This window comes from Anolis sagrei, chromosome 6 (assembly GCF_037176765.1).
Source record: "Anolis sagrei isolate rAnoSag1 chromosome 6, rAnoSag1.mat, whole genome shotgun sequence".
Lineage (NCBI taxonomy): Eukaryota > Metazoa > Chordata > Lepidosauria > Squamata > Dactyloidae > Anolis > Anolis sagrei.
In genome coordinates, this window is record NC_090026.1 from 130,346,316 (window position 1) to 130,564,751 (window position 218,436).

The window sequence follows — 218,436 nt, forward strand, 5'->3', positions numbered from 1 at the left end:
GGGATCGATAACAATGTGAGTCTTTTATCTCCCGAGTATTGAGCTTGACTGGTGCATCAGGCTGGGGTTAGTCTAGATAATCTTTGGAACCCCATGTACATTGCTATACCATACAGTTTGGAATGGCATTATGTGGTCAGAGTAGGCTCATATAGTGCAGTTTAACTGCATTGCATTCTATGAGTCCACACTGACCATATGATATGAAGGTGTAGATGGAGCCCAAGGGTCCGTGGTCCTATGGATGGAGCAAAGACAAACTCCAAAACAACTGCCACGTGAAGAGCAGTCCTCTTGCACCATCCAAACCTTTGGTCTTATGGAGAAAGAGGAAGTGACCAGAGTCATGACCATGACAATCCCGCAGACCATGGAGGGGCTTGACCACCTCCCCAATATAAAGGCATCTGAGCCAACTGGAGAAGGCATCTCCCATCAAAGTCGCATCTTCTTAGAGCATCCTGCAAAAGAAGTCTCTTCTGTTTGGAGCGTGAGTATGACCTCTGGGCTATGGGTTCTTTCTGAAATTGCTGTACTTTCTGTATGCAAGCTACACGAAAGAAAGTAATTAAAAAGCCATGATTGGAAGGCACTTCTCCTGGAGGAAGAGACTGACTTAAGGCCAAGGGAAGCTCTCCAAATGAGTCTCAAAGGGGGTTAATAACTCCAACTATTTACCTCAACTAGAGTAGTAGATCAAGGTATTTAGATCTACCCAAGTTCCCAAGTTGGGACTCACATTGGGATTCTGGCTGATAGCATCATAAAATCATAGATCATAGAATCATAAAACCAAAGAGTTGGAAGAGACCTCATGGGCCATCCAGTCCAACCCCATTCTGCCAAGAAGCAGGAATATTGCATTCAAATCACCCCTGACAGATGGCCATCCAGCCTCTGTTTAAAAGCTTCCAAAGAAGGAGCCTCCACCACACCCCGGGGCAGAGAGTTCCACTGCTGAACGGCTCTCACAGTCAGGAAGTTCTTCCTCATGTTCAGATGGAATCTCCTCTCTTGTAGTTTGAAGCCATTGTTCCGTGTCCTAGTCTCCAGGGAAGCAGAAAACAAGCTTGCTCCCTCCTCCTCCCTGTGGCTTCCTCTCACATATTTATACATGGCTATCATATCTCCTCTCAGCCTTCTCTTCTTCAGGCTAAACATGCCCAGCTCCTTAAGCCGCTCCTCATAGGGCTTGTTCTCCAGACCTTTTATCATTTTAGTCGCTCTCCTCTGGACACATTCCAGCTTGTCAATATCTCTCTTCAATTGTGGTGCCCAGAATTGGACACAATATTCCAGGTGTGGAATCACAGCCAGAGCTTGCAGACTACAACTCCCAGAATCCACCAATGGCCAGGTGGTCAAACATCACTGATCCACACTTCCTTCCTTGGCCTCTGAAATGCAATGGGCAACTTAGCAGCCCCTCCAGGGATCCACATTCAGTCCCAGCACCTTCTGCACTGCCCCCAAATCCCAAGCACAAATTATGTTCTCCACGTTGAAGTTGACCTGACTCTTGGAGACAGGATTGTAGGGATTGCTTTGACAAGACTCCTTCTGAGCTTTGTCACTGACTTCCTATTAGAGGGTTCCCATCTCTCAGTTGGCCATGACTTTTGGAAACACTATTCAGCTCCTTAAAGAGTCTTGTTGTAGCCATCAGGTTTTCGTGGAGTAGAACTAACTCACCATCAGAAGCACTCCTAAATGTAAACGATGAAGATGTAGGGAAAGGAAACGTAAACATAGCAACACTTAGGCTAAAGCATAAGTTGTATGCAAAATAATCACAGCGACTCTTCACAAAGCTAGAATGTGTAACTGGATAGCACATCAGAATTGGAAACCATGTATTGTCAAAGGCTTTCATTGCTGGAATCACTGGGTTGTTGTAGGTTTTTCAGGCTGTTCAGCCATGTTCCAGTAGCATTCTCTCCTGACGATTCGCCTGCATCTGTGTCAGGCATCCTCAGAGGTTGTGAGGTCACTTCTAGAGCATGGCCAGATAACCTGAAAAACCTACATCATCCCATTGGAAACCATGGTTTGAAAATGTGTGAAAACTACGGCTAGCTCAAACCACGTCTAGCTCAAACCACGGTGAGGTCAAACAATAATTTTCACATACTTTCAAACCATAGTTTGGCTTTGCTGTTTATTATTTGGTGTTAAGGTTTGGGTTTGTGAATAGTCACTGTGATTATTTTACACAATTGTCATGCTTTAGCATAAGTGTCATTATGTTTACATTTCATTTTCCTATATCTTCGTTGTTTACATTTAGGAGAACAATGAGTGATTCTGATGGTGAGTTAGTTCTACTCCAATCAACCTATTCTGGGGGCTTCAGGAATGATCACTGGACCCCTCTTTGGGTTGGAAATGGAGAGTTTCCTAGAAGTCTCAGAAGAGACCATGTGGTCGTTTCTCAGAAGATCTTGGCTGGCACGTTGGACTGGGGTTGGTCTAGATAACCTTTGGGGTCTCTTCCAGCTGTAGGTTTCTGTGCCACACACACAGAGAGAGAGAGAGAGAGCGCTTTTATTGGCATACAATAACAAAAGCACAACACAGGCTGTGTCGTCATGCCTGGGGGCTATAACTCTTCGTGAAAGAAGCATGGACGTGACATCTTTTCCCCAGGGGATTGCTTCTTGCCCTCCTTTAGGAAAACTGGAACTCCTAAGGACCAAAACACTGTAGATAACTCAAAATAGGTTTTATTGTTCACAAAGAGTTACCCCTTTAAGGCAATAAGCTGGAAGTTTCAAAGGGGTAAAGGAAATATACATTACAGTCTCTGGTTGTCTTGGGTCCAAGGGGTTTTGCAGCTGAGAAGCTTTTCCAGGTCCCTCTTTCTCAATGGCTGTGAATATCAGAATAATCACAACCCCAATTCCAATGGCCTATATTTTGAAGGCACAAAGCCTTCCTCTGGTGCCAAAGAACTTGTTTGAAGGCACGTGAGACTTCTCAACATCATCCAGGTTGATCTGAACATGAAGCATAAGTCTCAAGGGTAAGAACCTCAGAATTGGTGATGAGAGGTAACTTAATTAAGGGCTTTAGAGCCAAGTCTCTTTCTCACATCTATCTGATAGAAAGTTTGATGGTAGAATGGAAAAGGAAAAGCTCTGCCCTCCTCCAGGAAGAGGTGGAGCCAAGCAATTGAGCCGAGGAAGCAATATAACTGGTGCAAACAACATTGATTGACAGCTATAAATAACCAATCAGTCCAACTATACATTTACAGGGTAAAAAGGCAAAATCAGGCATGATACAACAGTTCAAATCCTGCAACTTACAGTTCTACATATAGGTAGGTGGCGCCACTCACGCCGCCACACATGTACATACAAAAAGAGGAAGGATTAGATCTGTTCAGTTTTGTGGCCCCTGATCTACCAAGACATGGGCTTCTACTTTTTGGCAGACATGAGAATTTTGGATTTCACATAGCTTATTTCCAGTCTATTTATTTCACCATAATTGGCAAAGCAATGAATTAAGCATTTAAGGCCGACCCTAGATAAGGACAATAGCACAGCATCGTCTGCATATGAGAATAAGGGAACGTAAGCAGAATGGAGCTTACGAACACGCAAGCCTGGGGTAAATCATACAGAGATATGTTGAACAAAGTGCTACTTGACCCCACATATAGCACTGATTCTAGAAGATGCTTTGAGTCTCCTTTGGGGAGATAAAGTGGGGTAATAATAATAATAACAATAGAAGTTAGCAGGTGTTCCTCCGTGCATCTAATTTGGCAAACACTATTGGTGTACTAGGTTCTTGTGGGTTTTTTCGGGCTATAGGGCCATGTTCTAGAGGCATTTCTCCTGACGTTTCGCCTGCATCTATGGCAAGCATTCTCAGAGGTAGTGAGGATACTCACTACCTCTGAGAATGCTTGCCATAGGTGCAGGTGAAACGTCAGGAGAAATGCCTCTAGAACATGGCCCTATAGCCCGAAAAAACCCACAAGAACCTAGTGATTCCAGCCATGAAAGCCTTCGACAATACTATTGGTGTACAGTTGTCTAATTAGAAACAAACTCTGAGATGAAGATATTCAGAGACCTCAATAGTCTGAGATCAAGGGGAGATGGAGCCCCAGGTCTCGGCGGTGACCAGGGGAGCATTTGCACAGCTCAGGCTCGTGCGCCAGCTGCGCCCGTATCTTGGGAAGTCTGACTTGGCCACGGTGGTACACACTCTTGTCACATCCAGCCTAGACTACTGCAACGCTCTCTACGTGGGGCTGCCCCTGAAGACGGCCCGGAAGCTGCAACTAGTCCAACGCGCGGCAGCCATGATTCTAACGGGAGCAGAGCGCAGGGAGCACACAACCCCCCTGTTGCACCAGCTCCACTGGCTGCCGATTTGCTACCGGGCCCAATTCAAGGTGTTGGTACTGGCCTATAAAGCCCTAAACGGTTCCGGCCCAAGATACCTATCTGACCGCATCTCGGCCTATGAACCCACCCGAACTTTGAGATCTTCCGGGGAGGCCCTGCTCTCTATCCCGCCAGCCTCTCAAGCACGGCTGGCGGGGACGAGAGATAGGGCCTTCTCGGTGGTGGCTCCTCGGCTGTGGAACGCCCTTCCTGTAGATGTTAGGCTGGCACCATCGCTTATGACATTCCGTAGAAAGTTAAAGACCTGGATGTTTGTGCAGGCATTTGAGTAATTTAGTGCAATCTCTGGTAAATTGAACATAGGAACGGAACAATGGACAACGAACTTGGACTACGTTTGGATGATGAGGCGACCCGGGGTGGGTTTTTTGTGATAATTGTGTATTGATGTTTGTTATTGCTAGAAATGGAATTGTGTAGTTTAACTGTTGATTTATTGATTACTGCTGTTTTTACTGTCTTTGTTGTTTGCTTTCTGGAAACCGCTGTGAGTCGCCCTCGGGCTTGAGATACAGCGGTATACAAGAATAGTAAATAAATAAATAAATAAATAAATAAATAAATAAATGGAGCGGTATATAAATAAAGTATTATTATTGTATTGTCGAAGGCTTTAATGGCCGGAATCACTGGGTTGTTGTAGGTTTTTTTGGGCTATATTGCCATGTTCTAGAGGCATTCTTTCCTGATGTTTCGCCTGCATCTATGGCAAGCATTCTCACAACCTCTGAGGATGCTTGCCATAGATGCAGGCAAAACGTCAGGAGAGATGCAGGCGAAACAGGTTTCTTGTTACAAAGTCAAAAGCTCCTTTCTGATCAATGAAAGCAGCAAATAGCTTGGAGGCTTTACACATGGAGTATTTGCCTGCCTAATGTGACAGTATTCAGCAGTGATCCAAGGTTGATTGATCCTTACGGAATCCAGCTTGCTCAGGGCTGAAGATTTTCTTATGGTCCACACCAGGTTTGCAACTTAATTAGTAGGAATTTTGCATGAAGCTTTCCAATTACTGACATAATTTCTGTGCTTCTGTGAAGGTGTTTGGGGGCCACAACAAGAGCTATGGAAGGCCACACTCTGCTCTGATTTATTGCTACTTCGAAAGCAGTTTTGCAGACGTTATAAGGGAACAAAATGGGCCATGTGTACAATATTTACTGGTCTACCCTGGATTTAGATCCCTGGTGTTGGCCAGGTAGACCTTATGTGCATCTGCCTGTCTCTTTCCCTTTCTTTAGATCCCTGTGTTGACCTCCACAATGAGGTTTTTTGAAGGGCCCGGCCTCCTTCTCTTGGTGTTCCTGGCTGCTTTGGTCGTGGTCACAGAAATCGATGCGTCCAAGCCATCTCCTGGGGTCCAGGAGAGGTACGAGACGTTCCTGAGACAGCATCGGCACAACACCAAGGACGTCAACAACAAGTACTGCAACAAAATGATGAGGGATCGAGGGATGACCAGTCCCAATTGCAAAGTCAAGAACAGCTTCATCCACGCCAGCACTGAGGACATCAAAGCCGTGTGCAAAGACAAAGGGGATCCCCTTGAGACCAAGCGCATGAGCTGTGCACAGTTCCGCGTCACGACCTGTAACTTGAAAGCAGGGTCGATCCGCCGTCCCTGTGAATACACACAAGACAAGCGGCCTCGCTATATCGTCATCGCTTGTGAGGAAGACCATCCCGTCCACTACGACGAAGGCAAGGTCATCATAAATCGGCCCAAGCCATGTAAGAAATAAACCGGGCAGCGTTCCTCTCCTGCTGGGTCCATTTCTCCTGCAGCTTCTTTTGCCATTGTAGCTTTCACAATACGTAGAAGACTAGCCATGCATTCTGTCCTCACCCTTCTCTAACCCTTCCCAACTCTGACTCCTCTATTAAAGTGTGCCGGCTTGTACGCCAGAGAAACAAATATATCTTGCTTTGAAGCATTGCAAACTCCCTTGTGGTCTGGTCTTTCTTTGAAATCTCTCTCTTATTTTGGGGGTCAAAGCGATGTTCAGGGCCTGGGTTGGGGCAAGAAGGGATTGGTTTTGATGGGTAGACTTGCCACCTCTTCACCCAAAAAGAAGCTTCCTGCATATCTTTGAAACAATTGGTTCAGGACATGGACTCATGCAAGCATTGAAGTGGGTTCTCCCGGGATTCATCTACACCAGTGGTTCTCAACCTTCCTAATGCCGCGACCCCTTAATGCAGTTTCTCATGTTGTGGTGACCCCCAACAATAAAATAATTTTGATACTGTTACGAATCATAATGTAAATATCTGGTATGCAGGATGTACAGGGTTAGTCAAAATGCATAGGCCAATAAGCCATTCAATTGAATGGCTTATTGGCCTATGCATTTTGACTAACCCTGTATTTTCATTCAAATACTCGATATGCCCAAATTTGAATACTGGTGGGGTTAGAGCAGGGGTCCTCAAACTAAGGCCCAGGGGCCGGATGTGGCCCTCCAAGGTCATTTACCCGGCCCTCACTCAGGGTCAACCTAAGTCTGAAACGACTTGAAAACACACAACAACAACAACAACAACAACAACAACAATCCTATCTCATCAGCCACAAGCAAGCCCACACTTCCCATTTATTTATTTAAAAGTTTTCTATACCGATCTTCTCACCTCCAGGAGGGACTCAGATCCGGTTCACAACATGTGTTCATATACAAAATACAAACCACACAATGCATTATCATTACACGTTAAAAACATATTACAATACAACATCGTCATCATCACAATTACACAGCCAGGTCATCAAAACATTCATAGAATCATAGAATCATAGAATCAAAGAGTTGGAAGAGACCTCATGGGCCATCCAGTCCAACCCCATTCTGCCAAGAAGCAGGAATATTGCATTCAAATCACCCCTGACAGATGGCCATCCAGCCTCTGCTTAAAAGCTTCCAAAGAAGGAGCCTCCACCACACTCCGGGGCAGAGAGTTCCACTGCTGAACGGCTCTCACAGTCAGGAAGTTCTTCCTCATGTTCAGATGGAATCTCCTCTCTTGTAGTTTGAAGCCATTGTTCCATTGCGTCCTAGTCTCCAGGGAAGCAGAAAGGAAGCTTGCTCCCTCCTCTCTGGTCATAATTCATGGTCATAATTCACAGTTATTCATTCTCCTTCCATGTGGACCAGAGTTGACTTGGTTGTCAAAGGCCGCATTCCATAGCCAAGTCTTTGTTAGCTTCCTGAACGTCAAGAGGGAGGAAGCCGTTCTAATCTCCTGTGGGAGGGAGTTCCACAGCCGGGAAGCCACCATCGAGAAGGCCCTGTCTTTCATCCCCACCAACCGCGATTGTGACAGTGGTGGGATCGAGAGCAGCCCCCCCCCCCCCCGGAAGATCTTAAAAACCTTGATGGTTCGTAGGGGAGAATCCGTTTGGACAGGTAAACAGGGCCAGAGTCGTTTAGGGCTTTGTAGGTCAAAACCAGCACTTTGAATTGTGCTCGGAAGCTAATCGGCAGCCAGTGGAGCTGGCGCAACAGAGGGGTTGTATGCTCCCTGTACCCTGCTCCTGTTAGTAATCTGGCTGCCGAGCGTTGGACTAGCTGCAGCTTCCGGGCAGTCTTCAGAGGCAGCCCCATGTAGAGAGCGTTGCAGTAATCTAAACGTGATGTAACCAGAGTGTGGACCACCATGGCCAAGTCAGACTTCCCAAGGTACGGGCGAGCTGGCGCACAAGTTTTAATTGTGCAAAAGCTCCCCTGACCACCGCCGAGACCTGGGGTTCCAGGCTCAGCGATGAGTCCAGGGTCACACCCAAGCTGCGAACCTGCGCCTTCAGGGGGAGTGGGACCCCGTCCAGCACAGGCTGTAACCCTATGCCCTGTTCGGCCTTTTGACTGACCAGGAGTACCTCTGTCTTGTCTGGATTTAGTTTCAATCTGTTAGCCCTCATCCAGTCCGTCACAGCGGCCAAGCACCGGTTCAGGACCTGGACAGCCTCCTTAGTAGCAGGTGGGAAGGAGTGACAGAGTTGGACATCATCTGCGTACAGGTGACACCGCACCCCGAAACTCCGGATGATCTCTCCCAATGGCTTCATGTATATGTTAAACAACATAGGGGACAGTACTGAACCCTGCGGGACTCCACAGTGCAATGGCCGAGGAGTCGAGCAGGAGTCCCCTAGTGACACCTTCTGGGAGCGACCCTCGAGGAAGGACCGGAGCCACTGCAAGGCAGGACCCCCGAGACCCATACCTGCGAGGCGTCTCAGGAGGATACGTGGTCGATGGTATCGAAGGCCGAAGAGAGGTCCAGCAGAACCAACAGGGACACACTCCCCCTGTCCAGTTCCCAGCGAAATACTAATAAGTTTATATTTGTTAAAATTACATTTTAACTATTGTATTGTTTTTAGGTGGTTTTTTTTTTTTGCACGACAAATAAGATATGTGCAGTGTGCATAGGAATTCATCCATGGTTTTCTTCAAATTATAACCTGGCCCTCCAACAGTTTGAGGGACTGTGACCTGGCCCTCTGTTTAAAAAGTTTGAGGAACCCTGGGATAGAGGGTGGTTTGATTTTGACATTTGAGAGTCATAGTTGCTGAGATTTCTAGTTCACCTACTATCAAAGAACACTCTGAACTCCACCAATGATGGGATTGAACCAAACTCAGCACACAGAACTCCGATGACCAATGGAAAATACTGGAAGAGTTTGGTAGGCATTCACCTTGAGTTTGGGAGTTGTAGTTCACCTGAATCCAGAGAGCATTGTGGACTCAAAAAATGATGGATCTGGACCAAACTTGGCACGTATACTCAATATGTCCAAGTGTGAACACTGGTGGAGTTTGGGGAGAATAGATCTTGGCATTTGAGAGTTGTAGTTGCTGGGATGTATACTTCACCTACAATCGAAGAGCATTCTGAACCCCACCAATGATAGAATTGGGTCAAACTTTTTCCCTTTTTTCTGTATTGTCATTTAACTTTTCGTCATTTATCTTTTTTGGGGCTTTTAAAGTCCCCTCTGTTGTGTTTTTCAGTGTTTTTATGAGTGATGGACATACATTGGGTTGTTAGGTGTTTTGTGTCCAAATTTGGTGTCAATTCGTCCAGTGGTTTTTGAGTCCTGTTAATCCCACAAATGAACATTACATATTTATTTATATAGATGTTATAGAAAATATACCCACTTATCCCTCCCACCAGAGTCCCATAGAAGTTCAAGAGAGCACATAAGTGTAAAGGGAGGGGGTTTCTCAGTAATAAATGTGCTACCTTCTGCTATATATGAAACATAGGACACAAAACCTTGATTAAATGTACACACTATCTAACATGGGAAGGGTCCTTGTTGTTGTTGTTAGTGCCTTGGCAAATTGACCAAGGCTTAACCCTTATTATCCAGTCTGGTGTCCTTGTCCTTAGCAAAACTATAAGTTACTGTCTTTTATATGGGGGGGGGGTCATGTTTTACAGAGTCCGGGGGGGGGGGGGTAACCTCTGATCACAGGGGTGGTGCTCATCTCCATTTCTAAGCCGAACAGCCGGCATTGTCCATAGACACCTCCAAGGTCATGTGACCGGCATGACTGCATACCTATTGATCTACTCACATTTGCATGTTTTCGAACTGCTAGGTTGGCAGAAGCTGGGGCTAACAGTAGGAGCTCACGAATAAACAGGAAACAACACTCTTAAACAAAGAACAATTTTGTTGCACAGTATTCTTGCTGTTATTATTTATTTAAAAAGGCTTCCCTTGACTCCACGGTGCTGAACAATTTCAGACCAATCTCCAACCTCCCTTTTTTGGGCAAGGTGCTGGAGTGGGTGGTTGCCTCCCAGCTCCAGGCTTTCTAGATGACATTAACTACCTAGATCAGTCACAGTCTGGTTTCAGACCTGGTCACGGCACCGAGATGACCTTGGTCGTCTTGGTGGATGACCTCCGTAGAGAGCTAGACAGGGGGAGTGTGACCTTGTTGGTTCTCTTGGACATCTCAGCGACTTTCGATACCATCGATCATGGTATCCTTCTGGGTTGACTCTCTGGGATGGGTCTTGGGGGCACGGTTTTGTCATAGCTCCAATCTTTCCTGGATTGGTGAAGCTGGGAGATGCCTGCTCGGACCCCTGGCCTTTGACCTGTGGGGTCCCGCAAGGCTCTATCCTGTCTCCCATGCTCTTTTAACATCTACATGAAACCGCTGGGAGAGGTCATCCGGAGTTTTGGAGCTAGGTGCCCATCTATACAGATGACACACAACTCTACTACTCATTTCCACCTAACTCCAAGGAGGCTCCTCGAGTGCTAAATGAGTGCCTGGCCTCTGTGTCTATCTGGATGAGGAGGAACAAGCTGAAGATCAATCCCGACAAGACAGAAGTCCTCCTGGTCCATCGTAAACCTGATCGGGGTATAGGGTGGCAACCTGTGCTGGACGGGGTTACACTCCCCCTGAAGTCACAGGTCCGCAGTTTGGGAGTCCTCTTGGATTCATCGCTTACGCTTGAGGCTCAGGCGTCGGTGGTGTCCGGGAGGGCTTTTGCACAATTGAGACTCGTGCACCAACTGTGACCATACCTCGCGAAGGCTGATCTGGCCGGGGTGGTCCATGCCTAGGTCACCTCTAGATTGGACTACTGTAATGCGCTCTACGTGGGGCTGCCCTTGAAAACGGCTCGGAAATTCCAACTGGTCCAACGGGCAGCGGCCAGGATGTTAACTGGCGTTCCCTACAGAGAGAGGTCAACCCTCCTGTTCAAGGAGCTCCATTGGCTGCCGTTTATTTTCCGAGCCCAATTTAAGGTGCAGGTGCTTACCTACAAAACCCTAAACGGTTTGGGACCATCCTACCTGCATGACCGCATCTCCGTTTATGAACCCACACGTTCGCTTCATTCATTGGAGAGGCTCTGCTCGCGATTCCGCCTGCTTTGCAGGCGCGTCTGGTGGGGACGAGGGACAGGGCCTTTTCTGTGGTGGCCCCCTAACTCTGGAACACCCTCCCAAAAGAGATTAGACAGGCCCCTACGTTGGCAGTCTTCAGGAAGAACTTGAAGACCTGGCTGTTCTGATGTACCTTTCCAGAATAGGAAAACTCCACCAAGTCCCAGAAGCACTTTAGTAGAACTTAAGATTGCTTGCACACTGCACTTACCCTGAAATCTGATACATCAGCACTTTTAATCTGTACCCATTACTTTGGCCCGGCCCCAGTTTTTATTGTGTTTTGGTGTATTGTTTCTATTGTTTTGCTGTTTTAATATTGCTTTAATTGTTTTTAATTTGCTTTAGGTGTTGTATTGTTGTGTTGTGTTTTGAGGCCTTGGCCTTTGTAAGCCGCATCAAGTCCTTCGGGAGATGCTCGCGGGGTACAAATAAAGTTAATCATAATAATCATAATAATCCCTGCTACCTTTGCAACGAGGGGCCAAAGCCGAGAGCCCGCAGAGGGGATGTCACAGCTGCCAAACATGAGACCACATCACCTGCATTCACTTCAACGTACCTTTGAGCAATGAATGAGCAGGAAGCGTGTGCAAATGCCACCTGAAAAGCACACTGTGCCCAAGAAAGGTGAGGAAATGTCTTGGCGAGGTGCCTGCCATTTCAACAGCCCTGCAGGAGATTCTAGAGGTCAAAAAACCACCTTGATTGGCGTGCTTTGTTTAAAGCTGTCATTTAAACAGACAAGGAACCATTCAAGAGGCACCACGCTTTGCATAAAACCATTGCACTACCAGTGAAAAGGTCAGGCAGAGATTTAAGTGACAGAGCAAAAGGGAAACGTTGGGTGATTTGGGGAAGATATGATGTTCCCATTTGGATCTGGAAGTTGTTATCCAAAAAAAGAGTGCAAAACTTAGGAAAGTTCTTTTGGGGAAACTACAAATCCCAGATTTCCCAGGCTCAATGGAGGATTCTGGGGCTTGTAGCCCAAGCGGGAAATTTTCCTGAACCTGAATCGCACCAGAACCATTACTTCGCTAAGGGCTGGTTCCCATGCATGTTGTATGTGTCTTAATAGTGTATTTACTTTTTTTAATGATGTTGTACTCCACCCCAAGTTGCACAGAGAGCTAGGTATTATTATTATTATTATTATTATTATTATTATTATTGACACAAAAGCAGAGTATGTCACAGCAAACGAGATCTAGATGCTGGATTTCGTATCACAAAATCACAAGTCGAACACTTCCGAAGCGTCTAGGACTGTGTGATGTATTTTCGAATGATGTGCACAGATCCAAGTCAGGTGACCTTTTGCAATTGACTGATCGTGATTTTGTCGATGTTTATTGTTTCCAAATGCCGGCTGCGATCTTTTGGCATGGCACCCAGTGCACCAATGACCAATGAATATTATTATTATATATTATTATATATTATTATATATTATTATAATTATTATTATTATTATTTGAAACACAAGATGAATCCACAGCAGACACTCTGCTGGATGTTGAATTGGATCACACGTCGGGCACTTCCCAAGTGTCTAGGACAGTGATACAGCTTAATGGTGTAACATTAGAAAATGTTGACCATTTCCGCTCCCTCTCCACCAAAGTCAACATCGACACCGAAATTCAACACCGCCTGAGCTCTGCGAGTGCAGCATTTTCCCAAATAAAGCAGAGAGTGTTTGAGGACCGGGACATCCATAGGGAGACCAAGGTGCTTGTCTATAAAGCTATTGTCCTCCCAACCCTGCTCTATGCCTGTGAGACGTGGACTGTCTACAGACATCACATGCAACTCCTGGAATGATTCCATCAGCGCTGCCTCCGGAAAATCCTGCAAATCTCTTGGGAAGACAGGCGGACAAACGTCAGCGTGCTGGAAGAAGCAAAGACCATCAGCATTGAAGCAATGCTCCTCCGCCATCAACTCCGCTGGACCAGCCACGTTGTCCGGATGCCCGACCACCGTCTTCCAAAGCAGTTGCTCTACTCCGAACTCAAGAACGGAAAAAGGAATGTTGGAGGACAGGAAAAGAGATTGAAAGATGGGATCAAAGCCAACCTTAAAAACTCTGGCATAGACACTGAAAACTGGGAAGCCCTGGCCCTTGAGTGCTCCAGCTGGAGGTCAGCTGTGACCAGCAGTGCTGCAGAATTTGAAGAGGCACGAATGGAGGGTGAAAGAGAGAAACGTGCCAAGAGGAAGGCGCATCAAGCCAACCCCGACCGGGACCACCTTCCACCTGGAAACCAATGCCCTCACTGTGGGAGAAGATGCAGGTCAAGAATAGGGCTCCACAGTCAACTATGGACCCACCCTGGAAGACTATCCTACTCGGACAACGAGGGATCGCCTAAGTAAGTAAGTAAGTAAGTAAGTAAGTAAGATAGACAGACAGACAGACAGGGATTAACAGCACCAAGAAGTAAAGACTGGTGCTTATATAGACCACGTCAACCAGATACTTAGATTTCAATATTTTTCTTTTATTACTCATATGTATATCCAACTCTCACCACAAAGGTGTGTAGGGTACGTTTACAACCAGACGTAGGAACAAAACCCCGATATAAAATATCTTTACCTAATACATTAAAAATATATATAGAAACAAACACATCTTGGAAAATGTGTTTTAGCCTGATCCTCTTTCAACCCCATCCACACAAACCCATCTCCCAGAGCTGGAGAGCAACCACCAGAATGCTTCATTGGTTGGGGACGATGGGAGTGAGAATCCAATACAATTGGAAGGTATCACATTGGGAAAGGCTGGGTTACAGCGATGGCATTGATTATCCTAAGGCTGGATCGACACTGCTCTATATCCAAGGATGTGACTCTGGATTGCCTGCTTTGAAGTGGATTATAGGAGTCTATACTGCCTGAAAAATGTTCTGTTCCTGGTTTGAAAGTGTTATTTCCTGTTTAATTGTGCAATCCTTGGGTTGTTGTAGGTTTTTTCGGGCTGTATGGCCATGGTCTAGAGGCATTCTCTCCTGACGTTTCGCCTGCACTTTGGCAAGCATCCTCGGAGTACCTCTGAGGATGCTTGCCAAAATGCAGGCGAAACGTCAGGAGAGAATGCCTCTAGACCATAGCCATACAGCCCGAAAAAACCTACAACAACCCAGTGATTCCGGCCATGAAAGCCTTCGACAATACATTGTGCAATCTTTATTTAGAAAATTGTTGTTATACTCCAGAAACTTTGTTTTTGCAACTGCCACAAACTAGGTTAAATTGGCTGAGACTCGATGATGAGATGGTCATTGGAAAACTAGAGCAAAATGTGCTAGGACAGGGGTTCTCAACCTTTCTAACACCGTGACCCCTAAATATGCTTCCTCATGTTATGGTGACCCCCAACCCTGGCCCTTGAGCGCTTCAGCTGGAGGTCAGCTGTGACCAGCAGTGCTGCAGAATTCGAGGAGGCACGAGTAGAGGGTAAGAGAGAGAAACGTGCCAGGAGGAAGGCGCATCAAGCCAACCCCGACCGGGACCGCCTTCCACCTGGAAACCAATGCCTTCACTGTGGGAGAAGATGCGGGTCAAGAATAGGGTTCCACAGCCACCTACGAACCCACAAGGAAACGCATAATGGAAGACCATCTTACTCGTCCAACGAGGGATCGCCTAAGGAAGGAAGGACCCCCAACCATAAAATTATTTTCGTTGCTCCTTTGTAATTTTGCCCTTGCGTGAAGGCCTTGCGCTAAGGGGTTCTCGCCTGCCCCATGCCCTTGCCGGCTGGCGGGAGCACGAGGGAGGTGAGGGAGGACTCGTGCAAGGCAATGCCTTGTGCAAATGGGCCCTCGCCGGCCTTGCACACTTGCCGGACAGCGAGAGCGTAAGGGAGGCTTCTGCTCGACCCACGCCCCTTCCAAGCTCAGCAGGGGACGAGGGACGAGCGCAAAGATTCCCTGGACAGCCAGACCGACCGGGAAGCCTTCGTGTGAAAAGTACGTGTGAAAAAGGTCTTTGAGTCCTCGTGGACAACAAGTTAAACATGAGCCAACAATGTGATGTGGCGGCAAAAAAAAGCCAATGGGATTTTGGCCTGCATCAAGAGGAGCCGAGTGTCTAGGTCAGAGGAAGTCATGCTCCCCATGCTCTGTTCCACTTTGGTTAGACCACACCTGGAATATTGTGTCCAATTCTGGGCACCACAATTCAAGAGAGATATTGACAAGCTGGAATGTGTCCAGAGGAGGGCGACTAAAATGATCAAGGGTCTGGAGAACAAGCCCTATGAGGAGCGGCTTAAGGAGCTGGGCATGTTTAGCCTGAAGCAGAGAAGGCTGAGAGGAGATATGATAGCCATGTATAATAAATATGTGAGAGGAAGCCACAGGGAGGAGGAGGGAGCAAGCTTGTTCTTTGCTTCCCTGGAGACTAGGACGTGGAACAATGGCTTCAAACTACAAGAAAGGAGATTCCATCTGAACATGAGGAAGAACTTCCTGTCTGTGAGAGCTGTTCAGCAGTGGAACTCTCTGCCCCGGAGTGTGGTGGAGGCTCCTTCTTTGGAAGATTTTAAACAAAGGCTGGATGGCCATCTGTCAGGGGTGATTTGAATGCAATATTCCTGCTTCTTGGCAGAATGGGGTTGGACTGGATGGCCCAGGAGGTCTCTTCCAACTCTTTGATTCTATGATTCCTTTAGACCCGCGTGCCCTGTGGGAACAGGAGGTGGAGGAGCTGACCTGGAAAGCCTGGCTGTTTCCCTGGCACAGGGGCTGGCAGCCATTTTGAGGAGGCAGAGGGTTCAAGACCAACTGAGGTGCCTTCACGACCCCCAGAAAATGGCCCAGCGACCCCCCTGGGGGTCGCGACCCTCAGGTTGAGAACCGCTGTCTAGGATATAAACAAGTAGATCCAGCCTAAGACACTCATTCCAAATCTACTGTAAGAACAGAGTGACTTCTTTCCGCTCTCCAAGACCCAACCACAGCGCAGCAGCATCATGGGTCGTGTTGTTTGCCACTCCCTGCATCGTGACACCCGCCGAGGCACCTTGGTCCTGACAACGAATCCGGCTCCCAATTTCCCGGTCCTTTAGAAACTCTGCTGTCCCTCTCGCTTAAGGAATTGCACGCCGTCGGTTGCCGCGAACCGTGGGGAGGACGAGAGCAGCAACAGGAGGGATGTCGAGGGGCGAAGCAGAGGTCGGGGGCCCACCGGGGTCTCCGAAAGGCCGAGAAGGGGACCCTGTGGCGCCGGGAGAACGAGGGGCAGGCATCCGGCACGAGGGTAAGCGGAGTCCCGGCGAAGCTAAGCGGCCGTGACCGCGTAGCTTGCAAGAGGGCCGCCTTGTCTGCGAAGCGCAGCAGCCGGAAGACCAGCGGTCGGGGTCTGGAGGTGGCGTGGACCCTTCGGGCACTCTCGATCTCCGGGGGTATCCCCAACACTGGCGGAAGGAGGGTCCGGCGCAAGAAGGAGACGGCGTCGCCACCCTCGGCGCCCTCCGGCAAGCCCAGCACTCGCAGGTTGTTGCGGCGGGAGCGGCTCTCCAGGGTGCGGCAGCGGGCTTCCGTCTGCCGAGCGTACTCGCAGAGGCTGCGATTCTCCATCCGGAGAGAGGCCAGCTCCAGCACCCAACCACGGGCGTCCTGCTCCAGCCGCTCCAGGTGGCTCTGCAGCCGGGAAACGTCCCGCGACACTGCGCTCATGTCCGCGGAGAGCCGGCCCAGCGTCTCGGACAAAACGGGGCCCAGCTCGGCCCGATGCACTTCGCCCCTGTTTTCCAAACTGTTTTGGGACGGAGACGAGTCGGGACACCTTTTCTTCGAAGGGTTTCCTGGCTCGGTTCGTGGTTCGAAACTGCAGGACGTTGCCACCGAAGCTGGGCTGTTGTCGACACTGTCTGTAAGGGGAGGACAAAGAAGATTTTACAATGTGAAGTGCCATTCTTTTGCCACCTGGGCAGATTCAAAGCAACCCCGCTTCTGTAAAAAGTTTCGCAAAATGTGCCCAACTTGGTTTGGGTTCGAAATAGCAGAAGAACAAAAGCAGCAAGCAAATAAAACGGTACAATTAATATAACTCACATATAAGCAAAAACACACACAATTTAAAGCCTTATGGCCGGGCCAGATGTAATAGATTAAAAATTTTAAAATAAACACTGGGCATGAACAGAGGTAGGATGTATCTAAGCAGGAGGTTTTCAAAAGATAATGTAGGGAGATCAACCCAATGGGTAGTTAAAGTGCTTCTGAGGACATATTGCAGGGAATTGGTCAGAGCAGGGCATTGTTTCCTTTATTCTGGGAAGGCACACTGGAACAGCCACGTTTTCAGGCTCCTCCTAAAGACTGCCAATGTGGGTACTGGCTGATACCCTTGGGGAGTGAGTTCCAGAGTCGGGGGGCCACCACCCAGAAGGCCCTCTCCCTCGTCCCTACCAATCACGCCTGCAAAGGAGGTGGGAGTGAGAGTCAGATCTGGCCACGGTGGTCCACGCTCTTGTCATATCCCAGTTGGATTACTGCAACGCACTCTACGTGGGGTTGCCTTTGAAGACTGCTCGGAAACTTCAACTAGTCCAGCGAGAAGCAGCTAGATTACTCACCGGAGCGTCATACAGGGAGCACACCACCCCCCTGCTGCGTCAGCTCCACTGGCTGCCGATCCAATTCCGAGTACAATTCAAAGTGCTGGTTTTGACCTACAAAACCCTATACGGTTCCGGCCCAGTGTATTTGTCCAAACGGATCTCCCTCTACATCCCACCTCGAAGTTTAAGATCATCTGGGGAGGCCCTGCTCTCGACCCCGCCACTCTCACAAGTGAGGTTGGCAGGGACGAGGAGCAGGGCCTTCTCAGTGGTGGCCCCCCACCTGTGGAACTCACTCCCCGGGGAGATTAGATCGGCGACTTCCCTTCTGGCGTTTAGGAAAAAACTGAAGACCTGGGTGTGGGACCAAGCCTTTGGTCATTCTGACAACTAATTTAAGGATCTGACGATAGATAAGGACAAATGGAATGGAATGAATATATGGACTCTGAACCCTGAGCATGAGATTGTTTTATTACTTTATTTTATTTTATTATGTATTGATGTTTTAAATTTAACTGTTGAATTGCTTTGTATTTTGTACTGCTTGTCAATGGATTTGGGCATCTAATTGTGCCTCCTCTGTAAGCCGCCCTGAGTCCCCCCCGGGGTGAGAAGGGTGGGGTATAAGTAAGTGAAATAAATAAATAAATAAATAAAATAGGGTCTCTCCAGGTGGGTTCGTAAACAGAAATGCGGTCTCGCAAGTAGGCAGGTCCCAAATTGTTCAGGGCTTTGTAGGTCAGAACCTGCACCTTGAATTGAGTCCGGAAAATGAACGGCAGCCAATGGAGCTCCTTAAACAGGGGTGTAGACTGCTCCCTGTAAGTTGCTCCTGTTAGTAACCTGGCTGTTGCCCGTTGGACCAATTAAAATTTCCGAACTATCTTCAAGGGCAGCCCCACATAGAGTGCATTACAGTAATCCAATCTGGAGGTGACTAAGGCGTGGACCACCCTGGCCAGATCCGACTTCATGAGGTACGGTCGCAGCTGGTGCACGAGTTTTAATTGTGTGAAGGCCCTCCTGGCCACCGCCGACACCTGAGCTTCAAGCGTTAGCGATGAGTCTAGGAGGACACCCAAGCTGCGGATCTGTGGCTTCGGGGGAGTGCAACCCCATCCAGCACAGGTTGCCACCCTATACCCCGATCCGGCTTACGATCGACCAGGAGGACCTCTGTCTTGTAGGGATTGATCCTCAGCTTATTCATCATCCAGACAGCCACAGAGGCCAGGCTGCAGTCCCTTCTCCTCACCTGTCACCAAGGGACTCTGCTGTCCAGTTTTGGTTGAGCTGGATCCACTCCATTCCGGCACACAAGGCTTCAGTGCAGGTGAAGTTCGACTCCTGGCGAACGGATGTTCATTTCCTTTGGGGCCACAGGTGGACCTCACGGTGGGGTTGGCACCTGACGGGGACATGAGACACAAAACTAGCAATAACTGGAGAGCATTGGGACTCTCGTGGAATACTTGGCTTGACCAATCCAAAGTCCAGCAGTGGCTGAACAAGATACCTCTCATTTCCCATTAAATCGCTATGTAACAAAATATGAAAAAAATGTTCTGTTCCTGGTTTGAAAGTGTTATTCCTGTTTAATTGTCCGGTCCTTGCTTTGGAAGTAGTTGTTCTGGAGTGATAACTGTAACATGCCTACTTCGCTACGCCTCTCTGCTCTTCCCCTGCTTCTTAAATCAAGCACACTGGAACTCTGTATCTCCCAAGAGCTCTTGGTGGCTCACTGTTTATTATTGTTCCAAATTATTTACAGTGTTGGGAATCAGCCTGTGTTTGTGTTTCAGGATCCTGATGTGGGAAATGATAGTGCCGAGGTTGAAGTACAAGATGGAGATGGTTTGGTCAATGATTTTCAGGCAGACAATGACAGAGAGGCCTCAGTGCAAAGGGCAGTTTCTCATGAGAATATCCCTGCTGGGCCTAGCAATGATAGTTCACTCCCTCTCTCTGTGCGCTCTCAAGATTTGGGTTTAGAAAACAATCTGACACCTGGGAATTTTAATGAGCAGCCAGATAGGGAGCTGAAGAATAGGTGGCTGGAGATTAGCCAGGATAGACAGGAAACTCAGTGTTTACGCCGCTCTGAAAGCTTCAAGGTTTTTCCAGTTTTTCCAGGTAGGCTTTAGTGTGTGAGGTAAGCCTTAGTATGAGAAGGCCTCATATGTGAAACTCCAGTGTGAAGGTTGAATTTTATGTGTGCCATGGAAACTTTGTTCTTGTAAATAGTGTATGTAACTCGAGATGTATGTAACTCAAGGACAGCCTGTACTGCAAAGGCCTGTTTCCAGCTGCAGTCCCATCTCCTCACCTGTTGTCAAGGGACTTGCGCTTTTGGGTGAGCTGGAACCGCTCCATTCTGGCACACAAGGCTTCGGTGCAGGCGAAGTCTGACTCCTGGCGCACGGATGTTCATTTCCTTTGGGGCCACAGGTGGACGTCACTGTGGGGTTGGCACCTGACAGAGACACGAGACACAAAACTGGCACTAACTGGAGAGCATTGGGACTCTCGTGGGATACTTGGCTTGACTAATCCAAAGGTCTAGCAGTGGCTAACAGTACACCTCTCATTTCCTGTTAAATTAGTCCTGTATTCTTCAGTGATTGACATTTATGACCCAGAAACAAGAATCGTGTAGCAGAGTGTAATAAGTTTTCCAATGAAACGGGGGAATTTACTGGCATTTATTTAAATTTAATTGGCTTAATTTGACTTACTTTTGTGGCTGCTGCCAACTTCAGGAGATGGCATCCTCTTTGAAGGGTTCTTTGGGAATAACGAGTCTGTGACAATTCTGGGATTTTCCTTCACATTCTCCGCTAGATCTGTAGGAAGCACAAAAAGGCAGTGATGGTAACCCAAGGAAACCTGTAACTGACTATCAACAACAACAACAACATCATCACATATTTCATCCATGTTCAACATTTATACAAATGACCAGCCATAGCCAGAAGGGACAGAGAGCTTAATTTATGCTGACGATCGTGCCATCACCACCCAAGTAAGGAGCTTTGAGATGGTTGATCAGAAGCTCTCCAAAGCTCTAGGTGCTCTTACTGCCTATTACAGGGAAAAACCAGCTGATCCCTAACCCATCTAAAACACAGACATGCGCCTTTCATCTCAAGAACAGACAAGCATCCCGAGCTCTGAGGATAACCTGGGAAGGAATCCCACTGGAGCATTGCAGTGCACCCAAATACCTGGGAGTCACTCTGGACCGTGCTCTGACCTACAAGAAGCACTGCCTGAATATCAAGCAAAAAGTGGGTGCTAGAAACAATATCATACGAAAGCTGACTGGCACAACCTGGGGATCACAACCAGACACAGTGAATTCATCTACCCTTGTGCTTTGGTACTCTGCTGCTGAGTATGCATGCCCAGTGTGGAACACATCTCACCACGCTAGTAAATGTGGCTCTGAATGAGACATGCCGCATTATCACGGGGTGTCTGCGCCCTACACCACTGGAGACATTACACTGCTTAGCCAGTATTGCACCACCTGACATCCGCTGGGAAGGAGCAACCAATAGTGAAAGGACCAAGGCAGTAATATCTCTAGCTCATCCCTTGTTTTGGGTATCAGCCAGCACGTCAACGACTTAAATCACGAAATAGTTTTCTAAGATCTACAGAGACACTCAGTGGAACACCTCAGCAAGTGAGAGTCCAAAAGTGGCAGGCTCAAACCCAGAACCTCAACCAATGGCTGATACCAAATGAGAGACTCCTCCTGGGCACACAGAAGACTGGGCGACTTGGAAGGCGCTGAACAGCCTGCGCTCTGGCACCACGAGATGCAGAGCCAACCTTAAGAAATGGGGCCACAAAGTGGAATCCATGACATACGAGTGTGGAGAAGAGCAAACCACGGACCACCTGCTGCAATGCATCCTGAGCCCTGCCACATGCACAAGAGAGGACCTCCTTGCGGCAACACCAGAGGCACTCCAAGTGGCCAGATACTGGTCAAAGGACATTTAATAGAATACCAAGCTTGCAAACTTTGTGCTTTGTTTGTTTGTTAAAAAATGCAACACAACTGTTTGGTTTGCTCCTGACACGATAAATAAATAAATAAATCATCACAGTGAGTTCACTTTCTTCCAGCTTGTCATGGATCCGTCTCTGGCATGTTGAATCTGAGATTTAAAGATTTTATTCGTAACTTTGCTGCACAGTAGTACAGCCTTGACACAATCAGAAGCTCACCTTTCCGGGCACGGAATTCTTCTCCTTCTTCTCCCAGCTCTTCCTCCTTCTCTCCTTCATCCACTTGTCCGTGCCTTGGCTCTCTTTGGGCCTTTCTGGCCGGAGAGCTGCTGACCGACCGGGATCCGGGGCTGGGGTCCCTTGTGATCTCCTTCAGGCATTGGATCAGGCCTTGGAGGGGGTTACTTTCAGTCGCCGATTCTGCAGAAAGACAAGAGGGACGTCGGCAGCCACGCTAAACATTAGGAAGGCCTTCTTGACGGTAAGAGATGTTGGACAATGGAAGCCATACTTACCTTGAGCGTGGAGTCCAAGATTCCGGCGCTCAGGGTCTCTTTCCACCAAGGAATTCTGGATCAATGTGGAGGAACTACTCAAAGGACCAGATACGGCCGGTGCAGTCTCTTTGGAGCATCTCTCTGGATCACATCCATTGCCTCTGAGGCCTTAAATATAAGCACAACACTCTCTTCAGGGTTTCATCCACACTACAGCACTGTACCACTTTGAACCACCTTCCAACCATTGTGGATTCATCACCCTAATTGCATCAGAGGATTTTAATTCTAATGAAATATCTCTATTTTCAAGGGAGACCTTTTCACAAGAAGTGAAAAGTTGGGAAGATGCCAGCCCAAGGTCTTTACAAATCTACAGTTCCCAGGATTCCAAAGCATAGAATTATGGCAATTCAAGTGGTACCAAACCATATTAATTTTGCAATGTAGATGCAAACAGGCACATGAGCTTTTGGGTACACCTGCGCTGTAGAAGGCATGAAGTTCAACACCACTTGAGCTGCCATGGCTCAATGCTAAGGAAACTTGGGAATTGTAGCTGGCATTCTTCACTATTTACAGTATTTACATTCCGCTCTTCTCACCCCGCAGGGGACTCAGGGCGGATCACAACGCACATATACATGACAAGCATTCAATGCCATAGGCACACAACATATATAGACACACAAACAGAGGCTATTTAACTTTCCAGCTTCATGAGGGTATGCTTTGAATTCCGGCCACTGCGGGAGCTGTCACTTCACCGTCCACTTATGACACAGATGGAGTACTTCCTCATTCTTTTGCACGCTGCTGGATAGTTTTATGGCATTGTAAATTAGTTAAATTAGCCTCCCTGCAAAAAGCGGTACCTGAATTTCCTACTTGACAGATGCAACTGTCTTTTGGGCTGCAAAGGTCGACAGCAAGCTAGACAAATGGTCGGGAGCTTACTCCCGACTTTGAACTCATGACCTTTTGGTCAGTAGTGATTTTAATGCAGCTGACTCCCCAACCAGCTGTGCCACAACCCGGTCCAAAGATTGAGACTTACAACTCCTATGTACCCATAGCATGGAGTTAAAATGCAGTGTGAATGCACCCAGGGTTGTCAAGGCCACCTTCTCCGGACTTACCTGCAGGACTTAATCCAGGCTGAGTTCCGGCAGATTTGGATGAATGGACTTTGCGATGAGGGGGTGGACCCCCAGTGAGGTCCTTCAAGCCATTCTGCAGGCTGCGGAGAGGGGATGCCGGAGGTGGGAGCTCCACTTCCTCCTCTGAAGGAAGTCCCACCCGTGGGCTCTTCCCTACTTTCCTGGGGTGTGTTTCCTTCTGTCTCCCAGACTCATCCACACCTGGCCCTTGATACAAATCTGGAGGAGGAAAGAAGTACACAAACTGGACACTTAAGGTGCATCTAACTATGGCCCTCCGTGTCCTTCCTCCAGATAGAATCCTAGAACCCTAGAGTTGGAAGAGACCTGGTGGGCCATCCAGTCCAACCCCATTCTGCCAAGAAGTAGGAAAATCGCATTCAAAGCACCCCCGACAGATGGCCATCCAGCCTCTGCTTAAAAACCTCCAAAGAAGGAGGCAACTTGATGCCACTATCCCAATGCTAGAGATGCCATTCCGAGACCTGCCTTGTCTGCCATCCCACCAAGGCCCCATTCCCGGACTCTGCCGGTCCCTCTCGGTTTCGCTGCAGCTGGAGGAGGAAGAGGAGGAAGAGGAAACGCTCGGCGTCTTGAGATAATTCGGCCTCTGGATGGGGATCTCCTTCAGGCAGTTCATCAGTCGATGGAGAGGAGAGATGTCCGGAACGGAGACGGAGGTGCTGTCTAGTGGAACACAAAACACAGGCCAACAGGAAGAGTCACCACAACATCACCGACTCCAGCAACCATCAGCTTTCTCTCCAATGATGAAGAACGCTGGCTGCTGCAATGCAACAAGATCTGGGGTTCATTTACATTCTAGAATTATTATTATTATTATTATTATTATTATTATTATTATTGAAAAAATAGTTGCATTATTATTATTGCTACTACTACTACTGTGGACCTCTTCCAGAAAATTGGAGGTAAATTTCAGACAAAAATTGGTATGATACGAAACAAATAGGGCAGGGACCTAACAGAAGCTGAAGAGATCAAGAGAAGGTGGCAAGACTATACAGAAGATCTGTATAGGAAGGATAATAATATCGAGGATAGTTTTGACAGTGTGGTGAATGAATTAGAACCAGACATCCTGAGGAGTGAGGCGGAATGGGCCTTAAGAAGCATTGCTAACAACAAGGCAGCAGGAGACGACGGGATCCCAGCGGAACTGTTTAAAATCTTGAAAGAGGATGCTGTCAAGGTGATGCATGCCATATGCCAGGAAAATATGGAAAACACAAGAATGGCCATCAGACTGGAAAAAATCAACTTATATCCCCATACCAAAAAAGGGAAATGCGAAAGACTGCTCAAACTTCCGTAGAGTGGCCCTTATTTCTCATCATGCCAAGAAGGTAATGCTCAAGATCCTGCAAGGAAGACTCCAGCAAGACATGGAGCGAGAGTGGCCAGATGTTCAAGCTGGGTTTAGAAAAGGCAGAGGAACCAGAGACCAGATTGCCAATATCCGCATGCTGGAGAATGGAGAAAGGCAGGGAGTTTCAGAAAAACATCTACTTCTGCTTCATTGACTATTCTAAAGCCTTTGACTGTGTGGATCATATTAAATGGTGGCAAGTTCTTGGTGGGATGGGCATCCCAAGCCCCCTTCCCTCTCTCCTGAGGAATCTGTACAAGGACCAAGTGGCAACAGTAAGAACTGACCACGGAACAGGAGACGGGTTCCAGATTGGGAAAGGCGTACGGCAAGGCTGCATCCTCTCACCCAACCTTTTTAACTTATATGCAGAACACATCATGCGAGGATGTGTGGGGCTTGAGGAATGCAAAGCTGGGGTGGAAATGGCTGGAAGAAACATCAACAACCTCAGATATGCAGATGACACCACTCTGATGGCCGAAAGCGAGGAGGAGCTGAGGAGCCTTCTCATCAAGGAGAAAGAAGAAAGCGCAAAAGCCGGGTTGCAGCTAAACATAAAAAAAACCAAGATTATGGCAACAAGAATGATTGACAACTGGAAAATAGAGGGAGAAAATGTGGAGGCCGTGACAGACTTTGTATTTCTAGACGCAAAGATGACTGCAGATGCAGACTGTGGCCAGGAAATCAGGAGACGCTTCCTTCTTGGGAGGAGAGCAATGTCCAATCTCGATAAAAGAGTGAAGAGTAGAGACATCAGACTGGCAACCAAGATCCATTGCCTAGTCAAAGCCATGGTCTTCCCTGTAGTCACCTACGGATGTGAGAGCTGGACCTTAGGGAAGGCTGAGCGAAAGAAGATCGATGCTTTTGAGCTGTGGTGTTGGAGGAAAGTTCTGAGAGTGCCTTGGTCTGCGAGAAGATCCAACCAGTCCATCCTCCAGGAAAGAAAGCCCGGCTGCTCACTGGAGGGAAGGAGACTAGAGGGAAAGCTGAAGTCCTTTGGCCACATCATGAGGAGACAGCAAAGCCTAGAGAAGGGAATGATGCTGGGGAAAGTGGAAGGCAAAAGGAAGAGGGGCCGACCAAGGGCAAGATGGATGGATGGCATCCTTGAAGTGACTGGACTGACCTTGAAGGAGCTGGGGGTGGTGACGGCCGACAGGGAGCTCTGGCGTGGGCTGGTCCATGAGGTCACGAAGAGTTGGAGACGACTGAACGAATGAACAACAACAACTACTACTACTGTTATTATTATTATTATTATTTCCAAGGACACCGCCTGCTCTCCGCCCCGTCTCTCACCTTCTTTGAACGGCTTCTGAGAAGTCAGTTCTGTCCTCCTTGGCTTTGGGACAGAGGCATTGGATGACACCGTGACGGGATTTTGGATTTTATTTTCACGGACGGGAATCTCCTTCAGGCAGTTCTCTAAGCCTTGAAGAGGCAGGATCCCAGCGGGACTGGAGCCTGTGTGAAAAAGGGGCGAAACAGCTGGAAATCCGTATTTCCGGACACAGACATAGAATCAGAAGGGATCCCCAAAGGCCATCCAGCCCAATTGCCTTTTGCCAGGGAGGAAGGCACTATTAAAGCCCTCCCAACAGATGGCCATCCAGACCCTGTTTTAAAAAATCGCATTGGCCTTTTTAGCTGCTGCATCACACTCTTGGCTGAAGTTCATCTTCTGGTCTACTAAGAATCTTGGCCCCCTTTCCCATGGACTGTTTACAAACCAGTGGGCACCTATCTGACATCCATGAATTTGATTTCTTCTGCTCATAAGGGCAACACCATATATTTCTCCCCAGGAAATTCATTTTGTAAGTTTTGGCCCAGTTCTCCAATGTGCAGAGATCATTTGAGGTCCTGATCCTGTCCTCTATTTACCATCCCTCCCAATTTGGGATAAAGATGATGAGAGATTTAAACTATCCAACTACTGATCATGGAATGGGAAGACAGGCATGCAAAGGGGGAGGAAGAAGGGAGAAAAGGAAGGAGGAGGAAAAGGGAGAGGGAGAGAGAGAAAGAGAAGGAAGGAAGGGGAGAGAGAAAGAGAAAGAAAGGAAGAAAGAAAGAAAGAAGAGAAGGAAGGAGAGAGAAAAGAAGAAAGAGAAAGAAAGGAAGGGACGGAGGAAAATAAGAAAGGAAGGAAGAGTGGCAGGTTGGAAAAGAGAAAGAAGTAGGGAGGGAGGGAGAAAAAAGAGAAGGAAGGAGGGAGACAAAGAAGAAAGAGGAAGGAAGGAAGGATGGAAGAAAAAAGGGAGGGAGAAAAAAAGAAAGGGAGGAAAGAAGGGAGGGAGGAAAAAGAGAAGGAAGAAGGGAGGGAGAAAAAGAAGAGAGAGAGAGAGAGAAAGGAACGGAGAGAGGGAGAAAAAAGAGAAGGAAAGAAGGGAGTGAAAGAGAAAAAGAAGGGAGGGAGGGAGGGAGGGAGGAAAAAGAGGAGGAAGGAAGAAGGGAGAGAAAGAAGAAAGGGAAGGAAGGAAAAAGAGAAGGGAGGAGGGAGGAAGAGAAAGAAGAAAGAGAATGGAATGGAGGGAGGGAGGGAGAAAAAGAAGAGAGAGAGAAAGGAAGGAAGGAAGGAAGGAAGGGAGGAAGGAAGGCAGGAAGGGAGAGAGGAAAAAGAGAAGGAGGGAGGGAGAGAAAGAAAGAGAAAGAGAAGGAGAAAGGAAGGAAGGAAGGAAGGAAGGAAGGAAGGAAGGAAGGAAGGAAGGTAGAAAAAAGAAGGAAGGAGGGAGGGAGAAAAAGGAGAGAGAGAGAGAAAAGAAAGGCAGGGAGGGAGGGAGAAGAAGGGAGAGAAAGAAGAAAGGGAAAGAAAGGAAGGAAGGAAGGAAGGAAGGAAGGAAGGAAGGAAAAAGAGAAGGAAGGAGGAAGGAAGAGAAAGGAGAAAGAGAAAGAGAAAGAAGGGGAGAAAGGAAAAAGAGAAGGAAGGAGGGAGGGAGAAAAAGGAGAGAGAGAGAGAGAAAGAGGAAGGAAGGAAGGAAGGAAGGAAGGAGGGAGGGAGGGAGGGAGGGAGAGAAAGAGAAAGAAGGGAGGGAGGGAGGGAGGGAGGGAGGGAGGGAGGGAGAGAGAAAAAAGAGAAGGAAGGAGGGATAAAAAGATGAGAGAGAAAGAAAAGAAAGGGAGGGAGGGAAGGCGAAAAAAGAGAAGGAAGGAGGGAGGGAAAGAGAAAAAGAAGAGGAAGGAAGGAAGAAGGGAGAAAAAGAAGAAAGGTAAAGGAAGGAAGGGAGGGAGGGAGAAAAAAGAGAGGGAAGGGTCGCACTGAGTGAGAAATGACTTGAAGGCACACAACAACAACAACAACAACAACAGCAGCAGCAGGAATCCTAGTTAATCATTGAGTATACCTGGCTGGGAATGTGAGGGGACAAAACCTATCTGCAGACCCAAGAGGTTTAGCTTTTTTAATTTCCACCCCTTATTACTGCAGAGCTGCAAAAGTTTGGTTTAAGGTCTCTCTGCTTGGCCCATTGGCTCCCTGGACATCCAAGGCTAGTGTATCTGGATGGGACCTAATGCAACAGCATCTAGTTTGACCCATTGTCGATGCAGAGATCCCCAAAGACACATGTCTTAAAAATCGAGTCATGGCATTACCTTCCTCCTTTGGAGAGCACTGCCTGCCGCCTTGCCTGGGATGACTATTGGATGAGCTTCCAATGGTGGAGCCCATGGCCGGCAAGAAGGGGCTCTTCGTAGTCCCGGGAAGCTCCTTCAGGAAGTTCTCCAGACCCTGCAGAGGAGTGCCTTTGTGACTGGGACCTATGGAGACAAGGCAAGGCAAAATAATTTCCCCCCTAAATTTTGGAATATTTTTTTGCCATTAAATATTTACTTTCTCCCGATGAGCTAGCCAATAGCCACCTGCGGCAGAAGGCAAGGGTGCCAAAGTTTTCATTAGTAACATTCAGCAAGCGTTTTGCTCCTGAAAGTCTTACTGGCATGTGTCCATCATCAAATGAGAATGAGAGCATTCCATGTCATCATAAACAACATCTTTTCCTGTGCTGCCAAATGTTTCTATAGCATTGTTGTAGCTCAGCAAGCGGCTGAGGGTTTCTCTGGCTTTTCTGACATGTTGGAAGATGAGGGGACTGATGCATTTCAAAGTGATGAGTCTGTCAGTGCTAGGAGAGATGAGGTTTTGCATTCATAGAATCTAAGAGTTGGAAGAGACCTCATGGGCCATCCAGTCCAACCCCATTCTGCCAAGAAGCAGGAATATTGCATTCAAATCACCCCTGACAGATGGCCATCCAGCCCCTGTTTAAAAGCTTCCAAAGAAGGAGCCTCCACCACACTGCGGGGCAGAGAGTTCCACTGCTGAACGTCTCTCACAGTCAGGAAGTTCTTCCTCATGTTCAGATGGAATCTCCTCTCTTGTAGTTTGAAGCCATTGTTCCGCGTCCTAGTCTCCAGGGAAGCAGAAAACAAGCTTGCTCCCTCCTCCTCCCTGTGGCTTCCTCTCACATATTTATACATGGCTATCATATCCCCTCTCAGCCTTCTCTTCTTCAGGCTAAACATGCCCAGCTCCTTAAGCCGTTCCTCATAGGGCTTGTTCTCCAGAACTTTTATCATTTTAGTCGCTGTCCTCTGGACACATTCCAGCTTGTCAATATCTCTCTTCAATTGTGGGGCCCAGGCAACCAGGGATAGTGAAAGCGGTTCTCTTAGGAAATGGCCTTTGGCCAATGGGGAGTTTTCCCGATAAACCAGATTAGGTTGGAGAATGGAGGGAGTGAAAAATAGACTAATTAGAGCAGCGTTTCTCAACATGGGGGTCGGGACTCCTGGAGGGGTCACGAGGGGGTGTCAGAGGGGTTGTCAAGGACCATCAGAAAGCACAGTATTTTTTGTTGGTCATGGAGGTTCCGTGTGGGAAGTTTGGCTCAATTCTATCATTGGTGGGGTTCAGAATGCTCTTTGATAGCAGGTGAACTGTAAATCCCAGCAACTATAGCTCCCAAATGTCAAGTCTATTTTCACCAAACTCCACCACTGTTCACATTTGGCCATATTGAGCATTCATGCCAAGTTTGGTCCAGATTGATCATTGTTTGAGTCCAGAGTGCTCTCTGGATGTAAGTGAACTACAACTCCAAAACTCAATGCCCATCAAATCCTTCCAGTATTTTCTATTAGTAATGGGAGTTCTGTATGCCAAGTTTAGTTCAATTTCATCATTAGTGGAGTTCAGAATGCTCTTTGATTGTAGGTGAACTATAAATCCCAGCAACTACAACTCCCAAATAACAAAAATCAATCCCCACAAACCCACCAGTATTCAAATTTGGGCGTATTGGATATTTGTGCCAAATTTGGTCCAGTGAATGAAAATACATCCTGCATATCAGATATTTATATTACGATTCATAACAGGAGCAAAATGACAGTTATGAAGTAGCGACAAAAATAGTATTATGGTTGGGGGTCACCACAACACGAGGAACTGAATTAAGGGGTCGCAGCATTAGTAAGATTGAGAAATGCTGAATTTTGAATTCGTGGGAAGACCTTGAAGCCCAGGTGCGTTCGGCATGATCTCATGGCTATTTAGTTGGGCTTAAATTAGCGGTGTTGGTCTTATGCTTCTCAGAGGAGACAACGTTGACAGTTAAAAAACCATTAAAACATAATCACTTAAAACATTCTATAAAATATGCACATTAAAAGAAATTTCTACAAAATACATATTAAAATACATGGACGTAAACATAAGATGAAAGGCCTTCTAGAAGAGATAGGTCATAAATATTATTGCATTATATTTATTATTGCATTATGTTGTTGTTCATTTGTTCAGTCGTCTCTGACTCGTGACCTTATGGACCAGCCCACGCCAGAGCTCCCTGTCGGCTGTCACCACCCCCAGCTCCTTCAAGGTCAGTCCAGTCACTTCAAGGATGCCATCCATCCATCTTGCCCTTGGTGGGCCCCTCTTCCTTTTGCCTTCCACCTTCCCCAGCATCATTCCCTTCTCTAGGCTTTGCTGTCTCCTCATGATGTGGCCAAAGGACTTCCACTTTGTCTCTCGTCTCCTTCCCTCCAGTGAGCAGTCGGGCTTTCTTTCCTGGAGGATGGACTGGTTGGATCTTCTCGCAGTCCAAGGCACTCTCAGCACTTTCCTCCAGCACCACAGCTCAAAAGCATCTCTCTTCCTTCACTCAGCCTTCCCGAAGGTCCAGCTCTCACATCCGTAGGTGACTACAGGGAAGACCATGGCTTTGACTAGGCAATGGATCTTTGTTGCCAGTCTGATGTCTCTGCTCTTTACTATTTTATCCGTCTCCTGATTTCTTGGCCACAGTCTGCATCTGCAGTCATCTTTGCACCTAGAAATACAAAGTCTATCACGGCCTCCACCTTTTCTCCCTCTGTTTTGCATTCCTGTGATGATTCCCAAGCAACCAGGGATATCATTCTTGTTGCCATAATCTTGGTTTTTTTTGACATTTAGCTGCAACCCGGCTTTTGCGCTTTCTTCTTTCACCTTGATTAGAAGGCTCCTCAGCTCCTCCTCGCTTTCGGCCATCAGAGTGGTGTCATCTGCATATCTGAGGTTGTTCATGTTTCTTCCAGCAATTTCCACCCCAGCCTTGCATTCATCAAGCCCCGCACATCGCATGATGTGTTCTGCATACACGTTAAAAAGGTTGGGTGAGAGGATGCAGCCTTGCCGTACGCCTTTCCCAGTCTTGAACCCGTCTCCTGTTCCGTGGTCAGTTCTGACTGTTGCTCCTTGGTCCTTGTACAGATTCCTCAGGAGAGAGGGAAGGGGGCTTGGGATGCCCATCCCACCAAGAACTTGCCACAATTTATGATGATCCACACAGTCAAAGGCTTTAGAGTAGTCAATGAAGCAGAAGTAGATGTTTTTCTGAAACTCCCTGCCTTTCTCCATTCTCCAGCATCCGGATATTGGCCGTCTGGTCTCTCGTTCCTCTGCCTTTTCTGAACCCAGCTTGAACATCTGGCAACTCTCGCTCCATGTATTGCATTATAATAAATTATATTTTACAATGTATATTTATATGGCAGGCATGGGCCAACTTCGGCCTCCTCTCCAGGTGTTTTGGACTTCAACTCCAACAATTCCAGCTGTTAGGAATTATGGAAGTCCAAAACACCTGGAGGGAGGGCAGAAGTTGGCCCATGCCTGATGTAAGTCCATGCTCAAAGTGACCGATCCTTGTTCCCACCTTCCTCCTTCTGGCTCCACCTGCAAGGCTCTGGTGTCCACCTTTGGGGTCCACCTGGGGATCCATGGATGGACGAACTGACGGCTGGTGAACCTGGTTGACCGCTTGGAGCCAGGTCTTTCAAACAACGCTCCAGGTCTTGCAAAGGGGTGCTGTTGCGGCTCATTCCTATGGGGAGACATGTTTTGCTTTTATTTATCCAAGCTGCAAGATCGATCATTGCTTGGGTGCATGCAACAACAACATTATGTCACAATATGTTCTATTCCTGGTTCGAAAGTGTTATTTCCTGCTAATTTGTGCAGTGAGGGAATTGTGGGAGTTGTAGTCCAAAACACCTGGAGGGAAACATCTCCCAGGGTGCATTTTGCCCCCCGATTCCCTCACCTTCCTCCTTCCGCGGCCACCTCCCGGCGTCTGGCGTCCAGCAATGGAGTCCGTCTGGGGATCCGCCGAAGGAGGAGGAACTGACCGCTGGGGACGAGGCCTGGCTTTGCGAACCGATGGGCAGCTCTCTCAGGCATCTCTCCATCTCTTGCAGAGGGGCGCTGCATCGACCAGGTCCTGCAAGAAGAAACGGATTGAAATACACATTTACCAATGGGATTCGGGGCTGCTTCCAGAGAGTATACAGCAGTGTTTCTCAACCTGGGGGTCGCGACCCCTGGAGGGGTTGCGAGGGGTGTCAGAGGGGTCGCCAAAGACCATCAGAAAACACATTTGTTTTCTGTTGGTCATGGGGGTTCCATGTGGGAAGTTTGCCCCAATTCTATCATTGGTGGGGTTCAGAATGATCTTTGATTGTAGGTGAACTATAAACCCCAGCAACTACAACTCCCAAATGTCAAGGTCTATTTTCCCCAAACTCGACCAGTGTTCACATTTGGGCCTATTGAGTATTCGTGCCAAGTTTGGTCCAGATCCATCATTGTTTGAGTCCATAGTGCTCTTCCTAGATGTAGGTAAACTACAACTCCAAAACTCAAGGTCAATGCCCAAGGTGAACTACAAATCCAAGCAACTACAACTCCCAAATGACAAAATCAATCTCCCTCAACCCCACCAATATGCAAATTTGGGCATATTAGGTATTTGCAAGGTTATGAAACATTGCCTTAGGGAGATAAAAAGCAGGATATAAACAAACATAATAATAATAATATTTGTGTGTTTAGAGCCAAAAGGAGAGGTAGATAAGAAATTATTATTATTATTATTACCAAATGAGATTGTGGTATAATAATAATAATGTTTGTGTGTGTTGACTGTACTGTGACCCATCTTGAGCCAAAAGGAGAGGTAGATAAGAAATTATTATTATTATTATTATTATTATTATTATTATTATTATTGCCAAATGACATTGCGGTATAGATTCCAATGAAAACAAGACTTTGCGGAATGCACCACATGGGGGAAAAGCTTGCCATGGGAAAGATGCTCAACACCATCCTTTCTCATACCTTTCGCTTTCTCCGGGATCTGTCTGGGAAGTCTGTCTGGGGAGCTGCCGATGGAGGAGCAGAGGGCTGGCGAACAGGGCTGGCTTGGGGTTGCGTGAAGAGGGAGATCCTTCAGGCCTTGCAAAGCGTTGCCCGATCCTAACAGGGGAAACGGTTGTGGATCAAAGTCAACAAAGTCCTCTCACCACTGCAGGAGTCTACTGCAGTGACTACTACTACCGTGAAGCTGTGGACAAGTTTACATAGGGACCACCCAACATAGCAATGCCCAGACATAAATCAAGGAACACGAAAAGCACTGCAGATTGATTCAACCCGAGAAGTCAGCCATAGCAGAGCACCTGATGAACCAACAGTTTTGCATTCCTGTGATGATTCCCAAGCAACCAGGGATAGTGAAATCGGTTCTCTTAGAAAATGGCCTTTGGCTGATGGGGAGTTTTCCCAAGAAGCCAGATTAGGTTGGAGAATGGAGGGAGTGAAAAATAGACTAATTAGACAATCTGAGAGAATTCGTGGAAAGACCTTGAAGTCCAGGTGCGTTCGGCATGATCTCATGGAGAGTTTTCCCGAGAAGCCAGATTAGGTTGGAGAATGAGGGAGTGAAAAAACATTCCGGGGTGGTCTTGGAATGTAACACCCGCGATAAGTGAGGGAACACTGTACATGACAAACATAAAATGCCATAGGTCCACAAGCTGTGTCAGCTGTATTAAGATCACTTCTGACCAAAAAGTCATGAGTTTGAAGCCAGCCCGGGACAGAGTGAGCTTTTGACCGATTGTGTAGCTTGTTGTCGACCTTTGCAACCCGAAAGACAGTTGAATCTGTCAAGTAGGAAAATTAGGTACTACCTATGTATGGGGAGGCTAATTTAACTAATTTACGACGCCATAAAGAAGACTCCAGCAAAAACATGCAGGGAATGCGGAAGTACTTCATCAGTGTCGCAGATGGACGATGAAAGCGACAGCTCTCCTGACGGCCAGAAAAAGTTAAATAGCCTCTGACTGTCTGTCTATATCTGTTGTGTGTCTTTGGCATTGAATGTTTGCCATGTATGTGTACATTGTAATCCGCCCTGAGTCCTCTGCGGGGTGAGAAGGGCGGAATATAAAATACTGTAAATAAATAAATAAATAAATATTATTTGAGAACACAGAAAATCTAGACAGTATTTTGTATTCCTGTGATGATTCCCAAGCAACCAGGGATAGTGAAACCGGTTCTCTAAGGAAATGGCCTTTGGCCAATGGGGAGTTTTCCTGAGAAGCCAGATTAGGTTGGAGAATGGAGGGAGTGAAAAAACATTCCAGGGTAGTCCTGGAATGTAACACCCGCAATAAGTGAGGGAACACTGTACATGGCAAGACAACACAGAGAAGCCCTTGAAATCCACAAGAAGCACATGGACAATTTCAACCGAAAGGAGGAAACTATGCAAATGAATAAAATCTGGTTACCAGTATGAAAAAAAACAAACATTAGAATCAAGACAGGACATAAGGAACACGTTTCAGTAACAGGAGAACTCCCGACAGCAAGCAATCAAGTGCTAGTTAACCCAAAAAGGGGGGCCTCCAGGCAACAGAGGCCAGGCTACTTCTATGCAGATACCCTCACTGATTGACATTGCAGCTACAATGTTATTCAATGCTATTCAAGCTTACTAATTGCTAATTAGGCCAGATATACAAAAATGTACCAAAAAAATGTTGGAAATGCCAAGACCATGATGGGAGTTTTTTCCACATGCGGTGGTCTTGCAAAGCAGCTTCTAAATATTGGAAAGAAATGCATGACGGATCTCAAAAAATACTTAAAATGAACTTCCAGGAAAAAAACAGAGTACTATTTTCTGGGCATTACAGACTCAGAACTGTCTCTGGATGAAAATAAGGGCAGATTATTTACATATATGACTACGGCAGCGAGAATCTCTTTTGCAAAACATTGGAAACTTGAAAAGGCACCTGATATTGAAAGCTGGATAATTAAATTGAGAGAAATAAAAAATATGGGCAAATTAACTTACTTTTAAAAGAAGAATTCAGGAAAGGTGACAAAATGGACAAATTGGAATTTGCTTGAGGAGTATGATAAGTCAAGAAGAATGTAAGAATAAGGCAAAATGAGGGGAATAGACTAATTAAGAAAGTTAAACTGAATCGCAAACCGTATGTAAATAAAACCTTTTTTTGTGCTTAATAAAAACTTATTTTTTTAAAAAAGCTTGCTAATTGCAACATCCACACTTGTTTCAAAATGACATTTCACCAGCATCTTCAGATGTTTGTTCAGAGGTCTGTCGGAAATCAGGCCAGTGGAGTGTATATACACCTGTGGAATAATGTCCAGGTCGGAGAAAGAACCTTTGTCTATTTGAAGCAAGTGTGAATGTTGCAATGTGTTTGGGCCCCTTACCACAGCTGGATGCCGCTGGCGATGTGGGGCAATGGGGCGTCTTCTCTGGGGTTGCCCATTCACTGCATTCTGGAGGGAAAGAGAAAGACAGGATGAGTCCAGCAGTGTTATATTTTTGAGCAGAATACCATCTACATTGACACACACAGAGCTACAATTCAGGGTGCATCTACACTGCAAAACAAATGCAATTTGACCGCACTTACTGACCCAATGCTACAGAACCATGGGAGTTTTGCAAAGACTTCAGCCTCCTCTGCTAAAGAATGCACATGACTCGCCAAACTATAGCTCCCAGGATTCCATAGCATGGAGCTAGGGAAACCATTCAACAGTGTTGTCGTGTCCCTCTATTCCCAAATGGAGCAAAAACCTCCAGGGTTTCTTTATCCAATCAAACACTGGAAGCAAGGAGAATTGAAGTTCAACAGGGACAAATGCAAGATACTCCACTTAGGCAGGAAAAACGAAATGCAAAGATACAGAATGGGGGACAATGCCTGGCTCGAGAGCAGTACGTGTGAAAAAGATCTGGGAGTCCTCGTGGACAACAAGTTAAACATGAGCCAGGAATGTGATGTGGCGGCAAAAAAAGCCAATGGGATTTTGGCCTGCATCAATAGGAGCATAGTGTCTAGGTCCAGGGAAGTAATGCTACCCCTCTATTCTGCTTTGGTTAGACCACATCTGGAATATTGTGTCCAATTCTGGGCACCACAATTCAAGAGAGATATTGACAAGCTGGAATGTGTCCAGAGGAGGGCAACTCAAATGATCAAGGGTCTGGAGAACAAGCCCTATGAGGAGCGGCTTGGGGAGCTGGGCATGTTTAGCCTGAAGAAGAGAAAGATGAGAGGAGATATGATAGCTATGTATAAATATGTGAGAGGAAGCCACAGGGAGGAGGGAGCAAGCTTGTTTTCTGCTTCCTTGGAGACCAGGACGCGGAACAATGGCTTTAAACTACAAGGAAGGAGATTCCATCTGAACATGAGGAAGAACTTCCTGACTGTGAGAGCTGTTGAGCAGTGGAACTCTCTACCCCGGAGCGTGGTGGAGGCTCCTTCTTTGGAAGCTTTTAAGCAGAGGCTGGATGGCCATCTGTCAGGGGTGATTTGAATGAGCATGCTGAACCCCACAAATGATAGAATTGGGGCAAGCTTCCCACACAGATTCCTGATGCCCAACAGAAAATATTGTGTTTTCTGATGGTCTTTGGCGACCCCTCTGACACCCCCTCACGACTCCCTCAGGGGTCCCGACTCCCAGGATGAGAAACACTGCTATAGACTCAAAAGTACAGATTATTCCCATTTCCCCTCTTCCCTAAAATAGAGCACAAACTGTGTTTGCTTACGGAAGCGCTTCCTCCAACGTTTTGCACCCGGTTCCTCCTCCCTTCATTGCCAACTTACCCAGCCTTGCCCTTCTTCCTCCTTTCCTCCTCTCTTTCCCTTCTCCTGCCCCTCTTTTCCCCAAGAACATCCCGGAAACGGGGGGCCGCGGGACGGGGATTCCCTTCAGGCATTTCAGGAGGCCGTGGAGAGGGCTGGTCGCCGGGCTCCACTCTGCAGAAAAGAGATGTCCAGAAACAATCTCAATCGCTTCCAAGTTCCCTTTAAAGCAGGCATTTTACATTATTATATTTATATTGACAGAGAGTTTCATCTATGCTGATGATCGTGCCATTACTGCTCAAGCAGGGAGCTTTGAGATGGTTGAGCAGAAGCTCTCCGAAGCTCTAGGTGCTCTCACTGCCTATTACAGGGAAAACCAGCTGATCCCTAATCCATCTAAAACACAGACATGTGCCTAGTTTCACCTAAAGAACAGACACGCATCCCGAGCTCTGAGGATTATTACCTGGGAAGGAATCCCACTGGAGCATTGCAGCGCACCCAAATACCTGGGAGTCACCCTGGACCGTGCTCTGACCTACAAGAAGCACTGCCTGAACATCAAGCAAAAAGTGGGTGCAAGAAACAATATCATACGAAAGCTGACTGGCACAACCTGGGGATCACAACCAGACACAGTGAAGACATCTGCCCTTGCGCTATGCTACTCTGCTGCTGAGTACGCATGGCCAGTGTGGAACACATCTCAACACGCTAAAACAGTGGATGTGGGTCTTAATGAGACATGCCGCATTATCACAGGGTGTCTGTGCCCCACACCACTGGAGAAATTACACTGCTTGGCCGATATTGCACCACCTGACATCCGCCGGGAAGTAGCAGCCAACAGTGAAAGGACTAAGGCAGTGACATCTCCAGCTCATCCCTTGTTTGGGTATCAGCCAGCATGTCAATGACTTAAATCAAGAAATAGACCTAGAGAGACACTCGCTGGAACACCTCAGCAAGCGAGAGTCCAAAAGTGGCAGGCTCAAACCCAGAACCTCAATCCATGGCTGATACCAAATGAGAGATTCCCCCCTGGGCACACAGAAGAAGACTATGTCTCACCTTCCGAATATGGGACCCAAAGGCCTGGATCCATGCTAGCTTCTGCGCTGCCGCTACTCGAGACCCTGGAGTGTGGATACGGCCCTTCCTCTTCCTCTTCTCCTGGGGGTCTCCTCTGGGCTGGAAAAGGGGGCTGCTCCAATCCATCCTCATTCGGTTCCTGCTTGACTATATCAGAATGCAGAATGGTTGTGTTGGAAGGAAAACACCAAGGAGCAATCGATAGACTTCATTATAACACAATCATATTATGCACAGAACACTATTATAACACATGTATTGTCGAAGGCTTTCATGGCTGGAATCACTGGGTGGTTGTAGGTTTTTTCGGGCTATATGGCCATGGTCTAGAGGCATTCTCTCCTGACGTTTCGCCTGCATCTATGGCAAGAATCCTCAGAGGTAGTGAGGCCTCACAACCTCTGAGGATGCTTGCCATAGATGCAGGCGAAACGTCAGGAGAGAATGCCTCTAGACCATGGCCATGTAGCCCGAGAAAACCTACAACAATCTATTATAACACAATTTTTGTTATAATAGTGTTTTGTGCATTTCCTAATTGGTTCTATCACAAAAAAAATGGGGAAAGTTCATCATAGGATTTCTGTTTACAGTCCACCACCTTCCAAGGAAGTTCTACATCAGGCATGGGCCAACTTGGGCCCTCCAAGTGTTTTGGACTTTGACTTCCACAATTCCTAACAGCCGGAAGGCTGTTAGGAATTGTGGGAGTCGATGTCCAAAACACCTGGAGGGCCCAAGTTGGCCCATGCCTGTTCTACATCCAATAGAGTTGGAAGGGGACCCCAAAGGTCATCCAATCCAACCCTATTCTACCATGCAGGGAAACATCATCAAAGATCAGTGTTTCTCAACCTTGGGGTCAGGACCCCTGAAGGGGTCGTGAGGGGATGTCAGAGGGGTCGCCAGAGACCATCAGAAAACACAATATTTTCTGTTGGGCATCAAGAATCTGTGTGGGAAGTTTGGCCCAATTCTATCATTTGTGGGGTTCAGAATGCTCTTTGATTGTAGGTGAACTATAAATCCCAGCAACTACAACTCCCAAATGCCAAGGTTTGTTTTCCCCAAACACCACCAGTGCTCACATTTGGACATATTGAGTATTTGTGACAAGTTTGGTTCAGATCCATCATTGTTTGAGTCCACAGTACTCTCTGGCTGTGGGTGAACTACAACTCCAAAACCCAAGGTCCATGCTCATCAAATTCTTCCATTATTTTCTGTTGGTCATGGGAATTCTGAGTGCCAAGTTTAGTTCAATTCCATCATTGGTGGAGTTCAGAATGCTTTTTGATTGCAGGTTAACTATAAATCCCAGCAACTACAACTCCCAAATGATAAAAATCAATCCAACCCCCAACCCCACCGGTATTCAAATTTGGATGTATGAGGTATTTGTGCCAAATTTGGTCCGGTGAATGAAAATACATTCTGGAATCAGATATTTACATTACATTTTAAACAGAGGCTGGATGGCCATCTGTCAGGGGTGATTTGCATGCAATATTCCTGCTTCTTGGCAGAATGGGGTTGGACTGGATGTCCCATGAGGTCTCTTCCAACTCAATGATTCTATGATTCTATAATTCATAACAGCAGCCAAAATTACAGTCACGAAGTAGCAACGAAAATAATTTTATGGTTGGGGGTCACCACAAAATGGGGGGCTGTATTAAGGGGTCACGGCATTAAGAACGTTGAGGACCACTGCAATAGATGGTCATAGATATTGTATTTAAGGATAGCCGAAGAAGACAACCCCTCCAAGGCAGTCCGTAATCCGTTGGGGACTCCAAAGGTCATCTAGTCCATCCTAGGCCTTTTGCATTCAACACTGCCAAGGCAACCACCCAGAAAGGATCTCTCTTACTTTTGAGGCCCAAGGAACCAATTTCTTTGCTTCTCTTTCTTTGGTCGACGATTCTAGGGATATTATGGGTGCTGAATCCATTCGGGTATCGGAGAGAAGGGCTGTCCGTCTCCTGCTTGACTTTCACTGTCGAAATTCCAAATCAAAATGAAACACAAGGGTTTGTTTACATAAATTTTGCACTGGACACTCGCCCTAAAGTCACTCCTATCCTATTCAATACTCGGGGCGGTTGATAACAAACAATCAATGCTGTTAAGTGCAGACTGAAACCAAAACAACCAAAGCAACCAGAAATCAAAGAAAATATTAAATACCCATATCAAGCAAAAATGGCTTTCAAAAATGGCTTTTTATTATGTCTCGGTTGGGGTTGGCTTGATGCACCTTCCTCTTGGCAAGTTTCTCTCTTTCACCCTCCATTTGTGCCTCTTCAAATTCTGCAGCACTGCTGGTCACAGCTGACCTACAGCTGGAGTGCTCAAGGGCCAGGGCTTCCCAGTTCTCAGTGTCTATGCCAGAGTTTTTAAGGTTGGCTTTGAGCCCATCTTTGAATCTCTTTTCCTGCCCAGCAACATTCAATTTTCCATTCTTGAGTTCGGAGTAGAGCAACTGTTTTGGGAGACGGTGGTCGGGCATCCAGATAACGTGGCCAGTCCAGAGGAGCTGATGGCGGAGGACCATCGCTTCAATGCTGGTGGTCTTTGCTTCTTCCGGCACGCTGACCTTTCCCTGCCTGTCTTCCCAAGAGATTTGCAGGATTTTCCGGAGGCAACACTGATGGAACCATTCCAGGAGTTGCATGTGACGTCTGTAGACAGTCCACGTCTCGCAGGCATACAGCAGGGTTGGGAGGACAATAGCTTTATAAACAAGCCCCTTGGTCTCTCTACGGATGTCCCGGTCCTCAAACACTCTCTGCTTCATTTGGAAGAATGTTGCACTTGCAGAGCTCAGGCGGTGTTTTATTTCGGTGTCTATGTTGACTTTTGTAGAGAGGTGGCTGCCATCAACTCCACAGGACTGGCCATGTTGTCCAAATGCCCAACCACCATCTCCCAAAACAGTTGCTCTATTCCGAACTCAAGAATGGAAATCATGTTGGTGGGCAGGAAAACAGATTCAAAGATGGGCTCAAAGCCAACCTTAAAAACTGTGGCATAGACACTGAGAACTGGGAAGCCCTGGCCCTTGAACGCTCCAGCTGGAGGTCAGCTGTGACCAGCAGTGCTGAAGAATTTGAAGAGGCACGAATGGAGGGCAAAAGGGAGAAACGTGCCAAGAGGAAGGCGCGTCAAGCCAACCCCAACTGGGACCACCTTCCACCTGGAAACCAATGCCCTCACTGTGGGAGAAAATGCAGATGAGGAATAGGGCTCCACAGTCACCTACGGATCCACAAGAATACTGATCCTGGAAGACTATACTACTCGGACAACGAGGGATCACCTAAGTAAAGTTGTTATTATTATTATTATTATTATTATTATTATTATTATTTTAGAAAGCATGAATTATAATGGAAAACTTACCTCTTGAAAGCAGACTGTCCTCTTTCTGGGAAATGAAGAGTTTGCCATTGGGATGGATGGGAAGACCAGCTCCTTCCCATTGTGGATGATGGGCAAGATGCTCCTCTTCCATGGCTTCTGTTTTAACTGAGTAGAGACATGTACAATTCGGACATTAAATTGGGAAATTAAAACAAAACCGACCCTTCCTTTTTTGCAGGTTTGACTTTAGCAGTCTACTATTATTATTCATGGAATTGGTTAATATGTTTTCTATAGGAATCTCTAGCAAAAAGTGCACTGGAGGAACTAGAAATCCCTGGAGAGATCAAGATTGATCGATTATTGATCAATAATATTGAGAGATCAAGAATGATTGATTATTGATCAATAACACTGACAGATCAAGGTTGATCTATTATTGATCAATAATATTGACAGATCAAGGTTGATCTCTTATTGATTGATAATATCGAGAGATTGATTATTGATCAATAATATTGGGAGATCACAATTAGTGATTGATAATATTGAGAAATCAAGGTTGACCGATTATTGATCAATAATATTGACAGATCAAGGTTGATCTCTTATTGATTGATAATATCGAGAGATTGATTATTGATCAATAATATTGGGAGATCAAGACTGATCAATTAGTGATTGATAATATTGAGAAATCAAGGTTGACCGATTATTGATCAATAATATTGACAGATCAAGGTTGATCTCTTATTGATTGATAATATCGAGAGATTGATTATTGATCAATAATACTGGGAGATCAAGACTGATCAATTAGTGATTGATAATATTGAGAAATCAAGGTTGACCAATTATTGATCAATAATATTGACAGATCAAGGTTGATCTCTTATTGATTGATAATATTGAGAGATTGATTATTGATCAATAATACTGGGAGATCAAGACTGATCAATTAGTGATTGATAATATTGAGAAATCAAGGTTGACCGATTATTGATCAATAATATTGACAGATGAAGATTGATCTCTTATTGATTGATAATATCGAGAGATTGATTATTGATCAATAATATTGCGAGATCAAGACTGATCAATTAGTGATTGATAATACTGAGAAATCAAGGTTGATCGATTATTGATCAATAATATTGAGAGGTCAAGGTCGATCGATTATTGATTGATAAGATTGAGACATCAAGATCGTTTGATTATTGATCGATAATATTGACAGATCAAGGTTGATCTATTATTGATCGATAGTATTGACAGATCAAGGTTGATTTATTATTGATCAATAATAACAAGAGATTATTATTGATCAATAATACTGGGAGATCAAGACTGATCGATTAGTGATCGATAATATTAAGAGATCAAAATTGATCGATTATTGACTGTTGTTGTACATTAAAACAACTCAAGAGTAATATCAATACAAACAATTGGAATGTTTTGTTGTTATTATTGTAAACAACGACAATTCATGCGTAATGTTAATACAATTAGAACATTTGATTTTTTTTTGTTGTTATACTGACACAAAAGCACAGCATGTCACCGCAAACGAGATCTATATGCAATTCAGACACAACACACCTTGGATGGGAGGAGACCCTCCGCTCCCGACTTCCCTCCTCTGGACGAGGGTCTCTCTTTGAGACGTTGGTTGGGGATGATGGACAATGAGCTCCTTCAGGCACTTCAGGAGGCCGCGGAGGGGCTTCTCTTCCGGTTTCCTTCCTAAAGCAGGAATGAGAGAAGAGGGAGGTCAGTGGGGAGGGAGAGGAATCCGTTCCGGATTTTAGTCCGAACTTTAAAGGGTCCATCATCCGTGGTGTAGTGTAGACCTGCCATGGGCCAACTTGGGCCCTCCCTCCAAGTGTTTTGGACTCCAACTCCCACAATTCCTAACAGCCGGTAGGCTGTTAGGAATTGTGGGAGTTGGAGTCCAAAACACCTGGAGGGAAAGCCCAAGTTGGCCCATGCTTGGTGGTGTAGACTCATTTCCTCCATTGAAGTTTACCTTGATGGCACTGTTCTTCCTCGACGCCAGCCTTTGCACTGCTTGGTTCGATGTCTCCGCTTGCAAATCCAACTACAGATCCCTTTTCCTGCTTTCCGCATTCTATATCCTCCTCCTCCTCCTCCTTCTCCGAAGTTGTATCTGCCACAACAAAGCAAACACACAACACCAGATTACACCAAGGATGCGTCTATTGCAAAAGGAATCCGGTCTGGCACCACTCAATGCAATGGAATTACAGGAATTATAGTGGTTTGGATTCAGACTTGGTTTGAAAGTGTTATTTCCTACTTAGTTGTGCGGGTCCTTACTCTGAAAGTAGTTGTTTCACTTCGGAAAAGTTGTTGTTTTTGTGGCTACCACAAACTACATTGAAATGGCTGAGACTCATATTAATGGGAAACTATTGTAATGATGATGTTCCTCCTGCAAAGCCCAAATTTTTGCAGGGTTGCTGTGAGTTTTCTGGGCTGCCTGGCCATGTTCCAGAAGCATTCTCCTCTGACATTTTGCCCACATCTATGGCAGGCATCCTCAGAGGTTGCAAGGTCTGTTGGAAACTAGGCAAGTGGGGTTGATATATCTATAGAATGATCTCCAGGATGGGAGAGAGAATTTTGGTCTGCTGGAGGCAAGTATGAATGTTGCCATTGGCCAGCTTGATGACCTTACAGCTTGAAAGCCTGGCTGTTTCCTGCCTGTGGGAATCTTTTGTTGGGAAGTGTTAGCTAGCCCTGATTGTTTCCTGTCAGGAATTCCCCCGTCATTGTTGAAGGCTTTCATGGCCAGAGTCACTGGGTTGTTGTGAGTTTTCCGGGCTGTCTGGCCATGTTCCAGAAGCATTCTCTCCTGACATTTCGCCCACATTTATAGCAGGTTGTGAGGTCTGTTGGAAACAAGGCAAGTGGGGTTGATATATCTCTGTAATGTCCAGAGAAAGAACTCTGGTTTGCTGGAGGCAAGTGTGAATGTTGCCATTGGCCAGCTTGATTAGCACTAAATGACTTTACAGCTTCAAAGCCTGGCTGCTTCCTGCCTGTGGGAATCCTTTGTTGGGAGGTGTTAGCTGGCCCTGATTGTTTCCTGTCAGGAATTCCCCTGTCATTGTCGAAGGCTTTCATGGCCGGAGTCACTGGGTTGTTGTGAGTTTTCCGGGCTGTCTGGCCATGTTCCAGAAGCATTCTCTCCTGACATTTCACCCACATCTATAACAGCTTGTGAGGTCTGTTGGAAACAAGGCAAGTGGGGTTGATATATCTCTGTAATGTCCAGAGAAAGAACTCTAGTTTGCTGGAGGCAAGTGTGAATGTTGCCATTGGCCAGCTTGATTAGCACTAAATGACTTTACAGCTTCAAAGCCTGGCTGCTTCCTGCCTGTGGGAATCCTGTGTTGGGAAGTGTTAGCTAGCCCTGATTGTTTCTTATCAGGAATTCCCCCGTCATTGTCGAAGGCTTTCATGGCCAGAGTCACTGGGTTGTTGTGAGTTTTCTGGGCTGTCTGGCCATATTCCAGAAGCATTCTCTCCTGACATTTCACCTACATTTATAACAGCTTGTGAGGTCTGTTGGAAACAAGGCAAGTGGGGTTGATATATCTCTGTAATGTCCAGAGAAAGAACTCTAGTTTGCTGGAGGCAAGTGTGAATGTTGCCATTGGCCAGCTTGATTAGCACTAAATGACTTTACAGCTTCAAAGCCTGGCTGCTTCCTGCCTGTGGGAATCCTGTGTTGGGAAGTGTTAGCTAGCCCTGATTGTTTCTTATCAGGAATTCCCCCGTCATTGTCGAAGGCTTTCATGGCCAGAGTCACTGGGTTGTTGTGAGTTTTCCTGACTGTCTGGCCATGTTCCAGAAGCATTCTCTCCTGACATTTCACCCACATCTATAGCAGATTGTGAGATCTGTTGGAAACAAGGTGAGTGGGGTTTATATATCTCTGTAATGTTGAGGGTGGAAGAAAGAACTCTGGTCTGCTGGAGGGAAGTGTGAATGTTGCCATTGGACAGCTTGATTAGCACTGAATGACCTTACAGCTTCAAAGCCTGGCTGCTTCCTGCCTGTGGGAATCCTTTGTTGGGAAGTGTTAGCTAGCCCTGATTGTTTCTTATCAGGAATTCTCCCGTCATTGTCGAAGGCTTTCATGGCCGGAGTCACTGGGTTGTTGTGAGTTTTCCGGGCTGTCTGCCTATGTTCCAGAAGCATTCTCTCCTGACGTTTCACCCACATCTATAGCAGATTGTAAGGTCTGTTGGAAACAAGGCAAGTGGAATTTATATATCTCTGTGATGTCCAGGGTGGAAGAAATAACTCTGGTCTGCTGGAGGCAAGTGTGAATGTTGTCATTAGCACTGAATGGCATTGCAGCTTCAAAGCCTGGCTGCTTTATTTACAAGACAGTAAATAAAGAGAAACACTAAACAAAAACCCACAGGAATTACAGACAAGAAACAATCAAGGCCAACTAACAGCCCCCCAGCAAAGGATTCCCCCAGGCAGGAAGCAGCCAGGCTTTGCAGCTGCAAGGCTATTCAATGCTAATCAAGGTGGTCAATTGCAACATTCACACTTGCCTCAAACAGAGAAGAGTTCATTCTCCCACTTTGGACATCATTCTACAGATATATCAACCCCACTTGCCTAGTTTCCAACAGACCTCTCAACCTCTGAGGATGCCTGCCATAGATGTGGGCGAAATGTCAGGAGAGAATGCTTCTGGAACATTTTCCAGGCAGCCTGGAAAACTTACACCCAGTGATTACAGCCAAGAAAGCCTTTGACAACATGTGAATAAACTTTCCCCATGTTTTGATGATAACAGAACCAATGAGGAAATGACATTGATAACCCAAGTCACCTGCCTGTCTCCTTTGGGGACTCACCTTTGGCGCAGGTGTCTTGGGGTTGGGGCTCTGCGCATAATTCTTCCTCAATGGGGCCGGACACTGGACTCGGGGTCACCGAAGGCTCCCATTGGCTCTCCTTTGGCTCCGCAGCTTCCTCTTCAAGGACAAAACAAATACAGACCGTCCCCAAGTTACAAACAAGATAGTTTCTGTAGGTTTGTATGTAAGTCGGAACAGGGACATCCAAATAGTGCCGAGTGGCATTATTTCTCCAGTGTCAATGCACTGGCGGCTCTACGGCCGGCTCTACACTGACCATATAACGCTAACTGACCTGCACTGAATGGTATTACGAGATAGGATTGCACACTGACCACATCATACAGATCAATGGAATCCAAACTGCGTTACCTGGTCAGTGTAGAAGCGGCCAATGACAACAAAGGTGGATCTGCCCTGGATTTTAGGGGGGTTCTAAAATCCTGGACCCCCGTCTCCGAAGAAAGGCTCAAGACCCATCTACACTGCAACAGATAAACCAGATTATCTACCTTGAACTCAGGCCCCTTCTTCACTGCCATATAATCCAGATTAGCAAAGCAGATAATCCACATTATATACTTTGAACTGGATTATATGAGTCTACACTGCCACATAATTTAGTTCAAAGCAGATAATCCACTTTATATACTTTGAACTGGATTATATGAGTCTACACTGCCACATAATTTAGTTCAAAGCATATAATCCACTTTATATACTTTGAACTGGATTATATGAGTCTACACTGCCACATAATTTAGTTCAAAGCAGATCATCCACTTTATACACTTTGAACTGGATTATATGAGTCCACACTGCCACATAATTTAGTTCAAAGCAGATAATCCACTTTATATACTTTGAACTGGATTATATGAGTCTACACTGCCACATAAATTAGTTCAAAGCAGATCATCCACTTTACATACTTTGAACTGGATTATTATAGTCTACCCTGCCACATAATTTAGTTCAAAGCAGATCATCCACTTTATACACTTTGAACTGGATTATATGAGTCTACACTGCCACATAATTTAGTTCAAAGCAGATCATCCACTTTATACACTTTGAACTGGATTATATGAGTCTACACTGCCACATAATTTAGTTCAAAGCAGATAATCCACTTTATATACTTTGAACTGGATTATATGAGTCTACACTGCCACATAATTTAGTTCAAAGCAGATCATCCACTTTATACACTTTGAACTGGATTATATGAGTCCACACTGCCACATAATTTAGTTCAAAGCAGATCATCCACTTTATACACTTTGAACTGGATTATATGAGTCTACACTGCCACATAATTTAGTTCAAAGCAGATAATCCACTTTATATACTTTGAACTGGATTATATGAGTCTACACTCACTGCCACATAATTTAGTTCAAAGCAGATAATCCACTTTATACACTTTGAACTGGATTATACGAGTCTACACTGCCTTATAATCCAGTTTGAAGCAGGTAACCTGGATTTTATATGTCAGTGTAGAAGGGGCCTCATATAACCCAGTTCAAAACACATAACCTGGAGTATCTGATTTGATAATCTGTATTATATGGCAGTATACATCCAGCGTATATGGCAGTATAGACCCTTCTATACTGTCACATAATCTAGTTACTGATTCCATATTATTTGCTCTTATAGCAGTGTAAACTCATATAATCCAGTTCAAAGCAGATAATCTGGGATCAGATACTGGATTATATGAGTGAATGAATGAATGTGTGTGTGTATATATGTATATAAGTATCTGATCCCATATACTGGATTATATGGTAGTGTAGACTCATATAATCCAGTTCAAAGCAGATAATCCGGGATCAGATACTGGAATACACACACACACATATACATATACACATACATATACATACACACACATATATTCAGTATTTGATCCCCATATACTGGGTTATATGGCAGTGTAGACTCATATAATCCAGTTCAAAGCAGATAATCTGGGATCAGATACTGGAATATATCTATCTATCTATCTATCTATTCCAGTATCTGATCCCAGATTATCTGCTTTGAACTAGATTATATGAGTCTACACTGCCATATAATCCTTTCAGTATTGAAAATCTGGATTTTATACAGCAGTGCAGATTCAGCCTTAATCCAGTTCAAAGCAGATAATCAATTTTGATAATCTGGATTATACGACAGTGTAGATCCAGCCTCATATAATCCAGTTCAAATCAGATAATCTTTCGTGTAGAAGAGGCCAAGGTGGATTCTTCAAACTCCTTCTACACTGCCATATAAAATCCAGATTTTCTACACTGAACTGGATTATAGGGCAGCGTAGACTCATATAATCCATTTCAGAGCAGATAATCTGGATTTTATATGGCAGTGTGGATGGGGCCTTTAGGCTGCTCTTATATCCCAGGATCCGATCCCATATTATCTCCTTATCCCAGACTATCTAGCAGTGGAGACTCATTATAATCCAGTTCAAAGCAGACAAACTAGGACCAGATCCTGGGATATATAGGGCAGTGAAGAACCCCTTCCGCTTCGTCCTCAGCACGAGTCATGACATTTGAATTATATAGCAAGCAGTGTAGAGCCAGCTTTGGTACTGTAAACGAACTCTTTCCAAATTTGGACGAAAACTGAGAGCGGATTCATTTTGCAAGGGTCACTCACTTACCGCGGCCATTTACAGCGATGGACGTTCCTTCGGCTTCGCTGCTTTCGCCGTCGGAAGCCGAAACGGGGTTTTGGGGGTCCTTGTTTTGCTTGCAGAGGAATTCGGGGATCTCCTGGACGAGCTTCATGAGGGCGCAAAGGTGGAGGCTGCTCTGGCACTCCCCTGTTTGGGGAAGAGAAGAGGAAGGAAGAGGAGAAGAAAGGGGAAGGAAGGAGGAAATACACTTATTAACATGCCTTTGACCCAGTCTACACTGACATATAATCCAGTTTGTGAATTCAGATTTGATCCTGGATTATAAGACGGTGTAGACTCATATAATCCAGTTCAAATCAGATAATCTGGATTCAGAAACTGAGTCCCCTTCTACACAGCTGTATAAAATCCTCATTACGTGCTTTGAACTGGATTATACTGCAGTTTAGACTCATATAATCCAGTTCAAATCAGATAATCTGGGATCAGATACTGGAAAATATATATCTGGTTTTTTGTGTGTGTGTGTGTGTAAAAGAAACTGGGTCCCCTTCTACACAGCTGTATAAAATCCTCATTACGTGCTTTGAACTGGATTATATTGCAGTGTAGACTCATATAATCCAGTTCAAATCAGATAATCTGGGATCAAATACTGGAAAATATGTGTGTGTGTGTGTGTGTGTGTGTGTGTAAAAGGAACTGGGTCCCCTTCTACACAGCTGTATAAAACCTACATTATCTGCTTTGAACTGGATTATATTACAGCGTAGACTCATATAATCCAGTTCATATCAGATAATCTGGGATCAGATACTGGAATATATAGGTGTGTGTGTGTGTGTGTGTGTGTAAAAGGAACTGGGTGCCCAGATTATACGGCAGTGTAGGTCTTTCTGCTTTGATAATCTGGATTATACAACAGTGTAGGTCCAGCCTTAATTTGCTTTGAATGACTATCTTGCAATACTGATATCAGGGTATAGGATGAGTTATGAGCTGTTTTTAATCTCCATGGGGTTCTGGTTAACTGAGAGTTCACTACACAGAGACTTTACTGTGGGGAGCAACAGGTCCACTAAAATGGGTTGTAGTTGTAGTTATTGTGATGCCCCCCCCCCCCCATTCTCACCCTCTCCGTCGCTGGCCGGGGTCAAGCAGCGGTCACTCTTAGGGTCAACCTGTAGGTCCCAGGGTCCGTCCACGTCCTTGGGAAAAGGAAGGCGGCCACCTGAAAGCAAGCAAAAAGGCAAACATGGGTTAGAAGCAGATAATCCACATTATTTATTTATTTACATTATTTATTTATTTACAGTGTTTATATCTCGGCCTTCTCACCCCGCAGGGGACTCAAAGCACATATACATGGCAAACATTCAATGCCATAGACACACAACATATATAGACAGACACTCAGAGGCTATTTAACATTCCAGCTTCATGAGGGGATGTTTTCTGAATTCCGGCCACCGGGGGAGCTGTTGCTTCACCGTCCACTTGTGACACCCATGGAGTACTTCCTCATTCTTTTGCACACTGCTGGAGAGTTTTATGGCGTCGTAAATTAGTTAAATTAGCCTCCCCGCATAAGCGGTACATAAATTTCCTACAATAGTCTTTCAGGCTGCAAAGGTTGACAGCAAGCTAAACAAATGGCCGGAAGCTCACTCTGACCCGGGCTGGCTTCGAACTCATGACCTCTCGGTCAGTAGTGATTTTAATGCAGCTGACTCCCAACCAGCTGCGCCACAACCCGGTCCTTATTATCTGCTTTGAATTGCATTATATGAGTCTAAACTGCCATATAATCCGGTTCTAAGCAAGTAATCTGGAGTTTTACGATCAAACCAATTAGGATCAGATGAGGCCCAATCCATGCTGCCATAAAAAAATCCAGATTATCTGCTTTGAACTGAATTATATGGCAGCGTAGACGCATATAATCCAACCCAATCTATGCTACCATATAAAATCCAGATTATCTAATTTGAACTGGATTATATGGCAGTGTAGACTCATATAATCCAGTTCAAAGATAATCTGGCGTCAAATACAGGATTACAAAGCAGTGTAGATCCAGCCAGACTCTAGACCATTATATAATTTGCATTCTGAAACTGGATTACATGGCTGTGCAAAAGGGGTCACACAGCATCCTTTCTAATGCCCTTCTACACTGCCTATAATCCAGATTATGAAATCAGATAATCCACATTATCTGCTTTGAACTGGATTATAGGAGTCTACAATGCCATATAATCCAGTTCAAAGCAGATCATTTGGATCTTATGACAGAACCAATTAGGGTCAGATGAGGCCCCATTCACAATGCCATATAATTCAGATTATGAAATCAGATAATCCACATTATCTGCTTTGAACTAGATTATATGAGTCTACACTGCCATATAATCCAGTTCAATGCAGGTAATCTGGATTTTATTATCGAACCCATTAGGATCAGATGAGGCCCAATCCATGCTGCCATATAAAATCCAGATTATCTGCTTTGAACTGGATTATATGGCAATGTAGACTAATATATTCCAGTTCAAAGCAGATAATCCGGGGGCAAATACAGGATTACAAAGCAGTGTAGATCTAGCCTGAGTTTACACTGTCATAGAATCCAGATTATCAAATCAGAAAATCCACATTATCTGCTTTGAACTGGATTATATGAGTCCACACTGCCATATAATCCAGTTCAAAGAAGATCATTTGGATCTTATGACAAAACCAATTAGAGTCAGATGAGGCCCCATTCGCACTGCCATATAATCCAAATTATCAAATCAGAAAATCCACATTATCTGCTTTGAACTGGATTATATGAGTCTACACTGCCATATAATCAAGTTCAAAACAGATCATTTGGATTTTAAAACAGAGCCAATTAGGGTCAGATGAGGCCCCATTCACACTGCTATATAAAATCCAGATTATGCTTTGAACTGGATTATATTGCAATGTAGACTAATATAATCCAGTTCAAAGCAGATAATCCAGGGGCAAATACAGAATTACAAAGCAGTGTAGATCTAGCCTGAGTCTACACTGTCGTATAATCCAGTTCAATGCAATTAATCTGCATTCTGAAACTGGATTATATGGCTGTGCAAAAGGGTGCCCTATAACCCCCTCCTACACTAAAGCCCCATCTACACTGCCATGTAATCCAGATTATCAAATCAGATAATGCACATTATCTGCTTTGAAGTGGATTATATGAGTCTACACTGCAATATAATCCAGTTCAAAGAAAATAATCTGGATTTTATATGGCTGTGTAGAAGGGGCCTAAGGCTGGACCTACACTGGCATTATCCTCCAGACTAAACTGCATTATATGGTCAATGTAGACTCATATAATGCAGTTTAACTCCATTGAACTAGATGATATGACCATGTAATGCAGTCCAATCTGCATTATAATGGCAGTGTAGATGGCACTTAAGTCAACTCCTACCAAATTGTGGATGCATCACAACAAAAGTCCCCTGTTTCCAGCATCCATATTGACCAATGACTTCTTACCTCGGCATTGCTCTTCTCCAACAGCCCGGACAAGTTTCTGGCCCTCAACGGTCCCTTCCAGTTGGGAGATTAAGTCAGAAAACTCCACTGACGGGATGGAATGGCCTGCACATGAAAAAGGAAAAGAGTGGTGTGGCTCAAAGGGATTTGCCATTCAAATGCAACAGTCGGTCTCCCATCCAAACACTAACCAAGGCTGACCCTGCTTAGCATCCAAGACATATTAGCCTTGGCAACATCGAAAATATATCTTTTACCCAAAGAAAATAGAAGAGAGTAGTTCTCCAGCATCACTTCTTTGTGCAGCGCCTTCTGCCAGCCCTGCAAGGCGGACCACTCCTCGACAGAGAAACTGACCGCCACGTCTTCAAAGGTCACTTCTTTAGGTTCACATGTCCTCTGTCGTCCCTTGAAAAATGATGACAAAGCAAGGCATTATTGTGATAATGCGTCTACACCAGTTTTGTATGCCAAGTTTGGTTCAATTCCATCATTGGTGAAGTTCAGAACGCTCTTTGATTATAGGTGAACTATAAATCCCAGCAACTACAACTCCCAAATGTCAAGGTTTATTTTCCCCAAACTCCACCAGTGTTCACATTTGAGCATATGCAGTATTCGTGCCAAGTTTGGTCCAGATCCATCATTGTTTGAGTCCACAGCGCTCTCTGGATGCAGGTTAACTACAACTCCCAAACTCAAGCTCAATGCATTATTGTGATTGTGCGTCTACACCAGGAGTTCTGTGTGCCAAGTTTGGTTCAATTCCATCGTTGGAGTTCAGAATGCTCTTTGATTATAGGTGAACTATAACTCCCAGCAACTACAACTCCCAAATGTCAAGGTTTATTTTCCCCAAACTCCACCAGTGTTCACATTCGAGCATATGCAGTATCCATGCCAAGTTTGGTCCAGATCCATCATTGTTTGAGTCCACAGTGCTCTCTGGATGTAGGTGAACTACAACTCCCAAACTCAAGGTCAATGCCCACCAAACCCTTCCAGTATTTTCTGTTCATCATGGGAATTCTGTGTGCCAAGTTTGGTTCAAGTCCATCGTTGGTGGAGTTCAGAATGCTCTTTGATTGTAAGTGAACTATAAATCCCAGCAACTCCAACTCCCAAATATCAAGGTCTAGTTCCCCCAAACTCCACCAGCGTTCACATTTGGTTATATTGAGTATCCGTGCCAAGTTTGCTCCAGATCCATCATTGTTTGAGTCCACAGAACTCTCTGGATGTAGGTGAACTACAACTCCCAAACTCAAGGTCAATGCCCACCAGACCCAACCAGTATTATCTGTTTCTGTCATGGGAGTTCTTTGTGCCAAGTTTGGTTCAATTCTATCATTGGTGGAGTTCAGATTGCTCTTTGATTATAGTGAACTATAAATCCCAGCAACTCCAACTCACAAATGTCAAGGTCTATTTTCCCCAAATTCCACCAGTGTTCACATTAAAGCATATTGAGTATTCGGGCCATGTTTGGTCCAGATCCATCATTGTTTGAGTCCACAGCGCTCTCTGGATGCAGGTGAACTACAACTCCCAAACTCAAGCTCAATGCATTATTGTGATTGTGCGTCTACACCAGGAGTTCTGTGTGCCAGGTTTGGTTCAATTCCATCGTTGGTGGAGTTCAGAATGCTTTTGATTGTAGGTGAACTATAAATCCCAGCAACTACAACTCCCAAATGTCAAGGTCTATTTTCCCCAAACTCCACCAGTGTTCACATTTGGTTATATTGAGTATCTGTGCCATGTTTGGTCCAGATCCATCATTGTTTGGGTCCACAGTGCTCTCTGGATGTAGGTGAACTACAACTCCCAAACTCAAGCTCAATGCCCACCAAACCCTTCCTGTATTGTCTGTTAGTCCTGGGAGTTCTATGTGCCAAGACTGGTTCAACTCTATAGTTGGTGGAGTTTAGAATGCTCTTTGATTGTAAGTGACCTATAAATCCCAACAACTACAACTCCCAAGTGAAAAAATCAATCCCCCCCACATCCCTATCCATATTCAAATTTGGGCATATCGAGTGCTTGTGCCAAATTTGGTCCAGTGAATGAGAATCCATCCTGCATATCAGATATTTACATTACGATTCATAACAGGAGCAAAATGACAATTCTGAAGCAGCAATGAAAATATGGTTGGGGGTCAGCACAACATAGAGGCTGTATTGTTAAATCTCTGCTAACAGTGACCAAGACTCTGCAGTATTTTGGGGGTGTTGTATGTGTTTACTCTCCCTCTTTAGCCCCATGAAAGTAGAAAGGAAGGAGGGAGGGAAGGAGGTCAACATAGAGGCTGTGCTGTTAAATCTCTGCTAACAGTGTCCAAGACTCTGCAGTATTTTGTGGAACGGAACTAGCTGTTTGCCTTGGAGAGGCTCCATCCCACTGAGTGAGAGGAGGCATGAACAGGCCTACCTTGCAGGGGTGTTGTGTGTGTTTACTCTCCCTCTTTAGCCCCATGAAAGTAGAAAGGAAGGAGGAAGGGAAGGAGGTCACACAACATCAGGAACTGTATTAAGGGGTCGCAGCATTAGGAAGATTGAGTTCCGATCCCCGATCCCTGAAATTCTCACGCAGTGGGATGGAGCCTCTCCAAGGCAGTTAGTTCCAATCCCCAAAATACTGCAGAGTCTTGGTCACTGTTAGCAGAGATTTAACAGCACAGTCTCTATGTTGTGCTGACCCCCAATCAACGGTTCCATTGTTTTTTGAGTTTGCGTTGCCGCCCTGAAGGCAATGCTTCCCTTTTGCACATGACACCTTTCTCGATGGAAAATGGCACCCTTGTCCCAATGCCTAACCTGTCCTGACAGGTTGGTGATCTTTTCAAGGAGGAGATTTTAATCCCAGGTGCATTGCTTGGCTGGGATCCTTCCCTTGTTCACACTCAACGCTACAAATATGACAAATGTGCAAAGAGCAGCCAAGGAAAATGGGTCTTTACCTGTACGCAAGCAAGCTATAAGATATAATTGGGGGCCAGCACAACATAGAGGCTTTGCTGTTAAATCTCTGCTAACAGTGACCAAGACTCTGCAGTATTTTGGGGTCTTGTGTCTGTTGTGTCTGTTAAATCTCTGCTAACAGTGACCAAGACTCTGCAGTATTTTGGGGTCTTGTGTCTGTTGTGTCTGTTAAATCTCTGCTAACAGTGACCAAGACTATGCAGTATTTTGGGGTGTTGTGTCTGTTGTGTCTGTTAAATCTCTGCTAACAGTGACCAAGACTCTGCAGTATTTTGGGGTGTTGTGTCTGTTGTGTCTGTTAAATCTCTGCTAACAGTGATCAAGACTCTGCAGTATTTTGGGCTGTTGTGTCTGTTGTGTCTGCTAAATCTCTGCTAACAGTGATCAAGACTCTGCAGTATTTTGGGCTGTTGTGTCTGTTGTGTCTGTTAAATCTCTGCTAACAGTGACCAAGACTCTGCAGTATTTTGGGCTGTTGTGTCTGTTGTGTCTGTTAAATCTCTGCTAACAGTGATCAAGACGCTGCAGTATTTTGGGCTGTTGTGTCTGTTGTGTCTGTTAAATCTCTGCTAACAGTGATCAAGACTCTGCAGTATTTTGGGCTGTTGTGTCTGTTGTGTCTGCTAAATCTCTGCTAACAGTGACCAAGACTCTGCAGTATTTTGGGGTGTTGTGTCTGTTGTGTCTGTTAAATCTCTGCTAACAGTGACCAAGACTCTGCAGTATTTTGGGGTGTTGTGTCTGTTGTGTCTGTTAAATCTCTGCTAACAGTGACCAAGACTCTGCAGTATTTTGGGGGTGTTGTGTCTGTTGTGTCTGTTAAATCTCTGCTAACAGTGACCAAGACTCTGCAGTATTTTGGGGTGTTGTGTCTGTTGTGTCTGTTAAATCTCTGCTAACAGTGATCAAGACTCTGCAGTATTTTGGGCTGTTGTGTCTGTTGTGTCTGCTAAATCTCTGCTAACAGTGACCAAGACTCTGCAGTATTTTGGGGTGTTGTGTCTGTTGTGTCTGTTAAATCTCTGCTAACAGTGACCAAGACTCTGCAGTATTTTGGGGTGTTGTGTCTGTTGTGTCTGTTAAATCTCTGCTAACAGTGACCAAGACTCTGCAGTATTTTGGGGGTGTTGTGTCTGTTGTGTCTGTTAAATCTCTGCTAACAGTGACCAAGACTCTGCAGTATTTTGGGGGTGTTGTGTCTGTTGTGTCTGTTAAATCTCTGCTAACAGTGACCAAGACTCTGCAGTATTTTGGGGGGTGTTGTGTCTGTTGTGTCTGTTAAATCTCTGCTAACAGTGACCAAGACTCTGCAGTATTTTGGGGTGTTGTGCCTGTTGTGTCTGTTAAATCTCTGCTAACAGTGACCAAGACTCTGCAGTATTTTGGGGGGTGTTGTGTCTGTTGTGTCTGTTAAATCTCTGCTAACAGTGACCAAGACTCTGCAGTATTTTGGGGGTGTTGTGTGTGTTATGTCTGTTAAATCTCTGCTAACAGTGATCAAGACTCTGCAGTATTTTGGGGGGTGTTGTGTCTGTTGTGTCTGTTAAATCTCTGCTAACAGTGACCAAGACTCTGCAGTATTTTGGGGTGTTGTGTCTGTTGTGTCTGTTAAATCTCTGCTAACAGTGACCAAGACTCTGCAGTATTTTGGGGTGTTGTGTCTGTTGTGTCTGTTAAATCTCTGCTAACAGTGACCAAGACTCTGCAGTATTTTGGGGTGTTGTGTCTGTTGTGTCTGTTAAATCTCTGCTAACAGTGACCAAGACTCTGCAGTATTTTGGGGTGTTGTGTCTGTTGTGTCTGTTAAATCTCTGCTAACAGTGATCAAGACTCTGCAGTATTTTGGGGTGTTGTGTCTGTTGTGTCTGTTAAATCTCTGCTAACAGGGATCAAGACTCTGCAGTATTTTGGGGGTGTTGTGTCTGTTGTGTCTGTTAAATCTCTGCTAACAGTGACCAAGACTCTGCAGTATTTTGGGGGTGTTGTGTGTGTTATGTCTGTTAAATCTCTGCTAACAGGGATCAAGACTCTGCAGTATTTTGGGGTGTTGTGTCTGTTGTGTCTGTTAAATCTCTGCTAACAGTGATCAAGACTCTGCAGTATTTTGGAGTGTTGTGTCTGTTGTGTCTGTTAAATCTCTGCTAACAGTGACCAAGACTCTGCAGTATTTTGGGGTGTTGTGTCTGTTGTGTCTGTTAAATCTCTGCTAACAGTGATCAAGACTCTGCAGTATTTTGGGGTGTTGTGTCTGTTGTGTCTGTTAAATCTCTGCTAACAGTGACCAAGACTCTGCAGTATTTTGGGGTGTTGTGTCTGTTGTGTCTGTTAAATCTCTGCTAACAGTGATCAAGACTCTGCAGTATTTTGGGGTGTTGTGTCTGTTGTGTCTGTTAAATCTCTGCTAACAGGGATCAAGACTCTGCAGTATTTTGGGGTGTTGTGTCTGTTGTGTCTGTTAAATCTCTGCTAACAGGGATCAAGACTCTGCAGTATTTTGGGGGTGTTGTGTCTGTTGTGTCTGTTAAATCTCTGCTAACAGTGACCAAGACTCTGCAGTATTTTGGGGGGTGTTGTGTCTGTTGTGTCTGTTAAATCTCTGCTAACAGTGACCAAGACTCTGCAGTATTTTGGGGTGTTGTGCCTGTTGTGTCTGTTAAATCTCTGCTAACAGTGACCAAGACTCTGCAGTATTTTGGGGGGTGTTGTGTCTGTTGTGTCTGTTAAATCTCTGCTAACAGTGACCAAGACTCTGCAGTATTTTGGGGGTGTTGTGTGTGTTATGTCTGTTAAATCTCTGCTAACAGTGATCAAGACTCTGCAGTATTTTGGGGTGTTGTGTCTGTTGTGTCTGTTAAATCTCTGCTAACAGTGACCAAGACTCTGCAGTATTTTGGGGGTGTTGTGTGTGTTATGTCTGTTAAATCTCTGCTAACAGGGATCAAGACTCTGCAGTATTTTGGGGTGTTGTGTCTGTTGTGTCTGTTAAATCTCTGCTAACAGTGATCAAGACTCTGCAGTATTTTGGAGTGTTGTGTCTGTTGTGTCTGTTAAATCTCTGCTAACAGTGACCAAGACTCTGCAGTATTTTGGGGTGTTGTGTCTGTTGTGTCTGTTAAATCTCTGCTAACAGTGACCAAGACTCTGCAGTATTTTGGGGTGTTGTGTCTGTTGTGTCTGTTAAATCTCTGCTAACAGTGATCAAGACTCTGCAGTATTTTGGGGTGTTGTGTCTGTTGTGTCTGTTAAATCTCTGCTAACAGTGACCAAGACTCTGCAGTATTTTGGGGTGTTGTGTCTGTTGTGTCTGTTAAATCTCTGCTAACAGTGACCAAGACTCTGCAGTATTTTGGGGTGTTGTGTCTGTTGTGTCTGTTAAATCTCTGCTAACAGTGACCAAGACTCTGCAGTATTTTGGGGTGTTGTGTCTGTTGTGTCTGTTAAATCTCTGCTAACAGTGACCAAGACTCTGCAGTATTTTGGGGTGTTGTGTCTGTTGTGTCTGTTAAATCTCTGCTAACAGTGATCAAGACTCTGCAGTATTTGGGGGTGTTGTGTCTGTTGTGTCTGTTAAATCTCTGCTAACAGTGACCAAGACTCTGCAGTATTTTGGGGGTGTTGTGTCTGTTGTGTCTGTTAAATCTCTGCTAACAGTGACCAAGACTCTGCAGTATTTTGGGGGTGTTGTGTCTGTTGTGTCTGTTAAATCTCTGCTAACAGTGACCAAGACTCTGCAGTATTTTGGGGTGTTGTGTCTGTTGTGTCTGTTAAATCTCTGCTAACAGGGATCAAGACTCTGCAGTATTTTGGGGGTGTTGTGTCTGTTGTGTCTGTTAAATCTCTGCTAACAGGGATCAAGACTCTGCAGTATTTTGGGGGTGTTGTGTCTGTTGTGTCTGTTAAATCTCTGCTAACAGTGACCAAGACTCTGCAGTATTTTGGGGTGTTGTGTCTGTTGTGTCTGTTAAATCTCTGCTAACAGTGATCAAGACTCTGCAGTATTTTGGAGTGTTGTGTCTGTTGTGTCTGTTAAATCTCTGCTAACAGTGACCAAGACTCTGCAGTATTTTGGGGTGTTGTGTCTGTTGTGTCTGTTAAATCTCTGCTAACAGTGACCAAGACTCTGCAGTATTTTGGGGGGTGTTGTGTCTGTTGTGTCTGTTAAATCTCTGCTAACAGTGATCAAGACTCTGCAGTATTTTGGGGTGTTGTGTCTGTTGTGTCTGTTAAATCTCTGCTAACAGTGACCAAGACTCTGCAGTATTTGGGGGTGTTGTGTCTGTTGTGTCTGTTAAATCTCTGCTAACAGTGACCAAGACTCTGCAGTATTTTGGGGGTGTTGTGTCTGTTGTGTCTGTTAAATCTCTGCTAACAGTGACCAAGACTCTGCAGTATTTTGGGGTGTTGTGTCTGTTGTGTCTGTTAAATCTCTGCTAACAGTGATCAAGACTCTGCAGTATTTTGGAGTGTTGTGTCTGTTGTGTCTGTTAAATCTCTGCTAACAGTGACCAAGACTCTGCAGTATTTTGGGGTGTTGTGTCTGTTGTGTCTGTTAAATCTCTGCTAACAGTGACCAAGACTCTGCAGTATTTTGGGGGGTGTTGTGTCTGTTGTGTCTGTTAAATCTCTGCTAACAGTGATCAAGACTCTGCAGTATTTTGGGGTGTTGTGTCTGTTGTGTCTGTTAAATCTCTGCTAACAGTGACCAAGACTCTGCAGTATTTGGGGGTGTTGTGTCTGTTGTGTCTGTTAAATCTCTGCTAACAGTGACCAAGACTCTGCAGTATTTTGGGGTGTTGTGTCTGTTGTGTCTGTTAAATCTCTGCTAACAGGGATCAAGACTCTGCAGTATTTTGGGGTGTTGTGTCTGTTGTGTCTGTTAAATCTCTGCTAACAGGGATCAAGACTCTGCAGTATTTTGGGGGGTGTTGTGTCTGTTGTGTCTGTTAAATCTCTGCTAACAGGGATCAAGACTCTGCAGTATTTTGGGGGGTGTTGTGTCTGTTGTGTCTGTTAAATCTCTGCTAACAGTGACCAAGACTCTGCAGTATTTTGGGGTGTTGTGTCTGTTGTGTCTGTTAAATCTCTGCTAACAGTGATCAAGACTCTGCAGTATTTTGGAGTGTTGTGTCTGTTGTGTCTGTTAAATCTCTGCTAACAGTGACCAAGACTCTGCAGTATTTTGGGGTGTTGTGTCTGTTGTGTCTGTTAAATCTCTGCTAACAGTGACCAAGACTCTGCAGTATTTTGGGGGGTGTTGTGTCTGTTGTGTCTGTTAAATCTCTGCTAACAGTGATCAAGACTCTGCAGTATTTTGGGGTGTTGTGTCTGTTGTGTCTGTTAAATCTCTGCTAACAGTGACCAAGACTCTGCAGTATTTGGGGGTGTTGTGTCTGTTGTGTCTGTTAAATCTCTGCTAACAGTGACCAAGACTCTGCAGTATTTTGGGGGTGTTGTGTCTGTTGTGTCTGTTAAATCTCTGCTAACAGTGACCAAGACTCTGCAGTATTTTGGGGTGTTGTGTCTGTTGTGTCTGTTAAATCTCTGCTAACAGGGATCAAGACTCTGCAGTATTTTGGGGGGTGTTGTGTCTGTTGTGTCTGTTAAATCTCTGCTAACAGGGATCAAGACTCTGCAGTATTTTGGGGGTGTTGTGTCTGTTGTGTCTGTTAAATCTCTGCTAACAGTGACCAAGACTCTGCAGTATTTTGGGGGGTGTTGTGTCTGTTGTGTCTGTTAAATCTCTGCTAACAGTGATCAAGACTCTGCAGTATTTTGGGGTGTTGTGTCTGTTGTGTCTGTTAAATCTCTGCTAACAGTGACCAAGACTCTGCAGTATTTGGGGGTGTTGTGTCTGTTGTGTCTGTTAAATCTCTGCTAACAGTGACCAAGACTCTGCAGTATTTTGGGGGTGTTGTGTCTGTTGTGTCTGTTAAATCTCTGCTAACAGTGACCAAGACTCTGCAGTATTTTGGGGTGTTGTGTCTGTTGTGTCTGTTAAATCTCTGCTAACAGGGATCAAGACTCTGCAGTATTTTGGGGGGTGTTGTGTCTGTTGTGTCTGTTAAATCTCTGCTAACAGGGATCAAGACTCTGCAGTATTTTGGGGGTGTTGTGTCTGTTGTGTCTGTTAAATCTCTGCTAACAGTGACCAAGACTCTGCAGTATTTTGGGGGGTGTTGTGTCTGTTGTGTCTGTTAAATCTCTGCTAACAGTGATCAAGACTCTGCAGTATTTTGGGGGGTGTTGTGTCTGTTGTGTCTGTTAAATCTCTGCTAACAGTGACCAAGACTCTGCAGTATTTGGGGGTGTTGTGTCTGTTGTGTCTGTTAAATCTCTGCTAACAGTGACCAAGACTCTGCAGTATTTTGGGGTGTTGTGTCTGTTGTGTCTGTTAAATCTCTGCTAACAGGGATCAAGACTCTGCAGTATTTTGGGGGGTGTTGTGTCTGTTGTGTCTGTTAAATCTCTGCTAACAGGGATCAAGACTCTGCAGTATTTTGGGGGTGTTGTGTCTGTTGTGTCTGTTAAATCTCTGCTAACAGTGACCAAGACTCTGCAGTATTTTGGGGTGTTGTGTCTGTTGTGTCTGTTAAATCTCTGCTAACAGTGACCAAGACTCTGCAGTATTTTGGGGTGTTGTGTCTGTTGTGTCTGTTAAATCTCTGCTAACAGTGATCAAGACTCTGCAGTATTTTGGGGTGTTGTGTCTGTTGTGTCTGTTAAATCTCTGCTAACAGTGACCAAGACTCTGCAGTATTTTGGGGTGTTGTGTCTGTTGTGTCTGTTAAATCTCTGCTAACAGGGATCAAGACTCTGCAGTATTTTGGGGTGTTGTGTCTGTTGTGTCTGTTAAATCTCTGCTAACAGTGACCAAGACTCTGCAGTATTTTGGGGTGTTGTGTCTGTTGTGTCTGTTAAATCTCTGCTAACAGTGATCAAGACTCTGCAGTATTTTGGGGTGTTGTGTCTGTTGTGTCTGTTAAATCTCTGCTAACAGTGACCAAGACTCTGCAGTATTTTGGGGTGTTGTGTCTGTTGTGTCTGTTAAATCTCTGCTAACAGTGACCAAGACTCTGCAGTATTTTGGGGTGTTGTGTCTGTTGTGTCTGTTAAATCTCTGCTAACAGTGACCAAGACTCTGCAGTATTTTGGGGTGTTGTGTGTGTTGTGTCTGTTAAATCCCTGCTAACAGTGACCAAGACTCTGCAGTATTTTGGGGATGTTGTGTGTGTTGTGTCTGCTAAATCTCTGCTAACAGTGACCAAGACTCTGCAGTATTTTGGGGTGTTGTGTGTGTTGTGTCTGCTAAATCCCTGCTAACAGTGACCAAGACTCTGCAGTATTTTGGGGTGTTGTGTGTGTTGTGTCTGCTAAATCTCTGCTAACAGTGACCAAGACTCTGCAGTATTTTGGGGTGTTGTGTGTGTTGTGTCTGTTAAATCCCTGCTAACAGTGACCAAGACTCTGCAGTATTTTGGGGATGTTGTGTGTGTTGTGTCTGCTAAATCTCTGCTAACAGTGATCAAGACTCTGCAGTATTTTGGGGTGTTGTGTCTGTTGTGTCTGTTAAATCTCTGCTAACAGTGACCAAGACTCTGCAGTATTTTGGGGGTGTTGTGTGTGTTGTGTCTGTTAAATCCCTGCTAACAGTGACCAAGACTCTGCAGTATTTTGGGGGTGTTGTGTGTGTTGTGTCTGTTAAATCTCTGCTAACAGTGATCAAGACTCTGCAGTATTTTGGGGTGTTGTGTCTGTTGTGTCTGTTAAATCTCTGCTAACAGTAACCAAGACTCTGCAGTCAAAGTATATACTGTACAGTGTGTTTACTGCTTTGTTTGTTTGTTTGTTTGTGCCACAAAGGCTCCTCTGTGGCTTGATGGATCTGTATCAAACATGGCACACATATCTTTCTTTAACAGCTTTAAAATAGTTGTGGGGTTTCAGCTACAAAATTCGTACCCAATATTTATAAAATGGCAATATACTGATAGAAAGGAATAGCTTATAGAAATGTATATATGCAATGCTCAAACACAACCGAAGGAGGGCAGTATAGAGATAGAAAGGCAAGCTAATGGCCATTTTTATTTTGGAAGGGATGTGTGTTGTGTGTGCTTGAGCCTTGCTCTGAGGCTGAGAGAGTGTGACTTAAAAAAAAAAGGCCAGACGAAGGGAAAGGAAAGAAAGGGGGGAAAGTATGAAAGAAGGGAAGGGAAAAAAGAAAAAGAAGGGAGGAAAAAGAAAGGGAAGAAGGGAGTGAGGGAGGGAAAAGAAAGGAAGAAAGGAAGGAAGGAATGAAGGGAGGGAAGAAAGAAAGAAAGAAGGAAAGAAGGAAAGATGTATGAAGGAAGGGAAGGAAGAAAGAAAGAGAAAGAAAGAAAGAACGAAAGAAAGAAAGAAAGAAAGGGGGAGAGAAAGAAAGAGATGAAGGAAGGGAAGGAAGGAAGAAGAAGAAAGGAAGGAAGGAAGGAATGAAGGGAGGGAAGAAAGAAAGAAAGAAGGAAAGAAGGAAAGATGTATGAAGGAAGGGAAGGAAGAAAGAAAGAGAAAGAAAGAAAGAACGAAAGAAAGAAAGAAAGAAAGAAAGGGGGAGAGAAAGAAAGAGATGAAGGAAGGGAAGGAAGGAAGAAGAAGAAAGGAAGGAAGGAAGGAATGAAGGGAGGGAAGAAAGAAAGAAAGAAGGAAAGAAGGAAAGATGTATGAAGGAAGGGAAGGAAGAAAGAAAGAGAAAGAAAGAAAGAACGAAAGAAAGAAAGAAAGAAAGAAAGGGGGAGAGAAAGAAAGAGATGAAGGAAGGGAAGGAAGGAAGAAGAAGAAAGGAAGGAAGGAAGGAATGAAGGGAGGGAAGAAAGAAAGAAAGAAAGATGGATGAAGGAAGGGAAGGAAGGAAGAAAGAAAGAGAGAGAAAGAAAGAAAGAAAGAAAGAAAGGGGGGGAGAAAGAAAGAGATGAAGGAAGGAAGGGAAGTAAGAAAAAGAAGGGAGGAAGAAAGAAGGGATGAGAAGAGAAATGAAGGGATGAAAAAAGGGAGGGAAGGAAAAAAGAAAGAGAAGGGAAGAGAAAGGGAGGGAGGGAGGGGAGAGGAGAAAAGAAAGGAAGGGATAAAGGAAGGAAGGAAGAAAAGGAAGGAAGGAAGGAAGGAAGGAAGGAAGGAAGGAAGGAAGGAAGGAAGGGAAAGGAAGAGGTGAAAGGAAGGAGGGAAGGAAGAAAAAGAAGTAAAGTGAAAGGAAGAGACAAAAGAAAAAAGAAAGAGAAAAGAAGGGATGAAAGGAGGGAGGGAGGGAAGGAAGAAAAAGAAGGGAGGAGGGAAGGAAGGGTTGAGAAAGGAAGGGATGATAGAAAAGAAAGAAGAGAGAAAAGAGAAAAGAAGGGATGAAGGGGGGAGGGAAGAAAGAAGAGTGGAAGACAAAGGAAGGGATGAAGGAAGGGAAGAAAAAATAAAAAGAAGGGAGAGGAAATAAAGGAAGGAAGACAGAAGGAAGGAAGGAAAGAGGGAAGAGAAAGGAGGGATAAAAGGAAAAAAGAAGGAAGCGAGGAAAGAGAAAAGAAGGCATCAAGGAAGCAAGGAGGAAAGGAAGGAAGAAAAGAAAGAAAAGAGAAAAGAAGGGATGAAGGAAGGGAAGAAAGAAAAAGAGGGGAAGAGAAAGGAAGATAAAGGAAGGAAGGAAATAATAAGGGAGAAAGTGTATGAAGGAAAGCAAATGAAGAAAGAAAGGAAGGTAGAAAAGAGAGAGGGAGAAGGTATATGAGGGAAAAGGAGGAAGGAAAGAAAGAGCCCCCCCCCCCCCCCAAAAGTGCAAACCCAGGCAGTTCTGGAAGCCCTTTCCTCTTTTGCAAGGGGACCCTAATCTATCAAAAATGCCTGGCAAGATGGACAAGTTGCCCGGGTGTCTTGCCCTGGGGAGCCAGGCCTCGGTCCTAATGGGCTTGTCATGGTAACGAAGGAGCCCCGGTCAGCAATTCTGCGCACAGCTCCATCATCTTGTCAATACAACGCATGAGCGATGATGGAAACCAAACTGGATCAGTGAGAAAATGAGGACGCAAAGTCCGAAGTTGGGAACGGATTGGAATGAGTGTTGCCATTGGCCAGCTTGATTAGCATTGAATGGCCTTGCAGCTTCAAAGCCTGGCTGCTTTATTTACAGGACAGTACATATTTACAGGACAGATTTTTGGCTACATCCAAAAAACAGGGGAATTCCAGACAGGAAACAATCAGGGTCAGCTAACACCTCCCAACAAAGGATTCCCCCAGGTAGGAAGCAGCCAGGCTTTGAAGCTGCAAGGCCATGCAACAATAATCAACAGACGAGAGTTCTTTCTCCCACCCTGGACATTATTCCACAGATAGATAAACCCCACTTGCCTCGTTTCCATCAAAACTCACAACCTCTGAGGATGCCTGCCATAGATGTAGGCAGAACGTCAGGAGAGAATGCTTCTGGAACATGTCCAGGCAGCCCGGAAAACTTACAGCAACCCAGTGATACCGGCCATGAAAGCCTCCAACAATATAACAACAACAATAATATAATACACTATAGAGAATAATAATAATGCATGGCACTTGGAAGAACTTAAGCTTGCTCAGTGGTACAATAGTAATAATAGTAATAATAATAATAATGATAATAATAATACATTGTTGAATTAATGGTACTTGGTAGCACTTATTCTGGGGAAAATAATAATAATAATAATAATAATAATAATAACAACAACAATACACTGTAGATAATTATAACGATGATGATGCATGGCACTTGGAACTACTTAAACTTGTTCAGTGGTATAATAATAATAATAATAACAATAATAATAATAGTAATAATAATAATAATGCAGATAATAATAATAATAATAATAATCTGCAGAATGAATGGCATTTGGTGGCACTTAAACTTATTAAGGGGAAAATAGTAATAATACAGTAATAATAAACTGTAGATAATAATAGTAATAATGATGATGATGATGATGATGATGATGCATGGCACTTGGAACTACTTAAACTTGTTCAGTGGTATAATAATAATAATAATAATAATAATAATAATAATGCAGATAATAAAAATAATAATAATAATAATAATACACTGCAGAATGAATGGCATTTGGTAGCACTTAAACTTATTAAGGGGAAAATAGTAATAATACAGTAATAATACACTGTAGAGAATAATAATAATAATAATAATAATAATAAATTGCAGATAATACACTGCAAAATGAATGGCACTTGGTAGCACCTAAACTTGTTGTTGTTCATTCGTTCAGTCGCCTCCGACTCTTCGTGACCTCATGGACCAGCCCACGCCAGAGCTCCCTGTCGGCCGTTACCACCCCCAGCTCCCTCAAGGTCAGTCCAGTAACTTCAAGGATGCCATCCATCCATCTTGCCCTTGGTCGGCCCCTCTTCCTTTTGCCTTCCACTTTCCCCAGCATAATTGTCTTCTCTAGGCTTTCCTGTCTCCTCATGATGTGACCAAAGTACTTCAACTTTGTCTCTAGTATCTTTCCCTCCAGTGAGCAGTCGGGCTTTATTTCCTGGAGGATGGACTGGTTGGATCTTCTCGCAGTCCAAGGCACTCTCAGAACTTTCCTCCAGCACCACAGCTCAAAAGGATCTCTCTTCCTTCGCTCAGCCTTCCCTAAGGTCCAGCTCTCCCATCCGTAGGTTACTACAGGGAAGACCATGGCTTTGACTAGGCAATGGATCTTTCTTGCCAGTCTGATGTCTCTACTCTTCACTATTTTATCGAGACTGGACATTGCTCTCCTCCCAAGAAGTAAGCGTCTTCTGATTTCCTGGCCACAGTCTGCATCTGCAGTAATCTTTGCGCCTAGAAATACAAAGTCTGTCACGGCCTCCACGGTTTCTCCCTCTATTTTCCAGTTGTCAATCATTCTTGTTGCCATAATCTTGGTTTTTTTGACGTTTAGCTGCAACCCGGCTTTTGCGCTTTCTTCTTTCACCTTGATCAGAAGGCTCCTCAGCTCCTCCTCACTTTCGGCCATCAGAGTGGTGTCATCTGCATATCTGAGGTTGTTAATGTTTTTTCCAGCAATCCTAACCCCAGCCTTGCATTCATCAAACCCCGCACATCGCATGATGTGTTCTGCATACAAGTTAAAAAGGTTGGGTGAGAGGATGCAGCCTTGCCGTACGCCTTTCCCAATCTTGAACCAGTCTGTTGTTCCGTGGTCAGTTCTTACTGTTGCTACTTGGTCCTTGTACAGATTCCTCAGGAGAGAGGGAAGGTGGCTTGGGATGCCCATCCCACTAAGAACTTGCCACAATTTATCATGATCCACACAGTCAAAGGCTTTAGAATAGTCAATGAAGCAGAAGTAGATGTTTTTCTGAAACTCCCTGCCTTTCTCCATTATCCAGCGGATATTGGCAATTTGGTCTCTCGTTCCTCTGCCTTTTCTAAACCCAGCTTGAACATCTGGCAACTCTCGCTCCATGTATTGCTGGAGTCTTCCTTGCAGGATCTTGAGCATTACCTTACTGGCATGAGAAATAAGGGCCACCGTACGGAAGTTGGAGCAGTCTTTTGCATTTCCCTTTTTTGGTATGGGGATATAAGTTGATTTTTTCCAGTCTGATGGCCATTCTTGTGTTTTCCATATTTGCTGGCAAATGGCATGCATCACCTTGACAGCATCATCTTTTAAGATTTTAAACAGTTCAGCTGGGATCCCGTCGTCTCCTGCTGCCTTGTTGTTAGCAATGCTTCTTAAGGCCCATTCCACCTCACTCCTCAGGATGTCTGGTTCTAATTCATTCACCACACCGTCAAAACTATCCTCAATATTATTATCCTTCCTATACAGATCTTCTGTATAGTCTCGCCACCTTCTCTTGATCTCTTCAGCTTCTGTTAGGTCCCTGCCATCTTTGTTTCTTATCATACCAATTTTTGCCTGAAATTTACCTCCAATGTTTCTAATTTTCTGGAAGAGGTCTCTTGTCCTTCCTATTCTGTTGTCTTCTTCCACTTCCATGCATTGCTTGTTTAAAAATAGTTCCTTATCTCTTCTGGCTAACCTCTGGAATTGCGCATTTAACTGGGCATATCTCCCCTTATCCCTGTTTCCTTTTGCTTTCCTCCTTTCTTGGGCTACTTCCAGTGTCTCAGCAGACAACCATTTTGCCTTCTTGGTTTTCTTTTTCTTTGGGACGTACTTTGTTGCCGCCTCCTGAACAATGTCTCGGACTTCTGTCCATAGTTCTTCTGGGACTCTGTTTACTAAATCTAGTCCTTCAAATCTGTTCTTCACTTCCACTGTATATTCGCTAGGAATGTTAGTGAGATCATATCTAACTGGTCTGTGTATTTTCCCTGATCTCTTTAGTTTTATTCTAAATTGGGCAATAAGAAGTTTGTGATCTGAGCCGCAGTCAGCCCCAGGTCTTGTTTTCACCGACTGGATGGATGTCCGCCACCTTTGGCTGCAAAGGATGTAGTCAATCTGATTTCGGTGTTGACCGTCTGGTGAGGTCCATGTGTAAAGCCGTCTTTTAGGTTGTTGGAAGAGAGTGTTTGTTATACACAGCGAGTTTTCCTGGCAAAATTCTATCAGCCTGCGTCCCGCTTCATTTTGTTCTCCCAGACCATGCTTGCCTGTGATCCCAGTTGTCATTTGACTTCCCACCTTGGCATTCCAGTCTCCTGTAATGAAGATAATGTCTCTTTTTGGTGTATTATCCAGTAGGTCCTGCAGATCCTCATAGAACTGATCTACTTCTGCTTCTTCAGCAGCTGTGGTTGGGGCGTATATTTGGATCACTGTAATGTTGAAAGGCTTTCCTTGCACTCGAATTGAGATCATTCTGTCATTTTTTGGGTTGTATCCAAGCACCGCTTTAGCGAATTTCTTATTAATTATGAAGGCTACTCCATTTCTTCGATGTTCCTCTTGTCCGCAGTAGTAGATCTGGTGGTCATCTGATGTGAAGTGGCCCATTCCAGTCCATTTCAGTTCGCTGACCCCCAGAATGTCTATCTTTAGTCTTGACATCTCACCAATAACAACATCCAATTTGCCCTGGCTCATAGATCTTACATTCCAGGTTCCTATGGTGTGTTGATCTTTAGAGCATCGGATTCGTCGTTCACCTCCAGTACCGTCGGCCGCTAGCCTTCCTTTCGGCTTTGAGCTAGCTGCGTCATCACATCTGGGGCTAGTTGAACTTATCCTCTGCTCCTCCCCAGTAGCATTTTGGCCACCTTCCGACCTGGGAGTCCCATCTTCCAATGGCATACCGACATATCTCTGGTTGTACTGGTCCATTTAGTTTTCTTGGCAAGGATACTGGAGTGGTTTGCCATTGCCTTCCCCAGGGATCACGCTTGGTCTGACCTCTCTGCCACAACCGTCCCGTCTTGGGTGTCCCTTCACGGTTTCGCTCATGACATCATTGAGGTGCTCAAGCACCTAAACTACCTAGTAATAATACAATAACAATACACTGTAGATAATAATAATAATAATAATAATAATAATAATAATAATGCATGGCACTTGGAACTACTCAAACTTGCTCAGTGGTATAATAATAATAATAATAATAATAATAATAATGCACTGCAGATAATAATAGTAATAATAATAATACACTGCAAAATGAATGGCACTTGGTAGCACTTAAACTACCAAGTAGTAATAATACAATAACAATACATTGTAGATAATAATAATAATAATGCATGGCAGTCGGAACTACTTAAACTTGCTCAGTGGTATAATAATAATAATAATAATAATAATAATAACACACTGCAAAGTGAATGGCACTTGGTAGCAGTTAAACTACCAAGTAGTAATAATACAATAACAATACACTGTAGGTAATAATAATAATAATAATAATAATACACTGTAGAATTCGTGGTAGCTCTTAAACTTATTCAGGGGAAAATAATAATACAGCAATAATACACTGTAGATAATAATAATAATAATAATAATAATGCATGCCACTTGGAACTACTTAAACTTGCTCAGTGGTATAATAATAATAATAATAATAATAATGCATGCCACTTGGAACTACTTAAACTTGCTCAGTGGTATAATAATAATAATAATAATAATGCATTGCAGATAATAATAATAATAAATACACTGCAAAATGAATGGCACTTGGTAGCAGTTAAACTACCAAGTAGTAATAATACAATAACAATACACTGTAGGTAACAACAACAACAACAACAACAACAACAATGCATGGCACTTGGAACTACTCAAACTTGCTCAGTGGTATAATAATAATAATAATAATAATAATACACTGCAAAATGAATGGCACTTGGTAGCACTTAAACTCCCAAGTAGTAATAATACAATAAGAATACATTGTAGACAATAATAATAATAATAATGCATGGCACTTGGAACTACTTAAACTTGCTCAGTGGTATAATAATAATAATAATAATAAATACACTGTAGATAATAATAATGATGATGATGATGATGATGATGATGCATGGCACTTGGAACTACTCAAACTTGCTCAGCAGTATAATAATAATAATAGTAATAATAATAATAATGCACTGCAGATTGTTGTTGTTGTTATTATTATTACTATGCACTGTAGAATGAATGGCACTTGGAAGCAATTGCAAAATAACTATTGCTCAGTGGACTTAACCTGCATTCAGTTCCAAAGCACTCAGTGCAGGGGAGGCTACACAGACCTTGGGGAAACTACAACTCCCTGCAATGAATATCAGCATTCAGCTGTGCCAGCTCAAGTGCATTCATTCTGCAGCCTAGATGCATCCTTTCACAACAGGGATAGAGATATCCATCTAGAACCTCCACCCCCTGCAGACACGTGTACGCCACCTGCTCGTCTGAATGCACCCCCCTCCCTACCTGACGCGTGTCAGGGACCTGGGAGCCGTGCAAGGGGGGATCCCGGTCCCCCAAGTCCTCCTCCTCCTCCTCTTCCTCTTGCATGGTGAGTGAGCTAAGGCTTCCTCCGGGGGTCTCTCCTCCTGGCTGGAGCCTTGGCAAGACCCTTCCCTTCCTTCCCTTCCCAGAAGACGCGGCACGCCTCGAGCGCGTCCACACGTGACGCCGGGAGCGCGCACGCAGGCCTGGGCAAAGCATCCCTGGGAACTGGAGTCCCTGCAGCCTCAGCCTCCAAGGAGAGGCTCAATGCAAACAGGCTATATATATATATATATATGTATATGTATATGTATATGTATATGTATATGTATATGTATATGTATATGTATATGTATGTATGCATATGCATATGTCAGGGATATCAGTCCAGTTGCAAAATAACTATAAATATGTATGTGTGTCTAATGCAATATCACATATATATATATATATATATATATATATATATATATATATATATATATATATATGTGTGTGTGTGTGATCCATGTTTACATTGAGCCTATCATTGCCTATCATTGCATATATATATATATATATATATATATATTGCATTTTTCATTTTGCATTTGGACTGCTATCCCTGACACATGCTATATGTGTGTGTGTGTGTATATAATGCTATATATATATATATATATATATATATATATGATCCATGTTTACATTGAGCCTATCATTGCCTATCATTGCATATATATATATATTGCATTTTGCATTTGGACTGCTATCCCTGACTCATGCTATGTGTGTGTGTGTGTGTATAATGCTATATATATATATATATATAAAACCATGTTTACATTGAGCCTATCATTGCCTATCATTGCATATATATATATATATATATATATTGCATTTTTCATTTTGCATTTGGACTGCTATCCCTGACATATGCTATATGTGTGTGTATATAATGCTATATATATATATATATATATATATATATATGATCCATGTTTACATTGAGCCTATCATTGCATATCATTGCATATATATATATATATATATATATATTGCATTTTGCATTTTGCATTTGGACTGCTATCCCTGACATATGCCATATGTGTGTGTGTGTGTGTGTGTGTGTGTGTATAATGCTATATATATATATATATATATATATATAAAACCATGTTTACATTGAGGCTATCATTGCCTATCATTGCATATATATATATATATATATATATATAGTATTTTGCATTTGGACTGCTATCCCTGACTCATGCTATGTGTGTGTGTGTGTGTATAATGCTATATATATATCAGACAGTGGCTTCGGTCATTCCTTGAGGGTCGTTCCCAGAAGGTGTTACTGGGAGACACCTGTTCAACCCCACAACCTTTGTCGTGTGGGGTTCCTCAGGGCTCAATACTGTCTCCCATGTTGTTTAACATCTACATGAAGCCGCTGGGGGAGATCATCCAGAGTTTCGGAGTGCGATGTCACCTGTATGCAGATGATGTCCAACTCTGTCACTCCTTCCCACCTGCTACTAAGGAGGCTGTCCAGGTCCTGAACCGGTGCCTGGCTGCTGTGACGCTCTGGATGAGGGCGAACAAATTGAAACTGAATCCAGACAAGACAGAGGTCCTCCTGGTCAGTCGCAAGACCGAACAGGGCATAGGGTTACAGCCTGTGTTGGATGGGGTCGCACTCCCCCTGAAGACACAGGTTCGCAGTTTGGGTGTGATCCTGGACTCATCGCTGAGCCTGGAACCCCAGGTTTCAGCGGTGACCAGGGGAGCATTTGCACAGCTAAAGCTTGTGCGCCAGCTGCGCCCATACCTTGGGAAGTCTGACTTGGCCACGGTAGTCCACGCTCTGGTTACATCCTGTTTAGACTACTGCAACGCTCTCTACGTGGGGCTGCCCTTGAAGACAGCTCGGAAGCTCCAACTAGTCCAACGCTCGGCAGCCATGATTTTAACAGGGAGCATACAACCCCCCTGTTGCGCCAACTCCACTGGCTACCGATCTGCTATCGGGCTGAATTCAAAGTGCTGGCGTTGGCCTTTAAAGCCCTAAACGGTTCCGGCCCAAGCTCCCTATCCGACCGCATCTCTGCCTATGAACCCACCAGGACTTTGAGATCTTCCGGGGAGACCCTGCTCTCAATCCCGTCTGCTTCTCAAGCTCGGCTGGCGGGGACGAGAGATAGGGCCTTCTCGGTGGTGGCTCCTCGGCTGTGGAACGCCCTTCCTACGGACATTAGACTAGCACCATCTCTAATGGTATTCCGCAAAAAAGTGAAGACCTGGATGTTTGAGCAGGCGTTCCAATAATTAGTGCAATGATTGGTTAATGAACACTGGAATGGAACAATGGATGACGAATCTGGATTATGTTTTTGATGACGAGACGACAGTGAATGGCTATTGTAGTAACTGTTTATTAATTGTGTAATGTGTTAGGTTGTTAACTGTTTCTGTAGCACTGAATTTTTGCTGTTCGTATTTGTTGTGAACCGCTGTGAGTCGCCTTCGGGCTGAGAACAGCGGTATATAAGTAAGGGAAATAATAAATAATAAATAAATAAGTAAATAAATAAACCCAGAGTGCAGATCCACCTTTGGAAAGCTTTTCAAATCCACTTTGCAACGCCTTTCTCCTACCAGTAGATGGCGATAGCGGGCTTGGGCGCTTCCAGAGGTGCGCATGCGCCTCCGCTGCCCCATCCCTTGGCGGTGCTGGTGTAGCCTGCGCAGAGCGAGAGAGAGCCCGTTGCGCATGCGCGCTGACTTTCCCCTAATGGGCGCACGCGCAGTGGCTTCGCCTAGTGGTCCCTGGCCATGGCTGAGTGGACACCTGCCCAGGTGAGGCGTCAACAGGGGGCGGGGGGAGGCAGAAGTGTGTATTTGGGGAAAGCACACAGTCATGTGCAGAGTGCAAGGCAGAATTCAGCATGCATTGCATTGCAAAGGAGCCAGCAAGCATGTGCAGAGTGCAAGGCATAGTTTAGTGTGTATGTGAAGAAGCCCATAGGTAGGTTCAGAGTGCAAGGCACAAATCAGCATGCATTGCATAGGTGCCAGCAAGCATGTGCAGAGTGCAAGGTATAGTTCAGCATGCATTGCATTGCAAAAGTGCCAGGAAGCATGTGCAGAGCGCAAGGCATAGTTTAGTGTATATTTGAGGTTAGCCCATAGACATATGCAGAGTGCAAGGCATAATTCAGCATGCATTGTGTTACAAAGGTGCCAGCAAGCATGTGCAGAGTGCAGTGCATTGTTCATTGTGTATTTGAGATAGCCGATAGGCATGTGCAGAGTACAAGGTATATTTGGAATACATTGCAATGCAAAGTTGACAGCAAGCATGTGCAGAGTGCAAGGCATAATTCATCATGCATTGCATTACAAAGGTGACAACAAGCATGTGCAGAGTGCAAGGCATACTAATAAGTTTATACTTGTTAAATTGTTCTTCATTTTAATTATTGTATTGTTTTAAGTGATTTTTGCACTACAAATAAGATATGAGCAGTGTGCATAGGAATTCATTCATGGTTTTTTTTTCACATTATAATCCGGCCCTCCAACAGTTTGAGGAACTGTGACCTGGCCCTCTGTTTAAAAAGTCTGAGGACCCCTGCCCTAAACACACACACACACACAAGTACACAAATATATACACACACATTGTTCTGTCGCCGCTGGAGCTAAAATTAAATGCTTCTAAGACAGGATGCAAGGCTTGCGTCCAGCGGGAAGCCCGGGGGCCCGAGAAGGAGCCTTTAGAGGAATTTTCCCTATTAAACAGGCTTTAGGAGACTTAAGCTCAAATACAACAGTCTTTATTAATGAACAAGCAAGAATTGTAAGATTTCTAAATAGTCTATTGGCTCTTGCAGTCTTGTTTACAGGAAACAGGCACTATCTTCAAGAAACTTTGTTTAACAGAAAAATTCCCCTTTAAAGCTCCTCCCAAGCTGCTGTGAACTTAAACCCGACTGGTTTGGGTCTGCTACCGGCTGAACTGCGTCTCAGAACCGAACAGACGTACCACCAGGCTTGAAATCCCTTAGCTGAAGATGAAGAGCTGTTATTCCCTCCGGATGTGCTCAGGGCTGTGAAGCTGTTCCCTGGAACCCTTTGGGAATCCGTAGAGGCTTTTAATCTGTTATCCCCCAGGAAGTCTTAAAAGACAAAGCTTTTGCATAGGAGGAACGTCTATACGCATCCTCTGCCTTGGCTTCCCTTGCTGTAACTAACTGAAAAATGGCCCTTTCCCTCCAAAAAGCAAAAAAGGGGGCGGGACCAGGGAGCCTAACTATAATTGGCAGGTGGCTTACCCTATGATTGCAGCCTATAACAGGAAGCCACCCTGCTGCAAAATCCCAAGCCTGGGATTGCAAACAAACATTAACTGCAAAGCAAACAAAATAGGAGCTAGTGGTACAGCTGTACCAGCACACACATATATATAGACCCCCATATATATATATATATATGCAAACACACATATATACACAAATATACAAATATATACACAAACAAAACACATATTCACAGACTGGGCCACAGCAACACGTGGCAGGGGACAGCTAGTCTATATGAATAAAAATGTAACGTTCGTTTGTGGGAGCACAATTCAAAGTGTTGGTGTTAACCTATAAAGCCCTAAACGACTCCAGCCCTCTCCGAACATATTCTCCCCTATGAACCATCAAGATTATTAAGATCGTCTGGAGAGGCCCTGCTCTCGGTCCCACCGGCTTCACAAGCTCGTCTGGTGGGGACGAGGGACAGGGCCTTCTCGGTGGTGGCCCCGCGACTCTGGAACTCTCTCCCACCAGAGGTCAGAACCGCCCCGTCTATCCTGACATTCAGGAAATGGGTGAAGACGTGGTTGTGGAGACAGGCTTTCGATGAATGAGACAACACCCTAGGATTGTGGATGGAAGATGAGGTATACTTGTTTTTAATATGACGACTGACCACCGTAGTTTTAAATATAGTTGCTATTTTAAATGTGTTATTGTAATTATGAACTATGATATTTTACTGATTGTATGTTTTTATGGTTGTAAACCGGGCTGAGTCCCTCTAAGAGGTGAGAAGCTCGGTATAGAAAACTTTGAAATAAATAAATAATAATAAATAAATAACATAACTCAAAAACCACTGGACGAATTGGCACCAAATTTGGACACAGTACACGTATCAGGCCAACAAGTGACCATCACTCATAAAAACACTGAAAAACACAGCAGAAAGGACTTCAAAAGCCAAAAAATAATATATATATATTACAACGCATGTGCAAAACAAGTATAAACACACACAAAACACATATACACAGACTTGGCCACAGCAACGTGTGGCAGGGGATGGCTAGTCTGGGGTAAACAGAAAACCTGGGATCGGATTCGGGGATTGAGGGCCTGTCTGGAAGGGCCATTGGCGGTTTCATTCTGATTTCTCCCAGCGTCCAATATATTTGATCCCAATACTTCTGGGTCTTTTTGTGCAGGCTTGGGAATGGGACGTGGAGCCGCCACCCGTGCTGCCGCCCTTCCAGCCGCCCGCCCTCTTTGACCAAAGCGCCGAGAGAGAGGTCTACCCCGCGGCCGAGATTTCCCTGTGGACGGTGGTGGCCGCCATCCAGGCGGTGGAGCGGAAGGTGGACTCCTACGCCTCGCGGCTGCTGAGCCTGGAAGGCCAAGCGGCGGCAACCGAGAAGAAGGTCTTCGAGCGCGAGAAGTCGGAGCTGGAGGTCGGCAACCGCCTGGCCGCCCTGGGCAGCCTGGTCCAGCAGTACGGCCAGCTCCGGCGCCGGGTGGAGAACTTGGAGAACCTGCTCAAGAACCGGGACTTCTGGATCCTGCGCCTCCCGCTCGGCCCCAAAGGAGAGGTCCCCAAGGTAAGAGGGCAAGGAGCAGAAGAGGAGGGGGAGAGCTTGTTCAGTCCCCAAAAAACTTGCTTTTCTTTACTATCAATATGTCAATAGCTGCATTAAGATCACTACTGACCGGGTCGGAGTGAGCTTCCGACCATTCTGTGTAGCTTGCTGTCGACCTTTGCAGCCCGAAAGACAGTTGCATCTGTCAAGTAGGAAATGTAGGTACCACTTATGCAGGGAGTCTAATTTAACTAACTTGCGACGCCATAAAGATCTTCAGCAAAAAGTATGAGGAAGTACTCCATCAGTGTTACAAATGGACGGTGAAGCAACAGCTCCCCCTAGTGGTCAGAGTACCCTTATGAAAGCTGGAAAGTTAAATAGTCTCTGTGTTTCTGTCTAGGTACCGCTTATGCGGTGAGGCTAATTTAACTAATTTGTGATGCCATAAAAATCTCCAGCAAGCAAACAAAAGAATGAGGAAGTACTCCATCAGTGTCACAAATTTACGGAGTCCAGAGATGTCATGCTCCCCATGCTCTATTCTGCTTTGGTTAGACCACACCTGGAATATTGTGTCAAATTCTGGGCACCACAACTCAAGAGAGATATTGACAAGCTGGAATGTGTCCAGAGGAGGCCAACTCAAATGATCAAGGGTCTGGAGAACAAGCCCTATGAGGAGCGGTTTAAAGAACTGGGCATGTTAGCCTCCAGAATAGAAAACTGAGAGGAGACATGATAGCCATGTATAAATATGTGAGAGGAAGCCACAGGGAGGAAGGAAAAAGCTTGTTTTCTGCTTCCCTGGAGACTAGGACGCGTGGAATAATGGCTTCAAACTACAGAAAAGGAGATTCCACGTGAACATGTGGAAGAACTTCCTGACTGTGAGAGCCGTTCAGCAGTGGAACTCTCTGCCCCGGAGTGTGGTGGAGGCTTCTTCTTTGGAGGCTTTTAAGCAGAGACTGGATGGCCATCTGTTGGGAGGGATCGGATTGTACTTTTCCTGTCTGGCAGAAAGGGGTTGGACTGGATGTCCTTTTTGGGTCTCTTCCAACTCTATGGTTCTATGATTCTTGCCTTCTGACTTCTCAAGGGCCCTGCTCTCCATACCTCATCAATGTGGGCCATGACTTCCCTTGATGTAGATTATGCATGGTCCAGCTTTGGTCCTTGCTCCATGTGTATTGAACTTCAACTCCCACAATTCCTAACAGCCTACCAGCTGTTACGTCAATAGGCTCTCCAAAATGTATTGACCATGCATGGTCCAACTTTGGTCCTCCCTCCAGGTGTTTTGGACTTCTACTCCCACAATTCCTAACAGCCTGCTGGCTGTTAGGAATTGTGGGAGTTGAAGTCCAAAACACCTGGAGGGAGGACCAAAGTTGGACCATACATGGTCAATAGCTTTTGGAGAGCTTGGGAGCCGTACTTTGTGGACTTCTAACTCCCAGAATCCAGTAGCCGTGCTCTCTGCAGGATGGGCAATGGGATTTGTGGTTAGAAGTGACTTCTGGGTCAGGCGTGGACCCGAAGAATGTGTCTCTGAGGCTCTCCTTTGGTTTCCAGGTCCCTGTCACCTTCGACAACAACAGAGCGAGTGTCTCCATGCAAGAGTGGGCCAACCTGGAAGACTGGCAAAAAGAACTCTACAAGAACATCACCAAAGGAAACTACGAGCCACTAACCTCCCTCGGTAAGTGTTTGCTTTTCCTTTGATAACCCTACAGTTGGATTGCGATCAGGACCCACCTTGTGTATGGGGTTAGTCCACATTCTCTCCTGATACTGGGAAGAACTTCCTGACCAGATGAGCTGTTCAACAGGGGAACTCTGTGCCTCAGAGTGTGATGGAATAGGACATGGATCTGTGGGTTCAAATGACAAGGAAGGAGATTCCACCTGAACATTAGGAAAAACTTCCTGACCAGATGAGCTGTTCAACAGGGGAACTCTCTGCCTCAGAGTGTGATGGAATAGGACATGGAGCTGTGGGTTCAAATGACAAGGAAGGAGAGTCCACCTGAACATTAGGAAGAACTTCCTGATCATATGAGCTGTTCAACAGGGGAACTCTCTGCCTCATAGTGTAATAGAATAGGACATGGAGCCGTGGGTTCAAATGACAAGGAAGGAGATTCCACCTGAACATTGGGCAGAACTTCCTGACCATATGAGCTGTTCAACAGTGGAACTCTCTGCCTCAGAATGCGATGGAACAGGACGTAGAGACGTGGGTTCAAATGAAAAGGAAGGAGATTCCACCTGGACATTAGGAAGAACTTCCTGACTATATGAGCTGTTCAGCAGTGGAACTCTCTGCCTCAAAGTGTGATGGAATAGGATTTGGAGCCATGGTTCAAATGACAAGGAAGGAGATTCCACCTGAACATTAGGAATAGCTTCCTGACCATATGAGCTGTTCAACAGGGGAACTCTCTGCCTCAGAGTGTGATGGAAGAGGACTTGGAGCCATGGGTTCAAATGACAAGAAAGATTCCACCTGAACATTAGGAAGAACTTCCTGACCATATGAGCTGTTCATCAGTGGAACTCTCTGCCTCAGAGTGGAATGGAAGAGGACATGGAGCAGTGGGTTCAAATGACAAGAAAGATTCCACCTGAACATTAGGAAGAACTTCCTGACCATATGAGCTGTTCATCAGTGGAACTCTCTGCCTCAGAGTGGAATGGAAGAGGACATGGAGCAGTGGGTTCAAATGACAAGAAAGATTCCACCTGAACATTAGGAAGAACTTCCTGACCATATGAGCTGTTCATCAGTGGAACTCTCTGCCTCAGAGTGGAATGGAAGAGGACATGGAGCAGTGGGTTCAAATGACAAGAAAGATTCCACCTGAACATTAGGAAGAACTTCCTGACCATATGAGCTGTTCATCAGTGGAACTCTCTGCCTCAGAGTGGAATGGAAGAGGACATGGAGCAGTGGGTTCAAATGACAAGAAAGATTCCACCTGAACATTAGGAAGAACTTCCTGACCATATGAGCTGTTCAGCAGTGGAACTCTCTGCCTCAGAGTGTGATGGAAGAGGACTTGGAGCAGTGGGTTCAAATGACAAGGAAGGAGATTTCACCTGAACATTAGGAAGAACTTCCTGACCCATTGAGCTGTTCAAATAACAGGAAAGGAGATTCCACCTGAACATTAGGAAGAACTATGTGACTATATGAGTTGTTCAACAGTGGAACTCTCTGCCTCAGATTGTAATGGAGTAGGACTTGGAGTCATAAGTTCAAATGACAAGGAAGGAGATTCCACCTGAACATTAGGAAGCACTTCCTGATCATATGAGCTGTTCAACAGGGGAACTCTCTGCCTCAGAGTGTGATGGAAGAGGACTTGGAGTCATGGGTTCAAATGACAAGGAAGGAGATTCCACTTGAACATTAGGAAGAACTTCCTGTCCATATGAGCTGTCCAACAGGGGAACTCTCTGCCTCAGAGTGTGATGGAGACTTTTAATGATAGGCTGGATGCCCATCTATCAGGGGTGCTTTGATTGTGTTTTTCCTACATGACAAGGGGTCAGACTAGATGGCCCATGTGTAACTATGATTCTATGTTCTACCACAATCAAAGCTGGGCAATATTTGCGCACCCCATTCTGATCTTGTTTCCACCCACAGACTCGGCCATTTCCAAAGTGGAACCTCCTCCCCAGACCGAAGCAGCGGAAGCTCCCCCTTTTGTGGGCCAAGAGTTTGCGGAGCGGAAGGGTTTCAGCGCACTGCCCAGGACAGGTAAGGGGCATCTCCCAGTTAAATCGCTTAGGTGAAGATGTAAACACAATATAGTACAAATCCAAGTTGTCCAAAGAGTAGAATCATCGAGGTGGAAGGGACCACAAGGGCCATCCAGTCTAACCCTTAGCTATTTTAAGGCATGAGAAGTTCGAGAGACTTGGTCATCAGGAGAATCTACCAAAATGGACTCTTAAAAAACGATTATTGTTGTTGTTGTTGTTGTTGTTGAAAGCTTTCATGGCCAGAATCACCGGGTTGTTGTAGGTTTTTTGGGCTGTCTGGCCATGTTCTAGAAGCATTCTCTCCTGACGTTTCGGCTGCATCTATGGCAGGCATCCTCAAGAGGTTTAGGCACAGCACACAGTGTGCCGATCACCACTGGGACCACCTTGACTTGACTTGTGCCAGAGTCTTTGCAGTTCTATTAATAATATTAATAATAATAATAATAATAATAATAACAACAACAACAACAATAACAACAACTCTAAAGTAACCAGGAATGACATTTACATGGTATCTAATATAATAATAATAATAATAATAATAATAATAATAATAATAACAACAACAACAACAATAACAATAACAACAACTCTAAAGTAACCAGGAATGACATTTACATGGTATCTAATATAATAATAATAATAACAACAACAACAACAACAACAATGTATTGTCAAAGGTTTTCATGGCTGGAATCACTGGGTTGTGATTTCAGGCTATATGGCCATGTTCTAGAGGCATTCTCTCCTGATATTTCACTTGCATCTATGGCAAGGATTCTCACTATCTCTGAGCATGCCTGCCATAGATGCAGGCGAAACGTCAGGAGAGAATGCTTCTAGAACATGGCCATACAGCCCAAAAAGTCTACAACAACCCTATTATTATTATTATTATTATTATTATTATTATTATTATTTGTTTACATATTTCTATTCCACTTTTCTTCCGGCTCAGGACTCAAAGTGGAGAACAACATATAAAAAGCAAATACAACACACAATAACCTCTGAGGATGCCTGCCATAGATGCAGGCAAAATGTCAGGAGAGAATGCTTCTAGAACATGGCGATACAGCCCGAAAAACTTACAGCAACCCTATTATTATTATTATTATTATTATTATTATTTGTTTGCGTATTTCTGTTCCGCTTTTCTTCCGGCTTGGGACTCAAAGCGGCGAACAACATATGAAAAGCGAAAACGACACACAATAAAAGTATACAGCACTATCAAAAACATAAAAGGTTAAGGTTTTCCCTTTGACATTAAGTCCAGTTGTGTCTGACTCTGGGGGTTGGTGCTCATCTCCATTTCTAAGCCGAAGAGCCAGCGTTGTCCATAGACACCTCCAAGTTCATGTGGCCAGCATGACTGCATGGAACACCATTTCTTTCCTTCTGGAAGGGTACCTATTGATCTACTCACATTTACATGTTTTCAAACTGCTAGGTTGGCAGAAGCTGGAGTGAACAGCCGGAGCTCACCCTGCTCCCCGGATTCGAACCACCAACCTTTCGGTCAGCAAGTTCAGCAGCTCAGCGGTTTAACCCGCTGCGCCACTGGGGGCACCATCATAAATATAGTCATATCTATTAACAATTTAAAAAACCAACATCGACATAATTAGCGACTAACAAAAAATACAATTAAACATTTGGTAGATTAAAAAACCCATCTAACACTCAGCAATTTTCCTGAGATTATTAGAGTTTTTGAAATGGCCACCCTGGACATCATTCCACAGATATATAAACCTGACTTGCTTAGTTTCCAACAGATCTCACAACCTCTGAGGATCCCTTCCATAGACGTAGGCGAAACGTCAGGAGAGAATGCTTCTGGAACCTGGCTAGACAGCCTGGAAAACTCACAGCAACCTAGTGATTCCGGCCATGAAAGCCTTCAATACTCAGAAAACGGGGGATTCCAGACAGGAAACAATCAGGGCCAGGTAACAAAATGATAAAAGGTCTGGAGAACAAGCCCTATGAGGAGCGGCTTAAGGAGCTGGGCATGTTTAGCCTGAAGAAGAGAAGGCTGAGAGGAGATATGATAGCCATGTATAAATATGTGAGAGGAAGCCACAGGGAGGAGGAGGGAGCAAGCTTGTTTTCTGCTTCCTACAAGAGAGGAGATTCCATCTGAACATGAGGAAGAACTTCCTGACTGTGAGAGCTGTTCAGCAGTGGAACTCTCTGCCCCGGAGTGTGGTGGAGGCTCCTTCTTTGGAAGCTTTTAAACAGAGGCTGGATGGCCATCTGTCAGGGGTGATTTGAATGCAATATTCCTGCTTCTTGGCAGAATGGGGTTGGACTGGATGGCCCATGAGGTCTCTTCCAACTCTATGATTCTATGATTCTCCCAGGCAGGAAGCAGCGAGGCTTTGAAGCTGCAAGGCCATTCATTGCTAATGAAGGTGGCCAATGGCAACATTCTCCCTTGCCTCAGGTAGATAAGAGTACTTTCTCCAACCCTGGACAACGTTCCACAGATATATAAACCCCACTGGCCTTGTGCCCAACAGACCTCATAACCTCTTGAGGATGCCTGCCATAGATGTGGGCGAAACGACAGGAGGGGATGCTTCTGGAACATGACCATACAGCCCGGAAAACTCACAGCAATCCAAAGTTGGGAATGTTTGTCAGCCATTGGAAACTTGCTTATGGGTTGTCTCTTCCCGCAGAACCAGAACCTCTGGTTTCCAAGGACGACCTCTTGTCTTGGATCAAGCAAGAAGAGCCCCCCGGCAAAGAGAAGTGGGACCCCGAGGAAGAGGCTCCTCCTGTTCCTGGCTTTGGTGAGTGAGTGTGCTGCAAAGACACGGGTTTCCACTTCCTCAATTACCCTTTTAACATATTTAATTGTCGCCATTCCTTACATTGGAGCAGTTGTGATACTTTGTGCCTTTTTTGACAAAACAACCATCAACTTGGAATCACGAACAGGAATCATGACTGATCCTCTTTAGCAACGTTGTCTCCTCTGAAAGGCCTGAAACCAAACCACTTAATTTAAGCCATCCAAGACACCCATGACATCATGCCTAACACATCTGGACTTCAGGGTCATATCTTAGATCCTCTGAGATTATCGGGTTTGCTGGTTTTTCACTCCCTGCGTTCTCAGATCTAATCTATTCTCCCTGGAAAACTCCCCATCCTTCCAAGGCCTTTTCTCAAAGAAACTGGTGCTTTCACTTGTCCCTGTTGCTTGAGAACGAGCTGGAAAATCCAAAACATCAGCCTCGTCTGCTTGCAATTCTCTCCAATCACTCAAGAGACTCCTCACTTTAAAACCCATCATCCCCCTCATCCTCTGAACATTCAGAAAAATCCTCTGATGCTTGCCAGACTACAACACAAGGGCAACAGCCCTCTCTCTCGTTCCCCACCAACCGTGCTTGTGACGGAGGTGGGAGCGAAAGGAGGGCCTCCCTGGAGGATCTTAGAGTTTGTGTCGGTTCATAGATGGAGATGCGATCGCAAAGATAGGCGGGACCCAAACCGTTTAGGGCTGCGTCTCTCTCCCCTTCCACACTCCATCGTTGCCAGGAGGCGGGATTAGAACACCGCTCTAAGCAATGGCTATCATTCATAAAGTGTGAGGCAAAAATCCGCGAAACAGCGAGTCCGCGAAAAGCGAATCGCGAAGTAGCGAGGGAGCACTGTATAGGACGTTGTGCCCTGAGTCTTCATAAATCCAGATGTAATAAAGTGTAGATGATTTACTTTAAAACACGTATTATTCACTTATTTATTTATTTATTTATTTACAGCTTTTATATTCCGCCCTTCTTCTCACCCCGCAGGGGACTCAGGGCGGATTACAGTGTACACATATATGGCCAACATTCAATGCCAATTTTTGACATACAAACATATACAGACATAGGTAAAGGTAAAGGTAGTCCCCTGACATTAAGTCCAGTCATGTCTGACTCTGGGGGTTGGTGCTCATCTCCATTTCTAAGCCGAAGAGCCAGCGTTGTCCGTAGACACCTCCAAGGTCATGTGGCCGGCATGACTGCATGGAGCGCCGTTACCTTCCCGCCGGAGCGGTACCTATTGATCTACTCACATTTGCATGTTTTCGAACTGCTAGGTTGGCAGAAGATATACAGACATACACAGAGGCTATTTAACTTTTATTTTCTGGCCGCTTTCATCGTCCATCTGCAACGCTGATGAAGCACTTCCGCATTCCCCGCATGCTTCCCCGCTGGAATGCTTTGCTGGAGTCTTCTTTATGGCCTCATAAATCAGTTAATTTAGCCTCCCCACACTTTAAGGTGGTACCTAATTTTCCTATTTGACAGATGCAACTGTCTTTCGGGTTGCAAAGGTCGACAACAGGCTACACAATTGGTTGGAAACTCACTCTAACCCGGGCTGGCTTCGAACTCATGACCTTTTGGTCAGAGTGATCTTAATGCAGCTGACACTCAGCCAGCTGCACCACAATCTTTGGTGGGACTACAAACCCCAGAATCCTGAGGTTGTACTCCTACAAAGGAGCTTTCCTTTGCTAGAAAGATATCGTTTTTCCTTCACAACTTCCTCCTAGTACTCTTACTGTATTGTACCAGCCCTCAGTCTTAGATCACAGGCCGTCCCCGAGTTACAAACATATGACTTACAAGTGACTCCTAGGTAAGAACGAGGGTGAGACAACAGGAATTGAGAGAAATCTATTCACCTTGAACTACCAGAAAAGGCAGATAATAAAATAATAATAATAATAACATTTTTGATGGGGGAAAAAGTGGGTGCGACTATTACGTGAGGAAAAAAATGCCTTTGATTCTCAAGTTTCTATTTGCCAGTGTTAACCTGGCGTGATGTGAGTTGTTATTCACCCACAACCTTATGCATTTTTTAAAATAAAAAAATGGCTTCTTCTAATAATCTGGGTACCCAAGCTAGTTGTGAATATTAAATCAGTAGTTCCCAACCTTTTTTTTTTTTTTTTTTACCAGGAATCACTTGACCAGGGACCACTCTACAACATTAGTATCAAAAGGGTTACAGATCTGTTTTTGGTAAACTTTAGATTCTGTTTGGTTGTTTGGGGTGCTGATTTGGAAAATTGGATTGGATTGTGGTGCTTTTGTTGCTGCGTGTGTGAGGCAGAAGGGGAGCAACTCCGTCTTGTGGAATCAGAAGTACTTACATTGAAAAATGATGAATGCTGTAATGGATTGCCTGCCACCATATGAGAAAAGAGTAGATCTTGCCTCCCTCCAAAGCCCTTCCACATTGAGCAGAGTTAATGACTTTGGAGATACCGGCCATGTTTCTTGTTTCTGTGAACACGAAGTCCCTCGTGTCCAGAGCTGTGCGCTGGGATTGAGGAGGGTCTCTGGCTTGCAAGGGGTTGGGCCTCCTCTTCGGGACCTCTTCCGGCAGGACGGCTCTAACTCTTGTGGGTCCCCTTTTATCCCCTCCACCAGATGACAACGTGGCGAGAGTCAAAAGCGAGGAGCGGAGCCTCCGGGGAGGCCCTAAGCCCACCTTCTCAAGCCACAGGATGTTGTATGAGATCCCAAGCGGAATCGTTTTCCAAGTCCCTGAACCAGGAGCAAACAGCAAGAGACAGGTCTGGCCTCAGGGTCCATCAACCACCTGCCATCTTGAGTACAGTCAAGAAGAACCTTCCCGGAGACGACATGAGATGACTTGGTCAACATCCTGGTTTGAAGGGACCCCACCTGAGTGCGTGACGTGTCGGGGAGAGTCGGTTGGCGAGCAGCCTCTGAGGATCCACTCCGCAGGAGGAGAATACAGAGATGGTGGCAACTCATTGGCCCAACAAAGAACAGAGACTTATGTCTGCAAGGATTATAAGAACGGCCTTGGCGATCCGTTCGTTTTGCCTCCAAGAATCCATCCCGATCCACGAATGAACGCCACAGAAGCGAGATCTGGAGATAATGGCAATTCATTGGTCCAGCAAACAACAGAGACATACGTCTGCAAGGATTATCAGAAGGGCCTCAGCCATTTGTTGACTTTGCATTCACAAATCCATTCCGCCGAAGCAAAATCTGGGGATGATGGGGATTCATTGGCCCAGCAAACAACAGAGACTTACGTATGCAAGGATTATAAGAACGGCCTTGGCGATCCGTTGGCTTTTCCTCCACGAATCCATCCCACAGAAGGAAAATCTGGGAGTGGTGGCGAATCATTGGCCCAACAATCAACAGAGAATTACGTCTGCAACAACTATACGAACGGCCACAGCAATCCGTTGACTTTGCCTTCACAAATCCATTCCGCCAAAGCAAAATCTGGGGATGATGGTGATTCATTAGGCCAACAATCAACACAGACTTACGTCTGCAAGGATTATAACAACGGCCTTGGCGATCCGTTGGCTTTTCCTCCACGAATCCATCCCACAGAAGGAAAATCTGGGAGTGGTGGCAAATCACTGACCCAACAATCAACAGAGACTTACGTCTGCAACGACTATACGAACAACCTCAACAATCCGTTGACTTTGCCTTCACAAATCCATTCCGCAGAAGCAAAATCTGGGGATGATGGTGATTCATTGGCCCAGCAAACAACAGAGACTTATGCCTGCGAGGATTATAAGAGTGGCTTGGGCAGTGAGGCGGCTGCTTCGCCATTCGCCTGCTCCATCTGCCCCAAGAGCTTCCGCCTCAAGACCAGCCTTGAGATCCACCAGAAGACCCACGCACCAGGGAAGACCGAGAGCGCCTTCGTGTGCCCTGAGTGCGGCTGCGGCTTCAGCCACGAAGGGCAGCTCTCCCGGCACCGGGCCGTCCACACTGAGCGGCCGCACCGCTGCCCCGAGTGCCCCAAAGCCTTCCACCGTAGGTCCAGCTTGGTGGTCCACCAGAAGACCCACCGGGAGAGGCCTCGGCCCTTCCGGTGCCCACAGTGCAACAAGACCTTCATCCGGAAGCAGCACCTGGAGGACCATAGTCGTATCCACACGGGCGAGAAGCCCTACCAGTGTCCTGAATGCGAGAAGCGCTTCGCCGAGAAATCCAAGCTGACCAACCACTACCGGATCCACACCGGGGAGAGGCCCTACCACTGCGGCCAGTGCGACAAGCGCTTCGTGCGAGCCCACCACCTCACCAAGCACCAGAGTAGTGTCCACCAGGTCGGAGCCAGGCTCTACACTTGTCAAGAGTGCGGGCAAAGCTTTAGCCATGCGCAGGCTTTGCTGAGCCACCAGGCTTGCCACAACGATGGGGAGAGGCGGCATCAATGCACAGAATGCCTCAAGACCTTTGCCCGCAGGAAGTACTTGCAGGAGCACCAGCGGATGCACACCGGAGAGACCCCCTATTCCTGCCCGCAGTGCAGCAAGCGCTTCCGCTACAAGCAGTCGCTCAAGCAGCACTTGCGCACTCATGGGCGCCAGCAGCAGTGGGACAAGGAGGCTCCACCAGGCACAGAAATGGCCCCACATCTCAGCAGGAATTCGGAAAATCCCCCTCTCTTCCAAACAAGCCCTGCCGATGGGATTGTAGTGAACGAGACGTTGGCAAAATGGGCATATGGTCTATGTGAATCTGGAAGCAGTTGATCCGGTTGCGCAGTTGCACAGACACATTGGCAGGGCTTCAGTATGGGCCTGGCTAGCCTTTGCAGCAGCATCTTGTGTGCACATGTATCCTCCAAGGGTGAGGCTGGAATCCTGCTGCTGCTGATACATTGGCACTGCCATGCTGGCACAGACTGTGATGGCAGGAAAAATGTTGTGGGAGCAATAGCAATGTGGTGGAAGAGGTAGTTTGGGCTGTAGATTTCATAGAATCAAAGAGTTGGAAGAGACCCCATGGGCCATCCAGTCCAACCCCATTCTGCCAAGAAGCAGGAATATTGCATTCAAATCACCCCTGACAGATGGCCATCCAGCCTCTGTTTAAAAGCTTCCAAAGAAGGAGCCTCCACCACACTCCGGGGCAGAGAGTTCCACTGCTGAACGGCTCTCACAGTCAGGAAGTTCTTCCTCATGTTCAGATGGAATCTCCTCTCTTGTAGTTTGAAGCCATTGTTCCCTTGCGTCCTAGTCTCCAGGGAAGCAGAAAACAAGCTTGCTCCCTCCTCCTCCTCCCCGTGGCTTCCTCTCACATATTTATACATGGCTATCATATCCCCTCTCAGCCTTCTCTTCTTCAGGCTAAACATGCCCAGCTCCTTAAGCCGCTCCTCATAGGGCTTGTTCTCCAGACCTTTTATCATTTTAGTCGCCTTCCTCTGGACACATTCCAGCTTGTCAATATCTCTCTTCAATTGTGGTGCCCAGAATTGGACACAATATTCCCGGTGTGGTCTAACCAAGGCAGAATAGAGCATGGGTAGCATGACTTCCCTAGATCTAGACACTAGGCTCCTCTTGATGCAGGCCAAAATCCCATTGGCTTTTTTTGCCGCCACATCACATTGTTGGCTCATGTTTAACTTGTTGTCCACGAGGACTCCAAGATCTTTTTTCACACGTACTGCTCTCGAGCCAGGCATTGTCCCCCATTCTGTATCTTTGCATTTTGTTTTTTCTGCCAAAGTGGAGTATCTTGCATTTGTCCCTGTCCAACTTCATTTTGTTAGTTTTGGCCCTTCATCTCTCCAATCTGTCAAGATCGTTTTGAATCCTGCTCCTGTCCTCTGGAGCCTTGGCTCTCCCTCCCAATTTGGTGTTGTCTGCAAACTTGATGATCCTGCCTTCTAGCCCTTCATCTAAGTCATTAATAAAGATGTTGAACAGGACCCACTTTTCATCATCACCCTTGTTTGGCCCCTGTGCAAATGCCATAGCACAATGGAGCAGCAGCATCAGCCTATGGCTTCAATGTTTACTGGGTCAAAGCCTCATGCGCACAAGCCCTGCTCCCCATAATTGCACCAGGTCAAGACACTACATTAGGAGCAATTACTTCAGCCAGGCCAAGAGGAAGGCAAATTTACTCTGATCTCTCAGCCTAATTCAACCTGGGGGTCGGGACCCCTGGGGGGGTCGCGAGAGGGTGTCCGAGGGGTCGCCGAAGACCATCAGTATTTTCTCTTGGTCATCTGGGTTACGTGTGGAAAGTTAGGTTCAATTCTGTTGGTGGTGGGGTTCAGAATGCTCTTTGATTGTAGGTGAACTATAAATCCCAGCAACTACAACCCAAATGCCAGGGTCTATTTCCCCCAAACTCCACTAGTGTTCACATTTGGGCATATTGAGTATTTATGCCAAGTTTGGTCCAGATCCATCATTGTTTGAGTCCACAGATGTAGATGAACTACAACTCCCAAACTCAAGATCCATGCCCACCAAACCCTGCTAGTGTTTCCTGATGGTCATGGGAGTCCTGTGTGCCAAGATTGGTTCAGTTCCATCATTGGTGGAGATCAGAATGTTCTTTGATTGTAGGTGAACTATAAATCCCAGCAACTACAACCCAAATGCCAAGGTCTATTTCCCCCAAACTCCACTAGTGTTCACATTTGGGCATATTGAGTATTTGTGGCAAGTTTGGTCCAGATCCATCATTGTTTGAGTCCACAGATGTAGATGAACTACAACTCCCAAACTCAAGATCCATGCCCACCAAACCCTGCTAGTGTTTTCTGATGGTCATGCGAGTCCTGTGTGCCAAGATTGATTCAGTTCCATCGTTGGTGATCAGAATGTTCTTTTATTGCAGGTGAACTATAAATCCCAGCAACTACAACTCCCAAATGTCAAGGTCTATTTTTCCCAAACTCCAGTAGTGTTCACATTTGGGCATGTTGAGTATTTGTGCCAAGTTTGGTCCAGATCCATCATTGTTTGAGTCCACAGATGTAGTTGAACTACAACTCCCAAACTCAAGATCCATGCCCACCAAACCCTGCTAGTGTTTTCTGATGGTCATGGGAGTCCTATGTGCCAAGATTGGTTCAGTTCCATCATTGGTGGAGATCAGAATGTTCTTTGATTGTAGGTGAACTATAAATCCCAGCAAGTACAACTCTAAAATGATAAAACCAGTCCCTCCCCCCAACCCCACTAATATTCAAATTTGGGCATATTGGGTATTTGTGCCAAATTTGGTCCAGTGAATGAAAATACATCCTGCATATCGGATATTTACATGACGATTCATAACAGTAGCAAAATTACAATTATGAAGTAGCAATGAAAATAATGTTATGGTTGGGGGGTCACCACCACATGAGGAATTGTATCAAGGGGTCGTGGCATTAGGAAGGTTGAGAACTACTGGCCTAATTGATTGGTTCATAATGAGGATCAAATTGACCAGAAAAGAAAAAAAAAATAGGCACAGGAAGCTGGATTGTTTTGGTCCAAGGAATAGACATAGAATCATTGAATTTTAGAGTTGGAAGAGACCTCATGGGCCATCCAGTCCAACCCCATTCTGCCAAGAAGCAGGAATGTTGCATTCAAATCACCCCTGACAGATGGCCATCCAGCCTCTGTTTAAAAGCTTCCAAAGAAGGAGCCTCCACCACACTCCGGGGCAGAGAGTTCCACTGCTGAACGGCTCTCACAGTCAGGAAGTTCTTCCTCATGTTCAGATGGAATCTCCTCTCTTGTAGTTTGAAGCCATTGTTTCGTGTCCTAGTCTCCAAGGAAGCAGAAAACAAGCTTGCTCCCTCCTCCCTGTGGCTTCCTCTCACATATTTATACATGGCTATCCTATCTCCTCTCAGCCTTCTCTTCTTCAGGCTAAACATGCCCAGCTCCTTAAGCCGCTCCTCATAGGGCTTGTTCTCCAGACCCTTGATCATTTGAGTCGCCCTCCTTTGGACACAGTATTCCAGCTTGTCAAGATCTCTCTTGAATTGTGGTGCCCAGAATTGGACACAATATTCCAGGTGTGGTCTAACCAAGGCAGAATAGAGCATGGGGAGCATGACTTCCCTGGATCTAGACACCAGGCTCCTCTTGATGCAGGCCAAAATCCCATTGGCTTTTTTTGCCGCCACATCACATTGTTGGCTCATGTTTAACTTGTTGTCCACGAGGACTCCAAGATCTTTTTCACACGTACTGCTCTCGAGCCAGGCATCGTCCCCCATTTTGTATCTTTGCATTTCGTATTTCCTGCCAAAGTGGAGTATCTTGCACTGTTGAACTTCATTTTGTTAGTTTTGGCCAATCATCTCTCTAATCTGTCAAGATCGTTTTGAATCCTGCTCCTGTCCCCTGGAATATTGTGAAGCCCTAGCGTGGCCTTCAGGGTTGCTATTAAAGAAAAGATCATGTATTGCTTCCTTCTAATTTTTTTTAAAATATTAACTACACTTCCGTTTAGCATTTTTTAAGTTTCAAACTCACAAAGGGACTTGTAGTTCTTTATGTTTCCCTGTATATGTTTTGCCCTGTTACACACCTCCTTAACAGTGGCCCTTGGAGCTTCTAAAGGTGCCAGCCACAATATGGCTCAACATGGAAGGCAGTTCCATGAGAAAGTCAATACACAAGGAGAAATAGATGATTATGTCAGCAAACATCCAGTATAATGGGGAAGAAGATAGGAATCTGATTGCAGTTCCCATCAGTGGCGAGGAATGTTAATGTGGTGGTGAGAACACTTGAAGAACTAAAAGAGAGTCCTCTATACACCAGAGTCTTCTTCCCAATCTGGACACCTTATTTGAGCAGTTCTGAATGCTGAAGTTGTGGTATTTATTTATTTGTCGTGTCAGGGCAACCAGTCAATTATATTACATTTCTAACAGAACAAAGCAAACAAACAGACAGACAAAATACAAAATTTATGAGTTTGGTAGTTGATTAGACGTCCTTTGACCAGTATCTGGCCCCTTGGAGTGCTTCCGGTGTTGCCGCAAGAAGGTCCTCCATTGTGCATGTGGCAGGGCTCAGGTTGCATTGCAGCAGGTGGTCAGTGGTTTGCTCCTCTCCGCACTCGCATGTCGAGGATTCCACTTTGTGGCCCCATTTCTTGAGGTTGGCTCTGCATCTCGTGGTGCCAGAGCGCCTTCCAAGTCGCCCAGTCCTCTGTGTGCCCAGGGGGGAGTCTCTCATTTGGTATCAGCCATGGGTTGAGGTTCGGGGTTTGAGCCTGCCACTTTTGGACTCTCGCTTGCTGAGGTGTTTCAGCGAGTGTCTCTGTAGATCTTAGAAAACTATGTCTAGATTTGAGTCGTTGACGTGCTGGCTGATACCCAAACAGGGGATGAGCTAGAGATGTCTCTGCCTTGGTCCTTTCACTATTGGCTGCTACTTCCCGGTGGATGTCAGGTGGTGCAATACCGGCTAAGCAGTGTAATTTCTCCAGTGGTGTAGGGCGCAGACACCCCGTGATAATGCGGCAAACCCTCCCACATCCACTGTTTTAGTGTGGTGAGTTCCACACTGCCTGAAGGGTTTTCTCACTAAATAGGTCTTCGTTGTGGAGCCTGTAATAGTTTTCCAACAAGCCAGCTGTTTCAGGAGTAATGCCCGGAAGGTAGTTGGTTCTGCAGCCTCTCGGTATGGAGGCCCGTGAGCAGGTTTCTGAAGTTGCGGTAACCATACATATCCTAAGAAAGCTTCTGTCATCATTCCTTCAGCTCTAGGTGCTCTTACTGCCTACTACAGGGAAAACCAGCTGATCCCCAACCCATCTAAAACACAGACATGTGCCTTTCATCTCAAGAACAGAGAAGCATCCCGAGCTCTGAAGATCACCTGGGAAGGAATCCCACTGGAGCATTGCAGTGCACCCAAATACCTGGGAGTCACTCTGGACCGTGCTCTGACCTACAAGAAGCACTGCCTGAACATCAAGCAAAAAGTGGGTGCTAGAAACAATATCATACGAAAGCTGACTGGCACAACCTGGGGATCACAACCAGATACAGTGAAGACATCTGCCCTTGTGCTGTGCTACTCCGCTGCTGAGTATGCATGCCCAGTGTGGAACACATCTCACCACGCTAAAACAGTAGATGTGGCTCTTAATGAGACATGCCGCATTATCACGGGATGTCTGCCGCATTATCACGGGATGTCTGCGCTCTACACCACTGGAGAAATTACACTTTCTAGCCGGTATTGCACTACCTGACATCCGCCGGGAAGTAGCAGCCAATAGTGAAAGGACCAAGGCAGAGACATCTCCAGCTCATCCCCTGTTTGGGTATCAGCCAGCACGTCAACGACTTAAATCCAGACATAGTTTTCTAAGATCTATAGAGACACTCGCTGGAACACCTCAGCAAGCGAGAGTACAAAAGTGGCAGGCCCAAACCCAGAACCTCAACCAATGGCTGATACCAATGAGAGACTACCCCCTGGGCACACAGAAGACTGGGCGACTTGGAAGGCACTGAACAGACTGCGCTCTGGCACCATGAGATGCAGAGCCAACCTTCAGAAATGGGGCTACAGGGTGGAATCCACGACATGTGAGTGTGAAGAAGAGCAAACCACTGACCACCTGCTGCAATGCAACCTGAGCCCTGCCACATGCACCATGGAGGACCTTCTTGCGGCAACACCAGAGGCACTCCAAGTGGCCAGATATTGGTCAAAGGACATTTAATCAACTACCAAACTCACACATTCTGTATTTTCTCTGTTTGTTTGCTTTGTTCTGTTAGAAATGTAATATATTTGACTGGCTGCCCTGACACGAGAAATAAAATATCCCTTCAGCTTAGCAAAACATTACAAAGAGTAGATATGGACATTTTCTGTAACCGTCTGCAACATGTCGACAGGCCGGGGAAATGCGCACAGAATCTGTGAAAGAATTTCAGGAGATCTTTGAAACCGCAAGTGGTGGAGTCTATGGGTGATGAAGTTAGTATTCCTCACATCTCTTCAAGGCAACAATCTGTCTGTCCTTTTTCCACTGTCAGATTATTGAGGATTTTGTTTAACATGATGTTTTGCACAATTCCTGATAGGTTTGAATGTTTGGTCTCCAGCGCATGTTCATGCAGCATTGCCTTTTTCGTTGGCCTCTCTCCGTGTTTAACCTTTTGTAAAAGTATGATCTTCCAGAGAAGAGCCAAAAACACGTTTGAGTAAAATCTTCTCTTCAGTGGTATCTAACCACATGTACTCATGCAAGGCAATTTGGTTTCCAGTTGTTACACTGGTAACCTAGTTGTTTCTGATCTGTTAAAAAAACAGAGATTGTGCCAATTCACAAAATATAGCAGTTCTTCTGAAGTGTTTTCTTTTCAGTTGTCCAAAAATACGTCTCCTCTCCCATAAAATATCTTGTTTCTATATCATGCTGTCAAGAGACAAATATAAAGTAGACTTCATTAAAAGTAACATATTTGGTTTACTCACAATCTTCATGTATTTAACATACAGGTACATAACCTGTCAATCCCGTTACAGATGGATTTGAAGGGTTTCTCTGTGTAGATAACACAGGGCGTCTTTCTTACAATCAACAGAAACAACTTTACATTCTGAGAATCGAATGGAGTCTGACCTCTAAAATGGAGTCTGAGCTCTGAGCAGTCTCAGATCTGATCATGTGCTCTGGAGCCCCTCCCACAACCTCAAAAACATAACCTGTCAATCCTGTTACAGATGGATTTGAAGTGATTTCTCTGTGCAAATAACACAGGGCATCTTTCTTACAATCCACAGCAACGTCTTTACATTCAGAGAGTCGAATAGAGTCTGACCTCCAAAATGGAGTCTGAGCTCTGAGCAGTCTCAAATCTGATCATGTGCTCTGGAGCCCCTCCCACAACCTCAAAAACATAACCTGTCAGTCCTGTTACAGATGGATTTGAAGTGGTTTCTCTGTGCAGATAACACAGGGTGTCTTTCTTACAATCCACAGCAACATCTTTACATTCTGAGCATCGAATGGAGTCTGACCTCTAAAATGGAGTCTGAGCTCTGAGCAGTCTCAGATCTGATCATGTGCTCTGGAGCCCCTCCCACAACCTCAAAAACATAACCTGTCAGTCCTGTTACAGATGGATTTGAAGTGGTTTCTCTGTGCAGATAACACATTCTGAGAAACGAATGGAGTCTGACTTCTAAAATGGAATCTGAGCTCTGAGCAGTGTCAGATCTGATCATGTGCTCTGGAATCCCTCCCACAACCTCAAAAACATATGAGTAAAGGGAAATCTGCATAGCAGAGTATACATATACAATACAATAAGCAAACAGAATCATATACAAAACTACTAGAGGAGGCTAGAAGAAGGCCACCCTGAGTCCCTCTGCGGAGGTCGAGATAGGACGGGATATAAATGTCCGAAATAATAATAATAATAATAATAATAATAATAATAATAATAATAATCCTTTATTTATATCCCGCTAACATCTCCCGAAGGACTCGGTGCGGCTTACAAGAGGCCTAGGCCCAACACATCAATAAAACAATGGCATAACAAGTACAACAATAAATAAAACTCATAAAACAAACAATAAACATTAAAACAATAGCAATAAACATTAGACAATAACACCACAATGCATTAAAAAATAAATAGAAATAACTAGCCGTCCCCTGCCACGCATTGCTGCGGCCCACTCTGGTGGTCGTGGGGGTTCTGTGTGGGAGGTTTGGCCCAATTCTATCGTTGGTGGGATTCAGAATGCTCTGTGATTGTAGGTGAACTATAAATCCCAGCAACAACGACTCCCGAATGTCAAGATTCTATTTTCCCCAAACTCCACCAGTGTTCACATTTGGGCATATAGAGTATTCGTGTAGAATTTGGTCCAGATCCATCATTGTTTGAGTCCACAGTGATCTCTGGATGTAGGTGAACTACAACTCTAAAACCAAAGTACACTGCCCACCAAACCCTTCCAGTATTTTCTGTTGGTCATGGGAGTTCTGTGTGCCAAGACTGGTTCATTTCCATCTTTGCTGGAGTTCAGAGTGCTTTTTGATTGTAGGTGAACTATAACTCCCAGCAACTACAACTCCCAAGTGTCAAGGTTATTTTCCCCAGACTCCACCAGTCTTCACATTTGGGCATACTGAGTATTTGTGCCAAGTTTGGTCCAGATCCATCATTGTTTGAGTCCACAATGCTCTCTGGATGTAGGGGAACTACAACTCTCAAACTCAAGGTCAATGCCCACCAAACCCTTCCAGTATTTTTTCTGTTGGTCATGGGAGTTCTATGTGCCATGTGTGGTCCAATTCCATCGTTGGTGGAGTTCAGAATGCTCTTTGATTGTAGTTGAACTATAAATCCCAGCAACTACAATTCCCAAATGACAAAATCATAATTTTTTTGAGTGATGGTCACTCCTTGTGTTGTGAGACGTTTTGTTGCCAAATTTGGTGTGATTTCGTTCATTGGTTCTTTTGTTTTTAAGGTACTCATTATGCACAGAGCTTTGTTATATATATAGATATGGTTGCTATTTCTAACGCAGAATGATAAAATCTTTTATTATCCCCTTTTTTCAAAAAATTAAAGTGCCTCTGGGAATGTTGGGACAATTGCACATTTTTCGGATCTCTGGGATTCTGGACACCTTGGACCAGAAAGTTAAATAGAAATGGACCCTCTTCCTGGGATAAATGAAGGCATCTCCTGTGTCTGAGAGGGAAAGGGGGGTGGCAGTATGGAAATAATAGCCAGGTAGCCAATTTTAGGCCCTATTTTCCTTGGAGACAACAGAAATGTCTCTTCGCATCCTTCTTCCACAAACTAGCATTATTGATAGTCTTCAAAGCTACTGATATTGGGTTTTAAATGGCTGAGTTGGCAAGTCTTGCTGGTCCATCAAAGTCTTTTAAGTGGTTCATGAGTCTCAGCATCATGGATCGATAGCCATTCAAGGTGGGTTGCCAGTGTTCGCTATTTGAGGACTGGAAAGCGTCTCCCTCGTAAGGAATGTTCATAGAATCCTAGAATCAAAGAGTTGGAAGAGACCTCATGGGCCATCCAGTCCAACCCCATTCTGCCAAGAAGCAGGAATATTACATTCAAATCACCCCTGACAGATGGCCATCCAGCCTCTGTTTCAAAGCTTCCAAAGAAGGAGCCTCCACCACACTCCGGGGCAGAGAGTTCCACTGCTGAACGGCTCTCACAGTCAGGAAGTTCTTCCTCATGTTCAGATGGAATCTCCTCTCTTGTAGTTTGAAGCCATTGTTCCATTGCGTCCTAGTCTCCAGGGAAGCAGAAAACAAGCTTGCTCCCTCCTTCTCCCTGCGGCTTCCTCTCACATATTTATAATGGCTATCATATCTCCTCTCAGCCTTCTCTTCTTCAGGCTAAACATGCCCAGCTCCTTAAGCCACTCCTCATAGGGCTTGTTCTCCAGACCTTTTGTCATTTTAGTCACCCTCCTCTGGACACATTCCAGCTTGTCAATATCTCTCTTGAATTGTGGTGCCCAGAACTGGACACAATATTCCAGGTGTGGTCTAACCAGAGCAGAATAGAGCATGACTTCCTTGGATCTAGACACTAGGTTCCTATCGACGCAGGCCAAAATCCCATTGGCTTTTTTTGCCGCCACATCACATTGTTGGCTCATGTTTAACTTGTTGTCCACGAGGACTCCAAGATCTTTTTCACACGTACTGCTCTCAAGCCAGGCATTGTCCCCCATTCTGTATCTTTGCATTTCGTTTTTCCTGCCCAAGTGGAGTATCTTGCATTTGTCACTGCTGAACTTCATTTTGTTAATTTTGGCCAATCATCTCTCTAATCTGTCAAGATCGTTTTGAATCCTGCTCCTGTCCTCTGTTTGCAGGTGGCAAAGCATTTCTTTGGAGTAGACAGAACAAGATGGAAAGGAAGGAAGGAAGGAAGCTTCCTGACTGTAAGAGCTGTTAAGTAATGGAACTCTCTGCTTTGGAGTCTGGTGGAAGTTCCTTATTTTGGGGATTTTAAAGAGAGGCTGGATGGCTATCTGTTGGGGTTGCTTTGATTGTGCTTTTCCTACATGGAATAGGGGGTTGGACTAGATGGCCTACGCGGTCTCTTCCAATTCTACGATTCTGTGATTCTAATTTCAATACCATGACCGCTACAAAAAAGAAATAAGTTACACCTGTGATTCTAAGACACACTCCGTTTTTGGAGATGTCTATATAGCAGATATGGACAAACTTCGCCCCCTTAGGTGTTTTGGACTTCAACCCCCACCATTCCTCACAGCCTCATGCCCTTTCCTAACTGAGAGTCGTTTGAAAGTCAGATGATTGTAACTATGAGAGAGCTGTTCAGCAGTGGAACTCTCTGCCCTGGAAAAGGAAAGGACGTGAGGCTGTGAGGAATGGTGAGGAATGGTGGAGTCCAAAACACCTGGAGGGCTAAAGTTTGCCTATGCTTGCTCTAGAATGTCTAGGTTTTCCAGTGTGATTCTACGAGAGTTGAATGAAAAGTAATGCCTCCACTTTTACAACTCCTCAACAGATGGCAGTACTGGTTTGCCGCAGGTACTGGCTTGTTCAGGAGACTCTCCTCTACAGTTCCATTTTGGTGGGAAGCCTTACCATTGAATGGTTGTGTTGTTAAAGTGCAAAGTATGGAAACCTGCACAGACGGTCAGTCAGCGTGACTTAAGCAACATGCAGTTATTGAATTCTTGACAGCAGAAGGTGTCACCCCAAAGGAGATTCATCAGAGAATGCAAGCAGTTTATGCTGATTGTGTTGATGTGAGTACAGTGCGTTGTTGGGCGAGTAAGTTTAAAGATGCTGAGGTGACACCTTCTGCTGTCAAATAAAGTTCAGCCTTCATACTGGGGCTTCACACACGAGGCCTTCTCATACCGAGGCTTACCTCACACAGAGGCTTCTCTCACAGACTAAGGCCTACCTCACACTGAGGCCTTCTCACAGACTGAGACCTTTCTCCCACTGAGGTTTGCCTCAGACTGACTGCTACTAAGCTACAGGCACACATGCTTATATAGAACTGCAGCTTTTGCTGAGCCATTGCATCCAGGTTGCAGTAGTTGCAAGAAGAAGATTTCCGTGGCACAAATAAAGTTCAGCCTTCACACTGGAGCTTCACACATGTATTCTTCTCTTTACAAGGCTTTCCTCACACAGAGGCTTCTCTCACAGACTAAGGCCTACCTCACACTGAGGCCTTCTCACAGACTGAATTCTTTCTCCCACTGAGGTTTACCTCAGACTGACTGCTTCTAAGCTACAGACACGCCTGTTTATACAAAACTGCAGCTTTTGCTGAGTCATTGCATCCAGGTTGCACTAGTTGCAAGAACAAGGTTTCTATGACCAAATAAAGCTGGAACTTCACACATGAGGGCTTCTCATACCAAGGCTTTCCTCACACAGAGGCTTCTCAGAGACTAAGACCTACCTACTCACAGACTTCCTTCCACTGAGGTTTACCTCAGACTGACTGCTACTAAGCTACAGGCTTCTCTCACAGACTAAGGCCTACCTCACACTGAGGCCTTCTCACAGACTGAGACCTTTCTCCCACTGAGGTTTACCTCAGACTGCCTGCTACTAAGCTACAGGCACACCTACTTATACAGAAATGCAGCTTTTGCTAAGTCATTGCATCCATTTAACACTTTAAGTGCTTGACTCACATTTTTGTGATTAAAAATACCTAGTTAATGCTTAATATTTCTGACAGCGGCTCCTTTCTGGCTGTGAATGAGCGGCTGTGAAATGACTTGGCCCATCTCTCTTTTCAGCGGGCAGCTCTGCGGGCGTGGGGAGTCCATCGGAGATGAAGGTCCCGGCCCCTGGTTCCTCCTCTTCAGAGGCGCCCAGCATGGTCATCGGAGAGGTCCAGGTGCCTCCGGACATGACGGCCGAAGAGGAGGAGGAAGAGGAGGCGGTTGAAGCGCCCATAGAGATGCGTGCGCTGTCCTCCCGCCCGCAGGTGCCCTGGTCCGGCTTTGAAAAGGCCTTCACCTTCGTGCGGCAGAGGGGCAAGAACGTGATCGTCCAGTGCAGCTACTGCCTGCCGCTGGTCAAGCACCTCAGCTCGGCCTTTGCCTCCGCCTCCAACCTCAAGAAGCACTTGGAGGTGAGTGAAAGCTGGGGGGAAGTCCAGCAGTGTTGCGTTGCACGTCGTAAAGAGAAGGAATGGTTAAGTACGTGGAACTGTCCAGTAGAGGAGAGTCTACTGAACAAGCCAGTACCTGCTGCATACCAGTACTGCTCCCTCCTACAATAACAAAGTTTTTGCAATTTAATAAACTTTTCCCATGTTTATATGATAGAACCAATTAGGATCTGGCATTTATAACCCAGGAACAAAAATCATGTTACATAGTATAATGCCTCCACCTTCGTAATGCTTCCACTTTCGTAACTCCTCAACAGATGGCAGTACTGGTATGCGGCAGGTACTGGCTTGTTCAGTAGACTCTCCTCTACAGTTCCATTTTGGCAGGAAGCCTTAGCATTGAACGGTTGTGTTGTTAAAGTGAAAAGTAATGCCTCCACCTTCGTAACTCCTCAACAGATGGCAGTACTGGTATGCGGCAGGTACTGGCTTGTTCAGTAGACTCTCCTCTACAGTTCCATTTTGGCAGGAAGCCTTAGCATTGAACGGTTGTGTTGTTAAAGTAAAAAGTAAAACCTCCACCTTCGTAACTCCTCAACAGGTGGCAGTACTGGTATGCGGCAGGTACTGGCTTGTTCAGTAGACTCTCCTCTACAGTTCAATTTTGGCAGGAAGCCTTAGCATTGAACGGTTGTGTTGTTAAAGTGAAAAGTAAAGCCTCTACCTTCGTAACTCCTCAACAGATGGCAGTACTGATATGCGGCAGGTACTGGCTTGTTCAGTAGACTCTCCTCTACAGTTCAATTTTGGCAGGAAGCCTTAGCATTGAACGGTTGTGTTGTTAAAGTGAAAAGTAAAGCCTCTACCTTCGTAACTCCTCAACAGATGGCAGTACTGATATGCGGCAGGTACTGGCTTGTTCAGTAGACTCTCCTCTACATTTCAATTTTGGCAGGAAGCCTTAGCATTGAACGGTTGTGTTGTTAAAGTGAAAAGTAAAGCCTCCATCTTCCTAACTCCTCAACAGGTGGCAGTACTGGTATGCAGCAGGTACTGGCTTGTTCAGTAGGGGGTTGGGAGGAATTGACAATGATTTCGAGATGTAGTTCACCTACATCTGGAGAGCACTGTGAACCCAAAGAATGATGGATCTCGACCTTGGGGGAAGCCTCCATCACCTGTCTCACACCCCGCCAGCCAGCAAGCAAGGAGAGCCAGGTGAGGGAGGTTTCGTGCAAGGCCAGACCTCGACCAGAGCCCCCACTGCCTGGCTCTCGCCCTCGCCGGCCAGCAGGGTTGCAAGCCAGGTGAGGGTGGCTCCACTCGAAGCCTAGCCTGGCGCAAATCCCCCCTCGCAACCCTGCCAGCCGGCAAGTGGGGAGAGCCAGGCGAGGGAGGCTTCGCAAAAGGCCAGGCCACAAGTCGAGCCCCCTGTGAAGATCCCTTACCTTGCCAGCCAGGGTGGCAGGGCCTAAGAGAGACAGGCTAGGTAGTTTCAGCTTAGAAGGCCTGGCAGGGAGCGGCAGGAGCCATTTTGGTTTAGGGAAAAGCTCCAGTTCAGAGAGGGGGAGTGGCCTAGGCCTGGGCCAGCCCTGAAACAGCCAGGATTGGTTTGTTAAAGGGGGGCGGAGTTAGACTGTTGGAGGGAAAGCAAGAAGCTTCTTTTAGTCAGTTCAGTTCAGTTCTGGTTGATGTTAGAGTCAGAGTGGAATCAGAGAAGCTTGTAGGAGTTCCTGATTAGAATAGGCAATTTGCCTGAAGTTTGCACAGCGAAGTAGGCTGTGGCAAACTAGTTACAGCTATTTAAGAAAGAAATAGCTGGGTTTTGTAATAGGAACTGTAACCAAGAAAGAACCATTCTCTCATGCAACCGTTACGCTTTTAAGAACAAGAACACTTTAATTGTAACAGCCAAGCCTATTCAACTGCATTCGCTTTATTCTGTAACTTCTATTCAATAAACCTTTCTTGTATTTGCTTGAACTTAAGCCTGAGTCACGTGCCATTTGTGGATTTAGTCCCTTTTCTTTTTATTTAACCTCAACCTGTTTCCCTTCAGAGAAACCCTTCTAAAAAGTCACAGTACATGGTGGTCTAAAAAAACCTTATCTTAGTTTAAATAGCTAGAGGGTTCCTGTTCATTTATTCTTATGGTGGCAGCGAAGGTTTAAATAAAGAGACATCCCCTCAAGTGTTATCTAAGTGCCAAAGTGGTGTGATTTCCTTATTAAAGGAGGGACAGTTTGTGGGATCTGTTTGCCCCCTGTCCAGTCATATTGCTTGACCCCCTGCCCAACATAGCATAAAGGAACCTTTATACCCCCCTTGCCTGGCTGTTGACCTCGCCAACCAGCAGGCAAGGGAGGATTTGCCCAGCCATTTTGAGTAGGTGAAGGGGGCGGTGCCAAAAGGTGGCCTCGCGACCCCTCCGAATTGACCAAACGACCCGCCTGGGGGTCGCAACCCCCAGGTTGAGAACTGCTGATCTTGTGCATCTCCTTCTTGAGTTGCTCTGCCCAGAACTGGACGCAGGGTTGTTATTATCCCAGTTGAGAAGGTCTGACCAAATTGGAAAGGAGTGCACCAGTTAACTAACCCGTCTTCTCTTTCTCCTCTCTAGAGAGCTCACCCTGGGAAGCTGATCGCGATTGAAAGGGCCAGAAAGGCCAGGCGGCGCGGCATCTATTGCGAAGACCTGAGACCGGATGCGGACGCTGCTTTCAGCCGCCTCCCGCGGCACCAGCAGCGGACCCCCTTCGGTCGGTGGGGCTCGTGCAGTGAGACGCTCACCCAGCAGACCCTGGACCGGAAGGTGATGGACTTCATTGTGGAAGAGACACTGCCGCTGGAGACGGTGGACAAGCCTTCCTTCATTGGTTTGGTGCGCCTCGGCCTTCCGGAAGGGCTGTCCGTCATGAGCGCCGCGACCCTGCGAGACAGGATCGAGGGGCGTTCGTTGGCCCTGCGAGAGGCACTAGTGGGCAGGATGGGGGACGTGGCACATGTGGCAACCACCGTGGACTGCTGGGCCAGCGGTCGGAAGAGTTTCCTGCGTGTGGCGGCGCATTGGATCAACCCGGGCACACTCAAGCGGGAGTTCGGGGCCTTGGCCTGCAAACGCCTCAGAGGGCGGCCCTCCTACGCCGTTCTGGCTAAAGCTCTGCACGACATCCACGTCGAGTACCGCATCCACAACAAGATTGTCTGCATGACTGTCGATAGCGGCTCCAACTTCGCCGGGATGCTCCGAGTGTCCAAGGGCAGGGAGACTGAGATAGCGGAGACGTTCGAGGCGAACGACGACGACAACGAGAAGGCAGAGGTGGAGTTCGTGCCCTTGTTTGATATACTGGAAGCGGGGAACAAAGCCGGAGAGGGGACGGGGGACAATGGCAGTTTCCGCTTGCCTCCGTTCCAGAGGTGCGCCAGCCACACCCTCAACCTCGTGGCGACGTGTGACGTGCAAGGCTTGATCTCCGAATCGGCCCAAAACAGCTCCCTTGGCCTCTTCTGGAAACACTTCTCCTCCTTGATGGCGAAGTGTAACCGACTGTGGCGCGAGCAGAAGGCTTCACCGCAGACAGCCGAGTACATCCTGGAGCAGTGTGGGGCCTACCTGAAGGTGCCGGACCAGTCCAGGTGGGACTCCACCTACGAGGCTTTGAAGCAGCTGAGCCAGCTCCTCTCTGCCGCGCTGCTCCGTGTCGGTGCCGTGATGGACCGCTGCTCCTTGGCCAGAGTGACGGCGGAGGAAAGCTTGGCCGCGAGGGAGTATGCCGAGGTCATGGCCCCGCTGGCCCAGGCTTTGGACATCCTGCGGCGGGACAGCGGCATGTTCATGGGCTACCTGCTTCCCACGCTGTACAACCTGGACCGCAAGCTGCGGGAGATGGAGCACCGGCCCCTGGGGTACACCTACTGCCTGCCCCTCGTGCAAGGGCTGCGCAAGGCTCTCCGGGAGCGCTTTGAGTCCATCTGGGAAGACAAGAAGCTGCTCCTGGCCGCCTGTCTCCACCCGCGCTTCAAGGCCGACTGGCTGGAATCGGCTGCCCGGGCAGACCAGACCAGCAGGTGAGGCAGGGAGGTATAATATCCACAATGCAGACATGGGCCAACTTTGGCCCTCCCTCCAAGTGTTTTGGACTTCAACTCCCACAATTCCTAATATCTGCTAGGGAATTGTGAGAGTTGGAGTCCAAAACACCTGGAGGGCCTAAGTTGGCCCGTGCCCGATCTAGCAACTATTCTGTTGGTTTGTTCTTAAATTGGATTTGTATGTAAGTTGGAACAAACACATACACATCTATATAAATCTATAACACACACACACATCTATAGAAATAAAAATGTAATGTTAGTTTGTGGGATTAACATAACTCAAAAACCACTGGACGAATTGACACCAAATTTGGACACAAGACACCTAACAACCCAATGTATGTCCTTCACTCAAATAAAAGCTTTTGTCTTTTGGGAGTTGTAGTTGCTGGGATTTATAGTTCACCTACAATCAAAGAGCATTCTGGACCCCACCAACAATGGAATTGAACCAAACTTGGCACACAGTTCTCCCATGACCAACAGAAAATACTGGAAGGGTTTAGTGGGCAGTGTCCTTTGGTTTTGGAGTTGTAGTTCACCTACATCCAGAGATCACTGTGCACTCAAACAATGATGGATCTGGACCAAACTCTACATGAATACTCAATATGCCCAAATGTGAACACTGGTGGAGTTTAGGGAAAATAGAATCTGGACATTTGGGAATTATAGTTGCTGGGATTTGTAGTTCACCTACAATCACAGAGCATTCTGAACCCCACCAACGATAGAATTGGGCCAAACCTCCCATACTGAACCCCCATGTGAGCCACAGCAACACATGGCAGGCTAGTCTATATAAAAATGTCATGTTCGTTTGTGGGATTAATATAACTCAAAAACCACTGGATGAACTGACACCAAATTTGGACACAAGACACCTCTCAGGCCAAAGAGTGACCATCACTCATAAAAACACTGAAAAACACAGCAGAAGAAAATTAAAAAGCCAAAAAATAAAACTACATTACAACACATGCACAAAACCATATCTATCTATCTATCTATCTATCTATCTGCAAACACACAGATATACACAAATATTTACACACACATATGCACACACAAAGCACATACACACCCTTGGGCTGAGAGTGGCGGTTAATAAGTGCAAATAATAAATAAATAAATAATAAATAATAAATACACACAGACTGGGCCACAGCAACACGTGGCAGGGCGTGGCTAATATATATATAATATAGTGCTTTGGATCTCTTGAGGAAAGGTGAACACCCCTGTGGTGTTTCCTTTGCTGTCTATGTCCCTGATCAGAAGATTCCACCTCACTTTCTGTCCCTCTGAAAATCAGATTTTGGAAAACTTGGCTTTATGTGTATACAAGGATTGGAGATGTTGTTGTTGTTATATTTATACTCTTCTTTTTCTCTCCTGAAGGAGACTCAAAGCAGCTTAAGCATTTGTTTGTTTGTTTGTTTGTTTGTTTGTGAGGAGTAGTTTGGAAGTCAGATGTTTATAACTAAGAGTCATTTGGAAGTCAGATGTTTGTAACTATGAGAGAGATGTTCAGCAGTGGAACTCTCTTTCTGCTCCAGAGCATGGTGGAGGCTCCTTGGAGGCTTTTTAAGCAGAGGCTGGATGGCCATCTGTCCCGGGTGCTTTGAATGCGATTGTCCTGCTTCTTGGCAGAATGGGGTTGGATTGGATGGCCCTCGAGGTCTCTTCCAGCTTAAGAAGTTATGATTCTATTGTAAGGGATCACGAGTTTAGGTTGCGGGGTCCCTTTTTGAAGAAATCCACAGAGTCCAATAGGTTCATGTAAGACACCATTTATTCAAGCTGATCAGCATGAGGTGGACAGATAGCACTTCTGTTTGTGCTGCCGTCTGTATGAAACGAATGGATGGCCCTTGTGTTTCTAACCTGGCTTTGTCCCCTTCCTTCTCTCCTTCCCAGGTACATGATGGAGGCAATGCTGAAGGCCGAGATACGGAGCACCGTAGCAGAGGAGGGCGCCGAGCCTTCGGACCGGGACCCAGCCGGGGAGGAGGACCTGGAGGACGACTTCTTCAACCTGCAGCCGCGCGGCCGGCGGTGCGGAGCGGACGCCGTGGACGAGGAGGTCTGGCGCTACTTGAAGGCCCCCGGTCGGGAAGCTTCCTCCTTGCACGCCTTCCCGCACGTCCTGCAGCGCTTCCTGCTCTACAACACGGGGCTGCCCTCCAGCGCCGCCATTGAACACCTCCTCTGCGCCGAGACGTGCGCCGCGGTTGACGCCGGGAGGCAGCCCTCCGACGACAAACTCTTTGAGCAGCTCTTCCTCCTGAAGCAGAACAAGGGGGCCTTTTAGGAAGAAAGTCTTCTCAATCCCTGGAAACGACGACCAAAGAATCCTGTGCAACAAGTGTGCAACGAGTGCAGTAACGCATATCTGCACTTTGTATTGACGAAGTATTCCACAGCTCAAATCACTTTGGTGTTGTGTGGTTTCCGGGCTGTATGGCCGTGTTCTAGACAGCAAAGCCTAGAGAAGACAATTATACTGGGTAAAGTGGAAGGCAAAGGAAGAGGGGCCGACCAAGGGCAAGATGGATGGATGGCATCCTTCAAGTGACTGGACTGACCTTGAAGGAGCTGGGGGTGGTGGTGGCCGACAGGGAGCTCTGGCGTGGACTGGTCCAGGAGGTCACGAAGAGTCGGAGATGACTGAACGAATGAACAACAACAACATGGCTGTGTTCTAGCAGCATTTTCTCCATAGGCGAAATGTCAGGAGAAAATGCTGCTAGAACACGGCCATACAGCCCAGAAACCACACAACACCCCATGACGCTGCTTCAAATATGGAGTTTGTTTGTTGTCATCTATGAAAGTGGTTGGACCTTTCCCCTTCCCACTAAAAGCAGAATGACCACGTTCAATTTAAGCGCAACGGCGCAAATGCACAATGGCGCATGTGTCAACAGACTTCGGTTGAGGACTCATTCACTCATTAGAAGCCGTTGGCGCTTTTTCGTCCGCCAAAGACACAATTCAGAAGTGCAATTGTGGAGATGAACGTCGGGCGATGTCTTCGGTCATGCATCCATTGGTTTGCACATTCAAACATGTGCTATCTCCATGCGCAACCAAGACTATAGAGAGATGAATGCCTCTAAACAGAAACTGTATCTGTCGGGAGGGCTTCGATTGTGCTTTTCCTGCTCGGAAGAAGCGGGTTGGACCGGATGGCCCACGTGGTCCCTTCCAACTCTAGGATTGTATGATTATACGAGGGTTGAATGAAAAGTAATGCCTCCACTTTCGTAACTCCTGAAAAGGTGGCAATATTGCTATGCGGCAGGTACTGGCTTGTTCAGTAGACTCTCCTCTACAGTCCCATTTTGGCATTTGAATGTGAATGCACCGTGATGCAATTGCTGTGGCGCAATCAACATTCGCAACTCCTCAAAAGATGGCAATATTGCTGTGCGGCAGGTACTGGCTTGTTCAGTAGACTCTCCTCTACAGTCCCATTTTGGCATTTGAATGTGAATGCACCGTGATGCAATTGCTGTGGCGCAATCAACATTCGCAACTCCTCAAAAGATGGCAATATTGCTGTGCGGCAGGTACTGGCTTGTTCAGTAGACTCTCCTCTACAGTCCCATTTTGGCATTTGAATGTGAATGCACCGTGATGCAATTGCTGTGGCGCAATCAACATTCGCAACTCCTCAACGGATGGCAATATTGCTATGTGGCAGGTACTGGCTTGTTCAGTAGACTCTCCTCTACAATTCCATTTCGGCATTTGAATGTGAATGCACCATGATGCAACCGTTGTGGCGCAATCAACATTTGCTGTCTTATGAGTTACTTTTCTGGCTTTTGTTGACACCGAAGCAGTAAATGTGTGCTTTACTGTGCTTTTTAGTTTGTGTGTTTTCTTTGCAAGGAGTCCCTCAATTACAGCTACCAGCGATGATGCCATCTCGGGGATGCCCTGTGTTGTCGTCCCAAGCTGTTTCTTTGGCAATGATGTGTCTCAGCTCTCTTGTCAGCTTGCGAGGATGCTGGGTTGCCTTTTTTGGAGCAAGGAGCCCCACAGAATTAATGTTCATGCTGTTGCGTTGAGGAAAAGGTAATGATGCCTTAACAGAACTTGGGCCTAACTCCACAGGGACGGAGGAAGGTGAGTAAGGGGAAAGTAAGGGAAGAAATGAGGGAAATGGAAGAAAGCTATGGAGAGCTATGGAGACATTGCGAAGGAGGCCTTCTCACAGCTGGAGCAGGGAGAAAGCAGGCTGGTAGCTTTAAAGCTGGTAGCTACCTCTCCACCAAAGTCAACATTGACACTGAAATACAACAACACCTGAGCTCTGCAAGTGCAGCATTTTTCTGAATGAAGCAGAGAGTGTTTGAGGACCGGGACATCCATAGGGAGACCAAGGGGCTTGTCTATAAAGCTATTGTCCTCCCAGCCCTGCTCTATGCCTGCAAAACGTGGACTGTCTACAGACATCACATGACACTCCTAGAATGATTCCATCAGCGTCGCCTGAGCTCTGTGAGTGCAACATTTTCCCGAACGAAGCATTTTCCCCAACCCTGCTAAGTGCCTGCAAGATGTGGACTATCTACAGACGTCACATGCAATTTCTAGAATGATTCCATCAGCGTCACCTGAGCTCTGCGAGTGCAGCATTTTCCCGAATGAAGCAGAGAGTGTTTGAGAACTGGGACATCTGTAGGGATAATAAGGTGATTGTCTATAAAGCTATTGTCCTCCCAACCCTGCTATATGCCTGCAAGATGTGGACTATCTACAGACGTGACATGCAACTCCTAGAATGATTCCATCCGCGTCGCCTGAGCTTTGCGAGTGCAGCATTTTCCAGAATGAAGCAGAGAGTGTTTGAGGACCTGGACATCCATAGGGATACCAAGGTGCTTGTCTATAAAGCTATTGTCCTCCCAGCCCTGCTATATGCCTGCAAAACGTGGACTATCTACAGACGTCACTTGCAACTCCTAGAATGATTTCATCAGCATCGCCTGAGCTCTGCGAGTGCAGCATTTTCCTGAATGAAGTAGAGAGTGTTTAAGGATCTGGACATTCGTAGGGAGACCAAGGTGCTTGTGTATAAAGCTATTGTCCTCCCACCCTGCTATACACCTGCGAGACATAGACTGTCTACAGACGTCACATGCAACTCCTGGAACGATTCCATCAGCACTGCCCTGGAAAATCCTGCAAATCTCTTGGGAAGACAAACGGACAAACGTTAGCATGCTGGAAGAAGCAAAGACCACCAGCATTGAAGCGATGGTCCTCCGCCATCAACTCTGCTGGACCGCCCACGTTGTCCGGATGCCTGACCACTGTCTCCCAAAGCAGTTGCTCTACTCCAAACTCAAGAATGTAAAACGAATGTTGGAGGACAGGAAAAGAGTAGCATTGATTAGCATGACGGCACAGAAGACCCCCTTGCTGGGCCTTTGCTCTGCTCTGCAGTGGGCGTCGGAAGTAGCTGGCTGTGGTCTTCTGCAGAAAGGGGAGGAAAACCGTCTTGAGCAAGGACTGGGACCGTGTCATACAAGCATGGGCCAACTTCAGACCTTCCTCAAAGTGTTTTGGACTTCAACTCCCATAGACTGTTAGGAATCGTGGGAGCTGAAGTCCAAAACACTTTGAGGGAGGGCCCAAGTTTACCCATGCCTGATGTAACAGAATTATTTTAGCTTGTAGAAGAGTCATATTTAAATATTGGAAAGCTTGTTGAGTCTTATGATTCTACAGCAGGTTAATCCAACAACAATCAGTATCAAGACATCAGGGGCGGACAATTGCTAAGAGAGTAGCAGCCCTTTACTGCTTGCTCCATCCATGTTCAACATCTACACAAATGACCAGCCACTGCCAGAAGGGACAGAGAGTTTCATCTATGCTGATGATCGTGCCATTACCGCTCAAGCAGGGAGCTTTGAGGTGCTCTTACTGCCTATGACAGGGAAAACCAGCTGATCCCTAATCCATCTAAAACACATACATGTGCCTTTCACCTTAAGAACAGACAAGCATCCCGAGCTCTGAAGATTAGCTGGGAAGGAAGGAATCCCACTAGAGCATTGCAGCGCACCCAAATACCTGGGAGTCATTTGGACCGTGCTCTGACCTACAAGAAGCACTGCCTGAACATCAAGCAAAAAGTGGGTGCTAGAAACAATATCATACGAAAGCTGACTGGCACAACCTGGGGATCACAACCAGGCACAGTGAAGACATCTGCCCTTGCGCTGTGCTACTCTGCTGCTGAGTACGCATGCCCAATGTGGAACACATCTCACCACGTTAAAACAGTGGATGTGGCTCTTAATGAGACATGCCGCATTATCACGGGGTATCTGCGCCCTACACCACTGGAGAAATTACACTGTTTAGCCGGTATAGCACCACCTGACATCCACCGGGAAGTAGCAGCCAATAGCGAAAGGACCAAGGCAGAGACATCTCCAGCTCATCCCCTGTTTGGGTATCAGCCAGCACGTCAATGACTTAAATCTAGACATAGTTTTCTAAGATCTACAGAGACACTTGCTGAAACACCTCAGCAAGCGAGAGTCCAAAAGTGGCAGGCTCAAACCCAGAGCCTCAACCAATGGCTGATACCCAATGAGAGACTCTCCCCTGGGCACACAGAAGACTGGGCAACTTGGAAGGCGCTGAACAGACTGCGCTCGGGCACCACGAGATGCAGAGCCAACTCTAAGAAATGGGGCTACAAAGTGGAATCCTCAACATGCGAGTGTGGAGAAGAGCAAACCACCGACCACCTGCTGCAATGCACCCTGAGCCCAGCCACATGCACAACGGAGGACCTTCTTGCAGCAACACCAGAGGCACTCCAAGTGGCCAGATACTGGTCAAAGGACATTTAATCAACTACCAAGTTTGCAAAATTTGTGTGTTTTTTTTTAATCTGTTTGTTTTGTTCTGTTAGAAATGTAATACAATGGTCTGGTTGTGGATGACACGATAAGTAAATACTGGAAGCTCATTGCCATCTGTGATGAAGGATTGAATTGTCTCCCTACTGAGCAGAAGGGTGACTTTTGGGTCTCTTCCAACTTAAGGAGTCTACCGTATTTCCCTGAAAACAAGACCGGGTTTTTTATTAATATTTGCTGCAAAAGATGCATAAGAACTTATTTTCAGGGGATGCACAACAATCTACGTTTATTCCTTGGTGGCCACTGGAGTCTCTTCCAACTCTAGGATTCTACCGTATTTCCCCAAAAATAAGACGAGGTCTGGTATTAATTTTGTCTGGAAAAGACGCATGATTTTTATGGGATGCACAACAATCTACATTTATTCATATACAACAACCTACATTGATTGAAATACAGTCATGTCGAGTTCTTCTGGAACTTCATTAAACCCCAAAGTCCGGCCTGAATTCCTTGTGACTCGGTTTCCCGTAGCGCAGGCATGAGCAAACTTTGTCTCTCCAGGTATTTTGGATTCCAACTCCCACAATTCCTAACAGCCTACCGTCCCACAAGAGGCCATTCTGTCCAATACTGACATGAAACCGGTGGAGGAGAACATCTGGAGGCATGGGGCACAGTGCCATAGGTATGCTGATGATACCCGAATATCTTTCTCCGTGTCTTCAGGTAAAGATAGTGTGTCTCCTATGAATGAATGCTTGGAGGAGGTCACAGGTTGGATGAGTAAAAACACATAGAAACTGAATCCAGACAAACAGAGGGATGGAGGTGGGTCAACCAGTCCTGGAAGAGGTCCCTCTCCCCCTGAAAGACTGTGTTTGCAGCATTGACTTCTGCAATGCGCTCTACATTGGGCTACCCTTGCACCAAGTTCTGAAACTCCAGCTGGTTCAAAGTAAAAGATGGTGATACCCTCAAGGCTGGACTTCTGCAATGCGCTTTACATGGGGCTACCCTTGCACCAAGTTTGGAAACTCCAGCTGATTCAAAGTAAAAGATGGTGATACCCTCAAGGCTGGACTACTGCAATGCGCTCTACATTGGGCTACCCTTGCACCAAGTTTGGAAACTCCAGTTGGTTTAAAGTAAAAGATGGTGATACCCTCAAGGCTGGACTACTGCAATGCGCTCTACATTGGGCTACCCTTGCACCAAGTTTGGAAACTCCAGCTGGTCCAAAGTAAAAGATGGTGATACCCTCAAGGCTGGACTTCTGCAGTGCCCTCTACATTGGGCTACCCTTGCACCAAGTTTGGAAACTCCAGTTGGTTTAAAGTAAAAGATGGTGATACCCTCAAGGCTGGACTACTGCAATGCGCTCTACATTGGGCTACCCTTGCACCAAGTTTGGAAACTCCAGTTGGTTTAAAGTAAAAGATGGTGATACCCTCAAGGCTGGACTACTGCAATGCGCTCTACATTGGGCTGCCCTTGCACCAAGTTTGGAAACTCCAGTTGGTTTAAAGTAAAAGATGGTGATACCCTCAAGGCTGGACTACTGCAATGCGCTCTACATTGGGCTACCCTTGCACCAAGTTTGGAAACTCCAGCTGGTCCAAAGTAAAAGATGGTGATACCCTCAAGGCTGGACTTCTGCAATGCGCTCTACACTGGGCTATCCTTGCACCAAGTTTGAAAACTCCAGTTGGTTTAAAGTAAAAGATGGTGATACCCTCAAGGCTGGACTACTGCAATGCGCTCTACATTGGGCTACCCTTGCACCAAGTTTGGAAACTCCAGTTGGTTTAAAGTAAAAGATGGTGATACCCTCAAGGCTGGACTACTGCAATGCGCTCTACATTGGGCTGCCCTTGCACCAAGTTTGGAAACTCCAGTTGGTTTAAAGTAAAAGATGGTGATACCCTCAAGGCTGGACTACTGCAATGCGCTCTACATTGGGCTACCCTTGCACCAAGTTTGGAAACTCCAGCTGGTCCAAAGTAAAAGATGGTGATACCCTCAAGGCTGGACTTCTGCAGTGCCCTCTACATTGGGCTACCCTTGCACCAAGTTTGGAAACTCCAGTTGGTTTAAAGTAAAAGATGGTGATACCCTCAAGGCTGGACTACTGCAATGCGCTCTACATTGGGCTGCCCTTGCACCAAGTTTGGAAACTCCAGTTGGTTTAAAGTAAAAGATGGTGATACCCTCAAGGCTGGACTACTGCAATGCGCTCTACATTGGGCTGCCCTTGCACCAAGTTTGGAAACTCCAGTTGGTTTAAAGTAAAAGATGGTGATACCCTCAAGGCTGGACTACTGCAATGCGCTCTACATTGGGCTGCCCTTGCACCAAGTTTGGAAACTCCAGCTGGTCCAAAGTAAAAGATGGTGATACCCTCAAGGCTGGACTTCTGCAGTGCCCTCTACATTGGGCTACCCTTGCACCAAGTTTGGAAACTCCAGCTGGTCCAAAGTAAAAGATGGTGATACCCTCAAGGCTGGACTTCTGCAGGCCCTCTACATTGGGCTGCCCTTGCACCAAGTTTGGAAACTCCAGCTGGTCCAAAGTAAAAGACGGTGATACCCTCAAGGCTGGACTTCTGCAATGCGCTCTACATTGGGCTGCCCTTGCACCAAGTTTTGAAACTCCAGCTGGTTCAAAGTAAAAGATGGTGATAACCTCAAGGCTGGACTTCTGCAATGCGCTCTACATTGAGCTACCCTTGCACCAAGTTTGGAAACTCCAGCTGGTTCAAAGTAAAAGATGGTGATAACCTCAAGGCTGGATTTCTGCAGTGCGCTCTACATTGGGCTATCCTTGCACCAAGTTTGGAAACTCCAACTGGTCCAAAGTAAAAGATGGTGATACCCTCAAGGCTGGACTTCTGCAGTGCGCTCTACATGGGGCTACCCTTGCACCAAGTTTTGAAACTCCAGCTGGTTCAAAGTAAAAGATGGTGATAACCTCAAGGCTGGACTTCTGCAGTGCCCTCTACATTGGGCTACCCTTGCACCAAGTTTGGAAACTCCAGCTGGTTCAAAGTAAAAGATGGTGATACCCTCAAGGCTGGACTTCTGCGATGCGCTCTACATTGGGCTATCCTTGCACCAAGTTTGGAAACTCCAGCTGGTCCAAAGTAAAAGATGGTGATACCCTCAAGGCTGGACTTCTGCAGTGCCCTCTACATTGGGCTGCCCTTGCACCAAGTTTGGAAACTCCAGCTGGTCCAAAGTAAAAGACGGTGATACCCTCAAGGCTGGACTTCTGCAATGCGCTCTACATTGGGCTGCCCTTGCACCAAGTTTTGAAACTCCAGCTGGTTCAAAGTAAAAGATGGTGATAACCTCAAGGCTGGACTTCTGCAATGCGCTCTACATTGAGCTACCCTTGCACCAAGTTTGGAAACTCCAGCTGGTTCAAAGTAAAAGATGGTGATAACCTCAAGGCTGGATTTCTGCAGTGCGCTCTACATTGGGCTATCCTTGCACCAAGTTTGGAAACTCCAACTGGTCCAAAGTAAAAGATGGTGATACCCTCAAGGCTGGACTTCTGCAGTGCGCTCTACATGGGGCTACCCTTGCACCAAGTTTTGAAACTCCAGCTGGTTCAAAGTAAAAGATGGTGATAACCTCAAGGCTGGACTTCTGCAGTGCCCTCTACATTGGGCTACCCTTGCACCAAGTTTGGAAACTCCAGCTGGTTCAAAGTAAAAGATGGTGATACCCTCAAGGCTGGACTTCTGCGATGCGCTCTACATTGGGCTATCCTTGCACCAAGTTTGGAAACCAGCTGGTTCAAAGTACGGCAGTCAGACTGGATACAGGAACATCTAAGAGTGAGCGCATGACACCGATCCTAAAGTCACTCTACTGGCTGCCAATTAGTTTCTGGGCAAAGTACAAGGTGTTGGTTGTAACCTTTAAAACCTTGCATGGGTTTCAATCACTCAGTTATCTATTTCTCTTGAACATCTTCTTAAGAGACAGTTTGTATTGCTGGAGGAAGAAATACAAGCCAGTGGGTTGTGGTAGGTTTTTTGGGGTATATGGCCATGTTCTAGAAGCGTTCTCTCCTGACGTTTTGCCTGCATCTATGGCAAGCATCCTCAGAGGAAGTGAGGTCTGTTGGAACTAGGAAAAAGGGTTTATATATCTGTGGAATGACCAGGGTGGGACAAAGGACTCTTGTCTGCTGGAGCTAGGTGTGAATGTTTCAACTGACCACCTTGATTAGCATTTGATGGCCTAGCAGTGCTTGGAGCAAACTTTCGTTTAGAGGTGATTAGATGTGCCTGATTGTTTCCTCTCTGTTGTTTTGCTGTTGTAATTTTAGAGTTTTTTTAATACTGGTAGCCAGATTTTGTTCATTTTCATGGTTTCCTCCTTTCTGTTGAAATTGTCCACATGCTTGTGGATTTCAATGGCCATTACATACATACATACATACATACATATAGAAAATTACAACAGTACAACAACAGAGAGGAAACAAACAAGGACAACTAATCACCTCTCAACAAAAGATTGCTCCAGGCACTGCCAGGCCATCAAATGCTAACCAAGGTGGTCAGTTGAAACATTCACACCTAGCTCCAGCTTCTTAAGAGACAGTTTGTATTGCTGGAGGAAGAAATGCAGCCAGTGGGTTGTTGTAGGTTTTTCGGGCTATATGGCCATGTCCTAGAAGCATTCTCTCCTGACGTTTCGCCTGCATCTATGGCAAGCATCCTCAGAGGAAGTGAGGTCTGTTGGAACTAGGAAAAAGGGTTTATATATCTGTGGAATGACCAGGGTGGGACAAAGGACTCTTGTCTGCTGGAGCTAGGTGTGAATGTTTCAACTGACCACCTTGATTAGCATTTGATGGCCTAGCAGTGCTTGGAGCAAACTTTCGTTTAGAGGTGATTAGATGTGCCTGATTGTTTCCTCTCTGATGTTTTGCTGTTGTAATTTTAGAGTTTTTAAACACTGGTAGCCATATTTTGTTCATTTTCATGGTTTCCTCCTTTCTGTTGAAATTGTCCACATGCTTGTGGATTTCAATGGCCATTACATACATACATACATACATACATACATACATATAGAAAATTACAACAGTACAACAACAGAGAGGAAACAAACAAGGACAACTAATCACCTCTCAACAAAAGATTGTTCCAGGCACTGCCAGGCCATCAAATGCTAATCAAGGTGGTCAGTTGAAACATTCACACCTAGCTCCAGCTTCTTAAGAGACAGTTAGTATTGCTGGAGGAAGAAATGCAGCCAGTGGGTTGTTATAGGTTTTTTGGGGTATATGGCCATGTCCTAGAAGCATTCTCTCCTGACGTTTCACCTGCATCTATGGCAAGCATCCTCAGAGGTTGTGAGGTCAGTGTTGCAATACTTTTCTGGGGGTATTTCCAACTGCAGGGCCACAGCAAGGGCAAATGCTTGGATGTTCACCCTGAGCACCACCAAAGCCTTTGCTCTCCACTCGGCGATCCATCTGCAGGTGAGGGCTTCCAGCTCAGGAAACAAGGGTTGCCAGCATGTCTGCTCTTGCACTACCCAACGTTCCCCTCGTCATACTTGGTGCGCAATCCCTGGACCATCCAGCTTCCTCTCTTTGCAGAAAACCATCAGGTTCTTGCCCAGGGAGGCCTCCACAATCCCTTTCTTGAAGGTGAAGGAAAACTGCTTCCTTTTTATTGTCGAAGGCTTTCATGGCTGGAATCACTAGGTTCTTGTGGGGTTTTTTCGGGCTATAAGGCCATGTTCTAGAGGCATTTCTCCTGACGTTTCGCCTGCATCTATGGCAAGCATCCTCAGAGGTATGCTTGCCATAGATGCAGGCGAAACGTCAGGAGAAATGCCTCTAGAACATGGCCCTATAGCCCGAAAAAAACCCACAAGAACCTAGTGATTCCTTTTTGCGCTCATCTTGGCTGTGGATCAAAACAGGATTCTCTGTTTTGAAACACATACCGGAATGTGGGGTTCGAGAGGGACAGGGCTGTGACTTACAGAACGGAGAGGGGCCTGTGCAGTTCCCTCGCACGGGTTGCTTCTATGGATGTGGAAGAAAGGCATCCAGGATGGGCGAAAACCAGGCTGAGACATATGGGAATGTGCACTGAAACACATAACTGGATACTGGGGTGCGAGGAGGATGAGGCTGCGATCGAGGGGACCGAGCGGGGCCCTAAGCGCTGCCCTTGTCCGGACTGCCCGCCACCGCTGCCGCCGCCACTGCCCCGGGGCTGCCTTGGACGTGGCAGGAGGTTTTGCACTTCCTGCAGTAGTAGAGCTGCCCCTCGCTGAGCTCCATGCCGCGGTAGGAGAGCCAGGAGCCGCAGATGTGGCAGCGCCGGCTGCGCGTGCGGCTGTGATTGAGGAGGTGCTCGCGCAGCAAGCCCTCGTGCACAAAAGTCCGGTCGCACTGGGCGCAACGGAAGGGCCAGTCCTCGGCGTGGGTGCGCTTGTGCTCCTGCAGCGCCAAGGAGTCCGTGAAGTAGACGTTGCACTCCAGGCAGCGGCGCACCTGGCCCGGCGCATGGCTCTGCTGGTGGTGGTCGAAGCTGGCCGCGTCCGAGAAGCTGCAGTTGCAGATGGAGCAGTGCAGAGGCCAGTCGAGGAGGTGGACCCGCTTGTGCACCTCGAGGGCTTTCTGGCTGGAGAAGCAGAGGTTGCAGTGGTCGCAGTGCAGCTGTATTCCCTGCAGGTGGACCAGCATGTGCTGGGACAGCTGGCCCTGGAAGGCGAAGCTGCGGTTGCACTCGGTGCAGTGGAGCTTGTGCTTGCGACTGTACTGGTGGTCGCCCAGCGTCTCCCGATTGGACACGCTCTGGTTGCACATCCCGCAGAGCGCCAGGCAGCCCTGCACCTCCGCCTCCTTCGCCTCGGGATCCTTCCCGCACGAGGACACAGAAGACTCCGTCGCCGGGCCCTCGCCCTGCTCTGCACCGGCCATCGGGAGCGGCTGGCTGTGGTCAGCTGTGGAAAGGGGAGGAAAACCATCTTCAGCAAGGACTGGGATCATGTCATACAACTATGGGACAACTTTGGAACTCCCTCCAGGTGTTTTGGACCTTAACTCCCATAGGTGGTTAGGAATTGTGGGAGTTGAAGTCCAAAATACCTTGAGGGAGGGCCGCAGTTGGCCCATGCCGGATAATAATAATAATAATAATAATAATAATAATAATAATAAACCACCTTTATTTACACACACCACCTTCACACTGGAGCTTTCTCACACAAGGCTTCTCTCACACAGAGGTTTACCTCACATTTTCTTCATAGTAAAATAATATGGTTACAGTATTTACAAGAACTAGGTTTCTGTAACACAAATAAACAAATATATAGTAGCTTTACACGCACCACCTTCACACTGTAGCTTTTTCACACAAGGCTTCTCTCACACAGGGGTTTTCCTCACATTTTCTTTGTAATAAAATAATATGGCTGCCCTATTTAAAAGAACTAGGTTTCCATAGCACAAATAAACATATATATAGTAGCTTTACACGCACCACCTTCATACTGGAGCTTTCTCACACAAGGCTTCTCTCACACAGAGGTTTACCTCACATTTTCTTCGTAGTAAAATAATAGGGTTACAGTATTTACAAGAACTAGGTTTCTGTAACACAAATAAACAAATATATAGTAGCTTTACACGCACCAACTTCACACTGGAGCTTTCTCACACAAGGCTTCTCTCACACAGAGGTTTACCTCACATTTTCTTCGTAGTAAAATAATATGGTTACAGTATTTACAAGAACTAGATTTCTGTAACACAAATAAACAAATATATAGTAGCTTTACACGCACTACCTTCACACTGGAGCTTTCTCACACAAGGCTTCTCTCACACAGGGGTTTACCTCACATTTTCTTTGTAATAAAATAATATGGCTGCCCTATTTAAAAGAACTAGGTTTCCATAACACAAATAAACATATATATAGTAGCTTTACACGCACCACCTTCATACTCCAGCTTTCTCACACAAGGCTTCTCTCACACATAGGTTTACCTCACATTTTCTTCGTAGTAAAATAATATGGTTACGGTATTTACAAGAACTAGGTTTCTGTAACCCAAATAAACAAATATATAGTAGCTTTACACGCACCACCTTCACACTGGAGCTTTTTCACACAAGGCTTCTCTCACACAGGGGTTTTCCTCACATTTTCTTTGTAATAAAATAATATGGCTGCCCTATTTAAAAGAACTAGGTTTCCATAACACAAAGAAACATATATATAGTAGCTTTACACGCACCACCTTCATACTGGAGCTTTCTCACACAAGGCTTCTCTCACACAGAGGTTTACCTCACATTTTCTTCGTAGTAAAATAATATCGTTACAGTATTTACAAGAACTAGGTTTCTGTAACACAAAGAAACATATATATAGTAGCTTTACACGCACCACTTTCACACTGGAGCTTTCTCACACAAGGCTTCTCTCACACAGAGATCTCCCACAGGACTCGGTGCGGCTTACAAGAGGCCGAGCCCAAAATACATCATAAACAAAAAACACAACAACAATACAATACAATAAATAACACATAGCAAAGCAAAACAATAACAAAAATCGCAGCGCATTTAAAAACCTGTGGCAGGGCCAAGTGTAATGATTAAAATTCCTAAAAATGCCGGGCATGTCCAGGTGAAATAGGATGGATATTTTGGGAATAAGAGGGCGTGCAGACAATTATAACTCTCTCATAAAGTGCATTTGGGACATATTGCTCTGGATTCCTTAATCTGGGAAGGCACACTGGAACATCCAGTAATAGAATCATTATTTTAGCTTGCAGAAGAGTCATATTTTATTATTATTTATTATTTTAGCTTGCAGAAGAGTCATATTTAAATATTAGAAATTTTGCCAAGTCTTCCGAAGCTCTAGGTGTTCTTACTGCCAATTACAGGGAAAACCAGCTGATCCCCAACCCATCCAAAACACAGACATGTGCCTTTCATCTCAAGAACAGACAAGCATCCCGAGCTCTGAAGATGACCTGGGAAGGAATCCCACTGGAGCATTGCAGCGCACCCAAATACCTGGGAGTCCCCCTGGACCGTGCTCTGACCTACAAGAAGCACTGCCTGAACATCAAACAAAAAGTGGGTGCTAGAAACAATATCATACGAAAGCTGACTGGCACAACCTGGGGATCACAACCAGATACAGTGAAGACACCTGCCCTTGCGCTATGCTACTCTGCTGCTGAGTACGCATGCCCAGTGTGGAACACATCTCACCACGCTAAAACAGTGGATGTGGCTCTTAATGAGACATGGAGCATTATCACGGGGTGTCTGCGCCCCACACCACTGGAGAAATTACACTCTTTACTCAGTATTGCACCACCTGACATCTGCCGGGAAGTGGCAGCCAATAATGAAAGGACCAAGGCAGAGACATCTCCAGCTCATCCCTTGTTTTGGTATCAGCCAGCACGTCAATGACTTAAATCCAGACATAGTTTTCTAAGATCTACAGAGACACTCACTGGAACACCTCAGCAAGCGAGAGTCCAAAAGTGGCAGGCTCAAACCCAGAACCTCAATCCATAGCTGATACCAAATGAGAGACTCCCCCCTGGGCACACAGAGGACTGGGCGACTTGGAAGGCTCTGAACAGACTGCGCTCTGGCACCACGAGATGCAGAGCCAACCTTAAGAAATGGGGCCACAAAGTGGAATCCTCGACATGAGAGTGTGGAGAAGAGCAAACCACTGACCACCTGCTGCAATGCAACCTGAGCCCTGCCTTGTGCACAATGGAGGACCTTCTTATAGTAACATCAGAGGCACTCCAAGGGGCCAGATACTGGTCAAAGGACATTTAATCAACTACCAAGCTTGCAAATTTTGTATTTTCTCTGTTTGTTTGCTTTGTTCTGTTAGAAATGTAATATAATTGACTGGCTGCCCTGACACGAGAAATAAATAGCAGATCAACCAACAACAATCAATATCAATACATCAGGGGCGGACAATTGCCAAGGGACTAGTAGCCCTTTACTGGAAGCTCAATGGCCATCTGTGATGAAGGGTTGAATTGTCTTCCTACTGGACAGAAGGGTGACTTTTGGGTCTCTTCCAACTTACCCCCAAAATAACTTATTTTCAGGGGATGCACAACAATCTGCATTTATTAATGTACAGCAATGGACATTTATTGAAATTCAGTCATGCCTGAAGACCCATCTCATCCAGCACGAGGCCTACCCAATCTGTTCAAATTGTGAATTCTAATCTGCATTGCCCCCGGTGGTGCAGTGGGTTAAAGCACTGAGCTGCTGAGCTTGTTGACCGAAAGGTCGCAGGTTCGATTCCAGGGAGCGGCGTGAGCTTCCGCTGTCAGCCCTAGCTTCTGCCAACCTAGCAGTTCGAAAACATGCAAATGTGAGTAGATCAATAGGTACTGCTCCGGCAGGAAGGTAACAGCACTCCATGCAGTCATGCCGGCCACATGATCTTGGAGGTGTCTACGGACAACGCTGGCTCTTCGGCTTAGAAATGGAGATGAGCACCACACCCCAGAGTCAGACATGACTGGACTTAATGTCAGGGGACTACCTTTACCTTTACCTTTACCTAATCTGCATTGCACCAATGGATTTGAACTGTGTATCTTGTTGGCTGTGTTCTTAATAGTGTTTTATCTCTTGCTTTAATGATGTTGTGAGCTGCAGGGATAGCTGGGCAATACATTTATGAGTATTCAGAAAAGTCGAGGCCGTCCACAAAGGTCTTGAGTGCAAGGTCACATTCAATCACTGCATTATCTTCCACAGGGAGGAGGGAGCAAGCTTGTTTTCTGCTTCCTTGGAGACTAGGACGCGGAACAATGGCTTCAAACTACAAGAGAGGAGGTTCCACCTGAACATTAGGAAGAACTTCCTGACTGTGAGAGCCGTTCAGCAGTGGAACTCTCTGCCCCGGAGTGTGGTGGAGGCTCCTTCTTTGGAAGCTTTTAAGCAGAGGCTGGATGGCCATCTGTCAGGGGTGATTTGAATGTAATATTCCTGCTTCTTGGCAGAATGGGGTTGGACTGGATGGCCCATGAGGTCTCTTCCAACTCTTTGATTCTATGATTCTATGATTCTTGAGCAGCGCTGTCCATCTTCTTAAGAGACCGCTCGTATCGCTGGAGGAATCCATCCAGCCAGCGTTGCAATGTTTTGAATGCTTCTGGGGGTATTTCCAACTGCGGGGCCACAGCAAGAGCAAACGCCTGGATGTCGGCCCTGCGCACCTCCAAAGCCTTTGCTTTCTGCTCGGCAATCCATCCGCAGAGGAGGGTTTCCAGCTCAGGAAACAAGGGCTGCCGGCTTGACTTTCCGCCCTTGCGCTGCTCGGCGTTCCCCTCGTCGTGCTCGGCGCGCCATCTCCGCACCATCCGGAGATCGAGCTTCTTCTCTTTGCAGAAAGCCGTCAGGTTCTTGCCCCGGGAAGCCTCCACGATCCCTTTCTTGAAGGCGACAGAATAGCGCTTCCTTTTCGCGCTCATCTTGTCTAGGGATCAAAACAGGATGCCCTTTCAATCTACTGTGAAATCAAGCATCCGTGGAAGACTTTCGAGATGGGATTGGCGACAAAAAGGAGGAAGGTCTGCGCAAAAGTGCCGATAAAACTGCAGAAAATGCTTCTTTCTTTCACACAAGTGCATTAAGTATGCCCACTACGACACACAACATATTGAACTGTGAAGATTCCTATTAAGACACAGCCACATCCGGTCGTTATCAAGTGCGTTATTCATATGCCGTGCCTGTATTTCAATTTGTCCTTCGGCAATAAGCCTCGAGTTCATCTGCTTATATAGATGTTTACCTCTCGCCCAAAGGTGCCCTGCAATGTCAACAATACTACTCATTTATATTTAGCTAGCTATCCACTGCCATATGTTGCTGTGGCCCAGTCTGTGTATATGTGTATATATGTGTCTTTGTGTGTATATATATATGTGTGTATGCATATGTATATATTTGTGTATTTGTGTTTATATGTGTATATGTATATTGTGTATATGTGTGTGCTTGTGTATATGCATATATGTGTGTGTATGTATGTGTATATGCATATGTGTGTAGGTATATATGTATGTGTGTATACTGTATGCGTATATTTGTGTACTTACATATATATGTGTGTGTCTGTATGTATGCATTGTATATGTATATTTCTGTGTTTATATGTGTATATGTATATTGTGTACATATGCATACTTGTGTAGATGCATATATGTGTATATATATATATGTGTGTGTGTGTGTATGTATGTGTATATGCATATGTGTGTAGGTGTATATGTATGTGTTTATACTGTATGTGTATATTTGTGTACTTGCATATATATGTGTGTCTGCATGTATGTGTACATGTGTATATGTATATTTCTGTGTTTATATGTGTATATGTATATTGTGTAAATGTGTGTGCTTGTGTATATGCATATATGTGTATATATACATGTATATGTATGTGTATATGCATATGTGTGTAGGTGTATATGTATGTGTGTATACTGTGTTTATATGTGTAAATGCATATATGTGTATATGTGTGTGTGTATGTGTGTGTATAGGTGTATATGAATGTGTGTATACTGTATGTGTATATTTGTGTACTTGCATATACATGTGTGTTTGTATGTATGTGTGCACGTGTATATGTATATTTCTGTGTTTATATGTGTATGTGTATATCGTGTATATGTGTGTGCTTGTGTACATGCATATATGTGTGTTTATATTGTATGTATGTGTATATGCATATAGGTGTATGTATATGTGTATATTTGTGTGTGCTTGCATATATGTGTGTGTGTCTATATATGTGTGCATGTGTATATGTATATATGGTTTATTTTGTGGGGTTCTGAAGTCCATTCTGCTGGGGTTTTTTGTGTGTTTTTAGCGGCTGAGGGGGAAAAGGAAGGGGCCTGAGGCTGTGAGGAATGGTGGGAGTTGGACTCCAAAACACCTGGAGGACCAAAGTTTGCCCATGCCTGATTTAACCTCTGGTTTGCTAGTAAGGCTGAATGGTTGTGGCATGAAAGGAGGCCTGGCCAAACATGGACGCTTGGAAAACTCTGAGTTATACATTAAACGCTGAATCCCAGAGTTTGCCAAGCAGTTAAAGTGGATTCACAGCAGGATCATTCGGCAGTGCAGACGGACCCAACACGGATGAGTTTTAGGTGTATAACGGCGTTATCTGTGTGATAACGGCGATCACCCTCCCTGCAAACAGGGTCTGTGTCATTGCGCAGCACTCACCAAAGTAAACCAGGTATGGTTGGTCTTCCATGCTCTGCTCCTCCTGCTCCTCTTCCTCTTGCTTGATGCAGACCGGAATAAAGGACTCTGGGAGTGAGAAAGGGCAAGTCAGGAAGGGTGTTGAGCCATGCGGCCTATGGCCACAGATTGCCAGTTACACTCAGCATGTGCAATCCAAGCCATGCTCCAAATCCATGAATACAGTAGGTACTTAATTACTAGTTGGATCCCACCTTTCTCCCTGTATAGGGAGTCCTGGCAACTCACAACAAACATGACTCAAGGCAACTGTTTACAAAGCAAATGCATCAAAATCTCTAAATAGGTGTGAACATATATGTATGTTTGTTCCACAAAGGTTCCTACATGGGTTGCTGGATCTGGACCAGACTTGGCATGCAGAGCCTTAATTCTCCAACTTAAAATACGGGTGGGGTTTCCACTGAAAAATCCTCCCCCTTCAGGGCCAGGACCTGACAAATCAACCTCATACTGCAGTACACTGATGCAAACACAAGAAGGCACTATTTTGATGGGGGAGAAGGGAGCTGTCCGCTCATCCAAACTGTTGGAGCTCAGCCTGTGATTGTGTTTCAGGATCAGGGTGCTCTGGATGTGGGGAGTGATGTCAATGAGTTTCAAGATGTGTTTCAAGATGGCAATGGTTTGGCCGGTGATCTGGATGCAGACAATGACCAGGAGATCCCTCTTCAAAGTGTAGTTTCCCATGAGAATGCCCTTGAGGAGTGTGGGCATGATTGTGTGCTTTCTGAATTGTTACCAGAGAGTTCCCATGATAGGAAACATGAAAACAGCTCGGCACCTGGCCCAACTGCAAAAGTTAATGCACAAGGACTGTGGCGCAGCTGTCTAAGTGTCAGTTGCATTAAGATCACTTCTGACCACAAGGTTATGAGTTCGAAGTCAGCCCGGGTCGGAGTGAGCTTCCAACCAATTGTGTAGTTTGTTGTCAACCTTTGCAATACGAAAGACAGTTGGCATCTGTCAAGTAGAAAAATTAGGTACCACCTATGTGTGGGGAGGCTAATTTAAAAAAAATTACGAGGCCATAAAAAAGACTCCACAAAGCACTCCAGCACAAAAAGCATGCGGGGAATGCGGAAGTACTTCATCAGTGTTGCAGATGGACGATACGATGAAAGTGACAGCTCCCCTGGCGGCCAGAAAAAGTTAAATAGCCTCTGACTGTTTGTCTATATCTGTTGTGTGTCTTTGGCATTGAATGTTTACCATATATATGTGTATATTATAATCCGCCCTGAGTCCCCTGTGGGGTGAGAAGGGCGGAATATAAATACTGTAAATAAAATAAATAAATAATGAGCAAATAGATAGATGCAAGGAAATCAGTCAAAACAGGAGAGCCAAACAGTGGCTTCGGCATTCTGCCAGGCTCCGAGAGAAAAAGATAAGAAATTCTCAGCTAAAGGGAAACCAATTTCTGAGTACTAGAGACATAGCTAACGAGGAGATAAAAGTCTCAAGTACAGGATATGTAGTCAGATGAAGCAACGTTTGGAATCAAGTCAAGATCTCGTCCTTGTTCATAGAAGCTTTGCTTAGAAAATTCATGTTTTCAGTGCCTTTGTTCCATGGTTTTGATTCTTGGATTCTAATCTTTTATATTCATGTCTTATTTATTTATTTATTTATTTAAAACTTTTATATCCCGATCTTCTCACCTCCGTAAAGGGACTCAGACCGGCTTTGGATTTCTTGCATTTTATTTGGGAAGTCTTGACTTTGTTCTTATGGACTTTGCTGGACTATTACCCTGGACTACTTTGTCCCTGCTTATCTTCCTAGCTAATTGGATTTACCTATTTCTCTAAAGTGCTTTTGTACCTTACTGCTTTTTAATTACCTTCAATAAAAAGATTGTTTTCCATCCAGCGGTGTGGTGTTTAAAGTCAGAGGGCTTTTCCTGTCCTGGAGTGCAACACAAACTACCAAACAGGTTCCATAGAGCGCAGGTGTGAAAGTCCATGGCCCTGATTCCCCCCACAAAAAAATCCCCAAAATGGTTGGGCTCACCGTCGTCAGTGGGGCTCCCAGGGGACAAGGGCTCTTCCTTGATGGGCTTCTCCTCCAGTTCCTGCTTGACCTGCGACCCCACGTCCCGGCTCGAGGGGAGATCTTCGGGGAAGAAAGGAAACCACATGAAACAGAGCAGCAAAGGGAAGCAATGTGTGGGGACAGGGTCAGAACAGACGCCAGGCCAAGAATGGCAGAGGAAGGCATAGAGTAGACCTGCACAACATGTGCCCCCTGGGAAGGAGGGAGAAAAGGATGGAAGGAACAAACAAACAAACGAAGGGGTGAAAAGGAGAGAGAGGGGGGGGGGGAGGAAGGAAGGAAGGAAGAAGAAACAGGAAAAAGGGAGGGAGGAAAGGTAAAGAAGGAGAAAGACAGGATGATGGGAGGGAAGTAGGGTGAAAGAGAGAGAGAGGGAGAAAGAAAGAAAGAAAGAAAGAAAGAAAGCAGAAAAAAGGGAAAGAGGGAGGGAAGGTAAAGAAGGAGGAAGACAGGAGGGGATGATGGGAGGGAAGTAGGGTGAAAGAGAGAGAGAAGGAGGAAAGAGGGAAGGAGAAACAGAGGAAAGAGAGAAGAAAAAGAAAGAAAGAAAGAAAGGAAGGAAGAAAGGAAGGAAGGAAGGAAGGAAGGAAGGAAGGAAAAGCAGGAAAAATGGAAGGAGGAAGGGAGGGAAGGTAAAGAAGGAGGAAGACAGGAGGGGGAAGATGGGAGAGAAGTAGGGTGAAAGAGAGAGAGAGAGAAAGGAAGAAGCAGGAAAGAGGGAAGGAGAAATGGAGGAAAGAGAGAAGAAAAAGAAAGAAAGAAAGAAAGAAAGAAGCAGAAAAAAGGGAAAGAGGGGGAAAGGTAAAGAAGGAGGAAGACAGGAGGGGGATGATGGGAGGGAGGCAGGGTGAAAGAGAGAGAGAGAGAAGCAGGAAAGAGGGAAGGAGAAACGGAGGAAAAAGAGAAGAAAAAAGGAAGGAAGGAAGGAAGGAAGGAAGGAAGGAAGGAAGGAAGGAGCAGGAAAAAGGGAAGGAGAGAGGGAAGGTAAAGAAGGAGGGGGAAGACAGGAGAGGGATGATGGGAGGGAAGTAGGGTGAAAGAGAGAGGGAAAGAAAGAAAGAAAGAAAGAAAGAAAGAAAGAAAGAAAGAGGAATGGAGAAACAGGAAAGAGAGAAGAAAGAAGAAAGGGAAGGCAGTAGGGAGGAAGAAGAGGAAGAAAGGGAGGAAGAAGATAGGAAGAAGGGAGGAGGATGAAAGATAAAGAAGGAAGAAGGAAGGAAGAAGAGGGAAGGAGGAAGGTGGAAAGAATGAAAGAAGAAAGTAAAAAAGGGAAGGAGAAAGAAGTCAGGAAGGAAAGGAAGGAAAAAGAGAGAAATACATGACTAAAGAGAGGTAGGAAATGGGGAAGGAAGAAAAGTAGGTTAGGGAGAAAGAAAGGAATCATAGAATCAAAGAGTTGGAGGAGACCTCATGGGCCATCCAGTCCAATCCCATTCTGCCAACAAGCAGGAATATTGCATTCAAGTCAGGAAGGAAGGAAGGAAATGAACAGAGAGGGAAGGAATTGAGCACTTAAATGATTTTGGTGCCCCCATTTCTTCAACTCTTAACGTGCACGTTTCCCTCCATATAGACATCTCTAAAAATGGGGGTATCTTAGAATCACAGGTACATCCAAAAATGGTAAAAGGAAGCAATAATGCACCACTTATTGTTGTCATTTTGAGTGCAGAGGAAATGGATGAAATATGAGGATGTGGAAGAAATCCAGGGGAGAGGCTGGTGCTTGCCATCCACGTAATGGTCCACCATTAATGGTTTAATGCAGGCACGGGCAAACTTAGGCCCTCCAGGTGTTTTGGATTTCAACTCCCACAATTCCTCACAGCCTACCGGCTGTTAGGAATTGTGGGAGTTGAAGTCCAAAACACCTGGAGGGCCTAAGTTGGCCCAGGCCTGGTTTAATGTATCTGTGGATTAAATATCAAGGTAGACAACTCACCAGGGCTTGAGTCCTCCAAAAGAGCCGCCCCTTGACTGTCTTCCTGCAAAGCCAAGATGGCTGCCACTTCCTCTTTGCCGTCTCCTCTCCCCCAGGAAGCCGCATTCACAATGATCATGGAGGAACCTGCCGGCAAAGGAAGGGAGAAGCACAGAGACTCACCTCAATGGAAGATGGCAACTGAACCACACTAAAAACTTCTAGTTCAGGCCTGGGCCAACTTCGACCCTCCCTCCAGGTGGTTTGGAACTCAATTCTCACAATGACTAACAGCCTACAGTCATGAAATATGATGATTTGAATAGAATTGTATGAGAGATGTATGGTTGGGGTCTACGTAGGCCATCCCAAGCTGAAGCCTGGAAAACTACAAGAAGGTAAGGAAGAATTTGTGGACTGTAATTAAAAGACGCTGAACTGCTGACACTGATTACCAGAGAGACATGATTAACTGAAAAAATGTGTTTATCAAAAACAATGGTTCTTTAAGTTGAGGACATGTTTACAAGGTTTCTTACGTTGAGAAGGAAGTCAACGCAAGGTTCCTTACGCTTATCAACACCAATTAAGGAGAATTAACATTACCGCTATAAGTTGAGGACATGTTTACAAGGTTTCTTACGTTAAGAAGGAAGTCAACGCAAGGCTCCTTACGTTTACCAACACCAATTAAGGAGAGTCAACATTGCTGCTATAAGTTGAGGACATGTTTACAAGGTTTCTTACGTTAAGAAGGAAGTCAACACAAGGCTCCTTACGTTTACCAACACCAATTAAGGAGAGTCAACATTGCTGCTATAAGTTGAGGACATGTTTACAAGGTTTCTTACGTTAAGAAGGAAGTCAACGCAAGGCTCCTTACGTTTATCAACACCAATTAAGGAGAGTCAACATTACCGCTATAAGTTGAGGACATGTTTACAAGGTTTCTTACGTTAAGAAGGAAGTCAACGCAAGGCTCCTTACGTTTACCAACACCAATTAAGGAGAGTCAACATTACCGCTATAAGTTGGGGACATGTTTACAAGGTTTCTTACGTTAAAAAGGAAGTCAACACAAGGCTCCTTACGTTTATCAACACCAATTAAGGAGAGTCAACATTACCGCTATAAGTTGAGGACATGTTTACAAGGTTTCTTACGTTAAGAAGGAAGTCAACGCAAGGCTCCTTACGTTTACCAACACCCGTTAAGGAGAGTCAACATTACCGCTATTAAGTTGAGGACATGTTTACAAGGTTTCTTACGTTAAGAAGGAAGTCAACACAAGACTCCTTACGTTTATCAACACCAATTAAGGAGAGTCAACATTACCGCTATTAAGTTGAGGACATGTTTACAAGGTTTCTTACGTTAAGAAGGAAGTCAACATAAGGCTCCTTACGTTTATCAACACCAATTAAGGAGAGCCAACATTACCGCTATAAGTTGAGGACATGTTTACAAGGTTTCTTACGTTAGGAAGGAAGTCAACACAAGGCTCCTTACGTTTACCAACACCAATTAAGGAGTCAACATTACTGCTATTGAGAGCAGTCCAAAACACCTGGAGGGAGGGCCGAAGTTGGCCCAGGTCAGCCCTAAAATGATCGAATTCAGGGAACTAAATATATGAATGAAAAGAAACACAGCATTGCAAACTGCGGTCAAAGTCGTAACGAAAGTGCACCTGAGCAGCTGGGATCCACGGGCATGTCACTCTCTTCCAAGTCATCTGGATCCTTCGCACTTGGTTCGTCGCTTCCTTCGATGTGGCAAAGGAATTCGGGCTTGGAAATGGCATCGTCTGAGCGGAGATGGAGGAAGGAAGGGAGAGGTCACTGGGAAGGAAGGCAAGACAGCAAGGAGGAGACAGAAACCTGGGCCAACTTCAGCTCTCGGTAGGCTGTTAGGAATTGTGGGAGTTGAAGTCCAAAACACCTGGAGGGAGGGATGAAGTTTGCCCAGGTGTGCAAAGGCACTGAAAAGGCAAGGAACGCCAGGGATTGCGGGTAAGTGAAACCATGGATTGTTTTCCCACAGGTCTTAGTGCATTTCATAGAATCCTAGAGCTGGATGAGACCCCAAGGGCCACCCAATCCAACCCTGTCATGCAGGAAGACACAATCCAAACCCTCCCGACAGATGGCCATCCAGCCTCTGCTTAAAAACCTCCAAAGAAAGAGACTCTGACATGATCCAAGGCAGCACATTCCGCTGCTGAACAGAATAGAATAGCTTGGTTGTCATTGTGCTATTGCACAACAAAATAAAAGGCCTTCCCCAGTATACACAACAAAACAACTGCTCGAAATACCAACCTTCTTCAAGTCTACGGGCTGAGAGAGTGCGGTATACAAGTAAAGTAAATAAATAAATAATTTGTTTATCTATAATCCTGTTGCTTACTTATTGTATGCATGTTCTGGTATGCAGCTTTCTTTCCCTTTACTCTAGGTTTCTTGAGGTTGTGGGAGGGGCTGCTGAGCACATGATCAGATCTGAGACTGCTCAGACTCCATTGCAGCTTTCTTTCCCTTTACTCCAGGTTTCTTGAGGTTGTGGGAGGGGCTGCAGAGCACATGATCAGATCTGAGACTGCTCAGAGCTCAGACTCCATTTTAGAGGTCATACTCCATTAGACTCTCAGATTGTTAAGAGCAAAAGAACGATGCCCTGTGTTATCTGCACAGAAAAACTACTTCAATCCTACTGTAAGTGGATTGACAAGTTTGTACCTGTATGCTGAATACATGAAGGTTGTGAGTAAACCAGATGTGTTACTTTTAACTTCATTTTTGTCTCTTTTAAAAAAAATATTTATTAAGATATCTTACATATATAAAATACTTTATTTTTGTCTCTTGAGAGCAAGATATAGAAGCAAGATGTTTTATGGGAGAGAAGATGTTTTTGGACTGAAAAAAAAAACATTTCTGAAAAACTGCTATATTTTGTGCACTGGCATACTCTCTGTTCCTAACAGACCAGAGACAACCAGGTTATCAGTCTAACAACTGAAAACCAAATTGCCTTGCATGAATACATAAGGTTATATACCACCGAAGAGAAGATTTTACTCCAATGTGTTTTTGGCTCTGGCAGATCATATTTTTACAAAAGGGCATGATTTTCAAATGGTCGTGAATGCCATTTTTCTCCAAAAGATTATGAAGATTCTGGTTTTCAAAAAACAATACAGCAGGGGTTCTCAACGTTCCTAATGCCGCGACCCCTCAATACAGTTCCTCATGTTGTGGTGACCCCCAGCCATTAAATTATTTTCATTGCTACTTCATAATTGTAATTTTGCTCCTGTTATGAATCGTTATGTAAATATCTGATATGCAGGATATATTCTCATTCACTGGACCAAATTTGGCACAAATACCCAATATGCCCAAATTTAAATACTGGTGGGGTTGGGATGGGAGGATTGATTTTGTCATTTGGGAGTTGTAGTTGCTGGGACTTATAATTCACCTACATTCAAAGAGCATTCTGAACTCTACCAACGATGGAATTGGACCAAACTTGGCACACAGAACTCCCATGACCAGCGGAAAATACTGGAAGGGTTTGGTGGGCATTGACCTTGAGTTTTGGAGTTGTAGTTCGCCTACATCCAGAGAGCACTGTGGACTCAAACAATGATGGATCTGGATCAAACTTGGCACGGATATTCAATATGCCCAAATGTGAACACTGGTGGAATTTAGGGGAAATAGACCTTGACATTTGGGAGCTGTAGTTCCTGGGATTTATAGTTCACCTACAACCAAAGAGCATTCTGAAGCCCACCAATGATAGAATTAGGCCAAACTTCCCACACAGAACCCCCCATGACCAGCAGAAAATACTGTGTTTTCTAATGGTCTTTGGTGACCCCTCTGGCAACCCCTGGCGACCCCCCCAGGGGTCCCGACCCCCAGGTTGAGAAACACTGCAATACAGCCATCCCTCCATAGCCCCACCACCACAGCAAAGCCGCCATTGCCACGTCAATGCGAAACCATAGACTTCAACTTAGCCATAGCTATAGGATAAAGCTGTCTCTCTGTCTGTTTGTCCTTTTCTTTGTCTCCCTGTAACGTCTGCCAGATGGCAATAATAATAGTTTTGTTAGAATTCTTAAATTTTCACCACCAAAACTTTAGAAACACTTTAGAAACAAAGCACCAGCACCCTCTAGTTTTGTAAGTACTTTAGAACCATGGATCACACATTTCTACTGGGCAACAGATCCAGGCAGAGAACCCACCAGGGCTTGCGACCTCCAAAAACACCGTCCCAGGGCCATCTTCCTCTTCTTTCTCGTCTTCTTGGCCCCAGGAAGCCGCGTTCACAACAATCACGGAGGAACCTGCCCCGAGGAAAAGAAGAAAAACAGAGTCAGTGGCTTGTTTTGTCCTCCGCAGACGCAGAAACTTTCCCATGACTCTATGGCAGGCTTGGGCCAACTTGGGCCCTCCCTCCAGGTGTTTTGGACTTCAACTCCCACAATTCCTAGCAGCCTACCGGCTGCTAGGAATTGTGGGAGTTGAAGCCCAAAACACCTGGAGGGAGGGCCCAAGTTGGCCCATGCCTGCCATAGAGTCATGTTGGAGGACTGCATTAAAACAAACCTGGCATCAAAATGGGACAAAAACACACCTGAGCAGCCGGGATCTACAGGTATGTCTTCCTCTTCCAAGTCGCCGGCCTCCTTCGCGCTTGGATCTTCCCCGCGTTCGATCTGGGACAGGAACGTGGGCTTGGAAATGGCATCGTCTGACCAGAGAAAGAGATCACAACACTGCTTTGCTGTTACTTCAAATTACCGTATATACTCGAGTATAAGCCAACCCGAAAAGAAGCCAAGGCACCTAATTTTACCACAAAAAACTGGGAAAGTGTATTGACTCGAGTATAAGCTGATATTGGAGGGTCAAAATTATGAACTTGGCCAAGATGGATGAAAGAAGGTACATTGGAATTTTTTTTTAGAAAAACTGAAAACTTTTCATTCACTTGAAAAAGGAACAAAGGCCCCGGTTCTCCTTACCCAGGGAGACCAGCATCTCATAGTTGCTCCTCATGACCACCTTGAACATCTCCTTCTGCCACTCCTCCAGGTTTCCCCACTCCTGTGCGTTGAAGCTGACCGACGTGTCGTTGAAAGTCACTGGCACCTGAAGGAACAAGGAGGCCATACAGGTTGAGCTGGGTGCAGCTTGGACTCCTAAGTCCCGTTCCCATGGATTGTTTTCAAGTGGGGTGTCTCCCCATCCTACAGCTCCGCATTTCATTTTTATTGACATACTAGTTGTACCCGCCACGCGTTGCTGTGGCCAACTTTCCCTCCCTCTTTCCCTCCTTCTTTCCCTCCTTCCTTTGCTCCCTCTTTCCTTCCTTCCTTTTTTTTCTTTCTCTCCTTCCTTCCTTCTCTACCTTTTTTCTTCCTCTCTTTTTCTTTTCCTTCCCTTTCTCTCCTTCCTTCTCTACCTCTTTCCTTCCTTTGCTTTTTGCTTCCATCCTGCCTTCTGTCTTTCCTTCTTTCCTGCCCTCCCTCCTTCCTTCCTTTCTTCCTTTTCTACCTCCTTCCCTCCTTCCATCGCTCCCTTTCCTTCTTTCCTTCCTTTCTTCTCTACCCCTTTCTTTCCTTCCCTTTTTCTTTTCCTCTCTCTTTTCTTCCTTCTCTACCTCTTTCCTTCCTATATTTGCTTTTTGCTTCCACCCTTCCTTCTGTCTTCCCTTCCCCTTTCTTTCCCTTCTTCCTTCACTCCCTTTCCTTCCTTTCCTTTTTTCCTTTCCTTCTCTCCTTCCTTCCTTCTCTACCGCTTTCTTTTCTTCCCCCCTTTTCTTTTCCTTTCTCTCCTTTCTTCCTTCTCTACCTCTTCCTTTGCTCTTTGCTTCCATGCTTCCTTCTCTTTCCTTTCTTCCTTCTTTCTCCCCTTCCTTCCTTCCTTTTTTCTGTATTGTCATTTAGCATTTCATCATTTAGCTTTTGAGGGGTTTTAAGTCCTTTCCACTGTTTTTGGGAGGGTTTATGAGTGATGGTCACTCATTGGTCTGTTAGGGGTGTTGTGTCCAAATTTGGTGTCAATTCATCCAGTGGTTTTTGAGTTATGTTAATCCCACAAACGAACCTTACATTTTCATTTATATAGATGAGTCTCCCTATTGAAATACATGTCTGTTCATTTCAGCCCATCTCCTTAATCTCTCACGGTCCTTTTGGGTAACGATCCTGTCCTCCAGGGTTTGAGCTCTCCCTCCCAACTTGGTGTCACTTGCAAACTGGATCAGGAGGCCCTCCATTCCATCTTTCAAGCCATGGATAAAGATGTGGGAAAGCCCTCAAAGGCCCCTCTTAACAGCCCTCCACTGTTCTCTTCTCTCCAGGAGGAAGAGGAGGAGCCAATGGATAGAAGAGGCATTTCTAGTTAAATTGTTACTGGAAACTAGCTGTCTCCTGCCATGCATTGCTGTGGCCCAGTCAGTGCATAAGTATTTTGTGTGTGTGTATATATGTGTGTGTGTGTGTGTATTTAAAACTTTTATATCCTGATCTTCTCAACCTCCGTAGAGGGACTCAGACCGGCTTACACCAAGGATCCACTGCTAATAGTACCATCTAAAAACAACATCTAATAACAAGTTAAAATACATATAGATTGAAATCACAAATAAGCCAAAAATAATATTGTTATATTATTGTATCATAAAGATAATACAATAATATAGTGTTATATTATTATTATTATTATACAATAATATATTGTTATATTATTGCATTACAAAGATAATATATAATAACAATACGACTATATATAATCATATTGTTATTATACATCATCTCCACTATACAATAATATAACAATATAATAATATAATATTACCAGATGTTAGGAACTGTTAGAGCTGAAGTCCAAAGGTTGGGAACCACTGCTATAATACAATATCTTGTGTGTGTATACACACACACACACACACACACACACCTGTGTATATGTGTATATATGTGGGTTTGAGCATGCGTTGTAATGTATTTTTTTATTTTTTGGTTTTTTAAGTCTCTTCCGCTGTGTTTTTCAGTTTTTATGAGTGATGGTCACTTGTTGGCCTGATAGGTGTCTTGTGTCCAAATTCACCCAGTGGTTTTTTAGTTACGTTAATCCCACAAATCAATATTATATTGATATTTATATAGACTAGCCATCCCCTGCCACGTGTTGCTGTGGCCCAGTCTGTGTATATATGTTTTGTGTGTGTATATATGTGTATATTTGTATATAAGTGGTTTTGTGCATGCGTTGTAATGTATTTCTATTTTCTTTTTAGCTTTTTAAGTCCCTTCTGCTGTGTTTTCCAGTGTTTTTATGAGTGATGGTCACTTGTTGGTCTGATAGGTGTTAGTGTCCAAATTCACCTCCAGAAGTTGGCCCATGCCTGCCTTAGCCTAACCTGCATTTTACTAGCGGCTTTGCAAGAATGTCATGGACCTTGCCAGCGGCCTTCTTGTCCCCAGCACTCCCTCCTTCAGCTTGCAACCCTCTTGGCTCCGTTACCTTCGGGGTTTCCCCATTGCTGCCCGGTGGAAACCTCAGGATCCAGAAGTTGCGGTTCTTCAGCAGGTTCTCCAGGTTCTCCAGCCTCCTCTGGAGCAGGCCGTTCTCCTCCATCAAGGTGCCAAGCGCAGCCAGCCTCCCCTCCAGCTGGCTCCCCATCTCCACCACGTTCTTCTCGCAGCCGGCCCACCTCTCCTCCGCCGCTGCCACTTTGCGCTCCAGGCGCAGCAGTCGGGCCCCGGGCGAGTCAGGAAAGCCGCGCTTGGCTTCAGCTGCAGACCGGGCAGAGCCCTCTCCGGGTTGGGCCCGCTTCCTTCCGTTGAAGATCCGCTGGCGAGGGAAGGAGGGCTGCAACGGCTGCGGGGAATTCGCCTTCCTGGCCTTGCGCTCCATTGCTAGCCTCCTAGGTGGGACAAGAAGAAAACAGAGACGGTTGAGATTAACCTATAGCAGGCCTGGGTCATTTATTATATTAAAATATATGTTTTAGCTTTGGATCACATAGGGAAGTGTGATCGCCTCCATGGTGTTTCCTTTGCTGCCTGTGCCCAACTTCAGAAGATTTCACCTCACTTTCTGTCCCTGTGAGAATTGCATTTTGAAGAATTTGGCAGAAGGGGGTCAGTCTGGGTGCCCTTTAGGGTTCCTTGTTATGTATCATGTTCCACAGTTGATGGTGGTTGGTGTTATCAGGCCTAGCAGCAGGTGATGGAAGGGGTTAATGTCAGTCCTAGTTCTAATGGCCTCATGTTAGCCGTCCCAAGTCTCTTTCGGGGAGATGGCGGCAGGGTATAAATAAATATTATTATTATTGTTATTATCGTTGTTGTTGTTGTTGTTGTTATTAAAGGGCAGAGTAATCTGAAAGTAAGAATTTGCAGGCAAAAGCAATTAAGGGTGGGGACATGCAAGAGATAGGATGCATGTGGGTTTAAATGGATATAAGGAGCTAGAAAACAGATTTTTGCAAGAAAAGTATTTGTCCTATTTGGCTGTGTATGCTGCTGGGTTTCCCCCCAGGTTTGTGGATTTTCGGTATCCTGACCTGTCTCCTGAACTCTTGAAACTTTGAATCTCCAGACTGGCTACTGACTACGGTATAGACTTTTGATCCTTGGACTTTAGTCATTGAACTCTCAGCGTTTGACTACCGGACTGAACTTTTTGACTACGGTGTTCTCCCGAACCTGCATTGGCGTTTCCTACCGGTCTTTCTTTGTATATTCTGTGGCTGAGTGCTATGTTTTTTTATATTTGGACTATGAAAACAGTCAGACAGTAAGTGCTGCTTTAGTTGACACAAGCTGGGTGTTTGTTTTGGTTTACCTCTGCCTGCATACCAGCAGAGCCCTGGCATCGTGACATTCCCTTCTAGCTCTAATTATTATTATTATTATTATTATTATTATTATTATTATTATTATGTCTTCCTTTGTGGCAGAGGGGGTCAGTCTAGATGGCCTTTGGGGCTCCCTCCAAGCTGTATTAATATCATTATTGTCATTCTCATAGGGAACGGTTAATCTGCCCTGAATCCCTCCGGATAGGGTGGAATAAAAATAAAGTTTTATATATTATTACTAAGACCCCTGGGGTGTTCCCTTTGCTACCTGTGCCCCGCTTCAGGGGATTTCACCTCACTTTCTGTGCCTGTGAGAATTGCATTTTGAAGAATTTGATTGCTTTGGAAACAAGGATTTGGGGATAAAGCTTCATTGGAGACTCCTTTCCCCTGATAATAACTCTTCCAGGAATTGATTTCTCTTCCTTGGGGACTGCCTATATGTACATATATAAAACAGGTATAAAAAACAGACCTTTGCTGATAATAAACCAGCATTTTCAAGGTGTAGTAAACAAGTCTTTTTATGAAGCACAGCTGAAGCATTTTCTGCAGTTAACTCACACCTCTCTGATATCACTAACGGCCCAGTTGTCACATACATTAACCTAAAATGCCATAAAAATATTCAGACTAACCCTAAACTTCAACTCTATGTCTAACTTTTGTTTTGTGTATTTTAATGCGCATTTTATGGAAATATGTTTTAATATGTGTATTTTACAGAGTGTTTTTAAATAATTATGTGTTTTGATTATGTGTTTAGCAGTGTTGTAACCCAACATTATGTGTTTAGCAGTGTTGTAACTTTGAGCAGTGAGAAGAGCCAAGTAAGAAATAAAATTATCATTATTATTATTATCTGTATTACATATATGTCACATACATCACTTTATTCTGATTTTTGGAATAATAATAATCATAATCATAATAATCTTTGTATTGTTGAAGGCTTTCATGGCCGGAATCACTGGGTTGTTGTAGGTTTTTCCGGGCTATATGGCCATGGTCTAGAGGCCTCTAGAACATGGCCATATAGCCCGGAAAAACCTACAACAGCCCAATAATAATCTTTATTAATACCCCGCCACCATCTCCTGGACAACATATTGCAGCAAAAATAAAACCAAAACATAAACAACAAGCAACATCATCATGGAATACACATACATTTTAAAACCACGACCCAGAGAATCACCTTCCCTGAAATACATTGGGGGGAAAAAGGAGTCAATTGCCCACATTAGGAATCTTGGGGAGAATAACAATAACAATAACAATAAAAGTCTATTATCCATTTCTTCCTCTGGATTAAAGCAAGGAACAATATTTAAGTAGATTAAACATATTCTTGTTTCTCTTTGCATTCAGGAGACAAAATGTAAATGTCGATGGTGGAATTTTGGGTGTCACTTCCTAAATGTCAAACGTGTTAAATCAGCCAGGGGCAAACTTCAGCCCTCCCTCCAGGTGTTTTGGACTTCAACTCCCACAATTCCTAACAGTTGGTCAATTGGCCAGGCTGGCCAATTGCAACATTCATACTTGCCTCAAGAAGACAAGGGTTCTTTCTCCCAACCTGGACATCCCACAGATATATAAACCGCATTTTCCTAGTTTCCAACAGACCTCACAACCTCTGAGGATGCCAACCAGAGATGTGGGTGAAACGTTAGGAGAGAATGCTTCTGGAACATGGCTACACAGCCTGGAAAACTCACAGCAACCCATTGATTCCGGCCATGAAAGTCTTCGACAACACAATATTATTATTATTATGTATTGTCGAAGGCTTTCATGGCTGGAATCACTAAGTTCTTATGGGTTTTTTCGGGCTATATGGCCATGTTCTAGAGGCATTTTCTCCTGACGTTTCGCCTGCATCTATGGCAAGCATCCTCAGAGGTAGTGAGGTGAGGTATTATTATTATTATTACGAGGCACCGAAGTCTCAAAGATGGTTTTGCCAGTTCCTTCCTCTGAAACAGAGATTTCCAAAGCCTGTGTTGCAATGCCTTCCTGCATTGTCTGCAGTATGGGGCTGTATTGCAGGAACCTAATGAGAACCCTCTTGAGTCTCTGTGGAATAAGGATTATTTCTATTATATTGTACAATATTATTATCAATATTATATGCATATACAATACATTATAGTATTAGCATAGCACAATATTAGTATTATTCTTATAATATTATTAAATACTAATATTATAATTAATATTAATACTACTAGCCATCCCCTGCCACGCGTTGCTGTGGCCCAGTCTGGTGATCTGGAAAATAAAGTAATGAGAAAGTATTGGTTTCTAATATATGTAATTCCTTTCTGCTTGTGGGTAAACAGTATTTCTTGCTGTTTCTTTGTCAGTGTTGATGTGGAGAGTGTCTGGTTTGCCTACTCTGGAACATGCAACATATCATTGTCCTTCTTTAGGGGTCCCTTTCAAAGCTATGATACTATATATTTCTGTGTGTGTGTATCATATCTATCTATCTATGTAATCTATGGCTGGATGGCTCTTTGTCAGGAGGACTTTGATTATGTTTTCTTACACTGGTGAAAGGAGTTGGATTGGATGGCCTTAAGTATTTTCTGTTGGTCATGGGGATTCTGTGTGGGAAGTCTGCCCCAATTCTGTCATTGGTGGGGTTCAGAATGGTCTTTGATTGTAGGTGAACTGTGAATCCCAGCAGCTACAACTCCCAAATGTCAAGGTCTATTTCCCCCAAACTCTATCTGTATTCATATTTGGACATATGGAATATTCGTGCCAAGTTTGGTCCAAATCTATCATTGTTTGAGCCCACAGTGCTGTCTGGATGTAGGTGAACTACAACTCCCAAACTCAAGGTCAATGCCCACCAGACCCTTCCAGTATTTTCTGTTTCTGTCAAGGGAGTTGTGTGTGGTTCAATTCCATCATTGGTGGAGTTCAGAATGCTCTTGATTGTAGGTGAACTATAAATCCCAGCAGGTACAACTCCCAAATGACAAAATCGTTTTGGTTTTTTTGAGTGATGGTCACTCCTTGTGTTGTGAGACGTTTTGTTGCCAAATTTGGTGTGATTTCGTTCATTGGTTCTTTTGTTTTTAAGGTACTCATTATGCACAGAGCATTTTTATATATATAGATTAGATTGTGCTATATTATTAGACCACAATATATATAAAACACAACTATTACTATTATACAGATATATAAACCCCATGTGGTATTATTACTAATACTACATGTAATATATAATACACAATGATGATATTATTATATATTATTATATATTATTAGATTGTGCTATACTATTAGGCCACAATATATATAAAACACAACTATTAGTATTACACAATATATTGTACTATATTATGAGTTGTAGGGTATGGAATATATTATATTGCAACATTATTAATATTATATTTACTATATTAATATATTAAAATAGAAGACACTCATGGATATAAGGCCAAGGCATTGAGGCCACTGAGGGAGGCACCCCAAAGGCCCAACTCACCCGAAAGACAACCCACCGGCCTCTCTTTGTCTCCCTGCCACCACTGGGCTCTCCTGCCTGGGGGGCACTCCTGCGCATGCGCGGGTGGTGGGACGCACCACCGAGAGGAGGAAGTCACGGCTGCTTCCGGAGCAAGAGCGCCATAGGCTGCTGCGTCTGCTGCGCTTCCCTGCAGCGCCACCTGCAGGCCAGGGGAGGGAGCGGCGCCTGGAGTTTTTCTAACCTATTATTACAATGCAGAAAACCAAAGTGCTGTCCCAGCACTCACCAGCCAATCCCTCTCCAATGCCAGAAATACAGCTTAATGGTGTAACATTAGAAAATGTTGACAATTTCTGCTCCCTTGGCAGCCACCTCTCTACAAAAACCAACATTGACACTGAAATCATAGAATCATAGAATCAAAGAGTTGGAAGAGACCTCATGGGCCATCCAGTCCAACCCCATTCTGCCAAGAAGCAGAAATATTGCATTCAAATCACCCCTGACAAATGGCCATCCAGCCTCTGCTTAAAAGCTTCCAAAGAAGGAGCCTCCACCACACTCCGGGGCAGAGAGTTCCACTGCTGAACGGCTCTCACAGTCAGGAAGTTCTTCCTCATGTTCAGATGGAATCTCCTCTCTTGTAGTTTGAAGCCATTCCTCCATTGCGTCCTAGTCTCCAAGGAAGCAGAAAACAAGCTTGCTCCCTCCTCCCTGTGGCTTCCTCTCACATATTTATACATGGCTATCATATCTCCTCTCAGCCTTCTCTTCTTCAGGCTAAACATGCCCAGTTCCCTAAGCCGCTCCTCATAGGGCTTGTTCTCCAGACCCTTGATCATTTTAGTCGCCCTCCTCTGGACACATTCCAGCTTGTCAATATCTCTCTTAAATACAACACTGCCTGAGCTCTGCAAGTGCAGCATTTTCCCAAATGAAGCAGAGAGTGTTTGAGGACCGAGACATCCATAGGAATAGCAAGGTGCTTGTTTATAAAGCCATTGTCCTCCCAACCCTGCTGTGGCAGCCACTTCTCCACTGAAGTCAACATTGACACTGAAATACAACAACGCCTGAGCTCTGCGAGTGCAGCATTTTTCCAAATGAAGCAGAGAGTGTTTGAGGATTGGGACATCCATAGGAATAGCAAGGTGCTTGTCTATAAAGCTATTGTCCTCCCAACCCTGCTCTATGCCTGCGAAACGTGGACTGTCTACAGACGTCACATGCAACTCCTGGAACGATTCCATCAGCACTGCCTCCGGAAAATCCTGCAAATCAAGGCAGACAAATGTATTAGTCCGAGGATATGGTCCTCCAAGTGTCGTGTCTTGGTGGTGTGTCCATCGGTGGCTGTGGAGCCCTATTCTTGGCCCACACGTTCTCCCACAGTGAGGACATCAGTTTCCAGGTGGAAGGCGCTCCCAGTCAGAGTTGGCTTGGCACGCTTTCTTCCTCTTGGCACATTTCACTCTTTCAACCTCCATTTGTGCCTCTTTGAATTCCGCAGCACTGCTGGTCACAGCTGACCTCCAGTTAGAGCACTCAAGAGCCAGGGCTTCCCAGTTCTCAGTGTCTATGCCCACTGTTTTTGAGGTTAGCTTTGAGCCCTTCTTTCAATCTCTTTTGCTTTCCACCAGTATTACATTTCCTGTTCTTGAATTGGGAGTAGAGCAACTGCTTTGGGAGACAGTGGTCGGGCATCCGGATAACATGGCCGGTCCAGCGGAGTTAATGGTGGAGGATCACTGCTTCAATGCTGGTGGTCTTTGCTTCTTCCAGCACGCTGACATTTGTCTGCTTGTCTTCTCAAGAGATTTGCAGGATTTTTCAGAGGCAGCGCTGATGGAATAGTTCCAGGAGTTGCATGTGACGTCTGTAGACTGTCCACGTTTCGCAGGCATACAGCAGGGTTGGGAGGACAATAGCTCTATAAACAAGCACCTTGGTATCCCTACGGATGTCCCGGCCCTCAAACACTCTCTGCTTCATTCGGAGAAATGCTGCACTCGCAGAGCTCAGGCAGTGTTGTATTTCAGTTTAAAAAGTTGACGTCTGTAGACAGTCCACATTTCGCAGGCATATAGCAGGGTTGGGAGTACAATAGCTTTATAAACAAGCACCTTGGTATCCCTACGGATGTCCTGGACCTCAAACACTCTCTGCTTCAATCGGAGAAATGCTGCACTCGCAGAGCTCAGGCAGTTTAAAAAGTTGACGTCTGTAGACAGTCCACATTTCGCAGGCATATAGCAGGGTTGGGAGCTCAGGCAATGTTGTATTTCCGTGTAAATGTTGACTTTTGTGGAGAGGTGGCTGCGACTAATAACAATAACAAGACATCCATAGCTTGTTAACAATAGCGTTGTAGTGCTTTTAACTGAACGTATTTCTGCCTGTATCAATAATGTTTTCTGAATCCCTACTCTGGAAATGGTTGGCCGATATCAGCAGCAGCTCTGGACACGTGCTGAGGCTCGGTTCCACAATTCCTGGAGTCATGGTGGCGCAATGGGTTAAACCCTTGTGCTGCTGAATTGCTGACCTAAAGGTTGGCAGTTCAAATCTGTGACACAGGGTGAGCTCCTGTCTGTCAGCTACAGCTCTGGCCAACCTAGCAGTTCGAAAACATGCAAATACGAGTAGATAAATAGATACTGCTTCGGCAGGAAAAGGCAAAGAGACTCTCCAAGCAGTCGCCGGCCACACAACCTGGAGGTGACAACGAAGGCTCCTTGGCTTGGAAATGGAGAAGAGCACCTCCCCAGAGCCAGAGATGAGCCCCACCTCCAGAAGCCAGAACTGAAAGGAGAAGCCTTTGCCTTTGTTTGTGTTTGTCTGTCTCATTGTATATTATTGTAAAGGCATTGTCCAAAACACGTGGAGGGTGCAAGTTGGCCCATGGTTGTGCAATAGTGTACTCTGTGCAACACACAACACATGAAGCAAGAGAGGCATATTTAGGAAGAGACACACTTGGATATTATAGTGTTCCAAACACTTCTGACCCCAAGTGTCCGAGGAAAGGTATTCTCAACCTACAAAATGATGCTAAGCATAAAATCCCAAAATATGTCTGGAATGGTGCAAAAATAAATGAGATTTTTAGGATTTACAGACCACAAATCCTCCCACCAAAATCCCACCTCTGCTGTGATTGGCCGGCCTCTCAGCCAAGGGGAGGGCTGTTTATGAGACTCCAATTGAGGAGGGGAGAGTAGGTGTGCTTGCGCATGGCAGCATGGTGCACATGTGCAGGCGAGGGAGAGCAGATGAGCCTGGAGTGAGGCTCGCGCCAGCAAGTCCCTTCAAAGCATCAGGGTTCTGCGTGGGAAGTTTGGCCCAATTCTATAGTTTGGGGGGGGGGGGGTTCAGAATGCTCTTTGATTGTAGGTGAACTATAAATCCCTGCAACTACAACTCCCAAATGTCAAGGTCTATTTTCCCCAAATTCCACCAGTATTCACATTTGGCATTTTGAGTATTTGTGCCAAGCTTGGTCCGGATGCATCATTGTTTTGAGTCCACAGTGCTCTCTGGATGTAGGTGAACTACAACTCCCAAACTCAAGGTCAATGCCCACCAGATGCTTCCAATATTTTCTGTTGCACACGGGAGTTCTGTGTGCCCAGTTTGGTTCAATTCTCAAATGTCAAGGTCTATTTTCCCCAAACTCCACCAGAGTTCCCATTCAAGCATATTAAGTATTTGTGCCAAGTTTGGTCCAGATGCATCATTGTTTTGAGTCCACAGTGCTCTCTGGATGTAGGTGAACTACAACTTCCAAACTCAAGGTCAATGCCCACCAGACGCTTCTAGTATTTTCTGTTTCTGTCAAGGGAGTTCTGTGTGGTTCAATTCCATCATTGGTGGAGTGCAGAATGCTCGATTGTAGGTGAACTATAAATCTCAGCAACTACAACTCCCAAATGTCAAGGTCTATTTTCCCCAAATTCCACCAGTATTCACATCTGGCATTTTGAGTATTTGTGCCAAGTTTGGTCCGGATGCATCATTGTTTTGAGTCCACAGTGCTCTCTGGATGTAGGTGAACTACAACTCCCAAACTCAAGGTCAATGCCCACCAGACACTTCCAATATTTTCTGTTGCACATGCGAGGTCTGTGTGCCCAGTTTGGTTCAATTCTCAAATGTCAAGGTCTATTTTCCCCAAACTCCACCAGAGTTCCCATTCGAGCATATTAAGTATTTGTGCCAAGTTTGGTCCAGATGCATCATTGTTTGAGTCCACAGTGCTCTCTGGATGTAGGTGAACTACAACTTCCAAACTCAAGGTCAATGCCCACCAGACCCTTCTAGTATTTTCTGTTTCTGTCAAGGGAGTTCTGTGTGGTTCAATTCCATCATTGGTGGAGTGCAGAATGCTCTTTGATTGTAGGTGAACTATAAATCCCTGCAACTATAACTCCCAAATGTCAAGGTCTATTTTCCCCAAACTCCACCAGAGTTCCCATTCGAGCATATTAAGTATTTGTGCCAAGTTTGGTCCAGATCCATCATTGAGTCCACAGTGCTTTCTGGATGTAGGTGAACTACAACTCCAAACTCAAGGTCAATGCCCACCAGACCCTTCCAGTATTTTCTATTGATTGTTGGAGTTCCGTGTGCCGAGTTTGGTTCAATCCCATCATGATGGAGTTCAGAATGCTCTTTGATTGTAGGTGAACTATAAATCCCAGCAACTACAACTCCCAAATGACAACATCAATCCCCCCTCCCAACCTGATTAGTATTCCAATTTAGGCATATTGGGTATTTGTACCAAATGTAGTCCAGTGAATGAAAATACATCCTGCATATCAGATGTTTACATTGTGATTCATAACAGGAGCAAAATTACAGTTGTGAAGGAGTAAGTAAATTGGGTTGTTGTGGGTTTTTTCAGGCTATATGGCCATGTTCTAGAGCAGCGTTTCTCAACCTGGGGGTCGGGACCCCTGGGGGGGTCGTGAGGGGGTGTCTGAGGGGTTGCCAAAGACTATCAGAAAACACAATATTGTTTGTTGGTCATGGGGGTCTGTGTGGGAAGTTTGGCCCAATTCTATCATTAGTGGGACACAGACTGTTCTTTGATTGTAGGTGAACTATAAATCCCAGCAACTACAACTCCCAAATGTCAAGGTCTATTTCTCCCAAATTCCACTAGTGTTCACATTTGGGCATATTGAGTTCCTCTGCCAAGTTTGGTTCAGATCCATCATTGTTTGAGTCCACAGTGCTCTCTGGATGTAGCTGAACTACAACTCCCAAACTCAAGGTCAATGCCCAGTATGTTCTGTTGATCGTGGGAAAATACATCCTGCATATCAGATATTTACATGATGATTCATAACAGTAGCAAAATTACAGTTATGAAGTAGCAATGAAAATAATTTTATGGTTGGGGGTCACCACAACATGAGGAACTGTATTAAGGGGTCGTGGCATTAGGAGGGTTGAGAAACACTGTTCTAGAGGCATTTTCTCCTGACGTTTCGCCTGCATCTATGGCAAGCATCCTCAGAGGTAGTGAGGCCTATTGGAAACTAGGAAAACGGGTTCATATATCTGTGGAATGTTATGGTTGGGGGTCACCACAACATGAGGAACTGGATTAAGGGGTCGTGACATTTGGAAGGTTGAGAAACACCGAAAGAACTGGGGTCGGATAAGGGCAAGCCAGGCTGAAAAATGCAGGTAACAAGCAACACACCTGGAGGCCGCCCTTGTGCTGAGTGGGTTTTATTTCAGTCCATAGCCTGCCTTCTATCGAGAATCGAGGGCACATCGCAATCCTGCCAAGGCAATGGAGCAGCGCATGGGGAAGAGTCGCCTTTCTCACGGGGTCATCAGCCCAAAAGGAGTGGGGAGGGGTGGGGGGTGGGTAAAAAGGAAAACAAATAGGGGAGAGTGAGAAGGAAAAGCCTACCGCACCTAAAATATACAAAACCACTTTCCCATCGGGTTGTTGTAGGTTTTTTTGGGCTATATGGCTATGGTCTAGAGGCATTCTCTCCTGACGTTTCGCCTGCATCTATGGCAAGCATCCTCAGAGGTAGTGAGGTCTGTTGGAACTAGGAAAATGGGTTTATATTATCTGTGGAATGACCAGGGTGGGACAAAGGACTCTTGTCTGCTGGAGCTAGGTGTGAATGTTTCAACTGACCACCTTGATTAGCATTTGATGGCCTGGCAGTGCCTGGGGCAATCTTTTGTTGAGAGGTGATTAGATGTCCTTGTTTGTTTCCTCTCTGTTGTTGTGCTGTTGTAATTTTAGAGGTTTTTTTTAATACTGGTTGCCAGACTGGTTTCAATGCCAGAAGCCATTGAAATACACAAGCACGTGGACAATTTCAACAGAAAGGAGGAAACCATGAAAATGAACAAAATCTGGCAACCAGTATTAAAAAACTCTAAAATTACAACAGCACAACAACAGAGAGAAAACAAACAAGGACATCTAATCACCTCTCTGTTGGGGTTCAGCCTGAGTTTGAACTTGAACCTGATTCTCTGTTTGTTCCTCCTGATGCTAATGAAAGTATATTTACTGATGCTAATGGAAATGTACCTTTTGATGCCAATGCTCCTGAAATTAGTGAGGAAGAAACTCCTGTAGGTTTGGAAAATGCCAATGTTCCTGAAATTAGTGAGGAAGGAACTTCTGTAGATTTGGAAAATGAAAGTACCAGTGTTCATGAGAATGTTTCAGAGGGAGACCTTGACCTTTCCCTCCCTTCTGCACCTGTTAACTGTAATGACAACAGAAGGGGCCAGATCTGGCAAGACAGAAATAAAACACTCAGTTTGCGTCGATCCTCCCGAATTCAAGAATTAAAAACATTGGCTTCAAAACAGAAGGGCGGTTCACGGAACCGATTCTTGAGTTTTAATTGCAATACGCCAGGCTGATTCCCTCAGTTCAGGCATCGTTTCAGAATTGATGAAGACCTTGGCAGTTCTCCCGGTTCCTTGGCCATAGTATGGAAAGATTTCTAGGATATCAAGTACGGTTAGTGGATTGCTAACAGATTCAAGTATTTCTCAGAGAGGCTTTTGGTTTTGCCTTGTCCATTTAAATTCATGTTTGCTGATTTTGCTGTGGCTTTTGACTTGCATTTTTCCTTTATTTTGTAACCATTTTTCTTCAATAAAAAAGGATTGTTTTTCACAGCCAAGTGTGGTGGATAGTTATCTTAGGCCTCGTTCTCTGCTCTGGATTGCAACACTCTCAACAAAAGATTGCTCCAGGCACTGTCAGGCCATTATATGCTAATCAAGGTGGTCAGTTGAAACATTCTCACCTAGCTCCAGCAGACAAGAGTTCTTTTTCACACCCTGGACATTATTCCACAAATATATAAACCCACTTTCTTAGTTCCAACAGACCTCTGAGGATGCTTGCCATAGATGCAGGCGAAACGTCAGGAGAGAATGCCTCTAGACCATGGCTGTATAGCCCGAAAAAAATCTACAACTACCCAGTGATTCAGGCCATGAAAGCCTTCGACAATACACTTTCCCATCCTCCTTCCTACGTTTGGTTTCTTCACCAAAGGAGCGAATCCACTCCCAACACCCCAAATGGAAAGGCCTGTTCCTCCTCCCACACTTGCGCCCAGGCACATCTACACGAAACTGCTTCAATCAAGAAGGTACATCATAGGAGTTGAAAAGGGTAAAGAGGCACCCGAGGAGAGGCCCAGCCCTGCAAAACGTTGTTTCGGTCCATCTTGGGGTACGAAAGCCTTGAGGAAATAAATGTACTGTGGATTGAGCCAATATGCACAACAACAACAACAACAAATTGTAGAAGTCGGAGGAGCGAGGCTGTGATGGGCTCCAGTTTTTGTCCCAGGACATCCCCCCATGCTATGGTCCCAAGCATGGACATCAGCAGAGCTTGGCGTTTCTGGACGACGTCTTCCAGAATCCCTCTCCAACTAAGCCATCTTCTGAGGACATGATTGGATTCCACGTGTGTCAACAAGAACCAAAATAATAAGGCTTATATATCCACCTCGTCCCCCTAAAGTCCCACCCCAACCTCTATTGACTACTGTGCTCTTCATTGTTGTTCTACTGTGCTGTGCTAAAACATCATCTGTATCCCAACAGCATAATTCCTTGTTCCAACTGTGCTTAATAGCTACGACCTATGCTATCACCTACTTCCTGGCATCTGTTGATTTGGTTGCTAATTGTATATGTAGGTAGGAAGGAATGGAATAGCACGAGGGATCTCGAATATGACCTAACGGGACTGAAGAATACGTGGGGGGCAAGGCTATGGCAAACTGAAACTGTGGCATGGCATGTACACCACAATGATCCCTGGTTTATTAGTATAAGTACCAAATGCGTCATGGAGGAGGGAGAGGCTTCCGTTAACCGAGGAGCCCCCATAGAAGTCGTGGTGGGGAAGGGGAGATACGGGAAAGGGAGACCTTTAATTCGGCCTAGGGAACGTGGAACAACTTTAGTAATTCCAAATCGGTCTCCTGATACGGTAAGTAGGTGTAACCAGGATGGCGGTCCCTCCGGATTGAAAGTGGTGCTGTTGAACGCCAGATCTGTCAATGGCAAAACAACTCTCATCCAGGACTTAATCCTGGATGAGCGGGCAGATCTGGCGTGCATCACGGAGACCTGGCTGGACGAAGCTGGAGGTGTAAACTTGACCCAGCTTTGTCCACCCGGGTTCTCTGTGCAGCATCAACCGAGATCCGGAGGGCGGGGAGGCGGGGTTGCAGTAGTCTATAGAGATTCCATTTCTATGACCAGGACCCCCATCCCGCAGTCAACAAATTTTGAATGCGTCCACCTGAGGGTGGGTGATCGGGACAGTTTAGGGATTCTGTTAGTGTACCGTCCACCTCGCTGCACTACAGTCTCCCTACCTGAGCTAGCGGGGGTAGTCTCGGACCTGGCATTGGAGTCCCAACGGCTGCTTGTGCTGGGGGACTTCAATGTCCATGCCGAGGCTGCCCTAACGGGAGCGGCTCAGGACTTCATGTCTACCATGGCGACCATGGGACTGTCCCAACAAGTATCTGGCCCCACCCACAGTGCTGGACATACATTGGACTTGGTTTTCTGTCAGGGATGGGAGGAAGGTGGCGGTGTTGAGGAGTTATCCATCTCTCCGTTGCCATGGACCGACCACCACCTGGTCAGCTTTAGACTTACTGCACCCCCTAACCTCCGCAGAGGTGGAGGACCTATTAAATTGGTCCGCCCCAGGAGGCTTATGGATCCGGAGCGATTCCTGATGGCTCTTGGGGAATTTCCCGCCACCTCGGTTGGTGATCCTGTTGATGCCCTGGTCGCTCTCTGGAATGGGGAGATGACTAGAGCAATAGACACGATCGCTCCAGAACGTCCCCTCTCAAGTAGCCGAGCTAAACCAGCCCCTTGGTTTACTGAGGAGCTGGCGGTGTTGAAGCGAAAGAAGAGGGAACTAGAGAGCGTGTGGCGTTCGGATCCGAGTGAGTCAAACCGAACACGGTTTGTGTCCTTTCTAAGGTCATATGCCGCGGCAATAAGAGCCGCTAAGAAGATCTTCTTCGCGGCCTCTATTGCGTCTGCAAAGAACCGTCCGGCTGAACTGTTCCGGGTTGTCAGAGGCCTTTTAAAACCCACCATCCAGGATGGGTGCCCTGATGACTCGGCAGCTCGCTGCGAAGCTTTTGCTCGGTTCTTTACAGACAAAGTCGCTTTGATCCGCTCTGGACTGGACGCCACATTAACGGCAGTCTCTGAGGATGTAACACGAGCATCTGCTTGTCCGATTTTGATGGATTCATTTCAATTGGTTCAAACCGAGGATGTGGACAAGGTGCTTGGAGGAATGAGAGCTACCACATGCATCCTAGACCCCTGCCCATCCTGGCTTCTAAAGGAGGCCAGAGGGGGATTGGCCGAGTGGGTTAAGGTGGTGGTCAATGCCTCCCTTCGGGAAGGCATTTTTCCAGCCAGCTTAAAGCAAGCTGTGATAAAACCGCTGTTGAAGAAACCATCACTGGACCCCACTCAATTGGTAAACTATCGGCCTGTTTCCAATCTTCCCTTTTTGGGCAAAGTCATGGAACGTGTGGTGGCCTCACAACTCCAGGCATTCTTGGTAGACACGGATTATCTAGATCCGGCGCAGTCTGGCTTTAGGCCGGGACATGGTACCGAGACGGCCTTGGTCGCCTTAGTGGATGATCTCCGTCGGGAGCTCGACAGGGGGAGTGTGTCCCTGTTGGTGCTTCTCGATCTCTCAGCGGCCTTCGATACCGTCGACCACGGTATTCTTCTGGGACGCCTCGCGGGAATGGGTCTCGGAGGTTCTGCTTTGCGGTGGCTCCGGTCATTCCTCGAGGGTCGGTCTCAGAAGGTGTCACTGGGGGACTCCTGTTCTACCCCACAACCGTTGTTTTGTGGGGTTCCTCAGGGTTCAATACTGTCCCCCATGTTGTTTAACATCTACATGAAGCCGCTGGGCGAGATCATCCGGAGTTTCGGGGTGCGGTGTCATCTGTACGCAGATGATGTCCAACTCTGTCACTCCTTCCCACCCGCTACTAAGGAGGCTGTCGAGGTCCTGAACCGGTGCTTGGCCGCTGTGACGGTCTGGATGGGGGCGAACAAATTGAAATTAAATCCAGACAAGACAGAGGTGCTCCTGGTCAGTCGCAGGGCCGAACAGGGTATAGGGTTACAGCCTGTGTTAGACGGGGTCGCACTCCCCCTGAAGACACAGGTTCGCAGTTTGGGTGTGATCCTGGACTCATCGCTGAGCCTGGAGCCCCAGGTTTCGGCGGTGACCAGGGGAGCATTTGCACAGTTAAGACTCGTGCGCCAACTGCGACCGTACCTTGGGAAGTCTGACTTGGCCACGGTAATCCACGCTCTGGTTACATCCCGCCTTGATTACTGCAACGCTCTCTACGTGGGGTTGCCTTTGAAGACGGCCCGGAAGCTTCAACTAGTCCAACGGGCGGCAGCCATGGTATTAACAGGAGCAGGGCGCAGGGAGCATACAACTCCTCTGCTGTACCAGCTCCACTGGCTACCGATTAGCTACCGAGCCCAATTCAAAGTGCTGGTTTTGACCTTTAAAGCCCTAAACGGTTCTGGCCCTACATACCTATCCGAACGTATCTCGGCCTATCAGCCCACCAGGACCCTAAGATCTTCTGGAGGAGCCCTTCTCTCTATTCCGCCTGCTTCACAGGTGCGGCTCGCGGGAACGAGAGATAGGGCCTTTTCTGTGGTGGCCCCCCGGCTTTGGAATGCCCTCCCCATTGAATTAAGATCAGTCACCTCGCTAATGGCATTCCGGAAAAAACTAAAAACTTGGATGTTCGAGCAAGTTTTTAATTAATTTCCGTTGTAAGGTTATTTTGACCATGGACTTGCAACCAAGGATAACGAATCTGAATTACGATTTTAATTATGAGATGTTTTCGATCTGTATTGGTGGCCCGATACTAAGTATGTTCATATTATGTATGTTTTATGTGTTGTATTTTGATATCGTATTTTACATTTTTAATTGATTATTGTATTTTAATAAGTTGTAAACCGCAACGAGTCGCCTCACTGGCTGAGATGTTAGCGGTATACAAGTGTATCAATGGGAAGAAGGCACCCCCAAACTAGGCACAAGGTGCCACCACCCCGTTGAGTCCTAATGTCACGTCCTTTGTGGTTGGTTTCACTGGTAGCGACTTTCCAGCTCTAATAATATTTACATTCCTTCACAAGACATTTCTCAACACAAGAACAAAGCACCATTAAGACCACTGGTTCTCAACCTGGGGTCGCCAGATGTTTTTGGCCTACAACTCCCAGAAATCCCAGACTGTTTACCAGATGTTAGGATCTCTGGGAGTTGAAGGCCAACAACATCTGGGGACTCCAGGATGAGAACCACTGATTAAGACCCTTTTTGCCGCCATGTTGAAAGGTGAGTCCGTTCGCCAGTCTTCCCTCCAAGGACCGACCAGTCTTGGTCTCCAAGAAGCACCGTTAATGTATACCTCGCCTGTTTAGAAGTCCATTGTGTCAGGAAGTCCTATGTATGATGCTGTGGGGCCATATTGCTTTTTCCACCGCAAGTAAGATTGTTTTTCAGACCATCAGAATGCAACCAAGACACTGTACAAGAGCCACCATCTTGGAATTGACAGAAATGTTGAGGTTCTCCACCAAGTTGCCAACTGATTCCATCACTTGGGATTTCCAACAACAGCACTGCACCTTTCTGGTTGGCTTAATATACCATAGTGTCATATTATGGATTTGTTTTCCTTATTGTCAATGTAATACCCAACCGTTCATTGGTCCTTGATCAAAGCGATCATCACCTTGAGGTTGAGGTTCTCCATCAAGTTCCCAACTGAATCAATTTCTTGGGATTTGCAACACCAATGTGGCTCTTTTTGTTTGGCTTAAGACAATAATATCACGACAATATGGATTGTTTCAACAAACTGTTTGAGCTTTGCAACCTTTTCAAGCAAAACATGCCCAACTATCAACTCAGTTGAGGCACTCCATCAAGTTCCCGACTGAACCCCTTGCTTGGGATTTCTGGCCACTTTTTGGTTAGCTTAATATAGTGATATAATATGGATTTTTTCTTACGGCCAACATCACACACAACTGTTTGTTGTGACTTTTTGCAAGCCTTTTGGAGCAAAATGTCACCAACCGATGGGGCCACCACCCTGGTTGAGGTTCTCCAGCAAGTTCTCAAAGGAATCCGTTGCTTGGGGATTTGGAATTTCTCTGACGGTCAACACCACACCCAAGCGTTTGCTGTGACTTTTTGCAGCAAAATGTCTCCAACCAAAGGGGCCGCCAGCTGGTTGAGGTTCTCCAGCAAGTTCTCCAAGGAATCCATTGCTTGGGGATTTGGAATTTCTCTGACAGTCAACACCACACCCAAGCGTTTGTTGTGACTTTTTGCAGCAAAATGTCTCCAACCGATGGAGCCACCAGCTGGTTGAGGTTCTCCAACAAGTTCTCCAAGGAATCCATTGCTTGGGGATTTGGAATTTCTCTGATGGTCAACACCATACCCAAGCGTTTCCTGTGACTTTTTGCAGCAAAATGTCACCAACCGATGGGGCCACCACCCTGGTTGAGGTTCTCCAGCAAGTTCTCAAAGGAATCCGTTGCTTGGGGATTTGGAATTTCTCTGACGGTCAACACCACACCCAAGCGTTTGCTGTGACTTTTTGCAGCAAAATGTCTCCCACCGATGGAGCCACCAGCTGGTTGAGGTTCTCCAGCAAGTTCTCCAAGGAATCCATTGCTTGGGGATTTGGAATTTCTCTGACAGTCAACACCACACCCAAGCGTTTGCTGTGACTTTTTGCAGCAAAATGTCACCAACCAATGGGGCCACCACCCTGGTTGAGGTTCTCCAGTAAGTTCTTCAAGGAATCCATTGCTTGGGGATCTGGAATTTCTCTGATGGTCAACACCACACCCAAGCGTTTGTTGTGACTTTTTGCAGCGAAATGTCTCCAACCAAAGGGGCCACCACCATGGCAGGCCAGCCCACCTGCACAGGGTCATGAGGCGAACGGGAGGGCAATGGTCAGAGGGCATGGCCTTGGGTGGCTGCCGTCATGGCCGCCCCAGAGGCGCAGCAATGCTGGAGGAGGCGCTGCTTGGTGGAGAAGGCCTTAGGGCAGTGGCTGCACTTGTAAGGCTTCTCGCCGGTGTGCGTCCGGACGTGCTTCTGGAGGTGGTGCTTCTGCATGAAGCGCTTGAGGCAGAGGGGGCACTGGTGGGGCCGCTCGCGGGTGTGGGTGCGCTGGTGCTTGGCCAGGTGGTGCCGCCGGATGAAGCGCTTCCCGCAGGCTGAGCAACGGAAGGGCCGCTCGCCTGTGTGGGTGCGGTAGTGGTTGGTCAGCTTGCTCTTGTCCGTGAAGCTCTTCTCGCAGGCCGAGCACTGGTAGGGCCGGGCTCCCGTGTGGCTCATCTGGTGGCGCAGCAGGTGGTCCGAGCGGCCGAAGCGCCGGGGGCAGAAGCGGCAGGCCAGGCGGTCCTTGCCGCTCAGATCCGAGGCCGCCTCCAGGTGGCTGCTCTCGTGGATCAGGAGGTTGACCCGCAGGCGGAAGCGTTGCTGGCACCAAGGGCACGACCAGTCCCGCTCCTCCGCCGAGGACGGCGAGTGACGCTCCACCCCGCTCTCCGGCTGGCAGCCCAGAGCATGGACCAGGAGCCCCTCGCTTCCAGGAGAGGCCAAACGACTCCCCGCAGAGGCCAGGAGGGTGGCGTGGCTCCGCTGGTGGTCCTGCAGGCCAAGTGGGAGGCTGAAGCTCTTCCCACAGTCAGGACAGTCGTGGAGGCGGGCCTCCCCCTGCTTCGGCCACTGGGCCAGGCCGGCTTCCAGGGGGACGAATGCCCTGCCTTCCGCTCCCGGAGGAGGAGGAGACCTCAGCCACATTTCCGGGCAGAGGGAGCCTTTGACCAGAAGAGGGGTCTCCTGGGAGGCTTCCACGGGAATCCAGGTCTCCAGGATGGTGGGGGCCACCTCTTCTTCCTTGGGCTTCTTCAATGCCTTGTCTCTCGAGCGAGCTGTGGGGAGAAAACACAGACACTGAGAAGAGAGTTTTGGCCTCTGTGAGATTAGTTCAGACTTAAAGCTAGGGACTACTATTGTGTATAAGATCAAGCCAGAAAGTGCCGTTGCTTTAATAGGTTTTTAATCAGTCTTAAGGGTTTAAACTGTTCATTTTTAATACCATTAATATGTAATTATATTTTAATGTTTTGGCTGTGTTGTACTATTTTTACTATGTACGCTGCTTTGAGTCAATTTAGAGAAAAATAGGATGATATCATCATCATCATCATCATCATCATCATCACATACCTGTGGAATGACCAGGGTGAGGTAAAGGACTCTTTTCTGCTGGAGCTAGGTGTGAATGTTTCAACTGACCACCTTGATTAGCATATTATTATTATTATTATTATTATTATTATTATTATTATTGGGTTGTTGTAGGTTTTTTCGGGCTATATGGCCATATTCTAGAGACATTCTCTCCTGTCATTTCGCCTGCATCTATGGCAAGCATCCTCAGAGGTAGTGAGGATGCTTGCCATAGATGCAGGTGAAATGTCAGGAGAGAATGCCTCTAGAACATGGCCATATAGCCCGAAAAAACCTACAACAACCCAGTGATTCCAGCCATGAAAGCCTTCGACAATTCATCATCATCATTATTATTATTATTATTATTATTATTATTAGAACTGCAAAGACTCTGGCACAAGTCAGTAAAGGTGGTCCCAGTGGTGATCGGCACACTGGGTGCAGTACCTAAAGACCTTGGCCTGCACTTAAAAACAATTGTATGAATTGTATTGTAATGTATTGTATATTGATGACATATATTGTTTTATTTTATTGTATTGAACCCTATGTTGTTAGCCGGCCTGAGTCCCTCCGCGGAGGTTGAGAAGACTGGGTTATAAAAACTCTAAATAAATAAATAAATAAATTGGCACTGACAATATTATCACCTGTCAACTGCAAAAGGCCACCCTACTTGGATCTGCACACATTATTTGCTTGGGAAGTATCTGACGTATCATTAAATACAAAAGCCACCATAGTGATCTTGTTTGCTGTGTACTAATCTTGTTATGTATCAAATAACAACAACAACAACAACAACACTATTTGGAGCTGGGGTTGAATCAGATTTGCGGTTCTGGGATCAGGATGATGTGGAAGTGACCAAATTTTACTTCCAAGCCACTCTGACCCCAGAATTGCTGATCTTCTGATCAAACATAGGAAAGAGAGCTGGATAAACCCAGAACCTCAACCAATGGCTGATACCAAATATGAGACTCCCCCCTGGGCACACAGAAGACTGGGCAACTTGGAAGGCGCTGAACAGACTGCGCTCTGGCACCACGAGATGCAGAGCCAACCTCCAGAAAGGGGGCCACAAAGTGGAATCCACGACGTGAGTGTGGAGAAGAGCAAACCACTGACCACCTGCTGCAATGCAACCTGAGCCCTGCTTCATGCACAAGGGAGGACCTTCTTGTGGCAACACCAGAGGCACTCCAAGTGGCCAGATACTGGTCAAAGGACATTTAATCAACTGCCAAGTCTGCAAATTTTGTGTTTTCTTTGTTTGTTTGTCTGTTTCTTTTAATGCAATACAACTGTTTTGGTTCGCTCCTGACACGATAAATAAAAACCACCCAAATATCAACAGGAACGGTACAAGAGCTTTGTGTTGAATTGCATGGGTCTGAAAGGATACCAAAGTCAGGATATTCCACCTGAAAGAATTCTTGAACCAGTCCTGATTAGATATCATCGCCGCTAACAAGAGGCCTACACAGTATCTTGCTTTTTATCAATCTATGTATTTCATATATGGCATCGAATTGTGCGGACTTTGTATGCCACCGTAAGTTGCCTTCAGGCTGATTTGGGTGGGATAGAAAGAATGTAAATAAATAAATATTACACTGAAGGAAGAGGTTGGCATTCTTTCCGACTCCTCCTTTGCAAGACCAAACATGTATTTAGGAACACTATGTTGGCATGTAAACACACACATAAGAATATGCTTTTTCTTGCCCAGAAGAGAGTTAGTCCACTTAGAATCATAGAATTGGAAGAAACCTGGTGGGCCATCCAGTCCAACCCCATTCTGCTAAGAAGCAGGAAAATCACATTCAAAGCACCCCTGACAGATGGCCATGCAGCCTCTGCTTAAAAGCATCCAAAGAAGGAGCCTCCACCAATTAAAAGATGAAAGTCCCAGAGTTGGAAGCCTTCAACATTTCATGGGAAAGGTCAGAAGAGAGTTAGTCCACTTAGATTGACAGAATCCTAGAGGTGGAAGAGACCTGGTGGGCCATCCAGTCCAACCCCATTCTGCCAAGAAGCAGGAAAATCGCATTCAATGCACCCTTGACGGATGGCCATCCAGCCTCTGCTAAAAAGCCTCCAAAGAAGGAGCCTCCACCACTTGAAAGAGGAAAGTCCCAGAGTTGGAAGCCTTCAACATTTCATGGGGAAGGTCACAAGGAGGCCCTAAACACTGCTGACTTCTCTCCAGATGTGTGGGAGAATCAATATAATTGTTGGAGTATTCAGCAAAGATTCTGGAAACCATGGTTCAAATCCCTGCTAGTGAATGGAACCCAACTGGAGGCAAAGGCAAACCTGCTCTGAAGAGAAGACCATGATAAGCTTCCTTCAAGGCCACCAAACGTCAAAGGTACACTACAAGTCCCACAATGCCCCATAACCTCAGAACGTAAAAATGCTCTGTACAGTGAGCAGGTAAAGGGAAATATGATATAATGGTCAAAAGACATAGGAAGATCAATAAATATGACAGAATGGGAGGAAGTTTGGTGCAACAAAATAAAATACACCTATGCAGCTGAGATGAAGGAGAATTGGTATAAATCCTTTTACAGATGGTATCTTACGCCCAATAAAATATCCAAGTTCAGCAGAGGCAAAATCAGCGATGTTTGTTGATGTGGAAAACAAAAAGGAAACTATATTCACATGTGGTGGAAATGCAACAAGATCAAGACCTTTTGGCACGACGTTAAGAAAATAATGGAAGTAATAATGGATAATGGATAATGGATAATGGATCCTCCAGCAAAGGATCACCGCCTTGTCGGGGCGCTGGAGCTTGAGCACCTCAATGATGTCATGAGCGAAACCGTGAAGGGACACCCAAGACGGGACGGTTGTGGCAGAGAGGTCAGACCAAGAGTGATCCCTGGGGAAGGCAATGGCAAACCACTCCAGTATCCTTGCCAAGAAAACTAAATGGACCAGTACAACCAGAGATATGTCGGTATGCCATTGGAAGATGGGACTCCCAGGTCGGAAGATGGCCAAGATGCTACTGGGGAGGAGCAGAGGATAAGTTCAACTAGCCCCAGATGTGATGACGCAGCTAGCTCAAAGCCGAAAGGAAGGCTAGCGGCCGACGGTACTGGAGGTGAACGACGAATCCGATGCTCTAAAGATCAACACACCATAGGAACCTGGAATGTAAGATCTATGAGCCAGGGCAAATTGGATGTTGTTATTGCTGAGATGTCAAGACTAAAGATAGACATTCTGGGGGTCAGCGAACTGAAATGGACTGGAATGGGCCACTTCACATCAGATGACCACCAGATCTACTACTGCGGACAAGAGGAACATCGAAGAAATGGAGTAGCCTTCATAATTAGTAAGAAATTTGCTAAAGCAGTTCTTGGATACAACCCAAAAAATGACAGAATGATCTCAATTCAAGTACAAGGAAAGCCTTTCAACATTACAGTGATCCAAATATACGCCCCAACCACAGCTGCTGAAGAAGCAGAAGTAGATCAGTTCTATGAGGATCTGCAGGACCTACTGGATAATACACCAAAAAGAGACATTATTTTCATTACAGGAGACTGGAATGCCAAGGTGGGAAGTCAAGTGACAACAGGGATCACAGGCAAGCATGGTCTGGGAGAACAAAATGAAGCGGGACGCAGGCTGATAGAATTCTGCCAGGAAAACTCGTTGTGTATAACGAATACTCTCTTCCAACAACCTAAAAGACGGCTTTATACATGGACCTCACCAGATGGTCAACACCGAAATCAGATTGACTACATCCTTTGCAGCCAAAGGTGGCGGACATCCATCCAGTCGGTGAAAACAAGACCTGGGGCTGACTGTAGCTCAGATCACGAACTTCTTATTGCCCAATTTAGAATAAAACTAAAGAGATCAGGGAAAATACACAGACCAGTTAGATATGATCTCACTAACATTCCTAGCGAATATACAGTGGAAGTGAAGAACAGATTTGAAGGACTAGATTTAGTAAACAGAGTCCCAGAAGAACTATGGACAGAAGTCCGAGACATTGTTCAGGAGGCGGCAACAAAGTACGTCCCAAAGAAAAAGAAAACCAAGAAGGCAAAATGGTTGTCTGCTGAGACACTGGAAGTAGCCCAAGAAAGGAGGAAAGCAAAAGGAAACAGGGATAATAAGGGGAGATATGCCCAGTTAAATGCGCAATTCCAGAGGTTAGCCAGGAGAGATAAGGAACTATTTTTAAATAAGCAATGCATGGAAGTGGAAGAAGACAACAGAATAGGAAGGACAAGAGACCTCTTCCAGAAAATTAGAAACATTGGAGGTAAATTTCAGGCAAAAATTGGTGTGATAAGAAACAAAGATGGCAGGGACCTAACAGAAGCTGAAGAGATCAAGAGAAGGTGGCGAGACTATACAGAAGATCTGTATAGGAAGGATAATAATATTGAGGATAGTTATGACGGTGTGGTGAATGAATTAGAACCAGATATCCTGAGGAGTGAGGTTGAATGGGCCTTAAGAAGCATTGCTAACAACAAGGCAGCAGGAGACGACGGGATCCCAGCTGAACTGTTTAAAATCTTAAAAGATGATGCTGTCAAGGTGATGCATGCCATTTGCCAGCAAATATGGAAAACACAAGAATGGCCATCAGACTGGAAAAAATCAACTTATATCCCCATACCAAAAAAGGGAAATGCGAAAGACTGCTCCAACTTCCGTACAGTGGCCCTTATTTCTCATGCCAGTAAGGTAATGCTCAAGATCCTGCAAGGAAGACTCCAGCAATACATGGAACGAGAGTTGCCAGATGTTCAAGCTGGGTTTAGAAAAGGCAGAGGAACGAGAGACCAGATTGCCAATATCCGCTGGATAATGGAGAAAGGCAGGGAGTTTCAGAAAAACATCTATTTCTGCTTTATTGACTATTCTAAAGCCTTTGACTGCGTGGATCATAATAAATTGTGGCAAGTTCTTGGTGGGATGGGCATACCAAGCCCCCTTCCCTCTCTCCTGAGGAATCTGTACAAGGACCAAGTAGCAACAGTAAGAACTGACCACGGAACAACAGACTGGTTCAAGATTGGGAAAGGCGTACGGCAAGGCTGCATCCTCTCACCCAACCTTTTTAACTTGTATGCAGAACACATCATGCGATGTGCGGGCCTGGATGAATGCAAAGCTGGGGTGAAAATTGCTGGAAGAAACATTAACAACCTCAGATATGCAGATGACACCACTCTGATGGCCGAAAGCGAGGAGGAGCTGAGGAGCCTTCTAATCAAGGTGAAAGAAGAAAGTGCAAAAGCCGGGTTGCAGCTAAACGTCAAAAAAACCAAGATTATGGCAACAAGAATGATTGACAACTGGAAAATAGAGGGAGAAACCGTGGAGGCCGTGACAGACTTTGTATTTCTAGGTGCAAAGATTACTGCAGATGCAGACTGTGGCCAGGAAATCAGAAGACGCTTACTTCTTGGGAGGAGAGCAATGTCCAGTCTCGATAAAATAGTAAAGAGTGGAGACATCAGACTGGCAACAAAGATCCGCCTAGTCAAAGCCATGGTATTCCCTGTAGTCACCTACGGATGGGAGAGCTGGACCTTAGGGAAGGCTGAGCGAAGGAAGATCGATGCTTTTGAGCTGTAGTGTTGGAGGAAAGTGCTGAGAGTGCCTTGGACTGCGAGAAGATCCAACCAGTCCATCCTCCAGGAAATAAAGCCCGACTGCTCACTGGAGGGAAAGATACTGGAGACAAAGTTGAAGTACTTTGGCCACATCATGAGGAGACAGGAAAGCCTAGAGAAGACAATTATGCTGGGGAAAGTGGAAGGCAAAAGGAAGAGGGGCCGACCAAGAGCAAGATGGATGGATGGCATCCTTGAAGTGACTGGACTGACCTTGAGGGAGCTGGGGGTGGTAACAGCTGACAGGGAGCTCTGGCGTGGGCTGGTCCATGAGGTCACGAGGAGTCGGAGACGACTGAACGAATGAACAACAACAACAATATTACAGGAAAAATTAGAACTCAAACCGGAGGTAATGTTACTAGGAATTACAGACTCCATTAAAGATAAGAATTCGGAAAAACTGTTCTTTTATTTCACCACAGCAGCAAGAATAGTGGCAGCCAGAATCTGGAAATCTAAGGAAACCCCCACAGTGGAGCAATGGTTGCTAAAGATATGGGATATCATGAATATGGACATTCTAACCCAAAAAATATCGCAGAGTATAGTAAAACCACCTAAAACGAATTGGGGAAACTTTTTGGAATACATAAAAGGGCTGTATAAGGAAATTTATATCAATATCGTATAATGAAGAAACTTGAAGGTTTAACAATATGAAACCGGCGAGGACACTATGACCAGAGCAGATAGCAAAGGGCACAGGGGTTTAAGCCATGACTAAAGCATTGTTCACTTCCCGTTAATCTGCCCAGTAACTCCTGGAAGTATTTTAAAGGCACTTGGGGAATACATATTGGTGTTGGTATAGATGTTGCTGTTGTCATGTTGTTGTCCTTGTAGTGTTGTAGTGTGTATCTAGTCACTTGTCTGTCTATTCGTTTAATGTTTGTATTGTTTCTATGTATCACCACATTCTTTCCCATCAGCTCCTCTAAGAGCAAATAAACAAATATTAAAAAAAATGCTCTGTACAGTTCAGTGCTTGAGCATTTTAATATTGAGTACCATAGTTTTTGGGTTGTAGTTTTTTTCAGGCTATATGGCCATGTTCTAGAGGCATTCTCTCCTGACGTTTCCCCTGCATCTATGGCAAGCATCCTCAGAGGTGAGGTTGTGAGGACCTCACAACTGCTGAGGATGCTTACTATAGATGCAGGCGAAACGTCAGGAGAGAATGCCTCTAGAACAGTGTTTCTCAACCTTCCTAATGCCATGACCCCTTAATGCAGTTCCTCATGTGTTGGTGACCCCCAACCATAACATTACTGTTATGAATCATAATGTAAATATCTGATATGCAGGATGTATTCTCATTCACTGGACCAAATTTGATACAAATAGCCAATATGCCCAAATTTGAAAACTGGTGAGGTTGGGGGGGATTCATTTTGTCATTTGGGAGTTGTCGTTGCTGGGATTTATAGTTAACCTATAATCAAAGAGCATTCTGAACTCCACCAACAAAAGAATCAAGCCAAATTTGGCACACAGAACTCTCAAGACCAAGAGAAAGTACTGGAAGGGCTTGTTGGGCATTGACCTTGAGTTTGGGAGTTGTAGTTCACCTACATCCAGAGATCACTGTGGACTGCAAACAGTGATGGATCTGGACCAAACTTGGCACGAATACTCAATATGCCCAAATGTGAACACTAGTGGAGTTTGGGGAAAATAGACCTTGACACTTGGGAGTTGTAGTTGCTGGGATTTATAGTTCACCTATAATCAAATAGCACTCTGAACCAATCCCAAAATGGATCTGCACCAAACTTGGCACACTATCAACATGGTCAACATTAAATACTGGTGAATTCTGGGAGTTGTCATTCACCAAAAGGGGCAGAAACAAGGATGAGGACAGGCAGAGAGATCTTCAGCCTTCTCTGCCAAAAGGGTTCCTAAGACTATCAGAAATATGTGTTTTCTGATCATTTTTGGCGACCCCTCTGAAACCTCCTCATGACCCCCCCCAGGGGTCCCGACCCCCAGGTTGAGAAACACTGCTCTAGAACATAGAACCATAGAATCATAGAATCAAAGAGTTGGAAGAGACCTCATGGGCCATCCAGTCCAACCCCATTCTGCCAAGAAGCAGGACTATTGCATTCAAAGCACCCCTGACAGATGGCCATCCAGCCTCTGCTTAAAAGCTTCCAAAGAAGGAGCCTCCACCACACTCCGGGGCAGAGAGTTCCACTGCTGAACGGCTCTCACAGTCAGGAAGTTCTTCCTAATGTTCAGATGGAATCTCCTCTCTTGTAGTTTGAAGCCATTGTTCCCTTGCGTCCTAGTCTCCAAGGAAGCAGAAAACAAGCTTGCTCCCTCCTCCCTGTGGCTTCCTCTCACATATTTATACATGGCTATCATATCTCCTCTCAGCCTTCTCTTCTTCAGGCTAAACATGCCCAGTTCCCTAAGCCGCTCCTCATAGGGCTTGTTCTCCAGACCCTTGATCATTTTAGTCGCCCTCCTCTGGACACATTCCAGCTTGTCAATATCTCTCTTGAATTGTGGTGCCCAGAATTGGACACAGTATTCCAGGTGTGGTCTAACCAAAGCAGACATGGTCCTATAGCCCAAAAAAACTTACAACAACCCAGTGATTCCGGCCATGAAAGCCTTCGACAATACCATAGCTTTTCCTAGCAACTTTACAAACAGAAGGTTTCACGCACACACATACACAACTCCCTGGAAAGTTCTCCTCCCACAGGAAAAGTAGCTGGCACACACAAACTATTTATTTTTCCACATCTCTAGTTTATTTTTCAGTTTCCACAGAACAAAAATAATAATAATAATAATAGTAATAATCCAGAAAATAAAATATAAAAGTGTTTTGTTTTGACAAATCTGTGTTTACAGAAAGGTGAGAGGGTGCACCACCTCTGGACCAACAGCCATCTGCCTTGAGTTGTTTCTGAAGCGAAAGAACCTTCTGTTAACGGGGACGACGTCGGGGAAAAGGACAGCGAAAGGACCGTGACACTCCAAACAAGACAGGGAAAAAAAGACACTCCCAGAAGCAGCTTGCCACTACCCACACCTCATTGTTTTAGCAACTCTGAACACGCTCTAGACACCCTTTAAAGAGAGGAAAGGAAAGCTCAAATGGCTATCAAGTACCAAAGTCTCCAGGACCCTCTAAATTGCAGGCCCCAAGGGTCCATTTATGAGGTAAGAGTCTAGGTTTGTATTTGCCTCGGTTCCATCCCCACAGCGAAGGAGGAAGCAAGTTTGGGCAGAACAAGGGAAGGTCCAAAGTTTCCCAAACTCTGTTCTTTGCAAGCTTGGGCCCTCCCTCCAGGTGTTTTGGACTTCAACTCCCACAATTCCTAACAGCCTAGCGGCTGTTAGGAATTGTGGGAGTTGAAGTCCAAAACACCTGGAGGGAGGGTCCAAGCTTGCCCATGCCTGGGCTTGAGTGGGTCTAAATGAAGATGGCATCCAGGAGAGCCTCCCTGACAGCGGTGCCCATCAGTCGGTTCTGCTCCCGCAGGTGGATCTTCTGATGCTGGAGGAGGTGCTGCTTCTGCGTGAAGCCTTTGTCGCACTCGGCGCAGCGGTAGGGTCGTTCCCCGGTGTGGATGCGCTGGTGCCTGACCAGGTCGGAGGGGTGGCTGAAGTGCTTCCCACAATACAGGCAAGCCAGGGAGCTTCCTCCCCGCCCTGAGTGCAGTCTCTGGTGGGTGACCAGGCCCTTCTTCTGGGAGAAGCTCTCCGGGCAGCGGCTGCACTTGTACGGCCTCTCGCGCCCGTGACCCTTCCCGTGCTGCCGGTAGGACGATTTGAGGTTGAAGGTCTTCACGCACTTGGCGGTGCCGCCGTAGGGTTTGTCTCCCGACGGAAGGCCCCTGGGAAGGGCCTTCAGGTTGTGGCTCTGCTTGAAGGTCTCCGCGCAGGCTACCGATGTGTAGGCGCCTCCGCCGGTGTGGATGCGTTGGTGGAGAGTGAACTGCTGCTTGTAGGTGAAGCTCTTCTCACATGGCGGCCTGCCTCCTCCGCTTCCTCCTCCTCCTGCAGCATGGTTCTGTTGGTGACTCAAGAGGCTCTTCTGAAGCCGGAAGCTCTTCCCACATTCAGGGCATGCAAAGTGTTTCTCGGCCGAGCGGTTGCGCTGGTAAGCCTGCAAAGGGCTGCCACTGTTGCCTCCTCCTCCTTCTCCCAGGACAGCCTCCTCCCCGTGGCCGTCCGAAAGCCTTTGCTGGTGGTGCGTTGGAGGAGTGTCGTACTGGCTGCTCCCCAGAGGAGCTCCTGGTTCGGGTGCGTGGAGGAGGGCCTCGTCCGTGCACTGCAGTCCCAAGCTTTCGCACAGAGCTCTCTGAGCCTGGAGGACCTCCGCTTTGAAGGCAAGCCCGTCGTCATCTGGTGGATGCAAAGAAAACGGAGTCGGTGTGTGCTCCTCCAAAGCAAGCATTCTAAACAGCCTAACCAAGCCAGGAAAAGGGAAGAAAAACAAACCTTAACCATGCCCAAATGCTCCCCTTCCCCTCCCCACTCCATCCAAGTTGGGATGGCAACAATGAGTCATAAAAGTTGTGTTTTACAGCCTCGGTTTCCTATTTGCATGTCTTGTTCACACACATTTTCTTCTTGAGTCATATAGGTACTAACTTTGATATAGGGGGCTGCATGTCGAAAGCCCACTTGCATTCTTTGCTTTCCAGGTGTCAAACCAGCTCCACTGGTTGCCATTCATTTTCCGGACCCAATTCAAGGTGCAGGTTCTTACCTACAAAGCCCTGAACGGTTTGGGACCTGCCTACCTGCGTGACCACATCTCTGTATACGAACCCACACGATCTCGTCGATCATCTGGAGAGGCCCTGCTCTCGATCCCACCTTCATCGCAGGTGCGATTGGTGGGGACGAGAGAAAGGGCCTTTTCGGTGGTGGCCCCTCGACTCTGGAACTCACTCCCTAAGGACATCAGGTAGGTCCCAACTCTGGCAGTCTTTAGGAGGAGTTTGAAGACGTGGTTGTTCCAGTGTGCCTTCCCAGAGTAATGATCCCATAGCACTTTGTCCTCCAAAGCACTTTACATATTAGGTCTGCTTGTACGTTTTCCACAAACGCCACTTTCACCTTTTCACCCATGTCCCAGCATCATTTCCAATTTTAACTTTACATTTGGCCTTCCCACAGTTTTTAATTGTGTGTGTTGTCTTATTGTTAATTGTTGCATATTTCATTGTCTATGTTTTCTATTTTAATTGCTTGTATTGTTGTTATTATTGCTTGTATTGTTGTATTTGGGCTCGGCCTCATGTAAGCCGCACCAAGTCCCTTGGGGAGATGGTAGCGGGGTATAAATAAAGTGTTATTATTATTATTATTATTATTAAACCATGAGGTCGCAAGAGCCGGAGGGCCTTAGCCAGGAGCCCACTTCCATTTTTTTATTGTTTTTTAATCACGAGGACATTTCCCCTCACCTTAAGGAGATACCCTTCATTGGCCTGATTCTGCAATGCTTTCCATTACATATTGAGCTTTTGAGCATACGGCCTTCAGTGGTTTACATCTCTGAAAATTGTTCTAAGCTACTGCCACAGTTTTAGGAAATATCAAGTTATTTAAGGTGTGCGTGTGTGTGTGGCGGGGTCGTTAAGCATGCCAACCCATTAGTCAACATAGCAAAAGCACTGAAATAATTTAAAGTAATGTCTATATCTACTAATTCCACATGCCAACCTAAAGCAGTGTGGTGCATCTGTAGCAAGTCTACATTGAGGTTTTTTTCTTCTTCTCACCCCACAGTCTCATGTTAGCAATATAAATATCTTTTTGCTACTTTTAGAACTTATAAAATGTGGTCAAAGTCTTATATAATGTCACACATCATTAAGGTTTTTGACTTACTATAAAAAAGGAGATGCCCTGCATCATTAAGCACAAGCTGTGAGTAAATGCTACCTTGTGTACCAGGCTGAGAAGGCAGCTCTGATCAACACAGCCCACTATGCCCTACGTTTCCTGCACTGGGCACCAAGCAATGTTCCGCATGTCCAAAGAAGTGTAAGGAACATACTGGCTGTGAGACTCCACAAATAAAGAATACCAACCTTGTCAGAAATAATAATAATAATAATAACTGGGTATTTTTGATTACAAAAGTGTGACTCAAGCACTGAAAGAGTTAGTAGGCCGAAGTCTGTTAAGCTGATGTCGTCCTGAGTATGAGGTAAACCTCTGTGTGAGATAAACCTCTGTGTGAGAGAGGCCTCGTGTGAGAAAGCTCTAGTGTGACGGCTGCTGTGTGTAAAGTGACTATATATCTGTTTAACTGTAATAATAATAATAATAATAATAATAATAATAATAATAATAATAATACTTGATTTATATACCGTTCTTTCTCCCCAAGGGGACTCAGAGCGGTTCCCAGATAAAAATCACAGAACATACAAAGTAAAAACAACTTAACCATAAGATTAACAAAACAAAATATGCATAAAAATTGTCGCCATAACACACATATATTAAAAATAATCCTGCCTGTTCAAGGCAATTTAAAAAATTTAAAAGGCCGGGCCAAGATTGGTGCAAGTCCAAAAATTCTAGGGGCCCCGGGAATTAAATATAATGCTATGGCAGACAACAATAATATTAGGTACAGGTCTGTGGCTGTTCATTCCAGGGCTGACTAGAGGAAGTGATCTGGGTAATTGGTAAGAAGAATAAGGCCGTATTCGACAATGTATAGGGCTGAGTTAGAACTGGCCATTTTCAAAAGCTTGTTGAAAACACCAGGTCTTCAAGCTCTTACGAAAGGAGGGGAGGGATGGGGCCTGTCTTATTTCCCTTGGAAGGGCGTTCCAGGGGCAGGGGGCCACCACTGAGAAGGCCCTCTCTCGTGTCCCTGCCAACCGCGCTTGAAACCAAGTTCTTGTAAAAAGTGCAACCATATTATTTTACTACAAAGAAAAGCCTCCGGTGGAAGAGATAACATTGGTCTGTGTGTCTTTGTTCTTTTTTTCACTTTGGGCTACTGGTGTTGGGTCGCGCTGCTGCTGCTAAGTTACTCCGGTGTGCGTTTATAAGGAGGGTCTTTTGTTATTAAGCCCAATCACCCAACAAAGGTTATGGACCCAGTATAGCACAGTATAACCCACTACAAACCACATGTATCTTGATTTTAAATAACAAAGTTTGTTCATAGGGGAGTATAAGGAACCCCACTAATAAGCTACACATTCTTGCAGATAATTTACCCTGACAAAACTGCCACACAAGGTCTCCCATCACACCTTTAATGAGCATTTTACAGGCTAGAGTTACAAAGCACTTGTTTTCTCAATAACATATAGGAAAAGAGCCTTTTTTCATCCGTGTTGCAGCCTTGTTCCCTGAGCCCTTCCTGGGCCTCCACTCGCAGTTATTATACCTTTACATCAGAAGATGTCCCAGCCTTCCACCCTCAATAAAGTACATCTTTCCGGGAACATTTACAACTGATTGGGGTGCCAGAAACAATGAGAGCAAGAAAAAAGTCAGAAGAGGGAAGCGGCAGTCGCTGTGGTCTTACATGAAGGGCTCTGGTGCTGTGTGATGCTCTCCCAGCGTCTCCTCTCAGTCTCGCCAGCCAGCTCTGCTTCTCTTCCCAGCTCATTTCTTTGTCCACGTGGGCTCTAAACCAGCTTTTCGCCCTCTCTGTGTTTGGGAGCCTCTCTGAGTCTCTGTGTTCCTTGAAAGGGAGGCCAAGGGGTGACCCCAGCATCACCCAGCTCTGCACTGGCAACACCATGCCTTGGGATTTCATCCGCTACAAAAACACGATGAGCTTCCAACTCTCAGGAGCACCTTCTCCCTTTTCCCAGGGATTAGGCCTTTGCTGGCCAAACAAGATAGACATGCAACACGTATCACCTTCTGGCAGCTGGAGGCAGTATTGGGAGCCTCAGCTCAGCAGAATGAGGCCACTCATATCTTATTGACCACTTGTCACTTTACATTTACAACCCTGGTTCTTTTAACAACTATACATAAACATGATTGGAGGCTACCCTTAAGAGCTCAGGGATCACAGGATAGGACTACAAGCAGACAACATCTCAACCCTTCTTGGCCTAGAACCTGCTGTAATGGGCAGAGGAACTCTGCACAGCAGAACTGGGTTGGACTGGATGGCCCTTGAGGTCTCTTCCAACTCTATGATTCTATGGCCTGCAATTGGACTGGCCCACTCAATGGATCTCTAGGATCATCCAGAAGTAGAGTACTGGCCCTTGATTCAAGGTATCTAGATTCTTCCAAGCTCTTGCTTAACCAGAAGCAAATCTGGTGACCTAAGACAAATCACGCAACCACATTTGTCTCCTGGATATATCATCAGCTGGAGACCCCTCCCTCCATCACCCACTGTCACTCTGGGCCAGAATGAAGAGATGGGAGGCCAAGAGACAGTTCCATCTTGTCTCCTGGATATATCATCAACCCCCCCCCCCCCATCACGAACTGGGCAAGAGTGAAGGGATGGGAGGCCAGGGGACAGTTCCATCTTGTCTCCTGGATATATCATCAGCTGGAGCCCCCCCCCCCCCCATCACGAACTGGGCAAGAGTGAAGGGATGGGAGGCCAGGGGACAGTTCCATCTTGTCTCCTGGATATATCATCAGCTGGAGACCCCTCCCCCCCCATCACGAACTGGGCAAGAGTGAAGGGATGGGAGGCCAGGGGACAGTTCCACCTTGTCTCCTGGATATATCATCAGCTGGAGACCCCTCCCCCCAGCATCAGTTTCCGCTCTGGGCCAGAGTGAAGGGGAGGGGGCCAGGGGACAGTTCCACCTTGTCTCCTGTGCTATTCTAACAATATAATATAATATACTATAATATACTATACTATAATATAATATAAGTGTATAAATATAATATTTATAATATTATAATGTAATGCAATATAATAATAACATGATATTGGAGCCCCCCGGTGACACAGTGGGTTAAACCCCTGTGTCAGCAGGACTGAAGACCAACAGGTCACAGGTTCAAATCCGGGGAGAGGTGGATGAGCTCCCTCTATCAGCTCCAGCTCCTCATGTGGGGACATGAGAGAAGCCTCCCACAAGGATGATAAAAACATGGAATCATCCTGGCGTCCCCTGGGCAACGTCCTTGCAGACGGCCAATTCTCTCACACCAGAAGCAACTTGCAGTTTCTCAAGTCACTCCTGACACGACAAAAATAAATAAATAATAATATGATATTATAATTATATATTTATATTACACGTAATATTATTAATAATATTACGATATAGCGGTATGGTGCAACATAGCAATGTTTAATGCTGATATTGTACTATGCTAATAATATAATATATTGTATGTAATATATACCTTGTAAGCCACTCTGAGTCCCCTTCGGGGTGAGAAAGGCGGCATACAAATATCATAAATAAATAAATTGACATGGGACTAGAAAAACAACATTGAGGGGAATCAGTGCATCTTACAGATCCTTACCCTTCCCACCAAAAGCAATCTGGCTTTTCCAAGGATTTGTTCACTTAGACCATAGCAGATGGTTCAAAGTACAATGTCCATTCCCTCAGCAACAAGCTACCTGACTCCTTCCCCAAAGGTTTCCCTTTGTCAAAAAAACCTTGCCCAATTTTTACAAGAATTTATAGGCAACTCCACTCTGGTTGTAACTCCTTGACGAGGATGTCATGGTGTATATACTTCTGCCTGCACACAAAACATGAACTGGTCACCTGGAAAGCAGCCTCATTACTGGGAGATTACAAGAGCACTGTCAGCAATGGGTTTGCTAAATTATCAGTACAGGTCTTACAAGTAGGATGTATTGTGATGAAAGGAACAAAGGGGAGCAATCCAGAAGACGGCAGCTGATCCTGAGCACAGGAAAGGTGCGTGAAATCCAGAACAAGAAGATTCAAGCTAGAGATGTGCCTGAAAGGCACAAAGACATCACTGGAGCACTTCTCACACATGGGTTTCTCCTCAAGCTCTTTGGTGAGTTTTGTCAGAAATCTTAAAAAATAACTAGGTATTTTTTAATTACAAATATGTGAATCAAGCACTGAAAGGGTTAAATGGTTGCAATGACTCAGCAAAAGCTGCATTTCTGTATAAGCAGGTGTGCCTGTAGCTTAGTTCGCCTCAGTGTTTGTTGCCCTCAGTATGAAGAGGCCTCAGTCTGTGAAAAGGCCTCAGTATTAGTTTGCCTCAGTGGGAGAAGAGTCCTCAGTGTGAGAGAGCCTCAGTGGGAGAAAGTCATCAGTGTGAGGCAGGCCTCGATGTGAATAGCCCTGGTGTGAGAAGCTTCGGTGAGAGAAGCCCCAGGTTGAAGGCCATGGTGTGTGAAGGCTGCTGCGTGCAAAAAGCTCCTGTGTAACTTCAGTATGAGAAGAGGCTCTGTGAGAGCAAAGCTGTTTATGTGCATAAGAAGCCCAGCGTGGAAGCAAAGAAAGAAGAGACCTAAGCGGCTGAGGGAGAAAAGGAAGGGGCCTGAGGCTGTTAGGAATGGTGGGAGTTGAAGTCCAAAACACCTAGAGAGTCCAAACTTATGCATGCCTGGTCTAACCCCAGGCACAAGAACACAACACAAGGAATAGAGTCTGTGCCAGATCTGGGGTCTGATGGCTCACATTTAGGAAGGGGATTGGGAGGGAACTCACATCCCATATGCAGGAATATGAATAGTAGGAAGAAGAGACAGCCTTCAAACAGTGAACAAAGAGGAAGGTGAGGTGGCGGCTTTGTCCAACCACCAACCCAAGAGGCTCCAGAGCAGCCCTATCTTCTTGCACCCAAGAGCCAGACACGTTAACTCACCCGTATTCGGCTTGGCGTGCAGTTCACCTCCTTCAGAGACCTCTGGGCCTTCGGGGTTCGCGTCTTCATCCCGCTTTATTTGGGAGCCGAAAGAGGAAGCCGCAAGCCCGTAGTCTGTCCAACAGAAAAGGAATTAGGGGGCAGCTTGACTTTGGGAACAACTCTTCCCTACCTTTCTGTAAGTAGCCTCTGGCACTCAACTGCGGTAAGGAGACCCCAGCAGGGTTTACCTGGCATATATTCTGTCAAGCCCTTTAGGGAACTGACCTAATCCCAGATTATGGCATGAATTGGGGAGCCAGGAGGCTTGGCAGGCCCTTTCTGAGACTGCAGCACCAGAAGACTAAAACCAGATTCCAAGAGAGTCCATTCCCCACCATCTCAAAGCAATTACGCAAACCAGGACTCCTCTGTAAGCAACAAGAACTCCAACTTCTATTAACACCAGCCTGCATGATCAACTGTCGGGGATGACGCGAGTGGCAGTCCAGGAATATCCCGAGGACCACAGGTTTCTCACTGCTGGGGCCCCTTCACACTTCATGGTTATAGCACAAGGATTTCCATTTGGGTCCGCCTATCTTTGCAATCCCATCTCCCTCTGTGAAGCGGCGCGAACTTTAAGATATTCCAGGGAGGCCCTCCTTTTGCTCCCACCACCGTCACAAGCATGGTTGGTGGGGATGAGAGAGAGGGCCTTCTCGGTGGTGGCTCCTTGCCTCTGGAACACCTTTCCTACAGAAATAAGACAGGCCCCATCTCTCCCCTCCTTTCGTAAGAGCCTGAAGACCTGGTGGTTTAAACAAACCTTTGAGAACAACTAGTTCTAGCTCTGCCCCAGATACTGTTGAAATTGGCCATATCTTCTACCTATTACCCAGGTCACTCTCTTCTGTGAGGCCCTGGAAATGTACAGCCATAGACTCTTCGTAATTTCCCGGGCCCTCTAAAATCGCAGTAGCCCGGCCCGGCCTTTTAAACTGCCTTGATCAGACCTGATTATTTTAAATATATGTGCTATTGTGGTTTTAATGCTTAGATTGTCTTGTAAATTTTATGTTTATGCCGTTTCTTTCTTGTATGTACTGTTTATGTTTACTTGGAAATCGCTCTGAGTCCCCTCAGGGAGATAGAGCGGTATACAAATAAAGTTTTGTTGTTGTTGTTGTTGTAGTGTACCATCTGTCTTCCACATCCACGGATTCAAATATACATGCCTCAGAATTATATTTTAAAATAACCCCCCCCCCCAAACAAACCTTAGTTTTGCCATTTTATATTAGAGGTTTCCTTTTATTACATTGTTATACATAATGGGACTTGAACGTCCTGAGAGTTTGGTATCTATGGATCCCGATGGCCTTCTGGATGTAGTTTAGGGGATGCACGGCACTAGAGCTGGCTGGGGATTTTAAATGCTGCCTCCATTAGCAAATCCCAGGATTCCACAGGACGGAACCAAAGTAGTGAAATTACACAACAGTGTAGTAAGGAAAGGCTTCTAATTTTAACTACACTTTTAATTTTAGCCACAACGTATCTTGTAATTTTAGCCACCCTGAGTCCCCCCAGGGGTTGAGAAAGGCGGGGTAAAAATGTTTGAAATAAATAAAAAACAAATATTTCATGTCAAAATAAATGAAAACCTATCATCTCATTTCAGCCCATTGCTGGGGTTTCCCTATTAGAAACCAAAATTGCTTTCCCATATATTTTTATTTTAAAAAATCCCAACACTAACTGGAAAAGAAACCAGACAAGATTATTTTCCAATTGGTTTCCGTAAGTGATACTGTCAGAAATATTAAAATTTAACTAGGTGTTTTGGGTTACAAAAGTGTGAGCCAAGGACTGAAAGGGTTAAATGGATGCAGTGACTCAGAGAAGCTGCGGCTCAATATAAGCAGGCGTGCCTGTTGTTTACTAACTCCACAGTCTGAGAGAAGCCTCTCTGTGTGAGAATCATCTCAGTGGGAGAATAGGCCTCATTGTTAGTAGGTCTGATTGTGAGGTAAGCCTCAGTATGAGAAGGCCTCATGTATAAAGCTCCAGTATAAAGGCTGCTGTGTGTAAAAAGCTCCGGTGTTTAAGTTTGGTCTGAGAAGAGGCTCTGTGAGAGCAAAGCTGTTTATCTGCACGAGGAAGAAGCCCAGCATGGAAGCAAAGAAGGAAGTATAAAGGTTTTTATATGTGTTGTGGAAACCTTGTTATTGTAAATAGTGCAACCGTATTATTTTACTACAAAGAAAAACCTCCTAAGAAAGAAAAGTCCTCAGAATGTGAAAAGGCCCCAGTATTAGTTTGCCTCAGTGGGAGAAAAGCCCTCAGTCTGAGAGAGAGCCCTCAGCATGAGAGGGCTTCACTGGGAGAAAGTCTTCAGTATGAGGTAGGCCTCAGTGTTAGGAGGCCTCGGTGAGAGAAGCCCCAAGTTGAAGGCCATTGTGCATGAAGGCTGCTGTGTGAGGCTCCTGTGTAACTTCGATGTGAGAAGAAGCTCTGTGAGAGTGAAGCTGTTTATCTGCATGAGAAAGAAGCCCAGCGTGGAAGCAAAGGAGGAAATATAAAGTCCTTTATTTGTGTTGTGGAAACCTTGTTATTGTAAATAGTGCAACCGTATTATTTTGCTACAAAGAAAAGCCTCCTGAGAAAGAAAAGTCCTCAGACTGTAAAAAGGCCTCAGTATTAGTTTGCCTCAGTGGGAGAAAAGCCCTCAGTCTGAGAGCCCTCAGTGTGAGAGGGCCTCACTGGGAGAAAGTCCTCAGTGTGAGGTAGGCCTCAGTGTTAGTAGGCCTTGGTGAGAGAAGCCCCAAGTTGAAGGCCACCATGCATGAAGGCTGCTATGTGAAGCTCCTGTGTAACTTCAATGTGAGAAGAAGCTCTGTGAGAGCGAAACTGTTTATCTGCATGAGAAAGAAGCCCAGCGTGGAAGCAAAGGAGGAAGTATAAAGGATTTTATTTGTGTTGTGGAAAGCTTGTTATTGTAAATTGTGCAACCGTATTATTTTACTACAAAGAAAAGCCTCCTAAGAAAGAAAAGTCCTCAGACTGTGAAAAGGCCTCAGTATTAGTTTGCCTCAGTGGAAGAAAAGTCCTCAGTCTGAGAGAGCCCTCAGTGTGAGAGGGCCTCACTGGGAGAAAGTCCTCAGTGTGAGGTAGGCCTCAGTGTTACTAGGCCTCGGTGAGAGAAGCCCCAAGTTGAAGGCCACCATGAATAAAGGCTGCTATGTGAAGCTTCAATGTGAGAAGAAGCTCTGTGAGAGCGAAACTGTTTATCTGCATGTAGTGTAGTTTTGTAATTGTTTGTGTAGTTTATAGGTTGTTGTAATTGCCTCTTGTAAATTGTCTTTTATATGTGTGTACACCGCCATGAGTCGCCCTAAAGGGCTGAGAATGGCGGTTAATAAATGCATCAAATAATAATAAATGAGAAAGAAGCCCAGCGTGGAAGCAAAGGAGGAAGTATAAAGGATTTTATTTGTGTTGTGGAAAGCTTGTTATTGTAAATTGTGCAACCATTTTATTTTACTACAAAGAAAAGCCTCCTATGGGAGAGATAACATTGGTCTGTGTGTTACTGTTCTTTTTGTCTCTCTGGGCTCCTGGTGCTGGGTCACGCTGCTGCTAGTAAGTTACTCTGGGGAGGGTGTTTTGTTAATAAGCCTACTTGCCCAACAGATACTGCCTGTAGAAAGTAGATTTTTATAAATGGTGAAGGACAATAATAATAATAATAATAATAATAATAATAATAATAATAAACTTTATTTATACCCCGCCACCATCTCTGCCCCTACGTTGGCAGTCTTTAGGAAAAGCTTGAAGACCTGGCTGTTCCGATGTGCCTTTCCAGAATAGGAAAACTCCAGCAATATGTCCCAGGAGCACTTTATCTGAGTTTTAAGATTGCCTGCACACTGCACTTATCCTAAAATCCAACATACCACCTGTCACACACAGCACTTTTTTAATATGTACCCATCACATTTGGCCCGGCCCTAGTTTTATTGTGTTATGGTGTATTGTTTTTTTGTGTTTTTTTTGTTGATTTGTTATTGCTTTAAATTGTTTTGGTTTGCTTTAAGTTGTGTATTTGTTTATGCTGTTGTTTTATTGAGGCCTTGGCCTTTGTAAGCCGCATCAAGTCCTTCGGGAGATGCTAGCGGGGTACAAATAAAGTTAATAATACTAAAATAATAATAATCTCCCCAGTGGGGACTCGGAGCGGCTTACATGGGGCCAAACCCAGACAACATATTGCAATAAAATAAAAACCAAGGCATAACATCAAAACAACATCAACAAAATTACATAGGAAAAAAAAGTATAAACACAATCATAAAATAATCATTTCAGTAAGCACATAACAATAACAATGGAAAAATACTACAGAAAAAATAGGGAGACTGCAATAATACTCCACTCACCAACACTGAGGTCACTTGAGGTGGGTTTTGCTTCAGCTTTCTCTTGGTCTTCACCGACTTGTACACTTTCTACCCCTTCCATCTGGGAGGTCAGGCCTGGTCTAAAAACCAATGCTTCTGTTTGGGGAGACATAAAGGAGAAGGAGGTTTTTTAAGACAGTAGAGACTAGAGATTGGTGGACTTCACAAAATAGTCCACCCCAAGATGAAGCTCGCTTCCCCAAGGAACAGAATTCCTGGCAGAAATCTCCGCAGGAAAAGACAAGCTTCGGAATATTTTTTAAAAGGTGGAAACAGAGAAGACTCACAGTGAGGAGTGACAAAATCCAAAGTTATCAAAACCCACTCAGCAACCTTTTCTGGTCCAGCCTTCTTACCTGGGCTGGGTTCTGCCGAAATCTCCCTCCCTTTGGAGGCCTCTTCTTCCTCCCCTTCCTCATAGGGACGCTTGCCTTGCTCGATCCGCGAGAGAAGGTCAGGTTTAGCAATGGCGTAGTCTGTTGGAGACAGAAGGAAAAACTCTCCTTTTGTCTGCTGGTTGCAAACCACAGAAAAAAACTAGGTAAACAGAACACGGTCTGTAACAACCATGAGCAAACTTGGGCCCTCCAGGTGTTTTGGAGTTCAACTCCAAAACACCTGGAGGGCCCAAGTTTGCCCAAGCCTGGTCTATAATGTGAAACTGCTGAAAAGAGAGGAAAATCTGGAACCAATCAAATAGTAAAGGAGTAGTTTGTCTCTTTGTTCCCTTCGTCTGAGGAGGAGCACCCATGAGGATCCAATGTCAATAATGATTGCTAACTTACACCCAAATGAGAGAGCAAAGAGAATTGGAAACACCAATAAGGACGCTCTTATGATTTAATAAGTATTCATGGGTCAATGCTCTCAGTCTTATTCATGTGGCTAATATCAATTTTGAGTATCTTCTCTTGTAACAGTTTTCGAAAGGACATACACTCATAATAATAATAATAATAATAATAATGAGGAGGAGGAGGAGGAGGAGAAGGAGAAGGGGAAGAGGAGAAGGAGGAGAAAGGGAATTGGAGAAGGAGGAGAAGGGGAAGAGGAGAAGGAGGAGGAGGAGGAGAAAGGGAGAAGGGGAAGAGGAGAAGGAGAAGGAGAAGAAGGAGAAGAAGGGGAAGGGGAGAAGGAGAAGGAGGAGGAGGAGAAAGGGAGAAGGGGAAGAGGAGAAGGAGGAGAAGGAGGAGGAGAAGGAGAAGAAGAAGGAGAAGAAGGAGAAGAAGGGGAAGGGGAAGAGGAGAAGGAGGAGAAGGGGAAGAGGAGAAGGAGAAGGAGGAGAAAGGGAGAAGGGGAATTGGAGAAGGAGGAGGAGGAGAAGAAGGAGAAGAAGGGGAAGAAGGGGAAGGGGAAGAGGAGAAGGAGGAGGAGGAGAAGGGAGAAGGGGAAGAGGAGAAGGAGGAGAACAAAGAGATCCAGGAAATCTGCTGGGTGAGTCTACTTATTTATCAGTGCCATCATGGAAGGGTGCAGGTGAGGAGCACCAACATTTCCAGTGGGAAAATATGTCCATCATGGCTGCTGGCATAAAAAAAATGCAAAGGGACATATATGTTGTGTAGTTAGGACTGGATCTCAAAAACATCAGGAATATTATAGCATGCCATGTTGTTGATCTTCCCCAGTAAACCCCAGTTTGGAGAAACTGACAAGACTAAATCATGTTGCTGTAAGTCAGCCATAGCAAAAGGGTAACAACAAGCAGAATAATTTAAATTTGATGTGTTGCCCAAGTTTTTCATGGCTGGTTGCTGTGAGTTTTCCAGGCTGTCTGGCCATGTTCCAGAAGCATTCTCTCCTGACATTTCACCCACATCTATGGCAGGCATTATTATTTATTTACTTACGACATTTATATGCCACCCTTCTCACCCCAAAGGGGATTCAGAGCGGCTTACAAGATATATATACATACAATATTTTATATTATTAGCATACATACAATATATTATATTGTTAGCGTCATACAATATTAGTATTATATATTACTATATTATACTATACCATTATATTGTAATACTAGCTGTCTCCTGCCATGCGTTGCTGTGGCCCAGTCTGTGTATATGTTTTGTGGGTATATATATTTGTGTATATGTGTATATATGTGGTTTTGTGCATGTGTTGTAATGTATTCTTATTTTTTGGCTTTTTAAATCCCTTCCGCTGTGTTTTCCAGTGGTTTTATGAGTGATGGTCACTCATTGGCCTGATAGGTGTCTTGTGTCCAAATTTGGTGTCAATTGGTCCACTGGTTTTTGAGTTATGTTAATCCCACAAACAAACATTACATTTTTTATTTATATAGAAGTTATATTTTATCTTACAGCTTCCATTATTACAAGCATCCTCAAAGATTGTGAGGTCATAACCTCTGAGGATGCCAGCCACAGATGTGTGGGTGAAACGTCAGGAGAGAATGCTTCTGGAACATGGCCATACAGCCCGGAAAACTCACAGCAACCCGAATTTAAATTCCATCCATAGTTTTCATGCAGCAATCTATGCCTACCAAAACTAAGGAAAATGGTGTTGTACTATATTAATGTTGACATTTCCAGATTTTGGGCAACTTTACTACTTCCAATCATTTTATTATTGTTGATTGTTTTTGAACCCGTTCACTGTTGCTCAGAGTCTTTTCAGACCCAACAGTTGCATAGAACACATTATACTAATGAAGCCACATCCCAGCTTTAAAACTCAATGAGATAATGGGATTAAACTATCTTCTTTCCACAAGCTCCCCTGCCTAGCTATGGTTGCTCTAAGACCGTGATGGTGAACCTATGACATGCGTGACAGCACTGACACACATGGCTATTTTTGATGACACGTGGCCACATGCGGCCGCATACAGAGAAGTACACCTTATAAGAGCCAATCTAATTCTATCCTTAAATTTGTAAAAGGCTCTACAAATTTAACATCTGCACGTTTGAGCATTGTTCACTCCATAACTCGGCATGGAATATACATTTTTCTTATTTAAACTATAAATATTGCAAAATTACATTTATTTTTTCTCGAAGTTGACACCCCACCCAAGTTATGCTCAGGTTTTTGGCAAATTTTGACACACCAAGCTCAAAAGGTTGCCCATCACTGCTCTAAGCCCATCTGTGGAGTGTTCACACAGTCTCTTCAATCTCAACCATTCACAATTGTGTGGCCTAGCATATATGGCATGTCATGCAGCAAGCCAGGAGCGCATGTAAGAGCCAAACAGTCTGCTTCTCAAAGAGAAAAACATAAACAATTCAGTGAATGGGTGCAGGAAATAAAATCAATCCAACTGGCCATGGTTTTAGCTTGGATGATATTCCAGATGGGGATTTTTAAGTACATGGGAGCCTCGAGTGTGAGAATATTAAGACAACCACACTTCTCCCATCCCTGACCTAAATCATTAGAACAGCATTAGATCATCATCTCTTGGGAGTGACACCGGGATTGTGGCGCAGCAGGCTGAGTGTCAGCTGCATTAAGATCACTCTGACCAAAAGGTCATGAGTTCGAAGCCAACCCAGGTTGGAGTGGGTTCCCAACCAATTGTGTAGCCTGTTGCCGACCTTTGCAACCTGAAAGACAGTTGCATCTGTCAAGTAGGAAAATAAGGTACCACCTTAAAGTGTGGGGAGGCTAAATTAACTGATTTATGAGGCCATAAAGAAGACTCCGGGGAAGCATGCGGGGAATGCGGAAGTGCTTCATCAGTGTCGCAGATGGACGATGAAAGCGACTGCTCCCCGGTGGCCAGAAAAAGTTAAATAGCCTCTGTGTATGTCTGTATATGTTTGTATGTCAAAATTGGCATTGAATGTTTGCCATATATGTGTACACTGTAATCCGCCCTGAGACTCCTGCGGGGTGAGAAGGGCGGAATATAAAAGCTGTAAATAAATACAATAAATAGCATATATGGCATGTCATGCAGCAAACCAGGAGCGCATGTAAGAGCCAAACAGAGAAAAACATAAACAAATTCAGTGAATGGATGCAGGAAATAAAATCAATCCAACTGGCCATGGTTTTAGCTTGGATGATATTCCAGGTGGGGATTTTTAAGTACATGGGAAGACTTGAGTTGGAGAATATTACGACAACCACACTTCTCCCATCCCTGACCTAAATCATTAGAACAGCATTAGATCATCATCTCTTGGGAGTGACATCAAAGTGAGTTTCTGGATGGAAAAAAAGAGCAAAACCCAGTCTTTACCCAGTGAGACCAAGGACTCGTAGTTGCTCTTCATCACGTTCTTGTAGAGCTCCTTCTGCCACTCCTCCAGGTTGCCCCACTCCTGCTCAGAGAAGTAGGCCGAGTTGTCCTCAAAGGTCACAGGCACCTGCAAGCACAACAGCCACAGCCTGCTCAGGCAAATTCCTGGTGCCGAGACCCCTTCCACGCTTAAAAGCAACAGCTTCCACCTCAGCCCACCCCTCCATAATGGAACAAAGTGTTGCAATCCAGAGCAGGAAACAAGGCCCTAAGATAACTATCCACTACACTTGACTGTGAAAAACAATCCTTTTTTATTGAAGAAAAATGGTTACAAAATAAAGGAAAAATGCAAGTCAAAAGCCACAGCAAAATCAGCAAACATGAATTTAAATGGACAAAAACAAAACCCAAAGCCACACTGTAAAATACTGGAACCTGTTAGCAATCCACTAACTGTACTTGATATGCTAGAAATCTTTCAAGACAATGGCCAGGAAAACCGGGAGAACTGCCAAGGTCTTCATCAATCTGAAATGATGCCTGAACTGAGAAAGTCAGCCCGGCGGAAGGCACTTAAAGCCGAAGAATTGGTTCCGTGAACCACCCCTCTGCTTTGAAGCCGTTGTTTGTATTTCTTTTAATCCGGAAGACCATCGCAAGCTGAGTGATTTACTTCTGTCTTGCCAGATCTGGCCCCTTCTGTTCTCATTAAGGTTCCCAGGTGCAGAAGGGAGTGAAAGGTCATGGCTTCCCTCTGAAACATTCTCATGAACACTGGTACTTTCATTTTCCAAACCTACAGCAGTTTCTTCCTCACTAATTTCAGGAGCATTGGCATCAAGAGGTACATTTTCATTAGCATCAGTAAATATATTTTCATTAGCATCAGGAGGAACAAACAGAGAATCAGGTTCAAGTTCAAACTCAGGCTGAACCCCAACACAAAGGCCCTATTTCATCAGCCACAGCAGAAAAAGGTAAGGATTGAGAGTGCTCAAGAGGGGCTGAGATACTTATAGGCCTCTGCAGTCCAACACTTCGACAACCACCCAGAAGCCTACATGCAAAAGGCTGGAATACAAAGCACTGTCCTTTGAACTTTGGTAAGGACAGGACCCAAACTGATGGACTTTCCTCATCTGGAGACACCCTTAACCAGAATATCTGGGCCATCAACACTGGTAAAAGCTTCCAGAACATGACTGCATTAGAGAACAACAACCTTTGCATTACTGCTGAGCTTTATAACGTAACCTGCATCAGTTTTTAACACTTGACCGCCAATCATCTGCTGCCATCGTTTATCAAACTGTGTTCCATAAGAAAAAACTGGACTTTTGTTTGTACTTTCTAGCAATACTTCTGGTGCTTGTATGTTTAGTAACCTTCAGGTACTCCTGATAAATGGCTCTTTTCTCTGCAGGATAGGTCTGTCATTAACAACACCTTAATACACTTTTCAAGAATATCTAAATCCTAGACAAACCTGTCTGCATAGCATTAACTACTGTATATACTCAAGTTATTGTTGCTCATTCATTCAGTCGTCTCAGACTCTTCGTGACCTCATGGACCAGCCCACGCCAGAGCTCCCTGTCGGCCGTCACCACCCCCAGCTCCTTCAAGGTCAGTCCAGTCACTTCAAGGATGCCATCCATCCATCTTGCCCTTGGTTGGCAAGTATACCCAAGTATACGCTGAGTTTTTCAGCCCTTTTTTCAGGTTGGAAAAGCCCTGTTTGGCTTATATGCAAGTTAAGGTTGTTGTTATTATTATTATTATTATTATTAATTACTGTATTACATTTACATTATTTTACTCTATTATTATTTTACTATTTATTATTATTATTGTTATTATTATAGTTATTATTTTACTCTATTGTTGTTGTTGTTCATTCGTTCAGTCGTTTCTGACTCTTCGTGACCTCATGGACCAGTCCATACCAGAGCTCCCTGTCGGCCGTCATCACCCCCAGCTCCTTTACTCTATTATTATTGTTATTATTACATTTTCATTATTTTATTCTATTATTATTATTTCTATTACATTTATTATTTTAATCTATTATTATTGGAAGGATACATAAGCACATTTACATTGAAGGTTAGAATAATGATTTAATCAGAGTTGGACAGTCTTATCTTAAATTACAGCTTTGTAAATATTCAAAATATAGAACCTACTGATACCTCAATTAATGTAATTTTATCTATTTTTATTTTGAAATTTACCAGTAGTGGTGACAATTCCCACCCTCAGCTTATACTCGAGTCAATACGTTTTCCCAGGTTTTTTGGCAAAATTAGGTGCCTCGGCTTATCTTCGAGGATATATGGTAATCTAGTTGCTCTGGAAAGCAAAACTCTCTTGACAATCAAATGACACAAAAGGTGCATCTACACTGTAGAATGAATGCAGTCTGGCACCACTTAAAACTACCATGATTCAATGTTAGGGAATCTGTAAGTTCTGAGTTGTAGTTCTGAAAATTATTAAAATTAGGGGATTCAATAATTTACCAGAGAAACAAATGAATCATAATTTTCAGACAGTATCCAATCATATTAAAGATTATAAAACAATCAGACACACTTTTATACTTATCCCTGCCATGAAGAAACCAGCCATACCCAGAAAGATAAACAATGGAAACAGATGCGGCCCAAGGCGGTACGCTAATTATGCTTTTGCGTAATTATATAGCCGGGGTACTAGATGATCCCCAAAATTTTCTAAGGTTTTACATGCCTAAAAAGTCGTCTAGTATCCCCGTTTTTACGATATATATATATATATATATATATATATATATATTGATTAGTTGGGGGGGGGGGGAAATACTGTTTGCTTACCATTGAAAATTACCTAGGGCTGCCTCTGCACAAGAGTAATCTAGAATGCTAATTAATTCAACACAAAATGCTAAAAAAATACAAAAATGGCATTTTTTTTGGGAGGGGGGGATATAAACACTAAAAAAAATTTAGTTTACATTAAGTCTAGTTGTGTCTGACTCTGGGACTCTGGTGCTCACCTCCATTTCTAAGCCGAAGAGCTGGAGTTGTCCATAGACACCTCCAAGGTCATGGGGCCAGCATGACTGCATGGAGTGCTGTTGCATTATCTAAACACTTATATGAGCATTAACACAGCACAAGACTTTACAGGCTTCCTAATTCTGCCATTATGAAATGCTGGCCATATAAACACGGGCAGAAAATTCGGTAACTGGTAATTCGGTAAATTACAGTCAAGTGCAGACAGGACACTTGCTGTTTATTCCCTGGAAAGTATCCCTTCCTTTTCTATCGCAGTTGGTAGCAAAGCTCACTCCCACACCTGAGGCTGTTAGGAATTGTGGGAAATACCTGGAGAGGGGGCCCAAGTTGGCCCAGGCCTGTTGTAGGCTGAGTAAGTTTTGACTTCCTTATGTGACGCCACCACAAAGCCCAACCAAAACAAAGCCCGAAAGTCTCATAGCGATCTTACCTTGGGCGTTTCTCCTTTGGCGCCTGGCGGGAGCCTCAGAATCCAGAAGTTCTGATTCTTCAGCAGGTTCTCCATGTTCTCCAGCCGCCTCTGCAGCAACCCGTACTCCTGGATCAGGGTCCCCAGAGCGGTCAACTTGCACTCCATCTGGTTGCCAAAGTCCACCACTGCGTTTTCGCAGTCCACGTACTTCTTCTCGTTCGTCATCATCCTGCGCTCCAGGTTCAGCAGCCGCGTGGCGTGAGAATCCACTTTCCTCTCCACGGCTTGGATGGCGGCCACCACCGTCCACAGGGAGAGCTCAGCCATGTTCTGCTTGGCGTCGCGGAGAAAGCTCGGCTCGGGCTGCAAAGGCACCAGCTGCCGAGGCTCCATGTTGCAGGGCTAGGCCTGTTTATAAGAGACAGGAGTATGGTTAGCATGCCTTATTTATTTTGGCTGTAGCCTGTGCAGTTCCAAAATGCACAAACTAGTACCGTATATACTCAAGTATAAGCCGACCCGAATATAAGCTGAGGTAGCTAATTTTATCACAAAAAACTGGGAAAACATATTGACTTGAGTATAAGCCGAGGATGGGAAATGCAGCATCTAAAGGTAAATCTATATAAATAAAAATATAATGTTCATTTGTGGGATTAACATAACTCAAAAAACACTGGATGAATTGACACCAAATTTGGACACAAGACACTTCTCCGGCCAACGAGTGACCATCACTACTAAAAACACTGGAAAATGCAGTGGATGAGACGTAAAAAGCTAAAATACAAAAAAAAAATGCATTACAATGCATGTGCAAAACCACATATATACACAAACACACATATATACAGAAATATATACACACATAAAACATATATACATAGAAAGGGGCAAGAAAGGAAGGAAAGAAGGAAGGAGAGAAAGAGGGGGAAAAGGAGGGAAGGAGAGAAGGAAATACAAAAGTGAAAGAAGGCAGGAAAGAGGGAAGGAAGGAGAGAAGGAAGAAAGAAAGAGGGAGGGAAGGGAAGAAGGAAAGAAAGAAAGGTAGAGAAGGAAGAAAGGAGAGAAGGAAATAAAAAAGTGAAATAAGGAAGGAAAGAGAGAGGGAAGGAAGGAGCGAAGGAAGAAAGAGAAAGAGGGAGAGAAGGAAAGAAAGAAAGGTAGAGAAGGAAGGAGAGAAGGAAAAAAGAGAGAAAGAGGGAGGGAAGGAAAGAAAGAAAGAAAGAAAGGTAGAGAAGGAAGGAAGTAAAGAAGGAATGAAAGAGAAAAAGGGGGAGGGAAGGATGGAACCAAAGAGCAAAGGAAGTGAGGAAAGACACAGGTAGAGAAGGAAGAAAGAAGGAGGAAAAGAAAAAGAGGAAAGGAAGGAGAGAAAGAAAGAAGGGGAGAAAGAGGGAGGGAGGGTTGGCCACAGCAACGCGTGGCGGGTACAACTAGTCTATATAAATAAAAATGTAATGTTTGTTTGTGGGATTAACAGAACTCAAAAACCACTGGACGAACTGACACCAAATTTGGACACAAGGCACCTAACAGTCCAATGTATGTCCTTCACTAAAAAAATGATTTTGTCATTTGGGAATTGTAGTTTCTGAGATTTATAGTTCACCTACAATCAAAGAGGATTCTGAACCCAACCAACGATGGAATTGAACCAAACTTGGCACACAGTTCTCCCATGACCAACAGAAAATACTGGAAGGGTTAGGTGGGCAGTGTCCTTTGGTTTTGGAGTTGTAGTTCACCTACATCCAGAGAGCACTGTTGACTCAAACAATGATGGATCTGGACCAAACTTTACATAAATACTCAATATGCCCAAATGTGAACACTGGTGGAGTTTGGGGAAAATAGAATCTTGACATTTGGGAGTTGTAGTTGCTGGGATTTGTAGTTCACCTACAATCACAGAGCATTCTGAACCCCACCAACAATAGAATTGGGTCAAACCTCCCACACAGAACCCCCATGTGGACCACCAGAGTGAGTCACAGCAACGCATGCAGGGGATGGCTAGTTTCAAAATAAAAATAGATACCAATAATATTACATTAATTGAGGCATCAGTAGATTAAATATTTATATAAAACTGTAATTTAAGATAAGACTGCCCAACTCTAATTAAACCATTATTCCAACCTTCTTCAATGTAAATGTGCTTACTTATCCTTCCAATAATAATAAAGAGAGTAAAATAATAAATGCAATAATAATAATGGAAATGTAGCAATACTAGTAATAATATCGTAAAATAATGAATGTAATAACAATAAACAGAGTAAAATAATAAATGTAATAATAATAATAGAGTAAAATCATAAATGGAATATAACCTTGACTCGAGCATAAGCTGAGGGGGACTTTTTCAGCCTCAAAAAGGGCTGAAAAACTAGGCTTATACTCAAATATATACAGTAGTTCGATCTTTAAATCCTCATATTGTGTCAGCTTTTCCAGTTGTTTCTCTTCAATCCGTATTATTATTATTATTATTATTATTATTATTATTATTTGTGGCTAGGAACAAAGATAACTAAGCTTCTTTACCTGAAGTAGTTTACAGAAGGAATTTCAGCCAGTGTAGTTTTCCTCACTGTTTCGTGGGAGTGGCAACGGCCACAGTCCTCTCTTCGATACCACTTGGATGCATCTAAAAGAAAGGCAAGACAGTGAAATCCATTACGATATTCTGGCTGAGTGTATTTTGATTTCTACTTCTTTTCAGTGGTCACTCCAACACAGGGGTCATCAAACTTTTTAAACCGAGGGCCAGGTCACAGTCCCTCAAACTGTTGGAGGGCCGGATTATAATTTGAAAAAAATATGAGTAAATTCCTATGTACACTGCACATATCTTATTTGTAGTGCAAAAAACACTTTAAAACAATACAATAATTAAAATGGAGAAAATTTAAACAAATATAAACTTATTAGTATATCAATGGGAAGTGTAGGCCTGCTTTTGGCTGATGAGATAGGATTGTTGTTGTTGTTGTTGTGTGCTTTCAAGGTGTTTCAGACTTAGGTTGATTCTGAGTGAGGGCCGGGTAAATGACCTTGGAGGGCCATATCTGGCCCACGGGCCTTAATTTGAGGACCCCTCAAAACGAATTACATAACATGTAAAAATTACCAATTAACCTTGTTTATTGTGCTTCCTCATTGCTCCCCTTCTCCCACAGTATTGTCTCTATTTAGAGGGAGAAAACGTGGAGGCCGTGACAGACTTTGTATTTCTAGGTGCAAAGATTACTGCAGATGAAGACTGTAGCCAGGAAATCAGGAGACGCTTCCTTCTTGGGAGGAGAGCAATGTCCAGTCTCAATAAAATAGTAAAGAATAGAGACATCAGACTGGCAACCAAGATCCATTGCCTAGTCAAAGCCATGGTCTTCCCTGTAGTCACCTCCGGATGTGAGAGCTGGACCTGAGTGAAGGCTGAGCGAAGGAAGATCGATGCTTTTGAGCTGTGGTGTTGGAGGAAAGTTCTGAGAGTGCCTTGGACTGCGAGAAGATCCAACCAGTCCATCCTCCAGGAAATAAAGCCCGGCTGCTCATTGGAGGGAAGGATACTAGAGACAAAGTGGAAGTCCTTTGGCCACATCATGAGGAGACAGCAAAGCCTAGAGAAGGGAATGATGCTGGGGAAAGTGGAAGGCAAAAGGAAGAGGGGCCGACCAAGGGCAAGATGGATGGATGGCATCCTTGAAGCGACTGGGCTGACCTTGAAGGAGCTGGGGGTGGTAACGGCCAACAGGGAGCTCTGGCGTGGGCTGGTCCATGAGGTCACGAAGAGTCGGAGATGACTGAACGAATGAACAACAACATTGTCCCTATTAGGGTAAGTTACTTGACGCGTACCAGCTGGAAAATGGTTTTAATTTTAAAAGTACTAGATTAAGCAATGTCACACATTTCTCTTTCTGACTTTTTCTGATCAGCATAGACAGAGAGAAAAACAGACAAAAGGAACAAGGCTGGGAAAAATCAAGATTGGAATCAGTCTTTCAAAGGTCTCCTCAATGACACCAAAGACAGAATCGCTTCCCTGCACTGTAGTAATTTTCAATATAAAGCCACAAAGAAAAAGTAGTCATCCAGCCCTCTTAAATATTTAATTCAGCACAGGGTTTTGCAGACTATGAGGCGCTTCTTTAAATCCATGTGAGTTTGGCCTAGATAAAATACGCGGGGAAGAGGGAAATGTGGACTATCAGAGAAATGCAGAACGTCCTAGCAAGGTGAGGGAGCAACAAGTGGGAGTGGTAGGACAGTTAATAGAGAACAACACCCAAAAAGCAAGGGGATTCCAGAGAAGAATCAATCAGGGCCAGCTAACACCTCCCAACAAAGGATTCCTCCAGGCTTTGAAGCTGCAAGGCCATTAAATGCTAAACCATTTGCAACATTCTCACGTCTCAAGCAGACAAGAGTTCTTTTTTCCACCCTAGGCATAATTCCAGAGATATATAAAACTCATTTGCCTAGTTTACAACACACCCCTCAACCCCCAAGGATGCCTGCCATAGATGTGAGTGGAATGTCAGGAGAGAATGCTTCTGGACCATGGCCACACAGCCTGGAAAACTCATAGCAACCCAGTTATTTATTTATCATGTCTGGAGCGAACCAAAACAGTTGTAATGCATTAAAAAACAGACAGACAAACAAACAAAACACAAAATTTGCATTTGTATTTTATTAAATGTCCTTTGACCAGTATCTGGCCACTTGGAGTGCCTCTGGTGTTGCCGCAAGAAGGTCCTCGCTTGTGCATGTGGCAGGGCTCAGGGTGCATTGCAGCAGGTGGTCAGTGGTTTGCTCTTCTCCACACTCGCATGTCATAGACTCCACTTTGTGGCCCCATTTCCTAAGTTTGGCTCTGCATCTCGTGGTGCCAGAGCGCAGTCTGTTCAGCGCCTTCCAAGTCGCCCAGTCCTCTGTGTGCCCAGGGGGGAGTCTCTCATTGGGTATCAGCCATTGATTGAGGTTCTGGGTTTGAGCCTGCCACTTTTGGACTCTCGCTTGCTGAGGTGTTCCAGCAAGTGTCTCTGTAGATCTTAGAAAACTATTTCTTGATTTAAGTTGTTGACATGCTGGCTGATACCCAAACAGGGGATGAGCTGGAGATGTCTCTGCCTTGGTCCTTTCACTATTGGCTGCTACTTCCCAGCAGATGTCAGGTGGTGCAATACCGGCTAAACAGTGTACTTTCTCCAGTGGTGTAGGGCGCAGGCACCCCGTGATAATGCGGCGTGTCTCATTAAGAGCCACATCCACTGTTTTAGTGTGGTGAGATGTGTTCCACACTGGGCATGCCTACTCAGCAGCAGAGTAGCATAGCGTAAGGGCAGATGTCTTCACTGTGTCTGGTTGTGATCTCCAGGTTGTGCCAGTCAGCTTTCGTATGATATTGTTTCCAGCGCCCACTTTTTGCTTGATGTTCAGGCAGTGCTTCTTGTAGGTCAGAGCATGGTCCAGGGGGACTCTCAGGTATTTGGGTGCGCTGCAATGCTCCAGTGGGATTCCTTCCCAGGTAATAATCCTCAGAGCTCGGGATGCTTGTCTGTTCTTAAGGTGAAAGGCACACGTCTGTGTTTTAGATGGATTAGGAACCAGCTGGTTTTCCTTGTAATAGGCAGTAAGAGCAACCCAGTGATTTCAGTCATGAAAATCCTTCTAGACACATTGAACAAGTGGTAGGTTTTGCATTTCTATAACTACCCATCTACTCTGAGAGCATGCCCTTAGGGGGACTGTTGATTCTACTGTTTTAGTAGAGTACGGCACAAAGAACAACAACATCCCCATCCATGGTTCTAAAGAAGTGGCCTGCCATCCACAAACACTTTGGTTAACATAACACTGGCTAGTCATTAAGGGCACTTCAAGGCTTATTTGTATTTACTTTTTATTCTCTTTGTATGTGTATGTGCCTTCAAGTCACATACATGTGGACTTAAGGAGACCTCATGGAGTTGTCTATGGCTGGGTTGTTTATTTATTTACTTATTTAATATATTTGTATACCACCCCTCTCAGCCTTCAGGCGACTTAAGGTGGTTTACAAGGAAAAATTCAATGCCACCAAAAACACAATTTACAATATACAGTATAAAACGTCAACAACAATAAAATCATAACACTATAATAAAACATAATTCAATAGATACTCATTAAAACAATGTCCAGTCCCGTCATGTAGTTTTTCCATTCTTATGTTCGTTACTCAGTATTTGCGAATACCTACTCAAATAGCCATGTCTTAAGATTCTTCCGAAATGCTAGGAGTGAAAAAGCCAATCTGATCTCCCTAGGAAGGGCGTTTCATAGCTGAGGGGCCACCACCGAAAAGGCCCTGTCTCTCGTTATTTACGACATTTATATGCCGCCCTTCTCACCCCAAAGGGGACTCACAGCAGCTTACAAATAAAAATACAATATATTATTTCCATAGCACAATATTAATATTATATATTACATTGCACTATAACATTATACTGTAATATTATTAGTCGAGAAAACCAAAGTGCTCTTCCAGCAGTCACCAGCCAATCCCTCTCCAATGCCACAGATACAGCTTAATGGTGTAACATTAGAAAATGTGGACCATTCCCACTCCCTTGGCAGCCACCTCTGCACCAAATCCAACATCGACACCGAAATACAACACTGCCTGAGCTCTGCGAGTGCAGCATTTTTCCGAATAAAGCAGAGGGTGTTTGAGAACCGGGACATCTGTAGGGAGACCAAGGTGCTTGTCAGTAAAGCTATTGTCCTCCCAACCCTGCTATATGCCTGCGAAACGTGGACTGTCTACAGACGTCACATGCAACTCCTGGAACGATTCCATGGCTGAAGTAGCCTGCATTCATGTTCCTTGGTTTGTGCTTGGGCAATGCTGCGTTGGGAGGTCCCTATGTAGATTTGTCCACAGCTGCATGTTATACGGTAGGCTTCGGCAGAGGTGAGAGGATCCCTCTTTGTCCTTTGTTGAACAGGGCATTTGTTGAATTTTCTTAGTGAGTCTGTAGATTTTAGAACATCCCACAGATATGTGGACCCCGTTTTCCTGGTTTCCAACAGACCTCACAACCTCTGGGGATGCCTGCCATAGATGCAGGTGAAATGTCAGGAGAGAATACTTCTGGAACATGGCCAGACAGCCCGGAAAAATTACAGCAACACAGTAATTCCAGCCATAGAAATATAATTAAGCCCCACAGTTTGTCCCTCCTGTACCTACCACCAGATAATTATCTCCAGTTTCCTATCCTGCCCTATGTCCCCTGTTTTTATTCTGTGTCTAGCCCATCTTGACTTACTCCTTGTCCGTAATCGTTATTTCACTTCATACCTGATGTTACTTTATTTATTTTAAAACATTTATATTCCGCCCTTCTCATCCCAAAGAGGACTTAGGGTGGAGCACAGCATATATACGGCAAACATTCAGTGCCGGGACACAAATTCATATATACATACATAAACATTAAAAACATTTTATCAAAATATTAAAATACACCATTTAAAAACATCCTAGTTATCCATGTCAAATCTAATTGGCATGGTAATCTTTCCTATTGCTGCTTTATTGCCCCGTCTCGAAAGCTTGGTCCCACAGCCAGGTTTTGACCATCCTTCTAAAGGACAGAAGAGAGGCGGCCAACCTGATCACACCAGGAAGGGAGTTCCATGGCCGGGGAGCAATCACCGAGAAGGCCCTGTCTCTCATCCCCACCAATTGCGCCTGTGACAATGGTGGGGCAGAAAGCAAGGCCTCCCCCAGAGGATCTTAATCTCCGCGATGGTTCATAGGTGGAGATGCGTTCGGACAGGTAAATTGGACCGGGGCCGTTTAGGGCTTGATAGGCCAAAGCCAGCACTTTAAATTGTGGCCAGTAGCAAACTGACAGCCAGTGGAACTGGCGTAACATGTGAGTTGTATGCTTCCTGTATGCCGCCCCAGTTATTAACCTGGCTGCCTCTCGTTGGACTAGCTGAAGCTTCCGAGCAGTCTTCAAAGGCATCCCCACGTAGAGTGTGTTGCAGTAGTCTATCCTAGATGTAACAAGAGCGTGGACCACCGTGGCCAAGTGCTAATTAACTATGTTAATTTTCCTTTTTTTATGGGTTTGTTTTTATTGTGATATACTATTTAAATTTTATTCGATGTGTTATCTTGCTGTATGTATTTCATTTGTTTATTATATTCGTTGTGTCAGCCGCCTCAAGACCCTGAGGGGAGATGGTGGTGAGGTATAAATAAAGTTTTAAAATAATAATAAATAATAATAATAATAGAATCTTAGAGTTGGAAGAGACCTTGTGGGCCATCCAGTCCAACCCCGTGCCAAGAGGCAGGACAACTGTGTTCAAAGCACCCCAACAGATGATCACCCATCCTCTGCTTAAAAGCCTCCATAGAAAGAGCCTGCATGAAAGCTTTCAACAACACAGGGCGGATTACAATGTGCATATACATGGCAAACATTCAATGCCATAGACACACATATATATACACATATATAGACACACAGAGGCTATTAAACATTCCAGGTTTTTCATGAGGGTATTCTGGCCACCAGGGGAGCTGTCACTTCACCATCCATTTGTGACACTGATGAAGTACTTCCTCATTCTTTGCATACTTGTTGGGAGATTTTTATGGCATCGTAAATTAGCCTCCCTGCATAAGCAGTCCCCAAATTTCCTACTTGACAGATGCAGCTGTCTTTCGGACTGCAAAGGTCGACAGCAAGCTACACAAATTGGTCGGAAGCTCACTCCAACCTGGGCTGACTTTGTACTCATGACCTTTTGGTCAGTAGTGACCATAATGCAGCTGACTCCCAGACTACCTAGGATACAATAGACCTAGTAAACAACAGAGCCAGTGAGAACCAGACTGACATAATAGTCTGAGAGTTCACCTACCAGTTTGCTATCCCCTCCTCCATGACATCAATCTACCTGGAAACAACAACAATAATTTTATTTATTTCTTGCTCTTTGGTGTACACTTATTGTCTAGCCCCGTCAAACTGCATTAAATGGTCAGTGTAGATGGGGCCAGTGTCTCTCTCATTGTGCATGTCTGCCTGCTTCTTCCACCCTCCCTCTTTCTCTCTTTCTCCCTCCCTCTTTCAGCCAGCCTCTCCTTCCTTGCTTCTTCTCTCCTATACACACTCTCACACATCATCCCTTCCCCTTCTGGTTGTGCAGGAAAAAGCAATCATTTCTCTCTCCCTCCCTCCCTCCCTCCCTCTCCCTTTGTGTGTGTGTATGTGTGTCCCTCCTTCAGTCTCTCTCCCCCTCTCCATTTTCCAATCTCCTTCCTCTCTTTGGCTTCCTCTGTCTCTCCTCCCCCTCTCTCTGAATGTGTGTGTGTGTGTATGTGTGTCCCTCCCTCTGGATCTCTCTTTCCCCTCCTCAGCCTCTCTTTAGTGCTTCTCTCTCTCTCATAATACACAAATACACAGCAAGAACACACAGACAGATAGGCAGAGTTCTTTCTAGCCTTGCAAACACAAATAGTCTCTTTTTTCCTCCCTTAACATGTCCCTCTTGAATCTCTCTCTCTTCCCCCATCCCTTTCTTTGCTTGCTTTCTCTCTCTCTTTGTCACACAAACACACACACACACACACAATTGCAAAGCAAGAGCACATACACACCCCTTTCTGGTCTTGTAAGAAGCAGCAGATTCCTTTCTCTCCCCTCCTCTGTGTGTGTTCTCCTTCTGAATCCCCCTCCCCACCCTTTGGATTTTTCTTTCTCTCTCACACACACACAAATACACAGGAAGAGTACACACACCCATTTCTGGACCAGCAGGAACAAAGATCTATCTCCCTCTCTCTTTTTCTGACTCACTCTATCACACATACACACGAAATCAAATGCACATCAAGAAAACACACACACACCCCTTTCTGGCCCTGCAAAAACACCTGTGTGTGTATGTGTTCTTCCATATGATTACCCCCACACACATACACACACACACCCTTTGGCTTTCTCTTTCTCTTTCTCTCTCTCTCTCTCTCTCTCACACACACACACACACACACGAAGAGTACAGACACACAGAGCACAGATACAGGAGACATGATAGCCATAGAATGCCACTGGATGGCAGTTTGCTCCACAAAAGTCAACAATGACACTGAAATTCAACACCACCTGAGCTCTGCGGGTGCAGCATTTCTCCGAATGAAGCAGAGAGTGTTTGAGGATCGGGACATCTGTAGGGATACCAAGGTGCTTGCTTATAAAGGTATTGTCCTCCCAACCCTGCTATATGCCTGCGAAACTTGGAATGTCTACAGGCGTCACATGCAACTCCTAGATCAATTCCATCAGCGTCACCTGAGCTCTGCGAGTTGACAATGATGTGGATCAGCCATGTCATCCACATACCTGACCACAGTCTCCCAAAGCAACCTTAAAAACTGGGGCAAGACGCCTGAGCTCTGCGAGTTGACAATGATGTGAACTGGCCATATCGTCCAAATGCCCGACCATCGTCTCCCAAAGCCAACCTCAAAAACTCCGGCATAGACACTGAGAACGGGGAAGCCCTGGCCCTTGAGTGCTCCAGCTGGAGGTCAGCTGTGACCAGCACTGCTGAAGAATTTAAAGAGGCTCGAATGGAGGGCGAAAGAGAGAAACGTGCCAAGAGGAAGGCGCGTCAAGCCAACTCCGACCGGGACCGCCTTCCACCTAGAAACTGATGCCCTCACAGTGGGAGAAGATGCAGGTCAAGAATAGGGCTCCACAGTCACCTACGGATCCACCACCGGGATACTACACTTGGAGGACCATCATCCTCAGACTACAAGGGAAGTAAGGTGAAAGGATGCCACTGGCTGCCAGTTTGCTACCGGGCACAATTCAAAGTACTGGCTTTAGCCTATAAAGCGCTCAACAGTTCTGGACCAACTTACATGTCGGAACATATCTCTCCCTATGGTCTTAACCTACAAAACCCTATATGGTTCTGGTCCAGTGTATCTGTCCGAACGTATCTCCCTCTACGTCCCACCTCGGAGTTTGAGATCAGCTGGGGAGGCCCTGCTCTCGACCCCACCACTGTCACAAGTGAGGCTGGTGGGGACGAGAAGCAGAGCCTTCTCAGTGGTGGCCCCCCACCTGTGGAATTCACTCCCGGGGGAAATCAGAACAGCACCAACCCTCCTCTCCTTCAGGAGGAGGGTGAAGACATGGCTGTGGAACCAGGCCTTTGGGCAACCGGGCAATTAGACAATGACAACCAAATAAGACAATCAGATGTGTAAGATCGGCAGGATTGTCGAAATGGAACCAAAACAGATCTTTGAGTTAATTGTACACTGATGGGTAGGAGGAAGATCCAGGTTTGTATTGTTTTTACTGACTTTATCATTTTACTGATTTTATTGGATAATGTTGAATTGTGGGAATTTGTACTGTTATATTTTTTGTGATGATTGTTTGTGTAGCAGGCGTCTAAGTGCGCCTTGCAGCTGTAAGCCGCCCTGGGTCCCCTTCGGGGTGAGAAGGGCGGGGTACAAGAACCCCAAATAAATAAATAAATGAACCAACTAGGACCTTAAGATCATCTGGGAAGGCCCTGCTCTTGTTACCGCCTTCGTCACAAGTACATTTGACGGGGACGAGAGGCAGGGCCTTCTCGGTGGTGGCTCCTTGGCTGTGGAACGCCCTCCCTATAGATATTAGATCGGGGCCCCTCTCATTTAACGTTCCGGAAAAAAAAATCAAGACATGACTTTTTGAACAAGCATTTGCAAATGCAGAATAATTGACACAGGAAAATGTTACAACTAGACCAGGGGTCCTCAAACGTTTTAAACAGAGGGCCAAGTCACAGTCCCTCAATGTTGGAGGGATGGATTATAATTTGAAAAAAAAACCATGAATTCCTATGCACACTGCACACATCTTATTTGTAGTGCAATAAACTCTTTAAAACAACACAATAATTAAAATAAAGAACAATTTCAACAAAAAAAAACTTATAAGTATTTCAATGTTAAGTGTGGGCCTGCTTTTGGCTGATGAAATAGGATTGTTGTTGTTGTTATTTCAAGTCATTTCAGACTTAGGTTGACCCTGAGCGAGGGACAGGTAAATGACCTTGGAGGGCCGTATCCAGCCCTCGGGCCTTAGTTTGAGGACCGCTGGACTAGACAATGAGTCCGGACAATGTTTTTAATAAGGAGACATTATGCATTTATATTCTATTGATTTGTTTCGTTTTTATTATATGTTATTTTTTACTTGTATTTATGACATCGTAAGCATTGAATTTTGCCCTGGTAATCGCCTTGAGTCACCTACGGGCTGAGAAAGGCTGTTTACAAATACAGTAAGTAAATAAAGAGGAAGGAGGATTTTAAGGAGAGACTGAATGGCCATCTGTTTATTTATTTATTTCCAGTATTTCTACCCTCGAAGGGGGTCTCAGGATTGCTTACACTTGGCAACAATTCGATGCCGCTATATATAACAATTACAATAATACAACAAATTAAAAACAATAAATAGAGCATTAATTAAAACAGTAAAAACACAGTATCATCAGGTGCATTGCCATTCCAGCCAAATTCCACATCCAAAGTGCTAGTTATGCCTGCTGTCCAAAAGCCTGGTCCCAGAACCATGATTTCAATTTCTTCCTGAAAGACAGCCGATCATTGGAAGTGTATTCCAATGGCGGGGGGCCACAACTGAGAAGGTCCTGTCTCTCATCCCCACCAGGTGCATTTGCGGTGTTCGCAGGAGCGAGAGCAGGACCTCCTGGATGATCTTAAATTGCGAGATGGGACATAGAGGAAGCTTACTTGTCCAAACACCGTATAGAGCTTTATAGGTCAAAACCAGCACTTTGAATTGAGTTCAGAAGTGGACCAGCAGCCAGCACTTTGAATTGTGACCAGTAGCAAACTGGCAGCCAGTGGAGCTGGCATAACAAGGGGGTAGTATGCTTCCTGTATGTCACTCCAGTTAGTTATCTGGCTGCCGCTTGTTGGACTAACTGAAGTTTCCGAACCGTCTTCAAAGTCAGCCCCACATAGAGTGCATTGCAGTAATCTATTTGGGATGTCCAGTGTGGAACACATCTCACCACACTAAAACAGTAGATGTGGCTCTTAATGAGACATGCCACATTATCACAGGGTGTCTGCACCCTACACCATTGGATAAATGATACTGTTTAGCCGGTATTGCACCACCTGACATCCGCCGGGGAGTAGCAACCAATAGTGAAAGGACCAAGGCAGTGACATCTCCAGCTCATCCCCTGTTTGGGTATCAGCCAGCATGTCAACGACTTAAATCAAGAAATAGTTTTCTAAGATCCACAGAGACACTCGCTGGAACACCTCAGCAAGCGAGAGTCCAAAAGTGGCAGGCTCAAACCCAATACCAAATGAGAGACTCCCCTCTGGGCACATTGGCCTATGCATTTTGACTAACCCTGTATTATTAGGGAGCATAATAATATGGAGTTAGGGTGCATCTAATAAAAATAATATGCATATAGGGTATATAATAACATAGAGTTATTATTAGTATTAGTATTGGGTTGTTGTAGGTTTTTTTCAGGCTATATGGCCATGTTCTGGAAGCATTCTCTCCTGACGTTTTGCCTGCATCTATGGCAAGCATCCTCAGAGGTAGTGAGGTCTGTTGGAACTAGGAAAAAGGGTTTATATGTCTGTGGAATGACCAGCGTGGGGCAAAGGACTCTTGTCTGCTGGAGCTAGGTGTGAATGTTTCAACTGACCACCTTGATTAGCATTGTCTGGAGCAATCTTTTGTTGAGAGGTGATTAGATATCCCTGATTGTTTTCCCTCTGTTGCTTTGCTGTTGTAATTTTAGATTTTTTTAATACTGGTAGCCAGATTGTATTCTTTTTCATGGTTTCCTCCAACAGACAAGAGTTCTTTGTCCTACCCTTGGAGGTGTCTATTGACAACGCCAGATCTTCAGCTTAGAAATGGAGATGAGCACCAGAGTCAGACATGACTGGACTCTTCTTTTCTTTTTTACCTGAAGTAGTTCTTCTCCCTTTAAATAGAGGGAACTCACAGACCTCTTTCATATTCGCAGCCAGAACTCAACATACAGCAGAGTATCATGTGAGTACCCTCTTATTTTGTAAAACCCCTGAATATTTTTACAGAATATTCATCTTTAACATTATAATTTTCAAACGTTTATAGCCACATTTCGTTCCTTTGATTTAGATACCACTGAGCAAAAATCTGTATCTCTTAAGATGCACAAATTCTCAAGTGTATAACATTGTAAGTATCTTAAATGTGTTGCAACACATGGTGTTTAATGGATATGTTCAACAAATATTGTTGTGATAACAAGTATTAAGACTTAGCAAGTTTCTTTAAGTGTATTCTAGTATATGATATTCAATATGTATGTAATTGTAACAAAATTTTGATTTATATAATAATTTCAGTCCACCAGAAGGGCTGAAGTAAGGCTGAAACCGGTCGTGGGCGGCTGATCCATAAGCTACTCAACGTAAGAAGATACAACATTGGTATTATTTTAAAGAGACTTTAAAATTTACATAATATTGTTTGATATCACTGTGAAATTGAACAGTACAACATGTCTATATAACTGCATGCTGAATTCTATTACTGTTTACTTTCTGTATAAGTGGCATTTTCGTTTGTGTGTACATATTCAGGAACCCATCATAGGGCTTGTTCTCCAGACCCTTGATCATTTTAGAAGGGCGACTAAAATGATCAAGGGTCTGGAGAACAAGCCCTATGAGGAGTGGCTTAAGGAGCTGGGCATGTTTAGCCTGAAGAAGAGAAGGCTGAGAGGAGATATGATAGCCATGTATAAATATGTGAGAGGAAGCCACAGGGAGGAGGAGGGAGCAAGCTTGTTTTCTGCTTCCCTGGAGACTAGGACACAAGGGGACAATGGCTTCAAACTACAAGAGAGGAGATTCCACCTGAACATGAGGAAGAACTTCCTGACTGTGAGAGCCGTTCAGCAGTGGAACTCTCTGCCCCGGAGTGTGGTGGAGGCTCCTTCTTTGGAAGTTTTAGAAGCTGGATGGCCATTTGTCAGGGGTGATTTGAATGCCATATTCCTGCTTCTTGGCAGAATGGGGTTGGACTGGATGGCCCCGGAGGTCTCTTCCAACTCTTTGATTCTATGATTCTATATTATTATGACTGGACTTGATATCAGGGGACAACCTTTACCTTTTTTTAAAACTAACATTACATTTTTATTTTTTTTAGATTGTACTATATCATAAGTTGCAGCAAACATAATCTCTCTCTCACACAGACAGACAACCCTTTAGAATCCTGTCTCTTTGCACAAACAAACAGGGTGAGACCAGGCATGGGCCAACTGAAGGGGCCTGAGGCTGTGAGGAATTGTGGGAAATGAAGTCCAAAACACCTGGAGGGAGGGCCCAAGTTGGCCCTGGCCTGGCTTACACATCTCTCTTTATGGACCTTATTATATTATATATTATACTAGCCCTCCCCTGCCACGCGTTGCTGTGACCCAGTCTGTGTATATGTGTTTTGTGTGTATATATATTTGTGTGTATGTATTGTGTGCGTATATATCTGTGTGTATGTATTGTATGTGTATATATTTGTGTATATATATTTGTGTGTATATATATTTGTGTATATGTGTGTTTGTGTATATACGTGGTTTTGCCAAATTGAAGGGGCCTGAGGCTGTGAGGAATTGTGGGAGTTGAAGTCCAAAACACCTGGAGGGAGGGCCCAAGTTGGTCCAGGCCTGTCTTACACATCTCTCTTTATGGACCTTATAATATTATTTGTATTATATATTATACTAGCCCTCCCCTGCCATGTGTTGCTGTGACCCAGTTTGTGTATATGTGTTTTGTGTGTACATATATTTGTGTGTATGTATTGTGGGAGATGAATGTATTGTGTGTATATATATATTTGTGTGTATGTATTGTGTGTATATACATGGTTTTGCCAAATTGAAGGGGCCTGCGGCTGTGAGGAATGGTGGGAGATGAATGTATTGTGTGTATATATATATTTGTGTGTATGTATTGTGTGTATATATGTGGTTTTGCCAAATTGAAGGGGCCTGAGGCTGTGAGGAATGGTGAGAGATGAATGTATTGTGTGTATATATTTGTGTATATGTGCGTTTGTGTGTATATGTGGTTTTGCCAAATAGAAGGGGCCTGAGGCTGTGAGGAATGTTGGTAGATGAATGTATTGTGTGTGTATATATATATTTGTGTGTGTGTATTGTGTGTATATATATTTGTGTGTATGCATTGTGTGTGTATATATTTGTGTATATGTGTGTTTGTGTATATATGTGGTTTTGCCAAAATGAAGGGGCCTGCGGCTGTGAGGAATGGTGGGAGATGAATGTATTGTGTGTATATATATATTTGTGTGTGTGTGTTGTGTGTATATATATTTGTGTGTATGCATTGTGTGTGGATATATTTGTGCATATGTGTGTTTGTGTATATATGTGGTTTTGCCAAATTGAAGGGGCCTGAGGCTGTGAGGAATGGTGGGAGATGGATGTATTGTGTGTATATATATATTTGTGTGTATGTATTGTGTGTATATACGTGGTTTTGCCAAATTGAAGGGGCCTGAGGCTGTGAGGAATGGTGGGAGATGAATGTATTGTGTGTATATATATATTTGTGTGTATGTATTGTGTGTATATATGTGGTTTTGCCAAATTGAAGGGGCCTGAGGCTGTGAGGAATGGTGGGAGATGAATGTATTGTGTGTATATATATATTTGTGTGTATGCATTGTGTGTATATATATTTGTGTGTATGCATTGTGTGTATATATATTTGTGTGTATATATGTGTTTGTGTATATATGTGGTTTTGCCAAATTGAAGGGGCCTGAGGCTGTGAGGAATTGTGGCAGTTGGAAGTCCAAAACACCAGGAGGGAGGGCCCAAGTTGGCCCAGCTCAGACACACCTCTCTTTATGGACCTGCAGAAAAGCAAGCAGCCATTCCCTCCATTCCTTTCTCAGTCTCCCTCCCTCCCTCCCTCCCAAGCACACTCACAGCAAGGGCCTCCCAATCAGAAGCAGCCCCTCTCCCTCCCTCTCTCTCTCCCTCTCTCTGCCTCTCAGAGAGAGAGAAAAGGGGGAGAGTGAGAGAAAGGGGGAGAGTGAGACTGCGCATGCGTCCCTCGGACCGAACCACTGACTTGTTGGAAAAGGGGGGGAAATAGGACACCCAGGAAGGCGAACCCTCTGAGGGAGCGAGAGGGGCCTTTCCAAAACAAGGCCTTGTTTATCCCCTCAGAGGAATAGATCTATAGAAAGCAATAAGGGAGATTGGAAGCACCCCTTCCCCACCCATTTCCAGAAATGGTTTCTCCCGGGCTCTGAGGAGAGGCCTGCCTTCTCTCCTTGGTCTCCCTTGCCTTCCCTTCCCGCCATTCTCGAAGCCAGCCTTACCTCAGAATCTTCTCCTTCTTCTCCTTCGGCGTCTCTCCCCTTCCCCTCCCCCGCTCTCTCTGCCTTTTGTTCCCCTCCCAAGCTGAAAAGGGGGCGGGGTCTCCGAGTGGACCAATCAGGATTCCTCCTTCTCCCCCTCTCTTCACACCCGGAAAAGGAGGGGGACCTATCAGGATTCGTCTCTTACATTCGTCTCCAAGTAGACCAATCAAATTCCTCCTTTCTTCCCCTCACTCATTCACTCCACGCCCCTTTTGGATCCCAAGCTGAAAAAGGGGCGTGGCTGACAGTCCACCAATGAGGCTCCTCCTTCCCCCTCACTTCAAGGTCCCCCTCCCAAATTGAAAAGGGGCGGCGACTTTTGAGGACTCAGATCAGGCTCCTCCTTTCGCCTCACTTCACTGTTCCCCTACCGAAGAAGAAAAGGGGCGGGGCTTTCAAGCAGACCAATCGGACGTCCCTTTCTACTTACAAGCCGGGAAGAAAAGAAGGCGGGGTCTCGAAGTGGACCAATCAAGTTCCTCTCCTACAATACTGTTCCCGCCCTCGCTCAAGAAGAGGAGGGGCGGGGCTACGAAGTGGACCAATCAGGCGCGCCTCTTACATCACTGTTCTCTCCCTCTCTCAAGAAGAGGAGAGGCGGGGCCGCCAAGTGGACCAATGAGGCTCCTCTTTTACAACACTATTCCCGCCCCCTCCAAAGAAGAGGGGCGTGGCCTCCAAACGGACCAATCAGGCTCCGTTCTTACATCACTGTTCCCTCCCCCTCCCAAGACAAGGAGGGGCGTGGCCTCCAAGCGGACCAATCAGGCTCCTCTCTTACAACACTGTTCCCGCCCCCACACAAGAAGAAAGGGCGCGGCCTCCAAGCGGACCAATCAGGCTCCTTCCTTACATCAATGTTCCCTCCCCTCCCAAGACGAGGAGGGGCGGGGCTTCCCTGCGGACCAATCAGGCGTCCTCTTCATCCTCACTCCACGTCCCTCCCAAACTGGAAAGGGGGCGGGGCCTTGGAGCGGACCAATCAGGTTTCACGGTGTACCTTCCCCCTCCCGAGCAGAAAAGGGGCGTGGCCTTCTGGAGGACCAATCAGGCTCCTCCTCCTTTCTTTCTCCGTTTCTGTCACGCGAGAGGAAGAAAAGAGGGGAAAGCAAGGACCCAGCAGAGCTGTCTCCCTTCAGACGGGCTCTGCGCATGCGCAGAAGGCGGTTTTGTAAAAGGGCAGGATGAAGCTGCGGCGCGCATGCGCAATGTAGGCAACAGGTAAGAAATCAACTTCCGGTGTGTTGGTTTCCGCTCCAGCGCCCCCTTGCGGAAGGAGGCCTCACAAAGGCTTCATCCTTGTCTCGAGTCTTTTGAGGCCTGGATCTAATCCAACACACGATTGACAACAACACAACATTGTGTAAAGCTATGATGGTTGTTCCTGGGCGAGAAATTGTATTTCCTCGTTGGTTCTATCATAGTTCAAATGAAACTGTATTGTTGAAGGCTTTTATGGCTAGAATCACTGGGTTGTTGTGTTTTTCGGCCTGTATGGCCATGTTCCAGAAGCACTCTCTCCTGACACTTCGCCTGAATACCTCACAACCCCTTTGCCTTGTGAACCAAGTATCCCACAATCCTCAGGTTCACTCTGGCTAACTGTTTGGCGGAGACGAGAGACAGGGCCTTCTCGGCGGTGGCCCCTTCTCAGTGGTGGTCAGAGCCTGCAAGGAATGGTGGGAGGTGAAGTCCAAAACACTTGGAGGGAAATCCAAGTTGGCCCAGGCTTGCTCTAGAGGATGCTTCCATGGACCACCCAAACGCAGCATTTCGAAATAGCTTCAGCGAGAAAAGCTGATAGGATACTGTGCAGGGACAGCTGTACCAGGAGCTCCAATTTTGTTTGCTTTGCATTGAATGTTTGTTTATAGTCCTAAGTTTCAGGGACTCTGCAGATAGGTGGCTTCTTTTGGCTGCAATCATTATTATTATTATTTATTATTAACTTTATTTGTACCCCGCTAGCATCTCCCGAAGGACTCGATGCGGCTTACAAAGGCCAAGGCCACAAAACACAACACAAACAATATAACACCAAAAGCAAAATTGAAAACAGTTAAAGCAATATTAACAACATGCAATAGACAGTATATCAAGACACAATAAAACTGGGCCGGGTCAGAGTAATGGGTACAGGATTAAAAGTGCTGATGTGACAGGTGATATGTAAGGATTATGGGGTAAGTGCAGTGTGCATTGTGCAGTAGTCTTAATTCTAATAAATGCTTCTGGAACTTGTTATTGGAGTTTTCCTATTCTGGGAAGGCACATCGGAACAGCCAGGTCTTCAAGTTCTTTCTAAAGACTGCCAATGTCGGGGCCTGTCTAAGATCTTTGGGGAGGGTGTTCCAGAGTCGGGGGGCCACCACAGAAAAGGCCCTGTCTCGTGTCCCCACCAAGCACGCTTGCGACGCAGGCGGGATCACGAGCAGGGCCTCTCCAGATGACCGAAGTGAACGTGTGGGTTCATAGATGGAGATGCGGTCACTCAGGTAGGCAGGTCCCAAACCGTTTAGGGCTTTGTAGGTAAGCACCTGCATCTTGAATTGGGCTCGGAAAATAAATGGGAGCCAGTGGAGCTCCTTGAACAGGAGGGTTGACCTCTCTCTGTAAGGAGCGCCAGTTAACATCCTGGCTGCTGACCGTTGGACCAGTTGGAATTTCCGAGCCGTTTTCAAGGGCAGCCCCACGTAGAGCGCATTACAGTAATCCAATCATAGGGCAAGCCACCTGTCAATTATAGTTAGGTTCCCTGGTCCCACTCCCTTTTTGGGTTTTTGGAGAGAATAGGAGCCAGTTTGAGTTCAGTCCACACAGAGAAGCTTTCCATGCAGGACATAATACCAAGAGTTCCTGCAGAAAGCTTCATCTTCTACAGCTTGGCGGGAGTTATACAGCCTACAGCTTGGCCAGGGAAAAAAGGCCCCACAGCTTGGCCGAGGATCATACAGCCTTACAGCTCCTTTACTGAGGGACTTCAGCCAGCCATAACAGCAACCTGAACTCCTTCTTTTCCCCTTGAAGTCTACAAAGCTCTGCTTGGTAAGGATCACTTGCGGAAGCCAGACGCAGTTGGTACCGGGTGCAGGGGCTCCACTCCAACAGAGGCAAGTACAGACTGCCCAGATTAGAAGTTAAGGATTTCCCCATTAGTTAGTATACAGTTATGAAGATAGTGCCTGTTTCCAGTGAACAAGATTGCAAGAGCCAATAGACTGTTAAGAAAGCTTGAAAGTACCTGTTTGTTTTCATCAATAAAGAACTTTGTTGGACTTACTTTAAGCCTCTACAGAACTTTGTTTGTGGGGAGGTCCAAGGGCCTTTAATCTGAGGCAGCCCCGGCGTCCCATTGGGCACGCAGAATTTATGTCCTGTCTACAGTCATATGCACAGGCCCAGCGTGCGACAGCACAGATACAGACCATTTGAGAAAAGGCTTCTGGAGATCCCCCAGACTGCGAAAAAGACCAATAAATGTTATAATGTTGCAATGTAATACAATATAATACTAATATATTATATAATTTTATATAATATATTTTGTTATATGATCTATATAAATAAAAATATAATGTTCGTTTGTGGGATTAACAGAACTCAAAAACCACTGGGGAATTGACACCAAATTTGAACACAAGACACCTAATAACCCAATGTATGTCCTTCACTCAAAAAAATTGATTTTGTTTTCCTTTCCTTGATGGCTTGGCTCTGCTATGGCACCTGATGAACCAACCTGGACACAGCATATTATTTGAGAACACAGAAATGCTGGACCACTCTCACAACCACCATGTCAGACTACACAGAGAAGCCATTGAAATACACAGGAAGCATGTGGACAATTTCAACAGAAAGGAAGAGACCATGAAAATGAACAAAATCTGGCTACCAGTATTAAAAAAAACTCTAAAATTACAACAGCAAAACAACAGAGAGTAAACTATCAGGCACATCTAATCACCTCTCAAAAAAAGATTCCCCCAGGCACTGCCAAGCCATCAAATGCTAATTAAGGTGGTCAGTTGAAACATTCACACCTATCTCCAGCAGATAAGAGTCCTTTGTCCCACCTGGGTCATTCCACAGATATATAAACCCTTTTTTCCTAGTTCCAACAGACCTCACTACTTCTGAGGATGCTTGCCACAGATGCAGGCGAAACGTCAGGAGATAATGCCCCTACAGCCCGGAAAAACCTACAACAACCCAGATTGTTTTGTATTTGATTGTGTGTTATATTATTGTAATTGTGATGTAGCGGTCTTGCACTGTTACTAATGTAAGCCGTCCTGAGTCCTCTTTCAGGGGTAGAGAAGAGATGGGGTACAAATGCCAGTAATAAATAATAAATAATCATTCTCCAACTGCCTTGCTCTCCAGCCTCATCAGAAAGGTCACAAGGCATAGTAAATTTCTGGAAGAAAATGCCATGCTCCACAATGACCCAGAAATATATGTAGAGGTGTAGGATGAACTCACGCCTCCGTAGTTCCTAACAGGATGCGAACCTGAATGCGCAACAGCACTCTCAGCGCTCAATTGCCTGAGGAGTGAATGAAAGAAACCCGAAACTTTTCAGCGTTTGCTTACCAAATAAATCAGACTCCACATTTATTATCAAAAAGAACAGAACAGGGGGCAAGGAAGGCAGAAGCAAGGCGAATAGAGTTCGAGGTCTGGCAAGTGTCATGGTGCCAACAGGTGCGGTTAGTTTGATTCTGAAACCCGTTATTTACTTCTAGGGAGAGACCGCGCGTCTCTGCTCCCGGGTGGGAAGGGGCAGGAGGGGGGGCAGAGGGGTACATGGGAAGGGCTTCCCCCCATCTCCCACTCTTCAGCGAGCAATCAACTGACCGGTCAGCCGGCCAGTCCTCTGTCCCCCGGGCGCCAGGGATGCCGGATGATGCGCAAGACCAAGGAGGGGCGAGCGAGCGGCCCTCACTCCCCCATATGTGTCCGCAGGTGGTACTTGAGGGACTGCTTGTAGCGGAAACACTTGGCGCACTCGGTGCAGGGGTAGGGCCTCTCGCCAGTGTGCGCCCGCTGGTGCTCCAGCAGGTGGTGCTTCTGGGTGAAATTCTTCCCGCACTCGGCGCAGTGGTAGGGCCGCTCCCCGGTGTGGATGCGCTGATGCTCCAGGAGGTGGTGCTTGCGGATGAAGCCCTTCCCACACTCGCCGCAGGCGTGCGGCCGCTCCCGGGTGTGGACGCGGTAGTGGTTGGTCAGCTTGGACTTCTCGCTGAAGGTCTTGTCGCACTGGCTGCACTTGTAGGGCCGCTCGCCGGTGTGAGTCCGCTGGTGGCGCAGGAGGTGCGAGGGGCGGCTGAAGGCCTTGCCACACTGTGGGCAGATGAAGGAGAGCTCGGTCTTCCCCGTGTGCACCCGCTGGTGCATGGCCAGCGAGATCTGCAGCCGGAAGCTCTTCCGGCACTCGCCGCAGGAGTACGGCCGCTCTCCCACGTGCGTGATCTGGTGCTTGCTCAGGCTGGACTTGTGGCTGAAGCTGCTCTCGCACTCGCCGCACTTGTAGGGCTTCCCTGGGGCTGACGGCGGCCGCGGCTGCGGCTTGAGGCCTCTCTTCTCTGGGAAGGGCTGTCCCCGGCGGGGCGGAGGGGCTGCCACTCCTCCACGCCGCGCGGTATGGAGCCGCTGGTGCAGCAGGAACTGCTGCTTGATGCGGAAGCTGAGGTCGCAGGCATGGCACTCGTAGGGCCCTTCCTTCAGGTGGTTGCGCTGGTGGATGATGTAGTTGATGCGCAGCATGAAGCTCTTCCCGCACTCCGGGCAGACGTAGGGCCGCTCCCGCGTCCGGTTCCGCTGCTGCAGCATGACAGGCCGGGCCTCGGCGGTATTGTCCCTCTCGCACAGCGGGGCGCAGATCCCCACTGTGGGCCGGGCGGGCTTCGGGACCCGCTGCTCCTCTCGCCGGGTTTCCACGTTGCAATTCAGGGAGCAAGGGGGCTCGGCCCTCGATGAGAACAACCCCCGGGGCTCCAAGCTGACCGGGTCTTCCTCCTCCTCTTCTTCTTCCTCTTCCTCCTCCTCTTCCTCCTCCTCTTCTTCCTCCTCTTCCTCTTCCTCCTCCATTTTGATCACAATTCCATCATCTTGTCAGGGAGGAAAATTCAAAACAAAATAGATCAGTATAAGTTGGCAAGATGGGGGGGGGGGGTTAATTCTGAAAACATTACTGAGGCAAAGAGTTGGAAGAGACCACAAGGGCCATACGTTCTGATGCCCAGGTCTGGACACAATCTTGTTCTAAGTGAGGTCTGTCCAAAGCAGAAGAGAATCAGAGAATCAGAATTGGAAAAGACTTCGTGGGAAATCCAGTCTGAACCTCTGCCAAGAAGCAGGAATATTTATTATTTATTTAAAATATTTCTATTCTGCCCTTCTGACCCCGAAGGGGACTCAGGGCGGAGCACAGCATATACACGGCAAATATTCAATGCTGGGACACAGATTCACATACAATACATAAACATTAAAAAAACATTTATCGAAATATTAAAATACACCATTTAAAACTGTCCTAGTTATCCACGTCAAATCTAATTGGTCTGGTCATCTTTCCTATTGCTGCTTTGTTGCCCTGTCCTGAAAGCATGGTCCCACACCCAAGTTTTGACCCTCCTTCTAAAGGACAGGAGAGAGGGGACCGACCTGATCTTACCAGGAAGGAGTTCCATAGCCGGGGAGCAATCACCGAGAAGGCCCTGTCTCTCGTCCCCACCAATTGTGCCTGTGACAATGGCGGGACGGAAAGCAGAGCCTCCCCGGAGGATCTTAATCTCCGCGATGGTTCATAGGGGGAGATGCGTTCGGACAGGTAATTTGGGCAGGGGCCATTTAGGGCTTTCTAGGCCAAAGCCAGCACTTTGAATTGTGCCCGGTTGTGCCCGGTTGAATTGTGAACTGGCAGCCAGTGGAGCTGGCGTAACATGGGAGTTGTATGCTCCCTGTATGCCCCCCAAGTTATTAACCTAGCTGCCTCTCGTTGGATTATTTGAAGCTTCCGAGCAGTCTTCAAAGGCAACCTCACGTAGAGTGCGTTGCAGTAGTCTATCCTAGATGTAACGAGAGCGTGGACCACTTTGGCCAAGTCTGACTTCCCAAGATACGGGCGCAGCTGGCGCACAAGTTGTAATCTTGCAAACGCTCCACTAGCCACCGCTGCAACCTGGGATTCCAGGCTCAGTGATGAGTCCAGGAGGACCCCCAAGCTGCGAACCTGTGCCTTCAAGGGGAGTGTGACCCTGTCCAGCACAGGTTGTGACCCTATACCCTCTTTGACCTTGTGACTGACCAGGAGGACCTCTGTCTTGTCTGGATTCAACTTCAATTTGCTCGCCCTCATCCAGACCTTCACAGCGGCCAGGCACCGGTTCAGGACTTGGACAGCCTCCTTAGCATCTGGTGGAAAGGAGTGATAGAGTTGGACGTCATCTGCATACAGATGGCATCGAACTCCAAAACTCTGGATGATCTCACCCAGCGGCTTCATGTAGATGTTAAACAACATGGGGGACAATATCGAGCCCTGCAGGACTCCAAAGGACAATGGCTGTGGGGCCGAGCAGAAGTCCCCCAGCAACACCTTCTGAGTACGACCCTCCAGGAAGGATCAGAGCCACTGCAGAAAAGGATAGATTCTGCAGAACTGAATAGAGAAGGACTGTGACCTCCTCAATTTGGACACTAGCTAGACTCCTTTCAATGCGGTCTAGAATTGCACATGCCTTTCCGGCTTCCACATCACACTTTTGACTCCTGTTCACTTTGAAGTCGACTAAGACCCCTAGATTCCTTTTACATGAATGGTGTAGTACTGTTGTGTATCATGTTTCGCAGTCTCCCTCCATCACCCACTCTTCAGCAAGCAATAAACTGACTGGTCAGCCATCGTGTATCATATTTCACAGTTTCCCCCCATCACCCACTCTTCATCAAGCAATCAGCTGACCGGTCAGCCGGCCAGTCCTCTGTCCCCCGGGCGTTGGTGGTAGCAGACTTAGCAATTAGTGATGGAAGGGGTTAATGTAAGTCTTAGTTCTAAAGGGCAGAGTAATCTATAAGTAAGAGTTTACGGCTTTAATTAAACAGTTTGACACAAGCTGGGTGTTTGTTTTGGTTCATCTCTGCCTGCATACCGGCAGAGCCCTAGCATCATGATACATACCATGCATTTCTCCCGCCTGTTTTGGCCCTGCTGTCTAATCCTTCCTTGTGAAATTCATTTCACTTAAGATTATTCTTTACAAAATTCTTGAAGAATGGCAAGCTAGTTTTCAGACTATCAAAACGCCTGGAGTTTGGCATCTTAAAAGGTTGAAGTTGCATATTCTGCAATCTGCTTGCATTGACTCATAGTCCCAGGTTTTCCAACTATATGGCAGTCCTGACATCTCTCCACATCCTATATAGAGGGTCAAAAACAAGCCTTGTTATCTGAATAGAGTCAGATACCTATGATAGTCTAGAACAGGCATGGGCAAACTTCGGCCCTCCAGGACTTTTGGACTTCAACTCCTACAGCCCACGAGCTGTTAGGAATTGTGGGAGCTGAAGTCCAAAACACTTGGAGGGAGGGCCCAGGTTTTCCCAGGCCTGCTCTGGAGCGATCGAGAAATGGTTTTTAAGACAGTGATGGTTGCTTCCATGTTGGAGGAAGTGTCAGTTGTGAATCCCACTGAGGTTTGGGTGGCCGAGAAATGGTATGGAGGTGGAAAGAAGAGGCCCCTCCTCACCTGTGCAGTTGCCATGTTGGACGGTGACCCTCTTGATTTCCCCGAAGCTGCCGTATTCGCCACCTTCCTCCGCATTGTTGGCCGCGCTGTAGGGGCTTCCGCAGGGCGGTTCTTGGTCCAGGCCTTGGAAATCCCCTTCCGAGCTGCCGGACATCTGCTGCCGCTCCAGGTCTTCCGGGCAGTCGTCCGAATGGGGCTCCTCCGTTTTGATCACCACCCGAAGGCCAGCTAAGAGGAGGCAAAGTGTGGGGAGATATATATGTATGTGTGTGTGTATGTATACACACACACACACGTGACAGAGATATCTGCAGGGAAACCACCGTATTTAAAGAAAAGAAGATGGGGAGGGAATATGATAGTCTTGTTTACATATTGGAAAGAGGTCACGCTGAGGAGGAGACAAGCTCATTTTCTGATGCTCCAAAGACTCAGATGCAATGGAGCAGTGGATTCAAACTGCAGGAAAAGAGATCCCACCTTAACTTTAGGAGGAACCATCTGATGGTAAGAGCTGTTTGATAGTGGAATGTGCTGCCTTAGTCCCCTTCCACACAGCTAAATGGCAATGTGGACTGAGATAACTCATTTCAAAGCAGTTGTTGTGGGTTATTCTGCCTTGATATTCTGGGTTCTACGGCAGTGTGGAAGGGCCTTCAGATAACCCAGTTCAAAGCAGACATTGTGGATTACCTGCCTTTTTCCCCCAGTATTTTTTTTATTGAAAAAAAAAAGAATAGCATATTTGAACAGATAATAATTATCTGTTGTAGGCATACATTATAATAACATTTTTCTATATTATCTATTCTCATTGTATTGTCGAAGGCTTTCATGGCCTGAATCACTGGGTTGTTGTAGGTTTTTTGGGGCTATAGGGCCATGTTCTAGAGGCATTCTCTCCTGACGTTTCGCCTGCATCTATGGCAAGCATCCTCAGAGGTAGTGAGGTCTATTGGAACTGCCAGGCTATCAAATGCTAATCAAGATGGCCAGTTGAAACATTCACACCTAGCTCCAGCAGACAAGAGTTCTTTGTCCCACCCTGGTCATTCCACAGATATATAAACCCTTTTTCCTACTTCCAACAGACCTCACTACCTCTGAGGATGCTTGCCATAGATGCAGGCGAAACGTCAGGAGAGAATGCCTCTAGAACATGGCCATAGAGCCCGAAAAATCCTACAACAATCTGTCATTCTTTACACATTCATTTATATTACATTTTTTTAATTTTTCTCCCACCTCCTCCCACCACCCTTCCCTACCCCTCCCACCACTTTTTCCTCTATATCTTTATTTTTAACCACGAACACAACTTTTGAAATCTTTGTACAATATCTCTGTTGGCTTCACCTTCTTCTACCCATTTCATATATGTTGCCAATTTTTCTTTAATTTCTTCTGTTTTGTCCTGCTGTGAATCTTCTTGGGTTATACATGAAATAATATCTGATTGGACTTGTTCAAATAAATAATTATTCCAATTTTCAAAATTCCATTTTTTCACCCCTTCACCCCCAGGCTATTACCACCTTTCCTGCTAAAATCACTGCTTTAAACAAGTATTTGTTCTTCGCAGCGATGTTTTTATTCTCTGTAATTGCCATTAACATAAATTCCATATTGACTTGGATTGGTATTTTGAATAGTTTCCCAATTTTTCTAATTATCTTATTCCAAATTTTTTTTTTTTTGCACTTAAACAGTCCCACCACATATGTGCATACCAGCCTTTCTCTACTTTACAGTGCCAACATATTGGGCTTAAATGTGCACCATACCTTGTCCAATGTTTATGCTATTGTGTATGAGATTTATTTTAATTGCTTTGTATTGTATTTGTTACTGCTTGTTTTGCTTGTATTATTGTATTGTGGGCTCGGCCTCATGTAAGCCGCACCGAGTCCCTTGGGGAGATGGTAGCGGGGTATAAATAAAGTTATTATTATTATTATTATTAATAATAATAATAATAATAATAATCCTGTTCCCATATTTGCTAATTGAGCTGGTGTCCTGTACCATTTCCAGATGAATTTCCTTTCTAATTCTTTATATTTTTCTATTTTAATTTTATTTACCCCTTAATTCCTCAATAGTTTGTTTTGTGAGGATTATCTGCCTTGATATTCTGGGTTCTATGGCAGTGTGGAAGGGCCCTCAGAGCCCAGTGGAGTCTCCTTCTCTGGAGGTTTTCAGCAGAGGTGGGATGGCCATCTGTTGGGAGGGCTTTAATTGTGTCTTCCTGCCTGGAAGAAGGGGATTGGATTAGACAGCCCTTGAGGGTATTTTCCAACTCTGTGATGCTATATCCTCATCTGTCACAGAGCCAGGACTATTTTTAGTCATTGCTCAGAATTATCATCATGACTCAAACACAGTCTCAGAGAAATTATTATTATTAAACTTTACTTAATACCCCACCACCATCTCCCCAATGGGGACTCGGGGCGGCTTACATGAGGCCAAGCCCAACAGCATATTACAATAAATTAAAACCAAAACACAATAACAACACAGTAAAATACATACAACATATGTGTACAAAGACAATAAAGCAAAATCATACACAGTAAAATAACATAACATAACATAACATAACATAACAATGAGCAGGCCGCACGTGCAAGATAAAAACTAAGATACTAAAAATACTAAAATCAGGATGAGATAGGGATGGAGCAGATTGTTGAAATGTTCTCTGAGAGCACTTTATTAGGAAACAAAATGAACTCCAGGTGTTCCTCCAGGTGTTTTGGACTTCAAAAGGGGCATCTCCACTGGATAATGAATGCTTTTTGACACTGCTTTGAGTGCCATGGCTCAGTGCCATAGAATAATGGGAGCTGTAGCTTGATAAGGCCTTTTAGCCTTCTGGCACCTCCACAGACTACAACTCCCACCACTGAGAAATGGCAGTTGAAGTCAAACTGCATTCATTCTACAGTGTAGAAAAGGCATGGGCCAACTTTGGCTGTCCTCCAGGTGTTTTGGACTCCAACTCCCACCATTCTTAACAGCCTCAGGCCCCTTCCTTTTCCCCCTCAGCCGCTTAAGCAGAAAGGAAAGGGGGGGGGGAAGGAAGGGGTCTGGGGCTGTTAGGAATCGTGGGAATTGGAGTCCAAAACACCTGGAGGACAGCCAAAGTTGTCCCATGCCTGGTGTAGAACCATCCCAAGACCAATATCCTCCAATAGGCTCAATTTCCTCCATTGCTGGGCTTTTGCCCATTTCTACACCTGACTTTAAAACTGAGGAAGCCAACCTCAAAACCTACCTGCCGTGGGATCCGGAGGGCTGTCCTGTTCCTCTGAATCCTGCTCATCTGCATCTGGACCCGGCTCCGTCTGCGCTAAAACGCCTGGTTTAGAAATGGCATAGTCTGTTGGGATAAAGACAATATAGATATAGATATGGGTGTTATTTATTTATTTATTTATTTACAGTATTTATATTCCGCCCTTCTCACCCCACAGGGGACTCAGGGCGGATTACAATGTACATATACATGGCAAACATTCAATGCACCGGGATTGTGGTGCAGCTGGCTGAGTGTCAGCTACATTAAGATCACTCAGACCAAAAGATCATGAGTTCGAAGCCAGCCCGGGTTGGAGTGGGTTTCCAACCAATTGTGTGTAGCCTGTTGCATCTGTCAAGTAGGAAAATAAGGTACCACCTTAAAAGTGTGGGGAGGCTAAATTAATTGATTTATGAGGCCATAAAGAAGACTCCAACAAAGCATTCCAGCGGGGAAGCATGCGGGGAATGCGGAAGTGCTTCACCAGCGTCGCAGATGGACGATGAAAGCGACAGCTCCCCTGGCGGCCAGAAAAAGTTAAATAGCCTCTGTGTATGTCTGTATATGTTTGTATGTCAAAAATTTGCATTGAATGTTTGCCATATATGTGTACATTGTAATCTACACTGAGTCCCCTGCGGGGTGAAAAGGGCGGAATATAAAACCTGTAAATAAATAATAAATAAATGCCATAGACACACAACATATATAGACAGACACTCAGAAGCTATTTAACATTCCAGCTTTTTCATGAGGGTATTCTGGCCACCAGGGGAGCTGTTGCTTCACCGTCCATTTGTGACACTGATGAAGTACTTCCTCATTCTTTGCATGCTTGCTGGAGATTTTTATAGCATCGTAAATTAATTAAATTAGCCTCCTCGCTAATTTCCTACCCGACAGATGCAACTGTCTTTTGGGCTGCAAAGGTCGACAGCAAGCTACCCAAATTGGTCGGACACTCACTCCTACACATTCTGGATTTGAAGTCATGACCTTTTGGTCAGTAGTGATCTTAATGCAGCTGACTCCCAGCCAGCTGCGCCACAGTCTCGGTGCATTTTTGAGACTATAGTCACCCCTGCGCATTTGTGGGTTAAGCATTTGCAGATTCAAGTATAATAATAATAATAATAATAATAATAATAATAATAATACTTTATTTATACCCCACTACCATCTCCCAAGGGACTCGGTGCGGCTTACATAAGGCCAAGCCCACAATACATCAATAATAAAAGCAATAACAACAAATAATACAAAACAATAAAATATAACTCATAATAAGTATCTGCAATACTGTATTGCTGTTGTTTTTACTGCTGCCCAGCAAGCAACAGAATAATATGTTCTCTCTAGGCATTTGTAGTGTTGTATATCAGCCTGTGATTGTGTGTGATGTTCATGCTGATGTTCATGCTGGGAATGGGCATGATGATGATCTGGTTCCTGGACCAGGGTCTGTTGGATTTGGGGATGAGGGGTTGCTTGGGCCTGATGGGAGCTTAGAGCAAAGGCCTGAGTTGCTGCAAGAGGATTCCCAAGGGAATCCCTGAGCAGCTGTCTGAGAATGAAGCTGATTTTGAGACCTTGAACACGAAGAGAAGTTATAGTAAACAGAGGCAGTTCGGGCAACAATTAAGACGCTCAGCACACCTTTCCCCTGGCGCCTAACACAACCTTAGGTCAATAAAGGTGACCCTATTTACTTGACTCGAATGCTCTTTTGAGGGTAAATTTCCTTGCCAAAATTAGGGTGTGTATTAGATTTCCATCATATGTATCACTAAGCCAAAGGGGGAGCTGCTTCAGGAAATACACCTGGAATTTGCAGGATGTCATTTGCAGGATTTCATTTGCAGGATGTCATTTCCTATTTGCAGGATGTCATTTCCTATTTGCAGGATGTCAATGCAATGCAACCTGGGATTTGTAGTTTGGCGAGGCATCAGCATTCCTTGGCAGGAAAGGCCCGAGACCTTGGAAAACTACAATGCTACAGTATTGAAGCAAGGCGGTTAAGGTGGATTCATTCTGCAACATTCATTATATTATGCAGAGTGTACTTTTTGCCACCGCGCATTACATTTACCAGCGAATACTTTCTTTTTGGGCCCAGGGTTTTGGAAATGGAGATGTGCTTTAGATGCAATGGCACATGAGACCCAAGTAAATACGGCAGTTCAAAAAAACCCTCAACGCCAAAGGGCAATCTCTCTATTCCCAGTTAAGGAGTCAGCTGCCCAGAGAGCGGAAACTAATGAGAATGGAAACGCTCCCAGCAGATTAAACAGACGGTCAGGATTAAGGAGGGACAACGTACGCACGGCCTGATTATAATCCAGCGCAGGCACAGAGGCCCGCAGTTTGAAGAAAGACACACCGTTTGAGGGAAGCCATGGTCCACTCTCTTCTGCTGCTTTGGTCAGACTTCACCTGGAATAACTCTGTGTCCACTCTGGGCAAAGCAGATGGACAAGTCTCCCAAGAAGGCTGACCAAAATTGGCAAAGGTTGTAAACTATGAGTCCCTCTGAGGCTGGGAATGTTTGCCTTGGAGAAGAGAAGGTTCACAAGCCAAACACCTCCCAAGCATCTAGGACTGTGTGTCTAGGATCTACAGAGACACTCGCTGGAACACCTCAGCAAGCGAGAGTCCAAAAGTGGCAGGCTCAAACCCAGCACCTCAATCCGTGGGTGATACCAGATGAGAGACTCCCCCCTGGGCACACAGAAGAATGGGCGACTTGGAAGGCGCTGAACAGCCGGCGCTCTGGCACCACGAGATGCAGAGCCAACCTCAAGAAATGGGGCCACAAAGTGGAATCCACGACATGTGAGTGTGAAGAAGAGCAAACCACTGACCACCTGCTGCAATGCAACCTGAGCCCTGCTGTAATAAGAAATTCTATGTGAAAATTTGATAAATGTGAATTTAAAATTATGTGTGGGAATGAATGGAAGAATGGAAGATTGTATGAATGGAGCTAATAATTTTGGAAACACCAGTATAATATTAAGGCCTGCCATGACTAACTACCTGCTTGCTGGACTTGCTAATG

General features: G+C 45.4%; 7 protein-coding genes across 15 annotated transcripts in view; 3 read left to right on the forward strand and 4 right to left on the reverse strand.

Annotated features, from left to right (window-relative positions):
• The first annotated feature begins 446 nt into the window (after positions 1-446).
• On the forward strand, positions 447-6,281 carry LOC132779814 (ribonuclease-like). The gene is made up of 2 exons (XM_060783478.2): positions 447-490; positions 5,666-6,281. The coding sequence occupies exon 2, from the start codon at positions 5,687-5,689 to the stop codon at positions 6,164-6,166; it is 480 nt and encodes a 159-aa protein (XP_060639461.2). The 5' UTR covers positions 447-490; positions 5,666-5,686; the 3' UTR covers positions 6,167-6,281.
• A 7,554-nt stretch (positions 6,282-13,835) lies between these two features.
• LOC132779053 (protein KRBA1-like) lies at positions 13,836-72,128 on the reverse strand. Of its 2 annotated transcripts, XM_067470414.1 has the most exons (26): positions 71,936-72,128; positions 53,310-53,460; positions 53,053-53,157; positions 50,648-50,746; positions 49,540-49,701; positions 46,857-46,976; positions 43,979-44,119; positions 43,552-43,695; positions 41,989-42,114; positions 40,457-40,582; positions 38,563-38,730; positions 37,510-37,662; positions 36,095-36,163; positions 33,671-33,808; positions 32,595-32,771; positions 32,208-32,375; positions 28,603-28,767; positions 26,308-26,472; positions 24,099-24,296; positions 23,589-23,828; positions 22,468-22,617; positions 22,172-22,372; positions 20,668-20,775; positions 20,259-20,405; positions 19,188-19,340; positions 13,836-17,236 (listed from the first exon to the last, which is right to left on the reverse strand). In XM_067470414.1, the coding sequence occupies exons 1-26, from the start codon at positions 72,017-72,019 to the stop codon at positions 16,335-16,337; spliced, it is 4,560 nt and encodes a 1,519-aa protein (XP_067326515.1). In that variant the 5' UTR covers positions 72,020-72,128; the 3' UTR covers positions 13,836-16,334. The 2 variants fall into 2 exon arrangements, with proteins under 2 accessions (XP_067326515.1, XP_067326516.1); XM_067470415.1 differs by lacking the exon at positions 20,259-20,405.
• Positions 72,129-74,719: 2,591 nt separating this feature from the next.
• On the forward strand, positions 74,720-109,973 carry LOC132779054 (uncharacterized). The gene is made up of 8 exons (XM_060782715.2): positions 74,720-74,794; positions 77,454-77,843; positions 79,398-79,524; positions 81,478-81,591; positions 84,290-84,403; positions 101,227-101,564; positions 104,167-105,617; positions 107,565-109,973. Exons 1-8 carry the CDS (start codon positions 74,771-74,773, stop codon positions 107,956-107,958), a joined length of 2,952 nt encoding a protein of 983 aa, XP_060638698.2. The 5' UTR covers positions 74,720-74,770; the 3' UTR covers positions 107,959-109,973.
• LOC137097299 (zinc finger protein 154-like) lies at positions 87,133-89,836 on the forward strand. Its single transcript, XM_067469540.1, has one exon. It carries the CDS (start codon positions 87,133-87,135, stop codon positions 89,170-89,172), a length of 2,040 nt encoding a protein of 679 aa, XP_067325641.1. The 3' UTR covers positions 89,173-89,836.
• Positions 109,974-118,345: 8,372 nt separating the features above from the next.
• Positions 118,346-148,020, reverse strand: LOC132779055 (zinc finger protein 777-like). Of its 6 annotated transcripts, none has more exons than XM_060782716.2 (10): positions 142,283-142,365; positions 137,417-137,819; positions 134,911-135,037; positions 134,520-134,636; positions 134,128-134,229; positions 131,557-131,673; positions 129,888-130,013; positions 127,904-128,005; positions 125,849-125,935; positions 118,349-119,523 (listed from the first exon to the last, which is right to left on the reverse strand). In XM_060782716.2, exons 1-10 carry the CDS (start codon positions 142,342-142,344, stop codon positions 118,733-118,735), a joined length of 2,034 nt encoding a protein of 677 aa, XP_060638699.2. In that variant the 5' UTR covers positions 142,345-142,365; the 3' UTR covers positions 118,349-118,732. The 6 variants fall into 6 exon arrangements, with proteins under 6 accessions (XP_060638702.2, XP_060638699.2, XP_067326517.1 ...); XM_067470416.1 differs by lacking the exon at positions 142,283-142,365 and adding an exon at positions 147,962-148,020 and having other exon boundaries at positions 118,350-119,523; XM_060782718.2 differs by having other exon boundaries at positions 118,350-119,523; positions 137,417-137,816; positions 142,267-142,343.
• LOC132779056 (zinc finger protein 777-like) lies at positions 147,975-203,445 on the reverse strand. Of its 3 annotated transcripts, none has more exons than XM_067470418.1 (8): positions 203,274-203,445; positions 188,316-188,419; positions 185,785-186,163; positions 182,290-182,416; positions 178,424-178,543; positions 178,047-178,163; positions 173,623-173,736; positions 147,975-156,831 (listed from the first exon to the last, which is right to left on the reverse strand). In XM_067470418.1, exons 3-8 carry the CDS (start codon positions 186,157-186,159, stop codon positions 155,846-155,848), a joined length of 1,839 nt encoding a protein of 612 aa, XP_067326519.1. In that variant the 5' UTR covers positions 186,160-186,163; positions 188,316-188,419; positions 203,274-203,445; the 3' UTR covers positions 147,975-155,845. The 3 variants fall into 3 exon arrangements, with proteins under 3 accessions (XP_067326519.1, XP_067326518.1, XP_067326520.1); XM_067470417.1 differs by having other exon boundaries at positions 185,785-186,174; positions 188,317-188,419; positions 203,274-203,444; XM_067470419.1 differs by lacking the exon at positions 147,975-156,831 and adding an exon at positions 165,559-167,184 and having other exon boundaries at positions 185,785-186,174; positions 188,317-188,419; positions 203,274-203,440.
• A 4,457-nt stretch (positions 203,446-207,902) lies between these two features.
• ZNF777 (zinc finger protein 777) overlaps positions 207,903-218,436 on the reverse strand; it is a 27,724-nt gene continuing 17,190 nt past the window's right edge. Inside the window, exons 4-6 of the mRNA XM_067470420.1 lie at positions 215,352-215,456; positions 212,072-212,299; positions 207,903-209,428 (exon numbers count right to left, since the gene is read on the reverse strand). Of these exons, the coding sequence (XP_067326521.1) occupies positions 208,260-209,428; positions 212,072-212,299; positions 215,352-215,456 (1,502 nt within the window). The 3' untranslated portion in view covers positions 207,903-208,259. The remainder of the gene's footprint in view (positions 209,429-212,071; positions 212,300-215,351; positions 215,457-218,436) is intronic.

Excerpts from the sequence above, each read along its gene's own strand:
- LOC132779814 (XM_060783478.2), top strand. The coding sequence starts at position 5,687 with ATGAGGTTTTTTGAAGGGCCCGGCCTCCTTCTCTTGGTGTTCCTGGCT.
- LOC132779053 (XM_067470414.1), bottom strand. The coding sequence starts at position 72,019 with ATGCAAGAGGAAGAGGAGGAGGAGGAGGACTTGGGGGACCGGGATCCC. Across the intron at positions 42,115-43,551 it reads AGGGTCTCCTCCCATCCAAG|TTAAAACAGAAGCCATGGAA; the intron begins GTGTGTTGTGTC and ends GTCTCTACTCAG. Across the intron at positions 32,772-33,670 it reads GATCCCGGAGAAAGCGAAAG|GACCTGGTCGATGCAGCGCC; the intron begins GTATGAGAAAGG and ends TTCTTCTTGCAG.
- LOC132779054 (XM_060782715.2), top strand. The coding sequence starts at position 74,771 with ATGGCTGAGTGGACACCTGCCCAG. Across the intron at positions 81,592-84,289 it reads CAGCGCACTGCCCAGGACAG|AACCAGAACCTCTGGTTTCC; the intron begins GTAAGGGGCATC and ends CTCTTCCCGCAG. Across the intron at positions 84,404-101,226 it reads TCCTCCTGTTCCTGGCTTTG|CGGGCAGCTCTGCGGGCGTG; the intron begins GTGAGTGAGTGT and ends CTCTCTTTTCAG.
- LOC137097299 (XM_067469540.1), top strand. The coding sequence starts at position 87,133 with ATGTTGTATGAGATCCCAAGCGGAATCGTTTTCCAAGTCCCTGAACCA.
- LOC132779055 (XM_060782716.2), bottom strand. The coding sequence starts at position 142,344 with ATGCGCAGGAGTGCCCCCCAGGCAGGAGAGCCCAGTGGTGGCAGGGAG. Across the intron at positions 131,674-134,127 it reads TTTGGAGGTCGCAAGCCCTG|ACGATGCCATTTCCAAGCCC; the intron begins GTGGGTTCTCTG and ends ATCTCCGCTCAG. Across the intron at positions 128,006-129,887 it reads TTTGGAGGACTCAAGCCCTG|ATCTCCCCTCGAGCCGGGAC; the intron begins GTGAGTTGTCTA and ends TCTTCCCCGAAG.
- LOC132779056 (XM_067470418.1), bottom strand. The coding sequence starts at position 186,159 with ATGGAGCCTCGGCAGCTGGTGCCTTTGCAGCCCGAGCCGAGCTTTCTC. Across the intron at positions 178,164-178,423 it reads TTCGGCAGAACCCAGCCCAG|AAGCATTGGTTTTTAGACCA; the intron begins GTAAGAAGGCTG and ends CTCCCCAAACAG. Across the intron at positions 156,832-173,622 it reads GCACGCCAAGCCGAATACGG|CTCGCTCGAGAGACAAGGCA; the intron begins GTGAGTTAACGT and ends TTCTCCCCACAG.